The sequence below is a fragment of the Schistocerca gregaria genome, chromosome 4 (assembly GCF_023897955.1).
Source record: "Schistocerca gregaria isolate iqSchGreg1 chromosome 4, iqSchGreg1.2, whole genome shotgun sequence".
NCBI classification, from domain to species: Eukaryota; Metazoa; Arthropoda; class Insecta; order Orthoptera; family Acrididae; genus Schistocerca; species Schistocerca gregaria.
Genome location: NC_064923.1, coordinates 398,240,169 through 398,528,526, shown reverse-complemented (window position 1 = coordinate 398,528,526; position 288,358 = coordinate 398,240,169). Strand labels below are relative to the sequence as shown.

The window sequence follows — 288,358 nt, the reverse complement described above, 5'->3', positions numbered from 1 at the left end:
TTTTTTTTGTGACAATGCATTGAGAAACTTTACAGTTGATTACAGATGTTGAAAATATTAAAATGACAAGTAATTATTTCAGAAAATCTATTAACAAACGTTTTGTAAATTTAGTTATTTGCTTTTCTATCAACGAACCAGGGAGTCTTATGAGTGTAATTACTTTCTCAGTTTTCAGTAATTTTCTCCTGCTAAAGCCTTTTTTTTTCTTTTGTTTGGAAGTACTACACAATATTTTTGGATAATGCTGTCATTAGATGCATTTCTCAGTACACTGTACTATTCATAAGGAATTAAACGTACAATATTAAACGTACAATACCCACTGTAGCCGATAAAATAGACAATAACAAGCCTTTTTCTGATTCATTTTTTCTTTTCAGTTAACCTGGGGGGTAAAATTTGTATTTTGCGCTACGATACATTCTGGCAATTGGCAGAATTATTGCAACACTAGTTTAACATTACACTAGTATTGAGCTCTTTTTCGATTAACGTGTAAGTTGGCATACATCAGATATGAATAAACGAGAATGTGTCGCTTCCATCAAGAATGATCTTCCTTTATATTATTTCTGTCTTACGACACTTATCAGCTGGATGCTGTGTACTCCTTTCTTAATCTGCTGCTAACTTCGTCCATTTTTAAAGTTGTCAAACATTCCAAGAACTCTTCTTTCGCTCGCTCTCTTCCGTGTAATCTTTCCCTCTATAACTCTTGGATACAATCAATTTCTTCGCAATACATGGTGTCCATAGTTCAAGTTTCAGTTTCAAAACACTATAGAAAGAGAACCACTGCTCAGATGACAAATTTGAACAGTATATTACTGACACAGTGAGAAAAGTCTTGGAACTAAATAAATTTAACAGAAATTTTACCAGTACATGGCATAGTGATACCTTAACATGAATGAGTCGGCTACAAATAACAGATGAATCGTAGTACGATAGCTATGATTTACGTTGCATATTACACCAACCGCACTGTTCAATATGCTGACTGCAAAATTTTGGCAGTCAACAGCTGTGTCACAGTTAGTAAGCCCATCCATCATGGCAAGGTTGTGCCACATTGGATGGGAAAAGTTGGTTTTTAATTGTCTTGGGGACAAAATCCGCATTAAAGCAAAATGACAACGGTTTTTAAGTGTCCTGGGGCCAAAAATCGCATAAAAATCAGAGTGAAATCTGTTTCTAGCTGTTGTGAAACTGAGCAAGACATGATCAGTGTGTCGCCCACCGTTTTCTGCCGCAAGTTGAAATCCAGAAACAGCATGGTCCACGCGTCTAGCCACGCGGTCTAACGCGCTGCTTCCCGAGCGGGAAGGCGTGTCGGTCCCCGGCACAAATCCGTCCCACTGGGGGCCGTACAGCACGTCAACCTTAGGTTCGGTGTGGGGCGGTGGTGGGGTGGGTGGACTGCTGTGGCCTGCTGTAAGGTTGTGTGCCACTGAGGGCTACGGCGTGACGAAGCCTCTCCGTCGTTTCTAGGTCCCCGGTTCAGTACACAATACACACAATAGTCCAAAACATATCGAAGTGTTTCGAGGTTCACGTTCAGAATGCGTTGCCCAATGGGTGCCTTCAATTCAGCTACGTTCGTAATCCGAGCACTGAACACACATCTTTCGGATAACCCTACACGGATTACGATGTGGTGATGTGGAGGCCAGGCTGCTGGGAAATGACGGGTGAAAACTTCAGCATTTCAGATATGCCTCTGCAGCAGCCACTTCACTGGCTGTGCAAAATACGGAGCAGCGCCATCTTGCATAAAAATGATCATTCCCACACAACCACGCTGTTGTAGGGTTGTAATGACGCTGGTGGTTGCCAGTGACGGTACAGGTAACAAGACACGCAGGACTCACCTCCTTGAAAAAATATGGCCCTACGGTAAATGATGCCGTCAACCCGCACCATACAGTCACCTTTGCAGGATGAAGCGATACCGGTTGACGTGTGTGCCGATTTTCCGTTGCCGATGTTCTGCAATTCTGTGTATTTACATGGCCTTGCAAATGGATTTCGTCTGTCCACCATAATTTTCAGATCATTCATTGTCTACTTCCATGTGAGCAAGAAATTCCAGAGAGAACGTTTGCCTTGCTGACAGGTCAGCAGGAAGCAACTCCTGAACATGGGTCATTTTGTATGGATAACGATTCAGAATGTTTATTAGGATTTTTATGCACCGTACTCTAAGCCATGTCCAACGGTCTTGCAATTCCTCACGCACTGCACGTTTGTACACCACCGCTCGACCCCTCCTGCAATGCTGTGGCCACAGCTTCGACAGACGTCGAATCAACTGCTTTCCTTCCTTTCCATATTGCCCTTTAGAAGAACCTGTCTTTTCGCATTTTGTAATCATTTTGTCCAGACCATTAGCAGATACCGCACCAACGCTTTTTTTCATATGCTTGAGTGTTGGGAACTTCTACAGGGCTGCTGGCGCATAATCATCGTTCGTCTGAAAGAACTTTACCAGTAACGCGCGATCCTCCATGGAGTCAGTCATGTTGAGAATCTCGGACGCCAACTGAGGAACAGCCATATATATATATATATATATATATATATATATATATATATATATATATATATATATATATATATATATCAGCATTTTGAAACAGGAACTTTGACCACCCAAGATTCATTATGAGACAAAACATTATGAACACCCATTTAATGGACTATTGGCCCAACATTTGTAAATGAACACTGCAGAAACCCAGCGTAGTATGGATTCGACAAGTCACTGGTAATTTTCCGGAGGTATGTGGTCTCATATGTCTACGCACATGTCACGCAGCTCCCGTACATTAGGAGGCGGTGGCTTGTGAGCGCTGGCGCCTGATAGTGTCTCGTATGTGGTCCATCTGTTTCACATCAGCAAATCTGGTGGCCAAGACATCAACGTGAATTCACTGTCATGTATATCAGTATATCCGTTGTCTTACTGAATGGCACTAACCCTAGCTTGGAAATATTTTTAAAGTGTGAGGTAGCAATAAAATACAATGATTCTTTTGCTTTAAAAGACTAAATATTTATCTGCCATTTCTATGAATTCCTTACTACCACAGGTCCCTTGGAAGTCCAATTAGGTGTCGACCATAGTATAATACACTGACGGGGAAAAATCTTAATACAAAGATGTGGAGTTCTGCGAAAGAAAGTTGGTAGGACCGTTCTTGCATCTGAAAGATAAGTCTGTTCAAATTTCGAGCCAGTCGCATAGGTGTTAGTAGCGCCACGATGAGGATGAAAATCAGGTTTCCTGTAAGTACACGCTTTAACAGTCGTGAACTTTAGTTAGCTGTAAGACTGGACATCCTGATATGACGTTAGTCAAGAATCCCTTCAAGGCGACAAAGACGCCATTATGAACAGCTCACGAATTTGAACGAGGTCTTGTGATAGGTCTACGAGAAGCTGGATATTCATTCTGCTATGTGCAGAAATACTTGGCAGGAATGATACACGGTTCTAGCAGCAGTGACCACAAGAAGGTACGGTCGCAAGACGACCATCTCCAGACGGCACGTGGCGCTACTGAGAGCGAAAGCCGACGTGTCCGGCATATGGCTCTGGCTCTTGTAACTTTTCAACAATACATTAGCTATTAGTAGCTGAAATTTACTGCAGAAACTCGGCGTTTCTTTTCTCTCATTCCTTCTACCAACACCATATTCTCCCGCTTTCTATTCCTTCCCCTACCGCAGCGTTCCAGTCACTCACAATCATTATATTTTCACCTAATTTTACGTACTGAATTACTTTCAACATCATTTACTTTCTCCATATCTTCATCTTCTGCTTGTGTCAACAGCAAGTATACCTGAAAAATTGCTGCTGAGGTAGGTTTGTTGTCGATTCTGGCGAGAACAAACCTACCACTTAATTGTTCACGGTAACTCAGTCTCTGCCCCGACATTCCCGCTCATGACTAATCCTATTCTCGTTCCATCAATTTCTGATACCACTGATTTTGCCCTATGCTCTTCTAACCAGCTATTCTGTTCTTTCTTTTCTCATTTCAGTCATCCGAACTAACTCTAGATTCTTTTCATTTCCATTTTCAGACTTTCTAGCTTTCCTACCACCTTCAGACTTATGACATTCCTCGCTCCGACTCGTTGAACGTTACCCTTCCATTCATTATCAGTCTTTTTCTCATAGTCACCTCCGCGTTGGCACTCTTCTCCCGTATTTCCGAATGGGACCATAATCCGTAGTCTTCACTCAACGGAGAGATCACCAATATACTTTCTCCAATTATAGGCCATATGTGCAGAGTATACTCATTGCGTGTATTTAATGCAGTGCTTTCCATTGCCTTCTGCATCCTCATGTCAGCGATTCTTATTGCTGATTCTTTCGCCATTTAGGGGCAGTTTCGGTTCTAGGGGCAAGACGGTGTCCTAAAGCTTCTGTGGCAAGGCTGTTGGCAGGAGAAGCATGACACCTTATACCAAAAGTCTTCAGCCGCCATTGTTAATGATTTTTGAACAGAAGTTTAGCAGTGGTTAGCTTCGAACCCGAGACTCAGGACGTTTGACTACTAATCAAAAACCTTCCTCCTAGATCACAGTGAACATTAGGAAGATTATATTGGTAGCTAAATTTGTTGTGAACTAGTATCTTACCCTTGCATTTCGGCACAGATTTACAGTCCCTCAGCATTTAGCTTTTCTCTGGTGCATGTAACGAAATGGTCTGCGTATACCATACTACAACAAATATTTGTAGGCTCAAATGCCGGTAAACAAATCACATCATATTACTATACTTAATATTAATGCTAATAAAATTTCATGATGTTCATTTTATGTTCTCGCGTACTTATAAAAGAAATAAAGATTTCTGAGACATAGTAATTTCAACCACGTTTCCGACCACCTGAAATATCTTAGAAGGCATTTTAATTACGATTAGGACTTTATTTACTTCGACAATGACAATGTGTTGCATAAAAAACTGAAAAGTCAACCTAATCAATAACGAATTGAAACTGACAGAAAATTCGTTGGAACACTAAGCTACAAAATTTACATATTTACGATAAGCTTGTAAGATGATGAAATCTACGGTAAACTCGGATGTCACCTTCCATTTCATTTATTGATAAATAATTAAACTTTCTAGTTGTAAGAAAAATGATAGTGTTACCCAGAATTCGATCCCTAGAGGCTGCAGTTGTTAATTAGCACGCATTAAGAAATCACTGGAAAAGTAAGACAATCCTGATTGCATCAGCTGTAGAAATGTGGTGTAACATGTGACAAGCAACGTGAGTGACGCAGGGACGCTAGGACGCTAGCATAGGGGTCAGCAGAACAGATACATCCTTGTGAGTGACTCCAGGCACGGACAGATGAGGAGGAAATAGGCAGAGCGGCAGATGTCGAACTTCAGGGCAGACGAAGCAGGCGATATAGAAGAGTTACTAATTTACTTGTAACCGCATTAAATAGCTTTTCTTTACCGTGAAGTTCTAATTGTAGAGTATTAAATAATTTTCGCTGATTCCAATAATTATCGCAGTCAGATTTCCATACTAAACGCGCTCAGATCATAAAAGATGGACGGACATATAAATTCCCTTGCACCCAATCATTAACACTGAATAGACAGCTAATAGTAGTCACATTACATTTCTTGAGGCGTGCTGGTGTACCATAGCATTGAGCTTTACTTCGATTATGATACAAAAACATAAAAGGAGTATAAAGGAAGATACCTACATAGACGAACAATGAATGAAAAATGTGTGCTAAACACGTAAACCTTCGGCCAGAAGGCCTGAAATACACACACACACACACACAGGCACAGGCACAGGCACACTCACACTGCTGAGACCAGGCCTCGAAAAATCACCAAGAGGACGGATCGCATGAAGTATGGAAGGAAGGAAGATTGGGTTTAACATCTCGTCGACATCGAGGCCATTAGAGACGGAGCATTAGGTCGGATTGAGTCAAGGATGAGGAAGGAAATCGGCTGTGGCCTTTAAAAGGAACTATCCCACCAAATGCTTGAAGCAATTTAGGGAAATAACGGAAAACGTAAATCAGGATGACCGGAGGCGAGTTTGAACCGTCGTCCCCCCAAATGCGAGTCCAGTGTGTTAACCCTGCGCCACCTGCTCGGTAAAGTAAGGAGAAACAAGATGAAACCTGAGGAAGTAGGCCGATAGGCAAAGGCGAAAACGGTCTGAAATCGAAGTGAAAACACAGTGAGATTAAAGAGAAAAGTAAATAGAAAGAATGTAATGTGAGATGCACGTCTGTGAGCGGATATACTTGAAGGACAGCAGACGTGTCTCGATGAAGTGAGATTAGTTTGTGCGAACTGGAATAAGAGAGGAGAAAGAGTGAGGGGTGTGGAGGGGTTCGTAGGATGAGGTATAAGTTAGTGTGATAGAGGGAGATAGGGAAAATAACACACGAAAATACGTAAGAGCGACATAGGAAGAGTAGTCATGTGTTGTGAGCGTACCAGACGCTTGACACAAAGTGGCTCGTAAGAGCGTGCGGTACGGTCTGGAAGGCGATAAGTAGAATACAGGAAGAAGAGGAGGAGGGACGGACACTGAGCATGGTAGCATTGTAAAATAGTAACACAGAAAAACAATACTGGGATGCGGGGTAGAACAAAGGTCATTACACAGAATCAAACAATGGAAAAACCAGAATGGAATAATGACAATATTATGGAAAGGATAGGTAGCTACTCACCACACAGTGGAGATGATGATTAGCAGACAGACACAACTAAAAGATTACTAAACACGTAAGAGGCCAGCCAAAGACAGTGGTGAGATGTGTGTGAGCTGCGTTTGCGTGAATAAGTGTGTGTGTGTGTGTGTGTGTGTGTTTGTGTGTGTTTTGTCTGTTTCGGAAGATGGCCTTCTGGCCGAAAGCTTACGTGATTTGTAGTCTTTTAGTTGTGCCTATTTGCGACGCAAAATCTCAGCTATATGGGGAGCAGCATTCTATTCTTTACATAATATTGCTATTATTCCATCCTGGATTTTCCATTATTTAGTGAACGAACAAACAGTGATATAACTGCTGACGTGATATTATTAAAAACGAGTTGTATTTGGCACATTCGTTACGTCATCTATAACTTTTCATGCTACGTAAAACAGTGATATAACGAGCAACTTCGGTGTACATGGCTCAGTCTGCCAATGAATGTTAAATATAACAGCACAGCATGATTATATGTTATCATCTTTCGGCAATTCACATCTCAACGAAAATCTTTACACAGGGTACACACATAACATTTCAGATGACAAAACTGTTGAATTCGGACAAAATTCATGTATTAAATATGTAAATTGTGTTTCAGAGCGGAAAATAGAAACACATAGTTCACATAAATACTTGTACTGACATCTTAATTGAATCGACCGGGAAGAAGCGCTAATAAACGGTACGATGGAACGTACCCTCTGCCATGCACTTCGCAGTGGTTTAGAGAGCATATATGGAGCTTTTGGTGTAGATATGCAATGCTGAACATACGTCAGGCGTGTCGCCACATGTAAATCCATTGAGCTTTCTAAGGAGGCCACACGCTGATGATGCCGTTTTCTTAATTTCGAAGAGACAAGCCCGATCTGTGAAGATACATAGATAAAAATGACATGAGCACCTACATAAAAATGTGCAGCATGATGTTTTAAATTGGCAAGATTATTACATTTTTCGAGATTTTTCTACACCAAAATATAGACTGTTTAAGGAAGCTTGGCGGATCCTCTCCTTCTTTTGCCTTTAGCATCTCATTGTTGGCAGATAACAGACCCCGAAGAAGAAAAGAAGAGTGAACAACTGAAGCAGGAAGAGAATTCTGCAAGAAAACTCATTTCATTACTCGTCGATGTTCTTTCCTTTATCAACGGTGGTAAACATTCTCTCTCTGCGCTAACTCGTCAAGACGAGATGTTCCTGCACTTCTCTTCAATAACAGTAACCTACTGATCAATAGGGAGGAGATTAAAAGAAACTCCTTCTCGCATATAGGTTCGCCCCATTGGACAATCTGCCTGTGGTTCCAGCGGACTCTCAACGAGAAAAGTTTCTGAGCGCGGGCCTGGCACATAGCTAAGTCGGCATACTTGCTGCAATCAACAAAATTAAAAAGTCTTTATCGGTAAACTTGGGTGCCAGAATGAATAAAACATTACTCAATCTCAGAAGCGACACGCTAGGGGGAGATCGACTGCTTGCACAGTGCGAGCCGTTATTTTCTCTGCACGATCCTCTGCGGCCTGAGACGCAAAGAGGGTGGGGAGCGGATTGAAGGAGGAAGAGCAGGACGAAGAGGGGCGGAGGCAGAAGGGTAGAATGACAATGTATGTCGTATCTGCCCTAAAAGAAAGTCCTTTAAGTCCTCCAAGCAGGTTTCCTTGCGATGGAGGGCGTATTTCTCGAGGTGTCTGCCAGTTAAGATTTATCGTCATATTCCAGTGCCTGTGTTATTCCGAATTACGATGCAAGTAACAGGCACTGGAGCGACTACAGCAGTTATGAAATACATTAAATGTACGAAGTGAATTCAAGTTCTAAGGCCTCCGATTTTTTTTTCTAATTAACTACTCACCCGAAATCGATGAAACTGGCGTTACTTCTCGACGTAATCGCCCTGCAGACGTACACATTTTTCACAACGCTGACGCCATGATTCCATGGCGCGGCGAAGGCTTCTTTAGGAGTCTGTATTGACCACTGGAAAATCGCTGAGGCAATAGCAGCACGGCTTGTGAATGTGCGGCCACGGAGAGTGTCTTTCATTGTTGGAAAAAGCCAAAAGTCACTAGAAGCCAGGTCAGGTGAGTAGGGAGCATGAGGAATCACTTCAAAGTTGTTATCAGGAAGAAACTGTTGCGTAACTTCAGCTCGATGTGCGGGTGCGTTGTCTTGGTAAAACAGCACACGCGCAGCCCTTTCCGGACGTTTTTGTTGCAGTGCAGGAAGGAATTTGTTCTTCAAAACATTTTCGTGGGATGCACCTGTTACCGTAGTGCCCTTTGGAACACAATGGGTAAGGATTACGCCCTCGCTGTCCCAGAATATGGACACCATCATTTTTCAGCACTGGCGGTAACTCGAAATTTTTTTGGTGGCGGTGAATCTGTGTGCTTCCATTGAGCTGACTAGCGCTTTGTTTCTGGATTGAAAAATGGCATCCACGTGTTATCCATTGTCACAACCGACGAAAAGAAAGTCCCATTCACGCTGTCGTTTCGCGTCAACATTGCTTGGCAACATGCCACACGGGCAGCCATGTGGTCGTCCGTCAGCATTCGTGGATGACACATTTCGCGTTTTCAGATCGTCATGCAGGATTGTGTGCACAGAACCCACAGAAATGCCAACTCTGGCGGCGATCTGTTCAACAGTCATTCGGCGATCCCCCAAAACAGTTCTCTCCACTTTCTCGATCATGTCGTCAGACCGGCTTGTGCGATCCTGAGGTTGCTTCGGTTTGTTGTCACACGATGTTCTGCCTTCATTAAACTGTCGCACCCACGAACGCACTTTCGACACATCCATAACTCCATCACCACATGTCTCCTTCAACTGTCAATGAATTTCAGTTGGTTTCACACCACGCAAATTCAGAAAACGAATGATTGCACGCTGTTCAAGTAAGGAAAACGTCGCCATTTTAAGTATTTAAACAGTTCTCATTCCCGCCGCTGGCTTTAAAATTCCATCTGCCGTACGGTGCTGCCATCTCTGGGACGTATTGACAATGAATGCGGCCTCATTTTAAAACAATGCGCATGTTTCTATCTCTTTCCAGTCTGGAGGAAAAAAATCGGAGGCCTTAGAACTTGAATGCACCTCATACATAGGCGCTATTTGATCAATGGTATCAATTCCATCTTTAGTGGGATTATAATATGCATTTATCTCGGTTTTATTCTTCTCTCCTCCAACAGTGCCTTTATCTTGGTGCATTGTTGACAACATCAGTAAGTCTGTCAGCATTCGTGACACCCACCTGGATGACACTTTTCGCATTTTCAGGTCGTCATGCAGGATTGTGTGCACAGAAATGCCAACTCTGGAGGCGATCTGTTCAACAGTCATTCGGCGATCCCCCAAAACAGTTCTCTCCACTTTCTCGATCATGTCGTCAGACCGCCTTGTTCGAGCCCGAGGTTGTTTCGGTTTGTTGTCACACGATGTTCTGCCTTCATTAAACTGTCGCACCCACGAACGCACTTTCGACACATCCATAACTCCATCACCACATGTCTCCTTCAACTGTCAATGAATTTCAGTTGGTTTCACACCACGCAAATTCAGAAAACGAATGATTGCACGCTGTTCAAGTAAGGAAAACGTCGCCATTTTAAGTATTTAAACAGTTCTCATTCTCGCCGCTGGCGGTAAAATTCCATCTGCCGTACGGTGCTGCCATCTCTGGGACGTATTGACAATGAACGCAGCCTCATTTTAAAACAATGCGCATGTTTCTATCTCTTTCCAGTACGGAGAAAAAAAATCTGAGGCCTTAGAACTTGAATGCACCTCGTATTCGTAATTGCGGACATGTACAACCATCAGCTGTAGAATGGAATGACGACAGTGAAAATTTGTACTGGATTGGGACTCGAACTCGTATTTCCCACTTATAGCGACCCTTACCATTTGGCTATCCGGGCACGACTCGCGGTCAGACCCATGGTCGTCAACCATGTATCTTCCCGTACAGAGGAGACATTCTACTTGAAAGTCAATCGTCCGTTGTCGGCAGATAAATACACTGGTGTCCAAAACTAAAGCAACAAACCGAAATTTTACAAGGTTGCGTTTATTTTGCCACAAAACAGTAATCAGATGGTGGTAAAGTAGAAACAATATCAAGAATATAGAACGTAAACAACAGCAACATGCATTACGGTCTTCGGTTTTTCCAACCTAACCAATTTACACACACATTCCGACAACTGATTAATGCGCTCAGCACGCAGTGAAATCGCCTCTGGCACCAATGCAGGCCTGAGAAATTACAGGGTGCGCTACCAATCTCATGTTGAGACAATAACGCCCATTCTTCCTGCAGCGCTGTTCGAAAGTCTTGGAGAGTGGATGGTGGATACCGACGTGAGCCCGTGTCCCTAGTGCATCCCAGACGTACTCCATGCGATTCGATCCAGGAGAGCGAGCAAGTCACGCCATGTGTGTAATATCTTCTGTTTCCAAGGAAACATCAAACTTCCGTGTTCTAAGAGGTCGAGCAATACAAAGTCTGGGCGCACAGCACCTCGCAACAGCCGCACATTGGGTCCCAAGACTTCGTCACGTTACTTGACAGCAGTTAAACCTTCCCAATCTAACCCTACAGTTTCATGAAGAGGTGTTGGAGTGGTCAACATAATCCCTGCCAGCGCCGTTATGGATTCTCCTCGATACCGGTCTCTTTCCACAACGGTTGGGTTCCGAAATTGTGTTCCACGTGCCCTCGAGATGTGAACCCGTTGAGAATCACTCTCCAGACAAAATCGGGACTCATCTGTGAGAACAACAGTGGCTCATAGTTCGAGCGTCCAGGTTACATGTTGATGGCTCCACACTAGACATTCCCTTCTGTGGAGACGTGTCAGAGAGACTCATACAGCAGGTCTCCAACAGTAAATGCCACTCTGCCGAGCTTTCTGTACGCTGTTTGCCTCACTACAACACGAACAGTTGATGCTGCGAGGTCAGGTTCTAGTTGCCGTGCAGTATTAAGGCGGTACCGTTATGCCCTTACAGCAAAATAACGTTCCTCTCTTTCTGATGTCACACGTGGTCGGCCTTGCCCTGGTTTTCGGGATACAGTTTCGGTCTCGATAAACTGTCGCCACATCCGGAAAACAACAGAACAATTCACAATAAGCCATGTGGTGTGGTATTATTTTTGGGGGGAATTCTTTTGATTCAAAAAGGGTATTTTTGGCTCAAAAACGGGCTGTTCGAGCTATATGTGGTGTAAGTTCGAGAACGTCTTGTCGACCCCTGTTCAATAGTCTGGGAATTCTGACATTTCCCTCCCAGTATATATTTTCTTTAATGTAGTTTGTTGTTTGCAATATTAGCCTATTCACAAGAGTTAGCAGCTTCCACTCAGTTAATACTAGGCAGAAATCCAATCTGCATGTGGAATACACTTCCTTGACTCTTGTGCAGAAAGGAGTGCTCTATTCTGCTGCATCCATTTTCAATAAGCTACCACAAGAACTCAAAAATCTTAGCAGTAGTCCAAACTCTTGTAAGTATAAACTGAAGAGTTTCCTCATGGCTCACTTCTTCTATTCTGTCGAGGAGCTCCTGGAAGAGCTAAAAAATTAAGCAAATTCCAGTGTTACATTGTTGATTTTCTTTATTTAAACTTACGACTTGTCACCTGAATGTGTGTGTTTTTTTTTTTATATTTCATTTTATCTGTTTTCTAATATCGTGTTATAATTTCGTGTATTGACTCGTTCCATTACCATGGAGACTTCCCCTTAATTTGGTCCCACGGAACAATAAATAAATAAATAAAATCGGGCCACATCACTTTGTGACTGTCCTGCTTCCATTCTTCTCATGGCCCTCCACCGCAGATAGTCTGGTAAGCGTCTTCTCTGTGTCATACTGCAGCGTCTGTGACTGTGTACATGGCGATTGTGGATGTGGGACTTCCCGGAAGACACTACCCCGTTTGATAGAGGCCCCGACGTCATCGTTGGGGTGGTTTTCCGGTGATCAGAATGCCATCTTCGGTGCAGGACACGATCGTATGGGCATCTGTTGACAGTGTGTATGATTATATCGTGAATTAGACGCAGGACGGAGAAATAGTGGTTTGTTCTGTAATTTTACAGCGATCCCTGTCTACACTAGGTAATGAAAAGTATCCTGACATCGATATTTAACGCAGATTGACCAGTATGAAGAGGTGCTATATGTCGTCAATAGAAAAGTCCTATCTGCAGAATAGGTGGGTTGGGAGATTTCATTGATTTCGAACGTGGTCTAATTACGGGACGTCATCTGAGTAACAAATCTAACAGGACATTTCAACACTTCTAAAGGTGCTCCAAGATGACTGTTGTTATGTGATTATGAAGTGGAAACGAGAGGAGACAGTGTCAGCTAAACCAACAGTACGCGAACCTCATGAGAGGCGGAGAGGGCAATCGAGCATTGCGGAGTGAAACGCCTGTTAAACCCGCTGGTCAGAACAGGTGATTAGGACTGTGGAAAGAGCCAAATAAGATGTCGGCCAGGTTCACTCAGAATTGTAATTTATTGTGATTTAATAACACCTTTAAACCAAAACGGCACATAGCCGAACCTTTGGAACCTTGAGTTTCAAAAAGGCAAGTATTTCACGGCTGAAGACCTCCAACAAGATAAATCTCAAATGGTCAAAACAATCAGTTAAAATTGCAAATAAAATAATTGACATATATATACACAGCGAGGCTGAGAGTCTCAAGGCAAGGGTGAATAGACAAACATAAACAAGATGCAAATAGAAACGGCTGAAGGCCCACAATAAAATTTTCAAGATTTTAAAATAAATTACCGTAACCAGAATGCCGCAATGCTTTTTCTTTTTTTTTAATTTTCCAAAATTCAACAATACATAAAATCCAGTAAAAGCAAGAATTTTTTAAATCATTGGCTATGATAGATCATAAGCAGACAATTAAACACCGGTGAGAAGGACAATAAATAAAACGGCACTCAGAAGCCTCCAGAGAGGTCGGTCTGCCCTCGTTCACTTGGGTGAGACAGGTGGTGAACCCAACTACACTTGATCCGTCAGAACCCAACCAGGGGACAGCCACGGACCAACCGACAAAACGACTTGCTTGCCACCGATCGGTACATGAGAACTCAAACACTAAAAGTTACGAATGTAATTATCCACAATGAAATATGTATTAGCTGTCAAAACTACACACCATTTTGGACAGCGACAACAGGACAGGAAAGGACGCTGCCTGAAATTACGTTAGTGGCCAGGGCAGGTAACCAAAACAGTAACGGCCACAAGGCAGAAAATTCCGCTGGTGCGCTTGAATTGCAGTCAACCAATATAGTTAACTGCACGGCATGGCGGCTAAATTTCAGCAATAGAAACACTCGGTGTTCCTCACGGGATAACCTCCCCAACAGCGAACCACCGAAACAAACCACACAACATGAATGTACGTGGCTTGGGTAGTTCAAACCACTACTCAACTTTGACGTCCTGAGACGGTGAACCACGAAACTCGTAGCGACCGGACAGCTCCACACACGCTCCGACACTGCGCAGGGACCGGCAGCCGCCTGCACCGCGTGGAGATAACTTCCCTGGGCCGCAGCAATCGACCGACTCTTCTCAGAATGCCGACAACATCTAAAACAGTCGTCAGAGGAAATAACGCCAACTACACACACAACCTGACAAACACACGAAGACCTGAACGATACCCAAAAGTAAAAAAGACAAATCGGGAGTGGATGCGCGCACACACACAGCCTACTCATGAACGATCGGCGGGCCAAAACGCGTAATCCGGTAGGACGACCGACCTGCGATCCACCAAGACCGTGGCCAGGCTCAAGTGATGCGTGGCGGCAATGGTGAGGGGAGCCACGTCGACGCAGTGCTCACAGCTCCAACCCGACTGCACTAGTGCCGCATTGCAACTCCCCGACTGGGAGGTCCGGACTGCGCTCCAGGCACTTCCCAACTGACTGGCAGACCCAAACTCGCCACCCGAACCGACTTACGACAGACACCGACCGGGAAGTAATAGCAGTCGCTCAAAGATACTACGAGAGGGGATATATCGATACATGCTGCTAACGCGCTCACGGTCAGGCAACGCAGCAACTCAGTGACAGTAGTAATTTAAATTAACGTAGTGAGGTGGAAGTACGTTAAAAACAGGGTATATAATTGTAAGTAGGCTGTTTAGGTTTTTTTTTATTGGTAACGCTACGTAGCGCTCTGTATGAAGATCACTGGCTGTGTCTGTGGCTGGTTTGCATTGTTGTCTGCCATTGTAGTGTTGGGCAGTTGGCTGTTAGCGGCGCGTAGCGTTGCGCAGTTGGGGGTGAGCCGCCAGCAGTGGTGGATGTGGGGAGAGAGGTGGCGGAGTTTTGAAATTTGTAAGACTGGATGTCATGAACTGCTATATATATCATGACTATTAAGGTAAATACATTGTTTTTTCTCTGTTAAAATCTTTCATTTGCTAACTATGCCTATCAGTAGTTAGTGGCTTCCGTAGTTTGAATCTTTTATTTAGCTGGGAGTAGTGGCGCTCGCTGTATTGCAGTAGTTCGAGTAACCAAGATTTTTGTGAAGTAAGTGATTTGTGAAACGTATAGGTTAATGTTAGTCAGGGCCATTCTTTTGTAGGGATTTTTGAAAGTCAGATTGCGTTGCGCTAAAATTGTGTGTCAGTTTAAGCACAATCTTGTATAATTGTTCTAAGGGGACGTTTCAGAATACATAATGGCGGGAACACGAGCGATGCATGGCTCACAGAGGATGGTTGTAAAAAACTGCGTGGAATCAGCGAAAGGAATCATTCATGAGTTCCGAAGTGCTGTCATCAGTCCAGCTACCACAATGACTGTGCGTAGGGAGTTAAAAAGAATTGGATACGGTGGTCGAGCAGCTCCTTCTAAGCCACACCACTTCTGTAGTCAGTGCTGAGCGATGCTTGCAGTGGTGAAAAGACTGACGCCATTGGGCAGTGTACGACCAGAAACGAGTGAGTTGCGGTGATGAAACACGGTATACACTGTGGCAATCTGATGGAAGGATTTAGTTTTGGTGATTGCTTGGAGAACATTACCTGCTACCGTGTCTAGCGCCAACAGTGAGGTACAGAGGCTGTGGTACGTTATGATGCTGTTTTTCGCGGTTAGGATATGGTTGTCTTACTGCGTTAAAGAAAACCCTGTATAAGGAAGAATGTGATCACATTTTACAGCACTGTGTACTGCTTACAGTAGATAAACAGCGTGGAGACAATAATTGATTGTATCAGCATAACAACATACCATGTCGTAAGTAGCTCTTGTGAGGCAACGGTTTGCGGACAATAACATTCGTAAAATGGACTGGCCTTCCCAGAGGCCAGACCTGAACCCAAAGGAACGCCTTTTGGATGAGTTAGAGCATCGACAAGCTCGAGACTCCAAAGCCGGATATCACTATTTTCTCTGTTTTCGGCTCTTGAGGAAGAATGAGGTACCCTTCGCCTAAACATTAAGACACCTCATTGCAAGTGTCTCAAGCCGTCGTGAGGGATTAATATCCACAAATAATGTCGGATACTTTTAGTGAGTGGTGTACGTTCGATATCCTCTCTTAGTCTAGCCAAATGTGAATTCCATACATTGATAAAAAAAAGGAGGATTAGGCGACGGTGATATTACTATGCACAGAGAACAAGTTCGGATTAGGGAAGGATAGGAAAAGAAATCGGTCGTGCCCTCAGGCGTCGGTAGAACTCAAGTTTTCTACACAGTTTCGTCTGTAGGTACACTATAGTTTCCCAGGATCCTACCAATGAACCGAAACTATTCATGTGCTTTACTTGCAGCTGGGCCAAAACTGACTTGTGATTCATTAATACGGTAGTCTAACGACGCCACGCTTTTATATTTCGTGAAATGCGCAGCCTGGCACTACCCTACTTTTCGAGCAATTTACTTCGCTGATACATACTCGAGATTGAATATTGGTGCAATTTTTACGGGGCAGAATTCCCTCATATGTAACTGCATCATCTGCGAAAAACATGAGATTGCAGCTAACACTATCCACTAAATCACTGAGCTACGATATGAAGTGCGAGTGCGCTATTACACGCCGATGGGCTACACGAGATATTACTTCAGTTCCTGTTGATGACTCTTCATCCACGATAACGTGCAGCGTCCGGCCTTTCAGGAAATTTTCGATCTAGTCTAAAACCTTGTTAGGTATCCCATACCAACGTATTTTCTGTAGAAGGCGGTGTTGCGCTTCTGAATCTACATGTTGTCCTCTATTCAACGGATTAAGAACATCATGTGTGAAGGGAGAGAGCTGATCGACGTTTTCGAAACCCAAGCGGATTTTGATTGTCAAGATTATTTCGTTCCTGGAAGGTCACATAGTCTGAACACAAGATATGTTCTACAAACAAATGTTGAAGATATATTAATACAGTTTTGCGGAACACTTCTTCTTTTTAGGTATGTCTCAACTGTGCTATTACGTAATGACGGGAAATACACATCTGCTTATGCGATCTGCGGGAAAGGATGATCGAGACCAGAGCTAATTCACTCATAAATCCTGTATAGAACAGGTCGGTTTCACCCATAGAACAAAGTAACGCAAATGTTGTGGAAAAATAGATGCGAACCCTTCGAATAAAGACGGCGAAATTCTCGGGGAACCATTTTGCGTAATTATACGGAACCTGTATTCGAAAATGATTGCGCTGCCACCAATGTATACCTCGCGTAGCCATCATGAGAAGAAGAAATGAGAGATACATTCAGCGGCATACAGACAGTCGTTTTTCCATCGCTCAATACGCGAATTGAATAGGAAAGACAGTTGCCAATATTAGTACGATATACCCTCCGACATGTACTGTACGGTGGCTTGTGGGTTAGATAAGTATATTTTGACTGCAGAAATGCGTCAAACTAACTTAAGAATGGATAATCCAAACAAGTGTAGTACTCTTCATATAGGAATATGACGCATTGGTGACGATGTTTCCACTAGTCGTATGGTATTCCAAGACAATCACTCATTCATCCCAAAAGAGTCAGCACAACCTTTCCTGAAGATAAATATATCCGGAACTTCTAGGATTTTGGTGATGTGGAATTGCGCCTTTCCTTGCTTGCTTGTTCTGTTTCTCGTTGCTGGTAACGAGCTTGGGTCTCCTATAACGATTCTCACCTTCTGCTTCAGAGAGCTACAGAAGTTCTTGACAGACGTCAACGCCTCACTGTTTCAGTTCTTGAGTGAGCTGCCGTGGTACCCATCTTGCAGACACTGAAACTTGAGCGCTTGGTGAATGACGTGATGTGCCGAACGATGCCTAATGTTCAGACATGCGGCTATTTCATTCACCATCAGGCGGCGATTTTCCAGCGCAGTGACTTCAACTGCTGCAGCAGATTTTGACGTCACAACGCAGTGTGCCTGACACGGGCATTGCGTGCCTGTCACACAAGTCCCGCCATTTCCGAACTTGCAGTGACAGACATCCATCATCATACTGGACCCTCACCACCGATGGATTTCAATAGAGTTCGTACCTTCACTGCTCAGAAAACGTATGATAGAACGCTGTTCTTCCTTGGTGCATGTCTCAAGTGGGGCAGCCATTTTGAACTGGCATTTTGACAGCGTTTGTTTTGTCTGTAGTAGCTATGCCACCTGTAGGGCATTCCTTCCATCACTGGTAACAATGCTACCAACTTACAGGACAATGGTGCGAAATGTCGTTTTTTAAGTACACCTTTAAGTTTACCATTTGACTCCTCCTCACACATACTCGTATATAGTCGTGCCCCAAATTCAGGGGCTACCTAAGCACTTGGGAGCTGAACAGATCTCATTCCCCACAATCAGTCAAATAAAAATCGTGTAGAGACCGACTTAAAAGCAGTGAGAAATGCGTACAAATTCCTAACCAGAATTCTTTTCCGTTAGGATTACACTTCTCTATGTACTGTTAAATGTACGATAATTAGCAAACGACTACTTGGAGTAATCACTTATGACTAAATGAGGCTCGAGATTCTGAATTAAAAAAAGAATTTTTTCCAAAGTGGCACAAATATACGTATTCTTCGGTTGAAAAATCCCGTAGTCATTCACGCAATGCATTGAAGTAATTCAGCCACAATAACGCCTCATAAAGAAAGAAACTCTAATCACTGGCAAAGCGTGGTATCTTCTTAAATTACTTTTAAAATAATTCTATAGTTGAAATGAGAAATATAACGTGAAAACTGATGATCTGGCTGAATGCCACGTGGGATCACGTAAAGCTAATGTACTCTGATTATTGATTTTATAAATCTAATAGCAAACATTCAGATTTTTCGAGAATAGAAATATGAAATATCAGGGACGATCAAAAAGTTTCCGTTCGAGGGCCGTACAATCCAGAACCCGTGTGCCAATCAGGCAAAATCACCGTGAGCACTGAAGCAATCATTATCCCACCGACGAGCCAAGTGGAGGATACCCGTTTGGTAAAACATCCTTGACCTGCTGCGTGAAGACGCCTGTAACTGCCTGCTGCACATCTTCGTCCGACAGGAATCGTCATCCCTTCAAAGCCTTTTTCAAGGGTACGAAAGCGTGAAAATCCCCATGGGGAGAAATAAGGAATGTAGAGAGAGTGCTCGAATGTGTCCCATCTGAGTTGGCGTAACTTCTGCATTACGACATTTGCGATATGGGGAAGTGCATTATCACGAAGCAGCAACAGCCCTTGGGGCACCATACCACAACGGTAGTTTTCAGTAGACATGCGGTCCCATACTCATTCATTCTCCAACGGATGTCAATCAGTGTTTGTCCTCCGGAGCCAAGAAAAGAACAACAGCGAGTTGCCCCTGTTGGGACACAATTTGTCATAATGTCGCCATAGTGCACGTTTGAGCGTTATGTAAGGACTGCCCTACAGGTGGCAGACTATCACAGACAAAAGAAACGTGGCCAAAGTGCCAGTTCAAAATGGCTGCCCCACTTTCGACATGCAGCAAGGAGGAACAGCGTTCCATCATACATTTTCTGAGCAGTGAAGGTACGAACCCTATTCAAATCCATTGGCGATGAAGGTCCACTGTGGTGATCCATGTTTGTCACATGAAAGTTCGGAAATGGCATGGATTCTGTGACAGGCAGGCAGTGCTGTGTCAGGCACACCACACTGTAATGTCAAAATGTACTTCAGCAGTTGAAGCCACTGTGTTGGAAAATCGCCATCTGACGGTGAATGAAATAGCTGCATATCTGAACATTAGTCATGGTTGAGCACACCACATCACATCATTCATGAAGTGCTCAAGTTTCACAAAGTGTCTGCAAGATGGGTGCCACAGTAGCTCGCTCAAGAACTGAAACAGTGTGGGGTTAACATCTGAAGAACTTGTGCACCTGTCTGAAGCAGAAGGTGATGACTTCTTCGTGAGAATCGTTACATGATACGAAACCTCGTTATGCTACCACCAACCCTAAAGGAAGAGAGCAAGCAAGGAAAGGAGCAGTTCCTCATCAGAAAAACCCTAGAAGTTCCGGATATAGCTCTTCAGGAAAGGTTTTGCCGACTTTTTTGGGATGAATGTGGGATTGTTCAAATGGTTCAAATGGCTCTGAGCACTATGCGACTTAACTTCTGAGGTCATCAGTCGCCTGGAACTTAGAAGTAATTAAACCTAACTAACCTAAGGACATCACACACATCCATGGCAGAGGCAGGATTCGAACCTGCGACCGTAGTGGTCGCTCTGCGCCAGACTGTAGCGCCTAGAACCGCACGGCCACTCCGGCCGGCTGAGGGGTTGTCTTGGTATATCATGCGACTAGTGGAAACATCGTCACCAATTCGTCATATTCCTATATTTTAAAAAAAATCTACTTTGGCCTGTAATAAGATCAAAGTGAAATGGATTTCTGAGTAAAGGCCTCATTATGCGACATGGCAATGCTCATCCTCATACTGCCAGTGCAGCAGAAAGACACGAATGCCACAATGGTCCCTTGCCTACATGCCGGTAATTGTACAATGACCAGCCAGAACATTATACCCACCTAACTAATAGCTGCTATGTCCACCTTTGTCACGTATAACAGCGGCGACGCATCGTGGCATGGAAGCAATGAGGCCTTGGTAGATCACTGGAGCGAGTTGGCACCACAAGTCATTCAATTCCTGTAAATACTGTGGAGGGAGCCAGTGTGCTCACTCATATCCCAGATGTCTTCGATCGGGTTCAAGTCTGGCGAGTGGAAAGGGGGGGGGGGGGGCAGCACATCGATTGGAACCGTGTTTCTCGAACAACTTCACCACGCTCCTGGCCTTGTGACATGGCGTATTGGTTCAAATGGCTCTGAGCACTATGGGACTTAACATCTGAGGTCACAGTTCCCGCAGACTTAGAACTACTTAAACCTAACTAACCTAAGGACATCACACACATCCATGCCCGAGGCAAGATTCGAACCTGCGACAGTAGCAGCAGTGGGGCTCGGGACTGAAGCGCCTAGAACCGCTCGGCCACCACATCGGCCGTTTCATGGCATATTATTTTGTTGAAAAATGCCAGTGCCTTCGGGAAACAGGAATATGAAAGGGTACACGTCGATTGCAACCATTGTGTGATGCCCCCTAGCCGTCACAGTGCCTTACACGAGCTCCACAGCACCGATGAATGCCCATGTTAATGTTTCCCAGGTTATAATGGAGCCGCTGTCAGCATGTCTCCGACCCACAATACAGATGTCAAGGTGCTGTTCCCCTGGAAGCCGCGGATTCGCTTCAACCCCCGCCCCCTCCCCCCATCGTATGATGAATAAGGTATAAGGATTCATCAGACCATGCCACTGCGCCAACGTCCAGTGCTGATGGTCACGTGTTAATTTCAGTCATTGTTGCTGTGTTGTGGTGTTAACATTGGCACACACATGGGTCGTCGGCTGCAGAGACCCATCGTTAGGGGTGTTCGCTGCACTGTGTGTTCAGACACACTTGTACCCTGCCCAGCATTAAAGTCTTATGTTAGTTCCACCAAAGTTCGCCGCCTATGCTGTTTAACCAATCTGCCCAGCCTAGGACGTCGGACATTTGTAATGAGGGGTGGCCTCCCAACCCCATGACGTCTGGGCGTTGTTTCGCCTTGGTTTCGCCACTTGTTGAAGACACTCACCACAGCACTGTGTTGTTGCTATTGCCTGGACGGGTTTATATCAATAGTAGGTTGGTGATCCTAATGTTCTGGTTGATCAGTGTATACCCGTATCAGAGTCGCGCTGAGCTCCAAACAAGCTGCAGCAACGCCTTCAAGCGGAAACTTTCTGTTCACCCGTTATAATAAGTTAACTCCTTTTCGGCGCAAGTGTCACACATGCAAAGCAATTTCACCAGTCTTATAAGATCCATCATATCCACTTTCACCAAATCTGCACGCCATCTGAATATATTGACTGCTATCCGCTACATCCTCTACACGAGTGTACGAGCCTTTTTTTCAACCTCCGATCGCTCACGCTGTCTGCCTAAGCTGTAAGACCTATTCGACTCCTCGTCATTCACCGCCCTAAATCGACCTTTCCGTCTTTGGGTATACATTCGGTATACTGATAGAGTGAAAAGCGACTACTAGCGCGTGCGCGATAAATGGAAGCTCTAAGTAAAGTAGAACCTGTTTCTGTTTACGAAATAATTTTGACACGAAGGATGACACGAAATTATGAAAATAGACATGGACGATAAAAATTATGAAAATAAAGCCATTCTTTACTGCAATTCAGTCAAATGACTACATGGTCGGGATGGACAAGAAGGTGGTAGGAAATCGGCCGTGTGCCTTTGAAAGAAACCGTCTTGCCGTTCGTCGTAAAAGGTTTAGAAAAATTCAGAACTGGATACTGGACAGAGTTTTGGACCTTGCTCTTACTGGATGCGAGTCCAGTACCTTAATTTCAGTACCACTTCCCTGGTTTCGCATGTCAAAAACAGCAGAGAAATTGAAGCACAAAGTTTTATTCTAGATACTTCCAGATTACACCTCGGAGCATATTCCTTTTTGTATCTTTGAAGGGATTCTGAAAAGGCAAAAAGTTTTCTTGTAGCCCTCAAGAGTACTGCGCTTGTCATGAAACTAATTATCCAGAATTGAGAAACTGTCAGATAAACGCCTCCACTCGAATGTAGCGAAAGAATGTTATCTTACAAAAGTCTTGAAATTACAAACAAGCCCTTACGCACTCGCTTTTTGCTTCACAACCTGTCATCAGCAAAGAGAGGTATCGCCAGCTGTGTCTAAGGTAATGGGAAAGGAGGTTTGTTTCCTCGCCAACTTATGTGGTGTCTTATGGCTTGAAAGGAGAGGTGGGAACTATTCTAATTAATTCCTGCTTAGATAATTATTCGAATAAAGAGTTCATTCGTAGAATATATTTGCTAATAAATTACTCGCGGATAAATGCGTTATTCAGCTCTGCAAAAACAAATAATTTGTTACTTATTACTCGCCACTTAATAAAGTAACTTTATAAAGTAACTAACAGCATATTTTCTTTGTTGATTTCCCTGTCTGCACTGTGCTGCATATAAGCAGTGTTTGGTAGTGTGGCTCAGCGAATATTTTTGTCTGATAAATAATTAATTAATGCAGTTTACTGGAGTATATCTCAGTTACTCAGTGGACAAGCGCCAGACGCAAATCGAGAGCTGTGGAGTTCGATCCGCAGATATTCCTAGGGCTTTTTCTGTCACTTATCGCTTCTTTCACGCCTGGCACTGTGGGAGATGTCCCTTTGCACAGTGTTTCTCAGTCCACGTTAAACTGCAGGTCTCATAATTGGGCTGCTAACTCAGTTGTCAGTCCGGAGGTCGTATGAATACTGTAGCACTGTGGTGATAAAACCATCTTTCGAGTTCTTCACAACTTTATTTACTTAACAGCACAATAAACATAACATAGGCATATATCATCAGTTGTTACACTATCGACGAGACCTCTGTACCTGGAAGAATTTCCTCATTTGTGTCCCCCTATTAACAAGCCGAAGCACGCCACGTAATCAGGCACATATGAATGGAGCTGACATAAATTGGTTTGAAACACCTTCTGCACTTGTACCGAGTACTAATCATATTTTTCAAAACCTTATAGGACCCTGCAGCAGTTTAAATCTTGAAATTTTAAATTTTAGTTTTTTTTTACTTGATGTTAAACTACGTAATTCGCTTTTCTGATAATGTGTAATGCAAGTAATTTATTGCTCTGTTTCTGGATTATTCGTTAATTGAAACGAAACACTTTGTGGGCACGACCATTTCCCAAGAATCTGAACACTTTATTGGTTGATTGGTTGGTTGGCTTGGGGTATAAAGGGACCAAACTACAGGGTCATCAGTCTCTTTTTCCTGATACAAACAAGCCTCAAGCTAAGACAACACCCAAATTTAATTTGGGAAAGTAGAAAAGGTTAAACTGAATGGGGAAACACAGCGAAAGAGAACACAAAAGACACGAACAGAAAAGGGAGAAAACGTACACCACAAGGAAAAGTAGAAGAAGACATTAAAACCATAGAGCAGATGGTCTGAGCTGGCTCATTACAGAATAAAGGAGGATGAGCCAGCCACTCTGCAACACAGTAAAATGTCCAGCCAAAAAAGACAAGGCGAGATGAGAACACATAGGGAAAAGACGAACAACAAGGCAAACAAAATGCAAAGGAAGGGTGACAGTGTTAAATCGGAGGGAGGGTGGATGTCTCCAAGAGAAGGCCAGATGCCTACCCCTAGATGCTAAGATAAAAGCCTCCCTCACGAGTAAAACGTAAAACCAAAGCTGCTGTTGAGGCACTGTCAGCCAACACCGCTGGGAAGGTTAAAAGACCATCACAGAGCGGCTGATATTGGACAGTCCAACAAGATGTGGACGACAGTCATAGGGGAGCCACAGCGACACCGAGGTTGGTCCTCATGACAGAGGAGGTGATCATGTGTTAGCCACGTATAGCCAATGTGGAGCCGTCAAAGGACAACAGATTCCCTGCAAGTGGCTCGCATGGATGACCACCACACATTTGTTGTCTCCTTGATAGCACTGAGTTAATTTGGTGTACTGAGGGTGCGTCATCCTGTATCTCAGGGTATGAATCTTCCATCTACTGGGCGGTTGAATTTGATTGTTAAGTATAGATCTATGGCATCAGGGTACTCTGAAAGGAACCTAACAGACATACAATCTGGACCGGAAGACCGATTGCAAATCTGTCTCTGGCAAGCAAACCTCCAGAGCTAGTTTACTGGTAGCTTGTTTGGCCAGGCGATCAGCAAGTTCATTACCCCATATCCTGATATGTCCTGGTGCCCAAATGAAGGTCACTTAACGTCCACTGTTGAAGAGGGTATAAAGAGACTCCTGGATAGGCATTATGAAAGGATGTCGAGGGAAGCACTGGTCGAGAGCACGTAGGCTGCTTAAGGAGTCACTACAAATGACGAAGGACTCACAGGCGCAGAAGCGGATATGCTCAAGAGCACAATAGATGGCATCCAACTCTGCAATGGAAACAGTGTAGTCATCTGGCAAGGAGCGCTGTTCAGTGTGGCCAACGCGAGCGTAAGCAAACCAAGCAAGACCGCCAACCACTGATCCATCTGTGTAGACCATTTCTAAGCCCTCATACTCACCGTGAAGAGAGAGAAACTGCCGCCAGACGGCCTCAAATGGAACTGAGCCTTTGGAGTCTTGCAATGGCCTTTGGGGTCTTGCAATAGGTCCAGCAAAACCTGTGGCCAAGGTGTGGACAATGGAGGTGTAGAGAAGTGGACCTGCAGGAAAGGTGGTAGAGGGGAAGGGTCCAATTCAGTAAGTAGCAGTAAGTAGCAATCGGACATAGGCGGCGAGGGGATTCCCAGTACTGGCCCGCCTTTGCAGGAGATAGATCTCTGTGTTGGGGAAAAAAGGACGGTAATTTGGATGGTGAGGCGAACTGTAAATGTGGGCAGCGTAACTGCCATGCAGTAATTGCCACCAGAGCAGCAATGGAGGAACACCAGCTTCCATGAGACTGTTCACTGGGCTCATTCAGAAAGACCCCATTACGAGGCGAATCCACAGTGGTGAATAGGGTCCAGAAGATGCAGTGCATAGGACAATGTTGAACCATACGCCAGGCTCCCATAGCCAATGCAGGACTGTACAAGGGCTTTCTACAGCTATAGCAGTGTAGGACGATCAGCAGCCCAGTCGGTGTGGCTCAGTCATCAAATAATATTAAGGTGCCGCCAGCACTTGTCCTCAGGCTGATGAAGATGGGGAAGCTAAGTTAAAAGGGCGTCGAATACCAGACTCAAAAAGCGGGAAGTTTCCACTAACCAGGTAATTGGTCATTGAGGTAAAGTTCTGCATGGGGAGGGCAGTACGATGACGACAGAAGTGGATGATGCAAGTTTTGGCGGCCTGAAGCTGAAAGCCGTGAGTGAGGGCTCACGACTGTTCCTTCTGTATAGCGCCCTGCACAGCCACAACAATAGAAGAGGAGCAGAAGAAAATACAAAACTCGTCAGCATATAGGAAGTGACATACTGTCGGTCCTACTGCTAGTGTAAGACCATTGACAGTAATTAAAAAGAGTGAGACCCTCAGGACAGAGCCTTAAGGGACACTATCCTGTTGTAAATGGGGTGCACGGTGGGAAGCACCGACGTGAACTCTGAAAGTGTGGAGTCACAAAAAGGTTCTGTATAAAAATGAGTGAGCCCTGGAGAACCTGCTCATGCAGAATAGCGAGGTCGTGGTGTCGCCAAGTGGTGTCTTAGATCTTCGTCAGGTCGAAAATATGGCAATTAAGTGTTGGCGCTGGGAAAAGACCGATCGAATGGTAGACTCCAGGTGCAGCAAGTAGTCGATGGTGGAGCGTCAAGATGGAGCTATAAGGCCCCAAGACTCAAGGAGCAAACACAACTGCCGGCTCACCATATGTTTGAGTAGGTTCTACAGAACGTTGGTGAGGCTGACAGGACGATAACTACCAACATATAGTGGGTTCTTATCAGGCTTTAGCACTGGGATTATATTACATGCCGGCCATTGCAACAGGAATTCGCCATCACTCCAGATGCAGTTGAAGATGGCATGGAGGTTTCACTGGGAATCTGCTGACATATGTTTCAGCATTTGAGAATTGATGCGATCTGGGTCATAGTATGTGACAGGACAGTCGGCAAGGCCATTGAGAAATTCCTATTCACTGAAGGAAGCATTATGTTGGTAAAGGTGGCTTGGAGCAAAAGAGAGGTGTTGTTCCACCCTCTGTTTAAGAGATGAAAGGTTGGGTGGTGATTCTCAAACGCAGAGATGCGAGCATAGTGTTCAGAAAGATGCTCTGCCATTATGTTTGGATCGGCATATACAGCTCCATTTGTGGAAATTCAAGGTACACCTGTAGGGGTGTGACAGCTGTAAAGTTGATAGAGCTATGTCCAAACCTGGGAGGGGGAGGTTCGTGTTCCAATGATGAAGAAATAGCGTCCTTCGTTTGATGAGGAGGCGAAACTGGGCATGGAGCCACTTGAAGGCAATAAGGTTCTCCAGGGAGCAGTGGCACTTACGACGTTGGAAGGTCCGTCTTCAGTCTCTAATGGCTGCAGCGACCACCAAGGCATTGACTTCTGATGGGGGCAACTAGAGGAACAAGGGACTGCCAATTCAGCTGCATCGACAATGGTATTAGTGATGTCATGAATCACTTCATCGATGGTGGCATGCAACGGATATTCAGCGGGGGGTAACGGATGTGAAAGTGTAGCCATTTAGCCTTGGGAAGAGCCCAACTGGGTAAGTGTCGAGATAAGGAACGCTGTAGTAGGGTCAGGAGGAGTGGAAAGTGGCCACTACCACACAAATCGTCATGTGCTCTCCAGTGGATAGATGGGAGAAGGCCAGGATTACAAAACGAGAGGTCAATGGCTCAATAGGTGCCATGTGCCACACTGAAATGTGTGGGGCAATTGTATTTAGGAGGCAAAGGTCGAGTTGAGTTAGTAGGTCCTGAACATTTTTGCAATGGCCAGTGACCTTGGTTCCACCCCACAAAGCGTTATGGGTGTTAAGGTGAAAAGGTGGGGGGAAATGGGAAATGAGCCAAAACATGAAGCAGTGCATCACCATCTGGAGGGAGGTAGATGTTACAGATGTTAATTTCCTGCGTTGTCCTCACCCTGACAGCCACAGCTTCTAAATGTGTTTGAAGGCGCACAGGTTGGCTATAGACAGAGGTAAGGATAAAGATACAAACTCCACCTGACGGTCTGCAACAGGCAGAACCGTTTTTGTAGGAACCCCAATGGCCCCAAAAGGCAAGGGTCCACATTGCAGGAAACCATGTTTCCCGAAGGACGATGCGAAAAGCAGGTGTAACTCTTCAAAGGTGACTTAACTCAGCCAGGTGGGAGAAAAAACTGCCGCAGTTCCACTGGATTACGGAGCTTTTTGGAATCGGGGATGGTATGAAGTGACCAATGAGGCAGGTTAGGCCTCAGCAACGCTTGCTGCCACTGGGTGACTATTTATATCCATTGCCATTGCATTGGGGAGATCCAGGTCCTCAGGGGAAGCAAAAATCTTCACATTGTCCTCAGGTGCAGAACCGGTAGGGAGTGTTGGTTTTGGGGCCATCAGGGGTAGACAACTTCTTGGTTTGCTTGCTCTCTCAGTTCTCTTTAGGGGCTTGCTGGGTGGACGTCTTGGAAGTAGAGTCGGGCATGGAGGAAGACCGTGAAGCTCTTTGTGTCCACTGTGGTATTAGTGGACACCTTGGAGAGGAGAGCCACAAGGGACCCCTGCACACAAGAGGATCCAGAGGAGGCTGTTGCTTCTCTGGCTGGGAGGGGAGGGGAACGATGCTTCCAGTGTTTTGGGGGTATTGCTCCTGAACTATGTGCTTTGGGAGCAACAGAAGAAGATGTGTCCCTACCACCGCAAGGGCAGATGTATTTGGGTGGCCCAGAGGGCTAGCTGTACATGGCAGAGACCATAGAACAATTGTCGCTTGAGAGAGTGCTGTCGATGTAGCTGCAGCATATGTGGATGTCAACCGAATGGGGTACAACCTTTCAAATTTGCATTTAGCCTCTCGGTAAGTCAGCCAGTCCAGGGTCTTGTACTCCATAATTTTCCGCTCCTTTTGGAGTACTGTGCAGTCTGGCGAGCAGCGGGAGTGGTGCTCTCAACAACTGACGCAAGTAGGAGCAGGCGCGCATGGAGTATTTGGATGTAGTGGGCGTCTACAGTCTCGACATGTGGCACTGAAATTGTAGCGGGAAGACATGTGCGCCAATTTCCAGCACGTACAGCACTGCGTAGGGGGAGAAACGTATGGCTTGACGTCACAGCGTTAAACGATCACCTTTACCTTTTCAGGCAATGAATCACCTTCAAAGGCAAGATGAAGGACCGGTAGCTACTTTATTGTCTTTGGGTCCCCTGTAAACACGCCGTATGAAATGAACACTTCACCGACCTAAATTGTCGCGGAGCTCGTCGTCAGACTGCAAGAGAAGGTCGCGATGGAAAATAATACCCTGGATCATGTTGAGGCTTTCATGGGGAGTGACGTAATCAGGAATACCACCCAGCTGGTCACAGGCGAGTAAAGCTAGGGATTGGGTTTGCGATACTGTCTGAATCAAGACTGAACCATTTCTCATTTTGGAGAGCATTGTCACTTCCCCAAACTTATCCTCGAGATATTGAACAAAAAATTGAGGCTTCTTAGCTAGAAAGGAGCCCCTATCTGTTCTGCTACAGACCAAATACCGAGACGAATATGGCTCTTTTATTTCTGCAGCCCTACGTTTCTGCCTTGGTATAGCAAGGGAGGGAAACGATTTAGGGTCATACCTGTCAGCACTGTATTCGATCTTCCCCTTCTTAGAGACTGCTGGCGCCATTCGGTCATCAGCAAGAGATGACTTGGTCCACTTCATTGCGGTTCATCTGTCCTGACGCCACCCACTCCAATCAGGGGCTCTCCCCACAGGCGCCACCCAGCCATAGCAAAGGCCCCGTGGCACGATGGCTGTTTCCGGGATTCCTGACGCCCGAAGAAGATGGGCATCCACTCCTGGCATACGAAGGAAGTTTGCAGCTCAGGCATCAGCAGTGCTATCCCTGTGTTGTCATGAGGTTACCACCAAATGGGTACATGACTGCCACACCACAACGGACTAGCTACTGTGCTAGATATTGGGTGCAGAGAGGTCCGATATTGTGATGGGGGGGAAAGAGAACAGGAGACAACGAAAGAAGTTTCACTTCGTTTAGACCACCACGATAGAGACATGCAACTGTGTAGCAGCTAGGACGTCGCATTGAAGGAGTAGGGCCTTCAAGCTCAGCCATCAGAGCACTGTGCGGTGCTAGCAAAGTGTAGCGCAGCGAAGTCCTGTGCAGGGGCAGCGCAACTCCAGACAGCAGTGGGGAGCGTGAAAGTTAACAGCCACACAGTCCTCTGCCGTGCAGCACAGAACCCAGCGAGCTTTTGAGAGCATCGCCACTGCCGAGTGTAGTCGTCGCAACAAACATAACAGAGATGCTAGGTGCCGTCATTAAATCACTTAACGAACTCGCCGTGCAACAACCGCCTCACGACGATGGTCCGGAATTAAACAAAAGGCATTTTAAAAAGATCTGACCCGACTTTTCAAGGCCACATCTTTTATATTAATGAAGACAAAAACCTGAGATGGATTTTATCGTACATAAAGGACTGCATTGACATGTGGTTTCGGCATAGCATTTCTGGCTAGCAATTTAAATACCCTGGATCCAGAGTTCGAACCCTGCCATTGCTTAAACCCTGAATAAAAATGAACAGTAATGACAACTGAAGAATTTCGGCATAAAGACTCGCCCTCGTTTTGCCAGTGGCATTTTCATAGGAGCGGAGGAATGGGCAGAGCCTCAGGACAACCTCTTGTTCCTAAAAGGCAGAAGAATCAGCAGTTATCAACGGTACGTGGGTACAGAAGGCAGTGGCATAGGAGGCGTGCAGCGAATATCGACAGAAGAAGTGGCCTGTAATTGGAAAAATGTTATGATGATCTCTCCATTGGCAAAAGATTACGAATCGTTTCCTCATTAGGATCTATGGGAGTGGACTGCCAAGGAGGAGGTGACCTTGAGAAAAGATTAAATAATCTACGAAAGGGTGAGTCGGAGCGTGGAATGTCGGAAGTCTGAACGTGGTAGAGAAGCTAGAAAGCCTGAAAACCTATATGCGAACCCTCAGTTTAGATGTAGTGAGGCTGGCTCGGTGAAGTGAAATGGAAAGAAGATAAGGATTTCTGATCAGAGGAAAATAAATCAATATCAGTAGCAGCAGAAATCGGTGTAACTGGAGTAGGATTCATTATGAATGGGAAGGCACGACCGACAGTCAATTAGTGTGAACAGTTGAGTAATGGAGTTGTCCCCATCAGAATCGACAACAAACCGAAGCCAACAACAACACTCCGTATATACATGCTATCGTCACAAGCAGAAGATGAAGAGTTCGAGAAAGTATGTGAATAAATCGAACTGATAGCTCAGTATGTAAAGAGAGATGGTTAATAACCACAGGTTGTAGGGAAAGGTACGGAAGAAGGTTACGGGAGAATACGAGCGTTGGTAGAAGGAATGAGAGAGAAGAAAGACTATTTAAGTGCTACAATACATTTCGGCTAGTAATAGTGAACACACAGCTCGAAAACCACAAAGGAGGAGATACGCTTAGAAAAGGCCAGAGACATGGAAGGATTCCAACTGGATTACGTCGTGACCAGATCCCGAAATCAGATACTGAATTGTAAGATGTACCAAGCAGCAAATCCATAATTGCTTCGCAATTTATTAATGACGAGTAGACTGAGACCGTCAGGAAGAATCGATTAGAAAAAAGTGCGACACTGAAGCACTGAGGAGCCGAGAGATGTGTTTGGAGTTCTTTCAGGCTACAGATACTTCGATAGCGAATACCATGGAATCAGTTCAGAGTGGACACGTCTTAAAAAGGCTGTCACGAAAGTTGGAAAGACAAATTTAACTACAAGGATGGTATATGTGAAGAAATTTTTGGTAACAGAAGAAATACTTCAACTGATCGATGAAAGATGGAAGTACAAAATTTGTTCAGAGAGAGACAGGAGAACAACAATATAAGTGACTTACAATTGAAAAAAAAAATAGGAACTGCGGGAAGCCACGGCGAAATGGCTACAGGAAAAATGTGAAGAAATCGAAAAAGAAATGATTGTAGGAAGAGCAGGTTCAGCATCTACAAAAGTTGAAACAAGCTTCGTAGAAATTAAAAGCAAGGGTGGAAAAATAAGAGTACCACGGTAATTCCACCGCTAAACGCGGGGGAAAGAGCAGATTGGCGGAAAAAGTACACGAAGGCCACTACAATTGGGAGGACCTGTCTGATAACGTGACATAAAAAGAAAGGGAAGTCGATACAGAAGGTATAGAGGATCCAGTATTAGTGTCAGAGTTTAACAGAGTTTTGGAAAGTTAGAGTAGGTAACATATCTTCGAAATTTCTAATTTCGTTGGAGGAAGTGGCAACCAAATGTCTACTCAAGTTTGTGTGTAGAGTCTATGAATTTGAAGATATACCCACTGACTTTCGGACAACTACATCCCCACTATCCCTAAACTGGCAGGGATAGATAAGGGAGAGAACTGTCGCACAATCATCTTAACAGCTCACGCATCGAAGCTGCTGACGAAAATAACATACAGAAAAACTGAAATGAAAAGCGAGGAGCTGTTAGATAACGATTATTTTCGCTTTATAAAAGTAAAAACGACAGACGTGGTTCTTATGTTGCGCTAAATATTGGAAGCAAGACTTACGAATAATCATGATTCGCTCATAGGATTTGTCGATCCAGAAAGAGCGATAGACAATGTACAACGGTGTTTTTCGAGACAAAAAGTAGTATGTTATAGGGAAAGTCGGATAATACACAATATGTGTAATACACTGACGGGAAAGAATCGCAACACCAAGAAGTAGTTGTGCAATATAAAAGAAAGTTGATAGGGTGTTTCCACATCTGAAAGATGATGTCTAATCAAATTTCAACTCAGTCGGATAAGTGGGGCGTTAGTAGCGCCATTATGAGGATACAAATGAGGTTTTCTTTAAATATATGCTGTGAAGATCGTGAGCGTTAGTTACCCTTGAAATTGGACGTAGTGAGCTGATTTTAGTCAAGAATGCCCTTAAGGTGACAAAGATGCAATTATCAACAACTTATTGAGTTTAAACGAGGTCGTGTAATAAAGCTACGTCAAGCTCGATGTTCCTTCTGCGATATTGCAGACAGACTTGACAGGAATGTAGCCACTGAACTGATTGATGGTAGCGGTGGTCACGAGAACGTACGGCCGCGAGAAGACCAGCCTGCGGGCGGCAACGTGGCACTACCGAGAGGAAAGACCATCGTGGTGTTCGGCGTATGGCTCTGGCGCATCGTACCCACAATGCATTTGCAGCAGCAATTTGAGCAGCAGTTGGCACCACAGTGCACAACGAGCTGTTACAAGTTGGTTACTTCGAAGAAGTCTCTGAGACAGACTCCCTCTAGCGAGCATTCCACTGATCCCTGAGTGGTGTAAAGCGAGAGCTCATTGGAGGGCAGGGAGTATGTTGTGTTTTCTGATGAAAGCTGGTTCTGCCTCGGTGCCAGTGATGGCCGTGTGTTGGTTAGGAGGCGGCCAGCCGAGAGCCTGCAGCCAACCTGTCTGCGTTCTAGACGCACTATACCTACACCTGCACTTATGATCCGGGGTGCGCTTCAGTATGACAGCGGAAGCACTCTCATGGTTATCCCACGCACCCTACATGCAAATTTGTACATCAATTTGGTGATTCGACGCGTTGTAATGCCATTTCATGTACAGCATTCTCGGGAGTGTTTTCCAACGAGATAACGCTAGCTCAAATAAAGCTGTTGTACAAATAATCCAACATGTTCTACAGAATGTCGACATGTTGCCTTGGCCTGGTCGATCACAGGTCTGTCTCCATTAGAGCACATATGGGACATCATCAGACGCAGCTCCAGCGCCATCCACGTTAACTGTCCCTGTACTGACCGACCAGGCTCAACAGACATGGAACTCCATCCCATAGTGACAGAAGGCGCCTGTGCAATACAGTGCATGTACGTTTGTGTGCTTACATTCAACATGCTGGCTCTTACACCGGTTATAAATGTACCAGCATTTCACGTTTGCAGTGGTTTATCTCCCGCTTACTCGTACTTTAAGCTGTGACCTTGCAATGTTTTAAATATGTTACCGAGAGAAATGTATCCCCGAAATTTCATTGCTGTACATTAATTACCTTTTACTGTCGCGTTTTTCACCAAGGTATTTACATGAACCAAAATTGAACAATAGGAATGGGAGACCAAGAACGAAGCGTTCGCATTAAAGAAGGGATGCCGTCTTCAACCGAAAATGTTCAATCCTTACATCGGAGAAGTAGAGACGGAAAGCTTCAGTAGTGGGATAAACTTCAGGGTGAAAGGATGGTTGTGAAAAGACACGCCGATGAGATTACTATCGTTAGTGAAAGTGAAGAAGAATACTATAGAACCTTTCGAATGGAATGAACGGTCTAATGAGTACCGAATATGGACTGAGAGTAGCTCGAACAGAGGCTAAAGTAATAAGAAACAGAAGAAATAAGATTAAGGTTAAAACTAACATCAAAAGTGGTGACCATGAAGTAAGCGAAGTTGAGAAATTCTGCTACCTTAGAATCAAAATAACATATGACGTAAGCAACAACAAGTACATTTAAAAAAATAGGCTAGCACAGGCAAAGAGGGTATTCCTAACTAAAAGAAGTCCACTAGTTCACATATTGGTCTTAATTTGAGGAAGAAGGTTCTGCTAATGTGCATCTGGAATACATTAAAGGATGGTACTAATCACGGACTGTGGGAACAGTGGAAAAAGAAGAATCGGAGTGTATGAGATGTGATGCTGCAGAAGCGAGGCGAAAATTGCGTGGTCTGGTAAGATAAGGAATGAGGTTCTCCACAGAATCGCCGAAGAAAAGAACGTGAAACACATGGACGAGAAGAAGGAAGAAGATGGTAATAAATATGCTACGTGGTACACTGCTTGAAGTGCCTGGGTTGCCTTGGGTTCGAAAGGAGTGGACCAAAGGGGTACTGAACATCAATCGTGGCACCAACAAGTTTTGAAACACATTTATTAAACATACGTCAGTCAAATGTGTTTCACATCAAATCAGGAAGTCAGTGCTTTCATTTAAAACAATTATTAAAGGAAAATTATTCAAAAGGTTAACACTTGTGTGAGCAACTAGAGTTCTCGACATTTGCAAAAGGAAAATTACTGAAAACGTTATTGATCATAACAAGTTACCGTAGTTAGCAATCCACGTAGCAAGAACAGAAAAAATATGCACATAAGTAAACTCTTCTTGCGAGTAAGCCGCTCAATGACTAACAATAAGCCCCGACATCGCCCAAACTTTCGAGACGTCTTACAGTGACCCCCAGTACTTAGGCTCCGCTTCTCTAAAACATAAATACCAACACATCTTATACATGAACATTTACAGCCATTGCGGGACCCGTCCCGAGGTCCAATTACCTTTAAGTGACCACAACAATGAAAACCCAAAGGTCGACAAGTTTTCTGTAGCTCCAGACCAGAACAAAGCAATCATTTCCGACCTAATTAAACGTGTGAAAGATATTTACAACGACGAGGATCCGACTGTAAGCATTACGGAACACCACAATGACAGAATTTACGTAACAGTCGAACGTGATAGAGACAAAACAGAATAATAACTATTTCGAAATAAAGTAACTCATTAAACAAAGGCCGGCTTAAAGATCGGCGCCACATGCACCCAAAAGGTGAGATCACGGTATTAATAAATAACTTAAGCCTGCAGCAGGAGCAGTTCGTTTCGAAATTTTAACAGCTGATAATTGCACTACAGGCCAGAAACCCTGATCAGTTCTTGTCAAAGTTCACAATCTTAAATGGCGACATCAGCGCTGGCCAGACAACAAGAAAATTGTTCACTCAAATGCTTAAACCATCTGTTAACTATTTTATAAAAATTCTCGTAAGAAGGCATGTATAACAACAAAACGACGATAAAACTCAGGCTCTGGTAAAAGCGAACAGAACTCGAATAGTCACAGGCAGCTCGCAAGTAAGACCAAACCATGTTTATAACCGTTACCAAAATATAACTGCCAGCAAGATCTCACAGGATCTACGGTACACAGGAAACACCTCCCGAGCCCAAACAATCGGCTAAAATACACACGTATTAACGGTTTCTCTTTTAAAAAAGGAAACTCTAGAACTAACACTTGGCAGATATGTACGTCAATACCACTTCAACTTAGGAAGGCTGAGCAGTGACTGCAATTCGACCGTTTATGTTGTTACTGTCAAACTCTAGATGACGCGGAGTCAACAGTTTCAAGACTAAACGGAAGACGGGCCTTGGTGATGCTACTGCAAACGACCATTTAGGAAGCAATATAGACGCTTGCGCAACGGTACCGTATCAGACGACTTAGTGCCGAACATGGACATTTAAAGGAATAATGTTCTCGAAGTTATTCACTCGGCGTAATGCAGAAGGGTGACGGAGGAGACAAAGAAGCTTGCTGAGGCCAACCGTGCTCCCATTTGCTCGGAATTAAACTGCCTTTCCGAAACGATGCCCCACGCACAGACTAGCGGTGAACGTCTTCCTGCTGACCGGACGGCCCCGGTTATGTTGCCTTCCTCAATCACCAAGGAAGCATGCTCCGCATACTCGAGCAACACCAGGCAACGAACCAGCGGATCTACAGAAGAGGCCCACACGGGCACAACACTGTCTCCGTTAACCCACTTCGCCTCTCTCTGCGCACCACGCCGGTCAGTGCCCCAACCACTCCCGTTCTCTCGACTCACTCCCGCAACACCGAGCGCTCCTCTCTCGGGCCAAAGATGGCGAGGGCGAGAGCGTGACGCGAGATACCAAACGCAGCACGGCTCATTATGACACCACGAAGTAACTTGCTTGGTGCTAGAGGGAGATGTCTGTGGGAGCAGACATAGACTGGAAGACGTCCAACAAATAACTGAGGACGTAAATTGCAAGTGCGACTCTGACATGAAAAGGTTACCACAGGAGAGGAATTCATGACGGTCCATGGCACTGATGACAAAATAAAATTATGAGGAGGAACTACAAAGTCTTTGTTTTGAAAAGGCCTATCCGTTTTTATAAGGGCGTATCTACTACGACGGTGCATATAAAACCTTGAGGTGCTTTTGACGTTTATGTTAAGTACAAAGTTTTCATTTAGTGTGCAGAAATGTGCCCTCCCTCCTTTGGAGGCTCAAGAAAAACTCAGATGAAAGCTACACTCGTCCTCTCCTTTTGCGAACATGTCTGGAACTACTGTTCGCACTGGTGTCACTCTGCAGCATCCCAGTCTACCCAACTCTATTGGAAGGGGAGCCATATACACTACTGACCATTAACATTGATACACCACGAAGATGACGTGCTACAGACGCGAAATTTAACCCACTGGAAAAAGATGCTGTGATATGCAAATGATTAGCGTTTCAGAGCATTCACATAAGGTTGGCGCCGGTGGCGACACCTACAACGTGGTGACATGAGGAAAGTTTCCAACCGATTTCTCATACACAAACAGCATTTGACCTGCGTTGCCTGGCGAAACGTCGTGATTCCTCGTACAAGGAGGAGAAATGCGTACCATCGCGTTTCCGACTTTGATAAAGGTCGGATTGTAGCCTATCACGATTGCTGTTTATCGTATCGCGACACTGCTGCAAGCGTTGATGGAGATCCAATGTCTGTTAGCAGAATATGGAATCTGTGGGTTCAGAAGGGTAATACAGAACACCGTGCTGGATCCCAACGGCCTCATATACCTACCAGTCAAGATGACAGGCATCTTATCCGCATGGCAGTAACGGATCGTGCAGCCACGTCTCGAACCCTGAGTCAACAGATGGGGACGTTTGCAAGACAACAACCATCTGCACGAACAGGTCGACGACGTTTTCAGCAGCATGGACTATCAGCTCAAAAACCATGCCTCCGCTTACCCTTGACGCTGCATCACAGACAGGAGCGCCTGCGATGGTCTACTCAGCGACGACCCGGTGTGATGGTATGGGATGCCATTGGTTACACGTCTCGGTCACCTCTTGTTCGATTTGACGGCACTTTGAACAGTCGACGTTACATTTCAGATGTGTTACGACCCCTGGCTCTACCCTTATTCGATCCCTGCGAAACCCTACATTTCAGTAGGATACTGCACGACCGCATGTTGCAGGTCCTGTACGCGCCTTTCTAGATACAGAAAATGTTCGACTGCTGCCCTGGCCAGCACATTCTCCAGATCTCTCAGCAATTGAAAACGTCTGGTCAATGGTGGCCGACCAACTGGCTCGTCACAATACGCCAGTCACTACTCTTGATGAACTGTGGTATCGTGTTGAAGCTGCATGGGCAGCTGTACCTGTACACGCCATCCAAGCTCTGTTTGACTCAATGCGCAGGCGTGTCAAGCCCGTTATTACGGCCAGAGGTGGTTGTTCTGGGTACTGATTTCTAAGGATCGTTTCACCCAAACTGCGTGAAAATGTAATCCTATGTCAGTTCTAGTAAAATATATTTGTCCAATGACTACCCGTTTATCATCTGCATTTCTTCTTGGTGTAGCAATTTTAATGGCCAGTAGTGTAGCTGAAGTCCACAAAATCTCATAAATAAATCACATACCATTAGATGACTTTAGAGACCAATGGCGGAGTGTGAGATTCTCAGGCATCTGAAGAACGATCAATGGTTCAGGTTGCTCATTGCTAAGAATTACTTCTACATGCATGTGCCAGTGGGATGGTACTCCATCCGGCTGAAAAAGAACATATCCGGAATGTTCTCAGAATTGTGGAAAAATCCAGAGTTCCAACATATCCAGATATGTGATTCCTGAACTGAGAGCGAACGAGTGCGCGAGCTAGATACAGAAGGGAACCGGAGACTCTTATTGGTTAGCTGCACGAGGTAGATAGACTTCTTATCGGCAAACTCATGAATCGACGACTTACAACTGGCACCAGAGTTAACTTATTGTTTCGCTACGTAAGTTCAAGTTTCTGTTTGAAACCGCATGATCCATTTTGAAACGCTTTGTTATCTACGGTTCCACTCTTTTTCACCCTAGTTTGAGCGGAGAAATGGGGGGGGGGGGGGGGGGGTTGGCAGAACAAGTGACAACCCGAATAAGAATTATAGGAGAACTATGGGGCCGTTAAGCCTCTTTTTCTTTCGGAAGGATATTAAATGTAATTATCCACTCATTGCATGTCTATCTGTTCGTTGATAGAACGAATTTTACAGTTATGAAATGTATTCGCAATTGGACTTCCGTTAGCTGTATAATGGAATGATGACAGTGAAAATTTGTGTAGGACAGGGACTAGAACCTGGATTTACCGCTTACGATTTTGCCTATACGTGCAGCGCGTCTCACGGCCAGATCGAAACTTCCATAGGTCGTCAACCGTGTGCCTACAACCCAACCTGTACTCGTACATCCATTATGTATATTGCCGTACAGGTCACCCGGTATCGGCAGAGAAATACGATATTGCGGTGCCTGTGTTATTTTGATTACGTGCAAAGTTCTTTTGGACTCGCATGCATGTCAAAAGAAACAGGCACTGTGGAGGGTACAGCAGTTGAGAAATATATTTAATATATCCGCAGTTGCGAATAATGACAACCATCAGCTGAAGAACGGAATGACAACAATGAAAATTTGTGCCGGATCTGGACTGGAATTCGGATTTCCCGCTTATCGCCTTACCATTTTTTTTCATAAGCCTATACTTTTTTCTACCTCATTAGACAAAGACGATGTTACTGTATCCACTATTATTTTCTGTTGGCTTTATTTGCATCATAGACAAAACTAAGTGGTCATTTACATCTGTAAGTAGTTCATGTTATGTCTTAATGTTTAAATAAAGCTTACACTGACAGAAAGAAATACGGTATTTTGGAGAAGTAAATTAGGTGCAATTTAATGTCTTTACTAGGGAAGAACTGTCTGGCGGCGCAACGCGATTCGAACATCGGAGAGTCTGCATATCCGTTCACCACGGCACTATCTCGTCTCTTTTTTTTTCTTTTTTATGCTTTTGTTATTTTTTAAATGCTTCTTTTTTATTTGCAATTAAATTTTACAAGAAATTTTTTCCAGCATTAAAAACTCAGTATCTCAGTTAGGAATGCTGATTACGAAACAAATTTATTTATATCAACAAAATAATCATAATTCTTACATGAATTAGCACTTACTTTAAAATTAACGTTTACCCACTGAGTAGAAAATAAAAAACAGAGGTATTAAGGAAACAGACACGTGTGGGTCTTTTTTTACTTATACAGTATAAAAAGAATAACAAAACTTCATTTAAGGCGGCAAGCAAAAAAACAGTATGCTTCCGGTGTTCGAAAACGAATGGGCGACCGCTCGTTTTGAAGACGCCAGTTGGATACATGCCTTCGGAAACCGATCGCCGAGTCTTTGAGGGTCATGAGAGTGAAGCTTAACCTGTCAGACCCGCTCACCGGAGGGGGGGGGGGGGGGGGGCTTTCCAACTCTGGGGTAGGTTGGAGAAAATTCTCCATAGATAGTTAGCAAAGATGGAATGGTATTTAAATTGTCGTCTCATTACGTGGTGTCGTGTTAGCGAAAACCTCCAAATGCGATCACGTTCGTGGGTTCATTTCTGAAAAGATAAATGACGGCTATACCCTTTATCCAGGTGACAGCATGCGTCCTTCAGGGTGGAAAATACGTCTGATCCGAACAGAGGAGCATACTGGAGACGATCATGTGCTCTTTCACCCGGAGATAAAAGGCCAGTATTTGCTGGAGAAAGAACCATACGTCCGTCGCCCCGCAGCAGTGGAGACTGTGTACGTCTGTTTCGTCCCCAATACACTTCAGGCGGAGGGCACTGTCCGCCAGAGCGATGACATGGAGTTTGTGTTGCGTCAGGTATTTACTGTCAACACAGATGTACCAGATGGCACTCGTTTCTGTGGTGAAGTATGGTTGATGAACTGCGCGCCACACAGCCGGCCACCCAACCTGCGGATGGCGTTCTCCGAAAGCATTCCCGTGGCGAGTTCGCATTAAGAAGTGATATGTATCGCGCATAGTGAGAGCACTAATGCAAGGAAAGTCTTCATGGATATAACTGTACTCCAGAGGAAAAGTTTAATATGTAATAGCGCTGGTGCAGTGGGGGCCATGGCGATCGGCGATCGGCGGTTGGGCATGAAGTAGGTGCGAGCTCGTCGACCAAAGGTCCAGTGATACCGTGAGCTTGTGAGTTCTTAACTTCAGTCGTACGTACGTAAAGAGCTGAGGAGGGTGTGGTTCACACGATCGAATGCCTGATCGAAATCGACGGAAAACATGGTTCCCTTCAGTCTACAGACTGTTGCAATGGCGATAACGTCTCTATAATTACATAGCATTGAGTGTACATTGGTACCTCCGTGATGTGTCTTTCGAGGGTCCAAAGTGGTCGTGACCATTTTCCGACATTCCATTTCCCCTAAGTAGGCAACGTAAAAGTTCCACGCACGGCGACTGCGCCATATTGTTTCTCGTCGGACGTTGATAGTGCACATACAAACACTATGGTCTGAGAAGGTCCGAGTTCAGAAGGTCCGAAAGCGAGAGGGGAAGTCACGTAAACCCGACCCAATCGGCTATCTGAGTATCTCATGGCGTATGTATAACCCAGGCGATCGCCTGTGCCACCTGCCAGATGTTTACGAGATTGAATCGACGTACTGAGTAACGGAATTGGTGACAGGTGATAAAATTTCGAGGTGGGTTCGCTCTGAGCTCTATGGGACTTAACTACTGAGGTCATCAGTCGCCTAGAACTTAGAACTGCTTAAACCTAACTAACCTAAGGACATCACACACATCCATGCCCGAGGCAGGATTCGAACCTGTGACCGTAGCGGTCGCGCGGCTCCAGACTGTAGCGCCTAGAACCGCTCGATGGGTCATTTCTTGTGAGAACATAGTTCTCCGCCGATAAGGGGTGATTGTTCCACAATAAAACTGCGAGCGCTCTCGTCGTTGATCTGTGCGGGATGGCGCATAGTCATCCACTTGTTTGATCCCGTGTACCATTAGTGCTAGGCCTCGTGATGCCTGGAAGTAAGTGATGTGTTCTACTGCAGTGTCGTCGCGCACGATACTTGCTTCTCCACTATATCAGTTGGCGGCGGGGTGATGTATGCGTTTCACCATAAAAACCCGGCCAGGTCTCCGTCCGTAACTCTTGAAACAGGGCAATGTAAATGTCCGCTGCTCGTAATGTGTCACGTAACAATAAAAGTTTAACAAAGGAAGCGATCATATTTAAATGCATGGTGGCAGTTCTGTACGCCAGCATGGGTAGCACGTTGCCCTGTTTGCTTATGTCGGAAAGAACGAATCTAGTAGGGTATTAAGCAACGTATGTCGCCTGATCATGACCGTTTCACCGGGACGTCCTGTGGCAGTTCTTCATCTGGTGGGGGTGCAGCAACAACGTCGTCCGTCCTCGAAAAGGGGCTATCTAGTTCGGTCAGTGCTGATGTAGAAAGAGTCGTTAGCATCAGGATGTCTGTACTGGCGGCATGAGGAACGTCGCGGTTTGGGTCTCCAAGGCGCTGCTGTGTTTCGGTATCACTGAGGAAAATGTCCAGACCGTGATGGGAATGGGCACGGCAATTGTGCCTGCAACCTGGGAATCATGTGGTGGGCGTTGGAAGCACCACTCCGACTCTGCCGTCGATGTCATCATCCTCTTTTCACGTCGTTTTGGTGACCGTAATTTGCGCCAGTGTGGTTCGGAGTCGGACGTCGGGATGGAGTCGTGACGTAGAGGAACGAAGACGGCAATAGGTATAACCAGGGCGTCGAGTGTGTCAAGATCTTCGTCACTCACCGGGTTCTCCAAGGGAGGGGCCGGTTGTTGTTGTATATGGTCGGCCTCGTCTCGTTAGGTCTCTACAAGGTGTCAAAGGTCGTGTGGCAGTTGCTGTGCAGATGTCTGAAGGGCATCGGGTCGCACTGTCATGGCGTGGAAGGGATGCGACAGTCGGAAGGAGAGAAGCTTCGTCGGTCCGCATCTACGTAAGCCTGCGTTGAAGGAAATCCTTACACGAAGGTCCTTCTTTACCACATTCAGTAAAAGTCTTTGGCTGTCCATCTTATGTGACAATGACACAGCAACCGCCAATGAAGAGGTAGAACGGCACGTGTTTCCTTATCCCAGTGCGGACTTGCCGTTCCTCAAAATTGGGTACGTAGTGAAATGTGCCCATTTCTATGCTACATGCCCGAATATTGTTCCATAAGCGCGGTGCCGTAGTCACGTCTTCTGTCGGCATTTCGAACGGAAGTTCGAAGATACGAGTCGTGCATAATCCCAGGTCGGTATGTTCCGACGTGGCCGTCCGAATGCTGTAATCTGAGGCCATCTTCCTCCGTTCCAAGATATTGTCGCAAGCTGCGTCGGGTCTTCACGAGAAATCCTCACTTCATCACGTAGGAATTGTTCGACGGCGATTGCTTTCGGTCGCGCATATTAGCTAGAAAAGGTGAAATTCGGTGTGGTTTTACGGTGAGAATGGGCTATTCCGTCATTGGTCGTAACACGCGCGAATACCGCTGTGAAGTTAACAATCGTGTGGCACACACTGCGGCAAGGACATAAACAGCTGTGTCCGCACCGCTTAGCCACCGAAGGCGACCTGTGTAATTGCGCAGATGGACTATCCTCAGCTGTATAACGGAATCACGACGGTAAAAATTTGTTCCGGGTTTCCCGCTTATCGCGAGTGGTAGCCTTACCATTTGGCTACCCGAGCACGCGTTGCGGCCACACCAAAACTTCCATTTGTCGTCAATCCTTGTCTACAACCCGTACCCGTGCATCCATTACGTATATTCTTGTACAGGGGAGACATTTTGCTTGAAAGTCGGTCTTCCGTTGATGACGGATAAATATAATATTGCAGCGCCTGTCTTATTCCAAATTACTACGCTAAGTACCTTCGGGCATGATGTATTTCCGAAAGAATTTTACATCGTAATCCAGAATAACACAGGCACTGCAATATCGTAGTCTTACAGTCAGTTGCATTAACGCCTGGCTTCTTCGTTAAGACCAATGGCACAATAATTGTGTTCAGCAAATAAGTCATAATTTACACGTATTAATATAAATTACATAAATCAATAACAGACTGCATATCAACGGTGTTATGAATCCCGGTATTTCTTACAAAGCGACAACATAAATATTTTTTAAAATGATGATAAAGTGATTTGCGCAATCAGCCTGCTTTACATCAACGAAAGCGATGCCTTAGGGCGAGGCAGCGTTTGTGCGGGAAGGCGTATTTTAGACGGACACTCACATATCCACACATTCATTCCCATATGCAACTCTGGCTGTGCAGATCCGCAGAGATGATTCTTACGATGCCTACGTACGTCCTTACACTACAATTACAGGTATCAGACGTCTGCACAGAATACATCTTGTGAGTGAACGTTTTCAACAGCGAATACCTTCCCATTTGGTTTTCATGTACGCTTGAGGCAGCTGTTACTGTTCGCAGTTTTCCTACCCGAAGCTCTGGCTGCACCGAGAGGAGCGTTGCAAGAAGTAGTGCCCTTATGTCTAAGTTGTAGGCCTTCTTAGCCATTATCAACACAACTATATAAAGACAAAACGTTGTCTAAAGTTGTTACCAAAAATCTCGAAAAGCACCTTGGCCCATTTACTTCAAATTTTTACTACATAATATCCTAATAAACACACAGATGGACAGAGGCTATAAATTTATCATTTACCAATAATGTCGAAAATTTTTTGGCCGATTTACTTCAAATTTTCACACGAAGGCACGCGGAGTGTCCGCGTGGTTTGAGGCGCCATGCCACACGAATTGCGCTGCCCCTCCCGCCGGAGTTTAGAGTCCTCCCTCGGGCATGGGTGTGTGTGTTGTTCTTAGTATACGTTTGTATTGTATTGTATTGTATTGAATGGAACTGGGGACCGAGAAACGACGCAGAGGCTTCGTCCCCGCCGTAGCTCTCAGTGGTTCACAACCACACGAAAGGCCACAGCAGTCCACTCACCCCACCGCCGCCCCACATCGAACCCAGGGTTATCGTGCGGAAGTCTCATACCAGACGAGTGTAACCCCAATGTTTGCGTGGTAGAGTAATTGTGGTGTACGCGTACGTGAAGAAAGTGTCTGCGCAGCAATCGCCGACATAGTGCAACTGAGGGGGGAATAAGGAAAACCAGCCCGCATTCGCCGAGGCAGATGGAAAACCGCCTTAAAAACCATCAACAGGCTGGCCCGCACACCGGACCTCGACACTAAACCGCCGGGAGGATTCGTGCCGGGGACCGGCGCTCCTTCCCACCCGAAAAACAGTGTGTTAGACCGCACGGCTAACCGGACGGGCCCAGTATAAGTTGGTTCAAGTTAGTGTAAGTGGTGTGTAAGTCTAAGGACCGATGACCTCAGCAAGTTGGTCCCTTAGGAATTCGCACACATTTGAACATTTTTTACGCGATACTCTGATAAACATTTGCGCAGACATTGACTATATAATTTTTAATACATACGGTACATAAATATATATAATTATAAAGAGGAGACGTTGATAGCAAATACACTAGTGTCAAAATTGAAGCAACAAACCGCAGTTTCTCCGTCCTGTGTCTAATTCACGACATAATCATGCAAACTATCAACCCATGTCCGTACAATCATGTTCTCCACGGAAGATGGCATTCCAGTCAACGGACAACCACACCAACGATGACGTCATGGCACCTACCAACCGGGGTAGTGTTTTCCGAGTAGTTCCACATCCACCATCGCTGTGTACAAGTCACAGACGGTGTGGTATGGCACAGGGAAGACGCCTAACAGGCTCTCTGCGGTGGAGGGCCATAGAAAGAATGGAAGCAGAACAATCGGAAACTGATGTGTCCTGATGGTTTAACGTGAATCGTTCTGTTTCTCGAATGTGGTGACAGTTTATAGAGACAGAAACTGTATCATCAAAGCCAGACCAGGGCCTACCACGTGTGACGTCAGAAAGAGAGAAACGTTATTTGGCCGTAAGGACACGACGGTACCGCCTTAGTACCCGAAAAAACATCCAGTACTGCAAGGCAACTGGCATCCGACCTCGCAGCATCCAATGAACGTGTTGTATCGCGGCAGACTATGTGCAGAAGACTTCGGTAGAGTGGCCGTTATCTTCGGAGATCTGCTGTGTGTGTACCTCTGACGCGTCTTCACAGGAGGGAACGTCTAGAGTGGAGTCGTCAACGTGTCACCTGACAGTATGTCAGCGGGCAAATGTTCTTTTCACGGGTGAGTCAAGATTTGATCCGGAGAGTGTTTCTTGACAGATTCGCATCTGGAAGGAACGTGGAACACGGTTTCTGGACCCAAACATTGTGGAAAGAGGTCGATATCGAGGAGGATCCCTAATCGTGTGGTCAGGGATTATGTTGACCCACTAATACTTCTTCATGAAATTGTCCGAATAAATCGGAGAAGTTTAACTTCTATCAGGTATCGTGACGAGATCTCGGTACGTCATGTGCAGTTGTTGCGAGCTGCTGTGGACTCAGACTTCTTACTGATGGACGATAATGCTCGACCTCATAAAGCACGGATGGTTGATGTTTTCTTGGAAATGGAAGATAATGCACGCATCGCGTGACCTGCTCTCTCTCCCGGTTAGAATACTATAGAGTATATCTGGGATGAAGTAGGAAGACGGGATGCTTCACGTCAGCGTCAACCAACCACTCTCCATGAGTTGCGTGCAGCTCTGCAACAAGAAAGGGCATAATTGCCTCAACAAGTGATTGATGACACCATTCGGGGCATGCTCCGTCGTTTTCAGGCCTGTACTGCTACTGGAGGTGGTCACGCGAGATACTGAGCACATTAACCAGTTGTCGGAATGTGTGTGTGTGTGTGTGTGTGTGTGTGTGTGTGTGTGTGTGCAAATCAGTTAAGCTGGAGAAAACGAAGAACATTTTTGTGTCCGTTATGCATGTTGCAGTTGTTTACGTTCTGTATTCTTTACATTCTTTCTACAATACTATCACCTGTTTATATTGTTTTGTGGCAAAATAAGCGCAACCTTGCACACATTTCCATTTGTTGCTTTAATTTTGGGCACCAGTATATCTCGAAAAGCCCTTATCCGATTTACTTCAAAATTTTACACGGTGTTCTAATAAAGATTTGGACATACAAGAGCTAAATATTTACTATGTATCATAAAACGGGATAATGGAGATATGTTGTTAGGAAAAGTTTCGATAAATTCGTGACCGGTTGACCGGTTGACCGGTTTACTTCAAACTTTTAGACGATTCTTGACCGATTTGCTTCAAATTTCGACCAACGATTTCACAGTACTTCAGACGGACATAGGCTACACACTTTTCTTAAACAACAATGAACAGGTTTTCTGTTAAAGCCGATTTCGAGGGAGAAACTGTTTTTCTGTGAACATATGCGGTTCTTTTTCTTTTTTGTAGTTAGTGTTAACTACGATATCAGGGCATTTAAGTCATTACATAAATTATTTCTCTCTTACATATATATATTTTCTCCCTATATATAATTTTAAATAAAAATTGTGTACACAATAATAGCCTTCCTCTGAAAATACACAGGATAACTCAGCTGCCCCTACCGATGTCGTGTTATGCAACGCCATAGAAAGAACGATGTTGTTGGCTAGTTCGCTCTGGGGATGTGAATCACTTTGTCAAAATATCACAGAATAACTGGTAAAGTATAAGAAGACATCTTAGACCTATTGTATAAATTTTATTTATGAAACTAATTTAGCATAGTAACGCCATGATTCACACATTAATCTTTTCGTTGGGTTATGTACTCTAAACGTTTTAGTTCGACACTTCCCATTTTGATATCTCCTGATGATTTCGTTGTTGCAGATGGTGAAACAGACTGTATAAGGCAACGTTTCTGGACAATTTACGAAAGATTAAGTACTACACCACTTACTACACAATGACTGGAGAGACTTGGATAATTATTGCAGCAGTGAAGTATATGTTTGTCCTAAAATACAGTGTAACTCATAGCCAATCCTCACTTTAATTTTGTACAGTATGATCCCGATTGCTTGGCTGTCACCTGTCTGGATACCGACCCTGAAAAAGATTGCGCAGGTTTGCATAAATCTACATCGATAGGGGCAGCTGAATCAATTTGTACATTAGTGTAATTCACACGTCCGGGAAATTTACCTACATAGCGACCCCTGTGAAATTCTACGAAAACGATGTCCTAGTTAGGAAAGTGAAAAGCAAGACAAAATGAGAAATCCACACTTAGCAAACACTGAGAAGTATTTTAAAGTAGAATCTGTTCCACAACATATCGGCAACTAAATGTAAAGGTAGTACTTAAACATGAACAGTCACGACCGCAAGAAACATCTTTTATATGAGATTACCGGTTTCGATCTGTTTTAGTCCATCTTCAGACCTCACACCATGACGGTAGAGGCTGGCTGCGAACGGAGCAGGCGTTGCAACACCACGAATGCTAACAGCAAACGCCACGGCTCCATGAACGCACTTCTAGTGCCTGCTCCGCTCGAAGCCACCGTCTACCATCATGGTGTCAGGTCTGAAAATGGTCTAAAACGGATCGAAACCGGTAACCTCAAAAAAGGGAGTTTCTTGCGGTCTTGGCTGTTCATGTTCATGTTTAAGAAATGAAAAAAAGCCGTTTTAGTCCTAAAGAAATGTTCTCAAAAATTACATAAATCTAATAATTTAATAGCTTTGGAAAACACTTGTTGCTGAAAATAATACTCGTGTTCGGCAACAAAGATACACCTGTCACTTCCGCCGGGTAACGCAAATGCGGAGGAAGTCACGAGGGTGTGGGCCTCCCGGTTGCCTACTGTGCCCCTGCCAGCTGCCACCGGAGAACATCAACGCGGACGTCACGCACGGCGTCCATTAGTGACCGCTGCGCCGCACAGCACAGTGCGAAGTACCTGAGGTACGATAGTCCAACGCGCTGCCACTCGCCCAGATTACAGCGTTGGCGTCGGCTGCGGTGGCAACTGTGACAATTCGAACATGCAAACAGCGAGCGATACCCTGCTGTCCATTATCAAGAGTACAGTCATTGTAGACGGGCATATCGTCAACATTTAAGGCACCTCCGCGCGCTTTAGTCCCTCACATGCACATACAGGATGTTTTAAAGAAAAGGGTCGCATATCCCTACAGTAGATAATATTGTTTAATATTAGAGAAACGTTCCAATAATGACGTGTTCGGAAACCAGTACCTGTTAAGATGTGGGCCAATCAGTCCTCTCATTCCCATGTAGTACATGCTATAGGCATTTGGTTACCACGCATACTGACCCATGCTTCAGCCACTCTTCGTAGCAAATCATGCACTCTTTCAAAGACGCCCGGCTACATTCGGACTGCATCACGTGCATTGGTAAGACGCTCCTGTAACGCTGTAACGTCTGCATGTTGCCGATAGGTTGGGTTTACACTAATACCTTTAAATGTTCCGATAGCCAGAATATAACGGATTCGGATCCTGGAAAAGGAAGGCCATGCTACCAGACTGCCTCGACAAATCTGTTACCCACGAAACGTCGCAGTGAGCTACTGTCGTAAGATCCACTGAACATGCTGTGGTGCTCTTTCGTGCATGATCAAAAGTCGTTGTCTTTCTGCAAGAATAACGTTCTCCAATAGAGCTGGTAATTCATCGTGCAACAACCGGTGATAGCACTTGTTGAGCTGTTTGGTAAGGTGTATGCTCTGTGAAATTAATGGATATCTCTTATGCCCTCTTTTACATTGCTCTAGATAACAAACAAATCGACTGCCTGTACGTACGCGAGCGAAATTTGGAGCTGAATCAGAATAGTATTTTTACACTGATTAGTTAACGTGACTTAGGGCTGCGACGCTGTCGGAAGCAAGGCTGGAGTAAGAGGGAGACACTTACAAGGGCACAGGTATAAAGGGCTCCGCCACCTTTGGGGGCAATACTAGCAACACCTCAAGCATAGCTCGGAAACTACCTGCAAAAGCTTGAACCATCAGCAATACTGCTACCCCACACCGCTGTACTGTAATGTACTCTAGCCAATTCGCAGTATAGCTGTAAACACAGCCCACATAAACCTACTTTTAGTAATGCGTATATTCAAATTAACCCTTTAAAACGAAGTCATAATACCGTTAGTAACCAACGTACCTTCTTCAACGTTCGCCCAGCGACAAACCTGAGGCCATGGATAAGCTAGTGCAATCTATTACCTCTTGCAGAGGTTTTAGTGTTAATAAAGGCCTGAATACCAGATTTCCTGCGAGTGCAGTTAAATGGACAAAGGAACGAAGCGACCTGGCACACTGCACTTAAAGAGCCTCTCACAGTCCAATCTGGTTGGGTTACACAAAAAGCAGCCAAGGAACGCCTGATTTTCATTATAGGTAAAACGCCACTCAGATGCCTAGCAAAAATCTGGTACACTGCAAGGAACTGCATTTTCAGGACCACACGAAGTAACTAACTAGGTCAAGTGAAGATGTAGTACCTTCTTTCGTGGAGAATACAAAATAATGACTCTGTTTTAATGTATTTTGTTACCTTTTAGCCACTTTCACCTCCAATAACTGCATCCCAACTCCACACATTTCGCCCTTGTTTATCTTCAGCAATGTGCTGTCCAGAAATCACTAAAAACGTCTGATAGGACACTAGGATCCCTATGCAGTTGGAGCTTAGTGTTCACCCATCAAAGCATGTCGTATATTATTTGGTATCAAATGTAGGACCAGCAAAAGTAACCACAATACTATCATTACTGGACTACAATATAAGCCAGAAACCAGTTTCTGATTTTCCCTTTCCTGTGACCTGTAAGTTTGCTATTAGGATTTCCGATACTAGAAATGTGAGGAGACTTGCGTTAAGCTGCCTAATGCAGCGAGAAAGTATGACATGAGTAGACTGTCCACAAGCAAATAAACTGCCAACGCTGTGACTTATTATGTGACCTAGAGCCTTGTCTTTTAGGGGAAACGCACATTTTATTGTCATTTTTACTTACTTTCACAGTCCTTTTGCACAACGTGGTCATATTACTTTAGATACTTCCGAGCTGTGTCGTGTGCGTGCGTAGCTGAAGATACCGTAATTTAATAAATGAAATGTAACACAGGTAAGCAGACTAGGAAAACCGTTTCAGTTGACTTCGCTACGGGTGACGAGTCATTGCAGTAAATCATAACCGCTTTAACTTCCCTCCCCCTCTGAAATTTGCACTTAAATTATTGTTTTTATGGTCTTCAGTCCAGAGATTGGTCTGATGCAGCTCTCCATGCTACCCTATCCTGTGCAAGCTTTTTCACCTCCAAGTAACTACCGCAACCTACATCCTTCTGAATCTGCTTAGTGTACTCATCTCTTGGTCTCCTTCTACGACTTTTACCCTCCACGCTGCCTTCCAAAACTAAATTGGTGATTCTTTGATGCCTCAGAACCAACCGACCCCTTCTTCCAATCAAGTTGTGCCACAAGTTCCTCTTACCCCCAATTCTATTCAGTACCTCCTCATTAGTTATGTGATCCACCCATCTAATCTTCAGCATTCTTCCATAGCACCACATTTCGAAAGCATCTATTGACTGCTTGTCTAAACTATTTATCGTCCATGTTTCACTTCCGTATAGGGCTACACTCCATAGAAATACTTCCAGGAAAGACTTCCTGACACTTAAAACTATACTCTATGTTCACAGATTTCTCTTCTTCAGAAACGCTTTCCTTGCCATTGCCAGTATACATTTTATATCCTCTCTACTTCGACCAACATTAGTTATTTTGCTCCCCGAGTGGCAAAACTCTTCTACTACCACTTTAAGTGTCTCATTTCCTAATCTAATTCCCTCATCATCACCTGAATTAATTCGAATAAATTCCATTATCCTCGTTTTGCTTTGGTGGATGTTTATCTTATATCCTCTTGTCAAGACACTGTCCATTTCGTTCAGCTGCCCTTCAAGGTCCTTTACTGTCTCTGACAGAATTACAATGTCATCGGCGATCCTCAAAGTTTTTATTTCTTCTCCATGGATTTTAATTCCTACTCCAAATTTTTCTTTTCATTTTCTTTACTGCTTGCTCAATATACAGACTGAAAACATCAGGGATAGTCTACAACCCTGTCAACTCTTATAACTGCCATCTGGTTTCTGTACAAATTGTAAATAGCTTTTCATTACCTCTATTTGACCCATGACACCTTCAGAATTTGAAAGAGAGTATTCCAGTAACAGTGTCAAAAGTCTACAAAGTACGTTTGCCTTTCCTATCTTCTAATGTAAGTCGTAGGGTCAGTATTACCTCACGTTTTGCAACATTTCTACGGAAACCAGTTTTTCAATTATTCTGTATGAATTCGTGTTATTATTTTGCAGCCGTGACTTATTGAACTGATAGTTCGGTAATTTTCATACCTGCTAACACCTGCTTTCTTTGAGATTGGTATTCTTATATTATTCTTGAAGTCTGACGGTATTTCGCCTGTCTCATACATCTTGTTCACCAGATTGAGTTTTGTCATGGCTGGCTCTCCCAAGGGCACAGTAGTTCTAATGGCATATTGTCTACTCCCGGGGCCTTGTGTCGACACAGGTCTTTTAGTGCTCTGTCAAACTCTTCACGCAGTATCATATCTCCGATTCCATCTTCATGTACGTCCTTTTCCATTTCCATAATATTGCCCTCCAGTACATCGCCCTTATAGAGACCTTCTATATACTCCTTCCACCTTCCTGCCTTCCCTTCTTTGCTTACAACTGGTTTTCCATCTGAGCTCTTGACATTGATACAAGTCGTTCTCTTTTTCACGAAGGATCTCTAATTTTCCTGTACGCAGTATCTATCTTAGCCCTAGTCATACATGCCTCTACATCCTTTCATTTGTTGTCCAGCCATCCCTACTTAGTCGTTTTGCGCTTCCTGTTGATCTCAGTTTCAGACTTTGTATTCCTTTCTGACCACTTCATTTACTGCATTTTTATATTTTCTCCTTTCAACAGTTAAATTCAATATCTCTTCTGTTATCCAAGGAATTCTACTAGACCTCGTCTCCTACTTGATCCTCTGCTGCCTTCACTATTCCACCTCTCAAAGCTACCCATTCTTCTACTGTATGACTTTCCCCCGTTCTTGTCAATCGTTCCCTAATGCTCTCCCTGAAACTCTCTACAACCTTTGGTTCTTCAGTTTATCCAGGTCCCATCACCTGAAATTTCTACCTTTTTGCAGTTTATTCAGTTTTAGTCTACATTTCATAACCAATAAATTGTGGTCACAGTCCACATCTGTCTTACAATTTAATACGTGCTTCCTAAATCTCTGTCTTACCATTACATAATTTACATTTCATTTAACAACGCGAATAGTATTAAAGATAATATTATGTAAGCATCCACATCAAATTTTTACATCAAAGCGTTCTGGATATTTCATGTTTTTAGCCTAAAATTTTGCAGAATGTAAAATATGACGAAAGAGCGATTTTTGGGAAAACTACTTATCTGAAGACGCTCAGACTCAGTATACCTTAGTTCTGCATATTCCCACATCAGTGATTTTTTGAAATCACTTAACAATAGTAATATTAAAATTTCTTATTAGACCATTGCATGCCACAAGACAATTCAGAAGTGAGGTTGGCGTGCTCTTGGGGCTGCCACAGGAAGAGGTTTTGTAGATATCCTGCCAATGAATAAAGACTCAAACACCCATGGAATTCGTCACTTTGCTTTCCGTCAATGTGCTGTTTTGTGTTCCGACAAACTGCTCAGGGAGTAACAGTAGAACGGCGATGACAGATGAGGAGCGGACGCGTGACTGTCATTTGTCTGCACAGACAGCCACACTCAGTGTGGAGGCCAGCGCTGTGACGTCGCGTGCTGAGGTGCGCGGCCGCGGTTCGCCTGCTCATTAACGCCGGCAGCTCGTTAAGACGAGAGGCTACCGGAAGCAAAGGCTGCTGCAGACGCCCCGCTCTCCACCTTCCTGCGAAAGACACTGCCAGGAGACACCACTGTCTTCCGTCTTCCTGATCTGCGCGTCGAAACCGTGTTGCCATCTGCAGCAACCGAATGGAGATATTTAAACTGAAATGTAAAGGGAAGTGCCGACGAAAATACGAGTAACTGCAAACAGGGGGAATTCGTCTGCAAGAACAAAATACTCGAGCTAATTTTTATCAAGTAGTGTAACTAGTTGGTACAAAAACTTAGCATGCACCCATTCATCTTTGTGATATGTGTCACATTGACATCACCAGTTCTGCCTGTGTCACGTTCTCCTCCGTGACTTGATATTCTGATGATGACTATATTCTAAATTCGTCAGTAAACCAGTTGCCATGTATATGGTGATTATTAAATATTTATCCAGCGTCCATATCAGCACTGTTCATCATTTTAAAGTTCATAAAGTGGGCGCATGACTGTTGCGAGAATATATGTCACATTTTGAAGCTGTAATTTTATCACGAAATCCTCGTGAAATGTATATAAAAATTACTCATCGCATTCGCTGGAAACTGAAAGAACAGCAAGAGTGCACACAAAGAAACATAATAAATGATCGAAAAATAAATGCAGTCGTAGAAATCAGAACTTGTTAGCGAACACAGAAACACCGATATTTTCCCAAAGCTCATCTGGTGAGAGCGAATTAAGGCTGACATATTCCATTCATACAGCAGATGGGGAAAACATAGGGATTGAGAAGAAGCGAAGACGAGTTGAGGGACTGGCAGAAGAGAGGGATTTTATGCAAGGACTGTTTGTCCAAATGTGACAGGAGATAGCTGCAAGGCCTGAAGATTGCATCGTCATTACGTATTTGGTGGACAATGCTATTTTCCACGCAATTACTGTCGAAACTTTGTTAAACGTAAGTCACACTGAAGATAATCCTGAACAATATGAAGTCTTGTATTCTAAAGCTCACTTACCTTGCAAGCTGTAAAGACGATCAAAGAATTCAAAATATTTCTGTTGATATCATTTGCTTTCACTTTGGCTAATAATTCCGCTAGAGGCAGAATTCAGTGTAAAGTGCCTGCTCAAATAAAACACAGTCGCAAGAGTGAATACAAGAGCATGTGTGCCAAATTGAAATGAACGTACGGCATTGCGGGCTGGGAGTTGCGCATTTGGGGAAGTTCGGCCGCCGAGGGCAAGTGCTTATTTCATTCGACGCCACAATGGGCGACTTGCGCGTCGGAGATGAGGATGAGATGGTGATGAGGACAACACAACACCCAGTCCCTGAGCGGAGAAAATCTCCTGTTTTAGCTGGGAATCGAACCCGGGCCCCTTGGCGTGCCATCCAAATATTCGGCAGACTTCAAAAGTGAATGGGGAGAAAAACAAATCAAAGATGCTTTAGTGAAATTCTTGATTATTAATAAGCAAATCAACGATCAGCATGACTTCTCCCGTGGTGGACCACATGCTATACAAGTCCACGATGTACGAAAATAAGGACAAAAAACTCCATACGCACATTAAGGGAATGTAACGAAGCCACTACGCTAAACTCACAGACGAACAAAATGGTTCAAATGGCTCTGAGCACTATGAGACTTAACATTTATGGTCATCAGTCCCCTAGAACTTAGAACTATTTAAACCTAACTAACCTAAGGACATCACACAACACCCAGTCATCACGAGGCAGAGAAAATCCCTAACCCCGCCGGGAATCGAACCCGGGAACCCGGGCGTGGGAAACGAGAACGCCACCGCACGACCACGAGCTGCGGACCCACAGACGAACAAGTGAAACAATATTGTACCGTGAACTTCGAACAGGGTCTATCTCTGTAACGACGTAAGTTAAGTCTTAACACCACTGAAGGTATCGAGTGCTTACAATTAAACTTAAGCCGTTCCGAGTGCTGTAGTGCGAGCAGTACAACTCACAGGACGCTGAAAGAGCATAGGCATGTTCATCAGTCAGTGCGCCAGCAGATTATGCTGAAAAAAATATTTACACTCTTACTACGAGGTGAAAATATGGCGCTGTAAGCAGTCAGAAAGTGAACTGTTTGCTGTGTTGACGTCAGTGTGCTGTTTGAGCTTGGCGTTGCGTCTTAGTTTCTTTTTTGAAGTGACTGTTGGTGTGAAGTGTTAAGATTTTTGAAGTTTTCCTACGAAAAGCAATTTCTATTGACAAGAAGGTCGGAGCACTCCTGGTAAATTTGTTTTATCAAAAGGGCAGCAATAGCAGCGCTGCATGTCGCCGAAAGGAACGGCTGCGAAGAGCCCAATGTCAATAAATGGGTTGAAGATTATTATAAAGAAAATTGAAGAAAAAGGTAAATCACGTGGTGCAGCAGAGAGAGAGAGAGAGAGAGAGAGAGAGAGAGTGGTGTCACCGCCAGACACCACACTTGCTAGGTGGTAGCCTTTAAATCGGCCGCGGTCCGGTAGTATACGTCGGACCCTAGTGTCGCCACTATCAGTGATTGCAGACCAAGCGCCACCACACGTCAGGTCTAGAGAGACTTCCTAGCACTCGCCCCCAGTTGTACAGCCGACTTTGCTAGCGATGGTTCACTGACTACTACGCTCAAATTTGCCGAGACGGTAGTTAGCATAGCCTTCAGCTACGTCATTTGCTACGACCTAGCAAGGCGCCAGTATCCGTACTATTGATATTGTGAATCATGTACCATAAAGAGCGACGTCCTTCATTAATGGTTTAAAGTTAAGTATTCCACCAGATACGTCCGTTTTTCTCAATTCTAATTCCCTTGTCATGTTCCAGACCTCACGCCAGCCTGCGTGAGCTGAGACGCATGCATTTCGGCCTCCTTTAGAATAACACGGTTGGCTCTCCTGCCAACCACGACAGAGAGAGAGAGAGAGAGAGAGAGAGAGAGAGAGAGAGAGGCATCCAATTCCCATGGCAGTTGTTGATAAAGCTGCTGTAGCTACAACCGAACGTGCAGCATACAGCATACGCCCCAAATTCTTCAACCAGCTCTCGAGCTGTGTTGTGGGAATTGTCTTTACCGTGGTCAACTGTTCAAAAGATTTTGCAGCGTATTTTACACTGATGTCCCCGCAAGATTTAGAATGTGCACCACATCAAGCCCTATGATAAGCTACAGCGCTGTGACATTGACTTTCGTCTTTTAGCACGTAGGGAAATGGATGAAGTGTGGCCGGGGAGTATTCTTTTGACGAACGCGACACATTTTACTCTGAATGATAAAGTGAATGCACGTAACTGTCACATATAGTGTTCTACTCCGTTACATGTTGTGCACAAACATAAACTGCGCTCAGCTTATGTGACTGTGCGGCATGGTTTCACTAACCGCCTCATTCTCGGTCCGTTTTCCTTCAAGGATAGTTGGCCTTTTAGATGAAAGCGACATCTTCGCTTTATAAGGACCTCGGTGTGCAACATTAGGTTCTAGCTTTGCAAGAACACAACTATGTCCACACCACGATTTTCATGAAAGATGGGGAGATATCACATGTCACTTGCCAAGTGAAAAATTTGCTTTGAGAAACCTTCGGTAAGGATCACTTCATCTTTAGGCAATCTGGCCTTCCAAAACCGCCTAACAAAATCCATGTGACTTTTGGTTGTGGGGTTATCTTAAACATCGTTTCTGTAAGTGATGTAACAGGCTCTTCCTGATCTGAAGGACAGCATACTTCGACATACTACTCTTATTACACGGGATATGCTGTGGTCAACTGTCGACAATGCCGCGTTAAAGATGCACCACTTTGCTGAGACGGGCGAGCATACTGCACACGTGTCGTAAATTATGACCGTTTCCTGCTAAACGTGCCAGAACAACCGCTAACATGTATTTGGTAGTTCTCCTCCTCTTTCTTCCTAGAAACCACATACTGACTGCTTACAGCTCCGTATTTTCACCTGACGGCAGAGAGTGGACTATTTTCATTTTATTTTTCTCAGCGTACTCCGCGAACGCACCGATTAATGAACATACCTACGATGTTGCGCGTCCTGCAATATATACAGCCTTAACTGCAGCACTTGGAACACTAGCAGTTTAAATATAAACAACCAGCACATCTACAGACTTGAAAGCGTTGTAAACAAAGAATTACACCAAGCAGCTCGTGCATGCGGTGGTCTCACCGTAGTCTTCGCAGAATGTAGCATGAGAATGGCCACTGTTACGTTGCATTAACTCAAGCACACATCGTCCGTAAACCAGCTCCACCAAGTGCCGAAAAGCAAGGAGCGCAAATCGTCCCATGGTATGGCGGAAACAGAAACAAAACGAATAAAGCCTTCTCTCCCTTTTTACAGTGTTGTCAGAGATATACCTTCACTTCAACGGTCAAGGACAGTGTTACACTTAATAAATAAGAACCTGAATCCAAAATGTCTTTATGGTACCGTATGCAACTGGGGATCTAGAAACGAAGGAGAGGCTTCGTCCCCGCCGTAGCCCCCAGTGGTTCACAACCCCCTCGCCTGGAAAGCAGTACATTAGACCGCACGGCTAACCGGGCGGGCATATATGAAAGGTTACTATTTAATGAACCCTTCTCATGGATTGCCACTAGGCACTAGAAACAACTGGACCGTCGCCTGCGATAGATAGCGACATGCATACGCTGCATATATCGACTAAGATCGAATTTACTCTTTATACTCAGAAGCAAATACACTTCCATATACTTTGTCTGGAACGTGCTTTACTATAACTCAATTAAAAGCAGTTCTCATCCCCAGGTTTTGACCACGGTTGTCGTTGTATTTTCCTCTGTTGTAAGGCAACTTAAGCGCGAATGAAATGACATACGAAATTTCAGAACAATAGATTAAATTTTTCAAGCAAATAAATAAGATGAAATTATGTCCTGCTAAAAGCGAAAAATAAGTTTGCAACGAACTGTGTGTTAGTAACAGTGTGTGTCTAATTTAAAATGGAAACAAAGTGTTATGCAAAATACGTGCGGACTTATTAACGATCGAAGTAAACATTCAACGATGTAAATAGAAAGAAGTTGAATTCCAACATGAAGCTGAAAATATAGTTCTTAGAGTACTTTAACTTCAAATTAACAAGAATCCTTAAAGGTGTGATGATGTTGCTACTGCCTTTTTTTTTAGCCCTAATTACTGTCAGTAGCTCTATATTTCCTTGTAATCTGTTGTCCTTAGTATTTAACTTGAAAAAAGTCATGAATAATTTGTTTCTTTCATGTTTCAGGAGCGGAAGACCCTTCATAGGACAAAGAGCGAGAAGAAATTAAAAGTAAGTATTGCAGCAGAGTTTGATTTTTCTCTGTTCTGGCACCTCCACAGGCAACCGAATCGAAGCGTTGGATAATTGATGGCTGAGGCAAATATTCTGTTGTGTAGCCATATCTTAAGTTTGGGATCCTACCCACTCATCTCTTATTGGGTGCCTAGAAAACTGTTTTCTTGGATAACTAGACAACATACAAGCAACTCATATTAATGGACTTCATTACAGTAATTTAATTGACGATACTTAACTTTCTTTCCTACATGATGGGTCGCAAGCAGTTGGCGATATGCAAATAACCAATACCCTTTGATAGATACAATTTCCATGCAAGCTAATCATAGAAGTTCGTAAGTCACTGTTATCGTTAATATCACTGCAGCTCTTTTAGTGCTCTCTTCTAGTCCAGGTCTACTAGCGCGGCCGAGGATTTCTTTCCATTTTTTGTCTGTGGAAGGTTGAAATACAGCTTCACTGGTGAATAGTAAAACTGTTCCATACGACAAAGATGTCATTCCAAAGACATCACTGTAGTACACTTGAAGATGTGGCGGAGGGACTTTGTCCCATACCATCCTCCGACGGTGAAAGTTCAGGTGGCAGGCAAAGTTTAACTAACTACGAACTACATGATGTATCAGCAGTGGCGGATGATGATGGTTAATACCCATCGAGTGGTCAAGTCAACACTAACGCTTCATTAGTGGCCGTAACAGTGCTATTGTTATCCATGGTTATAATCAGAGTCCTCAAGGATGGTGAGAGGAACAGCATACCGGTGACATTGCTGGAGAGTCGCTGTGGTAATGTTTTGTAAGCCAGTGATTGTGTCTGTAGGGCTTCTACTTTGGCCTTCTCTCGCTAGAACGTCTTTAGCGTGCCCATGTCCGTTTCCTCGGAGAGGATAACTACCCTCGTGAGGGGAGGGGCGTGCAGGCTCCACTCAAGCAAGTTATTCTGCAGGCGCTGGAGGGTCTGCATCCGGGAGTCACTAATTGTAGCCCACGCAGTGAAGCCATAGGTGAGGGAAGAGTGGACAACCATCCAGTACAGACGGAGCTTGGTGTCGAGGGTCAGTTTCCTGTTTGTGATCACTGGGTACAACGCTTTTATCAGCTTGAGTCCTTTTTGGGTTACATATTCTGCATGGCGATGGAAGAGCAGTTTTTTATCCGCCTAAGTATTTGGTATCAGGGGACCATGGGACCTGGACGCCTGCAATAGTTATGTTGTGGCGGAGGATGGGACGCCGTTTAGTGGAGTAGACTGCCATAGTTTTGGCGGCAGTGAGGACAGTCTTGTTGGAACGTCACCATATCACTGTCACGTGAACCTACCTCTGGAGGCGAGCAATGAGCTGGTCTGTGTTGCAGCCGGTGGTATAGAGAGCAGTATCATCGGCGTATAGCGCCAGAAGGCAGGGTGGAAGGACTAGCAAATCGTTAACATAAATGTTAAAAAGGGTGGGAGACGACACAGAGCCCTGAGGGGTACCCATCAACATGTGACGTAAGCTGTGACATTCTTGAGTAACCAAGAAAGTCCCATCGTGGAGGAAATTATCCATGACCTTCACATAGATGTTGAAGATGGTCGTCTGTGTGAGCATTTTGTACAAAAGATTGTCCTACCAGAGCTTGTCATATGCATTTTGCATGTCCAGGAAAACAACTGCCACCTTCAAGCAGGAGTTAAAGCCCTTGCTGACAAGTTCCACGATCTGAAGGACTTGGAGTTTGGACAACAGGTAGGAAGCAAATCCAAACTCTTCTGGACAGGTGGTCCCAGCCACTGCTAGAGGCTGGGAAATGTGCAGGACCAAAGATTCTAGAATCTTGGCCATGGTATTCAGAATGCTAATGGATCTGTTGTTAGTGGGGACCATAGGGTCCTTCAAGGGCTTGGGGATGGCAATCATTCTGGCCTGCTTCCACTGTCGTAGGAAAATGCCAGTTGTGAGACAGCGGTCCAGGATTCTGGTAAATAAGACCAGTGACTTTTTTGGGAGCTATCGGAAGTGTTCATTTAAGATACCATCCAAACCTGGAGCCGACTGCCCACGCTTCCACTGGAGGATCCATTGGATTTCCGCTAGGGGCAAAAGGTTACGGGCAGTCAGAGGTGGTATTTGTGTGAAAGCGGCAACCACCACTAGAATATCATGTTCATCCTGGAGTTCATGAGGTGTCAGGTCCTGCATGAGCAATTAGTTTTGGGCCTCAAATGCATCGGCCAGAGTTTCTGCCACACGCAGAGCATCATAGGTTAAGCCATCCACTGTGCAGATGGGATGGTTGGTCTTCACTGTGGAGTGTCACAGGGCTCAGACAACAGCCAAAAAGCCCATTTGGATTTATGTTGGAGGAGGAAGGCGGACATCTTGTCCTCCCATTTTCCAATTGGCGAGCCAGTGGAAGCATTAATGCTGGAGGCGCTTCAAGTGATGATTATCCCAAGGATCACGAAACTGCTTCCACCATCTGCGGTAGCGGTTCTTCTGGATTTTGAGTTCATGTAAGAGGGTAGGCAAGTCATCGAGTGGGGTTAAAGCCCTTAGGATAATCCAAGTAGAGGCCTTCATCGCCTTTTGGATTTTTGTGGTTAGGTAATCAACAACACTAACCAGATTGGCAGATGTTGTCAGGTCGAGATGTTGCCGAATGGTTTTATTAAGGATCCTGCAAAATTTGTCCCAATCTGTGATGGTCAAGGTAGAACGGATGGCTACAGACAGAGCGACGTCGGTAATGTATAGGAGTACAGGGTTGTGATCAGAGGCCAGTGTCTGGAGTGTTTCCAACGAAAACTGCACTGCAATGTTCTTGAAAATCGCCACATGCAGTGCGTCTGGCTGGCATCAGAGCGACTGGTATATGGGTGGCAGTGTGGGAACCATAGACCGACAGTGCCAAAGAATCTTCTAGGTCAAGCAGGTAAGGAGGAGTCTGCCCTTGGGGTTAGCAATGCAAGAATGCCAAGACGGGGGCTTGGCATTGAGATCTGCCCCAGCAATATGTTTGTCAAATCATGTCAAGGAACGGAGATCAGCTTCAAGAAGTGATAGGTTAGGGCTCAAATAAATCCATCAAAAGTTATAGCACCAAGTCAAGTGGAAATAGTGACCGCCTTAGCATCTATACGTTCGAGTGGCTGGAGAACCTCATGATTGTGGATGAGAGACTTATGCAGAAACACTGCCATGCCCCCACCTTGGTGTTGGATTCGGTCAGTGCGATAGTAAACCATGTTGTGGAGGCTAAAATCGTCAGTGGGATTCAGGTGGGTTTCTGAGACAAGTGGTCATAGAGGAAAGCGTTCAGTTCAGGCTTCATACCTTTAAGGCCATTAGAATTAAAAATACAGAAAACTAGATCGAGAGGCTGATGGTTGTGTGGTGGCCGAGTCCTTCAACAAAGGCGATGACATTAGCGAGCCCATCCTCCGACCGACGGATCTTTTGAGCCATTTCACGAATGACCACCCTGAGGTGGGTTGCATCAACAGAGAGATGACCTGGAGGATCTCTCGCATGTCATCCTGGATAGAATCATCTGTCTCCACCACTGGAGGAACATGCTGGGTGGGATGGATCACCCTCCAACGGGAAGGGGTTGGTGTTGTGGCTGGTGGAGAAGGCGCTGAAAGGAAGAGTTGTGGCACCAGCAGTTGGTTGGGTGGTGGCCACAGACAGTCGTTCAGCTTGGTGGGCGTTGGTATGCGCCACAGAGGACGGATGAGCAAGAGGAGACTGAGCTGCAGCAGCAAATGCGGTCGAAGGGGATGGAGCTTGAAGGGGTCCTGTGTCGCAGAAGCGTCATGTGCCTGAGCATAAGTGGTAGGATGGTCGTCGGATTTACCCCATAAGATGGGGAAATGGATGCGGTCCCATGAAAGCAGAGATCGCCGATTCGTCCTTGGTTTCCACTGTGGTGGGTGGGAAGACTTCATAGCCTTCTAGTGCATAGGACAACCCTTCCAGGGTGTCAGATGGTGATGTATGTGAGAGGTGCCCAAACAGGGGGAAAACGTGGGTTTTTCTGAGGCCGTGAATTTGCAGTCCTCTTATGGATGCGAGCCAGCACACTTGAAACGCCTGTGTGGTGCAAACGTTGACTCTTACGGCAGATGAACGGGCCGCTGCAGCCTTCATATGATTGAATACGCACCTTGGTGCACAGGAAATACCTGATTTGGTAAATGCATTCGACGTCCTCTAATACGGGAGACAACATGGATGGGCATAAAGATTATTTTCCGGGTCTCAGGGTTGCTCTTGTTGCACTGGTGGACCAAAATACCTAGGAAATTGACATGTAGTAATTCATACCTGACGTCTGTTTCTTTAATTTTTCAAGGAAGGTCTTTGAGACGGTTTTTATTCTACTGTCGCCAGAAGCCGGATGAGCGTGATAGTCCATAGCCCTGGACTTCAAAGAGGTGAGGACTTGGAGATAATCATCCATGATAGCACGTTTTTGACATGGTCTTTCCGGTATACTACCCGCTATTGATCTGCAATAAGGTGTGGCAGTTCAGTGTTCAGTTTACTGTCGTTTGTGGGATTGTAAACAACGATAGGAGGGATTTTCTCCTTCTTTGGTGGTGGTAGCGGGTTGGAACCCCTAGAAGGCCCTATGGGCCGACGAGATGGTGGAGACGGAGCAGTACACGTGTCAGTCGGTTGTATCAGTGCTGCGGCCGACGTGGCTTGACTGTCACTAGATAAGAGGTCTATCACTAAGCGGCCATGGCAATCGTTGGAGGACGAAGGGGAAGATCAGTCCCTCAGGTGATGCTGTGTACAAAGTGTACATGAATTGGTATAATTCTCAGTGGTCATTGGTGACTTGTGGCAGGAGGCACCATGCACTCGGTCCTTAGCCCATTGGGTGGTGTCAGTATCAGCGCAGGAATATGCACTGCACTCAGCTTATGTGACTGTTTCACTAGTCCCCTCATTCTGGTCCGCTTTTATTCGAGGAGATGACACATCATTGGCCTGTTAGTCGTAAGCGACATCTTAACTTTATAGGAACCTCGCTGTGCAACACTTGGTTCTAGCTTTGCAAGAACACAACTATGGGACGACACCACATGCTACTTTCCAAGTGAAAAATTTGCTTCGATAAGGATAACGTCATCTTTAGATAATTTGGCCTTCCAAATCCCCCTAACTAAACCCTCGTGACTGTGTTGTGGGGTTATCTGAAAGATCGTGTCTATCTACATCTACATGATTACTCTGCAATTCACATTTCAGTGCTTGGCAGAGGGTTCATCGAACCACAATCATACTATCTCTCTACCATTCCACTCCCAAACAGCGCGCGAGGAAAACGAACACCTAAACCTTTCTGTTCGAGCTCTGATTTCTCTTATTTCATTTTGATGATCATTCCTACCTATGTAGGTTGGGCTTAACAAAATATTTTCGCATTCGGAAGAGAAAGTTGGTGACTGAAATTTCGTAAACAGATCTCGCAGCGACAAAAAAGTCTTTGCTATCAGTGATGTACAAGACTCTTCCTGATCTCGAGGATAGCATACTACGACACATCACCGGACATGCTATGCTGAACTGTTGACCATGACGTGTTACAGATGCAGCAAGTTGCTGAGACAGGAGACCATACTTCACCGCACCACATACTGACTGCTTACAGCTCCATATTTTCACCTGGTGACAGAAAGTGGAACGATTTCTTTTTTAGCATACTCCGCGATTGCACCGATTGATGAACATACCTACGGTGTAAAAACAACTGGACCATAGCCTGCAATCAATAGCAAAACGCATACGGTGCACATGTCGAGTAAGACTGACTTTACTCTTTATACTTAAGAGCAAACACACTTCTACATTCTTTGCCTGGAACGTACATTCGTATAATAAATTAAAACCAGTCATCATCTCAAGTTTTGACCACTGTTGTCGTAAGGTTTTCCTCTGTTGTAAGGCAACTGAAACTGGAATGAGCTGACATACGAAATTTCAAAACTACAGATTAAGTTTTTCAAGCAAATAAATAAGATGAAATTATGTCCAGATAACAGTGAAAAATAAGTTGGCAACAGATTGGGTATTAGTAATAGAGAACATTTAATTTCAAATAGAAACAAAGTATTATGTGAAATATGAACGGATTCATTTAATGATCTAAGTTAACATGTAACGATGTAAATGGAGCGAAATTGAATTGTAAGATGTAGCTGAAAATATAGTACTTTAGCGATCCTTAGGTACAAATTAACAAGAATCCTTAAAGGATTTTTTGTAGCTATAATTACTATTAATTAAAGTAAATACGCACTAACTTTAAATTTCCTTGTAAAATATGTCCTCCTTAGTATTTAAAATGAAAAACTTATGAATAACTTTTTTCTGTCATGTTTCAGGAGTGGTAGATCCTTCGTAGAACAAAGAGCAAGAAGAAATTAGAAGTAAGTATTGTTGGTGAATTTGATTTTCTCTGTTCTGGCACTTCTACAGGCGTGTGATAATTGATGGCTGAGGGGAATATTCAGATTGTGTGAATATTTAAGGAACTTTCTGTTTCATTTCTGTGATACATTCCTTTCAACTGTGCCACTCTGCTATCCATAATCAGAATTATGAGAAAACGAAAATTATGAGACCGCAAAAAAGTTATCATGTACGTAAGAATAATAAACAGCTCTGTTTATTGCCGTGCAACTCCCCTAGTTCTGAGAATTTTCTTTTAACAGTGTAATGCTCCATACTGCAGTTTCTTCAGTCAAGTGAGTGAAATGGTGGAGGAGCCATTTCCGGGAGGAGTGAACTGCAAATCTGAGTCCAAGCATCTAGATTTATGTTTACTGTAACCTACCTAATTCATTTCACGCGAATGAGAGGTGGAATGCGAGGTCGATTCACTTCTCCAGCTGTGACCAAACCACATTCGTGCTCCGTCACCAATGACAACGACATCGACTGCCCGTAACATTCTATCCTCCGTTTCAGATTAATTCTCTACGCCAGAAGTTTGTAGCATTTCCCTGATAATATATTCATTGTTTTTCCTAATCGTGTTTCATCCTCACTATTCCGTTTAACCAAAATTCACAACACGTATTTACCACTGCCTTTCGTGATATGAAAGTGAGTGAAATGCAGAAGACTGTGGCCAGGGCTAATATAAACGCCACCACAATATGTTTTGCGTATTTAAGTGACGTAAAATGAACTACAGTATGGCGCTACTCGAAAGTGGAATGCTGCTGGAGCTGGTGTAGCGATGGACATTAAGTTTAACGCGCAGTAACAGTTGTTAGTTGCAATTATGCACCATTCGTTGACGCAGCTACAAGACGTTACAGAAAAGGTCTTTATCGGAGAATTCAACTGGAAAAAGGGACAGTTTCATAGGACACATTCTGAAGAATCAAGGCCGAGATGAAAGGGTAAGGGAGGGTAGAGCTGGCCTAAAGATTCACTATTGTTAGCACATTCCAATTCATGTAGGTTTCAGCAGGTACACACAAATGAGAACTGGCACAGGATAGTCTAGCATGAATAATTGTATCAAAACAAAATTCAGACTGAAGCTCACAACAACAAGCCTCACACGGTCAAATGGTTTAAATATCTGGCCGTAACGTTGCAAAGTGGTATGAAACGGAACGAGCATGCGAGGATTGCTGTAGCGAAACAAACAGCCGATTCTTCTTATTCGGAGAAATTTAGGAAAGAGTGGTTCATCTGTAAAGGAGACAGCATATAGAACACTAGTGGGATCTGTTATTGTTGACTGCTCGAATGTCTGGGATTCGCATCAGGTCTAATTAAAAGAAAACATCGTAATAATTCTAGATTTGTTACCAGTAGATTCAAACAACACGCAAATGCTTTGTGAACTCAAATGGGAATCCCTAGGGGGAAAGTGACATCCTTTTCGAGGAACACTATTGAGCAAATTTAGAGAAACCACAAAGATAAGATAAATTATGATGCATACAGAGGCATACAACCAGTCGTTTTCCCCTCGCTCTATCTCCGAGTGGAACAGAAAAGGAAACGCCTAGTAGTGATGCAGTATCCCCCGCCATGCACCATACCGTGGCTTGAGGAGCATAGATGTAGGTGTAGATGTAGATTAGAACTGCATATAAGTGTTTGAAGTCACCAACATCAATCAACAATACGAAGTAGTACCAGAGCTTAGAAGAAATCAACAGTAGACAAAGCTGGAAGAGATGTTTCTGGTACTAAATCTGAAAGAAAAACGTAGATCAACACAACGAATTAGCTATGGAACGCTTAGAAACTTCCTTATGAAACTGTGGATGATAATTGGTGTGCCTTACAACACAGAATTATTAACAGTTGCCATCACCCACACACTCTCAGTAGACGACAATTCTGAGAGAGAGATAAACATGAAGTTAATAGGCAGCATTCGAAGCTTCCCTACTGACTGGAGCGATTCTCTGTAAATGTCGCATATTTTGTCACATTCACTTGGTTAGAAGTTTGAGAATCGCTCATTTTTTCAGCTTCCTGAGACAACCTACAGGACCATAGAAACGATGGATAAATTGTTTGTACTAGCTTATTCCCTTTGGTTTCATCAGCATATGCTTTCAAAACATATGCTTTCAAAACATATACCTGTATTGCTCACATCTCCTCTCCCCCTTCTTTGTGTCCACCTCTCCCTCCCCTGTCTCTCTGTACACCTCATCCTCCCACCCCTAACTGACCCTCTCCTCCCTCACTCTGTGTCTCCAGCTTCTCCTTCTCCTCTCTTTGTCCATCTCCTCCCCCCCTCTCTCCCTCTCTCTAATCATGTCTGCCTCATCCCTTCCTCAGTCCAATCCTTCTCCCCATCTCTGCCCATTTCCTCTTACCTCTCTCTGTCGATCTCCTCATTCCTCTGTCCATCTCCTCCTCTCCTCTCTCCCTGTCCATCTGCTCTATCTGCCTCAACCTTCCCCTAGCTGTATCCATCTACACATGTAGACACTGAAAACCAGGTAGGTAAGGCAAGCCAATACTACTCCCACAAAAGACCATCTTGCAGAGCAGCCTACATGCCACATGCTTGAAAACCGTTTGTTGTCCCTAACGTATGGGCTGCCTGGCAAAGCAGGTCATACTAATCTTACACAACATGCCTGTCGTGCAGGGTAGCCTAGAGGTCAAGAGTTGGAAAACCATTTGTTGCACCTGATGTGTAGGCTGACACACAAAGCATGTCAATAGAGCCATCCAATACTACTCCAAAACAATGGAGAGCAGCCTCATTTCAGGGGTTTCAAACCTGTTTTGTGCCGATCACATGTAGGCTGCCATGCAAAGCAGGTCGATGAAGCAAGTAGATACTGTTTCCATATAACACACCGATCTTGCAGGGCAGCCTACATAGCATGGGCTGAAAAAACACGTTTTTGCCCATATAGCGACTCCTAGTGGAGTTAGAAGGCCATAAACCCCACAGAATTAATACTTCTGATGTTTGCCTTTCGTGTGTCAAATGTGTTTGATATCGATCTAGCGGTTTGGGACGAGATCTCAGGTAAGCATACATACACACATACAAATAGACATATGGCTGTATATATAATATGCCTTGAAAGGGTACCTCCATTATTGCATCACACACACACACACACACACACACACACACACACATATTAGTGTTATAAGTATGGTGAAGATGGGATCAAAATAAAATTACTATTCTTATTGTGATAGACACAATTGCAGGCAATGAAGAGTAATAATGGTTGTTGTAAATGAAAGAAATATTATACCTTCCTTATCTATGTAAAAGAAATATTTGATTTCAATTGAAACTATTTTTACCTTCGTTAGATGCACATGTGAATTTGGAATATGATGCCGCTGTGCCTTGTTCTTAGCACAAGAGACTATGCACCACAAAAAAACATGTATGTAGTTCTCTGATGGCACAAACATACACTACAGTAAATAAAAACCTCCCATGGTGGTGTGCTGCAGTATGACAGCATGTGCCATGGGGGTCAACTAAAATACCATACTCTTAAGTCCACTGTTTCAGCATTCAGGACACAATAACACAAAAACTGGTGAAGACTCACATGACAAGTATCATGGGCAAATGCAATAATGGTTTTCTTCTTGTGGTGTGGAGCAAAGGCTGACTAGTAGAACTATAATGCGACCACTCTCACATTAAGGCAGCCTGCCAGATGGTAGTGGGTGTTATTCCTTTCTACATCTTCGTCTACACCTACATGCATACCCTGGAAGCTACCATGCAGTGCATGGCGTGAGATATGTTGTCCCAATCCTAGTCATTTCATTACCTACGAGAAACAAATCTAGTAGCGTGCCTCTGAATTGCTTCGATGTTCTTCCTTTAATCTGAACAGGTGTGGAGACCAGAGCTCGAGCACTGCTCAAAAATGGTTTGCATCAGTGTTCTACAGATGGTCTGCTTTAGAGATGTGCTACAATGTATCAGAATTATCCAAATAAACTGAAGTTGACATTCGCCTTATTAAGACTTTACGTGAATATCTATTTGATGTCGTACTGCAATGTTACGCCTACACATTTAATCAACGTGACTGTGTAAAGAAACGCTTCACTGACATTGTTTTTAGATATTATAGTATTGTTTTTTTCTGCACGCTTGCATTGCTTTACTTTTTGGTACATTTAATTCAAGCTATCATGATCATACCATATATAAATTCTGTCTAAGACATCCTACACTCTCCTAATGTCACTCAACGATGACACATTCCCATACACTATAGTGTTATCAACACACAATCGCAGATTGCTGTTCACCCTATCCCTCAGTTTGTTCATGTATGTTCAGAATAAGAGTTTTACTATCGTACTTCTCTGGGGCACTCCTGACCATACTTTTGTCTCCTGTGAATACTTGCCGTCCAGGGTAACACACTGGTTTCTGTTACTTAAAAGACCTTCGAATCAGTCAGATATCTGACAATGTAATCAATATTCTGATACTTTCGTTAACAGTCTGTAGTGTTACACCATGTCAAACACTTTGTGGAAACACAGGAATGTGGAAGCTTCCCGTTGTCCTTCATCCGAGGTTTGCAGGATATCGCACGAGAAAAGGGAAAGCTGAGTTTCGCACGAGGGATACTTTTTAAATTCATATTCATTTTCGGAAAGAAACATCTGAACATACAATATGACCAAGAATCCCGCAGCAGACCATCATTAAACATTTCGAATTTCTGTAGCTTTTGTCTTTCGATATTTGTGTGTTCTTTTTTGAACCGAGAATGCAACACTCTCTGTTTTGAGCACTTTCCGAATTTTGTTATTAAACCATGGTGGGTCTCTGCCGTCCTGATACATACTTTCCCAGAGTGTGATTTACAATCAGATTAAATTTTGCCCGCTATATCTGTTTGTATCGTTGATGATGAGCAGTCCGGACACTTACGTGGTTTGTTTCCAAACTAGTCTAACCTGTACAAGCCTCATCATCTCTTCAAAGAAATCTAAAACACACCCAGTAGATCCATCACTGCAGGCAAGCCGTGAGCTCCCTCTAGAATTTGTATTCTCACACTTTCCTCCATAACTGATGTATCTACTTTTTGATGCCTCAGGATGTGACCTATTAATCTATCCCTTCTTTTTTAATCGAGTTGTGCCTTAAATATATTTTCAGACCGTCTAGATTCAGTACTGCTTAACTGGTTATCCGAGCTAAACACAGTCCAGACAAATACTTTCAGATAAGGCTTCCTAACACTTAAATATTCACGATGTAAAAATATATCTCTTTTTTTAAAAAATTGCTATTGACTATCAGTATTTTATGTTCTCTTGACTTCTGTCATCGTGAGCTATTTTACTGGTCAAATAGAACAACTCATTTACTGCTTTTAGTGTCATTTCATAATCTTACTTCTTAAGTAATGCGTGATGTAATTCTGCTGCATTTGTTAGTTGATATATTTTTCTTCTCCCTGAACTTTGATTCGTTTTCCAGTTGTCGCCTTGGTTTCCTTCCTTCATGGATTACTCTATGTACAGACTGAATAACAAGGCTGTCTCTGTCCTTTCTCAACAATTGCCCTCCTTTTATGTCATTCGTCTCTTTGAACTGCAGTCTGGTTTCTTTACTATTATTATCTAATCTTTTGCTTCGTGAGTTTTATTCCTGATCTTCATCCAAATTCGCCATAATATTATGTTTTTATTTATATTTCAGACAAGCCTTAAATTATGACAAGTAACCACTTCTTTTTGGCCTCACCCATATACACTCCTGGAAATGGAAAAAAGAACACATTGACACCGGTGTGTCAGACCCGCCATACTTGCTCCGGACACTGCGAGAGGGCTGTACAAGCAATGATCACACGCACGGCACAGCGGACACACCAGGAACCGCGGTGTTGGCCGTCGAATGGCGCTAGCTGCGCAGCATTTGTGCAACGCCGCCGTCAGTGTCAGCCAGTTTGCCGTGGCATACGGAGCTCCATCGCAGTCTTTAACACTGGTAGCATGCCGCGACAGCGTGGACGTGAACCGTATGTGCAGTTGACGGACTTTGAGCGAGGGCGTATGTTGGGCATGCGGGAGGCCGGGTGGACGTACCGCCGAATTGCTCAACACGTCGGGTGTGAGGTCTACACAGTACATCGATGTTGTCGCCAGTGGTCGGCGGAAGGTGCACGTGCCCGTCGACCTGGGACCGGACCACAGCGACGCACGGATGCACGCCAAGACCGTAGGATCCTACGCAGTACCGTAGGGGACCGCACCGCCACTTCCCAGCAAATTAGGGACACTGTTGCTCCTGGGGTATCGGCGAGGACCATTCGCAACCGTCTCCATGAAGCTGGGCTACGGTCCCGCACACCGTTAGGCCGTCTTCCGCTCACGCCCCAACATCGTGCAGCCCGCCTCCAGTGGTGTCGCGACAGGCGTGAATGGAGGGACGAATGGAGACGTGTCGTCTTCAGCGATGAGAGTCGCTTCTGCCTTGGTGCCAATGATGGTCGTATTCGTGTTTGGCGCCGTGCAGGTGAGCGCCACAATCAGGACTGCATACGACCGAGGCACACAGGGCCAACACCCGGCATCATGGTGTGGGGAGCGATCTCCTACAGTGGCCGTACACCTCTGGTGATCGTCGAGGGGACACTGAATAGTGCACGGTGCATCCAAACCGTCATCGAACCCATCGTTCTACCATTCCTAGACCGGCAAGGGAACTTGCTGTTCCAACAGGACAATGCTCGTCTGCATGTATCCCGTGCCACCCAACGTGCTCTAGAAGGTGTAAGTCAACTACCCTGGCCAGCAAGATCTCCGGATCTGTCCCCCATTGAGCATGTTTGGTACTGGATGAAGCGTCGTCTCACGCGGTCTGCACGTCCAGCACGAACGCTGGTCCAACTGAGGCGCCAGGTGGAAATGGCATGGCAAGCCGTTCCACAGGATTACATCCAGCATCTCTACGATCGTCTCCATGGGAGAATAGCAGCCTGCATTGCTGCGAAAGGTGGATATACACTGTACTAGTGCCGACATTGTGCATGCTCTGTTGCCTGTGTCTATGTGCCTGTGGTTCTGTCAGTGTGATCATGTGATGTATCTGACCCCATGAATGTGTCAATAAAGTTTCCCCTTCCTGGGACAATGAATTCACGGTGTTCTTATTTCAATTTCCAGGAGTGTACATAGACACAGAAGATTATAATCTTAAAATATTGCTAATTCTGTCGTACATTTACTTTTTACATATTGTACTGTGTAAGAGGTGAAATTGGAAATCAAATAGTGGAAACATATTTCTAGTATACCAGAATTTGAAAAGCTTCGTCAGTTTGACTCTTAAATACGTTTGTTCAGATTCGAGCTCTGTGGATATGAATAGCGCCGCCGAACATTGTAGCTGAGCGACGGAGTTTAACGGGACGGAAAATAATATTTGCTTTGCTCAAGGGGGCGGTTAAACGTTTGAGCAATCCAACTACACGCTGCCCGGTTATTGCTGTAACATCCGTACACACATGTAAGCGAGATTAAATAATGCTCTCTTATTATTTCCTAGATCGCTGAGGATACTTCATGTTCAACGTCTGATTCTTTAGGTTTTTGGTGTCTATGAATGTACCTAGCTTTCATTTACTCCGTCAACACGTTCGGCAGTTGTTGTATCGTCTATGACTATATCCAGCCCTGTTTTACACCGACAGCAGCTACCCAGTCCTTTGAAAGCATTAGGGCAATCTCCATCACACAGAGGCATGCAACAAAGAAATTCTTCAAGCTATTATTACGGAACTACACACTAATAAACATCTTCGGATAGCTTTTTTTACAGGGATAAAACCTTTAATAAAGCGGTCTAAAGTTTTCTTACTTTGTTTTTTTTCGCTAATCCAGAACTATATGTCGTAACATAAGAAATTCACCTACGATTATTAGTCAATAACACTCACCCATTAACCTCTTACGGTAATGACAGGTACGAACAGTATAAGCAAATTTAATTTAGATATAATGAAACCCTACACAGACGTTCATTTGTTTTGATATTTCAATATTCTTTGGAAGACAAAAAGCAAGTTAGTGTATCATCAACAGCGAAGTAATCACGGTATTAGACGCCTACAGTCTCATTTTAGATCCAAATAAATTCTTCGTTAATCAGCGAGGCGAAATTTCATTTCTTTAGCTACATAACCATAACGACCCTTTTCGGTTCGATTCTTATCTCGAAATAAAAACAAAAATTACATACTTCCTCATATTATTGTATAAAATCTTTGCGCCTTGCAGGCATTCAGTGGTTCATTCACGAGTCTGAATGCAGAGGCCACAAATCACAACAAATAATGTGACGTTTGGATTCCGATGCCTGCTGGTTTCAAATAATATATTTATTTTGTCGTCAGCGATCCTTTTGATTGATGCCATTCTTCTCTGCACACTCATCACACCAACGTTCTTTATAAGCTGTACAATATCTTCGGAGGTTTCTTATTAACTTCCAAATTTTGTGCCTACTAATACATCCATTGCCCAGCAGTAAATCTTCAAGACCTAGCACCAAAACGTAACCACTTTCCTCTTAAAGCATTTACATAGACGTCCCACGTTTCCTGTTCAGTCTTATGGCTGTTAACTTCCTACTATATCGTGGTCTTTGAAACGTAAGCTCTAAATGGTTCTTTTTTTCTCATATTCTTATTTATTCCTGTCCACGTCTCGGCTAAGAGTTTTATGCTCTTAACCCTTCATTTCAGACTAAGGAACTCCTTTAATCGACGAATGCTGAAACCATTCAACACTAGCCTGCTTTCAATAATTCTCGATTCAAAAATCTTGGCTAACTTATACTTCAGATTTCTTATGAAACTCTCACTATTCCATCCTTTCTCAAGTGTCATTTATTTTATTGTAAACTACAAGCAGTCGCTCACTACTCATAGACACACAAGTTGGAATGAATACAACATTTCTTACTTTGATATATAATACCTGTATATCTTTATCGCTATAATAACTGAATTCGTTCCAGTCGCCTTCGCCACTAGATTATTAGCAAAGTCTGTAGCCACACTGGTGCTATTTTTGCAGTCCAGTAGCGACGTTGTAACGTTTTTGTCATTCGCTTCACCCTTTCCTTATGGATTTTAATCAACAAATGTAGCGGAATACGATCACAATCATCAACAGACCGCTGTCTGTGATAACCAAGGTTTATGATCTTCCTAACATGTCCCCAAAGACAGAATTATAATTGTGAACATGTTATGTCCCTCCATAGGTGTCATGTTGGGGATGTATGAGGGGCGTCCAGTAACTAAAGCAACACTTGCTTTCCTCGGCCAATTTAGATAGAAAAAATGTAGAATTTGTAGTGGTACATAATCGAATATAACCATTTCACCCCCTATAGTTTCATGAAGTTCCTATAGAAGAGGGCGCTGTACGTAGAGAGTTGCCACTGAGTTTGTTTTGGCTCAAAAACCAGAGCATTTTGCAGAACGTCTACGGAGGTAGGACAGGGAAGAAAAGCAGTCAGTCCTTGGGGAAGGCGGTTGTCATTATCGGAACTAGGTATCTGCCACGTGCCGCCTGGCCGTTCACAGGTGTGACTCCCGCACTGTTGCAATGTGCGAACACTCTCATTCGATGTGATCGATGGATCAGAGTCAAACCCCTCGCTGCACAACTGGACGTCTGTGTTGGTATTGCTGCTACAATCGTCCACCAGTCTGGGTACTCAAAGGTACGTGCCCACTGGGTTCCTCGTCGCCTAGCAGAAGACCATAAAGAGCAACGAAGGACCAACTGTAAAGAATTTCTTGCGCGTTACGAGGCTGAGCTTGATAGGTTTCTGTCGAACATAGTCACAGGCGATGAAACATGGGGTCATCACTTCGAGACGGAAACAAAACGGCAACCATAGAATGGCGTCACACCATCCCTCCTCCTAAGAACAAGTTGAATGGCGCACCTTCAGCCGGTAAACTCAGGGCGACGGTCTTCAGGTACACTGAACGGGTTATTCTGTATGATGTCCCCCCTTATGGTGCAACGATCAACTTTGAAGTGTATTGTGCTACCGTCAGGAAAGTGAAGAAGCGGCTTCAGTAGTTCAACCATCGCGACGAGAATGGAATTCTCTTAAGCCTTCTTCCCGACGGCGGCGTCGTGATTCGTAACTTTCGGAAGTGTCATTGACCTCTGAGCAGCCAGGTCAGCCGCGTCGCCGCATGCAGCGCGGTCTGCCTTCTTGTCCTGACTTTTATGAGGCACTTACGCGCAACTGAACTGATCGCTGGGCGCACTGCGTCCATTGTGGAAAGAATGGCCATATCCGAACTGTCTGCTGTCAGACATCAGGTCACTCAAACCCCACTCCTAACATGCATGAATTTCAGGCTATCTATCCGCAGTGAAATCCTTGCGCTCCGAAGTTGCTTATTGATCTCACAATTGGTTGTCAGGATGTTCGTTTCCAAATGGGAGCGATGGTTTTCGCGATCAGTCTCCCGACATACGCTCGTCTGGGTTTCCTGGCGTCGGTTCCGCCCTCTCGCATGTTGGTTGCATTGGTGACAGTTCTAATACGCTAAGAGGTCGAGTCACCACTACGCCACCATCACATAATGCCGGACGAACAAAGTAGCTCTCGATGCCGCCAAAACTACGGCAGTCTACTTCACGAAACAGCGCCCAGTCCTGCGCCGCAATATTTCGATTGCAGGAGTGCAGGTGCCCTGGTCCCCGACAACCACCTATCTCAAGGTCCAGATGGACCACAAGTTGCTCTTACACTGTCATGCGGAGTATGTCACCAACAAGGGGCAAAAGCAAACCAGGGCTTTGTACCCGCTCTTCCGCAGTAGGGAACTTAACCTGCATACCAAGCTCCGCATTTACCGAACAGTTATCCTGCCTGCCCTCACGTATGGATCTACTGCATGGGCCACGATTAGTGTCACCGGGATGCGGACGTTGCAGCGCCTGCAGAACAAGGTGCTCAGGTGGAGCCCGCACGTCACGCCACTCACGAGAATTGTCACTTTCCCCGAGGAAGCGGATATCGTCCCCCTAAAGACGATCATACGCAACAACGCGCGGCGGCTCTTTGAGAAAGCGGATGCCTTGTGGGACACTGTCCATGGGTTACGCCACATTGGAACCACACTTCCACGCCTCTGGCATCGACATCCTGTTCCCCTAACCATCCTAGAAGAATCGGATTCCGACCATGGCTAACGATATGCCTGGCACGCCGACCACGGACGCATCCTTTGGCGGGACTAGCCCCCATTCTACGCCCAATACTTTCCAACCGTACCTGCCCACGTTAGGCTAAATTTTTCTGCCTGAGTCATGTAGTACTGTCACCGTCAGAGGGTGGTACGGGATTACAAGTCCCACTGCCACACCTCCAAAGTGAATTCCAGTGACGCAGTCACTGCCCTGTGGATGCATTTACTGCCTCACCAACACAGTTAGACCGCAATAGACCGGTGATGCTGTAGTGTAACACATCACCAAAAAAGAGTCACCACTACGACAACATAAAAGATGGCCAATAACAATTCAACATGTTGTCAACAGTCATTCAGTGGCAACATTTTCAGTTTGGTCGTCTTGGACACAGTCCCCTTCCAGAAACTTTATGACCTTTGTGCCTCTTTCACGTCTCTGTTTGAGCCTGGCCTGGAGTGTGCCACCAATTTTGGGGTACATATTTCTTTACGTCCAGATACGGTTCCCCATTTCCCTCGAACACGTCCTTTTCGAGTCTCCTTGCGGACGGCCGTTAAGCTCGGACTCGATCGCCTTCACGACGCTGGGCTCATAGAACCGGTCAAAACTAGTGCTTCGCCCTCAGCCCTGGTCGTGGCCCAGAAGCCAAACGGTTCCCTTCAGCTTTGTGGCGATTTTAAGTCGACAATGGATACCGAAGCTCTCGTGGAAACCTACCCCATATCACATCAAGAGGACGTCCTCACACAGCTTGTGGGGTGAATGTTTTTATAAAACAGAGTGTGCTGATCCTTAGAAACGGATTCGACTAGGTCAGGAATCGCAACGAGTTGTTATCAGTACACCTTTTTGCTTATACAAATATATACGCTTGCCTTTTGGGATATCTTCTGCTTCAGCGATCTTCTAGAGATACCTGGAATAGTTAACCGTATCCATCCCAGCTTGAACCAATTGCCTTGATGACTTAACCCATTATGGCCAAAACTCTATCAGATCATTTTTTGCAAAGTTTTATACATAAATACGTTACATTGAGTGATTAATTGAATAACAAGTTGTTTTGAAAATTTTCAGTTTATTAGAACTAAAACTACAGACCGTCCCATTTTTGGGACATTGGCCGAATGCACTATCCAAATTCACAAATTATTCTCCATGCATAACATTGTAAGAAACAACACAAACAATAAATAAATAATGTTTTATTATTATAGAATGTCTATTCAGTATGAAATGAAGCAAAACACTTGTCAAGTACATCAACTTTGCACCCATCACAGTTTTTTTTTCCTTGCAGTCAGGACATGTCTTCTATGTTTTACTGTCTTCTGTGTTTTATTTGACACAATGAAATGATTTCCTTGATCTAGTCATAAACCTCTGCTCACCCGTCCTCCCATCAATTTGCTTCCTTGTGGTCCTCTGCGTTTTGGTACTGATTCTGTTTTCTTTAATAGGTAAAACATCACTATTCTATGTCGGACATCCAAAAGTGAGAGCTTCTCTCTAAAGTACCATCTACATCTTATAGAATACATTTTGGTCAATGTCTTCTTCATCTGTTATTACATCTGCATCGAGTGGAATAATCGCCAATTCTACGTCATCATCTTCATTGTCACTTACTTGATGGTTCGCTAGTTCTGCCAGCATTTCTTCAAGTGTAAGTCCACGCGGCATGTTTTTATCCCGTTGGAATCTTAAAATTCGAATAGAACATGAAAAAAAGCAGATATAAAGAACGTAAAATGCAATTCTTCTCTGTATAATACGTGTATACAAGAATAGGGCACTTCAACAATAAATGATAGTGTAACATGTCATTGTCCCATTACTGGGACGCATAAAGTATATCGATATTGCACTTCCTTGAAAAAATCTGAAGTATACTTAATCTTACATGGACATCCATAAGTTCATAACAAATACGCCCAGACAACTAAATCACAGCTCATTGTCGTCCAGGAAGTACCAGCAGACATACAGTGGTGCCAAGTGCGAGAACAAAAAATCGGCAAGTATATAATTTTCCTTACATGATGTACTTCGAAAAAAGTTATTTATTTTACATTGACAGGCATTATAGCAGTTAGTTGAAGCTACAGGTGCAACAATAAAGGCTAAAAGCTCCATTGCTTACGTAGAAATAAGTAAAATATACGCGTCCCAAAAAACGAACAATGGCAGTAATGGGTTAACTGTTACGAGTACTACACGCAAAGACCAGCTGCGTAACTTCCGTACCCATTTTTCTACGTTGTGCGATGCAGGCATCAAGTGCCCTCTGAACAAATGCCAGTTTTTTCAGGACGAAATGGACTACCACGGCCACTTGCCTACCAAAGACGGGATTCAGGGCCTATGCGCCCATTTCGGGTGAGGGGTGGGGGATGGGGATCTGGTATCCCGGTTCGACAAATCTGACAGCCCGCCAGAAGGCATGGACGTAGATGACAGCCGCTAGGAGGCGCCCCTATAACATGCGAGAGCTGCCGTCGCCACCACAGCACTAAGCGCGGGCCACGCCTGCCGCGCCGGCCTGTCGGCGCTGACGGTGACCCTGTAAAGCCGGCAGCGCCGGGGCTCAGACCGCAGTCGTATTCAGACAGCGCTCGTGATCGTTCATCAACTCATCGTAGCTCAGGTAGCTGACAGGTGCTCCGACTTGGTATCCGATTTCGTTTTGCTCTCTGGTCTCGGTATTTCGCCGTGTGGGCTGCGTAGCCGGTCGTCCCTGCTGTGTGTGTAGGTTCTACCAGCGATTCCCCGTGGGCCGGTGCGCTCCGGTCTCACTCGATTCCGGTTTCTAGACTCTCGTGTCCTTAAAGGTCCCTACATCTATCCCTAATACAGCATGTGTGAGACCAGCAAGGTCATCAACTCTGCCCCAGTGGCAGTATCCAGGATATCGGGAACCAATAGGAACAGTCGTGGGCCACCTTGCACCAGGAGGAGATACAACGGGTTTATGTCATCCTTCCCAGTCGAATCAGTGCATGCATCAGTGAGCTCATAGTTCTAAGTTCTTTGCAAATTTGACTCAATTTCGTAATCACTGAAATAACATCACATATCTTCTTAACATGTGAAGCTACATTTCGTTTCTCCCTCACTTCTGGATGCTTTTTCGCTTGTCAAGCAATTATATTATTAAACGGCTTCGGTCACCCATTACCACTTGCAGGTTGTCTATCGGATGGCGTCAAAGTGAAACAGAAATTTAATTTTCGGTATTTAATATAATTATTGACCGAATTTAAACATACTTCTGTCATAATCTACTCATTATGAGATATCTTAACGTTAAAGGTAAAAAAAAGCATGACTAACTGCACCTGAATTACATGGGAGTTCGATTCTGTAAAGAGAGGGTGGAGCTACTAGTTACTTGTAAGACACATTACTATTCTTACCAGTTTCGTGCTATTATATTTGTTAATATTATGTTCTTTTAATTTTTTACTTAGTTTATATAATTCCAGAATAACTATCGCATTGATTTATCGTAAGATGTAAAAAAATTTCAGAATCAAATACGGGTACCTACTTCGAGTGTTCCCTGCTTAGGACAATGTTTATCATCTGATTACTAGACACAAAGCAGTCAATACCGAACGTATTCATTTTTCGACACGAGGCGGAGTAAACGTTTTTATCCTGTGACATGTACTGACGGCTCAACAGCGACAGGAAGTAGATTTTAATTCCCACCAAGTTCAAACAAAAATCACCGACCTACGCTTTCTTAATTAACTCCATCACTTTGTTACAACGTGATGTTTTGAGTCAGAACTTTAACAGAATAAAGCTAATATCGAAAAATAATCTCAAAGCCAGAGGTATTCTTTAGCTGAAATTTTAGCACCGCCCACTTATTGAGCACGTGTTCTGTAAGCTCAGCTGGCATTTTCGGTGTTATAAAAAGACTGCCAGAACATTACAAAACTCCTGTATCAAAGGCATTTCTCTTCTTTCAGTAAAACATTTTCAGAGAACATAATGATTTTCGCAGTTAACAAAATCATCTCCACTTACGCGATTAGGCGAAATCTAGGCCGTAATTATTCCAAAGTTATGTTGTTTTTTTTAATCTTATTCCTCAGTAGGAATACATTGTCATGCATCTATGAATACTGCACCTGAAGGATTTAAATGTAGGGCGAGCGATAGTAGAAAATTAAACTGACAATCAATCACTTGATAGTCGACGCCACTCAGTCGTTATGTCATTCTATATTCGAGGCAAGATTAATGTATGATGTTCCTACGACGAAAATGGACAAGGCCCTCAAAGAGTATTGTTAAATGATGACTGCTCGTCCACTCCAGGATCAAATGCATAAAATTTATTGTCTAAGAGTTTTTATTAATGATCTGTATCGTTGTTATCTGTTTCTCCTAATCTGCTTCCCGAATGTAACAATCCCAATGCCCAAAGAGATAGGTGCTGAAAGGGATGCTACTGAGCCACTGGTTCAATAAACTATAACTGCAAAAGACTAACACCTGTTATCTACAACAAGATGGAACGACTGGTTGTAGTAAACCTGAGGAACTTCAGTAGGAACATATAAATCTATATGACCCTACGACTCATCTCTGAACTCAGGATAAGGAAAGCAAATCTACATGTACAGCATTTGTAAATTTGGGTGAAAATGGATTATTCTGAAGTTATCAGGGATAAAATATAAGACACGAAAGGCCATTTACACTTTTACAGAAACCAGACTGCGATTATCCAAGGACATTAAAGGGAAGCAGTATCTGAGAGGGCAATGGAGATAAGGTTGTAGCCTATAGCGTATGTTACTTGATCTCTGCATATAGCAAACAAAAGGTGAAACAGAGGACAAATTTGGGAAAGGAATTACATTTCATGGAGAAGAACTAAAAACTTTAATGTGTTTCTTGATGTAGGAATCGTGATATTATACCTAAATGTGCAAAAGTAGTACGTTTCATTAAGACTTCCAAAGCTAATAAGATTACTGGCAAAGCAAGCTTAGCACTGGTTACACAGAGAATCAGATATACTCCTCGGAGTTCAGATTTGGTGTCGGAAGAGCTGTCTCGCTTACACCTCAACAAAGCAATAATGTCCTCCTCTTAGCTAAAAATGGACTGACGGCGTAACTTGGATAAAATAGGACAGGATCCATCAAAACTCTACCGAAACGCCAGATGCAGAGTTTGAACGCCTGGTTACTTTCTCTCAGCGAGAAAAATCTTTTAAATATTCGGTTTAAAATCTAACGAATAAGGGTCTGGATAAATCGACGATGGCTGTTTTAGGAAAGGTCTTTAATTTTGTTCCTACACCGAGGCCCTTGCCACTAACAATTTTTATGGGAAGAACTGTAGAAGCCATCAGACAACTACCTGTCGACATTGCTGAATAAGTAAGGCGTGAAGCATGCCGAGCAGTAATAAGATCCCGTCCACAAAAAAGCAACATATCCTCGTGTGATGGAGTTGCACTTTCGAAGCTCCGGGACGATTCCCAGGCGTTAGTTCTTACTGCAGACGAAGTTAATGCTACTGCTTTGTTGCCAAGAGGCGACAACTTGAAAATGTATGACTTACTTCAGGACAACATATCGTAAGACTGACAAGGACCCCACAGCACGTATTCAAAGAAAACTGCTTCACTTATGAACTCCAGCTCTCTACCCAAGAAAGTTAAGAACAGACTGAAGGGTCACAGCTCTGTGTCTTCAAGATTACACGGTCTTACCGACGTCCAGAAAGTACTACAGAACCAAAATAAATGTTCAAAAGAAAATGAAACTCAAACTACGCTTGGGGAAATACTAAAAGCGTTGACGTTTAGCCCAATACTGAGTAACACAGACGCATGTACTTATTGGTTGCCAAATATTTAGTTTCGTTGTTGAGACCTTTTGTAGGTAAATGTCAACATTATATCCGTAATTCACAAGACTTTATTAATAGGCTAAAAACATAAAAAAAAACTTAAAACTATTAGTACACAAGGCTAATGAAGTGATAGCCCACAGAGTGAACTAACACAGTTGGAAGAAATATTTCGTAAGAATGAATGTACAAAACATCAAATTAAGAGAGATGTGCAAGCGAAAACAGTAAACCAAACAAAAGAATAGCATGAAAGAAGTACGTAAAGTCTACAGCCTTCCTACCTCATGTGGGATATACTTCGACAAAAATTGCAAGAATAATGAAGAAGCATAACGTGGCTGTGATCCTCCTCCTACCGGCCAAGACGGCACATTGAGATTTTCACTCTGCAGCGGAGTGTGCGCTGATATGAAACTTCCTGGCAGATTAAAACTGTGTGCTGGACCGAGACTCGAACTCGGGACCTTTACCTTTCGCGGGCAAGTGCTCTACCAATTGAGCTACCCAAGCACGACTCACGCCCCGTCCTCACAACTTTACTTCCATCAGTACATCGTCTCCTACCTTCCAAACTGTATATGTTCGCAGGAGAGCTTCTGTATAGTTTGGAAGGTAGGAGACGAGGTACTGGCAGAAGTAAAGCTGTGAGGAAGGGGCGTGAGTCGTGCTTGGGTAGCTCAGTTGGTAGAGCACTTACCCGCCTAAGGCAAAAGTCCCGAGTTCGAGTCTCAGCCCAGCACACAGTTTTAATCCGCCAGGAAGCTTCGATGATATGGTTGTACGAAAGGCATGTATATACCAAATTCCCTGTGAGTATGGTGAGAAGTACATTGGACAAGCAATACCGACAGTGAAAGAACTTTGCATTGAATGCCAGCGATACCTTTGTCTACTACAGCCCAGTAAATCTGCAGTGGCCGGACGTTGTATTTCCACTCGCCGTTCCATGGATTACGGGAAATTAAAATACTGGCCACAGCCTCATCCTGCTAGGATTCAGTGGTCAGGGAAGCTGTGGAAATACAATTAGCAGACAACCTGCTCAACCGAGACGAGCGTTTCCAGCTCGACAAATCATGGAAACAGCTCATTTCCCGTCTGCATTCTCGAAGGAAATATTGTTCTAAGACTTCCCTGCTTGGCATTTCGACACATTCCATATACAATAACCAACCAAATACTTCGTAAGCACTGTGATTTCGCCGGCTCTGAGCTTGCTTTGTTTTACTCTTAGAGGCGAAGAGTTTAATGTATGACTGACGCTATTGTTACCAACAGTGTTGTCTTTGACGCATGCGTGTTTACTCCACAGCGTAAAGTGCTTTTAAGATCTTGCAAGGGACTCACTATGAGTATGGCTGAAAGGTTATCACCCTAAATATCGGTACAAGGGTTAATCCCGGTTACACTTCCGAAAAATGAAGGAAAAAAGCTTTAATGCTTACTGGAGATATTATAATTTTATCAGAGACAGCGAAGCACCTGAAAAACCAATCACATGCAATGAATAATCACTTGAAAAGAGGTTATGAGATTAACATTAAGAAAACAAAACAAAATAGTGAAGTGTACTCGAATCAAATCAAGTGACAGTGAGGGAATTAATTTAGAATATGAGTCATCAAACGTAAGAGGTGTGGTTTGCTACTTGGGCCGTAAAACAACTCAGTGGTTTCTGGAGTCTAGATGTAAATGTAGATGTTGACCTTCAGTAACAACAAACTGGGGCGTCTCAAATTTGAATGTGCATTCTATCATGAAAGGAGAACATTGTAGTTGTTCTACAACCTGGCAGCGCTACTAATTGACTGTAGCTGTTGTACGCTTGGAGTGGATCTACAGTTGCAATTTAACTGTGTTTTAGACATCCTTCTGAAATGGATACCAACAATCGTGCCAGGAAGGGTGGATCTACCTTGACTAAAAGGACGCTATTGCAGTCCATATGAAAGCTGTTAGCTCATTCCGTGTGGTTATTTATTTAACGTAGGGCGTGCTTAACCTGCCGTAACTTTCACATGGTGGACTCGTATCATGGGGTACTGCAAATGCAACGCACACATATGTGCGTGCTGCCCATGACCTGACGTGAAACCGGTGTCAGTAATCTCTGTGTTTGCTTTGTTCTTTGTCGTGCCTGTACCTGTATTCGCTAATATGAGTCTAACAAAGGAACTGATGGCTCTCTGATGTGGAGCGAGTATCGCTAAGTGTGAAATTATTACGTTTAGAGGATGCATTACTTCGCCTAACCGTAGCAGCAAATTCTGCAACACTCAGCTGTACGATATATATATATATGAAAAAATTAACGTTCATTGTCTCCTTGTCTAACAAGGAGGTGAAACCCAAACCATACCTCAGAACCGACTAGTTCTTTAACGCACTGCAAAATAGTGGATCTGTAATTGACTCCAACTGTTTTCCGAATCAACAGATTTATTGCGTTTGCAACAATTTAACAACTGAACGTTACGTTTCATAAAACGACAAGGGAAAACAAGGCTGATGCGTACTTACCATGAGGAGGCGGAATTGTAAATACATAGACGCATAAAAAAAAAACCTAGATTTGTGAAATACTAGTCTTTTCCTTAAGTAACAAAGAAAGGTAGGTTTTCAAGGTTGAAGTAGTTGTTGAAGTCCCAGACAGAGTGATCCACAAACTGAGAGGAAGAAAACATTTTCCCTTAGATCATCGATCGTTAGACCGTTATCTTTTCTAGTTAATAAGCTCACCTAACAAATATAGAGCACACTGGTCGCTTTGGAGCGTTGTAAATGATGTAGAACTGGTACCAGGTGATCATGTTGCCCTCCATCAGCGACCAAAGTCGTGACAGTGAACTGGTGTTGATATGCCTGTCAGTTGTATGGAATACGCGCAGTAGCATGGATTCAGGTGGAGACGTAACATAATGGTACAAAGGGACTACCCCTGACCACATCGTGAATGAAAATACTCGATTTCTTGGTGTACCGACACGGAGTGTCGAACGCGTCTACGACTGTTGTACCACTCTCAGAGATACCAAACGCCGGAAAAAAACCGCCGTAGTGAGAAGATCCTATCCGACAGGGACCGGAAACGAGTGTTTCACTGCATTCACTGACTGCATTTCTGCTGTCAGTGAATGCAGCAGCGGAACCACGCGCTGCTACAGTCGCAGGTTCGAATCCTGCCTCGACATGGATGCGTGATGTCCTTAGGTTAATTAGGTTTAAGTAGTTCTAAGTCTCGGGGACTGATGACCTCAGATGTTCAGTCCCATAGTGCTTAGTCATTTTGAGTGCAGCAGCATCTGAACCTGCGAAGGGAAGAGCTTGAAATGGAAGTCTGGATTTGGGTAGCATACACACGGCTGTTGCTCAAAATGGTACACAAAAACGTACGTCTTCAGCTGGCCAGGCACCACACAAACTGGGCTATTTATGACTGGAGGCGTATAGCGCAAAGTTCGACTACATTAACGGTCAATGCGGCGTTCAACTCGCAGTATGCGATGAGTGTAGTCGATGTTCCGGGGATGGTTTGCGTGCCTTGACTTGCCCTCTCGTGCGAGTTACTGTGATCATGAACCAGGAAGTTTATTTCAACATAATCGGTGACCAGTGTTGACCTTTCGTTTACGAATATATGAAGAGTACACTGTCTTCCAAGGTAACACCAGTGATGTCCATAGTTGTGCAATTTGAGAAACAGTCAGGCGCCTTATCGCACTCTGACATCTTAATCGCACAGAAAATTTCTGGGACTATAGGAGTGAACATTCACGCAGTTTGGTAGCTCTACAGAATCTGACCACAAATGAAAGGCTTCAGCTAGGCGCAGAATACCTGAAGAAAATTGTGGAATCTCTTCGAACTGGCACGATTAACAAGGCCACAGTGCGACTTTATACGGCATTAGCGTGATGTCTCCTGGGGGTGACTATTTGTGCAGTGTGCTTCTTAAATACAGTGCAATATAAGGATAGATCAAAAAGCTTTCATTCGCAGGCCTTACAGTCTATAATCTGTATGCCAGTCACGTAAAATTGCCGTGAGCACTGAGGCAATAATCTCACCGACGCACGAGTTTCAAGGCACCCTTTCGGTAAAGCACCGGGAGCTGCGGCATTAAGGCGTCCGTAACAACCTGCTGCACATCTTCGGCCGACAGGTATCGTCGACCTTCCAGGGCCTTTTTTAAGGGGGCCGAAGGTTTGATAATCGCACGGGAGAGATCAAGATCACAGGGCAAGTGCTAGGGTGTTTCCCACTTGAGTTGACATAACGACTGAGGCTGGCCTCGCAGATCGACAGGCGTCTTGTGTCGAGCTGCGACCGGCACTTAACTTGGTGCTCCATTCCATAATGGTGGTTTTCGACATACATGTCGCCTCATACACATTCTTGATTTTTAGACTGATGTCAGCCGGTGTTTCTCCTTCGGCAGCCAAGAAAAACTTAACAGCATGTTTGTGCTGTTTGGACGCTTTTGCTAATAACGTCCCCATAGTTAACGTTTTCGCATTTACCGCACGCACGTCGGAAAAATTCGAATACCGCACTAATCCCTTACCTACATGTCGGTAGTTATATACCCGCATCGCAGCAGCGCTACGTTGCTTATACGCTGCACCAACGTCTCCAATGGAATCTTTTTGATGGTCGCTTATAAATATGATTTCTTGTAATACCTCTACAACAAAAACGAAATATTTTCTCTTCCCGTATTTTTACTGAAAATGTTTCGACTTGTATGTACAATCTACAGTAAATCCACTAATTTTTGTGAAAAATATGATGCAGATTTGATTAGTATTCTTAAAACCGTAATACGTACGCCCACTTTCGTTATACTATCGCTTACCTTCTAGTGCACCATTTTACACCTGGGTTTCACAATGTAGCACACGGTTGCATATTTGACAGCCTAACCGCATGTCACCTTCAAAGTAATGATATACGGTTCCTTTCGCCAAAGATTATTTCTGCTTATTTTATTTCCGATTGCAACAGTACTGTATTACTCAACGTACGTTTTGTACAATGTTACGCTCCGTTGTACTGGTTTTTTTAATGTGTAGCTACACAAATCGCAAGACATTCCTTATTTCAGTGTTACGTTACTTCGCTAGTTGCCAGAAACAAAACGCGTCATAGGGAAAATCAGCGACTCAAAGAGGGATCTCCTGTTACTTCTACTGCTCGCTTACTCATCGAGTTCTTTTCCACAAGCGTGGTGCCAGTTTTGAAAGTTTAGTTTTTGGAAGTTTAGTTCGAATGTGGATAGTAAGCAACTAAGATAATCTCTAGACTGCGTATGCGTGGGAGACGGAGAGAAAGAGATTTTCTCGCAATAAAATCCGTAAAATGAAATTTCTGGGGACTACATCCTAAAATGTCAGAAAGTGACGGGCGAAGTGTCAGTTGCAGTTATCGACATCAACCGTCGGAACGATTCTGCGCCGTCGGGTACACTGATCACAGTAGAAACTGTAACTCGTACAGAAGCTGCGGCCTAATCATCCTGTGAAGACGCAGAAGTCTGCTCTGAACTTCATAACAAAAGCGAATGGGATCAGTTAAGCAGAATGAATAATTAAGAGTGATGAAATGACATTTATGTGACGTTTTAATATAGCGCGCACGTACATGTGTACAGGACACTGACTTCCTCTTCGTATAACGTTATAAATGCAATATATTGTAGTTTCCGATCCGAATGTTCGTGGCGTACGACTACTCGCCCATTGGTCTGCCATCATTCTCCAGCACCATCCTTGTCGTTCCTCCACGACGCTGCGGGCTTTTCGTGCAAAACTGAGCATTGTGTGGTGAGACGCGGCTACCTGCGCGGCATCCTCTGTGAGAGGAAGGCCCGATAAGAGCGGAAGCTGCGGCGCCGATCGTGTGCTGCACGAGCCGCGCGCCCGCGCTGCCAGTCGCAGCCCACCTGCTCCTGGCGAGGTAAGCTGGCGCCCACCAGCACGCTTCTCACGAGCGCCCTTACTGTGGCACTTGCTGCGCACCCTCCTGCAGCGTCGCAGCCTTTTCAACATTTCTAACTTTTCTCAGTTGGTGCAAGACTACGTTGGAATTTTGGTCCGTCTACACAACCCTATTTTTCGAAAAACATCATCATTTGCCACAAATAGATACGTATTTTTGTGTACGTTATTTTGTTTTACAAACGGAATACTGGACGTAGGGTTCAGCAACAGCTCTGCCAATTTCTAATATTGTATAACGTAATATAAGTTCAAATTCCTACTTCAAACTTTTTAGATGCTTTTCTACACGTGTTCTTGTTCCAGATTTATAGCTCTTCTTCTGATTTCTGTCATTTTATTTTTCATTAGCACAGCGCGAACTATGAAGAGTCGTTTACTGCATGCTATATTTCCATTGTTGCTGTCATGTACTGAACGTTACTGCCAACAGTCGTATGTGTGTTGTTTGTGATATCTGTAGTTTTGTGCGCATGCGAGCCAGTGAGTGAACATATATTTCAGCGCGGTTCGATCTATACATGTGTCTTTATTATTTTCTTAAAATATTTGTTTTATCGAGGTTAGCAAAGAATTTTACGCTCGTGTGCGTGCCTGCTCATGGCTTGTTTATCCCCCGCGATAGCTTTCTGGGTATGGTAGATATCATGCGATGGGATGTGGATTTGTTGCGGTTCTTTAGCCTGACGAATCTCATATATTGTTCTACGTTCGTTGGAGGGTGCTTTCGGTACTTTAAGAATTCCGTAAATGTGTGATAGTTTTTATCATTCTCCCAACATCTGATGTCTTCATTGTAGCGCGTTTTAAAACTTTTACACGCCATATCTGTGTATACTGCATCAAAAACTTTACATTCAAGTTTATATAGTCCTGTACTCTGGAGTTCATTCCCCTTGACTGATGGTCTGCTTAACTTTATTTGGAGAATTTTCACAGTTATTATATGAAGACTCTGTTTCATTAGTATGTTTGCCACCCTGTGTAATTCACAGTATACCACGTTTCTGTGTGGTGTTACAATTTTCTAGGTATGTTCTGTGTATTTGTGACTTTTAGGCTTATGAGTTTTCCTGCACTCTGGACACTGCGTTTGTTTTGTATCTTTGTTTATAATTTTTGGGTTGAATATGTGTGCTACATGTGTGGCATCAGAAAATTCGTTTCGTTGGGTTGTATATAGACGGACCTAACATGAAAATAATCAACACACTACTGCTGGCCAGTGGGAATGCAACACAATGGAGGCGACAAGCAACGAACATCAAAATGACAAGTGTACTGCATGCTTGGATATGTACATGTTTGGTATTTTAGTTCCATTGCACAAAGTGGGTGGAGTCAATCTTGGACATATATGTTCGAAACATATCTCACGCTAATGGTTACCACCTTATTTTTGCGCATTGTACTTTAGCTGCGCAGGATCGTCTACAGATCAAGCACACGTATTAATTCTGAAGTTGATGGCCATGTGTCCTCGGATTAAAATAATCACGTGTTCTTCAAATTTCTATGAAGCACTGAACGTTGTGAATCTGTACGACCCTTTTCTTTCCGGGCTTTTACCCTTAGCAACCCCCAGCCCCCGTTTATATACAACAAAGGTTTTACACCTTTCTACTGAACCGAAGACTAAGAAAGTAAGATTTTGTATGCAGAATTCTTCAACTCGTTACTCTGTCTTAACCAGTTTACATCAAAATACAAGGTGAATTTACAAGTTTAGCACTCCAAATAAATAGATGTCCTCACGATACACCTCTGTGCCAATTGCGATTATGTAAGACGACAGTACTCTGCGAAGGATGCGTCACTTCACTAGCCCATGTAGGCCAACAGCAATAATTTGCTCCGCCAAAAAGAATACGCGCCATACGGTTCTGATTTAGGATCAATGCACAACGATGGCAAGGGATAATTCGATTGAATTTGGGTACTCTAAAACGCGATTTTCAAGATTGTATTTCTGTACTCATTAAACAAGCACTGTTAATACTACCAAAATCCTCTTCACCCAACGTTCCCCGGAAACTTGCGCTTGGGAAGCAAGTTTTTCTTCGTCGCCACCAAATTTTTACAGACAAAGGCAGCCGCTGCCTAAGCCGCCAGCGCCTAGCGGTAAGCGTTGGTTTTACAGTCTGTTGTACTGTCATTTTGGAGCCAATCAAGGAAGTGTGAGCAGTACACATTGTCAATGCATACAAGGTGTTGACGAAGCATATTACGCAAAGTGTCTTTAAGATTGGACACTTATTTTCGGAGACATTTTTGTTTTTTTACATGTATCTAGTTTTTTAGACAGCCTTGATATTACACAGAAATTGCAATTTTATGTTTCATAAATACTGACGTATCCATTACTTATGTGCTTTTTCCTTGCTTTATTAATATACATATTTACGTAAAATAATTTCAAAATAAAGTTGAAACCTCTCATTTACAGTTATCCCACGACATACAGGGCATTAAAATATCAAATTCCCGAAAAGATGCGCTCTTCGTTATGAAAAACGCTAGTATCGAGTATATCATTAGTTCAAACTATCGTGAACTATAATAACCTCTATATAGGTCAGTTATATTTCAATCGGAATTTTTTCATGTTTTTAATGTAATGTGGGCGTGTATTACTACATGTGTTTTTTTCCGTTTCAGGGACTAAATTTGAATTTCTGCATTTTAAAAGGATCCACTTTTGGTTGAGCTTTTAAAATGTCAGCAAAATTCATGACGGCAAACGCAATTCCACAATCAGAATCCAAACCCGTGTCGGGTGTGTGTTCTGAAAGTCAACGGTAATGCAAGGCCTTTGATGTACTACTGCAGAGTTAGGATTTTTTCATAATTATCAGAATATATTTAGTATTGTTCTTTGTAGAAAATTGCCACATCACTAAAAGCGTGTTATTCATACAGCTGCGAATGAGGATTTTTTTTATTTTTTATTTATTTATTTATTTATTTATTTATTTATTTATTTATTTATTTATTTTAGGAAAAACGCTGAAAGCAATAAGGAGAGATAGTGTCATTGCCCTTTCCAGTCTTTTCCAAGTGACAATACCACCCTCCTGAGCTGTTGCTGTGGAATGGGATGCTCCAGATACACGTATTGACTCGACTGAAAAAATATGATTCAGTTGTTAAGCGGGTGGGTCACATTGCAGAAAAGTTTAAATTTAGTTTCACGACCCCTTATTTAAAATGGAGCAATGAGTTTTACGAACAGATAGATGGTGTGGCTATAGGGATTCCCTTACGCCCGGTATTACCAATTTTCTTTACGAAAAATTTGAAGAACAATTATTAGGAACTGCCAAAAAAAAATAAACGATTACGTTACGTGGTTGATGCATTTGTGTTGTGGAAACATAGCAGAGATGAACTAGGTCGTTCAGTCCGGAACCGTGCGACTGCTACGGTCGCAGGTTCGAATCCTGCCTCGGGCATGGATGTGTGTGATGTCCTTAGGTTAGTTAGGTTTAAGTAGTTCTAAGTTTTAGGGGACTAATGACCACAGCAGTTGAGTCCCATAGTGCTCAGAACCATTTGAACTAGGTCGTTTCCATTATACCTCAATGAAATTAATCCCAAGATTCATTTCACAGTGGACCAGGTGTTAAACAGCAGACTACATTCCTTTGACGTGCTAGTCTTGAAGAGAGAAGACGGCATTTTGGATCTCAGTTCACGGAAATCCACTCTCATCGTCCTTTAGTGCATCTAGATTCAAATCACCATCCGCGACAAAAGCGAGGTGTGAAAATCTCGAAAGGATAAATCGAGAAACTTACTGGAATCGGGGCTACTTGATGTGGAACTGGAATGTCTCACCACTCCGATACTGAAGAATGCATACCTCAGTACACATGGGAAAGGGAGGCTGGCAAAGCCTCTAGGAGACAGTGTAGTTGGTAGTGGTGAGATAATTCATGGAAAAATTCCTGTCGTAATTAATGTTAGAGTTGCACCTTTTTTTAGATTGAAGTCAGCTGACAGGTATATCTGCTTAAAGGAAGGCCCTCTAACGAATCACGTTCGGAGGACGTCATGTTTCCAAGTAGAGAAGGAATTAGCATATTTCGTCGAAATATAAGAGGTATTAGAGATAAAGTTAGTGTGGTGTGCGTACTGTAAGACCTTCGGTACACACGCCATGAAATTATTTGACTTGTCGCTCTAACGAAGTAGGCGCGTGTGAGCAATATGTCTCGTGATCTTATCGTGGCGTGTTTATCTTCTACCGTTAGTTCAGACGATAGTAATGCCAATTGCACGCTTAGAGTAGCAGATTGACGGTGACCAACTTTAAACAGAACTTGGTTAATTTTCACAAACATTTATTAAAATAATAACAACATAAAATTACTTAACTTGATTCTGGATGCTATTTACAATTGACAATCTGAAGTTCCTTTGGTATTGGTACGTTAATCTTATTCTCACATATCTCTGATACTTGACAAAGTGTCTATACATTTATCTTCATGGCTATGTACAGGAATATGATAATCTTATTAGGCGCAGACTGAAACTTGACTATAGACTGGTACAGACAAATGCAGACTAACGCAGACTGATGCAGTCTAATGCAGACTAATGCAGACTTACTAATCACAGGTCTGTACACTTGTTATAATACCTTGCACGTTCATGTAGCACTGCGCGAGTTTGATCCGCGAGGAGAAAAGATTCTACGTTAGCAGCAGTCTCTTAGCACCGCCATCTCGTAGTGCGGAGACGGACGAGCGCTGCGCCTGTGCTGTTGTGCTTAGCGGGGTGCGCTCTTGTGGGAAAGTTGTGTACGCGCTGACTTCGCGGAACTATGTACACAGCAGTTAGTCAAGTGCTTATAGATGTTGACTCTGAAATTATTGGTATATCGGAGCACCACTTAAATAATTTGACAATTCAGAGGCTTCCTTTACCAGGATGCAGATTAGCTGGCTGTTTTTCAAGGAGTTCCTTGCGTGGAGGTGGAGTGGCCATGTACGTAAAAAAAAAAAAAAACTCCATTTGAGTCCATAGACTTATCACGGCATTGTACTGAACAGATATTTGAATGTTGCGCAGTGGAAGTTGAATTTAGTGAAACTAAACATATAATTTTTGTTGTTTATTGGTCCCCTAACTCTGACTTCAGAGCATTTCTGCTGAAACTAGAGTGGACTCTCGATTCACTTTATAGGAATTCCAGGAATTAGTTATATGTGATGACTTCAGCATTAATTTTGTATATGATTGTGCACGAAAAAGGATGTTGGTAGATCACCTAAACTCATATGATCTAATGCAGACTGCGTTTTTTCCAGCTAGGGAGCAGGTGAACAGTAGCACAGCCATCAGTATTTTGACTCATTCTTCATTACTAGATGGGCATTCTGTTAGTAAAAGGGTGAATGGTCTTTCAGAACGTGATGCAGGAATTTTAACACTAAAACTCTTTTCTACTCAAACGTCACATAATCACAAACTATTTAGGAAAGTTAATCCATCGGCAATAGAGTTTTTTAAACATCATCAAGGAACAAGAGAGGGCAGGATGTTTATAATGTCGATAACGTAGATGACAAAGATAATGCTTTCCTCAACACATTTCTCATGCTCTTTGAGAGTTGCTTTATATTAGAACATTCTAAATGGGGAACTAGCAATAAAAGGCAGCCTGGGTGGCTGACTATTGACATAAGGATATCATGTAGATTAAAGTGGGAATTATATCAAAAATGTTAGAAGTAGTCACGGCCAGGTACAGTAGCCCATTACAAACAGTACTGTAACGTGCGTAAAAATGTTATTAGGAAAGCAAAGACTATGTGGTATGCAAATATAATGGATAATTCACAGGATAAAATTAAAACCATAGGGTCAGTTGTGAAGCAAGTGTCTGGTCAGCAACACAAAGTCGACGATATAAAGTCAGTTCGTAGTAAAAATATTTCTGTTACTGATAAATCAGGTACTTGTACAGTACTTAATGATCATTTTCTGTGCATTGCTTGAGAATTAAATAAAAATTTAGTTTTCAGAGGACATCATATAGCTCTCTTGGCAGATGCCTTTCCGAGATTGCTGTCTGAATTACTCCTCTGTGATACAGACAAATTTGTAATTTTTCCTTTAGGAATAGTCAGTTTCCTGAACGATTAAAGTACTCAGTGGGAAAGCCGCTTTATAAAAACGGAGAAAGGGATAATGTAGACAATTTTAGACTGATTTCTATGGCTTCAGTGTTTGCTAAAGTTATTCAAAAGGCTGTGTATGTAAGGATAATTGATAATTTTTCATCACATAATTTGCTGTCAAATGTACAGTTCGGCTTCAGACGCTGTTTAAGAACTGGAAATGCTATAGTTTCTTTCTCTGTGAGGTACTGGATGGGTTAAATAAAAGGTTTCGAACGCTAGGCATATTTTGATTGATGATTACAAAATATTGTTCCAGAAGTTGGGCCATTACGGAATACAGGGAGTAGCTCACAATTGGTTCACCTCTTACTTTAACAACAGACAGCGGAAGGTGTTGCACTGTGACACAGCGTTGACTATAGCTGTGATGTGGGGTCTGGGTGGGGTACGGTCAAATCGAGGGGGTGCTCCGGGGATCAGTGTTGTGGCCACTACTGTTCCTTATTTATATAATCGATATGTCCACCAGTATCACGGGTAACTAAAATATTTCTGTATGCTGATGATACTAGCGTGGTAGTAAAGTATGTTGTGTGCAACATTGGCTCGGTTTCAAATAGTGCAGTTCGTGACCTAAGTCCATGGCCTGTAGAAAATAAACAAATGGTAAATCACAGAATGACTCAGTTTTTACAGTTTCTAACACACAATTCAACAAAACCTGAAGTTTTAATTTCACAGAATATTCATATGATTAGTGAAACTGAACAGTTCAAATGTCTAGGTGTTCAGATAGATAGCAAAAGCCCAAGTTCATTACGGTATCTGAAATGATAGTTCAACATGAAAATTAGACTACTTTGCTTATTTTCATTCCCTTATGTCGTATGGTATTATATATTGGGGTAACTCTTCCCATTCTTAAATGACATTTTTGGCTCTGAAACAGGCGGTTCGAGCAATAATTGGTGTTAAGTTCGCGAACCTCTTCTTGACCCCTGTTCACTAGTCTGGGTGTTTTGAAATTTGCCTCTCAATGTATATATTCTTTACTGTCGTTTATAGTTAACAATATCAGCTTATTCCCATGTATGAGCAGCTTTCACACGGTTAATACTCGGCAGAAATCCAACCTACATTTGGATCGGACTTCCGTAACTTGTGCAGAATGGTGTGCAGTATACTGCTGCATTCATTTTCAATAAGCTTAGCAGTAATCAACGCGTTTTCAAATCGAAACTGGATGATTCTTCATGGGTCACACCTATTCTGCTGAGTTCCTTGAAAAATCAAGCTGATTCTTATGTTATATTGTTGATTGCGTTTACTTAAACTTATGGCTTGACTTTTTTTGGACATTTTATTTTTATCTGTTATTACTTTTATGTTGAAATTTCATGTACTGACACGTTCCATGGTCTTGGAGATTTGCTCCTGAATTTGGTCGTCCGGAGCTTGGCGTGCAAATAAATATTCGTCCGCTGGGATAAAGATAGCCCTAAAGCAGCCAAGAAACCATCATAGCAAAGTACGTTCAGCTGACGAGAAAAAGAAATGAGCTGCTTGTGAAACAATTTCTTCGTCACTAGGATCCCACACAAATATCATAATCATTTCTTAATAGTGGCAAGAAAAGCTCTAAATTTCGAAGTACGTAAAAATACACGTGAATGTTCTGTAGCTAACTATGGTTGTCTGCAGTCATTAGAAGTAGCAGACAGGCTGGCTGTGGCTTTCCGAAAGTTTATTTCCGTTTCTTCACTTTGAAAAGAATTAATTTGACCTTTTTCCTTTTTTTTAGTTGCATTTGAGGGGTCCCGGTTGTGCGGTTCAGCATACCCCTATGATGCTATAGTTCGGTCTCTGGTGACCAGGGAAGGGAAACACCGATACGCTGATGCGAGTTAATTTTAAGAATATGATAATGTCGCGCTAACAGAAGAGTTACTGAAATGATACCGGAGGGCCCAATCAAGCTTGAAAATACGGGTGCCACACCACTAACATAGATATATTAATGAAAGAAGGGATCGTGTACCTATAACAGAAACAAGTAATCACTATAACAGTCTGGTTTATTATCGTAAATTTCAGCGTGTGAGTTACCGATTGATATTACTGAATGAACGTTTACTAATAGGACACTATTATTATAAAATCTAACCTTGACACAAGTCGGTAAAAACATAAAAAGCACAGTTATGAGTATTTCGCAGATACGATCAGTGACTGCAAGAGTGGATAGTTGATTACAGAAATAACACGAGAAAATAGGTATGACACGAGAACCTCACCAAAACGCACAATGAAAGTGTGGCTACTGAGGCAACGTCGGTTCTCACACTGCTCTCTGGACAGTGACACCTGGCTTTATTTTTATCTTTCTAAAAGGGTTCTTCGAACAATGCCGCATTTTTTCTTTGGCAGATAGCTGTCCCTGTGAAGCAACTGAGGTGTGTCGGATGTGGAATGCGAAACCTGTGTTGGCTGCCTGAAGCCGAAACTCAGCTCCAGTCCAACAAATTTACGACTACGCTCCTTTCTTTTAAGAAAACACTTATCTTTTCCCTGCAGTTCACAGCCCCTCAATTATGCAACTCCTTACCGTAATAAAAGAGAAGCGAAGGGAAGGCAATAACCAGGACAGTCACTTCTAGGACTGACTATGGTCTGCATTCATGGAGCAGCGTGAGAAAATAACTACAGTTTAAGAGAATAACTGCCATGTGACACATTCCAAGAGGATCTCCTCGGTCGTTCTGAATTTTTATTTCAGATTTTTAATTTTCAGTGAGAAGCCGACATTACTGGTGTATTATCGAAAATATTTTTTGTGAGTAACTCACTGAATAGCCTGAAATTAATCACTAGATTAATGTAATTTCAGTTCCTAAACACAAAGTGTAGCTTTCATATTGATTTGGCTTTCATACACTGAAGAGCCAGAGAAACTGGTACATCTGCCCAACACAGTGTAGAGCCCCCGCGAGCACTCAGAAGTGCTGCAACAAGACATGACATGGACTCTACTGATGTCTTAAGTAGTGCTAGAGGGAGTTGATACCATGAATCCTGGAGGGTCGTCCATATATCCCTAAGAAGAAGAGAGTGTGGAGATCCTTTGAACAGCACGTTCTAAGGCATCCCAGATATGCTCAATAATGTTTATTTCTGGGGAGTTTGGTGACCAGAGAAGTGTTTAAACTGAGAAGTGTTCCAGGAGCCACTGTGTAGTAATTCTGGACGGGTGTGGTGTCGCATTGTCCTCCTGAAATTGCCCAAGAACGTCGGAATGCACAATGGGCATGAATGGATGCAGGTGGTCAGACAGGATGCTTAAGTACGTGTCACCTGTCAGACGTATCTGGACGTATCAACGGTCCCATCCCAGTCCAACTGCAGAGGCCCCACTCCATTACAGAGCCTCCACTAACTTGAACAGTCCCCTTATGACTTGCAAGGTCCATGAATTCTTGAGGTTGTCTCCATACCCATACACGTCCATCCGCTCGATACAATTTGAAACAAGACTCGTCGGACCAGGCAACATGTTTGTCATCAACAGTCCAATGTCGGTGTTGACGGACCCAGGCGAGGTGTAAAGCTTTGTGTCGTGCAGTCATCAAGGGTGAGCCTTCGGCTCCGAAAGCCCATCTAGATGATGTTTCGTTGAATGGTTCGCACGCTGACGCTTGTTGATGGCCCTACACCGAAATCTGCAGCAGTTTGCGGAATGGTTACACTTCTGTCACGTTGAACGTATCTCTTCAGTCTTCGTTGGTCCCATAATTGCAGGACCTTTTTCCTGCCACAGCGATGTCTGAGATTTGATGTTTTACCGGATTCCTGATATTCACGGTACACTCATGAAATGGTCATACGGAAAACCCCCACTTCATCGCTACCTGTGAAGTGCTGTGTCCCACCACCCGTGAGTCGACTATAACACCACGTTCAAACTTACTAAAATCTTGATAACCTACCATTGTAGCACCTGTAACCGATCCAACAACTGCACCAGACTCCTGTTGCCTTACATAGGCGTTGCCGACCGCAGTGCCGTATTGTGCCTGTTTACATAGCTATTTGAATACGAATGCCTGTACCAGTTTCTCTAGCGTGTATCTATATTAATAACGGTTTTCATATTTATATTGATAGCTAACGAACCCAGCAATGGTTCGCAATTGTTAAATATGTATGGCAATTGGATACACGTCCTAATCTCTTTAACTCATCCCTCTCTCTATCCCTCTACACCATACCTTTGTCCTCTTCCCCCCACTGTCTCTACAACCATCGTCCTCCCGCTCCCTGTACATCTGTTTTCCCACTCGCTCTCTGTTCATCCCTTCCTCCCTCATCTCTCTGTCCACATCCTTGTCCCCCCTCTTTATATCTGTTTTCTTCCCCCTTCTCTGTCCCTCTCTACCTCCCTCCTCTCTCCAACCTTATTTATTGTTACTGCAAATGGGCCCTTGATTGGGAAAAGAAGTCAAAATGAACTCAGTAGTATACATGGTATGAGGAGACCTTTCCAGCTGCTGGATCAGTGACAACAGTAGCTTTTGAGACCTACAGTTATAGATAATGGTTAGGGCCCATTTACGATCATGTGACATTCATTGTTACTACCTTACTGACATAAATGACTCTGACACAGATAGACCATATGCAATAATAATTTCAATTAATTCAAACACAGATTGAGTAAGATATCAAATCCAAATAAAAACAGATAGACATTCATAAGAGTTTCAGGTAACCCATATTTTAAAACAGCTCTTAATTTACTTAAAAGGAAACAGGCAGGCCTTCAATAACAACAGCTTCAGTTAAGTGAAATTACCAAATAGAAAACAAGCAAGCCTTCTTTAATAGCAGTTTCAATCATGTAAGACTACCAAATAGAAAACAGGTAGGAGTTCGTGAATAACTGCTCCAGTTAATTAACCAAGAGTTTTAGTTGCCTCCTCACAAGGATAGCACCATAAGACTTATACGCAAGGAGCACACAGGGAGGCCAAGAAAGGTACCAACGAGAGGACCGGCCTTCCAAGGCCCTTTTCGTTGGGTATTGTATTGTATGGTAACCGGGGACTTAGAAACGACGGAGAGGCTCCGTCCCCGCCGCAGCCGCATTGGTCCACAACCCCACGACGACTACAGCAGTCCACTTCACCCCTTCCCGCCCCACACTGAACCCAGGGTTATTGTGCGGTTCGGCCCCCGATGGATCCCCCAGGGAAAGTCTCACACCAGACGAGTGTAATCCCTAGTTTGCGTGGTAGAGTAATGGTGGTGTACGCGTCAGTGGAGAACTTGTTTGCGCAGCAGTCGCCGACACAGTGTAACTGAGGCGGAATAAGGGAAACCAGCCGAGGCAGATGGAAAACCGCCTACAAACCATCCACAGAATCCGGTTCACCGGACCTCCACACAAGTCCGTCGGGCGGATTCGTGCCGGGGACCAGGCGCTCCTTCCCACCCGGAAACCCGTGCGTTACACCGCAAAGCCAACCGGGCGGGCTTTTCGTTGGGTACAAGCTGGCAAAAGGGATATTAACACAGCAAGGTTAATTACGTGAAAACACAATAACTAGCCAAAACGTATACCCGTGTCACTGCAGAATACCGCCTCCACAACGATGGCGAAGCGCCCGAAGGAAAACTAGGGTGCCAAACCGAAGTATATAGCCTTAGAAATTGCAAATTTCGAGACCCAGGCTCCTCCTAAGCCAATATAATTAAAAGAACATCGATGTCTGCGATCTTAGAAGGTCTCTCGAAACCAGCACCATGTCGTATTAACGAGAGGAAGGTAATCTTGTTAACAGACAACCAGAGCCAGTATCTGCTCAGGAAAAGCAAACAACAGCCACAATTCAAGGAGCCAACTGGTAGAGAAATACATCAGCTAAGAAACTGCAGTGATCGTAAACAGATCTATAGGTACCAATAAGAAAATAACAGTTAAGACCTCTAAAATCCAAAACTTAACTGATGTTCACGAATCGAAGCTGAAGCTTGCCGGTTCCAAAGGGGCCTGGAACTCAGCACAGTTAAACTGGCTTCAACTCTCCTGTATTTCCTGCGGTTTAGACTACGCGTTGTTTGTCGGTCAATCACTCACTGGTGCCATTTTTTTTTCAAAGAAATAAACCATGAACTGAAATCAAATGTTTGCAACACACCAAATTACCACGAACTGACATAAATTTAATCTTTGCAACACACTAAAGATACGATCGCCACCGATAACGCACTGAAATATCGCTTTCACTTGTATTCTTTTTTGGCAAAATATCAATATTCAAGGCAGAATTTGGCCACAGCAGAACTGTCAAACATGTGACAGCGGAACTTACAAGCCGATCGTTTCATTTATTTGAGATTTTCACTTCAAAATGCCATCCAAATTTCCAACTTTTCCGGTGGATTTTCCAAAAGATCTCTTTCATACAATACTTCTCCAGACACTGACGAACACAACAATAATAAAAAATGAGCCAAATCAGTCGAGCCGTTCTCAAATGATAAGCTTCCATACATGCGGCGATCGATTTTTATTTATTTAGATATAAAGACATACACAATGTTTCTCAGTTCCTATTATAGGCTTCTACAGGTTGTAGAGGGGACTTACTAGACAAAGTTTTGATAAGGAACGCGAGAATGTACCGTTCTGATGTAAAATGACTTTGAAGATCGGATCACTTTCAAACCTCCAGCTTCACGTTGCGCACTCTGCGGAGACAATCGACTCTGATCTGTGAGATGTGCAGGGCTGCTCCACGTGGCGACCCTGCTATCCGCTGCAGAGGTTATAGCTGCAATCCATGCTTCCATACACACGGTCCACAAACCCTGAAGGGCGTCGGTGAAACACTACAGTAAACCTCAGAGTTGCGAGCGTACGTACCTCGCTGATGTTGATGTAGTCGGAAAAAAATAGTGTGTGATTGACTGAGGCGATCCGGGAAACTTTCTCCATACATGCTTTGTGCAGCCCTACTATAACCAACCATGTGCGAAGCGAAAGATTTGAAACTGATTAGATCTTCAAACTTAGTTTATATCCAAATCGTACATTTTCGAACATGAGATCCTTATCAAAACGTTAGAAACACTAGTTGTAGGAATTTACATCTACATCTACATTTATACTCCATACCGCGCTGCACGTTTGGAACCGCCGTTCACCTCAATGACGCAGTCTGTGGAGACGATCATCGACCTAGTGTAGCAAAAACGTGATTAACTCGAAGAGTTCACACTTTTCCATTGATTGACGGTCGAACCCCTATGGTGCCGTGCCCATTGTAATCGTAATTGACGATGTCGTTGGGTTAACATGTGAACACGTGGGGGTGGTCCGCTGCGGAACTCCACGTTCAACAATGTACGATGGACGGTGTGCTCCAAAATACTTGTGCCTGTACCAGCGTTGTGCTGTTTCGGCAGAGGTATCACAGGTCACAGGTATTCTAATCCACAGAGCAGACAAGCCTCCGAACCCCACGTCCTATTAAGAGTCGTAGACATGCAACGATTTAGTGCGTAGTGGTAACTTCACTGTCCTTCCACCTCTTTCCGTAGAAGCTCACGACAGTAACACGTGAATATTCGACCAGCTTCACCGTTTTCGAGATACCCGTTCAGAGGCTCTGTGTAATAATAATTTTTGTCAAAGTCGCTTATCTCAGTGGACGTCATCTGCATCTACATTTATACTTCGCAAGCCACCCAACGGTGTGTGGCGGCCGGTACTTTAGGTGCCACTGTCATAAACTCCCTTTCCTGTTCCAATCGCGTATGGTTCGCGGGAAGAACGACTACCGGAAAGCCTCTGTGCGCGCTCGAATCTCTCTAACTTTACATTCGTGATCTCCTCGGGAGATATAAATAGGGGGAGCAATATATTCGATACCTCATCCAGAAACGCACCCTCTCGAAACCTAGACAGCAAGCTACACCACGATGCAGAGCGCCTCTCTTGAAGAGTCTGTCACTTGAGTTTGCTAAACATCTCCGTAACGCTATCACGCTTACTAAATAACCCTGTGACGAAACGCGCCGCTCTTCTTTGGATCTTCTCTATCTCCTCCGTCAACCCGACCTGGTACGGGTTCCACACTGATGAGCAATACTCAAGTATAGGTCGAACGAGTGATTTGTAAGCAACCTCCTTTGTTGATGGACTACATTTTCTAAGGGCTTTCCCAATGAATCTCAACCTGGTGCCCGCCTTACCAACAATTAATTTTATATGATCATTCCACTTCAAATCGTTCCGCACGCATACTCCCAGATATTTTACAGAAGTAACTACTACCAGTGTTTGTTCCGCTATCATATAATCATACAATAAAGGATCCTTTTTTCTATGTATTAGCAATACATTACATTTGTCTATGTTAAGGGTCAGTTGCCACTCCCTGCACGAAGTGCCTATCCGCTGCAGATCTTCCTGCATTTCGCTACAATTTTCTAATGCTGCAAATTCTCTGTATACTAGAGCATCATCCGCGAAAAGCCGCATGGAACTTCCGACACTATCTACTAGGTCATTTATATATATTGTGAAAAGCAATGGTCCCATAACACTCCCCTGTGGCACGCCAGAGGTTACTTTTACGTCTGTAGACGTCTCTCCATTGATAACAACATGCTGTGTTCTGTTTGCTAAAAACTATTCAATCCAGCCACACAGCTGGTCTTATTCCGTAGGCTCATAATTTTTTTATCAGGCGACAGTGCGGAACTGTATCGAACGCCTTCCGGAAGTCAAGGAAAATGGCATCTACCTGGGAGCCTGTATCTAATATTTTCTGGGTCTCATGAACAAATAAAGCGAGTTGGGTCTCACACGAGGTCTGTTTCCGGAATCCATGCTGTATACATAGCTTCTACCAATGAAGTAAGCTTACCATTTTGCTGTCAAAGTATTCTACCTAAATACATTAAATGGACATTACTAAAGATATAATACGTTTTATGGAATTCCTATCAAATTAAGTTCTTAGGGTAATATACATTCTCAAACTAACTGTATCATTTACATAAAGAGTACCAATTACAGAACGCTGTCCCCTCTTGGAAAAAAATTCTGTGAGAACCAATGATTATGTACACCATCCATACAATTGCTGTTTTCATCAGCTTTTCATATGGCGTTATGAGCCTTGTCATTGTGTTCTCTGTTAGAAATTTGTTCTCGGTAACACGTTACCAGACCTCTTCATTCTTTGCTCATCCAGTCTACTTCATCTTCATAGCCTCATGAATCACTGTATTTCAAGTGCTCGTTTCACCGGCTTCTAATGGTTTCATTTCAGTTCTCTCCACAGTGCATGATTTGCTTCCACACTGAGATATACTCAGATTATATATTTTCGTGAATCTTGCTTTCGTTTTAATTTTACAATTTTTGGATATTATTAGCTATTTATTTTCTTAGCAAGTCGTTTTGTCGTGCAATCCACGCTAATACGCAATGTAACAGGTTTTTGTTAGGTGGCTTTCTTGTTTGTCTGTCTGTTTCGTACAAATTAGAGCACTGCATTGATACCAATGGTCATCACTTCGAACACCTTCAGTAAATGGACGTTCACCTTTTTACCTTCGTTGACCTTCAAAGAGCTTAATGTTACACATCATGGATTTATCTCCATAGCCGCAATCAGAAAATAAGTACAAAATTATAGCATCCCATCTTTTTTTAAAAAAATCTTCATATCTCTGACGCGACCCCATACAGCAACAAAAAACCAACGTGATATTATGTCTCCCGCTGTCCCATGCAACATTTATCTCACAAAGTTTTCAGCTACTATCATACTTTCAGAGTTATTCTACGTGGCAATAGTTACTGACTCACCCTGTATATCAGAGTGTAGTATATACACACATCAAAGGAAGTTTTGCATCACCTCGGTTCCGAGAGTTCCGGAACCTGTACTGAAAATTGGAATAGAGATCAACATAAACATCAATTCCGACCTTTTTATTGCTCATGAAAACTGCGCATTGCATGTTGTTCCACCATACAGCGAGACCTCCAGAGATGGTGATGCAGATTGCTGTCCACACCGGTACCTCTAATACCCAGCAGCACATCCTCGTGCATTGATGCATGCCTGTATTCATCGTGACATACTACCCACAAGTTCATCAAGGCACTGTTGGTACAGATTTCCCACTCCGCCACAGCGATTCGGCGTAGACCTCTCAGACGTCGTCCACAAACAACCCGTTTCAATCTATCCCAGGCATAGGGTTCATGTCTGGAAAACATGCTGGCCACTCTACTCGAGCGATATCGTTATCCTGAAGTAAGTCATTCACAAGATGTGCACGATGAAGCGCGAACTGTCTTCGATGAAGCCGAATGCCTCGCCAATATGCTGCCGATATGGTTGAACTATCGCTCGGAGGACTGCATTCATGTATCGTATGGCAGTTACGGCACCTTCCATGACCACCAGCGGCGTACGTCGGCCCCACATAATACCACCTCAAAACAGTAGGGAACCTCCACGATGCTGCAATAACTGGACAGTGTGTCAAAGGCGTTCAGCCTCACCGAGTTTCCTGAAACACATTTTCTGGTTGAAGGCATATGCGATACTCGTCGCTGAAAAGAACGTGATGCCAATTCTGTGCGGTTCATTCAGCATGTTGCTGGGCCATCTCTACCGCGCTGCATGGTGTCGTTGTTGCTAAGTTGGACCTCGCCATGAACGTCGTGAGTGAATTTGTGCATCATGCAGCCTACTGCGCACAGTTTGAGTCGTAACACGACGTCCTGTGGCTGCACGAAAAGCATTATTCAACATGGTGGCGTTGTTGTCAGTTTCCTGCGAGCCATAATTCGTAGCTAGCGGTCATCCAGTGCAGTAGTAGACCGTGGGCGACCTGAGTGAGGCATGTCATCGACAGTTCCCGTCTCTCTTTGTCTCTTCCATGGCCGAACAACATCGCTTTGGTTCACTCCGAGACGCCTGGGCACATCCCCTGTTGAGAACCCTTCCTAGCACAAAGTAGCAATGCGAACGCGATTGAACCACGGTATTGACCGTCTAGACTTGGTGAGCTACAGATAACACGAGCCGTGTACCTCCTTCCTCGTGGAATCATTGGAACTGATTTGCTGTGGGACCCCCTACGTCTGCTAGGCGCTGCTCATGCATGGTTGTTTACATCTTTGGGCGGGTTTAATGAAATCTCTGAACAGTCAATGTGATTGTGATACAATATCCACAGTCAACGTCTATCTTCATGAGTTCTGGGAGTGTATATACACTCTACACTCTAAAACAAAAAAGCGATGCACTGTGAAGGAGATACGCAAGTTGGTCACAAATTTATATTCTTACAGGTAAAATTGTAAACTTTTTTTAATCTCATTTTGTTCGTCTTCATTCTTTGTATCTGCTCGGGGCGGACGTCGCAAGACACCCGTTTGAGTTCGTCGCTGATCCATTAACTCAGTTTTTTTTTTATTTATTACAGAGGGCAGCTAACCCGCTGACCGAACACGCTGAGTTACCGTGCCGGCGAATTAAAACTGTGTGCAGGACCGAGGCTCAAACTCGGGACCTTTGCCTTTCGCAGGCAAGTGGTCTACCTTTTTTATACCCCGCTGTGTTTGGTCGTTACGGACGTCACGTGACATCCAGTCAAGTTCGTTTGTTGATCCTTCCACTCAGTTTTTTTTATTACAGAAGCCAACCAGCTCTCTGACCGAACACGCTGAGCTACCGTGCCGGCTGAACTTGGGCCATGATGGACGAATGTGTGACGCTGTAGTGCAATTTCACTGGGCAGCTGGCAACAATAGAAAACAGACGACATGTTGATATGGGGGCACAAAGTTCTTGCTAATTTCATTCCGTGTACTCAGTTGGACAGTAACTATGCCTCCTAGATGGGCGCGTGAACAATATATGCAGATGACAAAATTTGAGAGAGGATGTGTAATTCGGGTCAAGAAAGCCGATTGGCACAATCAGAGATTCGACATTTAAATAGGAGTATTGCCACTATTCGTTGATGTTGGCTGGAAACGGTAAACCATGGTCGAAAATTGGGTGAATATGGAAGTGGTCGACCGAGCGACATGGCAGAAAGTTGACACCGAGCGATCGTCAGAGACACCATCAGAGACTCGGATTCATCATTATCAGCGACCCGACATGCAACAGGCCGTTTAGTGACCACCAGGACCATTAACAGGTGACTCACAGGAAGGAGGCTGTGCTGACTGCCATTGACCTCTCTTCACGAACAGACCCGTTTGCAGTGGTGCGGCGGATTTTCGGCCTGGAATATCATTGACTGGAGTAGAATTTTCATGAGTCCCGCTTCGAACTGAGCCCCGATGGACAGCGAAGACGTGCCTGGAGACGCCCCAGACAGCGGCGGGATCCAAACTGGCTGTCGCCCCCCATACGACCTGACAACCAGGAGTCTGGGCCTGGCGTTCCAATTACTTTCACCGCAGGGCCCCTTTGGTTGCTATCCGCGGGGCCCTTATGCCACAGCAGTACGTCGTCGATACGCTACGCCTCCTTTTGTTGGCCTTCGTGACAAGCCGCCCTGGGCTTACATTCCAGCAAGATAATGCTCGCCCACATACGACAAGAGTTTCTACTGCTAATATCCATGCTTCCCAAAGCCAACCGAGACCAGCAACCTTGCCGGATTTCTTCCCAATTTATAACATTTGGAACATAATTGTCAGGGCCCTCCAATTAGCTCGAGATTTTGACAATCTAAAGCACCAGTTGGACAGAATTTGACACGATACCCCTCAGGAGGACATCCAAAAACAGTATCAATCAGCTCCAAGCCAAATAACTGCTAGCATAAAGGCCAGATGTGGACCAACGGGTCATTGACTTGCTCAATTTGTGAAGTTCTTTCTCTTCACTAAATCATCCAATTTTTCCGAAATTGTAGTCTTTCTTTTTTCTTTTTTTTTTTTTTTTGCCTGTATATGTACATCGGTTTCTGCCCTATTCGGATAATTCCTTCGTGGTGCGTCGTTGTTTTTGTTTTACAGAGTATTATTTTGATCTGCACTTCAGGTCTGTTTAAACTTTTACCGGTAGCTCAAGACGGCTTTAGCTTCTAATACTCTGTTGAAGAGCGAGATCCAGACGTTAGTCTTTCTCCTACTCCCTTCGAAAATTCGAAATTTGAACTTAGTGGCAGACCCACTGCACTCCTGCGCACCATACGCTATGAACTGTTTTTGTGTATCTCTTAGTTACGAAACTTACTAATTTGTTATGTTGTTTATGATTGCTACTATCTGATTTAATTTGTGCTACAGTGTTCTCAATAAAGTTCATAAAACGGTAAACATAATTTGAAGCCTTTGAAGCCTTTTTAGCAAACCTTTTTTTAAAGTTTCCTCCTGTAGTTCGAAGATGGACGTCTTACAACACGTTTCTATGCAATGGGTACTTTGTGTCTACGTATGAAATTGTGACAGAAAATTACTTCATATGGCGTCAACGAAAAAAGTGTACAAAAAACCTAATTTTCCAACGCTTTCACCACCAAGATCAGAACGTAATGCGGATGTTGCCGAACTAGAGCGTTTAAGAAGACTATAACACGAAATTTCAAGTGCGAGTTCTGATCGGTACCCAGGAGTTTTGAACCACCAGTTTTTCATATTTCCTTCACCAGTGCTGCACTGTTACTGATCATCATGTATCTGGTCTTCTACAACATTGAAAGATATGTGCTTTTTCCATGTTAAGTAACAGAACATTTTCTGAGAACCAATCAATAATACTTTTGAATATTGCATTTATTGTTCACTCTGTTGATCCATCTCTGTTAAGTTTGATTATTATGCTTGCATTATTAACAAAGAGCTCTCTTTCTTCGTTATAGTGTAAGATGGTTTTATTTAGGTAGGAGTAGTCTCAGAATCGAGCCATGTGGAACACCACGCCAGTAGTAATTTATCCCCACTCATATGACTGTAATTATCTGGCACCTTACTTATGTCATTTCATTGTAGCCATTTTTGTTACTGTTTTTTTGGAATCAAAAAACTCATAAGAAAATGTATAATGGAAGCTGCATGAGCTATCTGGCATGTCACTTTGCTTGGTGCCATTTGAATATAAAGTGAACAACACAATCAAAGGAATAAACGTTAACTTTATCTAAAAGACTGTTGTTATTTGCAAAGTCAAATGCCTCAGACAGTATGTTTTCCTTTCTTGATTATAGAATAAATGTCCAGTATCCTTGTAAAATGTAAATGCACTTAGTTTAGGGTCTCCTTTCAGCGTTAATGCAAACCCACTGCACCAACAAACGTTGCTAGCCTTTGCGGGAACTATTTTTGCAAACGCGGTTGCCCGATATCAGCAGCTTCCTGATGGCTTCGAACTTGCCGGGGAATTAGCGAGCGACAAGCGGTTTGCTACCGGAGCGGAAGGAATGAAATTACCATGATCAGATTAGCGCTCGGCCGCCATTAACCGCAACAGGAAGAGAGAGCCGATGCGGAAATTTGCTAGCGGCTGCGGTGAAGCCACACCTATGGCCACTTTGACAGCCGGCGACTGCACGCTACGACGCAGTAACGCCGCGCAATGGCCGGATAAATGTCGCGACGCCTAATTTAACAGTAACAGAGCCGCAACATGCTGACAGGGTCACAACCTAGCGATGTGTGCCGGAGGGTACTTCGTGTACACAGTAGTTCCTTCCGTTTTCTAACTCTGTATGCGTAACGGTCCCTGAGCTAAAAGAATGATACTGGAATGGTACTGACGACATCTATTTGTTACTTGTTGATGAGGATTTAGAGATAATTCGCAGACGGTGTAGTTGTATACAGAGAGGTTCCATCTTCACGAAATAGTTTCTAAATGCAGGTAGACCTGCAAATGATAATTATTTTGGGAATAACTTGGAAACTGACCCCCATCATAGAATAATGTGGTACAACAACTGGAGGTAAGTGAAAATACTGTATTCTGGTTGATATCGGAACCACTTCAGTTACCTAGAGAGATCTATCCTACTCGATTCTGAGTGGCGATACGTCTAATTCTGGGAAGGCGGGTAGATTCTTTGGAAGAATTCTGAAGAAACGTAAGACCCCTAGAAAGAAAGTGACACAAGAGTGTGAATGCATCGTGTGACTGTACCGTGTTTCTGTTGCTGATAACAATGGAAGAAAAGGAAAGGAGTGGAACTAAGTATCCCAGATAGCACTAAGAGGCTATCGATGATTCAGGTGCCCATCCGACTGGCGAATGACCGTCAACATCGTGGCATGCTTTCGCTGTGTGAGACCTGCAGAGAGGTTTCATATTAGATTCTGCTCACTGCAGGTCGCATTGGTCATCATGCTACGTCCGCCACTCTCAATCTTCATCAAGCTGACCAAACTGTGGACATTTACATATTGTTATCAACAGGATTTCAGAACGAGACGCGCTGCAATAGCGCGGGTTAACGAACTGGGACTACGAAATGTTCCCCAGTGATGACAATGGCACAATACGCCGCTGTTAGTTTACATTTACAGCAGGTCCTCGAGCAAATGGATCTATATAGGATGTCCCAGGAGAAATGACCAATATTCAGGGATATGACAGGCAAAAATGTCTAGTAAACATGGCCACTAACATGCATACTTCTTCATAATCGCTGCTGTAAAATATATCTCTTCTTCTGAACAAGTACTCATAGCTCTTAAGGTATGTATCTTAGAACGTTTGTGTAATAGATAATTTTTTCTTGATTTTGTTACGTTCATTTTTGCTATATATGTATGGCAATACTGACACACTTATAGTAAACACTTAAACTACCTGCTGTGAGGTGACTGACTGACTGGTGTGTTAAGCTCCCCTCCTCCAAGACTGCAAGCGCTGTTGTGTACAAACCCCCAAAATATGAAAAGCAAAGAGCTTGCAGAAAGGAGAGATTTGTTTCATAGTATCGAAGATACTAGCTCTTAAGGTATGCATTTTACAGCCATGTTGACTAGATTCTTTGCTTAGAATGAATGTTCCTTTCATATCCCTGAATATTGATCATTCCTTCTCAGACACGCCGTATACCTAAGAATTGCGCCGTTTGACGGTAACATTAGCGAAACTGAAAGCGAATGCTGTCGCCTTTATTGTTAGTAAAGACAAATTAAACACATCAACGCACGGCGCTTCTTGTTTAATAAGCTACTGTCCTTGATCTGCCTAGAACCGTATTTCATACTTAATGATCCCTAGCGTGTATCCACCGAAAAATTTTACAGTAGGCGGCTTCCGGTTCAAGAGTTTTCTCAAGGATCGTGTGACTATATCATCGCAGTAACGATGCAAATGATGTTTATTTCAGCGCTAATGTACAGTCCTTCGCAAAATGTGTAAGCATTGAGTTTCTTATCACCAAAGGAAATAAATTTCCTGAATAAGTTCGCGATTATTTTGGATATTTTGTGAATAAAACCGTCTACATCGCTTAATATATGTCTTCTTTTATAAAGTCGTTTCGGTTACTGCTATCATCAATCAGATCGGAACCTATAACTTTTAAACCAAGGGATAGAACAACACGCTGATTGACCGTGAATGCAGTTTTACAACTTTTAAGTTTTGATCAAATGATGGCGGAAACCGAAACGATTTGATAAATAAAGCTATATATTAAGCGTTCTAAATGGTTTTGTTCACAAAACATCTTGCCAATGCCTTTTAACTCGTGAGGAGAAAATCGGCCGACTGCTCACTACTCACTCCAGATAGGGAAGTATGTATGGACTCACAATAATAAAGTTTAAAATAATGTATATTAAAATATCTAAGACTGATATAAAATTAGATAAGCTTTGAAATAATAAATTCCTTGATGTTGTAGGCAGGCTGGTGGAGCAAACAGCAACATAGTCGGAAGAAACAAGTCGCACATTCACAGTTCTATCTTGTGTCTTCCGCGTCCAGTTTGAGGTCGTCTGTTTAAAGTTGAGGGTACCTGCCAAGTATGTGTTTTGGAGATAGATTCTGGGTAAATAATTCTACATATTAACTCGGTCTATGTTTGTAATTCTATATTTGTAATTAGGTTGCTCAATATTCTGTGCATAATAAGTAGTAGATGCACATCGAATGCTGCCGCTGTCCACTGTCCACCGTCCACCTTTCCTAGATATGTAACTAATAAATACTTCCACTTCGTGTGTAATTTAATATTTATTTAGACCAAAATAATGTAAAACTTTTATTTTGAATCTCATACTCAATTGAACTTATTGCTGAAATTTCCAGAAACTATAACTAAATATAAATAAGCACAGCAGGACATTTGCAGCTTGTTTTCATTGTCACATAACTAACTGTGTTTATCTGCTACACATACTTCTAATTCCATTTCAGCGTCCAGTTGTTGATATTCGGGCAGTAATATTTATCTGCTGTTCGAGCAGAACTGGAACACTGCTGTAGTTGAAATAGCGCAACGGAAAGTTTCCATGATTTAACCACCAAATGTGCCCAAGGCGCCTCTACCCCTTATTCTTCTCCAGAAAGGAAAATAGTAAGGACTGTGAAAATTTATGTTCATTGTTCCATATTTCATTTTCTTTGAGAACTTGACGCTAGGGCGCAGGTTCGAATCCTGCCTCGGGCATGGATGTGTGTGATGTCCGTAGGTTAGTTAGGTTTAATAAGTTCTAAGTTCTAGGCGACTGATGAAGTTAAGTCGCATAGTGCTCAGAGCCATTTGAACCATTTGAGAACTTGAACAGCAAAATTACACAATTCATTATGTAATTTTAATGATTAGAAGAAAGGGTGTAAATATGGGTATCATCTCTTATTTTTGAGTTAAAGGTACCTTGTGATCCTTCAACTTCTCCCGGCGTATTGGGAAGTGTAAAAAACGATCTCGGTTTGCGGAAGGCCGGCATATACCAGATTCCGTGTCAATGTGGGAAGACAGTGCGCACCATCAAAGATCGTTGCCGAGAACATCAGAGGCACACTCGACTTATGTACCCCAACAAGTCGGCAGTCGCAAAGCACTGTTTGTCCGAAAATCACGAAATGGACTACCAATATACCAAGGTCTTGGCACAGACATCTAAATACTGGGACAGCGTCGTTAGAGAGGCTATCGAAATTCGTACCAGGGACAGACTCATCAACAGAGATTGCCGCTATAACCTCAGCAAGGCATGGGAACCAGCACTGAGTCTAATTAAAAAGAGGCTCAGCAAAGAAAACGAACGAGCGACGAGGGCGGACGAGGCAATTACACCGACGCCACCACAGACGCCGACGCCAGCCTCTCGGCGACCGCCGACTCGCGGGCGCGGACCGCGGAGAGAACGCCTCGCGGGGGAGGGGATTTAAGACAGCTGCCCGCCCTCAGGAGCTCAGTTCGTCAGCGCATCTGAAGAGGGCGACATGTCTAATCGCCGGAATACTGTGCCCGTTGGACACAACGGACCGGCAGTACACCCGTGAACTGTTCGAGTAAAGGTACCTTATTTTTGGAAAATTCTACGTTTTTGCCTTCACTAACAACTATAACAAATGATATAGGGCGAAACAATGAATAACATCAATTATTTCTATACGAAGAGGAAGATTCACAAACAGTTTGTAAAATAGCATTAAAATATGGTGCATATATAGGCCCGGTCAAAAAAAGTCACAAAAATCTTTTGAAATATTTTACTAAAGCTCGATAAAACTGTACAAAGCAGTAGAATCACCTATGAAGAGCCGTTTGTTTATTTTCGCATTTGAAAGGAACAGCGAATTAAAAATGATTTACAGAAACCGCAAATTTAAATGTCTTCTTCAGCCCCAGAGCAATCCAGGTATGTCCTCATTTGGCACATAAAACATTTAAATCACATTTCTCCTCAAGTTCCTCGAAAGAACTTTTCATCATCTAAAGAGCACGTTGCATCGCTCCAGTCTGGTGTCCAGGTCATTATCGCTGTCCACAAGAAAAAGGTCGAAGGAATCTGATGAAGAATCGGACTGTTTCGTGGATGGAATTTTCTTTTCCTGAAGGCCACGAGCTAATCTTCAACCCTAGAAAAACTCAACGATCTTTCATTGACAGCAATTTTATCAAGAGATTTGGTCAACTGACCGTTGGATGCCTTCCTTTGATGAGGCCGGCGCTTGCAGCTTTGCTCCCCAACAGAGAAACTCAATTTCAAGTGAAACGTCCCCTTAGAAAAATTTATACAAGACTGTGCTTAAACTGACACACAATAGTTTTTAGCGCAACGCAATCTGACTTTCAATAATCCCTACAAGAGAATGGCCCTGACATTAACCTATATGTTTCACAAATCACTTACCTCACAAAAATCTTCGTTACTCGAACTACTGCAATACAGCAAGCGCCACTACTGCCAGCTAACTTTATAGTCATTATATATATATATATATATATATATATATATATATATATATATATATATATATATATATAATCATTTCATGACACCAATTCTTACAAATTTCAAAACTCCGCCATCTCTCTCCCCACGTCCACCACCGCTGGCAGCTCACCTCCAACTGCGCAACGCTACGCGCTGTTAGCATCCAGCTGCCGCTACCCAACACTACAATGGCAGACAACAATGCAAACCAGCCACAGACTGCACACGGCACAGCCAGTGATTTTTATACAGAGCGCCAGCTGGCGGCAGCATTACCAATAAAAAAACCTAAACAGCCTACTTACATAGCCCCCATGCTCCCCACAAAAAAATTTACAAATTGTTTTGGGCAGTGGCCAATACAGATTTGAAAAATTTTTTCATAATTACAATAACAAAGAAATGAAATGCACACACTTATCGATACAATGTTCGTCAAAAGCTAAAATTTTCTCACAGTCCATAAAGACAGTCCTGATCGTTCATCACAGTAAAATTACAGTGTTCGTTTTCTCAAAGTCTGAGTAGTAAAAGAGAATGCCTAAACAGCCTACTTACACAAGTCTCCATGGAATATTGCAATGTTTAATTAAGGACCTGTGCGTCTGAGGGAAAGAAAGGGACACAGTGGACCATAGTTGACAGAGATAAAACAATGTTACGGAAAGAGTGAAGGGGGTGTTGCCTGTTGGGGAGGAATAAAGAGAAAGAGGAAACCGATGCGGTTGAGAGCCAATGATGATGAGAGACAGAGTCTTTGATAACGATGAGAAACCGAGAAATAATGAGAGTGAGGATGGACCGCAGCAATTGGAAGGAAGAACCAGATACCAGCAGTAAGAGAGAGCAAAATCGAGACACTAACAGTGAGAAGAGACTTCAGTAGTAAAACAGAACGAAGGAGACTGTGGCTGTGACACAGGAGGTAATGACAGTGCGGTGGGCTGAATGGGTGGGTGGAAGTATCACCGAGCCCGCATCTCGTGGTCGTGCGGTAGCGTTCTCGCTTCCCACGCACGGGTTCCCGGGTTCGATTCCCGGCGGGATCAGGGATTTTCTCTGCCTCGTGATGGCTGGGTGTTGTGTGCTGTCCTTAGGTTAGTTAGGTTTAAGTAGTTCTAAGTTCTAGGGGACTGATGACCATCTATGTTAAGTCCCATAGTGCTCAGAGCCATTTGAATTTGAAGTATCACCGACTTACAGCGATGGACCAGTGGTTCAAAATGGCTTTGAGCACTGGGGAACTTAACAGCTGAGGTCATCAGTCCCCTATAACTTAGAACTACTTACACCCAACCAACCTAAGGACATCACACATATCCATGCCCGAAGCAGGATTCGAATCTGCAACCGTAGCGTTCGCGCAGCTCCAGACTGAAGCGCCTGGAACCACTCGGCCACTCCGGCCGGGATGGGCCAGTGGGTGTGAGCCAATTACAGTTAGGGGAGGTTGCAGGAACATTGTCTCGAAATTTGGTAGGAAATTCGAAGTAATTCTGGTCGTATGTAAAGTACACAAACGGCAAGACGCAGCCAATACCTTCGCTTCTCAGTGCCGATGGTACTCTTACCGATGACTGTGCCGCAAAAGCGAAGTTATTGAACGCAGTTTTTCCGAAATTCCTTCACCAGGGAAAATCAATGGAATATTCCATAATTTGAAACACGAACAGCTGCTAGCATGAGTTTCTTAGAAGCAGACCCCTTAGGGGTTGAGAAGCAACTCAAATCGCTTGATACGGGCAAGTCTTCAGGTCCAGATTGTATACCGATTAGGTTCCTTTCAGATTACGCTGATACAATAGCTCCCTACTTAGCACTCATATACAACCGTTCGCTCACCGATAGATCTGTACCTACAGATTGGAAAATTGCGCAGGTCGCACCAGTGTTTAAGAAGGGTAGTATGAGTAATCCATCGAACTACAGACCTATATCATTGACGTCGGTTTGCAGTAGGGTTTTGGAGCATATACTGCATTCAAACATTATGAATCAACTCGAAGGGGACGATCTATTGATACGCAATCAGCGTGGTTTCAGAAAACATCGTTCTTGTGCAACACAGCCAACTCTTTATTCGCACGAAGTAATGGCCGCTATCGACAGGGGATCTCAACTTGATTCCGTATTTCTAGATTTCCGGCAAGCTTTTGACACCGTTCCTCACAAGCGACTTCTAATCAAGCTGCGGGCCTATGGGGTATCGTCTCAGTTGAGCGACTGGATTCGTGATTTCCTGTCAGGAAGGTTGTAGTTCGAAGTAATAGACGGCAAATCATCGAGTAAAACTGAAGTGACATCAGGTGTTCCCCAGGAAAGCGTCCTGGGACCTCTGCTGTTCCTGATCTATATAAATGACCTGGGTGACAATCTGAGCAGATCTCTTAGGTTGTTCGCAGATGATGCTGTAATTTACCGTCTAGTAAGGTCATCCGAAGACCAGTATCAGGTGCAAAGCGATTTAGGAAAGATTGCTGTATGGTGTGGCAGGTGGCAGTTGACACAAAATAACGAAAACTGTGAGGTGATCCACATGAGTTCCAAAAGAAATCCACTGGAATTCGATTACTCGATAAATAGTACAATTCTCAACGCTGTCAAGTCAACGAAGTACCTAGTTGTTAAAATTACGAACGACTTCAGTTGGAAAGACCACATAGATAATATTATGGGGAAGGCGAGCCAAAGACTGCGTTTCATTGGCAGGACACTTAGAAGATGCAGCAAGTCCACTAAAGAGACAGCTTACACTACACTCGTAGGTCCTCTGTTAGAATTTTGCTGCGCGGTGTGGGATCCTTACCAGGTGGGATTGACGGAGGACATCGAAAGGGTGCAAAAAAGGGCAGCTCGTTTTGTATCAACACGTAATAGGGGAGAGAGTGTGGCAGATATGATACGCGAGTTGGGATGGAAGTCATTAAAGCAAAGACGTTTTTCGTCGCGGCGAGATCTAGTTACGAAATTTCAGCCACCAAATTTCTCTTTCGAATGCGAATATATTTTGTTGAGCCCAACCTACATAGGTAGGAATGATCATCAAAATGAAATAAGAGAAATCAGAGCTCGAACAGAAAGGTTTAGGTGTTCGTTTTTCCCGCGCGCTGTTCGGGAGTGGAATGGTAGAGAGATAGTATGATTGTGGTTCGATGAACCCTCTGCCAAGCACTTCAATGTGAATTGCAGAGTAGTTATGTAGATGAGAAGTGATTTGCATATCAAGTATGTGAGCATGCCAAAATTCTTAGGAAAATTTTTAAAGGTGCTGAGGAAGGTAGGAGGAGCAACTGATACCCCACTTTTCAGTCGCAGTTTTTCAAATAAATGAGAACACACTCGCTTGTTTTTGCGCCGACAGGAGCAGTTTTCAGCTGATGAACATATACCTAGAAAGGCCGATTTATTCATACCATAAAATACTTGCGCCAGTTGATACTTTTGCCTGTGACGGTTGCTTCATTGTCGTATTGGTTTGTTACTATTATTGGACGTCAGTTCCATTGTTATTGCCAGCAGCCCCCGAGTGGATGCGTGTAGGCTACGTCCTTTTCTTTTTCCCACTGTGGGCAACTGCGTCCACCTTTAACGGCCCTGATGTCGACTTGTTGACAAACTTCAACGTTCCCGTGTTTCTACGAAGCACTGTGAAAAGTTGTCGGGCAGCGAGACTCGATATTTCCCTCGACACGCAAAGTAATTACATCGAGCCGAGAAAAGTTTCTAATCCGTGCCGGCACTCTAGACAGTAAGTACTTGCTGAAGGAGAGCCTTTTATTAAATCTTCTCATCACGTTCTTAATCACACCTTCCGCTCGTCAAATCCTTGCTGTAGTCAGGGTGGCTTAAGAAGGGGACGCAAAGTTCCATCCTCTTATCTAGCTGCTGGCGCTTGCTAAGCTCTCGCACGCACAGATTAATCGTAGCCAAGTGGCCATAGCGACAGGGATTCTTGTCGCAGAAGTGGTGTAACAAAGCTACGGCAACCCGAGAGCGATGGATCCCTATGGAGACAAACGAACAGCTGCTCAGGAAGGCAAGAGGTCACCATGTCAGTACCCTGAGTGGCTCTCGTTCCTATATAGCCCTCCCACCTTAGTGTTGCTCTACTGTATTACGTTCCACAAGTCCCAAAAGAAACGCCGTGCCACTCCGCCAGCGAAGTAGCTCATCTGAGTCCTGGATACGAGATACATCTGCTGCGGTAGTATCTGACAGGCAGGATAAAAACGCAAATTATTTCTGCTTGTCATTCCTTTTACTCCATGGATAAATATCTGAGTAGTGTTAATGCATTATGTCGGCTACAGTTTTCAAATATTATTGTAGTTCAAGGTCACTGAAAATTCAATTATGAAAATGGCCACCATGCAGCCATGTGTTCGCAAAGGACATGTGTCGTAGAAAGTTGTCGTTATTATTATAGACGTAACAGGCAAAAAAGTTAACTAACCAAGGTATACAGGCTTCCGCATCTATTGTCAATCTGAATAACATCATTTCGGAAACCAGATCGCATCATACCGTAAGAAATTGTAAAGCAAGAGCCGATATTTCTACCAACTCATGACGGACCTTTGCAGATAGAGGTGAATCTTGGCGCTCTAAAACAGACTTGCAAGTACCTTGTACATAACCTCTTGATTTACAGGATGTTTGAAAACCTCACAGCATACTTTGAAGGTCGGTAGATCACGGGGCATAAAGCTGCAAAGCGATATGAAATGCAACGAGCATGTGAGGACTGTGGTAGGGAAGGCGAATGATCGACTTCGGGTTGTTGGGAGAATTTTAGGAAAGTGTGGTTCATGCTTTCATAGTGAACGCATTATTGTAGCCAAGATAGACACGAAGCCCACGCCTAACACGGTAGTGAAACTTTATATGGCAACTAGCTCCGTAGATGACGAAGAGATTGAAGAAATGTATGATGAGATAAAAGAAATTATTCAGATAGTGAAGGAAGACGAAAATTTAATAGTCATGGGGGGCTGGAATTCGATAGTAGGAAAAGGAAAGGAAGGAAAAGTAGTAGGTGAATACGGAATGGGGGTAAGGAATGAAAGAGGAAGCCGCACCGAGCGTAGCTTAATCATAGCTAACACGTAGTTTAAGAATCATGAAAGAAGGTTGTATACAAGGAAGAGGCCTGGAAACACTGGAAGATTTCAGATAGATTATATAGTGGTAAGACAGAGATTTAGCAACCAGGTTTTAAATTGTAAGAAATTTCCAGGGGCAGATGTCGACTCTGGCCACAATCTACTGGCTATGAACTGTAGATTAAAATTGAAGAAACTGCAAAAAGGTGGGAATTTAAGGAGATAGGACCTGGATAAACTGAAACAACCGGAGGTTGTAGAGAGTTTCTGAGAGAGCATTAGGGAACGATTGACAAATCCGGGGGAAAGAAATACAGTAGAAGAAGAATGTATAGCTTTGAGAGATGAAACAGTGAAGGCAGCAGAGGATAAAGTAGGTAAAAAGACGAGGGCTAGTAGAAATCCTTGGATAACGGAACGGATATTGAATTTAATTGATGAAAGGTGAAAATATAAAAATGCAGTAAATGAAGCAGGCAAAAAGAAGTACAAACATCTAAAAAATAAGATCGACAGGAAGTGTAAAATGGCTAAGCGGCGATGGCTAGAGGACAAATGTAAGGACGTAGAGGCAAATATCACTAGGGGTAAGATAGATACACGAAAATTAAAACCTTTTGGAGAAAGGAGAACCATTTGTATGAATATCAAGAGCTCAGATGGAAAACCAGTTCCAAGCAAGGAATGGAAACCAGAAAGATGGAAGGAGTATATAGAGGGTTTATACAAGGGAGATGTACTTCAGGGCAATATTATGGAAATTGAAGGGAACATAGATGACGATGAAATGTAGATATGATAGTGCGTGAAGAGTTTTACAGAGCACTGAAAGACCTAAATCGAAACAAGGCCCCGGGAGTAGACAACATTCTATAGAGCTACTGATAGCCTCGGGAGAGCCAGCCATGACAAAACTCTTCCATCTGGTGAGCAAGATGTATGAAACAAGCGAAATACCTTCAGACATCAAAAATAATATAATGATTCCAATCCCAAAGAAAGCAGGTGCTGACAGATGCGAAAATTACCGAACGATTAGTTTAATAAGTCACGTCTGCAAAATACTAACGCGAATTCTTCATAGACGAAAGGAAAAACTTGTAGACGCCGACCTCGGGGAACATCAGTTTGGATTCCGTAGAAATGTTTGAACACATGAGGCAACACTGACCCTACGACGTATCTTAGAAGATAGATTAAGGAAAGGCAAACTTACGTTTCTAGCATTTGTAGAGTTAGAGAAAACTTTTGACAATTCTGACTGGAGTACTCTCTTTCAAATTCTGAAGGTGACGGATGCAATACGGCGAGCGAAAAACTATTTACATTTGTACAGAAACCAAATGGCAGTTTTAAGAGTCGACAGACATGAAAGGGTGAGCAGTGGTTGGGAAGTAAGTGAGACAGGATTGTAGCCTATCCCCGTTGTTATTCAATTTGTTTATTGAGCAAGCTGTAATGGAAACAAAAGAAAATTTTAGAGTAGGAACTAAAATCCATGGAGAAGAAATAAGAACTTTGAGGTTTGCCGATAACATTGTAATTCTGTCGGAGACAGCAAAGGACCTGGAAGAGCAGTTGAACGGAATGGACAGTGTCTTGAAAGGAGGATATAAGATGGACATAAACAAAAGCAAAACGAGGATAAAGGTATGTGGTCGAAATGAATCGGATGATGGTGTGGGAATTAGATCAAGAAATGTGATACTTTAAGTAGTAGATGAGTTTTGCTGTTTGGGGAACAAAATAACTGATGATGGTCGTAGTAGAGAGGCTGTAAAATGTAGACCGGCAATGGTAAGGAAGAAAAATTTGTTAACATCGGGTGTAGGTTTAAGTGTCGGGCAGTATTTTCTGAAAGCATTTATATGGAGTGTGGCCCTCTATGAAAGTGAAACATGGACGATAAATAGTTTAGACAAGAAGAGAATAGAAGCTTTCGAAATATGGTGCTACAAAAGAATGCTGAATATTAGATGGGTAGATCACGTAACTAACAAGGAGGTACTCAATAGAATTGGGGAGAGAAGGAATATGTGGCACAACTTGACTAGAAGAAGGAATAAGTTGGTAGTTGTTCTGATGCATCAAGTACTGGAGGACAGCGTGGAGGGTAAAAATCGTAGAGGGAGACCAAGAGCTGAATACACAGATTCAGAAGGATGCAGGTTGCAATAGGCAATTGGATATGGAGAGCTTACAAAGGATAGAATAGCATGGAGAGCTGCATCAAACTAGTCTCTCGACTGAAGGTCACAACAACAAAACAACATGGTTCATCTGTAAAGGGGATCGCATATAGGACGCTGGTGTGACCTATTCTTGAGTACTGCTCGAGTGTTTCGGATCGTATCACGTCGACTTGAAGGACGACATCGAAGAGATTCAATGGTACACTGCTACATTTGTTACCAGTAGGTTCGAACGAACCGTAAGTGTTACGGAGATGCTTCGGTAACTCGAATGGGAATCCCTGGAGAAAAGGCGACGTTCCTTTCGATGAACGCTACTGAGAAAATTTAGACAACCGGCATTCTAAACTGACTGCCGAGTGATTCTACTGCCGCCAGCATACATTGCGCTTAAGGACCACTAAGATAAGATACGAGAAATTAGGACTCAAATGCAAACAGTTGTTTTTTCCTCGCTCTATTTGCGAGTAGAACGGGAAGGAAAATGGCTGCTAGTGGTAGGAGGTACTCTCCTCCACGCTCCGTTCGGTACCTTGCCGAGTATGTGCGAAAATGTAGATAGAAAGAGGACTATTTTTTGTTGAAGTAAGACTCCTTTTTTATGCGTCGTTAACAGCTTATATGCTGAGGCGCTCTGGATATGGTACGCAACATGCTGTAGCCAACTTGGATTTGGTTGTTGTTCGTCTACTAAGGTTTCAGCTTACCTTACCAGTTGCAATCGTTTACTTATGGTTTTTTTCTGGCTTGTTATACATAAATGATCTGCCTCTTTATTATTATATGTGTGGTGTGTATTCTCTCGGACATATCCGAAAAAACAGACATTGCATATATAATAGCAATATCTTAGCCATGATGACATTTCATGATCAGTGTGGGCGCACCCTACGTCTGACCTCTTGTGGGAATCATGCGAGATGCTGCGAGCTATGATGGGCACGGGGGGGGGGGGGAGGGGAGGAGGGGGGGAGCGGGGGTGCTAAGAACGTTGCGTCCGGTAAGCTGGGAATTTGTGTTGGACGAGAAGCGTATTCGGATAGCCAAAGCTGTTAAGGCGACTGCTCCCATTAAGCGGGAAATCTGGGTTCGAGTCCCGGACCGGCACAAATTTTTTCACTTGTCACCATTGTTTTATTTATTGCTTTGATGCAACTGACGCTGGTATTTTTCTTTCATCGTAGTTCTCTTTGTCGATGACACCCAAGCCATGGCGCTGACGAATCACAGTTCCTCTGAGCACGTACTTTGTGTTCTTTGTGTGTTGCAGGCTGTGTGATTGACGCAGCGTACTGTACGCAGCAGAATTGTCCAGTATTCATGTCGGGAACAAGCCGAGATGGCGTTTGTGTACGGTCAAGCAGAGGGATATGGTCGAGAGGCAACATGGCTAAACCGACACAAGTACCCTCACAGACACCAACCGTATCACACAACATTTGAAGCCTTTCTGAGCATCTGTGTGATCACGGGCCTTTTTAGACAGACGAGCATGCAGGAAAGTGGCGGACGGTGCATTCACCAGATGTGGAGGACCGGGTTCTACAGGATCTTGAGACGAACCCTAGTACAAACTCCAAGCAAGTGGCCCGCCAACATGGTGTAAGCCAAAGTACGATTATGTGTATTCTGCATGACAATCGTTACTGTCCCTATGACGTGCAAATCCCTGGAGACCACTTCGAACATCTGTTGTGACGTGGATGCGATGCAGCTATGTAATATACTTCGCGGCGACTTCTTGTTGTTGCAGGCACACCGTCCATTTCCGGACACATGTTCGTACGACCTTTTTTCCCATTTCCTGTCAGGTATCCACCCCTGCAGATTGTTGGTTTTATTAATGTTTACCCTGTATATATCCACAATTGCCAACTTGTACTCTGCAAATAAACTGTCTATAAACTTAGGTCAAACACAAAACAAGCTTAAGTTCCCACGAAACCATTAGAAAAGGTGCTTATAAGTAAATGAATGGACGAAACAGAATAAGCTAAATTCTTGGATATTTACTTTAGCAAGCAGCTCAGCTTAAAGACATATGTTAAATATTTGAACCACTTCGAGCGATGGCCACTGTGTCTGGATAGCGAAGTGTCAGCGTATTTGCCTAGTAAGCAGAAGACCCAGGTCTGGCACAAATTTTCAACTTTTTCCGCTGATTTAAATCAGCACGCGCTCGCAACTAATGTCATTGATTCCCATGTGTTTTGACTCACAGTAGCTGCAGGATCAAAATGGTGACTTTTTTTCGGGCAAGTCCGAAAGAATAGACACCACATATAAGCATAGATAACGTTTTCGTTGATGTTCGATATCATGCCATATCGACTACTCACCAAGGAAAGGTCACACAGAATATCTTCGCAGATATGTCGTTGGCTCGAGAAATATTTGGCTAACAGAACCCACAATGTCATACGGAAAAGCAAATGTTCAATAAAAACGGAAGTAGGTTCGGATTCGCCTTCCCGGAGCGCAATAGGAGCACTAATATTCTCAATAAACATTAACGCCGGCCGAAGTGGCCGAGCGGTTCTAGGCGCTACAGTCTGGAACCGCGCGACCGCTACGGTCGCAGGTTCGAATCCTGCCTCGGGCATGCATGTGTGTGACGTTCTTAGGTTACTTAGGTTTAAGTAGTTCTAAGTTCTAGGAGACTGATGACCTCAGAAGTTAAGTCCCATAGTGCTCAAAGCCAAACATTAACGACCTATCGGACGGAATCAGTGACACGGTAAGATTACACGCTATCGACGCTGTTGTGAACAGATCTGTCGACGATCGTAAGAAACTCCAAAAAGATTTCGACAAAATTTCCATTGCCTATAATGAAAGGCAGGCCACTTTAAATGTTGGTAAATCTAAGTTAACGGGCGTAACAAAGAACCATATATTATCCGATTACAGGATCCGCGGTGAATGCATTGGCCACGTAATATCTTATAAATTTTAGGTCACAGAAATAAATTCAATAGCGGCAAGTGAAAATTTGTGTCTGACTGGGGCTCGAGCCCAGATATCCCACTTTACGCGAGCGACCGCCTTAATCGCTTCGACTATTCGAGTAAGCTTCCCGTCCGGCTCAAATTGCCAACTTGTCGCACACTACACACGTAGCGCCCCCTGTAAATTACCTTCATTGCTCTCAGCCTCACGCTGATTCATGCAAGAAATCGGACGAAGACTGAATCTGTAGTGAATGATTGTTAATTGCTGTCAAGGTGCATATATTTATATGAGTACTTCCTGTTCTCTAGGATGTGTCCGAAGGAAGAGACACCACATTTATAAATATTTAGGTACAATACAAAGCAGCGATATGAATCGCGGCATTCACTTATAGTCAGTATTAGGGAAGGTGAATGAAAGACTTGGACTTAATGGAAGAGCATTGTTTCAACATTTAGGATATGTATGAAGTGAGCATCATGACAGACATCGTTGTTAGGATCGTCAGAGGTGGGTGTAGTTCTTAAGAAAATGTAACAGAAATGGTCTGGAAACCTAAATAGCAACCCGCAAAGGAGTTCTCGTGAAACCTTCTTGTGTAAATTTATAGTGTTCTTCAACTGTGCGACAATTTCGTTGCCACCATCGTAAATCTCTCGTTGGGATCATGAGAACACGAGAGGTCAGGGTGTGAACAGAGGCGAATAGACAGTCATTTTTCTTTTGATCGATACATGACCGGAATAAGACAGAAAATGAATGATACTGGTACAATATACACTTCGCCGTGCACTGTACAATGACTATCGAAATATACAGCGTGATTGAGCTGTCCCTAGCTCTGGGTTTTATGCAGCCCACAACACCTTCAAATAATGCCACAAGATTTCCATACTCTCTAGCTCGTTTTGCTATAGAAATAATGAACAGGACTTATTTGTAGGAAATTTTATAGTTAATTTTCGTAATGGGATACGTTTTTGCTGGAGGCGAGATTTTCGAGTTATTCAAGAAAAACGTTAAAAGGTCACATTCGTACATATTTCTTAAATATTTCGAAAAATATGGCCTCTAGCAGAAAATTTAACTATATTAAATTACCTACAAAATGTCCTGTTTATTTTTTCTGTAGGACTTATAGTTTCTATGTAGCTAGCGAAGGAATACGAAAATGTCGCATGTGGTATTTGGAGGCATTGTGGGTTGCATAAAACCCATCGGTAGGGGCAGCTGAAGCATCCTGTATAAACACTGTTTCAAAATCTTTGTGCCAAAAGCCTAGGCGTGACAGATCATGTCACGAGGAAGAACGTTTGTTAGGCAAAATCTTCGCTGGGACTTTCTGGAAATGTTAGCCTTCCTTCAATGCTCGCCCGCCCTGGGACGACGAGATTTCACCGTACCTGAGGGGTATATTAAACAGGTGTGCTGCATCTACGTACTATCTATCGCAGTAAATTGATAGACATATGAATTTTAAAATGTTTCCGACGAACTGAAATTTCAAACAGACTTCTGGCATGCAGTCGATCGTCGTTCAACACTTTCCACGATATTTCGATTGGCCGCCTGCCAGTCATTCCAAGATGAGCCACTGAAAAGTGACGAAGACGTCCACCGTTCCGCAACATACAGCGCTCAATGAATAATCCGCGCATGCGCCAGAATCAGTTTGAAACACGGGCCACGTTATCCTCGCTAGTCGAACTGTGGGACTCAGCTATCCTCTGCATTACTGTTCGCCGCGGCCGTCGGCGTACTCTGCCGTCTTCGATTAGAGCAACTCGTGGAGATGACAGGGCTCCACGCACTGTCCAACTGAGTGACGTAATCACAGTTCATCAGATTTTGCGCCAGGCATTTTTCCAATAATTCTTTAATAATGGGGTCCCAACAAGATAGCGCTGTGCTGAAAATTATTATTTTAATATGTTTCATCGTACGTCATTTGAAAATACAATGTTCGACAACAGCGAACTTGCTAAGTTGGAAAAGTCGAGTGCAGCGTCGATGCTCAGTGGAGCGTTCCTTCACGGTACTTGTGGTCAGCCATAGGTAAGCCATACCACAGTGGCTAATTCCGACCGTTCGCCGAAACACATCTCCTTTCCCTGCACGAGAGGATCTGCAGTTTTAGATGGTGGGCGGAAAACCACTTTCACCTGAAATTTATGAAGGATTCCTACTATCTTATACGAAATGTTGCCCGCAAAAGGAAGAAAAGCTAAAGATTTTGTCAGCGGGTTCTCTTCTTTATTCACTTCCTAGATCCTAGTTTAAGCTGACAGCGCACTGTTATTATGCCGTGAAGGATCTCCGTTATCCCCGAACACAATCTTTAGGTGGGCGAGCTCTTTAGGCGAACTGTCTAAATCTGAGACTGTCCGACAGGTGATGACAACTCGGCGCTTGTAAATACAAATCAGTATGATTGGGCTTACGATAAAATGAATACCCGAGAGAGCCATTATTCTTCTGTCTAACACAAACATCCAACAAAGACAGATAACCTTGTTTCTCCATTTCTACAGTGAATCGGATGTTAGTATGAATTACGCCGGGGCGAGCGGTAATGTTGGGGACAGCTGAGTCCTGAGGTTCCACCAGCGAAGGCGTTGCCGTCCGTCTATTAAATTTATTTTGACGCGTGGGCGGAATTCTCAAAGCGCGCTATATATTGCGGAAGGAAGGACATCTTCGTCACTCTTCTATGGCTCACACGAGGAAGACTGCCAGGAGCCCAGCTGAAATATTGTGGAAGGTATTGAACGACGACCTGCTGCATGCTCGAAGTTTGTTTGATAGACGGATTCTCAATAAGAAAACCGTAAGAAAGAGAGTCTCGAGCCGAAGAAACATATTTTAGAAGCGAATTAGCAACTTCAGTTTTTCTCGGCACTCCACCTTTCACGCGAAGCATACAAACGTCGCACAGTGCCTACGTACAGCCGCCTCTCAGAGGCAAAAGGATGCCTAGCGTCGCCCGGAAGCGTCAGAAAACACTTTGTCTCCAACAAAAGTTGTTCCCCATGATGTGAACTATCGGCCCCTGACGTTTGTTGAAGAGACCACTGAAACACCCTGTACATATTTTAGATTGCTCGTAAGATGAAAGGATTAGCTATGGATGACTACGTGGAAATCGAATTGGCTGGATAGCCGCTCGCGTTAGCACACAACTTCCGGGATTCGGGAAGGCACGTCTGTCCCTGGCCGAATTGTCCAACGGATTACCAAGGGGGGCCTGTGTCCCGGCCAGCCTGGATGTGGATTTCTGACGCTTGCCCACATCCGCCTACATAAATATCTGGCTGGTCCCCACGTCACGCCTCAGTTATATGATTCGCAAACATTTCGTAAACATTCTGAGACTTTCACGTGGCCTAACGTTATACACAGACAGATGGAATACACAAATTCCTTTCTGGGGGAGAAGGGGTGGCGAAGGAAAGGGCATCCGGCGACCCTCTAGCGCTAACATTTCCAAATCCAATAATCAACAAAGCGATTCAAGGCAGGAACAGGATAAAGGCCAGGAAAAAGAAGAGGAGCAAAAGACTAGGTGACAATCATGGGGATAGAAGCGACGGGTTTAATTATTCCCTGTGTTATGTCAGGGCTCCTTTTGAAGAACCAGGCTTTATTGAGTTCTATACGAAGAGGCCTTGCAGAAGCCTGGACAGTTGACCTTTGTGTGTGTCAGCCGTGTAAAGGAGATTGAGAATGGGACCTGTCCCCTACTTTTTGCCGCTTATATAAGAAAGTGTTGATTATCTGCCAATGGGATGAAGAGGCTGACACAAGAGAGCAATGTGGCAGGCCGCATCAAACCTGTCAGCAAACCGATGACTGAAAATGAAAAGCCGGCTGGAGTGGCCGAGCGGTTCTAGGTTCTACAGTCTGGAACTGCGCGATCGCTACGGTCGCAGGTTCGAATCCTGCCTCGGGCTATGGTTAGCTTTAAGTAGTTCTACTTTCTAGGGGACTGATGACCTCAGAAGTTAAGTCCCATAGTGCTCAGAGCCATTTGAACCATTTTTTGAAAAAGAAAAAGGCATTCATCGGAGGAGAGAGGGAGGGTAGTGTAGGAAGCTAAGAAATGGGAGAGAGAAGAGGACAGAGTAGGAGCTATGGGCGTGCACGAAACGTAGTGTATCGTCCCATCATCAAACTGGAACCGTACTCTAAGTTTGTTGCTTCACAGCTCCCTACCTATGAATTTTTAAAAATTTCATTTTTCCCCGGGAGTAGGCCGTGTGTGAGCTAATGTCTAATGGCCTGTTATAACTAAGTAGAACACCAAACAAAATTCAAAGGAGATTTGATGACGCTGTTCTCAAAATTCAACACACCGTAGCGCACAAAATAGGCGTTTCCGTACAGGTTTTACTGTTCCACAAACAGCCAATTTGTCGTCGCGTACGACATAGTAAGCGTTCTTTTCTTTATTTTACAACATCCATCCAAAGAATTTAGAGAGTGGTTTTATTATGGTGTATAAGCGACGTCAGAGCGCATTAAATAACGTGCCAGCTTGAACCGCCAACTGTAAACAACGGATTGGACCAGTGATTCGTGAGCAGGCAGTGTTCAGTGTTAAAGTGGCGGCAGTGCGACTGCAGTGTCTCAGTGTTGTTCTGTCGCAAATCTCAGTGGAACAATATCGCGAAATCAAGTGTTCGAGATAGACCTATTGTGCATGCGAAGTTCGTCCCGAGAAAAATTCAACACGTGTAACGAGACAGAGTTACCACAAAACGACACAGCGGTCAAATTCACATGAACGGGCAATGCTTTGAGGAAATAACAGACGTTCAACCCGAAGTGCCGCATCAGTAGAACATCATCTCAAATACGGACGGCATGGTAGTATGCACGTTCTGTACGTTGCACTCAAGTGGAGCGAGAATATGTGAAACGCCTGGGGTATTAAGCCGGCCGCTTTGGCCGAGCGGTTCTAGGCGCTTCAGTCCGGAACCGCGCTGCTACTACGGTCGCAGGTTCGAATCCTGCCTCGGGCATGGATGTGTGTGATGTCGTTATGTTAGTTATGTTTAAGTAGTTCTAAGTCTACGGGACTGATGAAGAAAATGGTTCAAATGGCTCTGAGCACTATGGGACTTAACATCTATGGTAATTAGTCCCCTAGAAATTAGAACTACTTAAACCTAACTAACCTAAGGACAACACACATCAGCCAGTCATCACGAGGCAGAGAAAATCCCTGACCCCCCCCCCCCCGGGCGCGGGAAGCGACAACGCTACCGCACGACCACGAGATGCGGGCAAGGGACTGATGACCTCAAATGTTAGTCCCATAGTGCTCAGAGGCATTTGAATCATAATAGCCTTTTAAGCGCAAATCTTACGCTGCAAGATATATACAGGAAAATAGGACGGAACAGCTATGTTAATAAATTTTCCTTTCCATATCACTTTTCAGCTCTGTTACAGCACCTGTGAATATTAATGTAGATCACCGCATACCTTTTCTGATATTCTGCGAGGCACGTTTGGCCTTTGAAGATGCAACGCAAGCGTTCCGTCGCCCTTCGGTGAACTCGGTTCAGTTCCAAGAAGAGCCCGTATCGATGCCAATCTGACGCAAAAGCGCGGCGCTGGCTGGTAAACACAGGCTAGTGTGCTGCTGACTCGACTGTGGGAGGGATTTGGCTTCCCCGTGCGGCCGCGCCCGGGGAACCGGCGAGATTGCGGTGTGGGCGGTCGCCGTAAACGGGCGAGGGGCGGGGCGCGGAGCAAGTGGCGCTTGGCGGATGCGCGCGCCTTTGTGTGCCGGACAAAGAGAGCTGAAATATCAGCGAGGCGCCACCGTCGGCGCCGGCGCCGGCGCCGCTTCCTGGACCAGCAGCCGCTAATGTTGACAGCGCCTGCCGGCGCGTAAGCGCCGCTGATCAAAGCCCTGTCAGCGCAGTCCTGTGCAATTAGCGCCGTGTACCTGCGTTCCGTCAGTTTTTCGTAATTATATTTTCGGCCCCAAGGACTGCACCACAGTGTTTGATCGCGAGGGAAGCTGCCTGCCAATTCTGTACCTCGCAAAGGAACACTATCATTATGTGATTGCGTCATTATACTGATCGTCCCTAAAAAGTAAAGATTAGGTAACGCGTAGTGAGCTAGTGTAATGATGGATGTATTCTTGTTTTATTCTATTTTTCTTCGAGATCGTTTGAGACAAGATAAATTATTACACTACTGACAATTAAAATTGCTACAACACGAAGATGACGCCCTCCAGGAGCAGAAATTTAACCGACCGGAAGAAGATGCTGTGATATACAAATGATTAGCTTTTCAGAGCATTCACACAAGGCTGGCGCCGGTGGCGACACCTACAACGTGCTGACATGAAGACAGTTTTCAACCGATTTCTCGTACACAAACAGCAGTTGACCGGCGTTGCCTGGCTAAACCTTGCTGTGATGTCTCGTGTTAGGAGGAGAAATGCGTACCATCACGTTTCCGACATTGATAAAGGTCGATTGTAGCCTATCGCGATTGCGGTTTATCGTATCGCGACATTGCTGCCCGCATTGGTCGTGATCCAATGACTGTTTGCAGAATATGGAATCGGTGGGTTCAGGAGGGTAATACGTAACGCCGTGCTGGATCCCAATGGCCTCGTACCACTAGCAGTCGAGATGACAGGCATCTTATCCTCATGGCTATAACGAATCGTGCAGCCACGTCTCGATCCCTGAGTCAATAGATGGGGACGTTTGCAACACAACAACCAATTGCTCGAACAGTTCGACGTTTGCAGCAGCATGGACTATCAGCTCGGAGACCATGGCTGCGGCTACCCTTGACACTGCATCACAGACAGCAGTGCTTGCGGTGGTGTACTCAACGACGAACCTGGGTGCGCGAATGGCAAAACGTCATTTTTTCGGATCAATCCACGTTTTGTTGACAGCATCATGATGGTCGCATCCGTGTTTGGCAACATCGTTGTGAACGCACATTGGAAGCGTGTATTCGCCATCGACATACTCGCGTATCACCCGGCATGATGGTATGGGGTGCCATTGGTTACACGTCTCGGTCACCTCTTGTTCGTATTGACGGCACTTTGAACAGTGGACGCTCTATTTCAGATGTGTTACGACCCGTAGCTCTACCCTTCATTCGATCCCTGCGAAACCCTACATTTCAGCAGGATAATGCACGACCGCATGTTGCAGGTCCTGAACTAGCCTTTCTGAATACAGAAAATGTTCGACTGCTGCCCTGGCCAGCACATTCCCCAGATCTGTCACCAATAAAAACGTCTGGTCAATGGTGGCCGAGCAACTGGCTTGTCACAACACGCCAGTCACTATTCTTGATAAACTGTGGTATCGTGTTGAAGTTCCATGGGCAGCTGTACCTGTTTGACTCAATGCCCAGGCGTATCAAGGCCGTGATTACGGCTATAGGTGGTTGTTCTGGGTACTGATTTCTCAGGATCTATGTATGCACCCAAACTGCGTGAAAATATAATCACATGTCAGTTCTAGTATAATATATTTGTCCAATGAATACTAGTTTATCAATTGCATTTCTTCTTGGTGCAGCAATTTTAATGGCCAGTAGGGTATTTTTCCTATTCTTGCTATGTGGTTTGCTAACTTGGGTAACTTGTTTTGATCAATAACGTTTTCAGTGATTTTCCTTATGCAAATGTCAAGAGCACTAGTTGCTCACAGAAGGGTTAACTTTTTGAATAATTTTTCTTTAATAATTGTTTTAAAGCATTGAGTTCGTGATTTGATGTGAAACGCATTTGATTGATGTATGTTTAATAAATGTATTTTAAAACTCATTGGTGCCACGAATGATGGTCAGTACCCCTTTGGTCCATTCCTTCCGAACCCAAGCCAACCCAGGCACGGCCAGCGGTGTATCACGTAGCATATTTCCTACCATCTTCTCCCTTCTTCTTGTCCATGTGCTCCACGTTCTTTTCTTCGGCGATTCTGCGGAGAACCTCATCGTTCCTTATCTTACCAGACCATGTAATTTTCGACTCGCTTCTGCAGCATTAGGGAAGTCGTTGAGGCTCTGAAAGGTAGCGACAGGAATGTGTAGCCATTCCAATTCCAGCGCCATGCCCAGCTGCGCTACGTTTCTCGGTTGAGGATATACGGCGTGAACAGAACGATCGAGGTGGTCCCATAGATTCTCGGCCGGTTTTAAATCCAGGGAGTTTCGTGACCGGGGAGTACGGTAAACCCATCCTGGTGCTCTTCGAACCACGTGCGTACACTACGAGCTGTGGCACGTTGCATTGTCCTGCTTATAGATGTCATCGTGCTGAAAAAAATCAAACTGCATGTAGTAGTGGACTTGTCCCCAAGGATAGAGGCATACTTATGTTCATCCACTGTGCCTTCCAGAATGATGAGGTCACCCAGGGAGTGTCGAGAAAACCTGGCATGAACCCTTTCGACTGCTGTTGCAGGCTCTTTCAGATGTACCACGTCGATGGAGCATAAAACGTGATTCATTTGAAAAGACTACCTGTCGTCAGTAAATCGACGCCTAGATGTGGTACTGTCGTTCAAGTTCCAACCTTCATCGCCGATGAACAGCAGTCAGTGTGGCCGGACGGACCAGGCGCCTGCTGCGGAGGCCCGCATTTAGCAACGTACGCTGAACGGTCGTTGGGTCAGACACTGTTGGTAGCGCCTTGCTTCATCTGCGTGGTCAGCTGCTCAGTAGTCCCACGTCTGTTTGCCCGTACACATCTCCACAGCCCTCGTTCAGTCCTTGTCATCTATGGCCCATGGTGAACCACATTTGCCTTGACGCCGTATTCTGATAGCGCCATTTTACCATGATACGCTTTAACAATGGCAGCATACGAACAGTTTAGAAGCTTAGCCATTTAGGAAATGCTTCCACTCTTGGCCCAAAAGCCAGTGATCATACCCTTTCAGACGTCAGATAAATCGCTCTTTTTTACATATTACGAAAACGACCGCAGTGCTTACTGTTTCTCGTGTCTCCCCCCCCCCCCCCCCCCCCCCCCCCCCACGACTTGCTTTATAAACCCTGCACTGCTAGTGTGGTCAGCTACCGTTTGGTTGCTGCACATTGACGTCGAACATAGGCGGTGCTCAGATTAATGTGACTGGATCATGTATATTCTTAGTGCGTTTCTGATGTGAACTTGCATACCCTGGTCATATATTCCATTTGGTCCCTTGAAAGGATATGACAACATACTGGCAAACTCAGCCTCCCTTCAACAATTATTAAATCAGTCCTATTGTCACGTCCGATAGCTCCTTATACCGTGCTTCCAGGAGTTGGATAGGTGTGAGTCTATAGAACAGCTGCTTCCTGTGCCGATCACCAAGACATCTAGGTGACGTTGGCATCGATCTGACAGCCACAGACAAAAGCTACACTCATCACTGAACACCACAAATTGCCGGAAAACCTTAACGTACCAATCGTAAGTCGTCAACTTTGTTTATCAAGCTGGGCACATCTGGAGACCCTATGTTCGTTTCTTAATTTCTCAGCGTAGTAGTGTAGAAGGTTTATCAGTTTAGGTTCTTTGGATGTAGAAAAGTATAACTAAATTAAATATGCATTACTGATGTGTTGCTTTATCGTCAGACCAGACAAACTGGAAAATCTGCGCAAATCGATTCCGTAGGTTTCAGCAGCGAAGAGCTGCAGTTTTGCAGTAGCTACATCTGTCCTAATTCTTATTCTTTTCAGAGCAGCAATTCCATTGTAATGCTGAAGAACAAGTGATGCTTCAGTATCGGTAAAGGTGCATATAGTATGTACAATTTGATCATTAAAGGTAATATTGAAAATATCGGAGACTGCATTCGTTGCATTCGTTGGCCTTTAACATCCTTTGACAGTGTTATGTTAACGACAGCGAGTCAAGGAGACACTGAACTTGTCCGTTTTCGTCCTGAATTTGCAATGCTCTCATCACTTCCATCGCCATCCACATCAGAACTTCCATTGACAGCGCCAGAGGAGCTCACAAAACTTCGTTGGACTGTTATTCCTCGTCCATCCTAAAGCCCGGATTTCGCACTTTCCGGCTTCTACCTGTCTGGCCCGGTGAAAGACCCACTCCGCGAGAAGCAATACGTGGATGATGGGTCATTGATGCAGGAAGACTTTGTCTGCGACGTCGACTAGAGTGGTACCATGCGCACGTACAGGCTCTCCTAGCAAAATGCTGCAAAGCCATCACATTGAACAAAGATTATGTTGAAAACAGGGTTTTGTAACCGAAAGAGTGGGGAATAATATAGTGTATTGTAATCCTGAATGAAACAAACCTGCTCTCAGAGAAAAAAATGTGATGCATTACTTATTGAACGCCCCTCGTATATTTGTGAAAACTTCAATTTTGATGATATTCGAAGATTCTGTCATTTAAACTATAAATGCTGAGGGTCTCCATTTTCCTGCATAATTATCTTCGTCTCCCCAACAAATGATCGAAGAAATCGCATTTCGGAGGCTTCGACTTCACTTTTTTCCTTGCTAGCTGAGACACGTGATTCAGGAGTTTATAAACTTGCTGGTAACGCCGTACTCTCGTACAATTATTTTTCTAATTACTTTGTTTCTTAGTGTTCTACTTATTTAGCTCCCATTTTGCTGAGTTTTTCAGTATTATTTCCAATATAGAATTCTTCAAGAGGTGAGAGAGTGCAGGCAATGAGCGTAAATTGTCTGACATATTTAATGAATTTGTTATTCAAAATTACTTGTAGCTGATTTGAGATGGACCACAAAAGTCATGGATTCTATTTTATTCAGCGAAATATCAATATTGCACTATTCCATCACTTTATTTAATTCTAACAGAGCTAGGTATGACCTCTTCAGAACTTGATACTACTACTTGACAGTTGACAAAAAATACTAAACACCGTCGTGTCCCCCACCCTTTTCAGGTACATGTCGGTAACTGAGACTGTTTCCACTGGAATTCCAGCTGATTTCCTCTGTAATGAGTCTCATGAGCATGATTGTGCAGCAACTTCAGCTTCATTCAACATTCCGTTACAAAATCTGCATGGCGCTTATACAGCGTCGCAGTTCTTTTCCGTCCATTGCTCCTCTGCCTGTTTTAATCTAGATTAGGAATGCGAAGCTAAAACACATTTTGCAAGTGCTTAGCACGAAAAAAGTTTCCTACAAGGATTCACGTATAACGGAGCTGCTGTAGCTGCCAAGAATTTCTTCTTCTTACTCTCCAATGGCCGCTCCCGAACGCCTCACAAAGGAACGGCCCAAGGCGTTGAACACCAAAGGCGAAATTACATTAAGGCCATTCGAGCGAGTAGGAGAGAACTGCACAGTCTTACAGTAATTTCTTTCTCGCGGTAATTTATACTTCTGGCTTCGCTAATACCTAACTAAAGAGGTGAGGTAAGAACTTTTTAAAACTAACTTAGGGCAGTAGTCAATCAAAGGAAGAGAACGAGTATTTATGTAGGATTTGTTCATAGATGCAAGTAAAAAAAGAATGTGATATCCAATACAATTTCAGCTTTTATACTGGCATAACCTAAATCTCTGGCCCCTTTCCCCTTTAATCGCCTCCGCTAAACCGAATAGACAGTGCCAAATGGCTCGGGACGAGTACCGTCGAGATGGAGGGGAAGGGCGGGGGGATTTGAGTCTGTTACAATTCTCAAAATTTATGTCTATCCTAGTCTACGTTCTATCGAGAACAATGTAACATTTGGATAATGTTTCATACTTTCAGTTGCAAAATACGATTTACAATAGTGCAAATCTTAAATGTTTACGATCCATCTCCGCCTTATTTATTTATCATACCTTCAGGTTTTTAACGTCTAGTTACTACAGAAAATACCCTGTAACTACAAGATACTACTTCTGTTTCCAGTGTAATGTATTGCCGATCTGCAAAAAACATTTTAATTGGAACTACGCATCTAATTTCTAACATATAATACTTCCTGCTAGCAACCAACTTATATGCATTCACACAGAGAACCAAAACTAAATTGCACCATTTAAACTCGTCATCTATCACTGATTCCACAGGTGTAGACATTCTGTAACTACTGTCGTCTCCCAAGAGGGAATAAAAGGTCACCTTACAGAAGACATGAGTTCTTACTTCAGTCGACATTATTAACGACAGAAAGTAGCATGGGCTGTTTGAAGGACGGAACTTGGTGTATATCTCAAGGAAGCAGGATAGAAATCGAAGTCAGAACGGATTCATGATAATGGAACTCTACTCCAGGCACTACTCCAAGGCAAATACCTCCTTAGCTAATTCAGTATCTAACTTTGAACGCGTGCCGACGATATAGATTAGCTAACTATTCCTCACAATCTGAGTAAGTCCGATACCGGGTGACGAGCGACACAGGGTTTGTGCCTCAGTACTACTGCAGGCCTGTCCCCCTTGGGTCTCAGACGGATCTGTACGCATATTGTTCACAAAAGCCGCTTTCTTGGACCACACCATATTAGGAAGCGCCTCCTCTAACGTCTGTTTGTGTTTGGCGTGGCTGGAGTAACGTGCGCAGCGCGAGCCTCCCTTCTGCTGCCGTACAAGCCCAGTCTGTCGCTCGGCGCCGGGATGTCGGCTGCGTGCACGTGCTTGTTCAAACGATGTCGCAACGCTCTGCCTAGTTCTGGCTACCAACCCATAGTTGCGGCTTCAGAACAATTTGCCGGCCGCTGTGACCGAACGGTTCTAGGCGCTCAGTCCGGAACCGCGCTGCTGCATCGGTCGCATGGTTCGAATCCTGCCTCGGGCATGGATGTGTCTGATGTCCTTAGGTTAGTTATGTTTAAGTAGTTCTAAGTCTAGGGTACTGATGACCTCAGATGTTAAGTCCCATAGTGCTTACAGACATTTGAACCATTTTTTCAGAACAATTTCTGAGTTCGATTCTTCTTGACATCTTAAGGAATCGGGATTCGTGACACTACATTCATCTTATAATCTGTTGGAAAAGGTCTGCGTCAGTAATTTTGTATCATAATCTGGTTTTCACACTCTACTAATAATTTAATACAGAAAAGTACATAAATGTTATACCCTAAACACTAAAGCATAATTATCTGATTAAATACATCTGCCGTAATGGAATTTTAAACTCAGTTCCCGTGCTTGCAAATAATAAAAATAATGATTTAAAGGGCGTCCGCCTTTTTGCAAGGGACATTAGTCACTACCGAGATATACAGTTTACACATTCTATTCTGAACAAAAATTTAATTCAGACTGTGCTATAATACCCATGCGTTGCAGATGAAATGATGTATTAACTTAGACTTGCAGCTGAATTCTGTTGGCAGCCGCAGGCCACACAAAATGAAAATAAAAGATAAAGTACAAATGTTACTAAGCGACAAAAAAATCTGATATAATGTTTCACTTACCTCCATAAAATGCATACGGATATATTTCAGGAACAATAAAAGGAAAAAAAAATCACTGAAGCTGCCACAGCTCCGATGAAACACGTTTGGGCATTAAACGAAACAAAAATTATGCTATTTCGCAAAGGCGGGCCCTCATCAATTCAGTATTAAATATATATGAGCCCCACCTACCGGAATCTGCGTAGGTAAGAGATGTGCTAACCTGGAGCATTCCTTTCCGAAATCCCTTATGTGTTGCTTCCTTGTGGCTTGATCTCAACCTAAGCTTCTTCTCTAAGAAAATATAGCAATTAACGGTACACAACGGTTGTCGCAAATCAGTTTATTAAAGCGTGCAAAACGTGTCAGACTAGAGAAATATTTTCCGTTTACCCACACACTCCTATGTCTCAACGGATTCATAATTAACATGAAAGCCGTTTAACAACAAATAACTTACACGTGTTGGTCATTGTCGGCATAATGGGTCACCGTCAGGAAGTAACTGACAAGCGTCCTTTAGAGACACTACTCTGCAGGAAAACAGCCATTAGAAAGAGAGATCTTATCAACTCGCATAGAATTTTTCGTCATGATATTAGGTGAGAAATGAAAAATCGAGTTCTCGTTGCTCGTGTTGTGCACCAAACATGTTAAATTATAGTATTACATTAAATTTACAAGACGGATAGTATCAAACACACAAAATTAATACATGTAAGTTATATGGACGTAATACTAAAGGTTGTAAGGAACGACAAAGTAAATATAATGACTGTTACATTGGTAATCAGTAGGACCGCGGTTAGGAGAGAGAGTGGCGTCTTAATAGGATCATGTGAAGCTTAAGAGTGAGAATGTGCTCTGCTGAAACGATTTAGATCCAGGTGAGTATTTTATGGTAAATGCTTATATAACTAAAGTTCCTTTAACTGATGAACTTTATTTTTATTTGTTGCTATGTGCAGCACTTCTATGCTGACTTTATACCTACGACTTTTCTTCTGCAAAATGTAGTCTGCCTTGTCTAATCTTCATCTACTTTCATGCTCAGTCAGTCTCGTTGCTTGAAATCAATCATTCGATAAGATATATTTCATAATCGTAAAATTTCTGATGTTCAAAATGGTTCACATGGCTCTGAGCACTATGGGACTTAATTTCTAAGGTCATCAGTCCCCTAGAACTTAGAACTACTTAAACCTAACTAACCTAAGGACATCACACACATCCATGCCCGAGGCAGGATTAGAATCTGCGACCGTAGCGGTCGCGCGGTACCAGACTGAAGCGCCTAGAACCGCTCGGCCACTCCGGCCGGCAAATTTCTGATGTGTCTGGTGGTGTATCTGCAGCAGTATTACGACGATACACAAAAATGTCCAAGACAGTACTTAAAATCAAGTATCATATGAATCTCACATCAGATTCTGTACACGGTTAGAATAAAGAAAGCTACCGTTAGTATACCCACACGTACTGCACTGCATCGTACCACAAACTGTTCAGCATATTTAGGCTTCATCCAGTGTTAATTTGAGTCTATACTTCCTCCTACACACGCCCATCAGCACAGCATTTTTTTCAGTAACATCAACTTTAATAATTACTGCACGAAGTGATACCTAACAGTCCCCGCAGGGCAGCATCAAAAGCGTCGTATCGTTGACTCAGGATACTAATTACTGCTTGGCAATACATTCGTTCCTTAGTGGAATTTGCCATAAATAATATATATTTCACTCAAACAAAAGCTCAGTTAATAGAACAAATACTAGGAACAATAGTAATCTGCTTACACTGGTAAGCCAAAACATTTTGACCACTGACCACCGCGACGCTGGGTGCCTCCTGATGGCGCTGTGCGCATGTGACGTGGTAACAAAACTATGTAATCGGAGGAGACATTGACGGGCGATAATCCTAGCGAAGATATGGGCTACAAATGGGGAAGTGTTAAAGTAACCACTGGTGTGCCACAGGGGAGTGTTATGGGACCAATGCTTTTCACAACATATATAAATGACCTAGTAGACAGTGTCGTTAAGTTCCATGCGGCTTTTCGCGGATGTGCCGTAGTATACAGAGAAGTTGCAGCGTTAGAAAATTGCAACGAAATGCAGGAAGATCTGCAGCGGATAGGCACTTAGTACAGGAAGTGGCAACTGATCCTTAACGTAGACAAATGTAATGTATTGCGAATACATAGAAAGAAGGATCCCTTACTGAATGATTATATGATAGCGGAACAAACACTAGTAGCAGTTACTTCAGTGTGGGATCCGTATCAGGTCGGGTTGACAGAGGAGATAGAGAAGATCCAGAGAAGAGCGGCGCGTTTCGTCATAGGGTTATTTAGTAAGCGTGATAGCGTTACGGAGATGTTTAGCAAACTCAAGTGACAGACTCTTCAAGAGAGGCGCTCTGCATCGTGGTGTAGCTTGCTGTCTAGGTTTCGAGAGGGTGCGTTTCTGGATGAGATATCGAATATATTGCTCCCCCTATTTATATCTCCCGATGAGATCTCGAATGTAAAATTAGAGAGATTCGAGCGCGCACAGAGGCTTTCCGGTAGTCGTTCTTCCCGCGAGCCATACGCGATTGGAACAGGAAAGGGAGGTTATGACAGTGGCACCTAAAATACCGGCCGCCACACACCGTTGGGTGGCTTGCGAAGTATAAATGTAGATGTAGATGTAGATGACGTCCACTGAGATAAGCGACTTTGACAAAAATTATTATTACACAGAGCCTCTGAACGGGTATCTCGAAAACGGTGAAGCTGGTCGAATATTCACGTGTTACTGTCGTGAGCTTCTACGGAAAGAGGTGGAAGGACAGTGAAGTTACCACTACGCACTAAATCGTTGCATGTCTACGACTCTTAATAGGACGTGGGGTTCGGAGGCTTTTCTGCTCTGTGGATTAGAATACACTCCTGGAAATTGAAATAAGAACACCGTCAATTCATTGTCCCAGGAAGGGGAAACTTTATTGACACATTCCTGGGGTCAGATACATCACACTGACAGAACCACAGGCACATAGACACAGGCAACAGAGCATGCACAATGTCGGCACTAGTACAGTGTATATCCACCTTTCGCAGCAATGCAGGCTCCTATTCTCCCATGGAGACGATCGTAGAGATGCTGGATGTAGTCCTGTGGAACGGCTTGCCATGCCATTTCCACCTGGCGCCTCAGTTGGACCAGCGTTCGTGCTGGACGTGCAGACCGCGTGAGACGACGCTTCATCCAGTCCCAAACATGCTCAATGGGGGACAGATCCGGAGATCTTGCTGGCCAGGGTAGTTGACTTACACCTTCTAGAGCACGTTGGGTGGCACGGGATACATGCGGACGTGCATTGTCCTGTTGAAACAGCAAGTTCCCTTGCCGGTCTAGGAATGGTAGAACTATGGGTTCGATGACGGTTTGGATGTACTGTGCACTATTCAGTGTCCCCTCGACGATCACCAGAGGTGTACGGCCAGTGTAGGAGATCGCTCCCCACACCATGATGCCGGGTGTTGGCCCTGTGTGCCTAGGTCGTATGCAGTCCTGATTGTGGCGCTCACCTGCACGGCGCCAAACACGCATACGACCATCATTGGCACCAAGGCAGAAGCGACTCTCATCGCTGAAGACTACACGTCTCCATTCGTCCCTCCATTCACGCCTGTCGCGACACCACTGGAGGCGGGCTGCATGATGTTGGGGCGTGAGCGGAAGACGGCCTAACGGTGTGCGGGACCGTAGCCCAGCTTCATGGAGACGGTTGCGAATGGTCCTCGCCGATACCCCAGGAGCAACAGTGTCCCTAATTTGCTGGGAAGTGGTGGTGCGGTCCCCTACGGCACTGAGTAGGATCCTACGGTCTTGGCGTGCATCCGTGCGTCGCTGCGGTCCTGTCCCAGGTCGACGGGCACGGGCACGTGCACCTTCCGCCGACCACTGGCGACAACATCGATGTACTGTGGAGACCTCACGCCCCACGTGTTGAGCAATTCGGCGGTACGTCCACCCGGCCTCCCACACGCCCACTATACGCCCTCGCTCAAAGTCCGTCAACTGCACATACGGTTCACGTCCACGCTGTCGCGGCATGCTACCAGTGTTAAAGACTGCGATGGAGCTCCGTATGCCACGGCAAACTGGCTGACACTGACGGCGGCGTTGCACAAATGCTGCGCAGCTAGCGCCATTCGACGGCCAACACCGCGGTTCCTAGTGTGTCCGCTGTGCCGTGCGTGTGATCATTGCTTGTACAGCCCTCTCGCAGTATCCGGAGCAAGTATGGTGGGTCTGACACACCGGTGTCAATGTGTTCTTTTTTCCATTTCCAGGAGTGTAGATGGTGACCTGTGATACCTCTGCCGAAACAGCACAACGCTGGTGCAGGCACAAGTATTTTGGAGCACACCGTCCATCGTACATTGTTGAACGTGGAGTTCCGCAGCGGACCACCCCCACGTGTTCACATGTTAACCCAACGACATCGTCAATTACGATTACAATGGGCACGGCACCATAGGTGTTCGATCGTCAATCAATGGAAAAGTGTGAACTCTTCGAGTGAATCACGTTTTTGCTACACTAGGTCGATGATCGTCCCCACAGACTGCGTCATTGAGGTGAACGGCGGTTCCAAACGTGCAGCGCGGTATGGACGCACGCTGCTGGGAGCAGTATTATGCTACGGGAGACATTCTCCTGCGCTTGCAGGGGACCTTTGGTAGTAACTGAAGACACGCTGAAAGCTGCGAACAACTAGCATCCCTTCATGCTTGATGTCTTCCCCGATGGCGGTGTCATCTTTCAACAGGATAACTGTCCGTGTCACGGAGCCACAACCGTGCTACCAGGCACATCAGTACATTATAGTGAACTCACGTTGATGTCTCGGTGACCAAATTCACCTGAAGTAAATCCTATGGAACCCATCTGAGTGGTTATCGGGCGCCACCACCGCCTAAGCAAATCAACGGCCCGTTATTTACGCGAATGACACGACCTGTGCTCAGACAACGAATGCCACACACCTCCGCAAACCTATCAACAAACTGTCGGATCCCTAATACGCAGAATCAGTGATGTATTTCGTTCCGAAGACGGACATACACGCTATTAAGCAGGTAGTCATTACTTTGGGTCATCAGTGTAAATACTTTCAAAATGGTTCAAATGGCTCTAAGCACTATGGGACTTAACATCTGCAGTCATCAGTCCCCTAGACTTAGAACTACTTTAGCCTGACTTAACCTAAGGACATCACACACATCCATGTCCGAGGCAGGATTCGAACCTGTGACCGTAGCAGCAGCGCGGTTCCGGACTGAAGTGCTTTGAAGCGCCCGATCACAGCGGGCGACTGTAAATACTTACGGGTACTTACTTTGATAAAGGAAATCGTCCGTTATTCAAAATCACACATTATCAGTAACTTGTCAGCAGCCATTAAAGGTTTGTCTATTAATGAAGTACAATATAAGAGGAGCCTAAGGGTTTATCGGTGGCCAATTCTTTCCACTTAACTGACGAATTTCTCGGTGGAACCAACTGATGTACATGTCAGTTATATTCTCAGTAGCGTGTCATGCGAAAGCTAATGCGAGCATATTTAATACAGTAATGTGATCTGTGTAAATAAGTGTTGTAAATTAATTCGTGTTTGTGATTCTTTACTAAGTAGCCTAGAATTATCTCATATACTTTAGTGTATATACTTTAACTGATTTTGATGTTTAGGCGCGCAGTCCGGAACCGTGCGACTGCTACGGTCGCAAGTTCGAATCCTGCCTCGGGCATGGATGTGTGTGATGTCCTTAGGTTAGTTAGGTTTAAGTAGTTCTAAGTTCTAGGGGACTAATGACCACAGCAGTTGAGTGCCATAGTGCTCAGAGCCATTTGAACCATTTGATTTTGATATTAACTTTCAAATGAAAATATCTTACGTCCGCAGCTCGTGGTCGTGCGGTAGCGTTCTCGCTTCCCACGCCAGGGTTCACGGGTTCGATTCCCGACGGGGTCAGGGATTTTCTCTCCCTCGTGATGACTGGGTGTTGTGTGGTGTCCTTAGGTTAGTTAGGTTTAAGTAGTTCTAAGTTCTAGGGGACTGATGACCATAGCTGATGACCATAGCTGGTAAGTCCCATATTACTCAGAGCCATTTGAACCATTTTTGGAAATATGTTTCAGAGTTTTTGCTTATTCCATTCTTAAAAGCCATTTTATTTAAACTCTGTGGAAGGATTATTAGCATATCTCCTTTTTTGTAGTTATATATTATGTATTATTGTTCTTATTGTCAGTTGTATGTCCTCAGTTGTATGTCCTATGAAAGTATAGCTATCTATCCAGACCGGACATCGTTATCTGTCTTTGCGCTGGCGTCGCAGATAAACATTCCCGTTCAGTGGTTAAGGTACGATCTTGAACATATACTGAAAATTGTCAACTATGATGTGCTTAGCCAGCACGTCCTCGCTAAGCAATATTCCACAACATGTTGTTCAAGAGAAGCGGCTATAACAGACGACGTATTTACGTAGTCATATGAAAGAAGAAACAAATTGATATGTGTAGTGGAAAAAATTACAATCTATCTGTCATAGCACAGCGTGAACAATATTGTATGGTATTAGATACCTGTTTAAGTTTCACTGTTTGTGTTTGCTGGGGTTACTTGGAAGAATGTTACATTTGTGGATTTATCCTGACATTTCTTCCTCCTAATTATGTTGGTTGCGACCTGCATAATACAAAATAGTTAGGATTCTTCTTAAAGTAAATTTGGGGAAAGCCAACCCAAGTCTCAGTACACTATGTGATCAAAAGTATTAGGACACTCTCAAAAACATAGGTTTTTATATTAGGTGTATTGTGCTGCTACCTACGGCCAGGTACTCCATGTCAGCTACCTCAGTAGTCATTAAACATCGTGAGAGAGCAGAATGGGGCGCTCCGCGGAACTCACGGTCTTCGGTGGTTGGGTGTCACTTGTGTCATACGCCTGTATACGAGATTTCCACACTCCTAAACATCCCTAGGTCAACTGTTTCCAGTGTGATACTGAAGTGGAAACGTGGAGGGACAAATACAGCACAAAAGCGTACAGGCCGACCCCGTCTGTCGATTGACAGAGACCGCCGACAGTTGAAGAGGATCGTAATGTGTAATACGCAGACATCTGTTGAGACCATCACACCACGGAGTTCCAAATTGCGTCAGGATCCACTGCAAGTACTATGACAGTTAGGTGAAAGGTGAGAAAACCTGGCTTTCATGGTCGAGCGGTTGCTCGTAAATCACACATCATGCCGGTAAATTCCAAACGACGCCTCGCTTGGTGTAAGGAGCGTAAACATTGGACGATTGAACAGTGAAAAAATTTTGTGTGGAGTGATGAACCACGATACACAATGTGGCAATCCGATGGCAGGGTGTGGGTATGGCGAATGCCCAGTGAACGTCATCTGCCAGCTTGTGTAGTACCAACAGTAAAATTCGGAGGCAGTGGTGTTATAGGGTGGCCGTGTTTATCGTGGATGGGGCTTTGACTCGTTGTTTTGCGTGGCACTATCACAACACAGGCCTACATTGCGTTCTAAGCACCTTCTTGCTTGGCACTGTTAAAGAGCAATTCGGGGATGGCGACTGCATCTTTCTACACGATCGAGCACCTGTTCATAATGCACGGCCTGTGGTGGAGTGGTTACACGACAATAATAACCCTGTAATGGATTGGTCTGCATAGAGTCCTGGCCTGAATCTTATAGAACACCTTTGGGATGTTTTGGAAAGCCGACTCCTTGCCAGGCCTCACCGACCGACGTCGATAACTCTCCCCAGTGCATCACTCTGTGAAGAAAGAGCTGCCATTCCCCAAGAAACCCTCCAGCAGTTAACTGAACGTATGTCTGTGAGAGTGGAAGCTGTCATCAAGGCTAAGGGTGGATTAACACCATATTGAATTCCACCATTACTGATGGAGGGCGCCACGAATTTGTAAGTCATTTTCAGCCAGGTGTCTGGATACTTTTCATCACATAGCGTATCACCAACTTTCAGTCTCAATGTTCTATCTATCCTCACCCTGTAACTCTAAATTGGTCAACGGAGGTAACCCATTACAGCCATCACTTCAATAAACTGACTTCTTACTCTGCAGTCCTAAGAGGAACCTAGCATACAAGACTAAATTGGACACGCACCATTCGATTTGAATTTTGACTAGCGCAGTGATTTTACGTTCATTTTAATGTAACTCAATACGTGGCAGCGTCCTGGGATTTGATCTTAGCTGTCACCAAAGGTAGAGTCGGCGACTGGCGGCGTTCCCACGAGCCCTGTGGGCAGCAGGTGTCCTCCGGTACCTGCTGGGCTTCCATAGTCCACAAAAGACGTGAGATTCACAGTACGTGGTGAATACTGGTCAGCGACTGCTAGACTCGCTCAAGAATTAGAAGCTTTCTGATAACATCAGGTTTTCTCTCAGTAACATTGTTCTTCTTCTTCTTCTGTCATGCTTTTGACTTTGCTCAGCCTGTTGCAGCAACACTTGGTTCTTCCCTCTTTTCGCTGGTCTTGCAAAGCATCTTTTACTTTGCAGAATATATTGCCAAAAATGTAGAAGTAATCTCAGCTCCTCCTTTCGCGACAGATGAGACATCAATTTTTGTCTATTTTCTTCACACTTTTCCTTAATACCAAACATTTTCAATTTCTTTCCAGTATTCGTGTTTCCTTTGTAATCTTTGTGTATCCTGCTATGCTCCCTAAGTTCCTGAGGAATTTCCTTCCATTGGCCTGTAATCTTATTTTAACTTTTTTTTAATAACCATAACGCAATATTAGATTAACGTATCTTTATAAAATTTAAGGTAAGTTTACCCTCTTACTTTATTTCGAAGACATCTTCTAATGATACTGTTTAGGCAACTTCTCAGTTCTGTCTTCTTGATATAGGTCTCGTGTAAACGTAAACTTGTTAACTAAAATTTTAAATCTATCTACTTGCACTATGAACTTGTTATCTATTACTATTTTTGTCCAGTATAGATTTTTTCCACAGGAAGATATGGAGTTTGTTTTTTATATTGACATTGACGTGTTATACCTGACATGTTTTAAGTAGTTCATAGACAGTTCTACATAGTCCATCTTCACTGTTCGAGGCTAAAACCTAATCATTTGCAAACACCATCGTCATTATACAACTTGATTTTAAAATAACTGTACGTACTTTGGGGGTGTAGTGTATGCATCAAAATAAGAGCTGAAGTCAATAAGTTTTGTCTGAAATTGCTTTATCTCAGTTATGCAACAGAGTAGGGATAACAAGTGCGACACAATAACATCAAATTAATTCTTCACAGAAAGCAGTGACACGAAGACATCTGAAAATCAAATCAACTACGTACTGTACGTTTACCCCAGGACATGTTCAAAATTATGTCCATGTGGACAAAGAGAGCGATGTGCTCGACTTCTTGCCGCTCTCCGAATGTGCGTGCAGTCATCGAGGGTACACGACTGGGTTGTTGATGGCCCAGCATTGAAACCTGTAGCAATTTGCGGAACTGTTGCACTTCTGTCACTCTTCGGTCGTCATTTGACCCGTTCTTGCAGGACCTTTCTCCGGTCGCAGCGATGTTGGAGATTTGATATTTTGTCCGATTCCTGATATTCACGGTACACTTGTGAAATGGTAGTACGGGAAAATCCTCAGTTCATCGCTACCTCGGAGATGCTGTATCCCATCGCTCGTGCGCCGAATCACGTTCAAAGTCACTTAAATCTTGATAACCTGCCATTGTAGCAGCAGTAACCGATCTAACAACTGCGCCAGACACTTGTTGTTTTACATAGGCGTATTCTGCTTGTTTACATATCTCTGTATTTGAATACCCATACCTACACCAGTATCTTTGGCGCTTCAGTGTATCTTGGTTGCTCTGAGCAGTTTTTTTTTTATGCCATCCTGCATTAAGACAATCTTTGCTTCCAGTATTTATTGGTCCATATTCACCTCATAACATCTGTATTCACGCACATCCTGAAACAGAATAATTGTTTTCTAGTTTGCTAGGAAACAGTCAACTTTAGTTATAGGCCCTCTGGCAGATCATGTATACTTGTTAATAACTTTGTAATTGTAGAAAGGGTTCAAGTCTCTTTAACTGTTAAACTTGCAAATGTCTCAGCGTTGTTGCCACTGACAGTAATCTCTCTGGCATAACATGATATTTATCCTCTCCCTTTCAGTTCCTGTGTTGTAGTCTCTACCAATTACAATGTGGTCGTTAACCATTCGACGGCCATGGGATGAGGGATTTCAACAAACTAGCAGGATCTACTAACCAGGTGACAAATGTGCTTCGTCTGCATATCACCTACTGCATAAACTGGTAAAATGGTTTACAACGAGAAAAGAGGAATGTGTGTCTCTAAGAGGAGAAAGGTATTTTATTAGCGAATCATAAATTTTACTGGGCCTATCCTTTTTTATATGGAGCGGATGATTGTATGTAACACATAAGTCACACACATAACGATACCACCCTTGCTTTTAATTTCATCGAAGGGTGTTTTGTCTTTCCAATAAGCTGAGTCAGTTCTTCTGACAATCATTTCTTTTTCAATTTCTTCACATTTTTTATGCAGCCATTTCGCTTCCACACACTTTCTGTTTATTTCATTCCTCAGTCACTTGTATTTCTGTATTCCTGAATTTCCCGGATCTTTTTTTGCTTCCTTTTTTTATCGATCAACTGAAATATTTCTTGTGTTACCTATGGTTTCGGGCTCGATTCCCGGCACGGTCAGGGATTTTATCTGCCTCGTGATAACTGGGTGTTGTGTGTTGTCCTTAGGTTAGTTAGGTTTAAGTAGTTCTAAGTTCTAGGAGACTGATGACCATAGATGTTCAGTCCCATAGGGCTCAGAGCCATTTGAACCTATGGTTTCTTTGCAGTTATCTTGTTTGTACCAATGTTTTTCTTTACAACATATGTGATTGCCCTTTTTAGACATTTACATTCCTCTTTAATTGTACTGCCTACTGAGCTATTCCTCATTGCCGCATATATAGCCTTAGAGAACTTCAAGCGTATCTCGTAACTCTTCAGTACTTCCATATCAGACTTCTTTGCTTATTGATTCTTCCTGACTAACCTCTAAACTTAGGCCTACTCTTCATCACTATCACATTGTAATCTGAGTCTGAATCTGCTCCGTGATACGCCTTACAATCCAGTATCTGATTTCCGAATCTCTGCCTAACCATAACGTACCCTAAATTAAGTCTTGCCGTATCGCCCGGCCTTTTCCTCCTCTTGTGATTCCTGAACAGCGTATTCGTTATTGGTAGCTGAAATGTATTACAGAACTCAATTAGTCTCTCCTTTCTCATTCCTTGTCCCAATCCTATATCCTCCTGTAACCTTTTCCCCTACAACTGCGTTCCAGTTCAACATGACTGTTAGATTTTTATCTCCCTTTACGATCTGTATTACTCTTTCAGTATCCTCATATACTTTCTGTATTTGTTCATCTTCAGCTTGCGAGTCGCCATGTATACCTGAAGTATCGCTGTCGGTGTTGATTTACTGGCGATTCTGATAAGAACAACCCTATCACTGAACTGTTCACAGTTCCATATTCTCTGCCCTACCTTCCTATTCGTAATGAAACCCACTCGACTTACGTCATTTTCTGCTGCTGTTGATAGTACCCTACACTATCTGACCAGAAATCCTTGTCTTCTTTCCACTTCACTTCGCTGACCAGTATGATATGTAGATTGAGCCTTTGCATTTCCCTTTTCTGATTTTCTAACTTCCCCACCACGTTCAAGCTTCTGACATTCCACTCCCCGACTTTCGTCAGTTATTCAGTGTTTTTCTCATGGTCACTTCCACCTAGGCAGTCCTCTCCCAGAGATCCGAATGGGTAACTATTCCGGAATCTTTCGCCAATGGAGAGATCATCATTACACTTTTTAATTACATGCCACATGTCATGTGGATACACGTTATGTGTTTTTAAATCAGTGGCTTCCATCGCCTTCTGAATCCTCATGCCGTTCGTCATTGCTGATTCTTCCGTCTTTAAGGGCAGTTTCCCACGCCAAGGGCAAGAAAGTGCCTTAAACCTTTGTGCGCTCTTCCGCCCTCTTAGACAATGCCGTTGGTAGAATGAGGGTGACTTCTCATGCCAGAAGTCTTCGGCAACCAGTGCATATTGTCAATCAAAATTTAAGCTGTGGCGGGTTTCTAACACAGCAGCGAGGACGTTTTGATTGCCAATCACAGACGCTACCGCCATTTTATTTTATTTTTTTGTCCGCTACTGTTCATTGCGTTTGGTCTGGGCGGACGTCACATGGCATCCATGCAATTGGAACGTTGATTCCTTTACTCAGTTTTCTATTACAGAGGATAAGCTTGCCCTGTGATCGAACACGCTGAGCTAACGGGCCGGTAAACACCTACAGTACTGGTGCCAGTACGTTACACACGGAAAAATCACGTTCTGTGCAAATATCTCCTCCTGTAATCCCCATAGTGTTGATACTCATGAAGTGTGCTGTTTTGGGGTTTAGGAGGAGATGTTGGACACATATACATGCTATATATGAAGGGCTTATTTCAGTTGTGGTACAAGTCCATTTTTGTTCATATTGAGGTACATAGTCCCAGAATTAAATGAGCGCTGAAAAATCTGCAGTTGAAATACCAGTAATATTCAAGCTCATGGTTCCTTGCTAGAGATGAACCTTTGTTTCGGTTTGTTTGGCTCATTAATTTCAGAAGAATTATACACAGAAAAGTGGAGGTAATGGACTTGTACCACCATTGAAATAAGCCCTTCATATAAGGCTGAAAACTAATTACATATGCTGAGATGCTAGAGAAAGACTTGATTAGAATGTATAAGGACCTTGGGAACGAAAGTCTAATATTTCAACAAGATAATACTTCAGTGTATGCTTCTACTACAACCAAAAGATATTGATGTGTTGTCCTGGCCTGCACATAGCCCGGATATGAACCTTGTGGAAAACCGTTGTGGAATACATGCAAGTTGTGTTTGTCGCAATGGAAGGGAATTTGAGCCGTATGTGACCTGAAAAATGTGATACAACAAGAGTGGGCGACAATTTCACTGCAAGAACTACAAATCCCAACAAAATCAATGTAGAATAGAATTATTGATGCAATTAGGAAGAGCAGAGGTTGGCCAAAGTACTAACAATCCAATAACAGAGCAGGACAGTGAGCGCCTTATACTAGTTTCCACATAGGAAATGCAAACGCCTTATTTTGTTACTCGTGTTATAAAAGAAATTGTGTAATTTGTCATAATCGTTTACGTTTTATATGTATCTACTGCTTTCATAATAAATGCGGTACAATATGCTACAGAGAATGTGCTGTTACTTTCGCAAGAATGCTACCTTTATACTGATTTCCGTTGCTGTATCGTAGTTAGGTAACAGCCGTGGTGTTAGGTGGCTGTTGATCCGTACACGAACTGAGCTGCGGCTGGCGCGCTGTTGCAGATGGCGGACCCCGCGGCGATGCACAGCGAGGCGTCCTACCTGGCGGTGTACGGCCTGGTGTCTGTGTTGCTGGTCACGCTCGTGGGTGGCTTGCTGTACGTTGCCTGCTCGCGCAGGTACCGCCTCAACTGGTTCGAGAAGAACCTGCTGGAGGCCGCCGAGAAGGGCCACATCGACGAGAGGTAAGTGCGTGAGAAATGTTAGATGACTTAAGGCTGCCACTAGGTACCCGAGCTACAATGAATTTATATAACGAAAAAGACTGAACCCAACAGATCATCTGAAATGGTCCGTACTTCAGAGCAGTTGTCATCAGACTACGGCCCACGAGCTGCATGCAGCCCGAATCAAGCCTTCGTGCTGTCCGCGGTTCTCAGCCGTACTTATAATACAGAGTCCGCCAGAAAAATGTATACATTCTTTGCCAGGCTTTATAGAGGTACCGATATTGTCGTTCGATTTGAGTTAAGAGTGTGTTGTAGTATAGTCTTTGGCTCAACAGATGTTAGTACTTTCATCTGGGTATTGATAAAACAAGATAGCTGGAGCAAGCTTGACATTCGAGCAACGAAAATGCAATGTGAAGTGGTTTTTCAAGTTTGGCAACGCCGTTGAAGTGAAACGTCAGTGGAGGGGGGAGTTTGAAACAGAACCGCCAACCCACCTAATAATTAAACGCATCATTGACAGGTTTGAAAGGCACGGAATGATTTATGATATTCACAAAGGAAGATCAGGAAGACAAGGTAGAGCTACAAATCCTCCTTCGTCAGCTCTCGTGTTGGAAACGTTTGGTATCCTCCACAGAAGTCTGCTATGCAAAGTGCACGTGAAGTGGCGGTTAGCAGAACAAGTATACGAAGACTTCTGAAAGCTGCAAAGTGGAAAGTTTACATTCCACGATTTACTGCACGCGTTTAATGATGACTATCCCGATCGCCGAATGCATTTTTGCGAATGGTATCGGCAAATGGTAACTGATGACGAACAATTTGTGACGGAGGTAGTGTGGAGTGACGAGGCACAATTTAAACATAATTGAATCGTGAATCGACGTAACAGTGTTTACTGGGCACCGGAAAATCCGCATGTTTGTGTGGATAAAGCGGTCAGGGGTTCATGCGTGCTGTGGACTATCGTCTAGGTGCTTAGTAGGATCCTTCTTCTTTGATGCTAATATCACTGGAGAACTGTATCTGGAAATGCATTTTGCCAGGTATAGTGCGCTTTATGGAGCTGATGAAGAGGGCTTCTACCAACAGGACAGGACGCCACCAGACTGGTACCTTCTCCTTGGACTTATTATAGCACTGTTGAGCATATTCATTTGCATCAACAGTGTAGCAAATTACTTTCTTTGACAGCAGAGTATACGGGAGGATACCCCTAATCGAGTTCTCTCGTGTGAACTCTCACCAACCGTCTTTACCTGCCGTGCTCTTGTTCGTAATGACAGAATCACTTTATATTATACTCCTTGTGAAAATTTGGGGAAAAGTTCCTTTGCTCTTAAGCAGTTGCTTAGTGGAATATTATGTGGAACTTCGTGGTGAAAAAGTGTTACTAAAAAAAAGACGTCTAGTTGAGAATGAAGTCTTTTAGGACGGCACTGTTGCCGCGTCAGTTCAGGGTAAAAGCTCGAGTTTTCAAAGGTTACCTCCACTGTCTTCGTCTGGACCAACTGACTGACTAAATACGGCTTCTGATTAGTTGAGCCACAGACGGCTGCATTTGTGGGTGCATAAATTCGTACAGTTTTTCCATAAATTTGATAAACAAAACAGACACACACAACAGACGCTATCGTCAACAATAATATGTTCTCCTTCACTATTTACCACGGTCTGCCAACGCTGGGGTAACTCTTCGACTTCACGGCTGTAGAAATCATGTACGTTTGAGGCGAAGAACTTGTCGAGTCATATTCGAAGAACATTTTCATCCAGAAAGAAAGTTCCCTGAAGGTTGTTCGATAGAGAGCGGAAAAGGTGAAAATGTGAGGGCGCAAGTGGTGCGGAATGAAGTCCCAATCTAACTCTTGTACAGTGTTTTTCGTCGGTCTAGCAGAATGCGGGCGGGCTTTATCGTGGAGTAGAATCACTACACGCAGTCTTCTTGGTCGTTGCTCTTAGATTGCGTCTGTAAGACGTCTCAGTTTTTGACTATAAATATCAGCATTTATGGTTATACTTCGGGGAAGCAATTCGTAGTACACCATACCGTCGCTGTTCCGCCCGATGCATAGCATTATCTTTTGTGGATGCTCGCAAGTCTTTGTTTCAGCTCGACCATTCCTTTCTTTTCCTTATGTTAGCATGAAGACACCACTCCTCATCACCAATAACGATACAGGTTAGGAATGGTCGGTATTGTTCGAAAGCCCTATTGATTACGAGCAAGTAGAGATGCACATGTGACCACCTGCGGATTTTTGTGATTTTGGCTTCGAGCATGTTGAACCCATACGTCCGACTTTTGTTCTCCATTGCATGCAAATGTCGCACGATGTGGAATGATCACAGTTATCACATTTACCAATTCTCAAGCACACTAACGTTTATCATTGTGCATTAATGCGCTTAAACGATCTTCATCAAACCCCAAAGGTCTTCCAGAACATGGGAGTCACTAACGTCCTAAACGAGAAAACCATTCCTTGGCGTGCTCTCTCCAGCAGCATTATCCTCATACGTGGCGCAAATGATTCTGCCTGCCTTCGCAACTGTTACCCCTCTACTGAACAGGAACAGAAGAATACGTCGGTAATGTTCTGCTTCCCTGCAACTGGCACTCCATTATCTAGCGCCCACAGCTCCACTCACAAAATGACAATATCTAATCTAAAATAACAGTGAACTGCAAATAAAAAATAACAATCGACAAATAAACCTACAACAACCGGAATACCAACAAGCAAAACAAAAATGCTTCAAACTTATGCAACAATTTAATTGATGTCACCGTCTGCACTGATGGCGCCACTGTTCGCACAGTAGCGTAAACGTTGCGACGAATACCTCTGCTTCTTCCTTGCATCGACAGCCCCGTTCTATGCATTGTTAAGATTATATCCGCTGTCGCGGCTGAAGTTCTCACTCATTCTTATCTCTACAGCCTCTTCAATTTCAGAATCCCAGTATGTAGAAGCCTGGGTCAATACTTTCATTTCGTCGGACAGTATTTTGTGGCGACAAGCACTGGACTGACATGGCAAGAAGTCTGAGAATGTTTTGTACACTGGTGCTGTCGCGTAACAAAAACCGTGTTTCGGAGAAACAGACTATTGTGTAACGAAACAAAAGTTTTGTCCCAGGCTTTTACGTAGTGGGTCTTTGTAATTAAAGAGGCTGTAGAAACAAGAGTGACAACGAATATAATCTTAGCGGTGCTCGGAAACGAGCTCTCGATGCAGCGAAGAAGCAGGGAGTTTCTTCACACTAAGAAGGGAGCGGTGCCTCCATCAGCGAAGACATTGATACGCTCTGCGACTAATCAGTAGCCGTCTATGGGCTGTATAAGGCGGCCACAGCAGTAGTTCAGAAAGTCAGTTGCGCTTGACGAAGACGACGCAGGTTATCGTCGAAAGCTCGAGGTTTCACCCATAAATGACGATGCAAGAAGTCCGAGTATCTTTTATACAATAAATCTAATTCTATCACAGTTGTTAATCAACCGGTGCGTTCTCAAAATTCAAGTAACAGATATTAGAAATTATCTTGCTGTGGTGTTACAACACGCTTCGTAACTCCGCGGAGAGAGGTCTCAGATCCGTGACTGATAACCTCGTTGGTTGTAATGGCTGAGGCAAACAGGACATTAATGTTTCAGTCCGACCGTTACTTGGCTATGCCAGTGTATTTCATTACTAGGCAGTGTGCGACTGGTGCATTGGTGCCGAGCTACTCGCGGTTTTCATGCTGCATGAATGAAAAAGCAGTAATGGCTGTTATGTATGTGGTCGCACATCAGCTTAGAAATAAGACCTTTGCATGATCAACGCCTACACAACCAAAATTTTTGATTATATCCCAGCAGCTGTTGAAATGCCTCACATTAGGCTTAGCAGCAAAGAGCGCCACAGAAGCAATATATCGACTTATCTGGCCCCCTGGCGTCCTCCGGAATTTGCCCAGAGCGTGTCCTTTTTCGACTGGTGCATACCAGGTTGTTCATCCGGCCAATAGAATAATTTTTTATTGAGTGACGCCCTCTTTTCCCAGACTAAAAATACAGTTTTCCTCCATTACCATTTCAGGGTAATATTTAGTTTGCACAAGATGAAATAACGTAATAAATGTCGTGACAGTAGACAATGACTCTCAGAAAAGCATTTCCAATGTCTCTTCAAGTAATTTCTGAATTCTGTGCTATTAAATTAAGAACAGATTTGAGACACTTTGTTCACCTTTTCTTACAATAATAATTCTAAATTCAAATGGTTCAAATGGCACTGAGCACTATGGGACTTAACATCTGAGGTCATCAGTCACCTAGACTTAGAACTACTTAAACCTAACTAAGGATATCACACACAACCATGCCCGAGGCAGGATTCGAACCTGCGACCGTAGCAGTCGCACGGTTCCGGACTGAAGCATCTAGAACCGCTCATCCACAGCGGCCGGCTAAACACTTTACGACTGGACACGAATTTATAACCACTTCTAGCCATCACGTTGGTAGAACTGTCTGTGTTAGCAACCATTCAGCTTTGTAATGTAAGGCAGCTTACACATATTATCCAAATATATCCAAAATGAATAAATACAGGATGTTTCAAAAATAATCACCTGATTTTGGATGGTAATGATTACGAAACATGGGACATGCCAGCCACAAAATGTGTGATGTTTGAATATATGAGGCCTAGAGTTTCAGGAAATCGCCATTAGATGTCAGTAAGTGCGTCTTCTCAGTTTTCAGTCAGAAGTAAGACGGTGTCCGTTCAACAGAAGACATTTTATGTGCTGCAGTTTGCAAAGAGTGACTCAGTGATTTCGGTATAGCGTCGGCATTTTGGAACTGATCCGCCTGCATCCAAAATCATCTATCGTTGGTAGTGCCAATTTGAAGAGACATGAGGCTTATGTAAGTTAAAGAGTCTAGGTCGACCTCGCACTTTTGATGACACGATGGAAAGAATTCAGCAACCGTTTGAGCAGAGTTCACGAAAGTCTACTCGCCACGCAGGCAGAGAACGGATAATACATCAGGCCCGACTTTTTCCTCTACTGTTCGCTTTATACAATGCTATAAAATGTGTTCATATTCTTCCGCATTTAGCGTTTTCTTAAGCACAACAAGTGGACAACACCCTAACCACGAAAAACACCCCCATACCCCACAAGGCAATTGATACAGTTCCCCGCAGTCGTTTAATGAACAAAGTAAGAGCATATGGACTATCAGACCAGTTGTGTGATTGGATTGAAGAGTTCCTAGATAACAGAACGCAGCATGCCATTCTTAATGGAGAGAAATCTTACGAAGTAAGAGTGATTTCAGGTGTGCAGCAGGGGAGTGTCGTAGGACCGTTGCTATATATAAATGACCTTGTGGATAACATCGAAGTTCACTGAGGCTATTTGTGGATGATGCTGTAGTATATCGAGGGGTTGTAACAACGGAAAATTGTACTGAAATGCAGGAGGATCTACAAAGAATTGACGCATGGTTCAGGGAATAGCAATTGAGTCTCGATGTAGACAAGTGTAATGTGCCGCGAATACACAGAAAGAAAGATACTTTAGCATTTAGCTACAATATAACAGGTCATCAACTGGAAGTAGTTAATTCCATAAATTATCTGGGAGTAGGCATTAGGAGTGCTTTAAAATGGAATGAAAATACAAAATTAACCTTCGGTAAAGCAGATGCCAGACTGAGATTCATTGGAAGAATCCTAAGGAAATGCAGTCCGAAAACAAAGGAAGTAGGTTACAGTACGCTTGTTCGGCCACTGCTTGAGTACTGCTCACCATTGTGGGATCCGTACCAGATAGGGTTGATACATCAGATAGAGAAGATCCAACGGAGAGTAGCGCGTTTCGTTACAGGATCATTTAGTAATCGCGAAAGCGATAGGGAGATTATAAACTCCAGTGGAAGACTCTGCAGGAGAGACGCTCAGTAGCTCGGTACGGGCTTTTGTTGAAGTTTCGGGAATATACCTTTACCAAGGAGTCGAGCAATATATTGCTCCCTCCTACGTATATCTCGCGAAGAGACCATGAGGATAAAATCAGAGAGATTAAATCCCACACAGAGGCATACTGACAATCTTTCTTTGCACGTAAAATACGAGACTGGAATAGAGTGGAGAACCGATAGAGGTACTGAGGGTACCCTCCGCCACGCAGCGTCAGGTGGCTTGCGGAGTATGGATGTAGATGTAGATACTGTAACACTACCTTGTCACAGTTCACTGTTGGCGCTACACGTAGTGGCAATTAATGTTCTCCTGGTATTCGCGAAACCCGAACTCTTGCATAGAACTGTTACAGGGTATGGAGTAAACTATCATTCCAAATCACTCGCTTCGTCGTCCACTGCCCAGTGTTGTCGCTCCTTGCACAACCTCAAGCGTCGCTCGGCTTTGATTAACAGAAATGTGTGGCTTGTAAGGAGCTGCTCGACCATCTACCCTAGTCTTTTTAGCTCCATATGCACAGTCATTATGCTATCTGGAATTTTTTCTCTAATTTCTCGCGTTTTTTACAACTACCTTCCGGAATACTCGACGGTCCCAGTCCATTAGTACATGAGATCTACTTGGTCTTAGTTTAGCCGTGGTTGTTCCTTCGCTTTTCCACTTCACAATCACATCACCAACAGTTGACTTGCACAATTCCGCATTACACATATGTTTCCTGATAAATTTCATCAGATATTGTATATACTGGTAGCAGAGGGTGGACCAAAATTCACGTGTTGGTGAAGATTCCTTGGATACTAAAGGTACAAAAATGTCTGTAACTAAAGTTTCGTCCCGTACATATTGTCTTTAGAAAATAGGTCTCAAAGAAAGTCTACTTTTCAACATTGTAATTACATGTACGGCAAGTATTTTCATTAAATTCCCGGCATGTATTCTCTACCATTATTGCACTGAGTACAGGTCTTGGGTAGCATACTAGAATTCGTGAGTTCGATTCCGGGTTTGCTTATAGATTTCTTTTTTTTTTGTACTTTCTAATTCTGATCTGCTAGAAAATGCTGCACCTTGTATGATACATATCCTACTACACGTTTTTTTTACAAGTTTTGAACATACTAACTATTAATTAGACATGTCAGAAATATTCTACCGGCCACACCAAGAAAACCTATCAACGTGGAGTTATAGCACACGTACAGTAAGAACAGCCAGCTATAGCATCTTAAATATACTGTCAGTGACGGCATGACCTTCTCAAAACATACATAGCCTTCAGAGCAGATGCTCAAAGCGACCTCTCTGCATCTCCAAAAATTTAGTGATCCGCTGGATTAAGCTTCTCTGAAGTCTTCGCGGCATAGCTAGATCCACTGTTATAAGAGCAGTATACAAGCGAGTTACGAGCTCCTTCTAGCACCCCTCAGGAAGAAATTGCACTGAGCCACCCTTTAGCTACCACTAACGTCAACTTTGTACTATGTTTCAATCGTGGGAGACATACTGTCTGAACAAGCTCTATTAGCATTGCAATGCGTAGGCGAAAAGCAATGTCGGCCAATGTAGCACACTCTCGTAACACTACAATTAGTTGTCGTGGCAAGACCTTGCCTACGCTCAACGACGTAATCTGTGTGACTTGAAATAATCGTCTGTACTAACACAACGATTTCACATAAGATTTTATATTCAGCTTCTCATGCTGTAAATTACACTACCACTCACTAGGACATCACTTTGTACGAAAGGATGGACACTATAACACTTCGTGGTATAATAGGGTAAGTGGCAGCTATCTCGATATTAATTACAACAACGCATCTGACTATCAGGGATAATTAGCCTCGAAAGATAAAATACAAACAAAAGTAGTATCAGTCGTAAGAAAATTGCTGAATGCGAGAGTCTACGGTGAGTACTAATGATGTATTTACTTTAGCAATAACAGCAACCTTTATTGGAGAATACGTCCACAAGGAAAAGATATAATTTTATACTGTTTATGTCTCGTTGTCAATCAACGACAACCTCTGTAAGTAGCACCTTGCTAAAACATTATCCTTGACTCTGTTGATATTTTTTAATAATAAACTGTATCGTTAATCTCAGTCTTTCAGAATTAAATGGACTAACTTTTCCTTTATAATTACTCAGTTTTCCATAACACCAAACTTGCTTTCCTTGTCTACAGATTAATTGTCTTTCTTTTCGTTACAAGTCGTTCATTGAAAAATATTATTCCTTTTTTTTTAATTTCTTTGATCTTTGCTGTTATCTATATTCCAGTCTTTTATTTCATTGGCTTTTGGATTTACTTTATTCCGAAAAGATATATTCCAGATATTAGTCTGCTTTCAAATAAGCCTTTGATTATTTTTTCTTGAAATAATTTTGCGGATAAAAGATAAGTCGGGTACTGACTTTTTTCAGTTAAAAACTCTTTTCTTTATTTTCTGAAATTAAATCAACATCAAAAGAGTTCAAAGAAGGGCTGCGTGTTTTCTATTATCGTGAAATATGGGAGAGAGTGTCACTAAAATGATACAGGATTTGAGCTGAACATCGTTAAAACAAAGGCGTTTTTCGTTGAGACGGAATCTTCTCACGAAATTCCAATCACTTTCCCCTCCAAATGAGAAAATATTTTGTTGACACCGTCCTACATAGGGAAAAACGATCACTACGATAAAATAAAGGAAATCAGATCACGTACCAAATGATATAGGTATTCGTTCTTTCCGCGCTCTATACGAGATTGGAATAATAGAGAAGTGTGACGGTGGTTCGATGAACCCTCTACCAGGCACTTAAATGTGATTTGCAAAGTATCCATGTAGATGTAGACGAAGATGAACTACAGGTACAAGTCAGCGTTTTATTTTTCGAGTGCCGGTTATCTATTAAAAATATCACTAAGCGAAAATTTAACTAAAATCGTTCAAATGGCTCGGAACACTATGGGACTTAACTTCCGAGGTCATCAGTCCCCTAGAACTTAGAACTACTTAAACCTAACTAACCTAAGGACATCACACACATCCATTCCCGAGACAGGATTCGAACCTGCGACCGTAGCGGTCACGCGGTTCCAGACTGAAGCGCCTAGAACCGCACGGCCACCCTGGCCGGCCAAATTTAACTAAAAAAATAAAACAAAGAACCTGAGTATTGCCGCCACTTTTCGGCTATATGTTCTTCAAATAATCAGACAAAACACAACCAATTCACGCGTTGACTTTCGCAACGCACAAATATTTAAAATTCAAAACACAGCACTCGAACTCTTTCAGATAGAATTAGCGTGTTCTCTTTTAAATGATTCTTGATTTGTCGTTTATGGCCAAAGGAAAAAGTTATCTGTTTCTCAATCAACTTCCGATTGTCTCTCAATGAATAACTACTGTGTAGGACGACCGTTCTCTTTAATACAGACTGCAGATTCAGTACATCCAACGAGATTTCTGGAATTTACTATATTGCGACGCTCACGCCGAAGTCACACATTAAATGCTAACCTAAATATCGCTACGTCACTACACCTTAATGCCTGCGCACACCTATATAACCACAATGATACATTGCAACGCTGCTACCCCTTAGTGCGTGATTTAATCCTCAACCACAAACCAACGAAATTACTTCGCGTGAACACGTCTTTTTACATACACCATCCAACGGAAAATCTCACAAAAATATTGAAATACAGTTCGCCTACTTTTGCGTGGCTATTAAGCAGCGCAGCGCACCATTAATCACATCTCGGAGAAACTAATCGCATACTTCAGTAAATCGGAGCTTTTCCGATACCTGTCGAATCTACACTCTACCAAAAATCGGCGCAATAATCATTCCTTACATAAGCCGATAATCTTCTCAGAATACCTTTCTAAACGTCTTAGAACTACTTTGAACACATTTGAGTTTCATCCGCATTGCAGACTAGTTCATGTATCGTACGCGTGAGACGATCTAATCACACGCTCAAGATAATATCTCTCGCGGCTCACTACTCGAACGACACTTGGATTCTGCTCGGATACTACTGAAATTCTAAAAGGACAAGCCAAGAACCATTCTCTGCGAACAAACATATCACGTTAATTCTCTCTTATCAGTAAGTGGTTCTTCTTTGCAGTCGCCGGCAAACGTTCGTTGCGGCCAGCTGCATTGTAGTTATCTTTGCCGCACGCCGCGATTCAGCCGTCGCTGGACGTTGCGAACTCGCTGACTTGAGAGGACACAGCTTTTCTCGACCGTCAAGTGTCACATATCTACAATATTTTAACATAAAAATGTAAGAAAACTATATAAACAACTTAATCTCTTCATTCTTCTAGTACATAAACATCGATAATAAGTTGAGACGAGACAAACAAGTGATGCGCTTTTTTCGGGCGGAAGATGGTTTGGCCTATTACAAAATCCTGAGGATCTAGGTCAGGCGAACAGGGAGGCCGTAAACAGAACCTCCACGACCGATAGATTTCCCCAAAAAGGCTCTGTTTAAACACCACTGTACATTTATTCCAAAGTGTGCTGGTGCGCCACCGTGTTGTTACCACAACATCTGCCGAACATGAAGTAAAATATCTTCTAGTGCTTCAGGCAAAGGATTGTGAGAATTGCGTTATACCTTCGCTGTCTCAACCGGTCCTCCAACAACGAAGGACCCAAATATTGTCTCCCAAAGTACATTCTGAGAAATTTCTTCCTCCAATTAAGGCCAAATTTGATCTAGTAGGGTCTATAGTTCAAGATCGCCCGCTTTTCCTGTGCTAGTCTGCTAATTATGTCCTCCTTGCTTCGTCCATTATGAGTTATTTTGCTTCCAAGATACTAGAATTCCTTAATTTCGTCTACTTCGTGAGTCCAGTTTTTATGTTAAGCTTCCCGCTGTTCTCATTCCTGCTACTTTCCATTACTTTAGTCTTTCTTCCTTTTACTGACAATCCTTAATCTGCACTCATTAGATTGTTCATTATACTCAAAAGATTCTGTAATTCATCTTCGCCTTTATTGAGGATACCAATGTCTTCAGCGACTCTTGCCATTGACATCCTCTCACCCTGAATTTTAATCCCACTCTTGAACCTTTCATTTATATCTGCCATTGCTTCTTCTATGTATAGATTGAAGAGTAGGTGTGAAGGACTGCACCCCTGTCTTATACCCTTTTCAATCCGAGCACTTCGTTCTTGGTCTTCCTGTCTTATTTTCCATTTTCAGTTCTTGTACATACTGCATATTACCCGTCTTCCCTTCCAGTTTACTATTTGTCTCAGAATCTCGAACATCTACACCATTTTACACTGTCGAACGCTGTTTCCATGTCGACAAATCGTATAAGCGTACCTTGATTTGTCTTCATTCTACTATGAAGCGCACCGCCAGGACTGGCTCTGTGATGTTCTTACCTGCCCTAAAGCCAAACTGTTGCTCATCTAACACATCCTCCCTCTCCCTTCCATTCTTCAGTATACTATTCTTGTCAGCAACCTGGGTGCATGATCTGTTAAGATGGTTGTACGATAGTTCTCTCAGTTATCAGCTCTTGCTATCTTCGGAACTGTTTGGATGACTTTTATTTCCGGATGTCTGATCGTATGTCATCTGATACTGATAGTATGTCACCCGTCTCATATAATCTGTTTACTGACTTAAAAAGTCGTTTGTATGTCGCTCCCCCAGCAATTTTAGAAATTCCAATGGGATGTTATCTATCCCTTTTGCCTCATTTGATCTAAAGTCTTCCAGGGCTCTTTTACGTTCTGACTCTAACACTGAATCCCCAGTCTTCCCCATATTAACTCCAGTTTCTTCTTCTGCCACGTGAACATAAAACTCCTCTCCCTCATAGATACCTTCAAAGTACTGTTTCCACCTACCTGCTCTCTCCTTTGCGTTTAACTGTGTTATTGCCGGCCGCGGTGGTCTCGCGGTTCTAGGCGCGCAGTCCGGAACCGTGCGACTGCTACGATCGCAGGTTCGAATCCTGCCTCGGGCATGGATGTGTGTGATGTCCTTAGGTTAGTTAGGTTTAAGTAGTTCTAAGTTCTAGGGGACTAATGACCACAGCAGTTGAGTCCCATAGTGCTCAGAGCCATTTTTTGAACTGTGTTATTCCCATTGGACTCTAAATGTTGCTAGCCGTTGTTTTCTTTTCACAAAATGTTGTGCTGATTTCTCTGTATGCCGAGTCAGTCCTTCCGACGACCGTTTCTTTTTCGATTTTACTTTGGCCTTCCTGTACTTCCTCTGTATTTCATTCCTAAGTGGGTTATTTTTCTGTACGCCTGTCTTTCGCTGAACAGTTCTGCTCTTCGATCTTTTGTCGATCAAGTGCATAACTTCCTCTGTAACCCAAGGTTTATTCACAGTTACTTTCCTTGTACCTATCTTTGCCTGTCCAGCATGTGTGATTACTCTTTTAGAGGTGTTCTCTTCAACTGAACTCCCTGCTCTGGTATTCCTGATCGCAACTTCAAACGCGTCTCATCATTCCCCAGTACTTTAGTATCCCACTTCTTTCCACACTGGTTCTTCCAGACGATTCTCTTAAACTTCAGTTTGCTCTTCGTCATTATTAAATTGTTACCTGGGCGTATATCTCTCCTGGGTAGGCCATACAATCCAATATCTCATTTCGGAATCTCTGTCTGACCACAGCGTAATCCCACTGGAATCTTGCTGTGTGGCCATTTCCTAGTATAACTCCTCCTCTTGTGACTTTGGAACAGAAGATTCGCAGTATCACACCACTATTGCTAACTGTAATCTATTGCAGAAACCAGTTAGTCTTTCTCCCCTCTCATTCTTACCACTAAGCCCACATTCTCCCGTAACTCTTTCTTCTACCCCTTCCTCTACAACTGCATTCCAACCACCCATCACTGTTAGATTATCATCTCCCTTTACATACATAATGTTAGGTAGCAAAGCATTTCTTGACAAAGTCAACAGTGTGAAGATTTTCAGAGCACCTTGGAAATGGTTTGTGTGAGTGATTTACGAATCGTGCAAAAACTGCTTTTGTTCTGCAACATTATACTTAACACTGCCACTCGCGAAAAGCGTAAGATTCCTGTTACATTGTTTCCCTTGTGGTAATAAACGAGTTTCTCCGGGTATCCATCTGTGGACTAGTATTAACAACAATAATAGAATGAAAGCTGAAAGTCATAATTAGTCGCTAAGTGATGATGATAATAAAAGTAGTAATGGAGTTTGATAATTGCCTATGAAGCAAGTTCTTAGCCCTACTTGTGTCGGAATATCCTAAGGAAATATAATGATCGTGAAAGTGATAAGCATGATACTGTAGTTAGTACTGATCTATAGAGTGCATGATAATATACCTAAACTGGGTTCGAATGTGATTTATTAAGTATTGCGAAGCAATAAATTTAAGGGACGTAGCTATGCGATTTGAATGGTTGCAGGGTAACTATCCAAGATAAAAGAAACAGTGATAGAGCAAGATCACCTATAACTAAGTAAAAGGAACGCAATCTTAATAATGGGTCGGAAGGCATGAAGGTGTAGGGTGTAGAAAAGTGTGCGTAGACGTTTCAAAACAAAATACGTCTTTAAAAGTGGAATAATAAAAACGATTTCATCGCATTTTTGTTTTAGTACAAATAGTCGCGCATATTTTGAATGTGATCTGTCGGAGTTGTATAACGATTAAAGAAGGCAGGTACAGTATCACACAGACGAAAATTTAAAAAAAATACGTGTAAAGCCAGAATCGAACTCTCAAGCTCGTTGGTTCTGACGCAAAACTCTACTCACAGCACTGACTGGGCAGGGCAGCTAAACAATGCTGAAATAAGATACGGTGTTGCCAAGTTTGCTTTTCTTGACGTCCATTTTCTACCGAAAATACGCAAAGAACAAAATTTTGTTCGAGAAATCTTTATGCAGTTAGTGCGCAAGAAATCGCGCTGTAGCTTTCGAATGTGCAAATTCTGGTTCATCCTTTATAATGGTATAGACTGTTTTGTTCTGCAAATTATAAAATATCACTTTTGCGTCCTGCGAAACAACGGCGCATTTCTGTACAACTGAAATGTATTGTCAAATATAGTAACATTTCACGTTAGAGTTCATTCTGAGGGTTCCATACCTTAATCTGTAAAAACGGAACACCTATAGGATCAGTCTATTGTCTGTCTGTCTGTATATCCGGCGATTAAGAGCATTTCTTCTCAAGAACGGGCACAGGTACCGAGTTGAAATTGATGTAAAATACTAAGGTCTACAATCATTTAGTGGTGTAGATAATTTAAGCTTCTAAGGCAATGCAGTCGAAAGATACAGCCGTATATGTCGCATATTTTGTTACACGCAAATTCACTCTTAAAAACCTATAACTTGGACAGTCTACATACATATCGGGCCTGCAGGTCTATAGGTTGCGGCATTGAATCAGTCTTCGTGTTAGCTAGTTTCGTCCTAAAGATGAATTTAAGCCTCAAATTCAGAACTTTATTAAGAGACAGTTGATTTCTCGTCAAGCCATTCGTTCCAGCCTTCACCTCTTAACGATGTGAAAAGTCGCTGGGAACAACACATAGTTCCAATTCAAAGTTAAATCGTACGTAACTGGGTAGATTAGGCACACGCAAGTTGCCGATATAGAATGTAATAGAAAGACCTGCACCAGGCCATAGAGGCGCACGAAATTATTGTTATAACTTATGTACCGGGTGATCAAAAAGTAGGTATAAATTTGAAAACTGAATAAATCACGGAATAATGTAGATAGAGAGGTACAAATTGACACACATGCTTGGAATGACATGGGTTTTTTTTAGAACAAAACAAAAAAACACCCCATATGCTAGACACGTGAAAGATCTCTTGCGTGCGTCGTTTGGTGATGATCGTGTGCTCAGCCGAACTTTCGTCTTGCTTGGCCTCCCAGGTCACCAGATCTCAGTCCGTGCGATTATTGGCTTTGGGGTTACCTGAAGTCGCAAGTGTACCGTGATCGACCGACATCTCTAGGGATGCTGAAATACAACATCCGATGCCAATGCCTAACCATAACTCCGGACATACTTTACAGTGCTGTTCACAACATTATTCCTCGACTACAGCTATTGTTGAGGAATGATGGTGGACATATTTAGCATTTCCTGTAAGGAACATCATCTTAGCTTTGTCTTACTTTGTTATGCTAATTATTGCTATTCTGATCAGATGAAGCGCCATCTGTCGGACATTTTTTGAACGTTTGTATTTTTTAGGTTCTAATAAAACCCCATATCATTCCAAGCATGTGTGTCAATTTGTACCTCTCTATCTACATTATTCCGTGATTTACTCAGTTTTTAAATTTATACTGACTTTTTGATCACCCGGTACATAGCGAGTTTAGAAGGAACCATCAGAGTGGACGTCTTCTCGCACTTGTTCGGTTTTCACTTTTAATGCGTCCGCCAGTACTTTGAATCGCATACACTGTCGAATTTACAAGACTTTTAGTGCCTCTCAGGCGTTTCCAGATTGAATACTGCGTTGCATCAGTGTCTACGGAGAAGAAAGGTTGAAACATCGAGATAATGTCATGCTTTTTCACCAAAAAGGCATAGAAAACTAAAAACACAAAAATGTTTATGAAGTAAAAAGCATTTTTCGGTCATAGAACGAATACAAGAAGCTTCCCACGGAAGCAAGAAGTCACACAACTGCAGACATTGTCATCTTCAATACGCTGCCAATCGCATAACAGTTCTCCTCCTCAGCATTCGAAGCCACAATCGGTACTCCCGTGCCGAAAGGTTCGCTAGACTGACGCTTATTGGAACTGCAGAAAGACATTTTCCCTGTTAGACAGGGAACCGTTGGTATACTCACATGAATAGGAGCGAGCAATAAAATTGTAAGTGGCATCCCCATGCCAAACATATGGAGAGAGACAGATGAAATGGCCTAATAACGTGAGGTGAAATGCGATGTGGCGGGGAGTCGTTCCGCTGTCCGCCTGAGGCCGGCGTGTCGCCGCCCCCACTCCGCCTTCCGCCCACGCTGTTCGCAGCTCGCTGGCCCGTATCGAGCGCCGGCGCGACGTCTTCAGCGGCCACCAGACGCCAATATATCAGCCGCCGCGGATTGCCTCAGCCCCCCCCCCCCCCCCTCCCCATCTGCGCCACCATCCACGCGTGTCGCCCTTCTGAGAAGACGAGCGCCTTCTGTTTTCATTACTCTACCGCTCTCCCTCTCTCTCTAACACCAAACTCCACAAGTTGCCTTTTCTTTTCGCCCACTACTTCCTCTCTTCTCTCTCACATCCTTCGGAGGAGAGGGGCGGGGGTTCTTCGCAGGTGGCGCGCGACGGACAGAGAATGTGAGAGGCGAATGGGGAAGAAGGTGGTGGGTGCACACGATGGCGCAGAGAGCAGCTGACGGGGGATGGTAGGGGAAGGGAAGTGAAATAGTCTCGAGGCTTGTTTGAGACGCCGTGGTGTAGCAGTTATGACAGGCACGACCAGTAAGAGGAGAAGCGACGTAAATACGCATCAATAAACGTAAAGCGGCGAAGGCGCTGTCATTTCTGGCATAAACCACTGTGATCTGACGAAATTGTTTGTGAAATGGAGTGAAACAATGTTTCTGAGTCCTTTCTATACATCACTGTCACATCTTGCCTGAGTAGTGACATCGGAAAACCATTTCTCATGTCTAGCTTTCCTCTGTTCCTAAGAAGAAGAAAAATGTGTGTGAAATCTTATGGGACTTAACTGCTAAAGTCATCAGTCCCTAAGCTTACACTCTGCTTAACCTAAATTATCCTAAGGACACACAAACACACACCCATGCCCGAGGGAGGACTCGAACCTCCTCCGGGACCAGCCTCACAGTCCGTAACTGCAGCGCCGCAGACCGCTCGGCTAATCCCGCGCGGCTTCTAAGAAAAGGCCTTGAAATAATGAAGTTACTTTTACACTGAAAATCTCGTCTTCATTCATGTTCTTCGAAATGTTTGTTTTTTATAGAACTTTGTCTTGTCTACAACAACAGTGAAACATTGTTCGTTAAAAAGTGGATATTTCGATTTTGCTAGAAATGAGATTAAGTTGCCTATTACAGACATTTATTATGATCAAATCACAGAAAGCTTACCTCATATTTGCAACTCCTGCTTGGAAGTACTGAGTACATTTTCATTTCCTAAACGTTCAAGGTCGTATTCTGTGTAGTAATCGATTAATTTATAAGATTTACGGTCATTTTTTCCGAAACTTTTTATATTCGCATCTTGAAAGGTGTAGACAAACCCAACGTGTGATGATGAAGAACTAAATTACAAGAACACATTACTGATGGTATAACAGCGAAAAATTATCGGAACGAATTTTCATTCTGCAGCGGATTGTGCACTAATCTGAAACGTCCTCATAGATTAAAACTGTGCGGCGGACCGGGACTCCAATCTGGAACATTCGCTTTCGTGGGCAACTGTTCTGACGACTAAGCTTTCTTTCTATTCTTTTTTAACTTAAATTCATTCATAGTGCTGAAACAGACTGACCTACAGCGCAGTACAAATGTTTGCGCAAAGTTTCATTATTATCAACACATCCTTCAAATTATTTCCATTAATCAGGTAAATGATTGATGAAAAAATAAAATGTCGTGTGACTAGGGCCTCCCGTCGGGTAAACCGTTCGCCGGGTGCACGTGTTTCGATTTGACGCCACTTCGGCGACTTGCTCGTCGATGGGGGCGAAATGATGATGATTAGGAAAACACAACACCCAGTCCCTGAGCGGAGAAAATCTCCGACTCAGCCGGGAATCGAACCCGTGCCCTTAGGATTGATATTCTGCTGCGCTGACCACTCAGCTACCGGGGGCAGACAAATGATTTATTAAAAAGCTGAACAAGAGAAAGAGAAGATAAAACCTAGGTAAGACTCACCATCCGTCCTCATAGCATTATTTCCGTCAGTATCTTTCTTACCTCCCAAACTTCACAGGGAAGTCCTGCATACCTTGCATGACTAACACTCCTGGACGAAAGGATTCTGAAGAGAAGTGATTTAACCATAGCCTAGGGGGCCATTCCCAGGATGAAGTTTCATTCTGCAGCGGAGTTTGAGAGAGATACTGGTGGATGCTTTAATCTGAGAGGAAGTTAAGAAACATATTACATCCTAAGCATACAATAATACAAGGACGTAACAAAATATTTACGTGTTTCAAATATTTTGGACCAAATATAAACTATGTCAATTGCATTTATCGTTGTTACCGGCAGGTCTTCAAATCAGCATGTTTTGGGACATAAGTGACACTTCATGAGATGCATCGTTCTTAGTAGTTCCCCACATTCCCACGTAACTGATTTTCGCGGAAAGCCACACCTTATTCTTTAGATTAGCCATTCCACCACAAAGTCAATTCTGCGAAAGCCACGTTGACCACACCTCTTCGCATATGGGTGGAAGTCGTTCAGAAGGTGCCAACCAGTTTGACGGATGAAACTTCCTAGCAGATTAAAACTGTGCTGCACCTAGACTCGAACTAAGGCCCTTTGGCTTTCGCGGGAAAGTGCTCTACCGACTGAGCTACACAAGCACGAGTGCAAGAGCAATTGTTCGCGAAAGGCAAAAACTGATAGAAGTGAAATTTTTGCGGCAAGTCTAAAGGTGCACGTAAGGGGTAGGCGAATGGGGAAGTAGAGATGTATTTTTTTACGAAAAACAGGAGCCTCAGATCTGCTGTGATACGTATTTTACAGTAGTTACTGTTTCCTGAGATTTGTTACCAGTACTGTAATCGGGAAAGAGTTGACTTCTTCACATTTATTTGCGTAAGACATTACATTTATCTACGTCAAGCTTCCAATTCTCGCCCCTGTACAAATCATCGATCCTCTGTTGATTCCTTGCAATTCGCTGCAGTCTTTTGGCGCTTTTACCTTCTTGTAGAGAATCACATCACCTGCAAACAGCTTCATGGAGCTTCGGTTGTAATCCACAAGAGCTTTTATTACGTTATCAAGAGCAATGGTCTTATCAAACTTCCTGACCAACGGCCTTGCCCTGCTGAATACACTGTTTCTCATCAGGACACTGAAGTTAAGCGACTTCAAGCGAGACCAGTGCTCGGATGGGTAACCGCCTGATACGCCACGTGCTGGTGACTGCTTTCCCTCTGCCTGTACTGCAAAGAGGAGGAGGGATGGTGACTTGAAGTCCCCGAGCACTAGTCTTTGCGCCAATGTCCTGGACTAAATTCCAAAACTCACACCAGAGTCTCATGAAGACAGGGAATAGTGCTCGGTGGCACCCTAGGTGCTATTTGAGAGGACTAGGCTATGTACTAGCTGAAGGTTTCACCCACTCCCTTCTCTCATCACCATTCAGTACAACGTTGACATCATAGTAAACACACACTTATCAGACACACTTAAACACCCAATTCTCACGTGAAGGAAATGTGATGCTGCGCGCGAAGGAAAAAACTCTATCCTATTAGGCGACTGAACATGTCATTTGGGCTGTTAGCTGTCCCCGCCAACAATACCATACGACTTTTTTTCAAATTTTCTTGGGGTACTCCTGACGTTGGCTTTACATCTCTCAGTTTTGTTCCGCTAAGAGCGTCGTGTTGAGTTGTATCTGTAAGGAAGTCCTGAATGTAGTAACAAATCTGGTTCGCTGAGAGGTAAGCTGCTTGGAACAGATAATTGAGAAATCCACAAATCTAATGGTAACAATGAGACCCACTTTGAGGATTTCCATATTGAAACTGTCGTCGGTGACCGTATGGCACTTGAAGCAACAATGATTAATAACAAAGTAAATAAATAAAAAGCCATTGAATATAGCACAGAAAGCGATGAGAGACATTCAGGTAACGCAAAACAAATCAAACACTGTCTTCTATAACGCAAAATTTCTCTCCATTTATAAATAAAATACAAAAAGCAATTAAAAATGCAGAAATATTCAGACGTTCAGTTGGGTACATGAAGACATAATTCTGCCACATTTCAAAGAGGATCTCGAAGAATTTATTTCTGAACAGAAGTATGTAGAGGAATTGTGCCGTAAGTTTGAACGAATAAGTGACCTAGCACTGGATAAATACACTCCTGGAAATGGAAAAAAGAACACATTGACACCGGTGTGTCAGACCCACCATACTTGCTCCGGACACTGCGAGAGGGCTGTACAAGCAATGATCACACGCATGGCACAGCGGACACACCAGGAACCGCGGTGTTGGCCGTCGAATGGCGCTAGCTGCGCAGCATTTGTGCACCGCCGCCGTCAGTGTCAGCCAGTTTGCCGTGGCATACGGAGCTCCATCGCAGTCTTTAACACTGGTAGCATGCCGCGACAGCGTGGACGTGAACCGTTTGTGCAGTTGACGGACTTTGAGCGAGGGCGTATAGTGGGCATGCAGGAGGCCGGGTGGACGTACCGCCGAATTGCTAAACACGTGGAGCGTGAGGTCTCCACAGTACATCGATGTTGTCGCCAGTGGTCGGCGGAAGGTGCACGTGCCCGTCGACCTGGGACCGGACCGCAGCGACGCACGGATGCACGCCAAGACCGTAGGATCCTACGCAGTGCCGTAGGGGACCGCACCACCACTTCCCAGAAAATTAGGGACACTGTTGCTCCTGGGGTATCGGCGAGGACCATTCGCAACCGTCTCCATGAAGCTGGGCTACGGTCCCGCACACCGTTAGGCCGTCTTCCGCTCACGCCCCAACATCGTGCAGCCCGCCTCCAGTGGTGTCGCGACAGGCGTGAATGAAGGGACGAATGGAGACGTGTCGTCTTCAGCGATGAGAGTCGCTTTTGCCTTGGTGCCAATGATGGTCGTATGCGTGTTTGGCGCGGTGCAGGTGAGCGCCACAATCAGGACTGCATACGATCGAGGCACACAGGGCCAACACCCGGCATCATGGCGTGGGGAGCGATCTCCTACACTGGCCGCACACCTCTGGTGATCGTCGAGGGGACACTGAATAGTGCACGGTACATCCAAACCGTCATCGAACCCATCGTTCTACCATTCCTAGACCGGCAAGGGAACTTGCTGTTCCAACAGGACAATGCACGTCCGCATGTATCCCGTGCCACCCAACGTGCTCTAGAAGGTGTAAGTCAACTACCCTGGCCAGCAAGATCTCCGGATCTGTCCCCCATTGAGCATGTTTGGGACTGGATGAAGCGTCGTCTCACGCGGTCTGCACGTCCAGCACGAACGCTGGTCCAACTGAGGCGCCAGGTGGAAATGGCACGGCAAGCCGTTCCACAGGACTACATCCAGCATCTCTACGATCGTCTCCATGGGAGAATAGCAGCCTGCATTGCTGCGAAAGGTGGATATACACTGTACTAGTGCCGACATTGTGCATGCCCTGTTGCCTGTGTCTATGTGTCTGTGGTTCTGTCAGTGTGATCATGTGATGTATCTGACCCCAGGAATGTGTCAATAAAGTTTCCCCTTCCTGGGACAATGAATTCACGGTGTTCTTATTTCAATTTCCAGGAGTGTATTTACCTGTTAGAACAGTTAATCATGGAACGGACCCCCCTTCGTACATAATCACTGTAATGAGACTTTAAAGAAACAGCAACTTATGCGTAACAGGTGGGAAACAAAGCATAGAACTACATACAGACAGATGTTGAACGAAATTCATTTGGCCGTCAGAAAGCTCTGCGTCAAGCTTTCTATGATGACTGTAACACAAACTCATCGCAATATCTCTTATCAGTTGTGGGCGTATGTAAAAGCTTTCAGTCGCTCTATAGTTACTCTCAGACCCTTATGAATGACTCAGGAACCGAAAGTGAAGGTAGAAAGCAAAGAGCAAAACAGAAGATAAAAGTCTTCTGAATCGTGAGGTCGCATCATATTACTGTTGGACTTTTTCTGATATGCACAGTGCTGACGGGAGTTCCCATGAAGTAAAACCCAGGTGTACAATAAATAGCAGGTTTATTAATAAACATAAAAACTCAAGTCTCTCACGTGGAATTAGTTTTACATAAAAGAAATAGTTTATGAACACGTGTGATTCTCACCAAAAGTCACAACGTAAGCTTGATTATCTGAGGACTAAAATGAATTACAAAGTCAAGCCTTGGATTCGCTAAGAACTGAAAGTTCACTTAGACACTACATTGTGACAGCACAATATCAATGTCCACAGTAGTCCGCACTGCAGAGGCCACGTCTCGACGGAACTCAATGATTCAACTGATTGCTCCACGTACTGGAATTTTTCCGCCGGTTACTGGGCACTGGAAATCCAGAAGATATGATGCTTTCTAGGCGAGACTCTGAATTGAAGAACCGCTACTGCGGTCGTAGTCTGGTCCGGGGAGTTCATCAGGAATGAATTTGTCTGGCAATACCGAGCGCCACCGTAAATACCGTGGAGGCGCGTCAGGATACTTCCGGGCGTATTTTGGTCCATGTAATTCTGCAGAGGCAAGTAAGTCCGTGAAGCCGTGAAGCCAGGCCTTCAGGCCTTCGTCTGGTGAAATGGACCCTGCAGTTCACTGTGTAGGCCATCCACTGGACAGTGATGTATGACAGATTGCTCTAAGAGAGAGCGATGAGTCCCAACATAGCATATTCACTCTCGACGTTTCGATCCCTCTGCAGGGATCTTCTTCAGGACTCCACTGGTGTCCTGTTCAGTTATTTAGGGACACTAGTAAAAATCTGAAGATGATCCTAGTAAAAAGCTGAAGAAGATCCCAGCAGAGTGATCGAAACGACAAGCATTGAAAAGGTCTGAAAAGGAATATGATGCAGCTTGATGGCTCTAACGATTCTATCATAAATGACAATGGCCACGAAAGCCTGCAGGCATATAAAAAGCAAAAACGCTAAACATTGTTTTGAAAGGCTTCTTTATACAGGAGAAAACAGTAAATACTGGCCTATTCCACCAGCTTAATTATCTCAACATTTCAAAGATGAGTGCCCTAGATATTACAGTCAATGCTGTTAAGAAAAAACTGAAATTGCTAAACTTGGAAAAGGTTCCGGGGCCAGATGGAATCCCTGACGGACTCATACAGGCTTTGCAGTTGAATCTGTCTACAAGAAACGTAGAAGAAGTGACCCACAAAACTACCGTCCTATCTCACTGGCATCCACCTGTTCTAGAATCCGATAACATATTCTGATTTTAAAATTCTTGAAAAGAATGATCTCCCCCATGCCAACGAGTAATGATTCTGGAAATATTTGTCAAGCGAAAGCCAACGGGTGCTTCTGTAGCAAAACATTCTGAAATCCATGGCTCAAGGGCATCAGATTGTTGCAGTATCTAGTGGCTTCCAAAAAGCATTTGTCTCGGTATTATACCAGCTTTTGTTACCAAAAATAAAATCATACCAGATATCGAACCGAACTATGGTTAGATTGAGGACTTCTGGGTAGTGGAGATGCAGCATATCATGGGTAGCGTCATCGACAAAAGCAGGAAGTTCAAGCGTTTCTCAGAGAAGTATTTTGGGGCTCTTGCTGTTCCTATTGTATGTTAATGATCTTGCAGAAAACATTGACGATGCAGTTATCTATAATAAAGTACCATCTTTAAAAAGGGCCCAAATTTTCAGTTACATATTGATGAGATTTCAAAGTAGCGTAAAAACTAGTACTTTCCTTTAAATGTGCAAAGTTGTGAAACTGTTTATTTCAAAATGCAAAAACTTAGCATCCTTTGATTTCAATACCAATAAATGATAACTGGAATCAGTCAGCTCATACAAATACTTCTGTGTAATACCTTCTAGGGACATGAAATGTAACGATCACGTCGGCTCAGCCATAGTTAGAGTAGTTAGCAGACTTCGGTTAATTCGTTTAATACTGGGAAGATGCAGTCTTAAGAGAAGGCAGTTTATAAAACTCTTGTGCATCCCATCTAAAACATCGCTCAGTTTTGTGGGGTCTGTACCAAGTAGGCTGACAAGGGATGTTGGACATATTCAAAGAAGGGCAGCCCGAATGGTCACAGGAGTGCTTGCGTCACGGATATCCTGAGAAACCTGAACTGGTAGACGCTTGAAGATAGACGCCAAGTGCCCCCGCAAAAACCAACTTACAAAGTTTCAAAAAAGGGTATTAAGTAAAGAGTCTACAAATATACTAAGCCTCCTATGTACTGCTCCCTAATGACCGTGAAGATAAAATCAGATTAATTGTAACGTTCAAAGACGCATGTAAGCAATCACCGTTCCCACACTCCGTACGAGATTTGAACTGGAAGAAATCCTACCGTGTGGTACAATGCTGATCGTCTTCTTCCGTGCGCTTCACAGCGTTTTGCAGAGTATTTATGTAGACGTACTGAAGCTCATCCTTGTTTCATCACCTACAGCCGTCTGGCACACAGCAGTCATCAAGACCGCTGAGGAGACAAAGGGACTTCCTTGTTTCTAAAAGCCATCATTTGACATTAATATGTTAATATGTCGAAGAAAGTGAATGCTTTCAGACACTAATTGTAGGACACTAGACAAGTATCGATAATAAATTACCTAAAAAGTGACAGACAAAGTAATAGTGAGCATAGTAGTATCACTGTAATTCCTGACAAGAAGCTCCTAGTAACGTTGAAATTTATAAAAGGAAACTAGTTCGCGGATCCTTGATGGCTCACATGATCAGTTGTCTGCGTTAGGTTTTACAAGTCTATCTATCGAAAATAATGTCAAATGGTCACCACAAAGCCAGGGAAAATAAAGAAAAAAAAACAGTATTCATCTTGAAATTTTGCGCACTTTTCCCCAAATGCAAACATTTCCACCTGTGTTGTGGCCGCGTGGCCAATCTCACGCACAACGTCAACATGAATTATGCGCCACGCAGCTAAATTTGATTAATTAGTGTTTGCTCGCATGCGGAAAATCGACAGCTACCAGATCTGTTTGTTTACTGACAGCGTGTAACAATTTTTTTTATTACTGCAGTACTGCTTTTCGGTAACAAGCTAATTAGCTGGATATTACAAAGGACATCTTTAGTTTGTGGAGTTACGTTTTGATCTTTTTACCTGAAAACTTTGACGTACATTAAGACTCTGTCTGAGATGGAGATAAACATTACTCGTTCTAGCGTTATTGTTGTGCTACATTAGTAGGGAACTGTCCATTATTTGACACCAGTTTTTATTGTCGATTTCTTCTAAAACAGAGGTCAGGTAAGCACGCATCGTACCACTTCTCATAGCATCTAAACCCTCTGAAGTCACAAACAAATCGGCCCAACAAATTCGAAGTTTCAAATGTGTAACTGCTTATAACAAACAGCGAGTTTGCCCCGGTAGTGTAGCAATCATCAACATCGTCATTTTAGTTATCAAAATTCTCTAAGTTTTCGTCGAATATCACACAGAGGCGGCTGTCTTTCAGAGGATAACTCGGGTTCGTTCAAGCGGTCTTCAACTGGGATCGTGACTAGGGCAGCAGAGACATCGAGAAAACCGCCGCAGCGATCACGAGGAGGGGTCATTGCCAGGGCAGGGAGCTGCGGCATCAGACGAACGAAATATTTCGATGACATGACTGCAGACCGCAGTGCTTGATAACGAAGGTGTTTGGTTTGAGGTTACAAGAGTTCCCACGGAATTACAATTTAGAGCCCCTAGTTTCATTACATATACCGCACGCGCTTAACATTTCTCGTTCACCACTGCCCCCGGATTTGTTACGGCATCCTATTAAGATGCTACAGTCAGAGTCAAGAGGAACAGGTTTCAAGTACCAACGTTCAGCCATATTGATTTACGTTTTCTGTACTTTCCCTAAATCAATAAATCCAATGCTGGGGTGGATCCGTTGGAAATCACACTACAAATTTTCCTTGTCATCCTTGTCGAATCTGTCCCTAGTGACCTCACGTTTATTCGTTAAACCTTGATATTTTTCCTGTCCTTTTGGATATTTCCTGCATGTCTCATCTCTTCCGTCTTGCGCCATGCATTGCAATATGACAGAATAATCGTCTCGTCTCCAATTATCTATTTAAACCATTGATTTCCAGGATTACCAGGAATTCGTGCAATCAAAACGTAAGATATTATTCTGTTACGCAGCTATTATATAGTATGATATTTGCATACCTCTACCACACGTATAATTTTCGAGCACAGATAATGAAATTTAAATACAGCTGTGATAAGACTCCGAAATACATGTGGATAAAATGAAACTGGGCTACAGTGAATTGGTGGATTCTAAAAGAAGAAGAGGAGTGAGTGCTTATGAGTAATTCTGAATAGAGGACAGAAAGACCAACAGCATTCAATCAACTACACAAACGTGCATAATTCTTATTTTTACTTTCATGTATGTGCGTTGGGTATGCTCAAACTGTACAAGTAAAATCACATACTGATTAGCATTATACGTGGTGTTAGAGATTATAAATACAGATTTTGCGGTCATTGGCACCTCAATATGTGCCCACTTCTGTGCAATTGGTTACTTTTTTTTCTAACAGTCTTCCCGCAAACACGTCACATAATTTACTATCTGACGTCGTAACTGTAGCACTTAAGTTGACTACACCTCTCAGTAACCATTTTGCGCCCTCACATCCACACATTGACCTGCTGACAATAAGCATTAATGACTTACTCTTGTCACATGTACTTGGAGGTACTAACTAATCTAATACGATATTGCTCCTAGAAGCTATAATTATTAATCTGCAAATGAAATAAAAACTGATCTAATGTTGTTCTGTACACTGACCTTACTCACCAAGAAATATACATGGTGTTCCATTGATCATGACCGGGCCAAATATCTCACGAAAGAAGCATCAAACGAAAAAACCCCAAAGAACGAAACTTGTCTAGCTTGAAGGGGGAAACCAGATGCCGCTGTGGTTGGCCCGCTAGTGGCGCTTCCATAGGTCAAACGGATATCAACGGCGTTTCTTTTTTTTTTTAAGTAGGGACCCCCATTTTTATTACATATTCGTGTAGTTCGTAAAGAAATATGAATGTTTTAGTTGGACCACTTTTTCGCTTTGTGATAGGTGGCGCTGTAATAGTCACAAACATATGACTCACAATTTTAGACGAACCGTTGGTAACAGGTAGGTTTTTTAATTAAAATAGTGAACGTAGGTACGTTTGAATATTTTATTTCGGTTGTACCTTTGTGAACTTATCATTTATGAGAACGCGTGCTGTTACAGTGTGATTACCTGTAAATAACACATTAATGCAATAAATGCTCAAAATGATGTCCGTCAACCTCAGTGCATTTGGCAATACGTGTAACGACATTCCTCTTAACAGCGAGTAGTTCGCCTTCCGTAATGTTCGCACATGCATTGACAATGCGCTGACCCATGTTGTCAGGCGTTGTCGGTGGATCACGACAGCAAATATCCTTCAACTTTCCCCACAGAAAGAAATTCGGGGACGTCAGATCCGGTGAACGCGCGGGCCATGGTATGGTGCTTCGACGACCAATCCGCCTGTCATGAAATATGCTGTTCAATACCGCTTCAACCGCACGCGAGCTATGTGCCGGACATCCATCATGTTGGAAGTACATCGCCACTCTGTCATGCTGTGAAACATCTTGTAGTAACATCGGTAGAACATTTCGTACGAAATCAGCATACGTTGCACAATTTAGATTGCCATCGATAAAATTAGGGCCAATTATCCTTCCTCCCATAATACCGCACAGTACATTAACCCGCCAAGGTCGCTCATGTTCCACTTGTCGCAACCATCGTGGATTTTTCGTTGCCCAGTAGTGCATATTATGCCGGTTTACGTTACCACTGTTGGTGAATGACGCTTCGTCGCTAAATAGAACACGTGCAAAAAATATGTCATCGTCGCGTAATTTCTCTTGTGCCCAGTGGCAGAACTGTGTACGACGTTCAAAGTCGTCGCCATGCAATTCCTGGTGCATAGAAATATGGTACCGGTGCAATCGATGTTGATGTAGCATTCTAAACACCGACGTTTTTGAGATTCTCGATTCTCGCGCAATTTATCTGCTACTGATGTGAGGATTAGCCGCGACAGCAGCCAAAACACCTAACTGGGCATCATCATTTTATGTAGGTCGTGGTTGACGTTTCACATGTGGCTGAACACTTCCTATTTCCTTAAATTACGTAACTATCCGGCGATCGGTCGGGACACTTGGGTGATGTCGTCCAGGATACCGAACAGCATACATAGTACACGCCCGTTGGGCATTTTGATCACAATAGCCGTACGTCAACGCGATATCGACCTTTCCCGCAATTGGTAAACGGTCAATTTTAACACGGGTAATGTATCACGAAGCAGATACCGTCCTCACTGGCAGAATGTTACGTGATACCACGTACTTATATGTTTGTGACTATTACAGCGCCATGTATCACAAAGCGAAAAAACTGGTCCGACTAAAACATTCATATTTCTTTACGTACTACACGAGTATGTAACAAAAAATGGGGGTTCCTATTTTTAAAAAAAGGAAGTGGATATCCGTTTGACCTATGGCAGCGCTATTTAGCGGGCCAACCATAGCGCCATCTGGTTTCCCCCTTCAAGTTAGACGAGTTTCGTTCTTTGTAGTGTTTTCGTTTGATGCTTATTTCGTGAGATATTTGGCCCGGTCCCTAGCACCTTTTGTCTTAAAAGGCGCAGTCAAATGAAAACGAAACAGATGGAAAAAAGAGCACTCAAATGAAAAAGAGACAGTTGGAAAAAAGGAATTAAACTGTTTATTATTTTAAAAATAATCGACACAACTGTTAACACTTTTACCCGCCCACATGTTGCCAAGTTTGATTCGAGCACGCTGCAGAGCTTTCGCTGGGAAGCCCTTACACATAATCCAGTCCCAATCTCTTCTCGACCGATTTCCATATTTTTGAAATGCCGAAGAAAGACTTTTATGGCCGTAGATTTAATTCGGAGGAAGAGGTGCACGTCTGGGTACATAGATAACCGCAGACTTTTTCCATGGAGACACTGACCTTTTTGTCTCACAGTGGGATAAATGTGTTAATATTTATGGCCGTTACTTTTGAAATACTAAAGAGTTTACTTAAGATTTTTACTTACTGTTTCGTTTTCACATGACTACTCTTTATGTATACATCCACACTTCGAGATATCAGCCTCGCTGCTTCCCTATTTATATATTCTAGACAATGGATGATCACTTGGACCATTATTACTTACTAATGACAACATATTTTTAATCGTATTTACAATTAAAAGTTCCAAAGCATGTTCTGATTACACAGAATAATACGTTTAAAATTACAGAATTGAATAATATGTGAAATTTATAATGTAAAATTGTTTTTAAATGTGAAAATTCCATGTAAATATGAATTCAATAATGAATTTCACAAAATTAATTAATACGCACTAATTACACAACGACTCACATTCCTAACAAGAATTGAAGCGAAGAGGATAAAACGAAACAGGTTTTGAATGACAGAATTTGTAATAGGTGCCTAGAATTTTATAATTAGGCTATATCTGGTTACAACAATATGAGTTTAATTTATAAAGTCATTAATATGGAATGTTCTTTACAGCTTTCATCCTAAATTTACGTTTTACAATATGTGCCTTCATTTGCAAGTGACAGAATAACTTCTTGAATGAGTACACTACATTCGTAAAAGTCCAATTACTTGAATAATTACAGTTGGTGATTAATATCGTGTATTTTATTCCTACCATTTTCACTAATTCAAGTCTTTCCCATTACTACAATGATAGCCACAGTTTGTTAAAATACATAGTCGTTTGTTTTATTTTGTAACAGTGTCTGCTAATTAGTCTCCAATTCAGTGTCATTTTTATGAAATTCACGAATCACCATAATACCATTCATTTTAAAGTGAGATATTGTACTACACGATGTCAGGGAATCGAAGTTTTCATTAAGTCTTTGTATGTTTGGTAGATTACAACTTTTAGCTTATACGTGTCTTAGAGTCAAGTTAACGTGTTCGTATGTCAACCGCAAGTATTAAAATTTGTGGAGACGGCAAGTGGCCTAACATTTCCACTTTCGAGAAAGCCACCAGCGATCAGGCACGCCAAACAATTGTCGCTGTCACAGCGCCTGACAGAACTGTGGGAGAACCCAAATCATTTTCTCCGGGGCCTCCAACGATTCGTAACATGGTGTGTAAGGCATGTAGGGTAGGATTTCTCATGTCTAGTCCGCTAACGGATAATTGCTTCTAGTACGGGTCCCGCACGTATTCGTTAAGACTCTTTTGAATAGCTTAGTTTTGTGTACCTCTCTTTCTGAGCTACAGAAAAGTAGTGTTAGCTCCATAAATTTTGGTTTGTTTGATAAATGGCACATAACTTTTCTAATCTTTTGTGAATGTTTTGTATGAGGTTAGACTCCTCTATACAGTGTGATATAGGTATGTTAAATTTGCAGCATTATAGCACCTGTAAAAATTTCATCCTGTCATGCAGTTCACGGAATTCCATATGATGTAAGCATCGTTTAACTCCAGTGTATCAGAAATGTATGATTAATCAGTCCGAATTGCAGCACCTCAGGTCTACTTGTACATTGGCGGCAGCTGACTCGTTCGGCAGTCTGCTTAAAATACCGGTTCTCTAAATTTTTCCAACAATGTTTCGCGAAAATAACAACGTCTTCCGTCCGGTGATTTATATATAAGTTCACGAAGTATTTCCTTAACACTCGCGTGTTGATCGAACCTAGAGATAATAATTGCTTTGATATCTTTCTTTAATCCCGCCTGGTGGGGATGCCAAACACTTGGACAATAGTCAAGAATGGTCGTTCTAGTGTTCTGTACGTGGTCTCCTTTATAGATAGCTACGCATTTTCTAGAATTCTCCGGATAAACTGAAGTTCACTACTCGCCTTCCCTACCACCACCCTCAGGTGCTCGTTCCATTTTATATCGCTTTGCAGCTTCACGCACAGATATTTAATCGCCGTGACTGTGTAAAGTAGCACACTATATGTGTTGTATTAGAACATCGTGCGTTTCCTACTCATTTGATTAAACTTACATGTTTCTACATTTAGAGAAAGTCATTCATCACACCATTCAGGAACTTTTTCGAAGTCATTTTGTATCCTCTACTGTCACTCAGCTTCGACACCTTCCCGGCCCCATCACACTTCCCTGAGGCACTCCTGACGATACCTTTGTCTCTGGGTTCTGTTGCATACGAACCACTCACATATCTGAGAACCTAAACTACATGCTCAAATATTCGTTAACAGTCTGTATTAGAGTACCATGTCAAACTTTTAGGTCCTTATCCCGCCGATTTTTTAAACCATCTGTCCCCAAGTCCAGACTTACTGCAAACTGGATCTGCTAAACTAGGTGTCATAGACAAACGAAATCAGCAAAATGCATGGATATATGTTTATTACGTGTTGACATGGCAATGAAGGCGCTTACATGACAATCTAAGATCTAATGATGAAGCTATGCCTTCTAAATGTACATACTAACTCTTCTATTAACTTTTCTCAAAAACTTTCACTAAATAAGTGAAATAAATAAAATCTTTAAACCAATAAAGAAAATAAAAAATTCAAAGACAAAGGTAAAAAATCTCCGTCCAGTTAAATATATTATACTCATGTTCATAAATTAAGGATAATGCTGATACAGGTGGAAAAAACGCTCTGGTGCGCAGAAGGGTTGAAATCACCTCAGAGTATGACCATGCGGTGCATTTGACCTGCGGTCGTCGCACGGTGGCGCTGGCAGTAGTTCACATATGCAGAGGTATGTTGGTGCATGTCAGAGTACGGTGCATTGAGTATGTGTGCAGACGTTTTCAGGCGTGCTAATGGTGATTGTGTGTTGAAAATAGCTTAAAGAACACATATTGAAGACGTTATGAGGGGTAGAAGACTAGTGTGACTGGAGGCAGGTCAAACACGGCAGGTCGTAGCATGGGCCCTCCATGCGCCACAAAGTGTGATCTCAAAATTCTGACAACCATTCCAGCAGGCAGGAAACGTGTCCAGGCGCTACAGTACGTGACGTCCACAGTGTACAACACCACAAGAACACCGATATCTCACCATCAGTGCCCGCAGACGGCCACAGAGTACGGCAGGTAGCCTTGCTCGGGACCTTACCGCAGCCACTGGAACAGTTGTCTACAGACACACAGTCTACAGACGACTGAACAGACATGGTTTATTTGCCCGGAGACCTGCAAGATGCATTCCACTGACACCTGGTCACAGGAGAGCGCGTAAAGCCTGGTGTCAAGAACACAGTACATGGTCATTGGAACAGTGGTCCCAGGTTACGTTCATGGACGAGTCCAGGTACAGTCTGAACAGTGATTCTCACCGGTTTTTTCATCTGGCGTGAACCAGGAACCAGATACCAACCTTTAATGTCCTTGAAAGGGACCTGTATGGACGTCGAGGTTTGATGGTGTGGGATGGGATTATGATTGGGGCACGTACACCTCTGCATGTCTTTGACAGAGGAACTTTAACAGGTCAGGTGTATCGGGACGTCATTTTGCAGCAGTATGTCCGCCTTTTCAGGGGTGCAGTGGGTTCCACCTTCCTGCCGATGGATGATAACGCACGGCCCCACCGAGCTGCCATCGAGGAGGAGTACCTTGAAAGAGAAGATAACAGGTACCAGGCGAATGGAGTGGCCTGCTTGTTCTCCAGATCTAAACCTCATCGAGCACGCCTTGGTTGCTCTCGGTCGACGTGTCGCTGCACGTCTTCAAACCCCTAGGACAATTCAGGAGCTCCGACAGGCACTCGTGTAAGAATGGGAGGCTATACCCCAGCAACTGCTCGACCACCTTATCCAGAGTATGCCAACCAATTCTGCGTCCTGTGTACGAGTGCATGGTGATCACATACCATACAGATGTCGGGTTACATACACAGGAAATAGTGGCGTTTTGCGGTACATGTGTTTCGGGACGGTTTTCTCAACTTATCACCAATGCCGTGGATGTACAGATCTGTGTCGTGTGTGTTCCCTATGAGCCTATTCTATTAGCGCCAGTTTTTTATAGTGCCATGTTGTGTGGCACTACATTCTGCAATTATCCTTAATTTATGAGCATGGGTGTAATTTATCATAAAAAATCAGGTAAAGTACCTCGACTCACATAAATCCAAAAGATATAATAGCAAGCTTAACAAAATATAAAAGAGTAAATACTAAATAAAAAATATAAAAGAGTACATAATAATAATAATAATAATAATGCTATGAAGATAGTAGACGGTATTTCATTATTAAGTTTATCTACTTTGAAGTTAATTATAGACTAAATACCTGGCCAAACAAAAATAAGAGGACTTTTTTCTACAAATTATTTGTAGTTTCTGTACACATAAGAAACTCTCATTATATGTGAGTGCTACATATATGTATATGACTGGGGAAAAGGAGACAAGCACCACATGTAGATGGAACGCTGTTGCTGAGCTGCTTTATCTATTTCTGCTTACTAGGAGAAAGTTTCCGACATTACCACTTTCTCATGCATGCCTCTTTAATTTTTTTCTCTTGTCTCACACCAAATGACTGCGAAATGTAAGATGATTTATGTCTCTTCATGTGCAGAGAGCTTCCATTTACGCCACGTCTGTTGTGTTCCAGTGAGGAGGCGCTGGTGGAGGACACTGGAGAGGGCGACAAGTTCTGGGTGCCGCCCAGCCTGCACCGGCAGAACAGCTTCTGTCCCAGCGACATCATACAGGACACGTCTGGAGGTAGGCGGCTGCGCCCTCAACGTCACCTCAATAAAGCGTTGCGCGTTTGCTCAAAAAATAAAATACTCAAATCTTCGCTTGTTCCATTCACACTTTCTCTGTTAATCGCTTCCACTATCCACAACATACACTTTTCTATTCTTGGACAAAACATATTGCACTGCAGATATGAGGTGGAGGAAAAGCTAGAATCAAATACAGTATCAGTGTGTGTCAGATCAATTCACTCAAAAAAGAGGGACAACTTTTCTTCAGTGGGAAAGAATACACATATTTATTGATTTATATTTTTCAGTTAGACTCATGTGTCAATGACAACTTACATCGTAAAAATTCCAAAACTTAGAAAAGGAGCTACATCTGACCAACAAATTGCATGAATTTCCACAATGAAAAAAAACATGAAAATGACAGCATCAATAATAACAGAAACAGCTAAGGCAGCGACTGGAATCCTTCATGAGATCGTTGACAAAACTCATTGGATAGCGATATGCTCATATACAAATGGCTATAGTATTGCGTACACAGGGCACAAAAGTGCGTTGGCGGAGCTGTCATTTGTACTCAGGTGATTCATGTGAAAAAGTTTCCGACGTGATTATAGCTCCACGTCGGCAGTTAACAGATTTGAACTTAGAATGGTAGTTGGAGCCAGCACATGCGACATTCTGTTTCGAAAATCAGTAGTGAATTCAATATTCCGCTATCCACAGTGTGAAGCGTGTGCCGATAATACCAAATTTCAGGCATTACCACGCGCTACGGACAACCCCCCCTTAACGACCGAGAGCAGCAGCGTTTGCGTAGAATTGTCAGTGGTAACAAACATGCAACACTGTGTGAAATAATCGCAGAAATCTATGTGGGACTTATCCTTTAGGACAGTGCGGCGAAATGTGGCGTTAATAGGCTATGGCAGCAGATGACCGACGCGAGTGCCTTTGCTGACAGCACGATATCGCCTGCAAAGCCCCTTCTCCGTTCCTAAGCGTATCGGTTTGACTCTACATAAACCGGAAAACCGTGGCATGGTCAGCTGACCTAATTTCAGTTGGTAAGAGCTGATGGTAGGGTTCGAGTGTGGCGCAGACCTCACGAAGCCATGGACCCAAGTTGTCAACAAGGCATTTTGCAAGCTGGTAGTAGATCCATAATGGTATGGTCGGTGTTTACGTGGAATGAACCTGGTCCTCTGGTCCAGCTGAACAGATCATTGACTCCAAATGGTTATTCGGCTACTTGCAGCCATTCATCGGCGTCATGTTCCCAAACAACGACGGAATTTTTATGGATGACATTGCGGCAAGTCATCTGACAAAATTGTTCGGGACTGGTTTAAAGAACATATTGGAAAATTCGAACGAATGATTTGGACGTCCATATTGACCGACATTAATCCCATCGAACATTTATGGGACATAAGAGAGAGGTCAGTTCGTCCATAAAATCCTGCACCGACAACACTTTCGCAATTATGGACAGCTATAGATGTCGCATGACTCAATACTTCTGACTACAACGACTTTTTGAGCGCATTCCACGTCCAGTTACTCCACTACGCAGGGAAAAATACGGTCCAACACGATATTAGGACATATGCCATGACTTTTATCACCTCGTTGTAAATATCTTATGAAAAGACAGAACTAATTACGCAAAACAAAACTGACGAATATGAGTGTATCCAAATTCTGGATAGTTAAGGGAGTGCAGAAATGTAAATGTTTGCGGGATGGATAACACCAGCAGAGTTACCAACCATGACATTAAAGTAGAGACCAAGAAAGAAACATCGCACCAATTAAGGCAAAAGGTTTACAATAAAAAAAATTGACCTCATTCAACGTAAAACTCGGGCAGTACAATTCAGTGATAAAACCAGAAGTTTAGAATTAGATTGCTAGAGAACATGGAAATGAAGGGAAGAAAGTTCTGAGCAAGATCCTAGCGCCCAAGAAAAACGGACAAGAATACGAATTACGATAAAACAAGTAACTATATGAGAAAACTGACATACTCGCAGCGTCCTTTAAGAAGAGAGGACTGGGCATCTATGAGCGTGTCAAAAATATGGCACGGGCGAGAACGGCAAAGAGCATCCAGAAAGACTTCGAAAGCAGGAAGACTCAAATGAATTATCTGAGAGACGTGAAGGAGGATATGGCAGAAATGGACGTTGCACTGGACACGGTAAAAAACAGAACAGACTACAGGAAATGAAATAAAGGGATTCAAAGCCCGAAAGCGCTCCAAGGAGACGGGAAATAACTGGCAGCAGGGATGCAAGAAAGCCCATCCAGAAAAAATTAAGGACTACCTGATTAAAAACACGCAGAAACACAATAAATGACCGATGCTTAAAGCAGTTCATACATGACATGAACTAAAAGTAATAATAATAATAAGCAACAATAGTAAAGCAATAAACACACATCACAGTCATTTCCTTAGTTTTAAAAGACTAATAATCGAAAATTTAAGGTGCTAGTATCCGTCTTGGCCTATTAACAGGAACCATCGTATTAACTGTTTGGATTTATTTGGTAAACCAACAGAATACCCACCTAAGCTTGGTTGTATCACGTAAGCAAGTCCCTGTCGTCTTTACATCAACTGTCTTTTTTTAATAATTCATTTATTTTCGTAAGCGTTCTGGCTAATTTTATGCGTCCTCCCAGGATTATTTCTCCTGTGCAAATCTCTTCATCGTAGAGTAGCACTTACACCCAACATCTTCAATTATTTCTTGGACGTACTCTGCCTCTAGAGTTTTTCTCCTTTACGCCTTCTTCCAGTACCATGGAAATCATTCACTGATGGCATAACACACATCCATTAACACTGTCCTTCCTTCTAGTCAGGGGTTTACAAGTATTCCTCTCCTCCCTGATGCTGCGGAGAAATTCCACGTTTCTTTTCATACAATTTAATTCTAATCCTATTTCCGTAACACAACATCTGAAACAATTCGATTGTCTCCTTTTATGGTTCTCCCACAGTTTCCAATCACGATTTCATTAAATGTTTTACATTCTCAGAAAAAAATTTCTGAAATTAAGATCTATTTTTGTTACTAGAAGATTTCTTTTGAAAAGGCGACGAAGGCCCATCTACTTTTTTAGATCCTCCTTGCTTTATCTGCCACTTGCTGTTTTGCTTTCAAGGCACAGGAATCTCTTCACTTCTACTACTACGTAGTCCTCTATTTTACTATCAAGTTTGTCGCTGATCTCATTTCTGCTACTCCTCAACTCTTTGTCGTTCTTTACCTTCAGTCCCTGTTCTGTGGTCAGTAGCCTATGCATTCCATTGAACTGGTTCTATAATTCTTCCTCGTTTTCACATAGCATATCGAAATCATCTGCGAATTTTATCACTGATATCGTTTCTGTCTAAATTTTAATCCCTTTTTTGTATATTTCTTATATTTCCTTCATTGCTTCGCTGACACAAAAAATGAGTAGTAGAGGAGAAAGACTATATCCTGCCTCACACATTTGTTATTGTAAGCATTTGTCTCTTGATCTTCCATTCTTATTGTTGACTCTTGGCACTCGTGCACTGCCTGATCGAAAGTATCTGTACTCCTATAATATGGGGTGTGTCCAGCCTCCGCCTTTATGACGGCTTGAACTCTGTTGGAGACACTTCCAATAAGGCGCTGGAAATATGTGGAGGAATGGCAGACCACTCATCAAGAGCTGAAACCAGTCCATTTCAGGAATGTTATTGTCCGCATATATTTTCCTTACAAAAGCTGCTTTTTGATAGGGCGCATTGCCTTGTTGTACCATCAATCACCATCTCGAACTGTTCCTCTACTACACGCAGTACACAATGCTGTAGAATTGTGTTCATGTCCTTCCACATTCAGCGTTTTCTTAAGTGCAGTAAGGGGGCCATGAGCAACCACGAAAAACACCAACACATCGTAACACCATGCAGCGGGGCGGGGTTTGTCTGGCAGATTGCAAATTAAAAATCACCTACCTCAGAACGATGTCTGCTCGATGTCCCTTCACTCAGCAACGTAGATGCTTAGAAGATGATGTAAAAGCAGCGTTGATACAAAACACCGTCTAATATCTACAATTACTGAGGCCGCGCAACTCTGGTAATGAAATAAACTTCTGCAGAAAAACTGTCATTAAAATTTTATCGGGCAGTAAGAAAATGGACTGGGTCTGGAAAATAACGTCCGAAATTTTCACACAAAAATGTTTATTTTGTCCTTATAGCCAAAGAAACTACTATTCAGTCCACATTTAAACTATTGACTATTACCTTCCGATTCGTGATTCATACATACAAAAAAAGTTCAAATGTGTGTGAAAGCTTATGGAACTTAACTGCTAAGGTAATCAGTCCCTAAGCTTATACACTACTTAACTTAAATTATCCTAAGGACAAACACACACACTCATGCCCGAGGGAGGACTCGAACCTCCGCCGGGACCAGCCGCACAGTCCATGATTGCAGCGCCTGAGACCGCTCGGCTAATCCCGCGCGGCTTCATACATAAATTTCACACGCACAGCAACCAGAAATCTGTCCAAACACGACCCGATTTAAACCACATTTTCACAGTCATTAATTCCACCACTAACATGAGTTATCACATTCGGTCCTTCGTGGATTTCTAAAAACAGAAACTGCTCGCCAAAAATGCTCAGTGGTTGAATACTGAAACAAGCCACATGGATACTACGAAGGCCAAATTTTCACACGCGAATGTCATTCCCACAAAGCAATTCCAAAACTTCCAAACTTCACAACACTGTCCGTAACTACATCAGCGTTAGTCACAACACGTATCAAACGCGAGGAACTCAATATTCCTTCATTTTACACATGATGAGAAACATAACATTTAACATGTCCTTCCGCGACAGAAGCTGGCGAGCGACTTCTCGTCTTGCAGCCTCACTCCCAGTATAACTACAAGGTAACGAGCGGGAACCATCTCAATTCTGAACGGCTCATCATACTCGCTGCCACTCAGAATGCTCCCTCATAATCATACTCGCGCCAAAACTGGCCTGCATCAATCCTTATACACAGACGCATTTACGTCATTCTGACATACAAATATTAATGTAATGTTTAATAAACGAAAAACGAAAAACGAAAAGCCAATAATTCTGGAAATATTCTTTAGATACTGATTTTACTCCAGCTGACTTTCTGGCTGTTCTATTACAATAGCAATCACACCTAGACATACGTCATCAACAAAGTGGGTAAATTCCCTAGGATCATTTATCCACGACAGGCTTGTGTAACTCTTGCAGGCTACTTAAGACAGTATATCACGCAACATTTAAATCTGATGAATGTCCCGCGTGCACACTCTAATTTACTCACATTTATTCCCACAACAATGTTAGACACAAATAATAATGTTGGCTTATTTTTACATTACGAATACGAAAAATAATTAGTTATGATATAAAAATCTCAGTTAATAAATTCTGCACGCTGCGAGTTCTGTTTATGTTTTCCAATTATACCAAAAGATAAACTATTATATTTCCTAACTGAATTTAGTTCCATAAGCGTCGGTTTTTGACTTTTTAGAGTCCGCCCCCGGCAGCTGAGTGGTCAGGGCGACGGACTGTCAATCCTAAGGGCCCGGGTTCCATTTCCGGCTTGGTCGGTGATTTTCTCCACTCTGGGACTGGGTGTTGTGTTGTCCTAATCATCATCATTTCATCCCCATCGACGCGCAAGTCGCCGAAGTGGCGTCAAATCGAAAGACTTGCACCAGGCGAGCGGTCTACCCGACGGGAGGCCCCCGTCAGATGCCATTATTATTATTATTATTATTTGACTGTTTAGCAATCTTTTTGTCTCAGAAATTATTATAGTTACAATGTTTAAATTTTTATACAATCTTCTCCGGAATAACAAAAGGTAGTGTACCGATTTTGAAAATGATTGAATTATATATAACATCATTTAGTTAGGTTCATAGGTGGCATGAATATACAGTCGCTCGAACTGACACAGGAGCCGTTCTCACGCTGCAGTAGCAGCAGGTGTATATGACTCATAGGTAGGACACAACTTGCGATTTCCTTCACAGCCTCCGGCTGCAATAATGCAGGCTGCATAGCAACAAATGTTATCGCGCATTAACTCGCGACGTTACAACCCCCTCCTCTGTACTTCACTGCTGGCGCGACACACAACAGTAGGTAACGTTAAGGCATTCGCTAAACCCAAACCCTTCCATCGGATAGCCGTAGGGTATAGCATAATTCATCACTGCAAATCACTAGTCTCAAGTCGTCCACTGTCCAGTGGCGTTGCTCTTTGGACCACCTTGAGCGTCGCTTAGCAATGAGTACACAAAAGTATGACTTACGAGAAACTGCTCGACCACTGTATCCCGTTATTTTTCATCCCTACATACAATCATTGTGCTTTCTGTAATGCAGGTAGCGCTTTGTAACTCGTCAGTGACTTGCTTCAGTTACTTTCACGCGATACACTACAAACACTGACTAAAATGCTCGACGGTCCCTGTCAGTTACTACATGAAGTCTGCCACGTTTCCTATAGTCACAGTTGTCCCTTCGAGTTTTCACTTCACAATCACATCACCAACGATGGCCTTGGGCAGCTTCAGATGACATCCAGTAACTAGTCCACGTCTGACGCTACTGTGCTCTCCTGATCGAATAATTATGCTATTATTGCCCTACAGACAACATAATAGTCGCCGCCTCCTATTACACTAGCGAGTCCTCCTCTGGTGACGTCCAGTGGTCAGTTTCACGTTACACAGTGGTGCCAGAATACTTCTGATCACCTAGTGAACCTATTATTTTTTATCTGTATTTCCTCTAGTGTTTACCTATTTTCTGAGATTTTCACACATCTTACAGCACGTCCCAGTGTAGAAGGGTATGCTATCTCTAGCTCGACAAATATTATTTCGGTGTCAATAATTCTTGTGTTTTTCTTCCATTATATAGCGTAACATCAGAACCGTCTTACTGGTACTTTTACCTTGACTGATCGTTATGTAAATTATACTTAATTTTACTTTTGACTCTTTTATATGTTATTCTGGTCGGCATTTGAATGAAACAGCTCTCAGTCTGATTGTACGATATTTTTCACATTTATCTGGGCTTGTTATTTTCGGAAGAAAGAAAGAACTGCTTGGAACATTCGTTGAGCGGGAGTGCTTGTTCACCGAGGCTTCGGAGGGTCTTGTTCGTGGGAGGAGACTGAGAGAAAGCAGGAGATACAATTTGATGGACGACATGAAGGGAAGCGGAAATTACGTGGAACTGAAGAGGATATTACTCTGTACTACTCTGACCATTCGAGTGGGTTACGTTGCCAGAAAACAATGAAGCGTGCCTTACAGGAAATAGAGGGAGCTTGCTAGAGAAATATACTTCTGTTTCAGTTTAAAATCTGCAGAATGTCACCACAAGACTTCAGGCCTTGTGGATGTATGTTGAAAATATTTATTGCTATTTGCTGCGTTCTAATGAGGTTCATAATGTGAGACAGCAACAGTGCGAATGCCAGAAAGTCTGTAAGAGCCATTTGAAGACTGATTTGTAACAAACGCTGCACAGGTAATAGTTCGACTTTTTTTAAACTTTACATGTGGCCGGGTGCTGTTGCGTAGTATTAAACTTCTATTTTAATTTTTTCTTTCCTGTCATTCCTTAGTTGTTTCTATTATTCTTGGAGATATGGTCCGTCTATGCTACTAAGTGAAAATCTGTTTGTTTTGTGCCATACGCGTTTCATTTCCTTGTATTTATGAACCACATTCAGTAGCCTGTGATACATACTTGATTTGTGTACTTATTAACTGTGTCATATAATTATTCCAGACCTGCTACTTGCCTTACAATAAGAGAAGAAGAAAAAACTGTAATATAATATCTGGAAACATTATATATGCAGTTATTGTATACATAAAAGAAACGTGTATTACAGGCCACTACAGATACTTCATAAATATAAAGAAGTGAAACGCGTATGGCACTAAACATACAGAATGTCATTTAGGTGCACAGAGATAACACATCTGCAAGAAAAACTCATAATTACCACAAATCCAGAGTTCTCCTAATGTCTGTTTCCAATAAGATAGCGTGCTACGTTTTGTTTTGATTACTACTTAAAAATTAGTTTAAAAATTAGATTTTGCGGCAACATTACATTTCCTGTTTCCTGAGTAAGTACTGATGTAAGGAACAGTTGGGTAAAGTGACAAGGGGGGGGGGGGGAGAAGACCCCACCACATATACTTTTTTTCTGCATCGACGAGTGCTGCTGCCTGGCAGGATGTGGTTAAACTAGTTCTAATACACACCATCATTGTGGTCAGTCGGTTTGTCAGAAGGAATGAAAGCTGACTCCATTCTTTTTGGTAAAAACTTACTGATTTTCAGTCGTCTGGGGAAGTCATTCATATTATTCTTGTTACCTCATTTAAACACACAGTAATTCTCTTTGCAATACCAGTGTTTAACCAACGTCTTTTTGCTTGCAAATGTAGTTCCCCTTTGTTTCTTTCGGTTTAATAGTTTCATCTCTTGATCACTAATGCTGACATAGTGTTCGATCGGGACAAGTGTCCATACTTCTCACTGAAAAAAGTAGCCAAGGTGTCCCCTTTCCCCAGCATTTTACTTTCAATGTGTTTACCCCAATAAGAATTAGTTATTTTCATGTATCACACATGACGTTACAGACCGAATTCTAAGTTCTTTCACATACGAAGCAATCATCCGTCATTCTATCCGTTCGTGATGATTAGCCAATGTTTTTTAAAACCACCTCTGTTCTGTTACATTTGGCCTAATACAAAAATCAGTTTGAAAACGGTCTGCTGCAGCCGCTTGTTATTCTTTGAGATTCTATAGCATCATGGTGCTTACAAAATATGTTCAGAAATCAGAGCAACGACCCTGGGACACTGTTGGGATGGAAAATGCAACTGAAGCGGTAAATAATGATACAATACCTTTTCCACAGCAGCAAAGCAATTTCATGTTCCATGTAATAAGCTGAAAAGAATAGTTCCAGGAAAAAAACAGAAGTGCAGTAGGTGGTAAAAATATTATGAGAAGTTAAGTGTGTGTTAGATGAAGCACAAGAACAAGAAAAGCGATTTTATGAATTTACGATGAACAAACTATACAGATTAGCATTCCAGTTAGCAGAATAGAACAAAATACCACATCGTTTTAATGAACAGTCGGAAAAGCCAGGCAAGTCTTAGGAAGCCTGCCCTAATGGCTAGAGGAAAATATTTTAATAAAATGAACGTAGATAAGTTTTTTGATGTCCTCAAAACAGTGCAAGGAAAACAGTTTCATCCTACTCATTACGTTTATAATGTGAATGAACCAGTTGACAGGTCAGTCCAAGAACTGCTAAGTGTCTGCATTTAAAGGAAGACACCAAGCCGTTGCTGTTACTTCAGCAGAAAGAAAGTTGGTGCACACTTTCGGAATATCTACCTATGACAGCACTTTACCCCGTTAGGTTGGAAAAAGTAACCACTGTGTAAGACTTCAGAAAAATGCATGTATGTCCTATTCGTTACATGTTTCTTTACTTGTGAATATTTAGTGTGATATCTTATAATATGTAGATTCAAAATACGTAAGCGGCTAACTTCTAGCGGTAACCACAGTTTGATGAAAATTCAATTTCCCTTATAGTGGCCACTTTACCGCACCTTCCCTTACCTTAAACAAGTCCGTAATGTCAACCCCAGCTCGTTAAATGGCAGCATACGCCAGCTTCACGAAATATTAGTTTACTTCAAAGATATTATTCTGCCTGAAGAGAGTTTGCAAAAAATAAGGAACAATGAATTTTTAAAGAGAATGGTAGTGAAAGCAGGAAATCAAATGGTTCAAATGGCTCTGAGCACTATGGGATTTAACATCTGAGGTCATCAGTCGCCTAGAACTTAGAACTACTTAAACCTAACTAACCTAAGGACATAACACAATTCCATGCCCAAGGCAGGATTCGAACCTGCGACTGTAGCGGTCGTGCGGTTCCAGACTGAAGCGCCTACAACCGCTCGGTCACAACGGCCGGCGAAAGCAGGGATATCTGATGTGTTACGTAGAAGTAAATTGCAATGGTATGGGCAATTAATGAAACCGGAGGAAACAAGAATACCAGGACTTACACTGGGACAGGAAACTGAAGAAAAAAGGGCTAGAGGACGACCCCTGATCAACTGGTTCAAAAATCTACATTTGATAATAAGAAGACTTGCTGCGAAGAATAGGATAGACAAGATTGAATTACATGAAGGAATATCTTGAAGAGAAGTCTTATATGCTTGAGCACTAATATACTAAAACTGCTGAATTATTGGTACCTTGGAGGAAGAAACCTTTGCACTGAGACAATGTCAATCAAAAAATATAAGGACTTCGCACAGAACAGTATTTGAAGTTCGAACACTGCAGCCAAACTGTGATCCCCGCAATCCACTTCAAAACTGTGTACTCGTGTTCAGAATCGTGGCTGCTATTAGTGAGTTGAGTTCGCCCAGTTGTTGTTGTTGTAGTTGTTGTTGTCTTCAGGCCTGAAACTGGTTTGATGCAGCTCTCCATGCTACTCTATCCTGTGCAAGCTTCTTCATCTCCCAGTACCTACCGCAATCTACATCCTTCTGAATCTGCTTAGTGTATTCCTCTCTTGGTCTCCCTCTACGATTTTTACCCTCCACGCTGCCCTCGCCCAGGATTATTCGAAATAGTTATTTTCAGTCTACTGGTGATCATCAGAGGGAGATCCAGGGATAGAGTGAACTGACGTGCTGCAGGTAAGTGCAGGTGGACCAGACCACGATCGTTAAACATTCCTTTCGCACTTAGCGTAAGATGGGTGATCTAATGGATATCGCTGCAAGTAGGAATAGAGTGGGTTTTGAAATGAAATCACCTCAGGCCACGGCAGCTGACGAGAAAGTTCTCATGCAGATTCTCTAGTTTATTTAGATTTTCATTGGATCGAATCACGAAAAGCCTCTTTAACTCAAAAAGGCACTTGGACAGAAGCTTTTTATCAACACTTATGGCTACCATGTCCAAGGGGAAATATGTTTCACGATCAACCGAAGAACCATACTTATAACCACACCATGCATTTGTGAATAAGTTGCACTCAGAGAGATAGCAAATGCCGTATTGTTTTGAAAATTCATGTAGCAATGACACTGAAAGAAACCTCCGTAGCGATAGTGTACAAGTAGTTTCAATTCAATTTACCTAAATAGTCCCAGAATGATAACTGAAGATACTAGATATCTCAATAATGACTATTCTGCCTTTGGACTCCCGTTTCTATACCCACCGCTATACTCCGCTAACCACATTACGTTGCGTGGTTTAGGGTATTTCTGGAACCACTATTTTTTCCCTCATTTACTTTTCCATTCACGAATGCCACGAGCGAAGAGTGCCTGTCGATAAAGCTCCGTGCGCTCTAATTTCTCTAACTTTCTCGGCGCAATCATTATGCAAGACGTATGTGAAAGCCGACTCTTCTCAGAACGTAAGCTCTCAAAATTTCAACAGTAAATCTCCGCTTGAGACAGAGCGCCTCTCTTGAAGCTTCTTCTCCCACTGGAGTTTGTTGAGTATCTCTGACAACGCACTCGCCCCGAGTAAACGATGCCGTGACAAAACAAGCCGTTCTTCGAACTATTTTCTCGGTTGTTTGTTGTTGTGGTCTTCAGTCCTGAGACTGGTTTGATGCAGCTCTCCATGCTACTCTATCCTGTGCAAGCTTCTTCATCTCCCAGAACCCACTGCAATCCACATCCTTCTGAATCTGCTTAGTGCAGTCATCTCTTGGTCTCCCTCTCCGATTTTTCCCCTCCACGCTGCCCTCCAATACTAAATTGGTGATCCCTTGATGCCTCAGAACATGTCCTACCAACCGATCCCTTCTTCCAGTCAAGTTGTGCCACAAACTTCTCTTCTCCCCAATCCTATTCAATACTTCCTCGTTAGTTATGTGATCTACCCATCTAATCTTCAGCATTCTTCTGTAGCACCACATTTCGAAAGCTGCTATTCTCTTCTTGTCCAAACTATTTATCGTCCATGTTTCACTTCCATACATGGCTACACTCCATACAAATACTTTCAGAAATTACTTCCTGACACTTCAACCAATACTCGATGTTAACAAATTTCTCTTCTTCAGAAACGATTTCCTTGCCATTGCCAGTCTACATTTTATATCCTCTCTACGTCGACCATCATCAGTTATTTTGCTCCCAAAATAGCAAAACTCCTTTACTACTTTAAGTGTCTCATTTCCTAATCTAATTCCCTCAGCATCAACCGACTTAATTCGACTACATTCCATTATCCTCGTTTTGCTTTTGTTGATATTCATCTTATATCCTCCTTTAAAGACACTATCCATTCCGTTCAACTGCTCTTCCAAGTCTTTTTCTGTCTCTGACGGAATTACAATATCATCGGCGAACCTCAAAGTTTTTATTTCTTCTCCATGGATTTTAATACCTACTCCAAACTTTTCTTTTGTTTCCTTTACTGCTTGCTCAATATACAGATTGAATAACATCGAGGAGAGACTACAACCCTGTCTTACTCCCTTCCCGACCACTGCTTCCCTTTCATGTCCCTCGACTCTTATAACTGCCATCTGGTTTCTGTACAAATTGTAAATAACCTTTCGCTCCATATATTTTACCCGCGCAACCTTCAGAATTTGAAAGAGAGTATTCCAAGCAACATTGTCAAAAGCTTTCTCTAAGTCTACAAATGCTAGAAACGTAGGTTTGCCCTTCCTTAATCTAGCTTCTAAGGTAAGTCGTAGGGTCAGTATTGCCTCACGTGTTCCAACATTTCTACGGAATCCAAACTGATCTTCCCCGAGGTCGGCTTCTACTAGTTTTTACATTCGTCTGTAAAGAATTCGAATTAGTATTTTGCAGCTGTGACTTATTAAACGGATAGTTCGATAATTTTCACATCTGTCAACACCTGCTTTCTTTGGTATTGGGATTATTATATTCTTCTTGAAGTCTGAGGGTATTTCGCCTGTCTCATACATCTTGCTCACCAGATGGTAGAGTTTTGTCAGGACTGGCTCTCCGAAGGCCGTCAGTAGTTCCAATGGAATGTTGTCTACTCCCAGGGCCTTGTTTCGACTCAGGTCTTTCAGTGCTCTGTCAAACTCTACACGCAGTACCGTATCTCCCATTTCGTCTTCATCTACATCCTCTTCCATTTCCATAATATTGTCCTCAAGTACATCGCCCTTGTATAGACCCTCTATATACTCCTTCCACCTTCCTACTTTCCCTTCTTTGCTTAGAACTGGGTTTCCATCTGAGCTCTTGATGTTCACACAAGTGGTTCTCTTATCTCCAAAGGTCTCTTTAATTTTCCTGTAGGCAGTATCTATCTTACCCCTAGTGAGATAAGCCTCTACATTCTTACATTTGTCCTCTAGCCATCCCTGCTTAGCCATTTTGCACTTCCTGTCGATCTCATTTTTGAGACGTCTGTATTCCTTTTTGCCTGCTTCATTTATTGCATTTTTATATTTTCTCCTTTCATCAATTAAATTCAATATTTCTTCTGTTACCCAAGGATTTCTACTAGCCCTCGTCTTTTTACCTACTTGATCCTCTGCTGCCTTCACTACTTCATCCCTCAAAGCTACCCATTCTTCTTCTACTGTGTTTCTTTCTCCCAGTCCTGTCAATTGCTCCCTTATGCTCTCCCTGAAACTCTGTACAACCTCTGGTTCTTTCAGTTTATCCAGGTCCCATCTCCTTAAAGTCCCACCTTTTTGCAGTTTATTCAGTTTTAATCTACAGTTCATAACCAATAGATTGTGGTCAGAGTCCACATCTGCCCCTGGAAATGTCTTACAATTTAAAACCTGGTTCCTAAATCTCTGTCTTACCATTATATAATCTATCTGATACCTTTTAGTACCTCCAGGCTTCTTCCATGTATACAGCCTTCTTTTATGATTCTTGAACCAAGTATTAGCTATGACTAAGTTATGCTCTGCGCAAAATTCTACCAGGCGGCTTCCACTTTCATTTCTTTGCCCCAATCCATATTCACCTACTACGTTTCCTTCTCTCCCTTTTCCTACTACCGAATTCCAGTCACCCATGACTATTAAATTTTCATCTCCCTTCACTATCTGAATAATTTCTTTTATTTGATCATACATTTCTTCAATTTCTTCGTCATCTGCAGAGCTAGTCGGAATATAAACTTGTACTACTGTAGTAGGTGTGGGCTTCGTATGTATCTTGGCCACAATAATCCGTTCACTATGGTGTTTGTAGTAGCTTACCCGCACTCCTATTTTCCTATTCATTATTAAACCTACTCCTGCATTACCCCTATTTGATTTTGTATTTATAACCCTGTATTCACCTGACCAAAAGTCTTGTTACGTCTGCCACCGAACTTCACTAATTCCCACTATATCTGACTTTAACCTATCCATTTCCCTTTTTAAATTTTCTAACCTACCTGCCCGATTAAGGGATCTGACATTCCACGCTCCGATCCGTAGAACTCCAGTTTTCTTTCTCCTGATAACGACATCCTCTTGAGTAGTCCCCGCCCGGAGATACGAATGGGGGACTATTTTACCTCCGGAATATTTTACCCAAGAGGACGCCATCATCATTTAATCATACAGTAAAGTTGCATGCCCTCGGGAAAAATTACGGCCGTAGTTTCCCCTTGCTTTCAGCCGTTCGCAGTACCAGCACAGCAAGGCCGTTTTGGTTATTGTTACAAGGCCAGATTAGTCAATCATCCAGACTGTTGCCCCTGCAACTACTGAAAAGGCTGCTGCCCCTCTTCAGGAACCACACGTTTGTCTGGCCTCTCAACACATACCCCTCTGTTGTGGTTGCACCTACGGTACGGCTATCTGTATCGCTGAGGCACGCAAGCCTCCCCACCAACGGCAAGGTCCATGGTTCATTTGGGGAGGATTTTCTCGGTATCTTACATTAATCCTACTTGATACGGTTCCCACAGTGACGAAAAATACTCAAAAATCGGTAGAACGAGTGCTTTGTAAGCAACTTATTTCCGTAAGATCCTTCTCACACTGACTTTTGCTTTCTCGATCATTTGTTGTATGTGATCATTCCACTTAACGTCCCTCCGGATGGTTACTTCTGCGTATTTTACGCTAGTTACAGTTTCCAGTAACTTTATACCGATGGTGTAATCGAAGAGTAGTGAATCTCTTCGGCTATAGCTGCATTTATTTACTTTTAGTATCTACTGCCAGCTTCAGTTAATCTAAATAAAATTTACTGTTCATTTCTTAGTGCTATCTTTACTATGTGCCGCATTGTTTTGAAACTATTATAAGGTTTATGTGCTGCTCTTACGAACCTATAGATTGTGGACAAAAATATGGAAACATCAACAGCACAACACATTACCATGCCTAAAATAGCGCAGGAAAACCGTTGGCATTCAAACCAGCTTCTAATCGTCTCGGAATGAATAAATAATGAACAAATACCGGTCCTGAATGGTTTTATAGGCAGTCATATACTATTCTTCCTGCAAAATAGTGGCAAGTTCAGATAAAGATGATGAAGGTGGCTGTCAATCATGCACCCTTCTCTCACCAGATCACCAAGTCTCTTTAACACTGAGACCTGGTGACTGTGGTGCCCAAGACAGGTGCGACAATCCATCCTCGTGCTCATAAAACCAGCCCTGGACAATGATGCGAGTTGTGTGAATAGGGTCGCTGTCGTCTTGGAACACATCGTCACGACTGGGGAGCAAACATTGTACCATGTGATGCAGCCTGATCAGCCAAAATGATCGCATAATCAGTAATGCGACCTTCAGAAATAACCATGGTACCCATAGAGTACCACGATAAGGCTGCCCAAATCATCACCGAACTCCCGCCATGTTTCACTTTTGGGTCGTATATCAGGATAGGAGGGACGGAAGTTTGAACCGTCGTCCTCGCGAATGCGAGTCCAGTGTGCTAACCACTACACCACCTCGCCCGGTTTTTATTTCCAGGACAGAAGAAAATAAGGCCGAGTACATGCTCAAATATTTTGTTATGTATGTGTCTTAGTAAAGTTGATAGTAATATATTTAAGTGATTCACAGTACAAGATCACAATTTAACGCAAGCGCGGAGAAAAGCCATTACAAAAGTGAAACTCTGGTACATTAATAACCAGTTTCACCGTCAGAATGTTGACTGCGCAATGCAGACATGCATGAATTGTAGAATGAGATTTTCACTCTGCAGCGGAGTGTGCGCTGGAATGAAACCACCTAGCAGATTAAAACTCTGTGTCGCCGAGACTTGAACTCGGGACCTTTTCCTTTAGCGGACAAGTTCTCTACCATCTTTTTTAAAAGTTTAATTAGCTTTTTTTGTTGATCTCATTTGGTTCTATATTGTTCATTTATTGCTGGTTGAATTTGTTCGTGGTGGACGTCCGATGACACTCGTTCAGGCTGTTCGTTGATCCGTTCACTCACTTTTTTATTACAGAGGGTAGCTAAATCCTCTGACCGAACACGCTGAGCTACCGTGCTGGCAACATCTGAGCTACCCAAGCACGAATCACGACCCATCCTCACAGCTTCAATTCTGCCAGTAACTCGTCTCCTACCTTCCAAATTTCTCTGAAGCTCTCTTGCAAACCTTGCAGAACTAGCACTCCTGGTTCGCAGGAGAGCTTCTGTGAAGTTTGGGAGGTAGGCAGAATTGAAGCTGTGAGGATGGGTCGTGAATGTGCTTGGGTAGCTCAGATGGTAGAGCACTTGCCCCCGAAAGGCAAAGGTCCCGAGTTTGAGTCTCGGTCCGGCACACAGTTTTAATCTGCCAGGAAGTTTCATGGTTGAATTGTGTTGTACAGGTGCCGTGCCGGATGTCAGCTTCTAGAACAGAGTTCCATGTATGTTACACTTAGTCGGTCAATACAGGGACCGTTAATGTTGCTTGTGGATGACGCTGGATTTGTCGTCCGATGATGTCCCATATGTGCTCAACTGGAGACAGATCTGTTGTGATTCTTGAAGTTTTCCCAGCGCATTGAATGTTCGATGAGATTTCGGGACTGCAGCCACATCATGTTGACTTCTTGCCACGATATTTCGGCTGGCAATCGTCCAGCCACTTTCAGAAGATTTACAACTTGCTGAGTGAGCCAACGTATAGGAAGATTGACAAAGACCCCACAGCGAAAGTGGAAAGGAAAACATCAGCCCTGTTAAATTCTTCTTCTATTCCGCAAGAAGTGGCCAAAAGACTAAGACCTCATGTTGTTTCTGATGGAGACAGCTTTACAAAGGGGCTGGAACATTTAGTGTCGGTGTTCAGAGGTAATGGTTACTCTTCACCACAGATTAGAACAGCGCAAGAAGGAAGAAACGTGACTACCCACAAAATGAAGAAGATAAGGAGCTATTCAAGTCCAGGGCGTTCCTTCGATACGTCGGCAACCTGTCATCTAAAATAGGCAGGATTCTAAGGAAACATCAAGTTAAAATAATCTGCCGGCCACCGGCGAAGATTAGTGCCCTTCTCGGTTCAGTACAGGACGATTTGGGTCTGCGGAAGGCCGGGATCTATAAAATTACTTGCCAGTGTGGAAAAGCTTACATCGGTCAGACGACACGCTCAGTACATGACAGGTACGTTGAACATGAACGCCACACTCGCCTTTCGCAGCCCAGTAAGTCGGAGGTAGCTGAACACTGTATTACCACAGGACACGCTATGGATTTTTCTGCTACGAAAATCTTGGCCCCAGCGAAAACTTTCTGGGTGTGGTGGTGGTGTTGGTGTGTTGGGGCTTTATGGGCGCTCAACAGCGAGGTCATCAGCGCCCTGACACACATTAAAAGGAACGAACGTGGACAGACCTAAGAAAACTAAAGCACACACTCAAAGAAAGCAGGAAAAGAAGGAAAATGTCACATAAGAAAGTAAAACCTAAGGAAAGGGGAAACATAGCAACAAGAATGTCACAGGAAATTGTTATTGGCTGCCCACTTACATAAAATATCGGCTAGCTTGTCACACAGCGAGCAAATTAAAATCCTCTCCCTAAAATCTTTGTAAAAACATTTGACATGTCACAGAACTTTAAAACTTTAGCCACATTCGTCCGAGTGTTGCCTAAAAGAGATGGCAGGTCCGCTGGCAAGTCAGCTGCGGCCCGCTGGTCAGAAAATAAAACGCAATCCAATAAAACGCGGCGCACGGTGACCTGGACGCCGCAAGCACCACACATTGGAGGCTCCTCTCGCCGGAGCAGGTAGCCATTCGTCATAGGGCTGTGGCCTATTCGAAGCCGAGTGAGGAGAACCTCATCCCGTCGATGGGGCTGAAAGGAAGTACACCACACACGCGTTGTGGGCTTGACTATACGGAGCTTATTGTCAGTCACTTCCGGCCACTCATCCTCCCACCGACGCATAGCCCGTGAGCTCAACAGCGAGGTGTGTGCGTGCAAGGGGATAGCACACTGAGATACTTGTGGGGCGAGACACGCTTCCTTGGCTGCGAGATCTGCCCTTTTATGCCCAGCAATGCCGACATGCCCCGGAACCCAGCAGAAAGCTACAACCTTCCCCAGTCGCTGTAGTCGGAGGAGGGCGTCCTGGATGGTCTGGAAAGTTTTGTCTGCCGCATACAAACGTTGCAATAAGTGAAGGGCACTGAGTGTATCGGAACAGACAAGAAATTTAGCAGAGGAAGAATGTCTCATGTGCTCCAGTGCCCGCAAGATCGCAGACAATTCTGCATCAATGACAGCGAAAGTCTGAGGCAGGCGGACCTTGAAGACACGATCTGGAAAAACAACTGAGCACCCAACAGAATCCCCTTGTTTCGACCCATCCATAAACTTTCTGGGATTCAGTAATTAAAGAATCTGTGGAGATACGCCTAGCGCAAAATCTTATAAATCGTGATGGCAGTTTTCAACTGGACAAGGTTGGGACCCGGTGATCTCTCTAATTTCCTCTGAGAGAAGACAATTTATTCATAATGGCACGTCTGGCGACATCTGACGTCTATTTTTAGCGACGCGGGCGCGCATTCCGGCAGAGGACGGACATGTAGTTTTCACCTTTACGCATCCGCCTGTGCGACACAGATAGAACAGTAGCTCCAGAGGGCGCGGATTTCGATAGAGGGCGCTCCTGTGACGGAGGACGATGCGCATGCGTTTTCGCGCCAATTTTTTGCTCTAAAGTTGACCCCAGGAACTTGCAGTCTCCAGTGACGGACACTCAGCTGAAGATGGCTGGACGATTGCCAGCCAAAATATCGTGGCAAGAAGTCAACATGATGTGGCTGCAGTCCCGAAATCTCATCAGAGACAGATCTGTTGGTAGAGCAGGCAAGGCAACATGTCAACGTTCTGTGGAGTATGTTGGGTTATACAACGGCGGTATGTGGGCGAGCGTTATACTGTTGTAATATAGCTCCTACAATGCCGTTCGTGAATGGCAACACAACAGGCCAAATCACCAGAGTGACGTACAAATTAGCAATCAGGGTGCGTGGGATATCCACAAGAGTGCTCCTGCTGTCATACGAAATGGCACCCCAGACCATAGCTCCACGTGTACTGTAGGTTCCAGTTTGTCCACAACGCACACAGTTCGGTTGCGGGCCATCAACTGGCCTCCTCCTAACAAACACTCGGCCATCACTGGCACCGAGGCAGAACCAGCTTTGAACAGAAAACACAACAGATCTCCGCCCTGACCTTCAATGAACTCTCGCTTGACACCACTCAAGTCGCACATGGTGTAGTTTGACACCAGTGAATTGCACGCTAAAGGGTTGTCTGGCTCCGAGATATCGTTGGAGTAGGCGATTCCGCTGTCATCGTGGTGCCAACTGCTGCTCAAATTGTTGCTGTAGATGCTGTACGATGCACCAGAGCCATACGCCGAAGGCGACCATCTTCCCTCTCGGTAGTGCCAAGTGACCGTCCGGAGCCAAGTCTTCTTGTGACTGTACATTATCGCAATTACCGGTGCTAGCAATCACATACAGTGGCTACATCCCCGCCAAGTCTTTCTGCAATATAGCAGCAGGAACATCAGTCTTCTCGAGCGCTATTACACGACCTCGTTCAAACTCAGTGAGATGTTGATAATATCGTGTCTGTTGCCTTAAAGTTATTCTCGACTAACATCAACTCATCACGTCCAATGTCAAAGACAACTAACGCCCGCGACCGTTACAGCGTGTACTTGAAACAAAATTGATTTGCATCGTCATAGTGGCGCCACTAGGGCCACTCTTATGCGACTTGCGCGAAATCTGAATAGACATTATCTTCCAGGTGCAGGAACACGCCTACAAACTTTCGTTTATATCGCACAACAGCTTCTTCGTGTTTGGATTTTCTGTTGCATCTGCTTATTGTAATGACGCACTCGTTTTCGGCCTCTTACGAAATCCGTGTATTATGCGGTGAGAGTATTAATGTCATCCTAGGCGTTAAGTTTAACATTTAATAAAGTTACCTTGTCTCCATTACCAGTATTATCAGCCACCCGATGTGACTGAACACCGTCATGGTTCAAGGGAACTTCATCGCCAGAGTCCTCTGCCTCAGTACGACTGGATTCGATCTCTTCATCATCTGTTTTACTGATGAGTTTCTTGCCAATGTCATGATCTCAGTTGTCTACATGGTCGGACACTATACAATTATCCTCCCTGTGGGAAAAGACAGAGACCTCAAAAACCAAGGAAGCAACCAAATTAATACAACCTAAATGATTAAATCACCATTAGCTAAATGTAAGTAGGATTAACTGCATTGCCGTCTAAAAAAAGTTGGTTTAGCTACATTAATTTATAACACACGATACAATGAAGACTTTCACTATTGGGTGTTTCAGCTACCAATAATTCTTCCGGGTTTTATGGCCGTGGTCCATGGAACTCTTCTGTCCCAGACGTTGCGTCCAAAGCTCCTGGTCGTGCTGAGTCTTGTCAACTGGCGAATCGGACGTCGAAGAACGACCTAAATACCGTGGAAAGTGGGCGTGGTCTGGATCTACAAAGAGAAGTGAGAATACACGGTTGAAGGAGCATAAAAGTATTCGTCGACTAGGGAAAACAGACAAATCAGCCGTGGCGGAACATGCTCTTTAGTCGGGTGATCACGTAGTGAAATTTTCGGAAACTAAAGTTTTATATACTATGACGAACTATTATGCACGCCTATATAGAGAAGCCATCGAAATATATAAACATGGTGATAATATTAACAGAAAAGAAGAAGCTATGAAACTCAGCGACATATGGACAGTGGCGCTACAGAATCGATGAGAAGTTTTTATCTTTGACGTACTATGATCGATAGTTATACTTTATCCTTGACAATGTTCATCTCTGCTATCACTTGAAATACAGACCACGCCCACTTACCACGGTATTTAGGTCGTTCTTCGACGTCCGACTCGTCAGTCGGTAAGACTCAGCGCAATCTGGAGCACCTCCGAAGATTTCCAACGTAGCTTTGGACGAAACGTCAGGGATAGAAGACTTTCATAGACCACGGCTATACAACCCGGAAGAATTCTCGGCAGCTTATAAGACATGGCCAACCAAAACGAAAACTGAAAATTGTATACCTGGGGTACTACATTTCTTAGCAACATATCGATCACATCAATAAGGACAGCGTAATGCAACGTGACAAGACCCATTTCATTCGCAGTCCATTTTCTTCAGTAAAGAAGCAAAATAGCATTATTTTGCAAAACATGATGAATTTTGCTGGATACAGATAACGCGCTATGAGTAATAGAGGTGTTCCTTTGCTTGATTGTACGATAAGCGTTCCAATGGCGTCAGTTCTGGATATTCCGGCCACTCATTTTTGTCAGAAGGAAGAGCTGCTTCTTTAGTTGTGTAAGGATCCGAGGAAGCTACGACGATGGTAGTACCGTCAGCTGGCGGTAAAGCATCCAGATCATTATCCTCGGGAAATCGGGGAATGTACATTGAGAGCTTTCTTACTTTCCATTACAGCGAATTAATATCTTGCATTCAGAAATATCTATTCATACCCATTGACAGAGCTTGGTTGGTGATGGATTGAGATTGTGTGATAGAATGTTAGTTCTTGAATTAACTGAACTACTTACACATTTGCTTACTGTATTTAGCCCTGATTCCACGATCCTTTTGCTTCTGCCACTAATAGACTCCGTTTTATTCTTCGAGTCCATTGTTTACGGCTGGTTTCCGCTTGCACGTACGATAGTGTAAAACGGCCAGATTTCTTTTATGCGAAACATATACATATAATAGTTTGCCCTTAAGGCGGTTCGACTTAAACAAGCCACCTGCAATAAAAACTTCAAAATTGTCATTGTTGCACTTAACCATAGTCTACTTCTGATGGTCAGAATTAAAGCTTTATGCCTAGCCCTCGTATATTGGACGGAACACGCGTAGGATGAAAGCTATGTGCCTTTTGCAGAGTCGAGCCCGTGCACGCCGCAGGGCTTGCCGCTGTCGCCGCAGCACGTACAGCAGCAGCAGCAGCCGACGCCGGGGGCGGTGACGCCGGAGGCGCCCACGGCGACGGGGGCGGCGGCGGGGGCGGAGGCGGGGGCGGTGGCGCTGCCGCTGGCGCGCAGCGACAAGCACGTGGTGCTGGCCACGGCGCCTGCGCGGCCGCGCGTCTCCTCCATGCACACCAAGCTGGACCACACCAAGATAGACACCTCCCTCTACCAGAAGGTAACCCCAACCCCAGCTACCTGCGTTCAGCTCCGAGCAACCGAGATTGCCCCTCTCAGTTTGCTGTAACCCCGTGTCCTACATGTCTCTCCTTCTCCTTGCGTCCCGATGTGGCATCTATAAACTGTTGTGAATCTGTCTACAGAGTATTTTAGAGAGAAACGGAAATTCGATATGTCGTTTTTAACGTGTAAATGTCGATATTAGTCGTGTATGAAAATAACGTCAGATTTGAATCGCTAATAATAACTATACTAGTAATATGTAAACAGTGGTTGGGCCCGCAACAGATAGGTCCTGTACGTAAGTATTTGTGGCGCAGTAATTCTTTTACCTGTGAGGTTACTGCACAAGTGTAGGCGCATGTGACTGATTGCTACGAATTCACTATATGTAAAGTTATAAATCGTTAAGCGTGGAAACGAGTTTAGCTCAGTTCCTGATTCCAGCGTCATTGTGAAGACCTTGCGGGGCACTACAAGGAGACGAAGCGAGATAATAAAAAGTGAAAATCAGCCTAGTACAAGTGAAAATCAGTATTAAAATGAAAATTACAAAATAATGAAAGCTGGCTCATATGACGCATAAATATGCTCGGAATTATAGAAAATGCAAGTGAGAGGAAAGATCGCGTCGTAAGGAATCCAAAAAGCCTACAATGTCCGGTGCCGAGCGAATGATGGAACTACGACAGCGTCAAAAAGGGAATGAAAACACCGTGCCAAGTGATTACGTAGCCGGCAACGAATATCTAAACTTACTATTTGGTTCAAATGGCTCTGAGCACTATGGAACTTAACATCTGTGGTCATCAATCCCCTAGAACTTAGAACTACTTAAAGCTAACTAACCTAAGGACAGCACACAACACCCAGTCATCATGAGGCAGAGAAAATCCCTGACCCCGCCGGGAATAGAACCCGGGAACCCGGGCGAGGGAAGCGAGAACGCTACCGCACGACCACGAGCTGCGGACAAAACTTACTATTTTTCTGTTTGTAAGCAACACAATACTTTGCGTAACCATTCTCTTAAAGAGATCGATAATTAAATTACATTTTAATTTTTCATTGTTACTATAATTGATATGATTTTATCCCGACGTTTTCGCGAAAAACCTACGGCGCGGACCGAACTGCCTGCGTAGAAGATTTTTGGAAACGATATCTTTTATTCCTCTACATCCATGTATGCCCTTCAAAATTTATCAACATTTGGTATTATATTTTTGACAAAAATTCACGAACAAGCAATAGGTTCGAGCTGAGGCTTTCTCGTGTTGCAAAAGCCATTAAATGCTTCGTCATAAATCCATGCATTTTTTATCATATTGGTTCACGCAAACGGCGCTAAACCTCTAACTAATATTGCTTATTGATCGTTCGCCCTTGTGGCAACAACTCAAGGTGAACTATGTCGTTAAAACTGAAGAATACCGTGAGGATAACCTTCACATTTGACAGCACTTGAGGTTTTGATCGGTCTTGCCGATCCAGAAGTGCTGTTGCGGGGACGACAGAGCGCTGGTTTTACCATGGACTGTCGCAACGTTGTTCTCCTTCAAAGGCACAAAACGAATTACCACACGATAATTTGTCAATGTGAGCGATCTCCTCGTCCAGGCCCTGAAGGCCTAAGGGATATCGACCGGCTGCCGTGTCATCCTCTGCCATTCGGCTCCATGCGGATGAAGGGGCAGTGGTCAGCACACTGCATTCTGAATAATACTACGAAGACGTTGAAGAGGGAGAGCACATTGGACTCTGGTTTTCCGCATTGTATCCGAAAATCCGTGTCTCATCACTTGTTACGATACTGTTCAATACGTTTGCTGGATTGCTGACTTCATCTAGGGATCTCAGAGAAACTTGCATTCACCGCTGTCTATGTTCGAAATTCAACAATTTTGGAAAAAATTTTGCTGTCATACGTTTCATATCCAAACACCCAAAAAAATGTATCGCATGACCTACGCCAACACCATCAGTGATTTGTGTGGTTGTGATTCGGCGACCACCTCATCATCAACTTATAAATCGTGGGAAATGTGAAAGAAATTATTATAAATGATCGCCGAAAATTGTTATACTCATAGTAGATTCACCGAAAGAAATACTTAACACTAAATGGGACTAATATAACAAACGAAATTACTTTTTGAATGCACCTAGTGCCGGGCAGTTAAAAATGGATGTAATGATTACAATTACAAACAATGCAAAAGGAAATTCGAACAATTTTATATTCAGGGTGTCCCACTCAAACCTCCCTAATTTCAAAGACGCAGGAAAAAAAACACTATAGATACGAAATGAAAAACGCACCACATTGTAGAGCATCTCAAACAATTTATTTATTTATCGTCAATACACCTCTACATGTGAACCATTTGTAGCACAAAGAATATCGAGTCTATATTCAATTTCTTGCCAAGTTCTTTGTAACATTTCCTCTGCTATTGTTGCAATCGCATTAGTGATACGATGTCGCAACGTAGGAATATCGTCCACTTGGTAGCACACACGCGGTCTTTCACGAATCCCCACACGAAGAAATCAAGCGGCGTAACGTCGGGTGAACGTGGTGGCCACGCAATGGGTCCTCTGCGTCCGATCCAACGATTGGGAAATTTCCTATCCAGGAACTTGCGAGCAGCCGTTGACCAATGCTGCGGGACTCCATCTTGTTGAAAAATGATGTTGGGTTGCAAGTCTTGTATCTGAGGATACACAAACTGCTCCAGCATGACCAGGTACACTGACATATTCACTGTTTGTTCCATAAAGAAGAACGTTCCAACAATCCTGTCGTGCATTAGCCCGCACCAGACGTTTAGTTTAGGGCTATCACGAACATGTTCAATGACAACGTGCGGATTTTGGGAACCCCAAATCCGAACATTATGCCTATTAACCGCTCCTGATGGATGAAAGGTTCCCTTATCTGAGAATAAACATCTTTCCAGGAAGTTGACATCCAATCAACATGCTGCAGCACAACCACAGCAAATTGTTGTCGGCGTGGTTTGTCGTTCGGCATCAGATGTTGCAGAATTTGCGCTTTGTTAGCATACATACGAAGACGCTGGTGAAGTACACGATGCAATGTTGATCGAGGTACATAACGTTGCCTAGACGCTTGATGAATTGACTTATGTGGGCTTCTGAGAAACGTTAGTCTGATGTCCTCCACTGTCTCTTCTAAAATTCTGAAATGTGCACTTCCAGAATGTATCGGAACACTTCCTGTTGCCAGAAACTTCCTATACCATTCCTTAATTTTTTTCACGTCAGGTGGAGCACATCCATACACACAACGATAATTTCTTTACACAGTAATCGGCGATTTTGTTGTGCAAACCATACAATTACTTGCGCGCACTGTTGTGGCGTCGCCATTTTCACTTCATGCGGCCACGATGCACTCTGGCGACAATACTTGGCACTTCTGACGTGGTAATATAAATTCTTTGAGATGCTCTACAATGTGGTGCATTTTTCATTGTCATATTTACTGTGGTTTTTCTCTGCTGGGTCCTTTAAATCAGGGAGCTTTGAGTGGGACACCCGGTACTTTTATATGTCTTCTATACGACTCCCCTTGGTCACAAAGGCAACATGTAAGCGATAATCCAGTTCTCGCTAAACATTTTGAAGCATATGTGGATCACTGACGACACGTTGTAGATTAGCATGGAGAAAACACACACATAACACATCACGTAACCCCGGCAAACCGGCTGGGAGAGCAGTGTACTGACCACATGCTCCTTCATACAGCATCCGCCTGACGCCTAATGGCAGAGGACGACACGGCGTCCGGTCGATATCCCTTAGGCCTTCAGGGCCTGGTCGAGGAGATCGCTCACATCGACAAATTATCGTGTGGTAATTCGTTTTGTGCCTTTGAAGGAAAACAACGTTGCGAAAGTCGACGGTAAAAGTGTACAGCAACAATTCATCACCATATTACACTCTGGTTAAGTGGCGAAGACGGTTCTAATGTGGGCAGACAAGACTGAACAACAAGGAATGAAGTGGCAAACCATTGCTCTGTATAAGACTGAGAATCGCATAAGAAATGCAGTTCCCGGTGCTCGAAGATCGGCGTACCACGAACTAGTCGATCGTGGAAAAATTGAAAATCAGTGATGGATCAGTTTTCAACATCTTGAGCATCTTGCACATCTGAACGTGACAGAGATCGCGGTTACTGACGCCTTCCCATAAAGCACGCCGAACCCGGACAGCAGCGAAAACGTTGCAGCAACATCAGACCAATTCAGTTGACTTAAAGAGCCGCTTAATCTCCACGTACGAGTAGTTTAGTCAGTCACTCCGACTCTGACACAAAGGTGCAAAGCAGGCAGTCAGGCAGTGAAAGCACGACCGATCACTGCCGAAAAAGACAGTGACCCAGACACCGCCGGGGAAGATGATGCTGAACGCTTCTTTTTTGGAGGGGGGGGGGGGGGAGAGGGGGAGACTATTATATTATAGTGTTAACAGGGTATGCTGTCACATTATTGTATTAATAGGGTGTGTTGGTAATAGGTTAGCCGCCACAGAAGCATACTACCGAAATCTCCCGACAATGCAAAGAGAGGCTTTCAAAACCAAACAACGAAACCGCGGGAAGCTCTGCGAGGAGGTATTTTTTGTTCCACAACAATACCCCAGTTCATTCTACACAGGACAGAGATACACATGTTGCTTCTTTGGACCAATAAATTTTGCCTCAAGCCCCATATTCTCCTGGCATGCCAACTAGTGACTTCTTCCTCTTTACTTGAATTGAAGAAACCATTGCGTTATTTTCGAGGTTTATGTTTCTCGATCAGCCAAACTGCAGACTTTTACAACAAAGATCTCCACCACATCACCCATCGTTTGCAGATATTATGTCGCACTGAAAGCACGCTTACGCAGAGTAGGGCTATGGTCGGAGTTAGATTTTTTCAAGAGGAAATTAAAATCGTATGACCACCCCTCGTGTACAACACTGCAGATACTTTTTAAGTCGTATTTCTGAAAGTCAGCTCTTAGAAACCAGGTTTCCCTCTAAAACGATCATAATTCGCCAGTTATTGTTTCCTTTCCGCACGCTCCCACGAAATCACTTTTTCAGTGTCTGGTAATTGTGAGTGTCAGACCGAAAATATACGAAAAACCGTAAATGGTATACATATCTTATCAAAGACGTTTGCTTTGTTCACTCCATCTTTCTTACTATTGTAAGGCTGCCACATTCCCGGAAATTGTAGTGACGTTGAAATGAGATACATCGGTGGAAAACGTGGCCGACAAATGTAATCAGGCATCTACAAAACGATAACACATTAATCGGTTTATCTGCAATACGCACACTCAATAATTGAGGTATAAAGAAGTTTGAAATGCTATAGTTTCTTCTGTGGTGCTGAAATACACATCGTATTCCAGGAGGAATATTCAGTATCCAGCCATATGACAGGAACGACCAGTTGGAGCAAGAAAGTATAGTGAAAATGCATACCTAAAGAGCTATGGGACTACTTCCTCTCCGCTAATGTGAAGTAAGTCTGTTCTACTGCAAGCTCTTTTCTGGCCACATTTTGAAAGGTGGTAGTGCAGACCAGTACAAGAAAAAAATTTCCAGTAAACTTGAGCTCTAAAGCGCATACCTTAAAAGCCATGAGCTGTTGTTCATTTTCGCTAACGTGAAACCCGTCTCTTCCACTGAACAATTGCTCATAGCTCTTAAAGTTCCTATTTTAGACCCAACGTTCACTATCTCCTCTTGGCTTGGTCCATCCTACCCCTCCTAAAATATGGATATCCAAGAGCTTTCAGAACAAGACATTCGTTTCACAGTATCGAAGTTGAAATAGTGCTCATACGTACGTAAGACACCCATTTTAGACCCCATGTTTATAAGATTTTTTGGCTTTGCATGATAGTTTCCGTCGTATCCACGAACAGTGACAATTTCTCCTGTAACAACCTATACACAAAGAGAGTAATGTTCTCGACGATAACAAATAGTCTTGGATGCTGATACACCATCACAGGACACTGACACATATAGTTTAATAGTGTCGAGACACGTCGATGTATTGTTCTCACAATAGCCTGCCACACTAAGGTTGATAAAGTCTGTAGACGCAGCTTCTCAAGGGAAACTCTGAACTGCGGACGGTTAAAAGGACCCGGGCAATGATGTCACGTGAATTTAGCGTCCTCTGGTGGCGCCACCCATCGAAGACAACGGGCGTTCAAGGGCGAGGTCGCCTGGCGGCGCGCTGACGGCTGATTTAAAAGTGCCGCTTCCCTCGCAACTGCGAGCGGCGCGAGGCGAGCCAGATGCGGTCGGCGAAGACGCCGTCGATACCGCAACATGGAAAATTTGTGAACGTCACCAGAGGTACTCCATATACAGGCACTTGGAGCTGAGATATACAGTATTCAGAATATAGTCATGGTAACTGATGCCTTTCAACAGCCGTTATTATTTGCTGATGCTGATGTACCGGTTACTAGGCCTGATATTATCATTTCGCCACACGCTTTGCAGAAATGTCCGCTGACTAGTCAGTGATACAGTGGTGTGGCTTGTGTTGCAGCAGGCACTGACCACCAGGTCTCCCAGTCTGCCTGAGGAGCCAGTGGGCTCCATCCAGATAGCGCTGGCGTACGACCCGGCAGCCGGAATCCTGACGGTGCGACTTCTGGAGGTGAGTTCGCCAGCACGTGCAATCGTTGTTAGAATTTGAAACAAACATTCTCTCTGATGTTACCTGTGCCACATCTTAGCTTCCAGTCCCTCGTGTAACTATTGGGCCTGATTATTCCACACGCGTCGCCACATTTGTTTATAGTGCCCGCCAGGACGAGCTTTCTCGCCTGCGAGCAGTATCATAAACCTGCCTCACAGAACTGTTTGCTTCATAACAACATTGCCAGTGCCCACTACCCGATGTTTCCATTGGTCCCTTAACGTCTACGTTACGGTCATAGCTGCGCAAAATTTTCAAGACTTCGCCAAATCCGTGCCTATACTTAATTGTCGCGCAGCAGTATGTATTCAAATTGTCATATTTAAACCCCCACGCAGCGGAAATGTGTTGCGATTCTGCATCAACATCTATACTCTCAGCTCACGTCCAAATGTGTGGCAGAGGGTACATTGTAGCAGACCATACATTAACGTTTGTTAATATTCCCTGCATTGATAGTATGTGGAAATAATCACCATCTGTGTGAACTGCTAACTGTCTGCTTTCATTTTCGTGGCTCGTGCGGTAGTAGGCCAAAGGATATACAGGGTGTTACATAAAAGGTACGGCCAAACTTTCAGGAAACATTCCTCACACACAAATAAAGAAAAGAGGTTATGTGCACACGTGTCCGGAAACGCTTAATTTCCATGTTAGAGCTCATTATATTTTCGTCCACCTACGCTCAATGGAGCACGTTATCATGATTTCATACGGGATACCTGTGCTAATAGAACATGTGCCTTGACAAGTACGACACAACATGTGGTTCAGGCACGATGGAGCTCCTGCAAATTTCAGTCGAAGTGTTCATACGCTTTTCGACAACAGATTCGGTGAGCGATGGATTGGTAGAGGCGGACCAATTCCATGGCCTCCACGCTCTCCTGACCTCAACCCTCTTGACTTTCATTTATGGGGGCATTTGGAAGCTCTTGTCTACGCAACCCCGGTACCAAATGTAGAGACTCTTCGTGCTCGTACTGTGGACGGCTGTGATACAATACGCCATTCTCCAGGCTGCATCAGCGCATCTGGGGTTCCATGCGACGGAGGGTGGATGCATGTATCCTCGCTAACGTAGGACAGTTTGAACATTTCCTGTAACAAAATGTTTGAAGTCACGCTGGTACGTTCTGTTGCTGTGTGTTTCCATTCCATGATTAAAGTGATTTGAAGAGAAGTAATAAAATGAGCTCTAACATGGAAAGTAAGCGTTTCCGGACACATGTCCACATAACATATTTTCTTTATTTGTGTGTGAGGAATGTTTCCTGAAAGTTTGGCCGTACCTTTTTATAACACCCTGTATATAAGTTTTGTTCTAAAATTTGTTCTTGGTAAATTATAAGCAATTTTCACGAGATATTACACTTTTTTTGAAGTCCTAGCTCAATGTTAGCAACATTGTACATACATTCTCCAGAAATTGAAATACGCTTTTCACCTTTCCCACTGCTCTTGTTGAATGCCCTCAATGTCGCTTGCTAATTGAACCTGATGACTATCCCACACAAGGACGCATTGCTCCAACATAGTTCATTCGTTTCTAGCTTAAGTTTCCGAAAGAGATCTGACATTGCTCTACCTACGTCTTAATCTATGCCCTTGCTCCACATCATATAGCCTAATTTTAAAAAAGCATTGACTCCTGGCTAAGAAATAATGAAACTGCAAAGAAGTACGGCTTCTCTAAGTACGCCCCTCAACTTTTCAGAAAAAGGGAAAAGAAACCAAACTTACCAGGGTCATTCATTCTGCAAGCAAATCGCCTTTGATTTTAACCACAAAAATAGAAAGATTGTCTTGACGTGCATTTAAGGTAACACATGGTGAATAAATCTCTGCTCTGTAATTAAACGAATCGTAGGCGTGAACATACGGCAAAACCGGTAAGAAATAAGTATGATATTCTTCCTGCAGATTAAACTAGAAATTTTTTCCAGTTTCTATGATGTACTCCAGAAGTAAAAATACATTACAGGTAGGCAATCCAAGCTATGAGTAGCCACTGTTGTGTATAAATTGAAATGGTTCGATTAAATGTTACTTTTCAATTACAGCATAATCCTTGAGACCATAAAGCTTCAAATAGATAACAAATCTACTAAGTAATAACTGTGATGTCTGGTTATACGCATCTCAAATACGACTGCGTTGTTCTTGCTTTAGCGAACTGCATTTCTAGCGGACAACGTTATATGGCAGAAAGCAATGAAACGTCGTGGCAACAGAAGCTAGACAGATCTTGTATAGAAGACAAAAGAAACTGCTCTCGTGATCGATTCACTGTATTGGTCACAGAAAGCTTGCATTGCTTCAAACTGTCGAAACAGCCTCTTTCTCTGTCAGTCAACCAATCCGAGCTTTCGTTCCCTCTCAAATGACCACGACGTTGACAAGATTTTAATCTTCCTTCCTTTCTTCTTTCTTTAACATCTGGATATTCATTTCATCCCACTTAATGTGGGCATCTTCTGTTTCATCAAAGATTACGACAGTATTAGAGTTTGTTTCTTGATACTTTCTGTGTAATTTTCGAATTTAAAATTTATGTAAACTTATCACGGTCAAATACAATTCACTATACTAGGTGTGGAGTACCTAATTCTAAAACTAAATTTGTCCAAACAAAATATTTTTTAATAAGTCTAGTTGTAAAATACTAAGTCTCTTGGATATCCTGAGTTTCTGGTCAAATGTTTGAGCGGAGCGAAAACTGGTGTCAACGATGGTCGTATGCGTGTTTGGCGCCGTGCAGGTGAGCGCCACAATCAGGACTGCATACGACTGAGGCACACAGGGCCAACACCCGGCATCATGGTGTGGGGAGCGATCTCCTACACTGGCCGTACACCTCTGGTGATCGTGAAGGGGACACTGAATAGTGCACGGTACATCCAAACCGTCATCGTTCTACCATTCCTAGACCAGCAAGGGAACTTGCTGTTCCAACAGGACAATGCACGTCCGCTTGTATCCCGTGCCACCCAACGTGCTCTAGAAGGTGTAAGTCAATTACCCTGGCCAGCAAGATATCCGGATCTGTCCCCCATTGAGCATGTTTGGGACTGGATGAAGCGTCGTCTCACGCGGTCTGCACGTCCAGCACGAACGCTGGTCCAACTGAGGCGCCAGGTGGAAATGGCATGGCAAGCCGTTCCACAGGACTACATCCAGCATCTCTACGATCGTCTCCATGGGAGAATAGCAGCTTGCATTGCTGCGAAAGGTGGATATACACTGTACTAGTGCCGACATTGTGCATGCTCTGTTGCCTGTGTCTATGTGCCTGTGGTTCTGTCAGTGTGATCATGTGATGTATCTGACCCCAGGAATGTGTCAATAAAGTTTCCCCTTCCTGGGACAATGAATTCACGGTGTTCTTATTTCAATTTCCAGGAGTGTATATAAATGGTGAGTTTCTTAAATGTTAAGTCATTACATATTAAAAGCGAAACGACTCTTGTCACTTCGTAGAATCGGGTGTACTGTCGTTGGTCCAGTTTTAGGAAACAACTGATGAATACGGTGAATTACAACGTCGAAATATTGTTTTGGGAAGACGTGGACCACCGATTCTACGAGGTGACAGCGAATCACCGGGAAAGTTTGAGCAATGAAGCTACCTTTGATTACAAAAGTATATTGGACAAACGACACTAGAAACGCATAAGTGATTCCCTTCTGGATAGAACGAGTGAACCACAAATCACGAAGACAACATTCCCTACCTGTGCCTAATGCGCAGTAACTGGAGCGCTGCAGATTTTATCTCCTGCGAAGTCTATCTGCTCTGTCACACTCACGCTTTGGAGAACGTCTTAAAAGTTCTGACAGCCACAGGCCAACACACTTAGAACGCAGGAGTGACACTAAACTTCAAGATGCGAACTTTTCTTTACAGCTGAAATGCTCCGCATGAAGAGCTGTCAGCTCAAGAGTAATCCAAACAAAACTTGTAATGTAAGGTGCTTCTCTGAAGTGAGTTTACTCTCTATCTCCTTCGAACCCACCACGCCGCACTCAGCTCGTTCGATTCACAAATGCTTCTCTGTCCTGCGGATGACATATAAATTAGCATTCGTCACGAAAAACGGCGGGCTGTACCATTAACGGTATACGATGGTAGGTACTTCTTAATGGTAATTTCCGGTTCCAAGAAATTAAAAAACAATTCTATCCGATGAGGGAAGCATTTTACTTCGACAATACTTTCTGCATAATTTTATTATTATGCAGATGGTCAATAAAATGTAGCATCGTGAATGAAGCACAAAATATGTGCCAGATGTGACTAATGGTGCAAACTGACTAGTAAAATTTATTTCGTAATATCCTCATTGCGGTTTTAACCCTCGAGCGGTCGCGTCAGTTTTTGTAACATCAGTAGTCGCATTGTTTTCCTATCAACAGCCATTGCGTTCTTTAGGAAAACTGCTGCTTTAATATGCTTGGTGCTGAAAAAAAGTTAATTTTTTCACATAAACATTTCTTTTAATGTTTGAAGGTCATTTCTTCTTAATAGGTAGTCACAAAAGATAATAAAATTATAGCACTCTGCACACTGCTCACAGACAATGGAAGAAAGCATTTCGGACGACTTACACTGACAACAGCGAACTGTAGTTACAACGTTCTTTTTTTCTGCCTCTCGTAATACAGCGACCTTCTCGTTTAGGGGCTCTTCCAGATGTCAAGGTTCTTTCTATTTATGAGGCGCCAAAAATATTTTGAGGTCATTTGGAAGCGCGTGAATGTGGAGTCTTGCAACTAAGTGATATTTCATAACTTTCTGAAACAGCTTTTTCAGAAATATCCTCCTTGTTATAACTTCTAGTTACACGAGCCACAAGAGTATTTGCTGCACGCCTGTTCGGCTGTCACATCCTCCCTTTGTCATGTTTTAGTCCATGATAATATGTGGTTTATTGGTTCCTTCATCAACTGTACCTTCAATGAGCATGATACTAAACAGAACAACACTTTTTTGGGCACATACGACATTGCTTTTTTTCGGTTCACACTGGAGTGATGCGGAACTGAGCTGCGTCTACGCCGTTGGATCTCATTTGGAATACATTTAGTGACATTGTTTCAGCGAGAAGCGTCATTCCAAAAAAACTCAAAACTTCATATTTCTTCGTGGCGGCTTTCTAACGCAGAAAAAATTAGGAAATGCAATTAAAAAGGTTGATACTTCAGTGGATAAATACGTTATGAACAGGTACATGAGTCAGTCCAACGAAAACCGAAGACCCGTCACAGCGAGACAATAGAATGGTTCCATTCGAAAGTAATCACCACAAGCGTTAAGACATTTATCGCACTAGGAGATGAAACGATCAATTCTAGTTTCGTAGAACGCGGTCGGCCGCTGAAGGATCCACAACCATATTTAGTCTTGCACTTCCTCGTCCGAGTGAAACGGATATCCCCACAAGTCTTTTTTCGGGTCATAGAAGATATGAAAATCACACGGTGAACGATCTGGGCTGTACGGAGGATGTCGTAGTGTTTCCTAACCAAACCGCTGAAGCATAGCCTTTGTCCGATTGGCAATGTGGGGGCGTGCGTTATCTTGCAACATACAGGATGTTTCAAAAATGATCGGTCTTTTTGAAACGGCAATACAAACTAAACGAGCAGCGATAGGAATACACCGTTTGTTGCAATATGCTTGGGACAACAGTACATTTTCAGGCAGACAAACTTTCGAAATTACAGTAGTTACAATTGTCAACAACAGATGGCGCTGCGGTCTGGGAAACACTATAGTACGATATTTTCCACATATCCACCATGCGTAGCAATAATATGGCGTAGTCTCTGAATGAAATTACCCGAAACCTTTGACAACGTGTCTGGCGGAATGGCTCCACATGCAGATGAGATGTACTGCTTCAGCTGTTCAATTGTTTCTGGATTCTGGCGGTACACCTGGTCTTTCAAGTGTCCCCACAGAAAGAAGTCACAGGGGTTCAAGTCTGGCGAATAGGGAGGCCAATCCACGCCGCCTCCTGTATGTTTCGGATAGCCCAAAGCAATCACACGATCATCGAAATATTCATTCAGGAAATTAAAGACGTCGGCCGTGCGATGTGGCCGGGCACCATCTTGCATAAACCACGAGGTGTTCGCAGTGTCGTCTAAGGCAGTTTGTATCGCCACAAATTCACGAAGAATGTCCAGATAGCGTGATGCAGTAATCGTTTCGGATCTGAAAAATGGGTCAATGATTCCTTTGGAAGAAATGGCGGCCCAGACCGTCTTGTTGCAACAACATTGTGTTCTAGGCGGTGGAATTCCAACACCAGAAAAATCCTCTGTTCTAAGGAATAGACCATGTTGTTCACAGCACACTTGCACGTTGTGAACAGCACACGCTTACAGCAGAAAGACGACGTACAGAATGGCGCACCCACAGACTGCGTTGTCTTCTATATCTTTCACATCACTTGCAGCGCCATCTGTTGTTGAAAATTGTAACTACTGTAATTTAGAAAGTTTGTCTGCCTGAAAATGTACTGATGTCCCAAGCATATTAGTTTTTATTGCCGTTTCAAATATACCGGTCATTTTTGAAACACCCTGTAGATGCTGGCAGTTTTCACTTAATGACGCATCGTAATTTCTACAAAGTGTCTTCACAGCGCAGCAGATTGACTGTGGTTCCACGCTCGAGGAAGTCGACGAGCAGAGGGCTCCTGCAGTCGAAGGAGTAGGTCATAATGACCTTACCGAAACTTGTGTGAACAGCTTTGAATTTCTTTGGCGGCGGAGATATATGATATTTCCACTGGTGGTTCTGCCGTTTGCCCTCAGGCTCGAACCTGTGACACCACGCAAGGTCTTGATGACATTCGTCTTCAACTGCAGGGGACATCTCCTCCTCGAGCATGGACCCACAATCAATGTGCAGCGCTATGATGACACTTCTCGGAAACTGCGACGAGCCATAAAGTCGAAAGGCCAAGAAACGCTGTCGGACGGATTCACTCTGTTGGACGATAACGCCCATCCTTGCACTGCCAATAGGTCGAAGACTATGCTTCAGCAATTTGGTCTGGGAAATATCGCAACATCCCCCGTACAGCCCGGAGCCCCGACCTTTCACCGTGAAATTTTCATCTCTTTGGAGACCTGAAGAAACATATGCGTGGACATCAGTTTCAGTCGAAAGAGGAAGTGAAATAGTTAGTACGGTTGTGGGTCCCTCAACGTCGACCACGTTCTACGAAACAGAAATTTATCGTCTCGTCTGCCAGTGAGACAAACATCTTAACAGGTGTGGTGATTAGAATGTAACCACTCCACGGCCCCGTTGTGGCGGGTGTCCGGTTTTCATTTGATTGTCCCTTATAGTAAAGCAGATCGCAACTTTTCAGTATCTTCAAATTGTTTATTATACGTAAGGACTGTGTAGGTTATGGTGACGGCTCTAAAAATAATAGGAAAATTATGATCGGAAATAAATATTTAGTTCCTTACTGAGGGAAAATGCCACTCCTTACGGCAAAAATTTAAGCTCCAGTAAAGGACGACTGTCAGTCTCAGTGCGTGCATTGCAAGCGCGCGTTACATTTTGCTACATACCCTCAAATACCCCATTGTCAATTGTATAAGGAGTTAGAACCCTACCAACCAATTCCTCACAGTTTCCACTTCTTTCATTCTTGTAAGGTCTCTGGAATTGAGGCGCAGTGTGTTGGCTAGAGGAGCGCTACATAGGCTTTTCATCCATCCTGTTACACTTTTAATGAATATATTCCTGCTTTCTTAATGTATGTGTAATTCTGTTTCTTACGCCTTGTCAGCTCTGGCTCTGTGTTATTGGCGCAGGCGCACGACCTTCAGGCGAGGGACTTCAGCGGCACCGCCGACCCGTACGCCAAGATCCGCCTGCTGCCCGACAGGGGCAACGTCTGGCAGACGCGCATCCACAAGAAGACGCTCAACCCAGGTGCGGCGTGCAGCGTCTGCTTCTCGCTACATTCGTTAACAAGGCACACGCCTTGCACATCCTATCGCCATTCCTGTGGCTCCTCGAGACGTAATCTGCGTGGTGCAACTGTCTGCCTGTAGTGTTATCTATGTGAAAGTGTGGGAACGTTTTCTAAATGTTTGCGAATCCTGTCTCTGCGGATGGGCGTGGGTACCAGTCCGCTATTCGCCTTGTCAGGTGTGAGAAACATCCTAAAAATCCACATCCAGGCTGACCGCACGCCGGCCCTCGTCAGTACAGAGGGCACTGTGTAGTCAAAATTTACAACCACATCGACTCACAAGTTCACTAACTTACCTAAAAATGTGTTGCACTGTGAAATTACATCAACTTGCCTCCGAGATATGCTCTCCCACTGTTACTACGATGTGTTGCGTCATTCGAAAAAAATTAAACACCTAGTGAAATTTGTCGTGTTACCCAATTACATGTTAGTTATTCGGTAGTTCAGTTGTTAAAACGGCAGACCGTCGAATTTTATAAGACGATGTCCATAGATCGCTGGTTCGAATCTACCCGAAAGAACGTTTTTAACTTATTTGTAAGACGACTAGGCAGTCCTCTCATATGAAAATAAAATCACAATTACAAAACTTCACCACACAAATCAGAAACAATTTTATTGTGTTTTCCTTGCTGTTTACGTGCACTTACACTTGCATTCGCTATTCATACAAGTCACGTTCAGAAAGATATTTTCTAGAAAATGTGACCACACACTTTTCGCTTTATTCGAAACAACGTTTTTATCTTCGTACTGTCCAGCTAGGATCTTCATTGTTTAAACTTTTGCAGTTTCATCATCTTACATAAAGATGAAGTAAACTTTGCTTCAGGTACTAACGTCAGTTTACACTCACGAACATCACAGCCCTTACGTTTGTGTCACCTGCATGTTGTACACGCTTTATATCTCTACGTATAACCTCATCATCCTACACCTCGTTCTACTTCTCTACTAGCAATGCTTTCCAAAAAAAGTTAATTGTTTGTTCACGAGGTAAATGCATTTCTCAGACTAAGACTAATGTGTAGCGATATATAACATATCTCACAATCGAAACAACTGCTACATCAGTTCTTGCTAACGCTATTTTCGTATTTCGCTTAAAACTTTTGAAAATATATATTCTTAGAAGGATTCGAACATGTGGTTTCTTTGTCTGCATTTGCATGCTCTATTAGATGCGCCACCGAACACCTGCTACATGCAGTATCCTCGCTGAATGTCTTCTACAGTAGAAATCAGCGCTAAGTTTTGCCAAGAATAATTTTATTGTCCTGCAAATCGTAACTCATGACTGACAATCTAGTTATAATATACGGACATACTTGCAGAAGTTCAACAATTCCCCAGTTTTGAACGTTTTTTTGATGTTGCATCGAGCAGGAAAAAGAATGTCCACTATAAATGGGCAGAGCATAAACGCAAGGCTTCCACTATCAGCATCCATATAATTCCTTTCTATTGTTACTTAGCTATAATTGCATTTTCCATCACTAAATAGCTAATCTGTTTGCAGAAAAAGTACGTACAAACCCCGTAATCTCAGATAACGCTTCTTAACACGTGTACAGCTTCGTTTTACTGTTAGCCTGTGACGTCACCAGAACATCAGCCAATAACAGAGCGTTTTTGATCACGCGATCAGCTGTTGGTATTTAATGATTTTAAGCTTTAATTACATAAAAGTAACAGATATTTTGTGAGAATACTGACCGTAGATACTGTTGTTGTTGTTGTTGTTGTGGTCGTGGTGGTGGTGGTGGTGGTGGTGGTCTTCCGTCCTGAGACTGGTTTGATGCAGCTCTCCATGCTACTCTATCCTGTGCAAGCTTCTTCATCTCCCAGTACCTAATGCAACCTACATCCTTCTGAATCTGCTTAGTGTATTCATCTCTTGGTCTCCCTCTACGATTTTTACCCTCCACGCTGCCCTCCGATACTAAATTGGTGATCCCTTGATGCCTCAGAACATGTCCTACCAACCGATCCCTTCTCCTAGTCAAGTTGTGCCACAAACTTCTCTTCTCCCCAATCCTATTCAATACTTCCTCATTAGTTAAGTGATCTACCCATCTAATCTTCAGCATTCTTCTATAGCACCACATTTCAAAAGTTTCTATTTTCTTCTTGTCCAAATTATTTATCGTCCATGTTTCACTTTCATACGTGGCTACACTCCATACAAATACTTTCAGAAATGACATCCTGGCACTTAAATCTATACACGGTGTTAACAAATTTCTCTTCTTCAGAAACGCTTTCCTACTACTTTAAGTGTACCACTTCCTGATCTAATTCCCTCAGCATCACACCGACTTAATTCGACTACATTCCATTGTCCTCGTTTTGCTTTTGTTGATATTCATCTTATACCCTCCCTTCAAGACACTATCCATTCCTTTCAACTGCTCTTCCAAGTCCTTTGCTGTCTCTGACAGAATTACAATGTCATCGGCGAACCTCAAAGTTTTCATTTCTTCTCCATGGATTTTAATAACTACTCCGAATTTTTCTTTTCTTTCCTTCAATGCTTGCTCAATATACAGATTGAATAACATCGGGGAGAGACTACAACCCTGTCTTACTCCCTTCCCGACCATTGCTTCCCTTTCATGTCCCTCGACTCTTATAACTGCCATCTGGTTTCTGTACAAATGGCAAATAGGCTTTCGCTCCCTGTATTTTACCCCAGGCACCTTCAGAATTTGAAAGAGAGTATTCCAGTCAACATTGTCAAAAGCTTTCTCTAAGTCTACAAATGCTAAAAACGTAGGTTTGCCCTTCCTTAATCTAGCTTCTAAGATAAGTCATACGGTCAGTATTGCCTAACGTGTTGCAACATTGCTACGGAATCCAAACTGATCTTCCCCGAGGTCGGCTTCTACCAGTTTTTCCATTCGTCTGTAAAGAATTCGCGTTAGTATTTTGCAGCTGTGACTTATTAAACTGATAGTTCGGTAATTTTCACATTTGTCAACACCTGCTTTCTTTGGGATTGGAATTATTATATCCTTCTTGAAATCTGAGGGTATTTCGCCTGTCTCATACATCTTGCTCACCAGATGGTAGAGTTTTGTCAGGACTGGCTTCTCGAAGGCCGTCAGTAGTTCCAATGGAATGTTGTCTACTCCCAGGGCCTTGTATCGACTAAGGTCTTTCAGTGTTCTGTCAAACTCTTCACGCAGCGTCGTATCTCCCATTTCATCTTCATCTACATTCTCTTCCATTTCCATAATATTGTCCTCAAGTACATCGCCCTTGTATAGACCCTCTATATACTTCTTCCACCTTTCTGTTTTCCCTTCTTTGCTTAGAACTGGGTTTCCATCTGAGCTCTTGATGTTCACACAAGTGGTTCTCTTTTCTCTGAAGGTCTCTTTAATTTTCCTGTAGGCAGTATCTATCTTACCCCTAGTGAGGTAAGCCTCCACATCCTTACATTTTTCCTCTAGCCATCCCTGCTTAGCCATTTTGCACTTCCTGTCGACCTCATTTTTTAGACGTTTGTATTCCTTTTTGCTTGCTTCATTTACTGCATTTTTATATTTTCGCCTTTCATCAATTAGATTCAATATTTCTTCTGTTACCCAAGGATTTCTACTAGCCCTCGACTTTTTACCTACTTGATCCTCTGCTGCCTTCACTACTTCATCCCACAAAGCTACCCATTCTTCTTCTACTGTATATCTTTCCCCCATTCCTGTCAATTGTTCCCTTATGCTCTCTCTGAAACTCTGTACAACCTCTGTTTCTTTCAGTTTATCCAGGTCCCATCTCCTTAATTTCCCACATTTTTGCAGTTTCTTCAGTTTTAATCTACAGGTCATAACCAATAGATTGTGGTCAGAGTCCACATCTGCCCCTAGAAATGTCTTACAATTTAAAACCTGGTTCCTAAATCTCTGTCTTACCATTATATAATCTATCTGAAACCTGTCAGTATCTCCAGGCTTCTTCCATGTATACAGCCTTCTTTTATGATTCTTGAACCAAGTGTTAGCTATGATTAGGTTATGCTCTGTGCAAAATTCTACCAGGCGACTTCCTCTTTCATTTCTTAGCCCCAGTCCATATTCACCTACTACGTTCCCTTCTCTCCCTTTTCCTAGTGAGGAATTTCAGTCGCCCATGACTATTAAATTTTCATCTCCTTTCACTATCTGAATAATTTCTTTTATTTCATCATACATTTCTTCAATTTCTTCGTCACCTGTACAGCTAGTTGGCATATAAACTTGTACTACTGTGGTAGGCATGGGCTTCGTATCTATCTTGGCCACAATAATGCGTTCACTATGCTGTTTGTAGTAGGTTACCCGCATTCCTATTTTCCTATTCATTATTAAACCTACTCCTGCATTACCCCTATTTGATTTTGTGTTTATAACCCTGTAGTCACCTGACCAGAAGTCTTGTTCCTCCTGCCACTGAACTTAACTAATTCCCGCTTTTTAAATTTTCTGACCTACCTGCCCGATTAAGGGATCTGACATTCCACGCTCCGATCCGCAGAACGCTAGTTTTCTTTCTGCTGATAACGACATCCTCTTGAGTAGTCCCCACCAGGAGATACCATAAATATATAATCAGTCAGAATAACATGTCCCAACCATAATTTTAACGTAGGAAAATAGCCTATTCCGGAAGCGGCGTGCTATCTCTCCTTTTTTATTTTATTTTATTTTTTTTTTTTTTTCGTCGTCCAACTTTCGGTCTCTTCCTTCGTCGTTTTTTCGTCAGTGGTTCTCTGAAAATATCGCATGACATTATAAAATCATATCGATGAGAACTTCACTCACTCTGTTTCGTACAAAATGTGTCCTTCCCCGGAACGAAGCCGCTCATCTCAACCAGGCGTAAATAGTCCAAACTGATGGAAGTTCATACTTGTCACATTTTTTAAATAGGCTGCAAAAATGTCAGCTTATTTGCACGTCCGTTTACGAGCAGATTGAATAATTGTCTACTTCTACTCCCACGGCTCGTCCACAAGCTGTACCGAGCGAGGTGGCGCAGTGGTTAGCACACTGGACTCGCATTCGGGAGGACGACGGTTCAATCCCGTCCCCAGCCATCCAGATTTAGGTTTTCCGTGATTTCCCTAAATCGTTTCAGACAAATGCCGGGATGGTTCCTTTGAAAGGGCACGGCCGATTTCCTTCCCAATCCTTCCCTAACCTGAGCTTGCGCTCCGTCTCTAATGACCTCGTTGTCGACGGGACGTTAAACACTAACCACCACCACCACAAGCTGTATACAGGGGGTAGACGGCGGTATACTCAGATGCGAAAACTGGTCGCTACAATTAGAAAGCTGACCGTTTAAAATATGCAACACTAGGAACGATAGCAGATAAAGAAATTTTACTTAACGTGAGTATACATTACAGTAGGAAAAATACATGATCTCATTAACAGATGATTTAGAGATTTAGTGTACAGAGCACGTCTGGCAGCGACAATGGCCATATCTCGGGTGGGCATCAGGTAACATGAAATAATTATAGGTGTGTCATTCGACGCTACGTCTGCTCTACACCAGAGTTAATCAATTAAGGTGGCTTGTGGCAGAACGTCAGTTAGTCGGAAACCCATACAACTACAGTAACAGTCAAAGATGATAGAAACTATGAGGCACATTTCAAACGTTCTGCTCACTATAAGATATTATTGAAGAAAATCCTTTATTTTACAAAATGCCTTTACTGGCCTTCAGTATAATTTCCATCCTTTCTTATGAGAGTTTTCCGCTGTTTTGGCAACTTCTGTCTGATTACTCGAGTTACCTCATCGTAAGTTTCATCAGTTGTATCAAAACGTTTTCCATGGAGTTTTTCCTTCAATTTTGGAAACAAATCAACGTAGGGTGGATTCATATCAGGAATCTACAATGGGTGGGGAAGTATTTCCCATCCATGTTTGTCGAGCGTGTCACTCACTGGTAGAGCAATATGCAGTGTTGCATTATCGTGCAAAATAAAGCCACCAGCCGTAAGCACGTCACGTCTTCTTTGATGAATCTCCGGGGGCAAAAGATTTTCAGAAACAGGTCCACCTTTGATTGTTCGCAGCGGAAGTTTTTCGAGCGTGGAGAGTCGGGACATTTACATTGTGACGACTGAAACTTCATTTCTGGCTCAAAATCACTTATTCAGGTTACATAAAGTTCAAATGGCTCTGAGCAATATGGGACTTAACAGCTGAGGTCATCAGTCCCCTAGAACTTAGAACTACTTAAACCTAACTAACCTAAGGACATCACACACATCCATGCCCGAGGCAGGATTCGAACCTGGGGCCGTAGCGGTCTCTGCGGTTGCAGACTGTAGCCCCCAGAATCGTTCGGCCACCCCGGCCAGCTACATCAAGTGCAACAGTTTTTTTAAAGGAACTGTTCTCCTCTTGTTCGGTAACGTTGAAGCACTCCTTCTGCGATTCTTTTGCGATCTGCTTCCTGCTCTTCGCTCAGATCATGAGGAACTTAAGTGGCTTTTCAGACGATATTCTGTAAACTGAAGTGACAGGCATTCAGGTCTCATATGCCGTTTCCTCACATCTTTTTCGTCTATCCTCTCTCTAAATGTCACTAACAATAACCTGAGAGGTTAATCTGTTGCAGTTGGTGGCCTTCCACTTCTTTGGTTGTCCTCAGTGCTTACCCGACTTTCACGGAAACGAGCAGACCACGCTGTTACTGTGCCACGATCAACTACACTACTCCTGCACACCTCTCTCAAAGCGCTGTACGTAGTTGTTAGATTCTTTCCACGTATGGATTCGATTTCGATGTATGAACGCTGGTCGTACCTGACTCAGTTTCAGCTTCTATTTTAAAACGGATTTCCTCACGACATAACACGCGAACCAGCACCAAGAAATATTCAACCGTCCACCTAAAGTCTCGCTCACAACTGACGTGAATTTCCACTTGATCACGCCACCTCAACAGTCGCGCAAGGGCAGTAGGCGGGACTTTTGAAATGATCCTAGTTTGTGTAGTTGTTAATAGTACGAGAATGTATGGCCTTGTATGTTCAAGAAAAATGATATATTTTACCCGAAAATTTGCAATGTCATGTCTAGAGAATGGCAAAGTTTTAGTTAGTCTCTGTGACAATAAAATGTGTCCTAAAATTTGTATTTGGTGGAAACAACGAGCAAAGCGTACACTAACATTCAGTCACTGGAGATCTAAATGTATTAGGGACGTTGTTTCAGAGCATGTTGCCTTGGAAGGACTTGCCAATCATTTTAAACATTCTGAAAACTTTCACTGTGCCAGATGAGGTGATGTCTTCCCACAGTGACGTCTGGTCGGCAATAATAATGATTGTTTAGCACAGTTAATTTTGTCAACGTGCCACATTGAATATTCTTCAAGTGCTGGTTCTTCGTCAGTGAAAGTGAGTGCAGTCGTCGTTAACAAATTGTGTTAGTTTACAAAGACTGTGCACACCGTTTCCAATTTTCACTGAATGTAAGACACTTCGTAAGAGAACTACTTTGACCAGTCGCAATCACAAAAATACTAAATAGTTAAATCATCACTGACTGCACTCGTACACAATTGCTCCATAACGTGTGCAGTAAACAGTGTACAACAGACAGCTAATTCGGACATGTGCTGTCAAATACAGAGAAAGTCATTGCAGTTACCATGTTCCCGATGTCTCTCGACGTAGCTTTTCTCTGTTCCGGCAACTGATTGTTTCGATTTCGATACATATTCCTGCTTAAGCCCCTATAGTTCCATGAAGTTCCGATAGGTGACGGCGCTATACGTAGCCTTCAAAATGGCGTCTGTAACGGAAGTGCGTTCCAAGCACAGAGCTGTCGTTGAGTTGCTTTTGACGGAAAACCAGAGCAGTGTAGATAATTGTAGGCGCTTGCAGAATATTTACGGAGGCTCAGTGGACGAAACCATGGTGAGTCGTTGGGCGAGACGTCTGCCATCATCGCAACAAAGTCGCCGAGCAAACCTGCCGGCAGGCTGCACCAGACGATTTCAAGGGGCGCCAAACTCATATTCTTGAAGAAAAAAACCTTATCTCGCAAAGCGCCTAGGGTCCATCGCACGTTGGTCTATCGATTATTAGTACGATTTTGAAACGCATCTCAGTTGGTTTTTGAACATTTTTGAGCACATTCTAAGTTGATTTTTGAACGTACCGTAAGTTAGTTTCTGAATGCGTGCATAGTGTACGTGATGTCTCTCCCAGGGGAATCCTCGTCGCATTTAGAAATAAAAAACTTTCCCACGGACAAAAGGAGACGAGACTACGCTGTCTGAGCGGAATAAACCAGAACCAGTGAATGCCAATTGCTGTTTGCAAGTAAATATCAATCGCTGTTTGCGGGTGAATGCCAATCGCTGTTTCTCTACGTGGTTGATTGGGTGTGCAAATGATCAGCGTTGTTATAATTATTTGCGAAATCCATAGATTCAGATTACAAGAGTGGAAACAAACGACTAACAGGAATAACAGATTACATATTATCTGCTCAGTGTATCCAAAAAAATGAAATTTTGACAGAAAATTTCTTGCCACATCGCTACACTACCAGTTGTACAGTCCTCGGTTAACAGCCGCTTAACTTCTATTCTCGGAATAGCGCGGAAAACGCGTTTTACGAACACTTAATAACGGAAAATAAACGTGGAGTAACTGAACCTATGATTGTGGAAGGGTTAGTGAACTGAACCGGAGCTTTTTCAGTATTACTCAACAACATTTTGATTTTTCATGTAACAAAACGTTTGACGAACTTCGTTGAGGTAAAATATTCTCCCGGCCGGAGTAGCCGAGCGGTTCTAGGCGGTACAGTCTGGAGCCGTGCGACCGCTACGGTCGTATGTTCGAATCCTGCCTCGGGCATGGATGTGTGTGATGTCCTTAGGTTGGTTAGGTTTAAGTAGTTCTAAGTTCTAGGGGACTGATGACCTCAGAAGTTAAGTCCCATAGTGCTCAGAGCCATTTTTTAAAAGATTCTTTCGCAGAAAGGAATGCACGCCGTGTAAAGCTGTAGCAAGATCAGAGAGGAAAAAAAAATAGTGGGACCAAAGGACTAAGAGATGTGTACTCTCTTGCTTGTTTGTCTCTTGTCTTTACTGGCTTTATGTATCCTATATTTAATATTATGTCACACAAAATAGACAGCGCAGGAGAAATGAAATGTCGTGTGACGAGGGCCTCCCGTCGGGTAGACCGTTCGCCTGGTGCAAGTCTTTCGATTTGACGCCACTTCGGCGACTTGCGCGTCGATGGGGATGAAATGATGATGATTAGGACAACACAACACCCAGTCCCTGACTGGAGAAAATCTCCGACCCAGCCGGGAATCAAACCTGGGCCCTTTGGATTGACAGCCTGTCGTGCTGACCACTTTTTTTTTTTTAATCTCATTTTGTTCGCTTTTGTTCGTTGCATCTGCTCGAGGCGGACGTCGTAAGACATCCATTTATGTTCGTTTTTGATCGATTGACTCAGTTTTTTTTGTTACAGAGGGCGCGTAACCCTCTGACCGAACACGCTGAGCTACCGTGCCGGCATAACCACTCAGCTACCGTGGCGGACAGAGCAGGAGAAGTACCACAGGACATTTTAATTTCCACTATCCTGAATATAGGTCTGATGCTTTCCATTGCAAAATATACAAATCTCAATTCCACAGAGAGTAATACAGTAACGTGCGATAGAAGAATGCTGTGTGAAGAGGCTTGGCGCTGCACTTTGGCACACTTAACACCAAATAATATGTCTTACATTTCCTCGACAAGGCGAGGTGCCGCAGTGACTAGCACACTCGAATCGCATTCGGGAGGACTACGGTTCAAATTCGCGTTCGGTCTTCGTGATTTAGGTTTCCTGTGATTCCCTAAATCGCTTCAGGCAAATGCCTTGATGGTTCCTTTGAAAGGACACGGCCGATTTCCTTCCCCATCCTTCCCCAATCCGCTGGGACCGATGATCTCGCTGTTTGGCCCCTTCTGTCTAAACCAAAAAACCAATCAACATTTCCTCGAACATGAATGTTTTATACATCATACTCGTCAGAATTGACTATAAGAAGGGAGCGGTTGGTAGGACATATTCTGAAGCATCAAGGGATCTCCAATTTAGTATTGGAAGGCAGCGTGGAGGGTAAAAATCGTAGATGGAGACCAAGAGATGGATACACTTAACAGATTCGGAAGGATGTAGGTTGCAACAGGTACTGGGAGATGAAGAAACTTGCACACGATAGAGTAGTATGGAGAGCTACATCAAACCAGTCTCTGGACTAAAGACCACAACAAGAACAAGAACAAATCTTCAGAAGGATGCACGTTATAAAAATTAACATTTTTGAAAAATCGATTTTTTTAATTTTTGACGTCTTATTTCAAACGCTCGAGTGTGTATGTCTGGGGGGGGGGGGGGGGGGGGGAGCAAGACGTTGGCTCTGACGTCGACCAGTTGGGTGGTGCCATGTAGACATACAGGCCCCTCAGTAAGGTGACGTATAGCAGTCGCACTGACTGGAGACAATGTTGAAAAATAGGGTTATGTAGCCAAAAGACTGTGAGGGAGGGGGGGGGGGGGGGGGGAACTTGGTGGATTGGAATCCTGAATAAAAGCAATTTACTCTCAGCAAAAAATGCGTTGCATAACTTTATTGAGCGCCCCTTGCACATCAAGCAACGGCATGAGTTGTTAGGTTGAAATTGTATCCAAATGTGACACGGTGTGCCGGCCGCGTTGGTCTCGCGGTTCTAGGCGCGCAGTCCGGAACCGTGCGACTGCTACTGTCGCAGGTTCGAATCCTGCCTCGGCCATGGATGTGTGTGATGTCCTTAGGTTAGTTAGGTTTAAGTAGTTCTAAGTTCTAGGGGACTGATGACCACAGCAGTTGAGTCCCATAGTGCTCAGAGCCACTTGAACCACTTTTTTTTTTTTTAATCTTGTGGATGAAAACAAACTGCAGCAATTAAAAACAATACGAAATCCACATACAGCAAATGGTTCAATTGGCTCTGGGCACTATGGGACTTTACTTCTGAGGTCATCAGTCCCCTAGAACTTAGAACTACTTAAACCTAACTAACCTAATAACGTCACACACATCCATGCCCGAGGCAGGATTCGAACCTGCGACCGTAGCGGTCGGGAAATTCCAGACTGTAGCGCCTAGAACCGCTCGGCCACCCTGGCCGGCCACATACAGCAGCGAATACTCTCCCAATGATACTCCTAACGAAAATGTTGTCGCCGCCACAAGGGCTCCTTTCCAAAAAGAAATTGTCAGCGTTTTACCTTAGAATGGAGCAGAAACTTGATTCATTACCAAAGGAGTCACTGTAAGATCTCCTGCGATTGCCAGTTCAGTAAAAGAAAACATACACTACCAAATTAAAAATACCGCTAACACAATTTAGGAACATTACTCGTACTTGAACTGAAATAACCATTAGTAATCACAGGAAAAAGCTCACCAGGTCACTTACTGACTTTGCACCACTGTAAAAATGTGAGGTGGCGCAATGGTAACACATTGGAACAGCATTCGGAAGGACGGCTGTCAGATTCATTTCAGCCATTCACATTCAAATGTTCCCTAATCTCTTAAGGCAAAAGCCAAATGATCCCTATGGAAAGGACACGTCCGATCATGTTCCCCAACCGTCCCTAATCCGAGTTTGTGTTCCATCCCTAATGATCTAGTTGACGGCGGAAGTTAAATTTTTTACTTTCCCTTTCGGGAGTGTTGAAGTATCAGAGACCCCAAACCTTAGCAACTCTTTGATCATGCAGCTGTTAAATTCAAGCATTCTGCGCTGTCTTAATATTCTAGCAACGGAAACGTGCTTATTACATTCTGACTGACGCTAGCAGATTGACCTAATAGCGGCCACTATATACCGTTCATATTTTAGGAAAATACTGCGTAACGTTGCACACGTTTCAGTATCAACATAATAAAAAAAAAACACAGAAGTAATATACACAAACACTGTATAAATATTTACATCGTCAGCAGAAAGTAAAAATACCATGATACTGTAGTAGTACAAAAATCTATAACAAGTGTAAATAAAAAGAAATAAAAGCCCTGACAAGAATAATAAACACATGAATTTGTGGTGCTTTGTATGAAAAACGGTTCATGTTTAGTCACTTCTGTTTTTTAAAATAATTTTAACTAGTGAAATAAGGATGGATTTTAATTTTGATTTCGAGGGAGTAAAGTAGTGCACATACAATTGATTATGAAATGATATCCAACCACAGGACTAATTTCCTCTTCAGAAATAACTTCGCATTAATAAAAACAGAAGATCTGGCAATGTAAGAGACGTGACGTCAGCAACAACAATGACGACTCTAACACTAATATTCAGCGGGTGCGCAGGCGCACAGAGTGGGCCACTCCTTAACAAATCTCTATGACATATAATATACCGATACCACTGTGTTCTCTCTCGATTAGTCCTTCATTGTTGTCTTGACTTCTGCTGTGAACAATCGTTTCTATCTGTGATTGTTACAAGTGGAGTTATTTCATATTTCTTCCGCCTGTGCGTGGTTGGCGCACAAAGTGCGCCGCGCGCCTGCTGATTTCCAGATACCAGTAAGTATTTTTTTTTTTTCGTTTTATGTGCTGTACAAAACCTTAACGTTATAGTGCTTAATTGTTTTAGATATTTTGTAATTATTTTTGCTTTTGTAGGACTAAAAGATGCCTTAATGACGTCGAGATTGAGTGACTACTCAATGAGGATTCCGATTTTCTGGTATCAAGTTTCGAGTTTGATGATTGTGAAGATGATGACGAAGAAGAAGTGATCACACAGAGTGACCGAGTGACCATGATTCAACAAGTGAGTAAGAATGCTCCTCTGAAGCCGAAGAAAGTGATGTCTAATCTGTTTCAAATGACAAGCATTCTATTGGAAGGAACAAAAAGTGTAAGTGGAAGAAATCCTGCAGGACAGCCACAACAAAGACAAAAAGTAAGAACATTGTCAAGATACTTCCGGGACCTAAAGCCGTAGCCAGAGATGTCAGGGATGATATAACTGCATTCACTAAAACAATCAGCATTGACATGATCGATGACGTTGTCAGATGTATAATGTAACATGTATATTCAACATAAAAATACTACACAATTATGTGAAAGAAAACGATTCCAAAGACACGACGAGAGATGAAATAATGGTGTTGTTTGGATTGATCTACATCTTAGGAACGAAGAAGGCTAACCATACAAATGTGAATGAACTTCAGACGACTAATGGATCAGGCATGCAGATACTCAGAGCTGTGATGAGCTCCAAGCGTTCTCTGTTCCTATTACGGTATCTCAAATATGACATACGAGACAAGAAACGGACAAGTTAGCCGCTATTAGAAAAATTCTTGACGAGTTCACTGGAAACTTCAAAAACAGTTACAGCGACAGCGAATTCGTAACCGTGGAAGAAAAGTTACAAGCATTTAGAGGACGCCGCAACTTCATTCAGTATATCCCAAATAAACCAGCGAAATATAGAATAAAGGTGTCTGCGCTCTGTGATTCGAAAACTTTTTACACTAGTAACTTGGAGATCTATTGTGGCAAGCAATCTCAAGGGTCATATGCTGTGTCAAATTCTCCTTCAGATGTGGTCAGCAGGCTTACCAGTCGTACTGAAGGAATCAGTAGGAATGTGACTGTGGATAATCGGTATACCAGTTACGCACTAGCACTCTCCTTAGTGACCAGGAAACTCACATGCCTTGGAACAATAAGGAAAAATAAACGTGAGATTCCGCCATAATTCCTGCCAAAGAAAGATAGAGTACAAAATTCGTGGATACCAAAAAATATTGCTTTGGTGTCCTACGTACCTAAAAAGAATAAAGCTGTGATTCTCCTATCTGCGATGCATGATACTGGAGCTATCAGTAAAGAAACTAACAAGCCTGAAATCATTACGTACTATAATGCAACAAAAGGAGGAGTTGACACTGTTGATCAAGAGTGTACTTCCTATTCTGTAGCAAGAATTAAGATTTTTTTTTTCACTGATGGACATTGCAGGTATCAATGCCCAAATAATCTATCATGCATACTCTAAGCATCCTAGCAAAAGTTGGAGAGTCTTCTTCAAAGAAACGTGGACGATGTGTAAACTGCGGACGCGCTAAAAACATAAGATCTACAATCAAATGTGATTCTTGCTCCTATTTCGTCTGCAAACGACATGTGGCTATCATATACACATGTGAATTCTGTAAACATGTAGACTCAGAATAAGACGTTACAAAGAAATGTGTGTGAATTGTTCACTTTCATAATAATGTAAAATTATATAGTTGATTATTACGATAAAGAAATAACATTGCACTGTCTCTATGTAACATTTAGCGTTTTACATGTAAGACATGGAATACAATCTTCTGCTTACCCAAATATATGTGTTCTGCTTTTTTTCATTCATAAATCCATGTAAATAGCAATAAAAGTACAAACATTCGAAAACACTTACCTGTTCTAAATGGTGTATCGTTCTCCCAAGTTTGCGAGTCTGAAACAGTGCTGCTACAACTGTATAATATTTGTAACTGCAGCTGCAGTAATTGCCATCTTGAAATGACAATGTTTTTGATGTAACAGTATACAAATTAACAAAGGGTATTTACAACTTCCTTAATAATGAAAGTAGCTGCAGGCGTCGATAATGAATGAAAATACTTGGCGCTGTATGTGTGATGTTTACCGCCAACAGTGGACTGTTTGCACTTCAAGTTCACTGTTTATTCGTCGTAGTTCTGAGTGCCGAGTGTACTGTTACAAACACGGCTCTGTCTCATCATGCCTTAAAACAGCGTCGAGGGCCACAAGTTGAAATCCACATTGATAATCAGTCTGTTGGCCGTTTCCGAGAATTCTTTGTCTCGATTCTAGTTACTACATATCGATACATGAATCGTTCCTATTCCCTCAAGCAATATTTAAATGTTTATAGCTCATATTTTTCACTTCAGGCACAGACTATTTAAGCGAAAGTAAATTATTTTCAAGGAAGAGAAAAACATATTAGGAGGTGCGACATCGTGAATTGAAGTAGCCATCCAAGAAAAGTTTATTTTAATGCTCTTCAATCCCAGTGTTTGACTGCAGACATACATCAGTTTATTACCGATTTCGGTCTTTAGTGGCCACCTTAAGATTTGTTTTGTGAAGGAAAAATATTAAGGCAAATAAATGTGCAATATAAACTACACATGGTGATATTTGACCAGACAATGATGTTACACATGCGCAGATATCGAACATGGGCTAGATAAACATACCTGAATATCAGTAGGTAAGATAGTTCATAAAATAAGAACTATTAGGCCAACATAGCCACGCCAATTTCAGATTCTATCTTAATTTTCCGTAAAATACCCTACAAAATCTTTAAAATCTGTAGATTTAGGGCACTTAATTATAATAAAGTACAACACATTTTTCACTTTTTAATATCATAAAATATCTATAATACAATATACAAAACTTCTATAGATTTACAGGATCAGAAGCTGAAGCACTACTTTTACACATTTTCGCTACGTTTAACGTGTCACTATCGGACTCTAAAACTGAGCAGTTGTTTTCTAGGATTCCCATATGTGTTTAAAGTTACTCGTTAAGTCTATTTGCCTTATCTGTTTTTAAATTTTTGAGAACACTGAATAATGTTCCTACCTCAGCATTTGAAGGTGGAACTGCTAGTAAAAATGAAATGACCATTTCGAGATTTTCGTGTATAAAATGGTCGCGATGATCTTTCAAGCTTAGTGCCTTATACCAATAAATTTCAGCTCCCAATTTCAATTTCTTCTTCACCTTCAACCACAAAATGCTTGGCGTCGATAAGAGCTTGATGACCCCATTCATCGTCTGCTTTTTGTATGTTGCTTTTTGCCACTAAAAAATTGAAATGGCAAAACACGTCTTCCACAGACTGTCTCCAGTTTTCTTGCTACTAGTGGATTACCTGTTACACAGCCATTGTAATCAGATGACTTTTCATGGGATTACTGTAAGTATAATACGACTAAATTCCGTTGTCGCCCTAACAACTGCAATAGAAGGGCTAATATAGTAATCTGCCAATAGACGGATTGAACACAATAAGGGTTTGAGAGAATAAATACCCTTTAATACATCGGTGGGGCCATAAAGCAATACGTCTAGTGGCGCCTACCATAAATAATAAGGTTGCCACTTCAAGTTCGACTTTTCACTAAATTTCCCTAAATTCCTGTCAAAATAAAACAACCCTGAAACACACAAAATACAATATGTCGCGCCCTAAAACTCACTAAAAGTGGAAACACCGTCAGAATCGTACTGCATTGCAATCACAACAGCAGAAAACCAGCGCACTTAGCAACAGTGACCAAGGGTCGGAACTTCACGCACAGCTTGCATAACCAAATTTTAAAAAATATAACAACAGTTATGAATAGTGTCCTAATTCCGGTATATACAAAATAAATTGGGGCGACTTTGATCAATACTGCAATAAGTAGAGACCCATCTTTTCAGCATACCGTTTCAGAGGAACATATGCAGTAAGAGAATAATACTACCATCGGGATCCGTTTGGCAATGCCCACCAACTGCGTTTATGATATCGAGAGCAATTTCGGTACTCTAAATGTTGCACCGAAGGATCGTTTGTTCAGTTTATTCGAGACATTAAAGGTTTATAAAAGCAGAAAGACAGTACCTAAAAATTATCATTGAACAGAGTGAATTTGATCGTAACGCACATTTTCCTCTAAATGGTAATAAGCTAAAACTGTTCTGTTTCCCTATCTTCTCATAGAGGGCAGTACTGTTTGCTGTTTTACACAATTATATGCTCCTTGCTGACAATTTTTATATACTACGCAAAATTGTACCTGTATGTTGTCACTTGTACTCTGAAATGTTCATTATACTACTACTTGATTTTTCTTTTTTAATATGCTAGACTTTTTGCCAGATGGTGCGTCTACAACATTTTATTACCCCATCTATTATTGATCGCTATTCCTGATAATACACATGCCACAAATTATTGTTTTTCGTAGCTATAATAACTACACTCCTGGAAATGGAAAAAAGAACACATTGACACCGGTGTGTCAGACCCACCATACTTGCTCCGGACACTGCGAGAGGGCTGTACAAGCAATGATCACACGCACGGCACAGCGGACACACCAGGAACCGTGGTGTTGGCCGTCGAATGGCGCTAGCTGCGCAGCATTTGTGCACCGCCGCCGTCAGTGCCAGCCAGTTTGCCGTGGCATACGGAGCTCCATCGCAGTCTTTAACACTGGTAGCATGCCGCGACAGCGTGGACGTGAACCGTTTGTGCAGTTGACGGACTTTGAGCGAGGGCGTATAGTGGGCATGCGGGAGGCCGGGTGGACGTACCGCCGAATTGCTCAACACGTGGGGCGTGAGGTCTCCACAGTACATCGATGTTGTCGCCAGTGGTCGGCGGAAGGTGCACGTGCCCGTCGACCTGGGACCGGACCGCAGCGACGCACGGATGCACGCCAAGACCGTAGGATCCTACGCAGTGCCGTAGGGGACCGCGCCGCCACTTCCCAGCAAATTAGGGACACTGTTGCTCCTGGGGTATCGGCGAGGACCATTCGCAACCGTATCCATGAAGCTGGGCTACGGCCCCGCTCACCGTTAGGCCGTCTTCCGCTCACGCCCCAACATCGTGCAGCCCGCCTCCAGTGGTATCGCGACAGGCGTGAATGGAGGGACGAATGGAGACGTGTCGTCTTCAGCGATGAGAGTCGCTTCTGCCTTGGTGCCAATGATGGTCGTATGCGTGTTTGGCGCCGTGCAGGTGAGCGCCACAATCAGGACTGCATACGACCAAGGCACACAGGGCCAACACCCGGCATCATGGTGTGGGCAGCGATCTCCTACACTGGCCGTACACCTCTGGCGATCGTCAAGGGGACACTGAATAGTGCACGGTACATCCAAACCGTCATCGAACCCATCGTTCTACCATTCCTAGACCGGCAAGGGAACTTGCTGTTCCAACAGGACAATGCACGTCCGCATGTATCCCGTGCCACCCAACGTGCTCTAGAAGGTGTAAGTCAAGTACCCTGGCCAGCAAGATCTCCGGATCTGTCCCCCATTGAGCATGTTTGGGACTGGATGAAGCGTCGTCTCACGCGGTCTGCACGTCCAGCACGAACGCTGGTCCAACTGAGGCGCCAGGTGGAAATGGCATGGCAAGCCGTTCCACAGGACTACATCCAGCATCTCTACGATCGTCTCCATGGGAGAATAGCAGCCTGCATTGCTGCGAAAGGTGGATATACACTGTACTAGTGCCGACATTGTGCATGCTCTGTTGCCTGTGTCTATGTGCCTGTGGTTCTGTCAGTGTGATCATGTGATGTATCTGACCGCAGGAATGTGTCAATAAAGTTTCCCCTTCCTGGGACAATGAATTCACGATGTTCTTATTTCAATTTCCAGGAGTGTATTATTAATATTTGTCCTGCAATCTTTGCGTGCAGTTAACGACATCTGGCGAATGTCGCCAAGCATGCTTGTGTCCTGGCGTAGTCATTGCACAGCAGCACAATGTCGCCAGCAGCGTTGCCTCGTTTAATACACCGGTTCTCGTCAGATCACGTTGGGTGGTACCAGTCCTTGAATGCATAACCAAAGTATAAAGCAAGTGCTGGTGCCCGTTTTCCTGTGCCCCTTCATAACGGTCAGTACCTGACAGAGGTTGAAACGGGCCTCATTGACGGTTTCCATTGGCCAGCTGGTCAAACGGTGCAATATCCAGATTTTAGGGTCTTTCGGATGTGACAGTGGCCCGATGTTGAGCTGCATCGGAACATGAGGGTAGGCATGTATGTATTAAAGCGAGGACCTAGAAACGACGGAGAGGCTTCGTCCCGCTGTAGCCCTCAGTGGTTCACAATCCCACCATAGACCACAGCAGTCCACCCACCCCACCGTCGCCCCACACCGAACCCAGGGTTATTGTGAAGTTCGTACCCTAGTTGACTCCTCCCCACCCCTCCACCCAGGAACGTCTCATACCAGACGAGTGTAACCCCAAATGTTTGGTGGTTGACTAATAATGGTGTCCGCATACGTGGAAATGGTGTTTGCGCACCAATCACCGACACAGTGTAACTGAGGCAGAGTAAGGGGAACCAACCCGCATTCGCCGAGGTAGATGGAAAAAACCATCCACAGGCTGGCAGGCACACGAGAGTAGGCACACTAGTCGTAAAAGTTCCGGTCGACATCGTCTGGCCACCACAAGGGAGGATCGCCGTATTGAGTACTGAGCGCATCGTAAGTAACCCTTACACATCTGTGCCTGCCATCCGAGAACAAGTAATAGATTCTCTGCAGTATCCTGTGTCATCCCGCGCCATTGGTCGGAGCCTAGCACCAGCCGCACTAGGATATTACCGTCCGATGCGTAGGCAGCCGTTAACTTACAAAACAAAACGGTTACATTTGGAGTGGTGCCGTGGAAGGGAAGCGCGGACTACTGATGAATGGCGTTGTACAGTGTTCAGCAAAGAGTCGCGTTTCTGCACTATTCCAGATGATCATCGTCAGTTTCACTTTTCATGCTAGTCTGCAATAAATGGTTCAAATGGCTCTGAGCACTATGGGACATAACTTCTGTGTTCATCAGTCCCCTAGAACTTAGAACTACTTAAACCTAACTAACCTAAGGACACCACACACATCCATGCCCGTGGCAGGATTCGAACCTGCGACCGTAGCGGTCGCGCAGTTCCAGAGTGTAGCACCTAGAACCGTTCGGCCACCCCGGCCGGCCTGACAACCTGCCATTTGTTGCATGCTGCCTTCATTGTATTGCTGTTCAGCGTTATATTAGTTCGCCAATATTCATTTCTGAAAACAGGCTACTAGTGATACTTTCACAATCTGCATAAAAGCCGAGATAGAAAGAAGACGAGAAAAGAGTACAGACTGAAACTAACGCCACGGTTAGACGAGAGGGCTGACGGGCGACCGTGGTGTTGCAGTGTTCGACGAGGACTTCGTGTTCGAGGTGTCGCCAGCGGCGCTGCCGCGGCGCACGCTGGAGGTACTTCTGTATGACTTCGACGCGTACTCGCGCCACCACAGCATCGGCGGTGTGCAGCTGCCGCTGGCGCAGATCGACCTCTCCGAGAGGCTCACCCTCTGGAGGCAGCTCGGGCCCTGCGCCGACCAGGACGCCAAGGTAGAGAGTGGCGGCAGCTTAAGCAATTGTAGCTGTAAGTTTTAGTGTCCTCAATCAACAGCAGCCTTACTATATTTAACCTACCCATGTTCGTTGTTGTTGTTGTGTGCTTCAGTCCGAAGACTCGTCTGATACAACTCTCCATATTACTCTGTCCTGTGTGAGCCTCTTCATGTCCAAATAACTTCTGCAATTTCCATTTTTCAAATCTTCTGTATTCATCTCCTCGTCTCCCTCTAAGGTTAGTTAGGTTCAAGTAGCTCTAAGTTCTAGGGGACTAATGACTTCAGATGTTAAGTCCCTTAGTGTTCAGAGCCATTTGAACCATTTGAGCCTTGATGTCTCAAAACGTGTCCTATCAAAAATATGGTTCAAATGGCTCTGAGCACTATGGGACTTAACATCTGTGGTCACCAGTCCCCTAGAAGTTAGAACTACTTAAACCTAACTAACCTAAGGACATCACACACATCCATGCCCGCGGCAGGATTCGAACCTGCGACCGTAGCGGTCACGCGGTTCTTGACTGAAGTGCCCAGAACCGCACGGCCACACCGGCCGGCTGTCCTATCAACTAATCCCTTCTTCTAGTCAGGTTGCGCGAAAAATTCCTTTTCTCTCCACTTCCATTTAGTACCTTCTCATTAGTTACCCTCCTCTTCTTCAACATTCTTCTGTGCCACCACATTTCAAAACCTTCTATTCTCTTCTTGCCTAAACTCTTTATCGTCAATGTTCCTCCTCCACACATGGCTACTTCCCACACAAATAATTTCTGAAAATACTTCCTAAAACTTAAATCTACATTCGATGTTAATAAATTTTTCTTCTTCAGAAACTCTTTTCTTGCCATTTCCAGTCAACGTTTTATATCCTCTCTACTTCTGCCATCGTCGCTTATTTTAATGCCCAAATAACAAACCTCATTTACTACTTTACGTGTCTCGTTTCCTAATCTAATTCAGCGTCGCCTGATTTAATTCGCCTACCTTTCTTTATCCTTGTTTTGCTTTTGTTGATATTCATCTCTTATCCTCCCTTCAAGACACTGTCGATTCCGTTCAACTGCTCTTACAGGTCCTATGCTGTCTCCCACAGAATTACAATGTCATCGGCAAACCTCAAAGTTTTTATTTCTTCTCCCTGAACTGTAATTCCCACTCAGATTGAGTAACATCGACGATAGGCTACAACCCGGTCTCACTCCTTTCTGAACTACTGCTTCCGTTCCTGCCCATTGATTCTTGTAATTGCCATCTGGTTTCTGTACAAGTTTTAAATAACGTTTTGCACCCTGTATTTTACCCATGCTACTTTCGAAATTTAAAAAGAGAACTGCAGTCGACATTGTCAAAAGTTTCCTGTAAATCTACAAATGCAATAAACCTAGGTTTGCCTTTCTTTAACCTAACTCCTAAGATAAGTCGTAGGGTCAGTATTGCCTCGCGTGTTCCTGCTTTTCTCCGGAATCCGAACTGATCTTCCCTGAGGTCAGCTTCTACTAACTTTTCTATTCTTGTGTAGAGAATCTGAGATCTGGATAAATTGAAAAAATCTGAGGTTGTTGAGATTATGAGAGTCGCAGGCGACGTTGGACTGAAGCAACAGAAAGAAATACGGTAGAAAATGAACAGGCAGCTTTGAGAAATAAAACTGTGAAGGCAGCAGTGGATCACATAGGACAAGACTAGCCCTAGTAAGTAATATAGGAGGTACTGAATTTAATTGACAATAGGAAAAAATGTAAAAATGAAGTAAATGTATTGGGTAAAAGGGAATTCAGACGTCTAAAAAATTAAACTGACAGAAAGCGTAAAATGGCTAAACAGGAATGTCCAGAGGACAAATGCAAGGCTGTAGAAACCTGTATAACTAGGCAAAAGATAGATGCCGCTTATAGAAAAATTAATAGACCTATGGAGGAAAAAGAATCAGCCATATGAGTATCAAGAACTCAGATCGCAAGCCAGTATTAAGTAGAGAATGAAAAGCTGATAGGTGGAGGGAATATTTAGAGACTCTATACAGGTGAAACAAACTTGAGGCCAATACTGTAGAAAGTGGTCGTAGATGAAGATGAGATTAGAGGTTTGATACTGAGAGAATAATTTGATAGAGCACTGAAAAACCGATGTGGAAACAAGGCTCCTGAAGTAGATGACATTCCCTCAGAACTGCAGACATCCGTTGGAGATCTAGCCTTGACAAAACTATTCCACCTGGTATGCGAGAGAGAGGCTGGTGCAGATAAAACTAGCCCGTGTAAGTATATAGAAAATGTAATGAAACTACACGAACGAAGAGCTGAAATGGACTAACCATATATTTACAATAAAAAACACAGTGAAAAATACACTTATAGAAAATGTTGAAAGTGATACCCTGCAATATCAGTACACAGCCATACACATCTAAGCATATTAAAATACTGCCGGTGTAAAGTTCGGATATCGATGACAGCAACTTCACGGCTGATGTTGTCTTTCAGTTCCTGCGTTCTATGTGGATGTGTTTCATAGACCTCGCTCTTCAAGTGTCCCCACAGGAAAAAAAATCACATGTTGTTACATCTGGCGAACATGGTGAAAACAACATAGACTCGTTCCAGGGATACCTTAGACATGTGGCTTCTTGCCTCGTCTTACTGAAAGAAGTATTGTAATTAATATTCAGTGACTTGAACCAAAATATATCAATAATTTCCATACATGCAACCATGCTGAGGGTATTGTCAAAAAATATCGGTCCAGTATTGTGTCCCATTTACACCGTACCAAACACCGATTTTTTTCATCATGAAGCAGTTGCTGACACACAATGTTAAGTTACGCAGTACCTCGTGTTCTGCGAATTCACATGACCTGAAAGATGAAGTCGTGCTTCATCACCCATGATGTAATGGAATGGGTGCAAGAAACCATGGTTGATGTTATTCAAAAGCTACGTGCAGTCATCTACTCGTTTCTGTCATCCTCCTGTAATTGCTGCACAACCGTCACACGATATGGCTTCAAATTAACTCTTTCCAATATCCGCTGGCAACTCCTTCTATTTATATCTACTGGGCCAATTTACGTGTAGACTTCTTTCGGCTCTGGATAATTCTTCGGCGAATTTCTGCAATAACTTCTGGTGTGCGAACTGAAGGAATTCCTTGTCGTTTTACATTTTGCACGGATCCGTAAGTGCGCCAGTTTATTATACAGATCCTGTCTTCGTCTCTTTGCTGTAAGCTCTCTATCCGGGTACTTAACGCCGAAAATTTCGCGAGGTTTTTTAATCGAACATGTTTTCACATATGATTACACAGTTTCAATTCTTTCTTCTATCGAGAAAGTAATTTTGCAGACCACGAAGAGAAATGTCTAACTCCACTGATGAAATAAACTGAAATGCTGGCAGAAGAATGCTAACAATCGATTATTGCATAAAACTGACCATTGTTGTGGCTGTTTACTCTGTTTCAGAAGCCTAAATTCTGCACTCGCATTCAAAGAGGAGAGGGGCTATTTTTAACTGCGCCACCATGTATATGAGGAAGGAGAAGTACCCTCAGACTTAGGAAGAACGAAATAATTCTAATTCCAAAGAAAGCAGCTGCTGACAACTGAACATACCGAATTATCATTTCAAGAAGTTGTTGCTACAAAACACTGAGACGACACAAATTACACAATGGTAGCAAAGCTGGTAGAAGCCGACCTCGAGAAGATCAGTTTGGATTCCAGAGAAATGTTTGAACACGTCAGGCAACACAGACGCTACGACTTGTCATAACGGCGAAGCTAAGAAGGGCAAACGTACGTTTATAGGATTCGTGGATTTGGAGAAAGCTTTTGACAGAACTAAATGAACTACACTCTTTGATATCTTGAAGGTAGTAAGGATGAAACACAAGGAGCAGAAGGTTACTTACAACTAGCACTGAAGGGTTGTAGCCCATCCGCAATGTTGTTCAATCTGTACATTAAGCAAGCTGCGAAGGAAACCAAGGAGAAATTTGGAAAGGGAATTAAGTTCAGGGAGGTTTGTCGATGACATTGTAATACTGTCAGAGATGGCTAAGGACTTAAAAGAGTTGTTGAGTGGAATGGATTGTGTCTTCAAAAGATATAAGATGAACACCAACAAAATTAGAAAAAGAATAAAGGGATGTACTTCAATCAAATCAAGCGAATTAGATTAGAAAATGTAGGTAAGTTTTGCTATTTGGGCAGCTACAGTATTTGATCAAAAGTATTCGGACACTCCCAAAAACATATGTTTTTCACATTAGGTGCATTTTACTGCCACCTAGTGCCAGATACTCCATATGAGCGACCTCAGTAGTCATTAAACATCGTGAGAGAGCAAAATGCAGCCCTCCACGGAACTCAGGGAATTCGAACGCTGTCAGGTGATTCGGTGTCACTTGGATCTTAAGTCTGTACGCGAGATTTCCACACTCCTAAACATTCCTAGGTCCACTGTTTCCGATGTGATAGTGAAGTGGAAACGTGAAGGGACATGTACAGCACAAAAGCGTACAGGCCGACCTCGTCTGTTGACTAACAGAGACCGCCGACAGTTGAAGAGCGTCGTAAAGTGTAATAGAGGGACATCTATCCAGACCATCACATAGGAATTCCGAACTGCATCAGGATCCACTGCAAGTATTTTGACAGTTAGGCGGGAGGTGAGAAAACTTGGATTTCATGGTCGAGTGGCCACTCACAAGCCACACTTCAGGCTGGTAAATGCCAAACGACGCCTCGCTTGGTGTAAGCAGCGTTAACATTGGACGGTTCAACAGTAGGAAAAAAGTTGTGAGGAGTGACCAATCATGGTACACAATGTGGCGATCCAATGGCAGGGTATGGATATGGCGAATGCCCGCTGAACGTCATCTGCCAGCGTATGTAGTGCCAACAGTTAAATTCGGAGATGGTGGTGTATGGCGTGGTCGTGTTTTTCATGGAGGGGGCTTGCACCCCTTATTGTTTAGCGCAACACTGTCACAGCACAGGCCTACATTGATGTTTTAAGCACCTTTTTGCTTCCCACTGTTGAAGAGTAATTGGGGGATGGCGATTGCATCGTTCAACACGATCAAGCACCTGTTCATAATGCACGGCCTGTGGCAGAGTGGTTACACAACAATAAAATCCCTGGAATGGACTGGCCTGCACAGAGTCCTGAATCGTATAGAACACCTTTGTGATGTTTCGGAACGCTGACTTGGTACCAGGCCTCACCGACTGACATCGATACCTCTCCTCAGTGCTGCACTCCGTGAAGAATGGGCTTCCATTCGCCAAGAAACCTTCCAGCATCTGACTGAAGGTATACCTGCGAGAGTAGAAGCTGTCATCAAGGCTAAGAGTGGGCCAACACCATACTCAATTCCAGCATTACCGATGGTGCGTGTGACGAGCTTACAAGTCATTTTCAGCCAGCCGTCGGGATACTTTTGATCACATAGTGTAAGTAACTGATGACGACTGAAGTCTAAAGGATATGAAATTCAGTCTGGAAATAACAATAAAAACATTTCTGTAAAAGCGGAATTTATTATCATCTAATGCAAACATAGGAGGCATTTTGTCAAGGTTGGAGGGTAGCCTTGTATAGAAGTGAAACTTGAAAGACAAGCAGTTCAGGAAGAAGAGAATAGAAGCTTTTGAAATGTGGTGCTACAGAAGAATGCAGAAAATTGGATGGATAGAGTCCCCGCAGGATACCGTGACCGATGCGCAGTGACCCATTTTCGCCCAAAGCGCTGAACGAGTTCCCTCCTTTCTTCGGAAGGGGAGGTCGACACTGTCTGCTACCTTTCAGCCAGTCAGTAATGATACAATCGAGGCGCACGCCCTGCTATATTTCTCAATCGATTTTACGGTCTCTATATGATAAAAAATTCATTTTTGCTTTTACTTGTAGCTTTGTATGTCAGGTTTATTGTGATGTGCCATTATTTCGTTAATGGTCATAGTTACTGTGACATTCATGTGGAAGTAAGAGACTGCGCGAAATGCGAAAAAGTCTGCAATGAAAAACAGGGATCGCTATGATTTTGCATTTGATGTACGAGGGTCAGTCAAAAAGTAATGCCTCCTATTTTTTTTCTACGTTTAATTGTCAGGAAATTTAAATGCAATTACATAGGTTGAAAACCACAACATTGAGGATCATTTTGTCATTTTTCAATGTAATCTCCGCCCATCTCTACAGTTTTGGTCCATCTTTGAACAAGGGCATGTAATCCAGCACGGTAAAAATCACAGCCCTGCTTCCTAAGCCATTGACTCACGGATGTCTTGACGGCCTCCTCATCTTCAAAATGAATCCCACGATGAGCTTCTTTTAGTGGCCCGAACAGATGGAAGTCTGATGGTGCCAGGTCAGGGCTGTATGGGGGATGAGGCAAAACTTCCCATCCAATTTTGACAATCTCGTCAGAGATGTGACGACTGGTGTGTGGTCTTGCATTGTCATGCAAAAGAAGAACATCTGCCATTGATTTTGTTGGGCGAACTCGCTGAAGACGTGCTTTAAGTTTTTTGAGGGTTGTGACGTATTGAACAGAATTTATTGTGCATCCCTGCTCCAAAAAATCAACCAGAATCACACCCTCTGTATCCCAGAAAACTGTTGCCATAACTTTCCCTGCCAATCGCACAGTTTTGAATTTTTTCTTCCTCGGCGAGCTTGTGTGACGCCACTCCATTGACTGCCTCTTTGATTCGGGTTCAAAAAAATGCACCCATGTTTCGTCCCCGGTCACAATTTTTTTCAGAAACTCATCTCCCTCCAAACGGAAGCGCTGCAAGTGTTGGGAGGCTATTGTTTTCCTTGCCTCTTTATCCTGATCGGTTAACATTCTTGGAACCCACTGTGCACAAACTTTTGAGTACCCCAATTGTTTAATAATCGTGATCACACTGCCTTTACTAAGAGAAATAATGCGACACACTTCATCTGCAGTCACCCGACGGTCACCACGAATCATGTCATCAACTTGCTGAATGTTGTGTGGAGTCACTGCACTCACCGGCCTGCCGCTCCGCTTTTCGTCAGTCAACGGTGTTTGCCCTTCAGCTTCCTTACAACGACGAACCCATCGTCTAACAGTGCTGACATCCACTGTCACAACACCATACACCTTCTTCAGTCTTTCATGAATGCGTATGGGCGTTTCACCTTCTGCATTCAAGAATTCAATCACACAACGCTGTCTCAAACGAACATCGATGTCGGCCATCTTACAAACTTCTGCTGTGCTGCCACCTGTTGACACAGAAAGTTACTACTGCAGTGGATTGCAGAAGAAGGTTTGAGGAATGACGCCAAATTCAAATTTTTCACTTAACTTAATTTTTTTAAGTAGAAAAAAATGGGAGGCATTACTTTTTGACCGACCCTCGTATATTACATAATATATTGCTGCAAATGAAATTACCAATCTCGAGAAAATTGATCTGGCGTAGTGTACTCATTTGCAATTGCACCGTTCCAGCAATAAAGCCAGAGTGAAATATCCACCACTTTCCTCATATTTCATAAATGGTTTGCGATATCAAAATGAGATTTGAGCGAGTGATAGCACAGAAAGTGAAGAGTATTTTGCCATATGATTATTATTCAAATTTCGTTATTTACCGTGTTATTCAATGAACTATAGACTCTTACCATGAAAGAATGGAATTTTTAAGGACCTTCGATAGTTGTTGAAATGAGAAATGCTATAGATTTTTGGAACAACTTAAGTGAAGATATTACATGTTTATTTTGCACCGAGGATACGCTATTATGTAAGATACTGACCTTACTTTATCTCAGTTCCACACTTAATAAACTTAATAAACCACTGTTTAGAATTCTCTTGCAATTGCGTCTGCACGAGATGTTAGTGAGGTGAGACTGTGAAAACTCCGCTGTGTTTGGCAAGAGAAGCAGATTTTAACATGACAACAAGAGAAATATGTAGGCTTTACTCAAAATTCGCCAATCGTGACCCTCCTCTGAAAATTAAAATTGGTTAACCAGGCGAAAATAAATCGCTACATTTTCGGCGCAATTTTTTTTTAGATGCTAACCAAAGCAGAGGTGACATATCTTTTTGAATGGTCACCACGCAATTGAGGGGCCCCACTTAACACTTTGCCGTCCAGCGATACCGCAATGGTGTGCGCGAAACAGCGGTCAACGCCCAGCGACACCACAGTGCTGTCGTGTGCATAGCATCACCCAGTGTCCTGTGACACTACAGTGGTGTCATCAGCATAGTATCGCGAAGTCGCCGGCGACAGCACTTTAGTATCTTTTTCATTGTGTTGGTGTTTTGTTTAGGTAACAATAAGTTACACATGTCAACAAGATTTTTTGTTTGTTTTTATAAGTACTTATGCAGTTTCACCATGTTGTTGTTGTTGTGGTCTTCAGTCCTGAGACTGGTTTGATGCAGCTCTCCATGCTACTCTATCCTGCACAAGCTTCTTCATCTCCCAGTACCTAATGCAACCTACATCCTTCTGAATCTGCTTAGGGTATTCATCTACTGGTCTCCCTCTACAATTTTTACCCTCCACGCTGCCCTCCAGTACTAAATTGGTGATCCCTTGATGCCTCAGAACATGTCCTACCAATCGGTTCCTTCTGCTAGTCAGGTTGTACCACAAACTTGTCTTCTCCCCAATTCTATTCAATACTTCCTCATTAGTTATGTGATCTACCCATCTAATCTTCAGCATTCGTCTGTAGCACCACATTTCGAACGCTTCTATTCTCTTCTTGTCTAAAGTATTTATCGTCCATGTTTCACTTCCATACATGGCTACACTCCATACAAATACTTTCAGAAACAACTTCCTGACACTTAAATCTATATCCGACGTTAGCAAATTTCTCTTCTTCAGAAACGCTTTCCTTGCCTTTGCCAGTCTACATTATATATCCTCTCTACTTCGACCATCATCAGTTATTTTGCTCCCCAAATAGCAAAACTCCTTTACTACTTTAAGTGTCTCATTTCCTAATCTAATTCCCTCAGCATCACCCGGCTTAATTCGACCACATTCCATTATCCTCGTTATGCTTTTGTTGATGTACATCTTATATCCTCCTTTCAAGACGCTATCCATTTCCTTCAACTGCTCTTCCAAATCCTTTGCTGTCTCTGACAGAATTACAATGTCATCGGCGAACCTTAAAGTTTTTATTTCTTCTTCATGGATTTTAATAACTACTCCGAATTTTTCTTTTGTTTCCTTTACTGCTTGCTCAATATACAGATTGAACAACATCAGGGAGAGGCTTCAACCCTGTCTCACTCCCTTCCCGACCACTGCTTCCCTTTCATGTCCCTCGACTCTTATAACTGCCATCTGGTTTCTGTACAAATTGTAAATAGCCTTTCGCTCCCAGTATTTTACCCCTGCCACCTTCAGAATTTGAAAGAGAGTGTTCCAGTCAACTTTGTCAAAAGCTTTCTCTAAGTCTCCAAATGCTAGAAACGTAGTTTTACCTTTCCTTAATCTATCTTCTACGATAAGTCGAAGGGGCAGTATTGCCTCATGTGTTCCAATATTTCTACGGAATCCAAACTGATCTTCCCCTGAGGTTGGCTTCTACTAGTTTTTCCATTCGTCTGCAAAGAATTCGTGTTAGTATTTTGTAGCCCTGACTTATTTAACTGATAGGTCGGTAATTTTCACATCTGTCAACGCCTGCTTTCTTTGGGATTGGAATTATTATATTCTTCTTGAAGTCTGAGGGTATTTCGTCTGTTTCATACATCTTGCTCACCAGATGGTAGAGTTTTGTCAGGACTGGCTCTCCGAAGGCTGTCAGTAGTTTTAATGGAATGTTGTCTACCCCCGGAGCTTTGTTGCAACTCAGGTCTTTCAGTGCTCTGTCAAACTCTTCACGCAGTATCATATCTCCCATTTCATCTTCATTTACATCCTCTTCCATTTCCAAAATATTGTCCTCAAGAACATCGCCCTTGTATAGACCCTCTATATACTCCTTCCATTTATCTGCTTTCCCTTCTTTGCTTAGATCTGGGTTCCCATCTGAGCTCTTGATATTCATACAAGTGGCTCTCTTTTCTCTGAAGGTCTCTTTAATTTTCCTATAGGCAGTATCTATCTTACCCCCAGTGAGATAAGCCTCTACATCCTTACATTTGTCCTCTAGCCATCCCTGCTTAGCCCTTTTGCACTTCCTGTCGACCTCATTTTTGAGACTTGTATTCCTTTTTGTCTGCTTCATTTACTGCATTTTTCTTCTGTTACATAAGGATTTCTACTAGCCATCGTCTTTTTACCTACTTGATTCTCTGCTGCCTTCACCACTTCATCCCTCAAAGCTACCGATTCTTCATCTACTGTATTTCTTTCCCCCATTCTTGTCAATTGTTCCCTTATGCTCTCCCTGAAACTCTGTACAACCTCTGGTTTAGTCAGTTTATCCAGGTCCCATCTCCTTAAAGTCCCACCTTTTTGCAGTTTCTTCAGTTTTAATCTACAGTTCATAACCAATAGATTGTGGTCAGAGTCCACATCTGCCTCTGGAAATGTCTTACAATTTGAAACCTGGTTCCTAAATCTCTGTCTTACCATTATACAATGTATCTGAAACCTGTCAGGATCTCCTGGCTTCTTCCATGTATACATTCTTCTTTTATGATTCTTGAACCAATTGTTAGCTATGATTAGGTTGTGCTCTGTGCAAAATTCTTCCAGGCGGCTTCCTCTTTCGTTTCTTACCCCCAATCCATATTCACCTATTACGTTTCCTTCTCTCCCTTTTCCTACTGACGAATTCCAGTCACCCATGACTATTAAATTATCATCTCCTTTCACTATCTGAATAATTTCTTTTATTTCATCATACATTTCTTCAATTTCTTCGTCATCTGCAGAGCTAGTTAGCATATAAACTTGTACTACTGTGGTAGGCGTGGGCTTCGTATCTATCTTGGCCACAATCATGCATTCACTATGCTGTTTTTAGTATCTTACACGCATTCCTATTTTCCTATTCATTATTAAACCTACTCCTGCATTACTCCTATTTGATTTTGTGTTTATAACCCTGTAGTCACCTGACCAGAAGTCTTGTTCCTCCTGCCACTGAACTTCACTAATCCATCCATTTCGCTTTTTTAATTTTCTAACCTACCTGCCCGATTAAGGGATCTGTCATTCCATGCTCCGATCCACAAAACGCCAGTTTTCTTCTCCTGATAACGACATCCCCTCGAGTAGTCCCCGCCCGGAGATACGAATGGGGGACTTTTTTACCTCCGGAATATTTTACCCAAGAGGCCGCCATCATCATTTAACCATACAGTAAAGCTGCATGCCCTCGGTAAAAATTACAGCCGTAGTTTCCCCTTGCTTTCAGCCGTTCGCAGTACCAGCACAGCAAGGCCATTTTGGTTAGTGTTACAAGGCCAGATCAGTCAATCGTCCAGACTGTTGCCCCTGCAACTACTGAAAAGGTTGCTGCCCCTCTTCAGGAACCACACGTTTGTCTGGCCTCTCAACAGATACCCCTCCGTTGTGGTTGCACCTACGGTACGGCTATCTGTATCGCTTTCATCATGGCAGAAAAAGACGATACGATTATTTATGATGAATGTGCGAACGTCTTGTCTCACGTTGCGGACGACCTGGCCGACTGAGAATAAGTTATTGGATATCAAAAAAATGAAAGTGAAGCAGAATCGTTGGGACATAGTGAAATACGTCGAACAAGAATTCGGCGAAGGCTACGTTTGCCAACTGATTCGGACGAATCAGACGAAGACGACAGACTATAATTTACTGAGGACCAATAATAATATATTCGAAGTATCTCCGGGTCCACACATATTTCCCGAAGATACCCAGTGCGTCGTGGATGTCGTAGAATTATATACTGGGTTCGATCTATCTGAATACTTTACCAACGAAACGAACAAGTATTACAGTCAAAATTGCAATAGAAGGAAACTGAATTTAAAAAGTGTGAAATTTGCCGACGTTATAGGACCCGAACTTAGAAAATGGTTTGGGCTTGCTATCCTTATGGGAACTGTAAAAAATGCTAGGATCGATGATTATTGGGCAACGAATCCGCCGATAGTCACACCGGTATTTCGCAAAACGATGTCCCGCAACCGATTCAGACAAATATTATCATTTTTACATTTTTCCGACAACAATAAACCAGATAATGCCGACCGGCCTTTGAAAGTGCAATTCGTAACTGATTAGTTTACCAAAAAGTTTAAAGAAGCGTTTAATCTAAGTCTAAACATCTCAATTGATGAAAGGAATGATACCGTGACGTGGAAAGTTAAATTTTAAAGTTTACAATCCGTCAAAAATTACGGAATATGGCATACTCATTCGAGTGCTGTGTGATACGAGTACGGGATACATTTCTTCATTCAAGATACATTCCGGCCCTGCACAACCTTTAGCAAAAGCTGTGATGGAACTATTGACACCTTCTTATGGAAAGTGGCATCACCTCTACATGGATAATTATTGCAACAGTGTAAGACTTGCACAGAAGTTACTTGAAAAGAAAATGCAAGTTTGTGGAACGATACGGCAAAATAGAGGATTTCCGGAAAAATTAAAGCTCGCAAAAGTCAATGTGTTAGAAGCTTTTCGTCAACGGAAAGGTGACAAGCGGCCGGCGACAATCCAAGTAATCGGAATTAGTGCTGCCGGCGCCAAGTGAATAAAATTTTACGATACGTGCGGACGGCAAAGTGTTAATATTTACAAAAAATGTTTCGAACGGCACTCCCCCTCCAGCGGGTGGCATTTTCCCTACAACGCCTTCCCCAATAAACCCCAGCACTACCGCTCTCCCCATATCTACCGGTCACGATATTCTGCGCGGACTCCAGCTCGAATAATAAAAGAGGAGGTACTGAATCGAACCAAATAAATCTGCAACACAGCTTGACTAAGAGAAGGCATCAAAAAAGAATGGCTCTGAGCACTATGGGATTTAACATCTGAGGTCATCAGTCCCCTAGAACTTAGAACTACTTAAACCTAACTAACCTAAGGACATCACACACAACGATGCCCGAGTCAGGATTCGAACCTGCGACCGTAGCGGTCGCGCGGTTCCGGACTGAAGCACCTAGAACCGCTCGGTCACACCGGCCGGCCAGAAGGTATCGGTTGATAGGACGCATTCTGAGGCATCAAGCAACCAACAGTTTGGTAATGGAAGGAAGTGTCGGGATAAAAATTGTAGAGGGCTCGGATACAGTAAGCAGGTTCAAAAGTATGTAGGTTGCAGTAGCTACACAGAGGTGAAGAATCATGCACAGGATAGACTGGCTTACAGTGCTGCATCAGATCAGGCTTTGGACTAAAGATCGCAACAACAACTGTGACAACTTACGAAATGTGAGAGGAGTCACTCAAAACAAGTGACACAATATCATGTTTTTGAACAACAACGCTCGGTCACACCCTCCCCCAACAGAATGTGAATTGTTACGCCACCTCAAATGGGGAAATTTTTGACACTCACCCTACAATCCAGATTTTGTACCGTGTGATTTCTACTTCTTCATGCAAATGGAAAAATGACTTTACTCTCAACTATTTTAACTCTGATGAAAAACTTCCAGAAGGTGTCCTGGACTGGATGGAACATCAGAAGGTTGAATTTTGTTCAAAAGGCCATAATAAATACTAAAAGCTGAATGGTGAATGCGTGGTGAAGTACTACAATTTTTTAAGAGTTCTGTAAGATATTTGCTGTGGCATCCGTCACACAGCATGCCGACTGAGGTAAGAAAGAAGGAAGATTAGTGTTTAATTTTCCCATCAATGACGAGCTCATTTCAGATGGGGCAAGAACTCACATTGGGCAGAATGGGGCAGGAAATCGATTGTGGCCGTCTCAAAGGAAATGTACCAATGAACCAAAACATTACGACCACCATCCACCCGCGAAGTTTTAACCGGCGACTATACCTCCTCCTGTGCAGTTTAAAAATTCCTGCAGGGCGGATCTTGCTGCAGAAGACAGGAGTTGCACGCAACAGCATGGAGAGCACCAATAACAACGCCAAAAGCTCCCTTCGACTGACGTCCCACATTCAGAGAGCTGTAAGAAACTGAACAGCTGAGTGGAACAAAACCACAACCGTAACTTCTCACTGAAACAAGCAGGCAGAACAGACTGAAACTCGCCCTTACATCCACAGCGGACTACGTCGTGGTAATGAGTGTGGCTGGAGCCGAAGGAATTCTGTGTTACAACTTCCCCCACGGTAAATCCGATGTTCATCAGGGCACTCATTCATGGAATTCCCCAATCTCATACCAATAGAGAGACTGAAGAAGAGATGGGAGAAAAAGGTTTCATCGCCACTGTAGTCGACCGTCAAAAGCTTCCTGGGAAGAACAAAGTCACTCCTATAGTGGTGGCTGTTCTTGCGGATACTGAAGACCACCAGAAAAATGCTACAGATGACTACTTTGCCACTTAGTAGTCAAAGTAGAGAGCTGCGCGCCACCAGGGCCCCGACGCAATGCTGCCAATGCAAGGATTTTGTTGCAGGCACCTCTACATTGTTCCATACTGCCAAGGTGCAGAGAAGGCCACGATAGTAGGCTACAGCCCCCTCCACAAAGTCGCACCTTCGAAGTATGCCAACTGTGGTGGCCCACAACCCGATAACTACAGGGGTCTCAGCTTCAGAAAGGTGGCAGTCGACGCATGAGAGCTCTACTACCATTACAGGAGGACAAGAAAGCGGCAACCGCCGTCAAGAGATGCAGCGACGTGGCACCACAGACTCCACAACGAAGAGAAAGCCCTATGAAACAACCTTTTGTTCGAGTCAGGCCTGGCACCCTCATATTTGACGTCAACATGGGTCACACCAGAAAATACAAGTCATCAGTACACGGCGAGCCACACTGCGGAGTGTACTGGGCCCATGAAAATACAGGCCCCACAATGAACTTGTGACGTTGCACTAGTCGCCTTGTCCATCATACTTCGTGAATGCTCAGCTCCATGCAGTCACCAGCATGACACGGCGAACCACACTGCGGAGTGTACTGGGCCCATGAGAAATACAGGCCCCACAACGAACTTGTGACGTTGCACTAGTCGCCTTGTCCATCATACTTCGTGAATGCTCAGCTTCATGAGAGTCCCACAGGAAATAAATATGTCAATGAGAGGTACCCACTAAGTCTTAACTTCGTTGTGCGCTGTTGACAGGTTGCATAGATTCAAACACACAGTTAAGAATTTTTAAACTCGTCTGAAATAGTTACTTACTGCCCACTAGAGACGGCTACTGGCACTCATAAGACCTGCTGCCACATGCTGTGACGCACATACTACAGCCTGTCTTTATCGTGGGTCTCGACTAGAGTTGTGTGACGTCAGACCACTGGTAAAACCCAATAAATACAATGAGCAGCGCATTGGCCCGCGGCGTAATATCCTGACGCCACATCACTATTGTAAGCCCTCCCAAGGGCTCTATCATAGGTCAACAAAGCTCTCAAAAACGCTCCTGATTCCAGCAATCAGGGCAGCAATCAGCAGCACACAACAAACCCGTGATACTTCACAATCAGCTTATGTCAACGAATAGGCCAATTCGCAATTTCAACATGGACCGCCAACAGACACGCCCACCTGTTGGAATTCAGCCATTTTCGACACGAGAAGGAAATAGACCTCTGCTTGATCACAGAAACACATCTCAAGCCTGGTTTCCGTGCCATTGTTGCCAATTATTCACGCTACAGCAATGACAATCTTACAGCGGCAGGTGGCACTGCGACATACGATTTGCCCCAAAACTCGCATTGACACTAAGTTGCACCTACGGCGGCTGTGCTCATGATGGAGGCCATGGCAGTGGACATGAGTGTCACAGCCAACTGTGACGTTCATGTCAGTGTACTGGCCACCTCGAGGACATCTAGACACAGAAGATTTGCGAGAAATTCTGGAATTCAGCCATTTTCGACACGAGAAGGAAATAGACCTCTGCTTGATCACAGAAACACATCTCAAGCCTGGTCTCCGTGCCATTGTTGCCAATTATTCACGCTACAGCAATGACAATCTTACAGCGGCAGGTGGCACTGCGACATACGATACGCCCCAAAACTCGCATTGACACTAAGTTGCACCTACGGCGGCTGTGTTCATGACGGAGGCCATGGCAGTGGACATGAGTGTCGCAGCGAACTGTGACGTTCATGTCAGTGTACTGGCCACCTCGAGGACATCTAGACACAGAAGATTTGCGAGAAATTCTGCGACGTCCAGGTAAACAAATTGTGGCTTGCGATTATAGTGTGAAACACACGGCCTGCAATTCCAGAACGAAGAATAACAGTGAACGCCTCCTCCTTCACGTACTTAACATACAGTATATCCATATTACGGCAACAGACCGATATGTACGTGACATGGAAACAGTCAAAGCGTTCCGTGACTTCATTTTAGCTGACGTAATTTACACACTCCCGCAGTCCAGATTCGCAAAATCCATTCGTAGTGTTTAACATCTTCCCAAGACAATATTATGATCTGGCAACAACTGGGGGACTGCCGAAACACTGGGCGGACTGCCGAGAGCAAAGGCATTCCACTGGCCATTCCAACGTGGAAGGAGTGCCACATTTGCAGCTCCAAGTGCGTTGCGCGTTCTTATGAGCATTGCTGCATTTTTGTCATGCAAACGTGATATATTTTAGTAAAGTGAGGTGTACAGCAGACTCAGTTTTTAAAGGATGAAGGAATCATAAATTCGTTATTTAGAATCTTAAATAAATCAAAATTCAAAATGACTTCTATAACCACATAAAACGTTTTGGAAAAACATTGCCACTGTAATGAGAATTATTCTGCTGGTTTTAGTGTATACAAAAAAGAACACAAAACAAATGTTACAATACCTAAGCGTGTATATCGTGTTGGAAACGTGCTGCGCTGTAAATAAATAAGACATGCAAGAAAGTTAGTATCCAAGATGAGAAATCTTATGAAATTTATTTCACGACGCTTTGTATAAGAAGTAGGCAAGTCACAAGTAACGATGTTCTAGCAGAATTACACTAAAGATGTACGCACAGCACCATTAATCTATTAGTAAAGAGTATATACCTGGTCTCGAAGGTTTTCTGCTTTTTTTTTTTAATCACTAAGTTAAAAACTGGAAACAGAGCTTTAGGCTTGATTTCTTTGTAATGTGTGAAACTGCAAAGCACGATTCAGAATAACACTGAGTCAAAAGAAGACCTCGTAATATAACTACAAGGAAGCAAATGAAGTTTGCACTACATCTATGATTAGAATAGCCAACAGAAAAATCATCAATTTCCAACAACTTAATCGTTAGTTCAACTCATATAAGAAAACCGCGCTGAGTTTGCTGAGATATGCTTTGAGTGCTTGAGTATAGGGCATGAGAGAGAAGGGAAATGTTGATATAGGCAGGACTGGTTCGACAACCTCTTTCCACACAAGCGACCTGTCATTTGGACCCCCTCCTGCCCCATTTTCCTAGCACACTTTCACCCTTGTCAGTTTTCGCTACTAATTGTGAAGCGCACTGTATACAACTCTTGCGCCTGGGAATCCCTGGCACACATTCAGTAAGCGGCCGCTACTACACTGAGGAGCCAAAGAAACTGGCACACCTGCCAAATATCGTGGAGAGTCCCCGCAAACACGCAGAAGTGCCGTAACACGACGTGGGATGGACTCAACTAATGCCTCAAGTAGTACTGGAGGGAACTGACACCATGAGTCCTGCAGGGCTGTCCATAAATCCGTAAGAGTACGAGGAGGTGGAGATCTCTTCTGAACAGCATGTTGCAAGACATCCTAGATGTGCTCAATAATGTTCATGTCTGTGGAGTTCAGTGGCCAGTGGAAGTGTTTAAACTCAGAGGAGTGTTCTTGCAGCCACTCTGTAGCAATTCCGTACGTGCGGGGCGTCTAATTGTCCTGCTAGAATTGCCCAAATTCGCCAGGAGGCACAATGGACATGAATGGATGCAGGTGATCAGACAGGATGTGTACGTACGTGTCATCTCTCAGAGTCGTGTCTAGATGTATCATGGGTCCCATATCACTCCAACTGCACATGCCCACACTATTACAGAGCCTCCACCAGCTTGAACAGTCTCTGCTCACATGCAGGATCCATGAATTCATGAGGTTGTATCCATAGCCATACACGTCCATCCACTAGGTACAATTTGAAACGAGACTCGTCCAACCAGTTAACATGTTTACAATTCACCAAGAGTCCAATTTCGGTGTTGATTGGCCCAGGCGAAGCGTAAAGCTTTGTGTTGTGCAGTCATCTAGGGTACACAAGTGACCTTTGGCTCCGAAAGCCCATATCAATTATGTATCGTTGAATGTTTCGCACTTGTTGATGGCCCGCATTGAAATCTGCAGCAATTTGCGGAAGGGTTGCTATTCTGTCATGTTCTTGCAGAATCTTTATCTGGCCGCAACGGTGTTGGAGATGTGATGTTATACTGGATTCCTGATACTCACAGTACACTCATGAAATGGTTATACGGAAAAATACCCACTTCATCGCTACCTCGGAGATGTGCCCCATCGCACATGCGCCGACTATAACACCATGTTCAGACTCACTTAAATCTTGATAAGCTGCCATTGTAGAAGCAGTAGCTGACACTTGTTGTCTTATATAGGTGTTGCCAACCGCAACGCCGTATTCTGCCTGTTTACATATCTCTGAATTTGAATACGCTTGCCATACCAGGTTCTTTGACGCTTCTGTGTAGTACTGTAATTATCCACGGGCTAATTTTCCGTACTCGACAGGCGGAGCTGGGTGAGGTGATGGTGTCGCTGTCCTTCCTGCCATCTGCAGAGCGCCTCACAGTCGTCGTGCTGAAGGCTCGCAACCTCAGAATCATCGACGACACCCGGGCGTCCTCTGGTAATCCCAGTACATAAATAATCACTACATTTCCATTGTCATTATCCTACTGGAATTCCTTAGGCTCGTTTAAGTAAAGTTCTAAACATTATTTACATGCTGGCAAAATATTTTTCAACAATATACATGACACAAGGGTATTACATCAAAATAAGTTTAAAATAGTGATGGAGACATGGCTGAAAGAAAAAGCACTCTGTAGCACAAATGAATTTATATATGATGAAAAGGAAGATAATCTTTTATTGTAAATATGATTGTAACAACAAAATTGTAGCTTGTGGCACACAACATAACATGCAGTGTATGTAATCTGTGTTGCAACAAAGTTAACTATTTGATGAGTACAAGATAAGCAATATCTTGCAATAATATTTATATACAGTATGTTAATAATTGTATAATGATGTATCTCCTGTGTATGCTTTATATAACACAAGAGTTGTTCACAGATTCCTAAGTCAGTTCAATTCAGTTCATAGCAAAGGAGGCTAATTACATCCTCGAGCCAACTCCGTACACTGGATGTGTAGGTGTGCAGGTATTCTCATTATCAATGTAATTCAGTCGCATAAGTAGTTGGGATAACAAACAGAATGAATTATTTCGCAACATGTCACAGGCAACCGAGTATTTCTGCCATCAAAATACTGAAAAAACTCTGTTTAAGTACAACAGTAGAATTTGGACTCACCCTGTATTTCCTCTCTGTCAGACGTTAGCTGACTGAAATTCAAAATCATACACTGTTGTCAGTTCACACAAAAATGATGTTTTTTTTAGAAATATTATGTTTATACTTTGCACAACTGTATCATGGATGTTGCATCCTGATTATTTGACAAGTGTTCACAAGAAATACTAGAGGGTTTTCTCTGGACGCAGAGCATATTGCTCAGTGGATGACACTGCCAAATTTTTCAATCCACTGCATCATTAATATCACAAATGGACCAAATTTACTCTAATTCTGACGTATTTAATAAACACCATAGACAACCTTAGACGAATTGAAGTATTAGAAAGTGAAATTGTGATTGTGCCTCCAATCTTGTAGAACAAAACTATCAAAATACCACTTTCAAGTATTGCCTAAAAGCCAATTCCTGTTCCTTCCCACTTTCTCCTGTTGTCAGCAACATTAATTTTCATTTCTTTCCAGTCATTACTTCCACAATAGACAATGCACATTAAACTCACATCCAAGAGCCGTCATTTTCGATTCTCAGTCTGGACGTCCATTGCTGATGTAGTTCTTTACTTAAAACAACAGTCGTTTGCTGCCACCTTCTTTTCCTAAACTGAGCTAATGATCTGCCTGTAATGACCTACCTGTTGATGCAGCTGTAAACACTAAATTTGCCTGTTCTGGTATGTATACAGGGTGGTCCTAAATTATATGTCAAAAATGTAACGGCAGGTAGAGGGGACCGAAATAAGAAAATGTCTTATAGGAACGTGTGTGCAGTAATACTGCCTTGAGTTGGTGGATTCCTGATGACTGCAGCATCTAGAAGCACTTCAGTGGCTTTGTTTCCTGCACGGATTTCGAGCAGCATACATCGTTTCACCAATGCAGAGCTGGCCGCCAAGCATTTCATGTCTGGGGCTGCATAAGGAAATAGATTATCTGCTCAAAGGACATAAAGTGAGTGATTCACTGATAGGAATCAGCCGGATAACCGAACATTCAAATGTCTTCATCAGGAGTTATGCATGAGTGGATCATTTTATGCTTCCAGGGGTGGAACTGGCAGTGGAAGATACAGCCAAACTCTTGCAGTCGATGAAGGATATTGAAAACAGTAGAGGATAATCCTTCAACAAGCTCGAGAGCTGTAGGATGTGCATTGTGTGTGTGCCATCAAAATGTTTTGAGGAATTTACAAGAAGACAGAATGCATTCATAGAATTCACAGAAAGTGCAAGCAATGACCCCTGATGATTGTCTTCCATATTTCAACTTTTCTCGTTGGTATCTACAGCAGACTGCAGACTATGAAACCTTCCCTCCAGATGTTTTATCTACTGATGAGGCTACCTTTACATGATAGAATATGTTGAACATCCTTAATTGTGACCTGTGGGCTCATGGCGACCCACATGACTCAATAGGACATGCCTGCCAAGAAAAGTTTTCCATTAATACTTGTGCACAACAACTTAATAGGACCGTACATTCTACCTAGTCGTTTAACTGGTCACGCATACAACAACTTCCTACAGGAGGTCTTACCTGAACATCTGGCAATATTCCTCTAGCTGTCTGCAGACAAATGTGGTTCCAACATGATGGAGCCCCAGCTCACTTCAGTCGAAACATCAGGAATCACCTGGACTCTGTCTATGGCCAGCAGTAGATAGCAGTCTCATTCTCTTGATTTAACCTGCATGAATTTTCTCTTGTGGGGTCATATGGAAAGCCTGGTGTACGAGAGACGTGTCATATCTGAAGATCTAGTTGCTCAAGTGTCTGTTGCTGCTGGACACATGATCAGCATGCCTGATGTCTTTTCTAATGTACGCCAATCCATGCGCCATCACTTTGAATCATGTATCACTAGTGGCTGCTCTTTCGACCACCTCTTGGAAACTATTAATAAATTTCTGATGTCATATGCCTTTTCAGTTTCCTGTGAATTGTACTGCTGAACAAGCTAGTGCTGTAATGTGTCATTACTGTACACACATTCCTATATGAAATCTGCTGATTTAGGTCCCCACCACCTACCTTTACATTTTTGACATACAGTTTAGGACCATCCTGTATACGAATGTCGATGTACCATAGAAAATTTTCGAGCACCCAATTTTCACAAATGATAAAAAAAATTGTGCGTCCTTCTTAAACACAGTTATTAATTCTTTATTTACCTGATGTCGCTATGCAACACCACAGTTTTTCAAGTCAATTACATAGTCAACTAGCGAAATCATAGCAGAACTATGATGGTTCCCATTACATACTGATTTATGACACCCAATTTGGGTAGTCGCTCCTGAAAACCATTTGTTCTTCACTATCTGCACCAATAAGAAGTTTTTAAGTCCTTTTGCATGTATTCTGCGTTGCATAATTTTTTTTATTATTTATGGCGATACTTGTCCAAAATTCAATTTGTTTTAGGCAATCAGACTTATCTGTTTCATATTATTTCACAATTTTTGTAGTCAATAAGAAATCCATGTGTAATTCTAGTCCATAACCACAGAAAACTGCAGGAACGATAATGCCCTTTGTGTGGACCAAGGCATCATGGACACTGAATGCTGAATATTTGATAAGTACTGCTTTAGATATTCACAATAAATACTAGAGACGCTTCTCTGCTAAACAATTATAGTAGTGTATTCTTCTGCAGGATAGTCAGTTTATGGTTTGATATTTGATTGTGGTGCATTTTGTATAATTTGAGAAAATATTACTTCCTCTTTCTGACTTTTAGTTAATTTTGCTTCTCTGTTTTGTAGTTTATGGTGAAATAAATTGCATCTTCATTAAATTCAAATCATGTGTCAACTACATAACAACATCCTTCATTTTTTCAATTTTCAGATGTTTTTGGGTATGTAGTGCATAATGCAATGCTGTGTTGTCTCCCCTGGACACAGACATGTTGAACGTAGGGAGAGGCAGCCCTACTCAGAAGTGCGAGGAGTGCACTGCACTAGGGTAGTACACAGTCGAGCACAGGGATAAGTAGTAATTTGTACTCAAAAGCTCTTGCCAGGATTACTTGTTTTATTTCACAGATAAACATGGGCAACAGATCCATTTTGAATGAGTGACTGGCTTCCAAACATTTGAGGCTCACATTTTATTCAGCCCTCCATTACGCTGAATTGAAGTTTGTGACATTGTCAACAATTTTGCAAAAAGTGAAGCTTTGGTAGTAAAATCTCTGTAAATACTTTTATTATTTTCAAAACTGAATGACTGATTAATTGTTTTTGATTTTTATGTGTGCCAATAAACAAATGTTTTTTAATTATAAATAGATAAATAAAATTAATATCCTAATGGAGTATTGAATATCAGGGCTAAATTGTGATGGCCTAGCAGGTAGAGCAGTAGACTCCAGTCCCTGAGGTCCAGTTCAATCCTACATAGTGGTGGGGACTTTTCCTCATTCCAATATATCCAGGATGCCCCAGGTCCACTAAGTCTGCTATCAAGTGCATACTGGGATCTTTCTCAGAGGTAAAAGGTAGCCACGGCAATGAGCCCACCACCCTCCCCCTCCTTGTATCACAGTGATGAAATACTGCACTCTACCAGCAGTCAGGGCAATAGCCCAGTCACAGGCTGTGTGCCACAGACTTTACTTTTTCTGTTTAGTCCTGGATTAAGTAGTCAACCTAACTTCAACATCAGATGGAGGCTCATAGGTAGATCTCTCATTCCACTGGCAGATGAGCTGGGGCTGTCTCTGGATGTAGGTTACATATTGCCCTTTCTGCTCATGGCATAATGTTGGGTGCAAGAATCAGATCATACTATAACAGAATAGTTTGGGAAAAGCAAACTCAAAATTGGGAACTAATGTTCCAGGTTACAAACAAATGCCTCAGTGTACATAAAAACACCAACAGGAAGCTTTTAATATGTAGGCATCCCTTTCATGGAAGGGTAATCAGGAGCACTGACCTGTGTTGACTTGGGCAGCCTTTGAGACTGTCTTACCACTTAAGACACATCTCCCATGGGGAGAATGTTGGAAGTATTGTCTTGCTGTTACTCACTTGTTGTTCACTTCCACCTGCCAACAGACCCCTTTGTGAAAGTGGCACTGGTGCAAGGTGGCAAGCGTGTCAAGAAGAAGAAGACGGGTGTCCACCGGAACACAGTGAACCCTGTGTTCAACGAGGCACTCACTTTTGACGTCAGTCGAGAGGCACTTTCACGAAGCAGTCTTGAGATCCAGGTAGGCACAAATTCCTAACCACTGGTTCTGTGACCAGTTCTCCTCTAGACATTATATTGATTTATAATCCCACATCTGTGTACAAATACTATTTCTTGGAATTTCCTCACTGATACTTGCTAATTTTGTATCACAGCCATTAAGCTTTGATTCAAGGTTAGGTTCAAATTCACAATCTCATCTACATTGACATTTACAATCTGCACAGTTGTACATTTCTGAATATTTAAAGCAAGTTCCAACCCTTCAACCACTTTGAAATCTTTCATGATCTCACTGAATACATGTGCAGATGTTTCCCTGTATTTCATTATACATAACTGCATCACTTGTGAAAAGTCTGAGGTTAGTATTAATATTGTTTGCAAGGTCATTAACATACAATTTTTACACAAGGATTACAAACACACTTCCTAGGGGCTCATCTTAAGTTACTTCTAAATCTCTTGATGACTCTCCATCCTAGTTAATATGCTGCATTCTCTCTAATAATAAATCCTCAGCCCAGTCACAAATTTTGCTTGATACCTCTTATGGCCATACTTCTGATAAGTGAAGACCTCCATAAAACCAGTCAAATTAAAAGTGGGGAGGTGATGGCTAGTTAGATTCTAACAGGAGGAGGGAGGGGGCAGGGTGTAGGACTAATGACCTTCTCCATGCAAACCAGCATTGATTCCAAACTAGGAGTCTTTCAAAAATCAATTTACACTTTTTCACGTGAAATCATGTAAGCCATGGATCAAAGCAGTCAGGTAGCTGCACTATTTCTTCACTTCTGAAATGCATCTGAATCAGTCTGTTCTGTCAAAGCCTCTTCATTTCTGCAGAACTACTGCAACTTACATCCATCTGAACCTGTGTACTCTACTCAAACCATCGTCTTCCTCTACAATTTTTACCCCCAACAGTTCCTTCCATTACCAAATTGGCTGTTCCTTGATGTCTCAGGATGTGTCCTCTCATCCAGTATCTTCCTTTGATCAAGCTGTGCCCTAAATTTCCTCTTTCCTCAGTTCCATTCAGTACTTCCTCAGTAGTTATTTGAATATCCATCCAGCATTCATGTTTCTTATGTAGCATCACATTTCAAAAGCTTTTATTCTTTTCTTCTGTGAACTGCTTATCATCCATGTTTCACTTTTGTGCAAGGCAATGCTATATACAAATACCTTTGAAAAAGCTTTTGAACATTTAAATTTATATTCATAGTTAACAAATTCCTTTTTTCCAGAAATATTTTCCTTGCTGTTATCACCCTGCACTTTATATCCTCTCCTCTGTGGTCATCATCAGTAATTTTGTTCCCAAATAACAATATTCACCTACTTCTAGAGCCTCATGTCTTATTTTCTAACTCAATTCTCTAAGCATCACCTGATTAATTTGACTACATTCCATTACTGTTTCTTTAAGACATTATCTGCTCACCTTGATTCATCTTCCGAGTCCTCTGCTACCTTTGACTGCATCACGGTGTCATTGGTGAACCTCAAGTTTTTTATTTCTTCTCCCTGAATTATAATTTCTTTTTCACATTTTTTCTCTTTGATATCCTTTATTGCTTGCTCAGTATAGTGAGTGAATAACATTATGGCTGCTTCCTTTTCAGGAAATACTGTACATCCCTTCAAAATCATTTGTCCCAAATTTCTAGAAGTACAAGTGTCATGTAGTTGTTTTAAGAACTGTAATGGCAAGAGACTCTCACAACTTCAGTAGCCTCAAAACTTACACAAAAATAAATTGAAATGAGAATTTACCTTCATTAAATTTCACTTAGCGCTACTATTACAAAAACAGGGCTACAGTCTATAGGCATGTAAGCCTGTTAATGAGAGTAATGCTGTTTATTTCAGTCACATGGATCTATTTTCAAGAACCCACTTTTTCAGACACACTTTATAAGATTGTGTGGGGTGGGGTGTTTCAGTTTCTGTCTTGCTTTCTTGTGTTTCATGGGTCCTACATGTGTACTCGTGAAATGTGTCAGTTTGTTTGTTGCTAGCATGTATGATCAGGCTGTGAATGAGTCCCATTACCGGGCTGAAATGTTCTCTCCAGGTGGTCAGGACAGATGCCGTCATGCGGTGAAGAAACTGAAAGGAATACTGTATTAAACATAATCTGTAATTTTCTAGAATTCCTTGCCATTTTTACACTGTTTTATTCTCCAAAAATGAGCTGAGGAAATTTATAAATTCATATAATTGTATAAAAGTGTACTGTGACACTTTCACTCAAAAATATTTTTGGTTTAATTAGATTAGATTAGTACTTGTTCCATAGATTATAAATACAACACATCATAACAATGTGGAACATGTCAGTTTAACAAAAGTTCTTTATATATCATAACTCAACATTTTTAAATAATTGTGATTACTAATTTATATCTCAAAATTCAGTAGGAGTTGTCTTTCAGAAATTCTTTTAATTTGTTTTTAAATACTGGTTCACTATCTGTCAGACTTTTGTTGCTATTTGGTAAGTGACAAAAGACTTTTGTGGCAGGATAATTCACCCTTTTCTGTGCCAAATTTAGATTTAACATAGAATAGTGAAGATCAGTCTTTCTGTTGGTGTTGTAGCTATGTGTATTACTATTGTTTTTGAATTTGGATGGGTTATTAATAACAAATTTCATATATATTTAGAAGCTAATGTAAATATCCTTGTTTCTGTAAATAAATATCTTGCAATATTGTCTTGGGCAGGCTCCAGCTTTCATTCTGATAACACACATTTGTGTAATGCATACCTTTCTCCTTAATGATAAAACTACCCCAAATATGATGCCACATGAAAGGACTGAATAAAAATAGGCATAAAAAGCTAATTTACTGATATGTTTATCACCAAAATTTGCAATAATCCTAATGGCATAAGTAGCTGAACTCAGACATTTCAGTAGATCATCAATGTATTTCTTCCAATTCAATCTCTCATTAATGCACACGCCCAAAAAATTTGGAATATTCTGCCTTAGCTACAGAATTTTGTTGAAACTGTTTATCATACTCTATATTTATTAATGCTGTTATGCCATTTACTGTACAGACCTGTGTACACTGTGTTTCATTGAAATTTAATGGGAGTCCATTTGCAGAGAACCACTTAACAATTTTCTGAAAGACATTACTTACACTTTCCTCAGCTAATTCTTGTTTGCTAGGTGTGATGATTATACCTGCACCATCATCAAAAACAATGAGCTTTCCATCTTTGTGAATATAGAGTGGCAAGTTATTAATATATTTTATGAACAATAAGGGACCCACAGCATTTTCTGTTGAAAAGTCTTTCTGAAAACAAAATTGATACTTTGTTAGTGCTTTATTTTTAGAAGTATGTGAAGCTAATCTAGAATGCATTACTTTTTCAAGAATTTTGGATAACGCTGTCAGAAGTGAGACTGGGCAGTAGTTGTTGGTATCAGACCTATATCCCTTTTTATGCAATTGCTTAACAATAGAATATTTCAGTCTATCAGGAAATATTCCCCATTTCAGGGAGTTATTACATATGCAGCTGAGAATGCAACTTAACTGTTGGGAACAAGCTTCTAGTACTCTATTGGGATTGCCATCAATTCCAATTTAGGAAGGGGGTTGTGGGTGACACACATGAGCTATGACCCACCACTGTGTAGATTCATATCTGTTTAAGGTATGTTTCGGTGGCTCACATTTCATCTTCTGCACTGGAGTCATCCTCAGAGGCTATAAATGTGTATCTATTTTATTTTCCAAGCTGTAGTCTCTGTGGATGTCCCCTGCATTATGAGAACTGTTAAGGACTGAAATACATAATGCTCCTAAAACATAAATAACCAATGATCAAAATACTACCTGCAAAAATCTGCATTGTTTCCTCTCCCTATTTTGAAATACACTAGTCCTCTTCCTTCTGCAGTGTCTGACTCTCTTAAGTGCCATCATATCACAGTCAGTTAGCAATCTTGTTTATTCAATTATTATAGATTTCAGTAATCAGTCAGTACTGCCTTCATTTATAGTATACTATCAGTAATAAAATTAATTCTCCTCTACCCTATACTTAATATGGAACAAGAGTTCCACAGATCACTAAGTGTTGCAGTTACGAATCTGCATCAAGTAACTACTGATAAGTGCTGTAGCAGGTGGTAACTGCAACAGCAGCATAGCAAACCACTTATCTAGAGAAAATATTCTGTGGTTATCCTGCACAACTGGACAGGAGGACACTGCAAAAATCAGCTGTAGTTTGATAATTTGCAGAGCTACAAGGCATCATCTGATTGACAACTAGTATTGTCTAACAGATGTCAAAAGCATTTGCTTGTGTAATTTACAGTGTCCTGCTATAGAAGCTAAAATAAAATGGGATCATAAATCTTGCTAGTATGCAACTGTTTTTCTGTCTGTTGAACTAAAGTGATGCAGAGTTTCACATTAAGAAACTCAGGAGCTGTGCACAACGAAAGAGTATTTTTAGAATGAGAAATAATCACAGACCCACATCCTTTTGCCTTTCCCTCTCCTTCCCTCTTTCCTGATGAAGCAACCGTTGGCTGCGAAAGCTTGAATTTTGTGTGTATGTTTGTGTGTCTATCGATCTGCCAGTGCTTTCGTTTGGTAAGTCACATCATCTTTGTTTTTAGATGTATTTTTCCCACGTGGAATGTTTCCCTCTATTATATTCATACAAATAATCACATTGGGTATACCACAGGGAGTGACACTTGGTCTGCTTTTGTTCTTATACAGTGGTTTGTTTTAACTTGAGACAAAATTTGTTAAGGGAGTCTGTCTGTGCTACTAAGGCACATCCTAACCACCCCTCCTGCATGGGAGGGGTCAACTTTCTGTATTCAAATGGGAACTTTCCACCCCCACCCCTTTTTACTGCATGTTTGGATTCTGTGCTGACAATACATACAGTGTACTCAAACCACTGTTTTCCATTCATCATACATGGTGCTGTAATCGACAAATATCAAGATGACAGTTTTTGCAATTAAGAACTGACACATTTAATTCTACATTTAACTTACAATGTAAATGTAAACCTTTGTGTTCTAATGCTTGATATGTATGTGCAAAATTTACATTAATGTTGTAAATATGGTTGTACAACATCGTTAGCTGTTTCAATATCTGATTAGAAACTACATTTAGAATGAGCTAGGAATGACAATGTGGATGTAATAGCTTTCTGTGCCTATCAGGATGCTTGATACTGATTTCTTGCATTTCGCTTGATTTCGCAGGGCCCCTTGCCTCTCACCATGTGGTTGCTTGATTTTGAACACTTGTTACTATCATCTCATGAATATTTTACCTTATTACAGTGACTGTGGTTGGTATTCTGCTGGTAGCCAGATAGCGAGCAGCACAAGAGTTACAGTGGTTGAGCAGAAACAAAAAATGAAACCAGTCACCTGTATGGGTGGGTCAGACGGTGGCCACCAAAATCAAGCATTCTGGTGGCTTGGGGACACACCACAATCAACCCCATGAGGAACAGAGAAATATATTACAATATAAGTAGTTTATTTCCCAGAAATGTCAATGTCTAGCGTGCAAATGCACATTCACATAGTAAATGAAATATAGAACTAAAAGCACCAGTTCTTAATTACAAAAATAGGCAACTTGATATTTGTTGGTTACAGTGCCATCTAAGGTAAATAGAATGGTTTGAGTAAAATGCATATATTTTTTGTACAGAATCAAAATATGCAATAAAAATGTGAAGGGGCCTCCCATTTCAACATACTACGTTCACCCTGCCCATACAGCAGGAATAGTTAGGAGGTGCCATTTGTACCACAGACAGATGTCCCCTTTACAAATATTAACTTTTGACCTAGAGCATTTTTTGTACCATGCATTATTTTTTAGATAATTAGTTGTCTCAAGTTAAAACAAACTGTCTACATTTCTAAATTATCTGCCATCATATATCCAAGAGGCAGAAACAGTTCACTTTGCTAATAATGCAAGTATTACAATAAAATATAATGGAGAAATTTTGACACTTAAAAAAGTAAACAATATTTTTCAATAATAAAAACTGTTACATTGCAAATGGACCATCAGAAAAGTTTGATGGAACACAGTTTGGTATTGCACAGGGCCTGAGCACTCCATTATAAATATTGCACGAGAGTAAATCAATGAATGAAACAGAATACTCTAACTCTTGGCTGTTTACACAGGTAAGAACCTAATGTCGAAGTCACATTTACAGATTCCTGGCGAGGTTGGGGATTTTCTCTGCCCAGGGACTGGGTGTTTGTGTTGTCCTCATCATTCGATCATCACTCATGAAAGTGGTAAGACTGGACTGTATTCAGATTGAGAATGTGTACGAGTGCTGATTACCACGCAGTTGAGTGCCCCACAAACCAAACATCATAATCCTCATCATCACCTTTCACAACATACTGTAAAAAAGTTTGCAGGTAACACAGAACATTGAAACATAAGTAACACTCTGTGACTGCAAAGAGTTACATTTGTTTCCACAAATGTAGGAGGAAATCACAAAAATAAATATAAACCAAAATTTTGAGTGTTTCATATTAGCCTATCAGAAGTGGAGCATGTGATATGGTGCCACTAAAACATGACAAAACATCTTCATCCAAAGGAATTATATCAGAACTTGTAATATGCTTGAAATGTCCAAAATAGTTGCCAGCTTTTGCACATTCAAATAATGTCAATACAAAGTGATCACCCTGAACAGCAACCCAAAACATACATTGAGGTGACAAAAGTCCTGGGATACCTCCTAATATCATGTCGGCCCTCCTTTTTCCCAGAGCAGTGCAGCAACTTGACAAGGCTGGACTCAACAAGTCATTGGAAGTTCCCTACAGAAATACTGAACTATACTGTCTCTGTAGCTGTCCTTGACTGGGAACGTGTTGCCAGTGCAGGATTTTGTGCACAAACTGAGCTCTCAATTACATCCCATAAATGTGTGATGGGATTGATGTCAGGCAACCTGGGTGGCCATATCATTAACTCAAGACAGTCCAGAATTGTGGCCTGGTGACATGGTGCATCATTGTTTGGGAACATGAATAGCTGAAAATGATGTCCAAGCAGCCGAACAAAATCATTATCAGTCAGTAATCGGTTCAGTTGGATCAAAGGATCCAGCTCATTACATGTAAACACAATCTCCACCATATGGAGCCAACACCAGTTACACAGTGCCTTGCTGACAATGTGGGTCTCTACAGCTTCTGGGAACTGTGCCACACTCAAAACCCACCATCAGCTCTTACCAACTGAAATTGGGACTCATCTGACCCAGCCATGGTTTTCCAGTCATCTAGGGTCCAACTGATACTGTCATGAGCCCTGGAGAGGTGCCACAGGTGATGTCGCACTGTTAGCAAAGGCACTTGCCAGTCACCTGCTGTCATAGCCCATTAAGACCACGTTTTACCACATTGTCTTAATAGATATATTTGTCATATATCCCTCATTCTTTTCTGGGGTTATTTCATGCAGTGCTGCTTGTCCATTAGCATTCACAACTCTACACATATGCTGCTGCTCTCAGTTGTTAAGTGAAGGCCCTCAAACACTGCACTGCCTGTGGTGAGAGGTAATGCCTGAAATTTGGTATTCTCAGCACAGACTTGAACCAATCTTGTAGACTACCATACAGCCAGAAGAGCAGTGTGCTAACCACATGACATTCCATATCCGCATGCAGTGATGCCTGTGGGCTGACAAAGACACAGCGGCCAGTCGATGCCTTTGGGCCTTCACAGCCTGTTAGGGCAGAGTTTAGTTTTTTAGCACACACTTGAAGCTGTGGATCTCCAAACACTGAATTCCCTAAAAGTTTCTGAAACAGAATCTCATATGCATCTAGCTCTAACTACCATTCTGTGATCAGAGTCTGTTAATTCCCATCCTGTGGCCATGATCACATCATGAGAAACCTTTTCACATAAATCACCTAAGTGCAAATGATAGTTCCAACAATGCGCTGCCCTTTTGTACCCCGAGTACGTGATACTACTGCCATCTGTATATGTGCATATTACTACCCCATGACTTTTGTCATCTCAGTTAATGTAATAAACGTTTGTCTTCAGGTGCTGCATGACAGCCTACTGGGCCCTAGTGAGCTGCTTGGACGTGTATTGCTGGGCAGTGACTGTGGATCCCTCACGGACCGCGCCTTCTTCTCTGAGGCAGTTGCTAGCAAGACAGCAACAGCACGCTGGCTGCAGCTTAGTGAACCTCAATGAGCCTGAGAACTGAGACACACTAGTATGGCATGAAGAGAGCCCACAGCCCAGAAGAGAACAGATACCAAAGATCCCGTGACAATGTCACCTGTGGGCTTTGTCAAAGTTAATTAATTGTAGGAAATGAGACAGGCTTGTGCCAACCAAGAAAGGGAAGTTCATAAAATTTTTGATGACCAGCTCCTTCCAATGTGTTTTGTGACTAGGTCTGCATTTTGTTCCACCCTAATGTTGTGATTGCACTCATCCAACAATATGTCTGTGATTGAAACAATACACTTTCAACTGGTTACACAACCTCCAGCTATATTCCAGGATGTTTAAGGACAAGACCCGCATCTCCAAGGAACTTTATATCATTTCTGAAAGTTATATTGATTGATAATTGTGAGTTGATAATAGATCAATTAAGTCCTTTAAGATGCATCAAGATAAAGAACATCCTTCTTTTCATATAAATAGCTTTGAAAACAGAACATGAGATTCACTGAATTAAACATTTGTTTTGGTTTTGTTTTGCACTGTCCCTGTTAACTGAAACTGTTCATTTGAGGTGTTATTTACCTTCCAATTTCTCTCATGGTTTCTCCGGCATTATTGACTAGGAACACATGGGTGCAAAAATAAATTGCACTACTCCACTGCAAATTGTTGTTGTTGAGGAAAATTTGGTTTCTTTACTTTCTTGCATGCCTTTTATGGTAGTGGATAACAGAAAATATTGCTAAATATAGCATTTCAGTAAATCTAATAAAATTTACATTGGTCAACATTTAGTCACATAAATGACATCAGACACGGACCTACGACTGGGAAATAAGCTGTAAATATATTCATTGTATGTGCTAAAGAAATCCATGTGGTAATAAAATTGAAATAAATATGAAATTTACATGGTAAAGACTACAGACTATGTATGAAGACTCATTCTGACTGAATATACCGGTTGTAGACTCATATAATGCACCAACAGTTGTGTATTATTATTATTATTATTATCATATCTGCTACTGCTTGCATTTGCCTCTTCAGGTGGTCAGTTCACCTGCAGAGGCATGAGTATACCACAGCTGATGAACATGAGCAGTGGGTTGGACCTGCCATTCATCATCATTTACACCCTTCTCCCAAGTCTTCTCACACGGCTGGTTGTATGCAGTGAACAAAACCATAGCCACAGCACTTATCACAAGCAACCAATTTGAACAGCCCTTTCTGTGGATTCCCCTAAGCATTCTCCTTTACAAAAGTAACATCATAAAGCAATAAAACCCTACTAAATATTGAAAATCATGTTGTATCACTGTCATCTAATATGACAGTCTTCATTATTACTACCAGTCTCAGTTCTTACTGATCATCCTAAGGCACAGGAAGTTTTATAATTACAATATCTTTGTGATACATGTATGGGGTTCCATTTTGCTCTATGTATAATCCATAAAATGAACTGAAGAACAGAACTCCGTATGTATAATTTAAAAATTGTTCTAAAGATCCAGTATATCAATTTTGTTACATTCCATCCTGGATTTTCCATTGTCTGATTAGTATAATAGTATGCCACATATAATTTCTGGAGGTCTGTAAATTGTTGGAACAATATCACTGGTAGATCTCTGAACCATGACTGTCTAGTTGTGACATTCTCCCAGCATGTGTTGTATGTTTTGTAGGGTTAGACTATTGATGTGTTGGACCTTCTGAACAGCATTTGGATTCTACATAATGCCATTTGTGATCCAGTTTGTGTTTTGGTGCTATATTGAATGAGATGGAATCCCATGTACATATTCACACAGATTTTGTAATAGAAAAATTTCCTGTACAAGATTAAGATAAGTAACAATCAAAAATTGTACCAATAAAAAAAGACCATTTGGCAGTGGTACACGATTCTTGACAAACATGTGCAAACTGAAAATATTGCAGGAGCTGTTATTAAAAAGTGATAAGTTGCTAATGCTACAAAACTGTGCTGACCACACTTCAAAGTCCCTTCTTTCAATTGATACACCTATTTACTTAAGAAACTAAATAGTGTTTACTGACAAAAATTGTGACATTAAGGCTGATGGTTTTCCTTATCTGTTCAGGACCTTTCAAATTGCCATTATGTTCTTTTATTTTGATGAACTCTTTTAAAGAGCCCAAATCTTCTCTACCTTATTCTTTCAATTGCCCCAAACTCATTCACTCCCCCCCCCTCTCTCTCTCTCCCCCTCCCCTCCCTCTCTCCCTTGCACTCTAAGACAATTAAGATTTATGAATAGTATGTTCTTTGTATTTTCACATTAACATACATAAGAGTTGTAAATAATTAATCCTCTGCTATAACTACATACAGGATGGCCACAGAGCTCATCTAAAGCAATCAGTATTATATGAGTTTCCAACTATGTTATTTCATACCATTGAATAATTCCATAATGAATATATTGTCAGTTGCAAATATATGTTCTTTGACACATACAATGTTTTTTCTCCTGTTTAACTTTAATTTATGTGCTACAAGAACTATGAGTATCTTCTATTATGTCAGATATGAGATACAAATATCTATACAATGTGTACAATAACTGGTCATAGATGAACTATTTTATTCATTTATTGTTTCTTATGACTGTACCATATTGTCATTAACTAGTAATTTAGACTGTATGTGATACTTTGCTTTTTACCACTGTAAGACATAAACTGAGGAATTTTGTGTAGGGACGCTCAACATCTATACTTGTATGTAAGGTCATTTATCATGAACACTAGGAGAATAAACTTTTTAAATAATAATATAAATTTATGTCATGAATTCAGTTTTTTCATACACAAAAAATTAATGGTACCAGCACATGTCATTCTGCTTGTTACACAATAAGTCTTCCAATTGGGTTATGGAATGACTGAAACAGCAGACCAGAAATATGAAAAAGTGACAAAATATGGCCTCACATTTTCCTTTAATATTTCAGTTTATTGGTTTCATGTTTTACATTTTACTGAGACTGATGTACATAGTTGTTCTAGCAAACTATTCATAGATTAGTCATTCAGTGTGTTTTAGTGGTGAAATTTGCTATGAAGAAAGCGTATACTATATTTATTTTCATTTGACTATAAAAATTATAAATTGCATTCAGAAAGCTTTGTAGTCACAGGCAACTACCCAGAGCAAAGTGTACTCTTACAGCACCCTTCTACAGAGAGGTGAATCACATCATTAACATTGTTGCATGGAAAACAAGAAATATGTTCAAATACATTCACAGTGACACTAAATGATCTACACTATTTTCATTGCAGAATATGCTTTAGTTAACTGAATTAAAATTTTATTCTTCACGGTTTTCAACATACATTGTAATGTTTTCATAGAGATGGCACAATATGAATGTCAGCAGAAGGAATCTTGATTTGTGACAGTATGCAAAGGTGTGCTGTATCAATATCTCTGATGAAAAATAAGTGTTAACATAATGTTTTAAGATGTCTACATTAAAAAAAGTTCCTCTGAAAGATCACAGTACTCTTTTTTTTACAAAATATATAAGGGACATTCAGTAATCCAGTAACTAAACAGACAAAGTGATGTAGGGAAAAAACTGTATATTTTTACAAGAGACTTCTACTGTTTCTGAACATAATACCCACCAATACTAATACATGTGCCCCAATGATGAACAAGTTTTTTTTCCACCTGATGCAAATAAATCTTTGTCTTTTTTTCTGAGCCACTTTCCTACAAATTGTTTGACCTCCTCATAGTTACTGAACTTTTTCCCATATAATTCCTCCTTGAGTGGACCAAACAAATTAAAATTCAAACTAGACAAATCTTGGTTGTAGGGAGAATGAGGTAGTATCTCCAAATCCATTTTTTCAATGGTTTTCTTGGGTCAGCTGGGCAGTGTGAGGGGGGGGGGGGGTATTCTTATGTAGCAATATCATGCCTTTTCTTTGAGATATGCAATGTTTTTCTCTCATTGCTGCCTTTACTTTGTTTCTCACTATGTCTGAATAGTAGGCACTATTTATTGTATGCTGATTTTCCAAATAATTACAAAAGACAACACCTTGGGCATCCGAAAATGGTCAACATGACTTTTCCCATTGATTCTTGCATTCAAAATTTCTTTCAGACAGGTGAGCTGGTGTGTTTCCATTCCATGCTTTGTGTTTTGGACTCTGATTAAAAATTGTAACCCAAGTTTCATCACAAATTAAAATTTTGTTTAGAAAAGGGTCACCTTTTGCTTCATAGTATTCTTCAAGTCTTTACACACTTTGAGTCTTGTTACCGTACACTGCTGCATTCACTCTACCAGAACCCATCTTGCACTTGTTTTCCTGTGCTTAAGATTCCTACTGATAATGTTATTAACTGTGCCCACACTTACTGCAACTGTTTTTGCTATATGTTCAAATGTAACATGTTGGCCTTCATGAATAACATTATCAGTGCAGGTAGCAAGTGAAGGAATTGACATCTCAAATTGCTGGCCTGGATGCTGTTCATCAGTTACTAAGGTCTGACTCTTTTTTAACTGCTCTACCCACTTATAGAAACTTCCACAGCTCATACAACTTTCATCATACTGTAAAATCATTCAAGAAAAATATTTTAATCCATTTTTCACATTCAGAAAGCAAAAACCAGATCAATGAATGCTGATCAACTAATGTGGAAATCTAAAGAAGACAAACCATCATTAAATGCAATATTAAGTTTATAAACAAAACTACTTTTAATCCAGCAGCTTCCCTCAACTCTACCCAGCAATGCTGACCCGAAGTCATGAAAGTACAATTACTGAGAGTCCCTCTCTCCCCTCAAAACTGACTGCAGAATATATAATATCCTCAAAATCTGTATGTTTGCTTACTCAATGTAGCATTACTGCACTTGCAACTCCAATCATAATCACCATTTTCATGGAAATGATATAATTATTACTTTTATTGCTTCTCTGCCCTATCCTTATTTATTATACTCCTATAAAAAGAAAACAATTGCTTGTTTGGAACATCTCTGCCTCTAGTGCATAATTTCTATGCAGTTTCAGTTTTGTCTTCTGTACAGCTTAACATTTACATCCTCTTACTTTTTCTGTATTGTTTGTTTGTTTCTATTCCCTATTTTAGCCCTTTAACTCCACACAAATTATTCAAACCATTAAAAACTAACTATGGCAAGTCATCTGCAATTCATTCCTTAACATCACTACCAGATTCTGACACACAAAAAATTACATCCCTAAAAATATGTAATTGAATACTGTTCACACTGCAACAAAAAAGGCTCATTTAGTGCAATGTAAGATTGAATTAAGTGGTAAGTATGAAATCAGGATCATTTAATCAGGAATTAACACTTAAATAAATTTGTATAAAAAATCTGTATTTACCTTAATAAACCACAGAAATTTAAGAGACAGCAACATTTTAAGGTTCATGGAAACTTCTTGTTTTCCAGCAGTCAGTGTTTAAAATGAGGTCAGTGGGCAAAGTAGAAATTGTCAACAGTTACAAGGGTCCACTGTGGTCTTGCTGTTTCTTCAGGTCCTTTCTTGCCCCAAGTAACAGAATATTTATTTATTTGTATTTTATTCTTACAATATATTTTTCTTTTTCTCTTTGTCAGCAAGCAAAAGAACCACTGTTCTGCAAGCTCAAAATCACTTAAATAGTTCATATCAGCTTCTTCAATGATATGGTACCAAACCTCTCTCCAATAAGAACCAGTTTGTCATTTATTTGGTTGTTCATGTTATCTAAAACTGTAACCTGAAATGAACGTGACAAATTATTACTAATACACTGTACTTGAATTAACCTTCAGTGCTTGGATTTATTATTTGTGAGTGTCAGCAGTACATCTCTTTGCAGGGATCAAAAATATTAAGATAGTTGCCAGTGATATTTTCATGCTATTATAAACCAAAGAAGTCAAAAACGTGTTACATATTTGTTTATAAAAAAAAAAAGAAAAATGAAAAAAAGAAACAATCTTTGTGACTTTCTCTTTAGTACACTTCAGGCAGCTGCCAGCTACTTGATAACTGATTAAATGTCTGTTGAATGTACTTATTTTATATTTATAGATCTATTAAAGAACTGAAATTAACACCAAATGTATTTACAATGAAATAAGATACGCAACTGCACCTAATAACCCTTTTAAAATGTTGAACCATTTCTAAATGTGAAGCTAAATGTGTCTATAATGCATCTGCATAGTTATCTATATACAGTCAGATACTGTATGTGTTATGTATTCTATATTTTTAAGTGTTTATTATAAAATTTGTGTCCAACATATTGAAATAAACTATTTTCAAAGCAACTAAACAAGTTCCATTTTTCATATATGAACTTTGTGATTAAAAGATAACCAAATAAAATTGTCAACAATCAACAAAGGGTGGAAAAACTTGGTTCCAAGGTCCTTTCTCTTCCCTGTGAAATGTCGACAATACTTTTTTTTCACTTACCACATAGACAAGTATGGCGAATATGATGCATTAGAGAAGAATATGTGTACATTTGTACTTGATAATCCACCTTATAATGTGTGGTGGACTATACAGATAAATACAAAATTGTCAAAAATGTGTTACAACAAGAACTATCATTTTCCAATATTTGAAATGTTGTCAGTCACACATTAATTCAGACACAAATGAAAGTTCCCAACCTTATCAGTAGCCTGTATATCAAACCTTCTTAATCACAATGAACTGAGTATCTTTTATAAGCAGTCCAGTTAGAACTACTGCACATAAAATGTTCTAAACTGGAACCTATACTGTTGTCACAACATCAAAATGAATGTTTTATTTAAGCTTATAATGTCAATAAATATTAAACAATATAGAAACCAGTGGTATCAAATGTTTGCAGTTAAAAAGTTTGAGTAACTTTTGTTACAGTTCTAAGCGACAATAAATAGGATATTTTCATATTCATTGATATTTCTGTGCCATATCACTTGTAGTAACTGCATAGATTCTTATTCTTCTACTTGTTATGTAGTTTATCAACTCTCTCATCTTTCCTTTAGGATTTTACTCTGATGGTGACAACTACACAGCACTGTTTTGCTGTAATGTGTCTGCCATCACACTATCCTATCCCTTTATATAAATGATTTTGAAGCTGTACTTTTGTAGAGCTAACATCCATTTAATAACTCAGCATGTATTAATTTGCAACTCAGCAAGATACTTAAGCCCGGTGGTCGCAATATACCTTGGTGTGATTGTTAACCAGGAAGAAATGAAACTTTCTGAATTACCACATAACTGTGATGGAATTTAATACTGTCACTGAATATCGTTGCTCGTTGTACAAAAAAATAAATAAATAAATAAAAAATTTGACTAGCAGATGTTACTTGCAATCAGTAGGCTTACAACTTATTTCCTGTAGTTGAAAAAGAGCCATCCCCAAGCCCACAGATGATGCATTTGTTGCAAAACAGAATTCCACTAACATGTCAGAATGGTAAAGCATATTTCAGTTTATGAGAGTAGCTTTTGTGTATTCAAAATTCACCTAATATGCCTTTGACTTTTGAAGACTGATCATGCTAGATTCTTGAAATAAATTTAACACTCTCTCGGTAAGTTTCTCCTCTTCGCCCCATGGTTGTGTCAATGTTAGCAATCAACCACAAAAAGCTACCTTAGCATGTAACTCCAGACCAAACACTACATCTAGGGTGGCTATAAATATGCCCACACTGCCTGTCAGTGCAAATAGTAGCACTATAAAATGAGACCTTTGGCATACATACACACATCAAAAAAAGTTTTACGTCACCTCGTTTCTGAGAGTTCCGGAACCTGTACAGGAAACTGGAATAGAGATCAACATAAACATCATTTCTGCCCTTTTTATTGCTCATTAAAACCATACATTGCATGTTGTACCACCATACAGTGAGACCTTCAGAGGTGGTGGTCCAGATTGCTGAACACACCAGTACCTCTAATACCCAGTAGCATGTCCCCTTGCACTGATGCAGGCCTGTATTCATCGTGGCATACTATCCACAAGTTCATCAAGGCACTCTTGGCCCAGATGGCCTCACTCCTCAATGGTGACTCGGCATAGATCCCTTGGAGTGGTTGGTGGGTAACGTCGTCCATAAACAGTCCTTTACAATCTATCCCAGGCATGTTCAATAGGGTTCATGCCTGGAGAACATGCTGACCACTCTAGTCGAACGATGTTGTTATCCTGAAGTAAATCATTCACAAGATGTGCACAATGGGGACATGAATCATTGTCCATGAAGATGAATGCCTTGCCAATATGCTGCAGATATGGCTGCACTATAGGTCGAAGCATGGCATTCATGTATCATACAGCCATTACGTCCCCTTCCAAGTCTACCAGTGGCATACGTCAGCCCCACATAATGCCACCCCAAAATAGCAGGGAACCTCCACCTTGCTGCACTCACTGGACAGTGTGCCTAAGGCATTCAACCTGACCGGGTTGCCTCCAAACACGTCTCCAACGATTGTCTGGTTAAAGGCTTATGTGACCCTCATCGGTGAAAAGAAAATGACGCCAATCCTGAGCTGTCCATTCGGCATGTTGCTGGGCCCATCTGTACTGCGCTGCATGATGTCATGGTTGCAAAGATGGACATCGCAATGGTCGTCAGGACTGAAGTTGTGCATCACGCAGCCTATTGCGCACAGTGTGAGCCGTAACACAACATCCTGTGGCTGCACGAAAAGCATTATTCAACATAGTGTTGGTGTCAGAGTTCCTCTGAGCCATAATCCATAGGTAGCATCATACACAGCAGTAGTAGCCACTGGGTGGCCTGAGTGATGCATGTCATAGACAGTTCCTGTCTCTCTGTATCTCCTCCATGTCCGAACAACATTGCTATGGTTCACTGCGAGACACCTGGACACTACCCTTGTTGAGAGCCCTACCTGGCATAAAGTAACAATACAGACACGATCGAACTGTGGGATTGACTGTCTAGGCATGGTTGAACTACAGACAACATGAGCCGTGTACCTTCTTCCGATGGAATGACTGGTACCGATTGGCTGTAGGACCCCCTCTGTCTAATAGGCACTGCTCATGCATGGTTCTTTACATCTTTGGGCAGGTTTAGTGACAACTCTGAACAGTCAAAGGGACTGTGTCTGTGACACAATATCCACAGTCAATGTTTATCTTCAGGAGTTCTGGGAACCGGGGTGATGCAAAATGTTTTTTGATGTGTGTATATAAAGGCTGTATATTTTCGCAATACCGGAGGAATCTGCCAGTATGAGGGCACAAATCAGTGCTTGTTATGTACTTTACACCATGAAGTCTTTGAAATTGCTCTTCAATGTTTCCAAGGTTGAGTCCAAACAGGTATCATAATTTTGCTTATTTCTCTGGCATCAATTACGAGCTAGAAATTACCCCCCAATCTCATTACTGTGAGAATCAGACTGAAGTGTGGACTAACAGATGGCTTAATGATTTCCCATTCTAACATTTTTCAAATTTCCTTGGCGACAGCAGATGTCTATGACCATGGTATGGAGTAGGAGACATGACAAAAGGTGTTATGCAGCCTGACATTCAGGTGACACTTAAAATTTTGGCTTAAAGTGGGTCTTTTTGCACATTTCAGCAACATACTCTTCGAGTCATTGTACTGTTGAGAAGTTAATAAAGCAGACTGCATTGCTTTTGGAATTATGTGTTCCTTAATATCGAACACAAAAACCAGTTCAGGTAGCTGCCTAGCTATATAATCCAGTCAACTACTTATTATTTGAATCTTTACTCCTGTAAATATTTACCATAGGCTTCAGTAGGTCTTTGCATTTCTACCTCTACTTCTATAACATCAACATTCAAGTAGAATACTCTGACTGAAAGGCTGTTCTTTGCATCCTCTCCATGGGGAAATTCCATCCCCAGTATACAGTCCATTACCAAAGAACCCAGTACTGAGAACGTGTGATATTGCTACATTTCTTAATCTAAATGGTGCCTGGGTCTGCCTCTTCATACTTCAAGATCTGGTGCCTGTTGCTCCCAGAATCTTGCAGCTGTTAACAAGAAAGTGGGTACATAAATTCTTTCATAAATTCTCTCATATCAGTCCATGAAAATAACAATTGTAGGAGCACCCATGTCTAACATTATTGTATTTGATGTAACACTTATATACATGGTAACTGTTGACTGTGGCATTATATTGTGCTATCACATGTTGCACCACTAGAATAAAGTTTGTACCTGATGTTACATCAGTCTTTGTACTCAACCAGCTGAACTGATTGGTTTCCAGCCCAATCCTATCTGTTGATGCCATTTTGGGGCTTGACATGATCCAGATTATATTACCAAACCTGAAATGGGGGAACAATTTCTACTGTCTTCCAGTTCTCATACTTGAGCTGAATTTTACCCATTCATTTTACTTTGTCCACTCTGTGGTGTTTGCCACCATGGGTTGTGGTTACTGTTGTTTGCATAACCCAGGTTGTACTGATTATCATGCTTTCTTTGCTTCCTACTATTGAAGCCCTTATTTTGATTTTGTGTGTAATTCACATTCCCTCAGGACATTAGTTTATCCATTTTTGTGACCTGCATGATCACCAAGACTCGAAACATTTTTTTCATTATCGCTTCCACTGAATCATGATTGTCAGATGCAAATTTCATCCCTTCTTACATCCCATTTTTTAATCTAATACCAATATGAACTCATCTACATTTGTTTCAGGGATTGTAACTTTCCCGCATATATACTAGTAGTTTTGCCTTCGGTATTCTAAATACATTTCTATGAAATGTGGGATTGTCCCAGAATGGAAATGTAGAATTGTCCAGAATATCATTTTATTGATATATTTTTCAAAATATTTGCGCATGCTCCCTTGTTGTGTTTGAAGTGATTTGGTGCTGAATACTTCTTTACAAAGTTGTTCTTGTAACCCATCTGACCAGTACTACACCTGAAATGCTTTTTCAAATTTGTCATAGGTTCTGCAGCTTCTTTGGCCAGGCTTGCTCCTTCACCCTGCATGTAGCTACTCATGAAGCCTATTTTTTTACTATCAGACCAAGAGTTCGACATGGCTCTGTTAAATGTGCTAATAGACACTTTGAGATGAGTAGATTTTTTTTTCCTGACAGAAATTTTGAAATTACCTGTGGCAGATTACCTGTAGCATCGCATCATATAGCAGAGTCGCCCCTATATTGCAACTAGTATCATGTAACGATGTATCCACCTGTTCAGTTGGCATTTGTTGCAGTCTACATATCATTGGTTTGGATATGGAATTACTCTCTGAAGCACACACTTAGGACTGATCATCCCGTACAATGTTTCTAAATTCTGCAATATCGTTATTTATTTATTATTTATTTATCTTTCTTTATATTTTCCAATTGTCCTCTTACAGCAAGAATCTTTACATCTTGTAAATCCTGATCTAATCTTTCCGTAATACTCTACAGTTCAGTTCCTACAGGATCATCAAAATGGTCATACTCTTCCTCGATTTCTGTTTAAAAAAATTTCAGGGTCTCTTGTACCCTGGTATTTGACAGTTGCACAATTTTAATATTGTTTTGGATGCACAGGTGAGTTGTTGTGCAAATGTTTTCCCTGCATTTCAAACTGCTCTTGCAAAACTTTCCCTTGTGCTATTAAAAAATTATTCATCCTGCTCGAAAGCAGTATGACATTTTGGCAGAGTGCAGATTGCAATAGTTTTATCCCATTAACCTCACTTGTTAATTTCTCCTACACCTCTGTAAATGTACTTTCTTTAGTTTTGATATCACAGCAGTTAAATCTTTCACCGTCTTAGTCGATCTTTCTGAAAATGCAGTAAACTCAGATACAAGCTCATCCTGCTTCTGCATGCCCTCTGAAATCTCTGGCATTTGTATAGCCATAGCCTCCTGGTCTTATGTTATTTCAGTCACAACTGAAAACACTGACTCAATTTTTTTCAGTAATTCAGTAATCAGATCTACAGGCAATAATACTTGCATTCTCGTTTTTCCTATTTCGATTCCAGTGTGACATTGCTATCATGATCATGATCCACTATTAGTTGTCTCACAATCTTTATGATAATCTTGACTTATTCAAAAATATAAAAGCAAATTAAACGTAACATCAAGATATTTAATACAGCAATATACTGCCCAGTCCTTACTATTGCAGCAGTAACAGTTACGTTGCAATCAGTTAACAAGGAAAGAACAATCTGATTGTGCTTCTGTCTATTGTTGCATTAGTGGCTGATTTCACTCACAAATTAATTCAATTCTTAATTGTCATACAGAACTTACTTTATTCCCTGCTTGATCGGTAATAACTGTGCTTTGAGCTCTTCTAAGCTCTCAAAAATTGATGAAGGTAGTGTAGTGAAAAGTACGCAAAAATTTTAACTTGCTTTTTTTTGCTGCTACACGATAATCTTTTCTCCGTCTCAGTGTACCACAGCTTTTCTTGTACCATATTGGTTATTTTTTTTAATGTGTCTCCACTCAAAAGAATATGAAACATAAGAAACAGGCATAAATAACGTTAGTATGTACAGAATTTCATTAACAAATGGTCACGTCACCACGAG

The 288,358-nt window shown here is 42.8% G+C and overlaps 1 protein-coding gene across 1 annotated transcript; it reads left to right on the top strand.

Annotated features, from left to right (window-relative positions):
- Positions 1 to 65,801: 65,801 nt before the first annotated feature.
- On the top strand, positions 65,802 to 282,074 carry LOC126267745 (synaptotagmin-5). Its single transcript, XM_049973048.1, has 11 exons — positions 65,802 to 65,826; positions 151,802 to 151,983; positions 185,606 to 185,718; positions 208,269 to 208,329; positions 208,450 to 208,531; positions 215,133 to 215,243; positions 223,128 to 223,248; positions 243,369 to 243,568; positions 262,421 to 262,538; positions 267,309 to 267,463; positions 275,574 to 282,074. The coding sequence occupies exons 2-11, from the start codon at positions 151,802 to 151,804 to the stop codon at positions 275,727 to 275,729; spliced, it is 1,299 nt and encodes a 432-aa protein (XP_049829005.1). The 5' UTR covers positions 65,802 to 65,826; the 3' UTR covers positions 275,730 to 282,074.
- The last annotated feature ends 6,284 nt before the right edge of the window (positions 282,075 to 288,358 follow it).

What these genes read in the sequence shown, in the direction of transcription:
- LOC126267745 (XM_049973048.1), top strand. Translation starts at nt 151,802, where the DNA reads ATGGCGGACCCCGCGGCGATGCACAGCGAGGCGTCCTACCTGGCGGTG. An exon ending in CAGCACGTACAGCAGCAGCA is followed by an intron (nt 208,330 to 208,449) that starts GCAGCCGACGCC and finishes CGTGGTGCTGGC; the next exon opens with CACGGCGCCTGCGCGGCCGC. An exon ending in ACACCTCCCTCTACCAGAAG is followed by an intron (nt 208,532 to 215,132) that starts GTAACCCCAACC and finishes CTTGTGTTGCAG; the next exon opens with CAGGCACTGACCACCAGGTC.